The sequence below is a fragment of the Hypanus sabinus genome, chromosome 8 (genome assembly GCF_030144855.1).
Source record: "Hypanus sabinus isolate sHypSab1 chromosome 8, sHypSab1.hap1, whole genome shotgun sequence".
Lineage (NCBI taxonomy): Eukaryota > Metazoa > Chordata > Chondrichthyes > Myliobatiformes > Dasyatidae > Hypanus > Hypanus sabinus.
The window spans coordinates 47541985-47791635 of NC_082713.1; the positions used below are offsets into that span (position 1 = coordinate 47541985).

The 249651-nt window shown below is 39.9% G+C and overlaps 3 protein-coding genes and 1 long non-coding RNA gene across 8 annotated transcripts; 2 read left to right on the forward strand and 2 right to left on the reverse strand.

Moving 5' to 3' along the window:
• Positions 1-20747: 20747 nt before the first annotated feature.
• LOC132398112 (cytochrome c oxidase assembly protein COX11, mitochondrial) lies at positions 20748-65733 on the reverse strand. 5 transcript variants are annotated; one of them, XM_059977100.1, is made up of 7 exons: positions 42322-42545; positions 40408-40498; positions 33290-33664; positions 32657-32812; positions 29525-29650; positions 25685-25783; positions 20748-23195 (listed from the first exon to the last, which is right to left on the reverse strand). In XM_059977100.1, exons 3-7 carry the CDS (start codon positions 33593-33595, stop codon positions 23184-23186), a joined length of 699 nt encoding a protein of 232 aa, XP_059833083.1. In that variant the 5' UTR covers positions 33596-33664; positions 40408-40498; positions 42322-42545; the 3' UTR covers positions 20748-23183. The 5 variants fall into 5 exon arrangements, with proteins under 5 accessions (XP_059833083.1, XP_059833082.1, XP_059833080.1 ...); XM_059977099.1 differs by lacking the exon at positions 42322-42545 and adding an exon at positions 65714-65733 and having other exon boundaries at positions 20748-25783; XM_059977097.1 differs by lacking the exon at positions 42322-42545 and adding an exon at positions 42579-42693 and having other exon boundaries at positions 20748-25783.
• rbm41 (RNA binding motif protein 41) lies at positions 42598-64394 on the forward strand. Its single transcript, XM_059977094.1, has 7 exons — positions 42598-42728; positions 46378-46497; positions 51368-51560; positions 52133-52337; positions 54392-54810; positions 60860-61007; positions 61749-64394. The coding sequence occupies exons 1-7, from the start codon at positions 42721-42723 to the stop codon at positions 61847-61849; spliced, it is 1194 nt and encodes a 397-aa protein (XP_059833077.1). The 5' UTR covers positions 42598-42720; the 3' UTR covers positions 61850-64394.
• LOC132398114 (MORC family CW-type zinc finger protein 3-like) lies at positions 64809-205334 on the forward strand. Its single transcript, XM_059977112.1, has 17 exons — positions 64809-65780; positions 65880-65952; positions 97498-97630; positions 112315-112532; positions 119138-119285; positions 122379-122535; positions 134810-134938; positions 139251-139370; positions 140875-140978; positions 167782-167889; positions 168378-168506; positions 175891-175968; positions 176444-176498; positions 191765-191967; positions 192925-193774; positions 194879-195162; positions 196755-205334. The coding sequence occupies exons 1-17, from the start codon at positions 65742-65744 to the stop codon at positions 196900-196902; spliced, it is 2976 nt and encodes a 991-aa protein (XP_059833095.1). The 5' UTR covers positions 64809-65741; the 3' UTR covers positions 196903-205334.
• On the reverse strand, positions 153383-231241 carry LOC132398115 (uncharacterized). Its single transcript, XR_009513549.1, has 3 exons — positions 231122-231241; positions 218181-218289; positions 153383-156096 (listed from the first exon to the last, which is right to left on the reverse strand). It is a non-coding gene; the product is annotated as an uncharacterized LOC132398115 (long non-coding RNA).
• Between the last annotated feature and the right edge of the window lie 18410 nt (positions 231242-249651).

Below are 249651 nucleotides of genomic sequence, written 5' to 3' on the forward strand. Positions count from 1 at the left end.
CACTAACTAATTTTCATGCTTACCAATGCCCCCCCAACAAGCACTTTCATACTTGCCAATGCCTCTCTTAGGCTCAATATACTTTCCACCATCCCCATAGTGTAAAAACATGTCTACCATATACTAACATGAGAAAAATGATACTGCTTTAAGATTTTATTTGTATTTAACCTAGCTTCATATTCTTCTTCCTCACCAGGTGTCGGCTTGATCTCAGAGGACACTCCCAGCCTACAATAATGGATATACTTCTACAGTTATCAACCTGTGATGTAATAGACAGAATGACCTCAGAATTTAAATCAACTGCTGAAGAACTCAGTAGAGGTTTCACATCAGGCAACTTCTTCTCCTCACTTTGTAGAAACAAGTGCACTCGACTTTAAAGTCTTTGCCCTCAGCTATGGAAGACTCACCTTTCCAGCCAATTGATCAAAATGCCATTCATCGAAGGTAACTTTCCCTAATACTTTAACGGTACTTAAAACCCTAATCAACAATTCATTTGGGCTACGGATATCCACCTCACTGAGAAAACAAGCATTAGTTGTGGATAATATCTTCAAATCACCCCAAAATGTAAACTCTGCGGTGTCCATAATCAAGTATCTTAATCACTTTCCCAGATGCTAATTTAAACACAGGCTTAAACATACAAGCCAATTAATCAATTCTTACAGCAAAAGCAGAGTATTAAGGGAATCAAATCCTGGTTGATAGCCCCCACAATGAAACCCTTTATTACCTGGCATCTCTAGAGATGTGGTTTGTTAGCTCCTGGCTAACAGCCATTGGACTCAGTGGTGAGAACACCGCTTTCTCAAACCCTATGTCTAGGGTCGGTATGACTTGAGTCTCATCAAAACCAGGAAGTTGCGATGTCTCGACCACCCAAATCCCAGTCATTGTGAATATACTGTACCCATGCAATTAGCTGTCGGCAAGAAATAACAGATTGTACTCTGCATACAATTACAAAGAAAGTGTATATACAGCTTTCAGCTTTATCAGTTAGTAGGAAAAAGAAAGAAAAAAAAATAAAAAGGGGTCATTACAGTTAACCCAGTCCAAATGGGCACATACGTTGGTGCTCATCTTAAAGTTGTCTTTACAAGGGGTGGTTGATAAGTTCATGGCCTAGGGTAGAAGGAGTCAATTTTAGAAAATAAAGCTCATTTACTTTTCAAAGAAGTCCCCTCCTACATATATACACTTAGTCCAGCGGTCGTGGAACATACAGATCTTGGACATCCAGAAAGTGACCACAGATGTGAGATGAGTTATACAGCTCTCGTTAAATGCACGTGCAAGTCAACTCTTTGAGGAATTATGCAGAAAGTTTGAAGTTAATAACTCATCTCCTTCTACCTTAGGCCACGAACTTATCAATTACCCCATTGAGTTATTAACTTCAAACTTTCTGCATAATCACTCAAATAGTTGATTCACACGTGCATGTAACAAGAGCTGTGTATCCTTCTACCTCAGGCCACAAACTTATCAATCACCCCTGCTGTGGACACTTTCTGGAGGTCCAAGATCTGTATGTTCCATGTCGACTGGATTAAGTGTGTAAATGTAGGAGGGGACTATGCTGAAAAATAAATGTACTAGGTTTTCTAAAATTGACTCCTTCTACCTTAGACTATGAACTTATCAATCACCCCTCGTAACTCATGCGCTGGACTCACGATCTGCGTGAACGCACACACCACCTTCCAAATGTTGCTTGAAATCCATATCAGAGAAACAGGCTCCCCCACAGGAGTATTGGTCCTTCCTCCTTGAAGCCATTCGTTTGCACAAAGCACCTTATGCAACAGGGATGGCATCTTCACCCATCTTCCCTCCTGTGTTCTCCCAGCTCCCACCAAAAAGACTTTGACCCACACCAATGTTCATCACAGAAGCCTCTCCACCAAGTGTTCTCTAGAACCTTCTCCCAATTCCTCCATCCTGACTAGCTGACACAACATTTGTAAGTTGAACAACATAGCCCCTTATCTTTAGTTCAAACCCATATATGCTAAAAACAGAACAAACTGCTCTTATAGAACTGTTAAAATGAAATACCTACAGCATAGCAGTAAAAATCTTAACCAGGGAATTACATATTCAGCACCTGTGCGCTATACAGCAGCTCCAATATCAATGTGATTCTTGAGCTTGATGACTTTTAGCAGGACTTGAAATATCTGGTTCAAGTTGTGAAGGCAAAGTCTTAAGTCCCCATGCATAACAATGTCCAAGCATTTACTGTTTTTTATGCGTATGTGGTTCACTGCACTTTCAACAAGGTAGGAGGTTGGAAATGCAATAAAGGGCAGTTTGGCTCTTCAAAGACCAAGAAATTTTGTATGAGAGTGTAGCCACATACCAAAAAAGCCAGCATTTTTGAAAAGCATTTTTACTTCTTCATCATTCTGAATTTTGATCATTTCTACTTACAAGCTCTCCTTCTGTTCTTCCACCCTACAAAGAAATTGGTTAATTACCCAGTCCGGAATTTACAGATCCTTCAAATCCTTGAATTGATTCTGAAAACCCATGTTCTGTGACTGAAGGTGTAAGCAGTACTCTTGCAAATCACTGTCTAGGAAAGAGAATGATATACTTTCCATGCAAAGAGACTGTGAGAGCATTTATCTCTCAATGTTTGGCTTACATATTTCCAATTTTCTGATAAAAGTTGACACTGCACTTTTGCCTGGATTAAATTGAAATTCCCACCTTGCAGTTACATATTTGGAATGTTCAGTTTGTAATACAGATCGACTAGGTATGTCACATCTCCATGTACAGCCTGGTTTCCCAAGATCTTGTCAACTTTGAGCAAAAAATTCATCTACAGTGTCAAAAAAAAATCAAAGAAACGTTTTAAGCTGCAGCCTTTTGAGAACCAATGCACTTCAGTGTGAAGAAGCAAGCATTCAAATTCTTCATCACTATCTTGACATAACTGGCAAAATATTCTGTTATTTAACCAATGAGATTTAATTTTGTTGATAGCTGACCTTACAAGAGTCATGCTTGAAATAACTCACTGGCTGAGGCTTTTGGCTGCGAGATGTTGGATGACGAATTACACAATGGATTGCAGACGGATATGGAATTTATTTTTTCATAAATGCCACTAAACAAGCATGGCAACCAGTATGGTGCCCCATCTTTTGCACAAGAAATCATGTTCATTGTAAATTGATTCTCCATTGATATTTGTTTTTAATTTTTTACAAAAGAAAATCTCTTGATAAACTTTTCTATTTTTGATAAACTGTACATTTGCCATTAACAATGCCTTGTTGTCTCACACGGTTGTATCCCAAATTCTGTTTTTTGATACGCAATGGTTTCAGTCATTTTGTCAACACGATGACCTACAGAGTTATTATTCAGAGGAATTGATTTTAAAATACCGGTATCCATTTTGAGAACAGTGGTGAGCACTTCTGATACAGCAAGCATTATTAATCTTTCACCAATTGTATGAGATTTTCCACACCGTGTTATCATTTTCAAAATGCTATAAGAAGCAATGAGGCCAATATCAAGGTCATTTTTAGCTTTCTTGGCAAAAGATTCAAGTCTGCAATGCTTTTCAAATGCTTCTTTCATCCTCTGGAACTGAGTAATACCTTAAATAGCTTTCTCAGTGTGTCATTTACCGCAACCTTGATAGTTTCATGGCTTCATTAGACAGTACAGTATTACAAATATGACACACGGGCCTTTGCTGATCTGATGGTAACAAAATTAAACCATTGTATTGACACACCTTCTGTAGTTTCTGTTTCTCAACTGGATTAGAATTCAAGGCTCCACCGCCTTCAGGCTCATAGAGATCTCATCGTATGTATTTATCCATCATTAATGGGGCTAAATTAAAATAATAAATTAACACCAACTGGGAATGCCTATTGGATATTGACAATGGCAGTGATTGATAGGGATGGACCGGTGGTAGCAAAGGAATGCTGAGACGAGGATGAAGACAATCACAACAGCAAAAATTACGTTGACAAGGATTCAGATTGGAATCTGAATGTTAGTCAGGGTAGAGATAGTGTCTGGCAAGATACCTTTACACTATTCCAAGTAGCGCAATTGACCAATCACATAAGGTCTCATGATCCCCAAAGATGGCTCTTGAGCACACTTATGAAGCCAAGGTCAGTTTGAACACCTCAAGAAGAATCCTCAGGGTTGGCAGGCTCACTGACAGGCTCTATTTCACCGTTAGGTTCCAGTTAGCACTGTGTCATTGTGCAACCTGTTTTTCATAGATATGTAGAGTAAGTAAAGAGGGTGTACTTGACTTACTAGCTGCTAAATTACATGAACTTGTTCCATGCCAAGCCAAGGGGAACTGTTGGGCAACCTGGTTGCCAATTTATGCATCCCCTACAATGTCTATTTGGTCAATAAGGTTGGATGAGATTGCTTAGTTTCAGTCACATTGTGAAGACTGGTGCTGCATCCTTTGTGTTGGAAGTGTCTGCTCTACTAACAGTCGGTCAGGTCTAATGCCTCAAGTTTGGGTGCCACTTACCACCCCCTGATGGCTTCTATTTCCCCTGATGTCCACTTGGGACACATAACCCCTGTTGGGTATCTGATTGAAAATTAATAAGAGGAATATGCAGTCTACACTGGATGAGTTCCTACATTTGTAACTATTTGGAACTAGTACACTGTTTTATAGTATTGTAGTAATATGTAGTGTTCTAATTTGTCCTGCATTTCATTAAAATACATAGTTTGTTACTCAGGTAAATGGTAATTTGTCTTTTTAAAACTATTTCAATGCAACATTTACTAATTGGGCCAAAATACCTTGGTCCTGATGTGTCCCAATTAACCAGAATTTGCTGTATTTGAAATTATCTTGTGATCTGCTGCAGTTTTTATATTAATTGAAAGATCTGTTAATGACTGGGTGATTTCTCCACAGGAAGGAAATGAAATAAATGACAAATTACACACTCATGCTTTTGTAGTTCTATGTGGCTGGGCAAGTGTAACGTTATCAGAGGGGTTAGTTATTTACCTTCTCTTCCTTTGGCATATGAAGTCCTGAGTCCAGCAAAGGAGTCAAGATGGAAAAGATATTCATTAATGGAGTTTCATTTGTTATTTGTTATGAAACTAAAATGCTCTTTGTTTGTTTTTGACAGCCCTTAGAGTTCAGAAGACAAATTGACTCAATCACCCAAATGTATTTCCATCCACCTGGAGCTGAGCATAATTTGTGGCAGCTGGCTGGGGTGATGTGCCATGTTTATTTTAATGAGGCGCATAGAACAGCCTACTTTATCATCAAATGGAGCCCTGGGTCAGCATGGACAATTAAATTTCCATCTGTCCATTTCTATAAGTTATTTCATTTCACTCCTCAAAGAATAGTAATTGTTTTCGAATGGACATGCCATTCGATGCAATGCAATGCAACCATACCTCTAACTCTAAGTAAAATGTGAATAATCCCCAACTAGGCCAGAAATAGCTCTCTGCTTCATTAAGACATCATAGATATTTCTACCAAGCCCCTCACGGCAGACCTTAGCCCTTTCATTTTCAGATTTGGTAACATCCCAAAATACAAAGTTGTTCTAATTTTCTCTGTTATAGATTGCTTTTTTATATCCCTCCTTGCTGCCTATTATGTTCTCATTCCAAGAACAAATGGAAGTGGTTCAGTCACTAAAATTAAGTTCTGCCTAAGGGTTTCAGCCCTAAACATCGACTGTACTTGTTTCATGGATGCTGCCTGGCCTGCTGAGTTTCTCCAGCATTTTGTGTGTTTATTGCCTGGGTTTCCAGTATCTGCAGATTTTCTCTTGTTTATACTAAATTTGAGAACCTTTGTTCAGTTTCCACTGCCATTTCCCTAACCTTTCACCCTGAGACCTAAATTTGCACCTATTTCTTCAGTTTCTCTCACTTCCTTCATGACTGAATTGTGCACTTCTTGTCCATGAAATCTCTTTATTGTTTCTCAGTCATGTTCTTATCCAGCTACTGATCAACCCGCACATTCCAGCTCTCATATTAGTCAAAATTATTAATTGTTCCCTCATCTCAGGTATTGTCTACCTCCTTTCAAATCCTTTGTCAATATGCTTCTCCTCAAAACCCATATCCTTGAAAACTACAATCCTACCTGCAGCCTCCCTTTCCTTTCCCACTACCTTTAAAATGGTTGCCCAATCTTCCTGCACCTTCTTGATGAATCCATTCAATCAACTGTCTACCTACCCACAAAACTGAATTTATATTTATTAAAATCTCCAATGTAAATGAGACCTAAAATCATCTCTCTCCATTCCCTGCCACCCCCAGCATGGCTGCTGCCTTTGATATATTTGGCATAGCAGCTTACTCCAATATTGGTACCTGGCTGATTATAACCAACTTCACCTAGCTCAAATTTCCTTTTATAAAATGTTAGAAGTTTTGTACATTGGCTCACTTTTTTACAATCCTATTATTTCCAAATTTATTTCCAAATTATTTCCAAATTCCTGAGCAATTCATCTGAAGTACATATCATCATAGTCCAAATGTACACTGCCAAAAACAAGCTCCATGGTGCTGCCATCTTCCTTGAGAGGTCTATTTTCTTTCATTGGTTATACTGCTCGCCTGGTAAAATTAAATATGTTTGAGAAAGTCCAAGGCATTGTCCGTGTCTTAGACAGAAATGTCATTATTTAACAACTAGCACTCTTTCTTTCTTCTTTTAAATGTCTGAAGAATAACCAGAGAGTTCATAACCTCAATGCCAAATATGGCTCTATAATCAGTAAAGGATAGTTCTCATGTCAGCCATTGAGAAAGAGGGATCTTAATTCATTCTGCTTAGTTGGATTCCAATGAGGACAATCATAGACTTGACTTTAGGGAAGGCTGATGATGATCCGCATAGAAATGGTTAGGCATTATTCACCTTTAGAAGAGGATTGATGTTTGAAATCCAGGTTGTCAGACTTAGGCTGCTGAGGCTGCCAAGTGGCAGTTACCTTTGTCATTCCTGATATTACAGCACAAGGCTCCTCTGTGTGATCGGAAATAAAGCTCATGCTTCAAGTATCACAGTCAATGAAGGTATCAGAGTATTATTCTGCTTGCTGCTGAATGAGGTAGCGCATTCTTCCATGCCTTTGGAGTTCCATGCTCTTGCAAACCTGATACAGTCTTTAGATAGGAGAATGTCATTGAAATTGGATTTTAGATCCTCACAGTGACAAATGTTTTATCTGACATGCTCTTGAACTGCAGTCATTATGTATCTGATCCAAATAGTTTTGTTTGGTGATTGCCAAGCCCTGTGAGTGGGGAAAAAGCTATGGCAATATCATCAGGTTGATAATTCTACTTGATGCAGATAATCATAATGGTACAATGTGATTGGACTGTAATTCACAATGTGTAAGAACACACTGCCTTTCTGTGCATGCCTATGGGGGACTATAAAGCCTTGAAAAATATTAGGAGGGATTCTTTTCATTGCTCCTCACTATGAATATTTTCATACTCCTTCTCTTCTTGTTACTCAGACTGTAGCAGACACCTATCATTTCTCACCTGTCAGATGTGTGATATGTATGAGAGCACAACAAAGTGGGAAACCATCTCTGGAGTCATTGGTTATGACCTTGTGCCTCTTTTCTGGAAGTTTACCTGTGCTTTTCATTCAGAACAAAAGCATTGATGGAAAGCTGAGCCAAGCAAAAAATATTCCCACAGTGCTGTGTATCTATTGTTTATCAGTGGAATATGACAAGCCCAGCAGATGTTCTCAAAATTTATAGTCACACAAGATTCCCGCCTGTGGCATTGACCTTTTACGATCCTTTTAGTGGTTGCTACACCAAAACTGAATGTTGACTGAATGATAACTTCACTACATAATGAAGAGTTCACTTTCGCACATGGAACCCACTGAGGCACATGTCTGTTAAACCCATCACTTCCTGAATCCTTAGGAAAACTGAGCAAGTTGTCCCATGTTGCTTGGTGCTTTCTAATCAAAAACAAAATAAACTTCCTGCTCCTACATTGAAACAGTGTTTGAAACAGAATAAATTCAAAATAACAGCGACCTTCATTTCTATAGGTTGTGCAGACAGGCAGAAGGAAACGGTCGGAGCTCTGCTTGTAAAACTTGAACTTTATGTCTGCACTCCAAATCATAACTCAATATATTATGCCTTTAGAGAGGAGCAAGAATTCTCACAGTTAGCCTAAAATACAGTCGAAAAGTTGCTTGAATATTTGATTATGAAAATGGTAGCAGAGCACCATCAGAGTCATTCTTCTACAGTCTAAAGAGCATGGGCACAAATTGCTTAATCTCTCTTCATGACACAAATCTTCAAACCTAAAATCAAACTGTTGAACCATCATTGTACTCTCTCTATCACAAGCGTATATTTCTTTAAGTAGAGAAACAAGGCCAGTACACAGTATTCCAGGAATAACCACAATAAGGTCACAATAATTTCATTGAAATATCTTTACTCAAGTCTTATTGCAAGTAAACCTAACCACCTTCCTAATTTATTGCTGCACCCACATATAAGTATACAGGAACCAAAACCTTCCAAGTATCTCGTATGAAAAATATTCTGCTTTTCTCTATTGCCTGTTCAACACCTTCATATGCTTCCAGGATTGTGTGTTTTTTCAATGGTGCCAAGCTCAAGGATACAGTATTTCTAAAGAGGCACAAAGCATTCTGATGAGTGTGAACAGCCAGAGTTCAACGTACAAAGTTATTTATTATCAAAGTACATACATGTCACCATATACAACCCTGAGATTCTTTTTCTTCTGGCTATACATAATAGAATAATAATCATAATAGAATCAATGAAAGATGGCACCAACTTGAGTGTTGAACCAGTGTGCAAAAGACAACAAACTAGAAACACAACAATTAATAATAATAATAATAATAATAATAATAATAATAATAATAATAATAATAAAAATAAGAAATTAATATTGAGAATATAAGATGGAGAGTCCTTGAAAGTGAATCCATAGGTTCTGGGAACATTTCAATGATGAGGCAAGTGAATGAGTGAAGTTATCCTCGTTTCCTCCTCCTGAAGTCAATAATCAGCTCCTTGGTCTTGCTGACATTGAGCAAGAGTTTGTTGTTGTAGCAGCAATCATCCAGATTGTCAGTCTCTCTCCTATATTCTAATTTGCTACCATCTTGATTCTGTCAATGGCAGTGGAGTTGTCAGCAAACCTGAACAGAGCATTAGAGCTGTGCTTAGCCACACAACCTTAAGTGTAAAGCGAGCAGAGCTGGGGACTAAGCACACAACCTTGTGGTGCACCTGTGCTGATGGAGGTTGTGGAGGAGATGTTGTTGCTAATCTGAATTGACTGGGGTCTGCAAGTGAGGAAATTGAGGATACAATTGCACAAGCAGGTATCAAAGCCAAAGTCTTGAAGCTTAATGATTAGTTTTGAAGGGATGAATATATTGAATGTCAAGCTGTAGTTAATAACGAGCATCCTGATACACCTATACAATGACATGGCACATGCTTTATGCCTATTGTTCCAGTAGACAAATTGGAGCAGATCCAAGTCACACCTCGGGCAGGAGTTGATATGCTCTATCACCAACCTCTCTAAACATTTCATCACTGTGGTACTGGCTGATCATCATTGAAGCAGGTAGTTCCTTCTGAATGCTGAAGTGAGAGGTTAGAGATCTCAGTGAACCATGTTGGCAGTTGATCAGCACAGGTCTTTAGTGCTTGCTACCCAGGCTGGGCTGGATGCTTTTTGTGGGTTCATACTTCTGAAGACTGCTCATGCGTCAGCTTCAGAGATTGAAATAACAGGATCATGGGGGCCGGTGGGAGTTCGTGAATGCTTTGATGGTCAAAGAGAGTATAGAAATCATTAAGCTCATTTGGAAACGAAACCCTGTTCATGCCTATGTTGCTTGATTTTACCTTTTAAGAGGTGATAGCATTCAAGCCCAGCCCCAACTATCGAGCAGAGGTCATAGTTTACTTTTGTACCAATGACATAGGCTGGAAGGGAGATGAGGCCCTGCTAGACAGTAAGCTTGAAAAGCAGGACATTTCTATGTTCTATGTTCTATCAAGGATAGTAATTGAAACAGGAAATGGAAATATGATGCATTTCAATAGTTGTCTAAGGAGCTACACACACTAAATACTGGAGGAACTCAGCATATCAGACAACACCTATGGAGAAGAACTATCATTCAATTTTTGGCCAAGACTCTTATTTACTGAGTTCCTCCAGTATTTTGTGTGTGTTACTCTGGATTTGCAGCATCTGCAGAATCTTGAGTGTTTATAGCTAAGGAGCTAGTGTAGGAGAGAGAATTTCAGATATATGGATCATTGGGCTCTCTTACAAGGCAGATGGGAGCTGTACAGGAGATTGGTTTCACTTATCCTTGAGGTATACCAACAGAGTTCAAAATCAAAATTCTAAGTGTGGAGGGAGGAGTGGTTTGGAACCAGAGTAGTAGGTCAGAAGGTGAAGAGATTGATTGAAATGTAATGTTTGAACAGTTAAGTCTGAAAGAAAGGACAGACAGGGACAGGTTAAGGAAGATGAAGTGACTAATGTACTGTATAAACACACTTCAGCACAGATTCCTATTAATAGGCCTTCTAACAATCAGAGGGACATAGGGGACCAGATATATAGACGTTATATGAAAAGATCTGAAAGCAACAAGGCTGTTGTAATGGATAATTTTTAACTTCCATAATATTGACTGGGGCATCTTTCATCCAAGTGGTTTTTTTTGTAGTTCATATTTTTATTATTATGTATTCTTATTTTACAAAGCAGCACAGCATATCATAGAGCAGATATAGTACAGCATATTTACACAGCCATCCCATGACAGGAAAACATATAAAACTAAGAAACAGAAAAAAACTTCTAATTTAAGTTTAAATTAAAATACAACCAAAATTGATCCCATGCGTCTTGCATTTTCCCCTCATTGTTAATTCTTCCCAACATGTGTTCATATGATGAAATGTTAACCATTTCCTCAGTCCATTCCCTCACAGTGGGACATCTGGTTTTTTTGCGGTTTTGCAGTATAATTCTTGCAGCTGCGATGAGACCCACCTTTTAAATAGTAAATTTGTCATTGTTTACATTAGGTATCATTGTCCTATCACCCAGGAGACAAAGCCATGGGCACAAGGGCAGTGTGGGACCCGACCAATTCCCCAACAAATCAAGAACTGTACACCAAAATGGACGAACCATGGAACACTCCCAAATCATGACTGGGCAGAATTTGTTAGATGCATCCCAGCTGGTTTCTTAAATCAATATGTCAATAGTCCAGCTAGTGGAGCAGCTATATTCAACTTTGTGTTGCAAAACAAGACTGAGCAGGTGACTGGTTTCTTTAGTGGGAGAGCATATTGGAAACAGTGATCACAACTGAAGTTTTAAGATAATGATGTATAAGAGTAGGTCTGGACCAAGGGAGAAAAATATGATATTAAGACAGGGCAAGTTACAACATTATTATCAGGAGCTTGAGAGAATTACTTGGATACAGTATACTTATTATTGATATATACACATTTGGCATGTGGGAGTTGTTTAAAGACCAGCTGATCAGAATTCATGATACAAAAGAGGTCATGAAATATCCTTTCAAATATGATTAAAGAGAACTCCAAAGGCATTTTTCTTATGGATGTTGAAAACACATGGATAACTGGGGAGAGAGGAAGTCCACTCAAGGATAAAGGAAGGAATTTGTGCTCTGAGTCATTGAATGTTTGCAAAGAAATAAATTGGTATTCACTATGAAGACATAAAGGATACTGAGCTTAGTGTCGGGCATTCTTATAAGCTAAAACATTTTGAGATCGAGAAGGAGATGTTGTTGGGTCTCCTGAAGAGCACTAAGGTTGATAAATCCCCAAAGCCTGATGGGATCTATCTAAGTTTATTGATTGAAGAAAGAGAAGAATTTGCTGGGGCTTTGACAAAGATCTTGGTATTCTCTTTACCCTGAGGTGAAGTGTTGGAGGGCAAGAGAGTAACCGATGTTGTTCCTTTGTTTAGGAAGGGAAACAGGGATAATCTAGGAAAGTATAGGCTGGTAAAGCTCCCATCAGTGACACAGAAGCTAATGGAGGGAACTTGTAAGGATAGAATTTGGAAGAACGTGAGCTAATTCAGGAAAGTCGGCATGGCTTTTTGCAGGGACATCGCATTTCACTAACTTGGTTGATTTTTTTTTTATGATAACCAGAGTGACTGATGAAATGGATGTTATCTACATGCACTTTAGTAAGATGTTAGACAAGATCTTTTGATAAAGATGCATAGAATCTATGATGAATTGGTAACTTAAATTCAAAATTGGCTTTCCCATAGAAGATACAGGGTAGTTTTGGAAGAATAGTCTTCTGGCTGGAGATCTGAAACCACTGGTGTTCTGCAGGGAGAGTTGCTGAGAGCTCACTTGTTTATGATATTTATAAATGACTTGGACAAAAATCTAGATGCGACAGTGATGCACCATCAATAACTCTCTGAGACGTGAGGCGAGATATCTGCTTTTATTGACTGGAAGAAAGAACTAGCAGCAATTGACCACCATGCTACATCCTGGAGACTGAGAGGCAGGGCTCAGGCCCCAATTGCTTTTATACAGGGGTCTGTGGGAGGAGCCACAGGAGCAGTCAGCGGGGGGGGGGGTGGGGTGGGGGGAGCATGTCCAGACAGGTATATGTAGTTCACCACAGACAGTTAATAAGTATGCAGATGAAACAGAAATTGATGGAGTTGCACACAGTGAAGAAGGTCAACAAAAGATACAGCAGGATATTATCAATTAGAGTGGAGTTTAATGGAGGCAAAAGTGAGGTTTTGTACTTTCAGATATTGCAAGGGGAATGTAAAAAGTTAATAACAGGATCCTTAGTGTCATTGATGTATGAAGGAATGTTGAAGTCTGGGTCCTTTCCATCGTGAAAGTGACAAGAGCAGTAGAAAGAGTGGTAGCATGTTTGCCTTCATTGTTAAGGCCATTGAGCATTAGAGTCAGGAAGTTTGGTTAGGCCTCAGTCTTCTCACTCCATTGCAGGAAATATGTAAACACATTGAAGGGTTCAGAGGAAGTCTACCAGAATGTTGCCTGGACTAGAGCAGTGTTAGCTCTAAAGGGGTGTTGGGCAAACCTGGCATTGTTTACAGCGGCTGGGAGATATACCTAACAGAAGTTTATAGAATTATGAACAGACAACTAGAATCTTTCTCCCCAGGTAGAAATGCCAAATGCTGGAGGGCACAGCTTTAAAGAGGGAGGGGGAGTGTTTGAGGGGGATGTACAGGGCAAGTTTATTTAAACATCGAGTGGCAGTCATCTAAAGGGTGGCAATGAAAGCAGATGTGAGAATGGTATTGGATATACTCTATGGTATATGGATTATTTTTAGGAAGAAAGGATTAGTTTAATTTTGCATCATGTTTGACAGATAAGGGATTGTTCCTGTAATGTACTGTTCAATATTTATTTCATTTTGCATATCCACACTTAGTCACTAAGCCTGCTATCTCCTTGATACCTCCCTGCATCCTGCTTTCCATCATTGGCAAACTTTAGACATGATCTCCTAATCTAGATCAAAGCTGTGAATTTTCTTTAGCGTAGCCAATCTATGTCAGTTTGTATGGATTTCCATAATTAATTAATAGCACAATGGGAGTACTTTCACTATGCAATCTGCAACAGTTCAGATGTCGAATTAGGCATTAAAAGGCAAGCTTGATAGGGATGTCAGAATTCCATACATAAACAAATCCTACTTTGATAGAAATAAAAATATCTTTGTAGCCTACCTGCATTACACAGATATGTATCAATAGCATCCTCTAGTGATCAGAACTGGAAACTTGTACCTTTCAGAAACAAACATCATTAAGATACGAAATATTGCAGATCACCTTGTAGTGCAGTTCGAGATTAATGTTTGGGCACCACTGACTCATGGCTGCAAGGTGATCATTATTGGGAACTTAATGTCAAAAGATATGCGTTGTATTGAAAGTACAGGCAGGTAGGCACCACGCCACCATTGTTGTCCAAGGGAAGGGCATTAGGACCCATACAGATTGGCACTGGTGTCGCCACAGGGCAATGTGTGGTTAAGTACCTTGCTCAAGGACACACACGGAAGCCTCAGCCAAGGCTCAAACTAGCGACCTTCAGATAACTAGGCGAACGCCTTAACCACTTGGCCACATGCCAACATGTTCTTGATTAGCCAGGGCATCAAAGGGTATGGGGTGAAAGCAGGGGAGTGGGAATTACTGGAAGAATTAGATCAACCCATGATTGAATGGCAGAGCAGACTCGATTGGCCGAATTGGCTACTTCTCCTTTTATATCTTATGGTCTGTTCTGAGACTGTGACCTCCAGTTTTAGATTTCTCTACTGTAGGAAACCTCTTCTCCACATTCACTCTATCTGGGCATTCCAGCATTCAATAATCTCAATGAGATCCCCTTTCATTCTTCTAAATTCCAGAGAGTACATTGGAGTACAAATGCTCCTCATACATTAAATCTTTCATTCACAGGATCATTCTTGAGAACTTCTCTGGCCCCTCTCTGAGAGTATAAGGACAGCATATCTTAGATAAGTGGTTCAAAACTCCTCAAAATGCTCTATGGTCTGACCAACACCTTATAAAGCCTCAGCATTACATCATTGCCATTATAGTCCAGTGAATTCTTTCGAAATGAAAGCTAACATTGCATTTGCCTTCCCTACTACCAACTCAACATGCAAGTTTACTTTTATGGAATCCTGCAAAAGGACCCAAGTCCCTTTGCACCTCTGATTTTTGAATTTTCTTCCTGTGTGGGAAATAATCGATGCCTTTATTCATTCTATCTATGTGCAGGAGCATACACTTACCATATATTCCATCTTCCATTTCTTTGCACATTTCCCCAATCTATATGTGTTTCTGCAGATTCCCTGCTTCCTTAACACTACCTGTCCCTCCATCTATTTTTGTATCTGCAAACTAAGCCACAAAGCTATCAATTTTGTCATACAATTCATTGACATAAAAGGTGAAAAGAAGCAATCCCAATACCAACCTGTGGAATACCAGTAGACATAGACAGCCAACCAGAAAAATCCCAACTTCATTCCCCCTCTTTGCCTCCTGCCAGTCAGCCAATCTATCCATGCTAGTATCTTTCCTGTAATACAATGGGTGTTAAGCAGCCTCAGGTGCAGCACCTTGTCAAAGCCCTTCGGAAAATCCAAGTAAACATCCACTGACCCTCCTTTCTCTATCCTTCCAGTTACTTCCTCATAGAATTCCAACAGATCTGTCAAGCAATATTTCCCACAGGGAAATCATACTGAATTTTGGTCTATTTTATCATATAGAACCATAGAAAACCCACAACACAATTCAGGCCCTTCAGCCCACAAAGATATGCCAAACATGTCCTTACCTGAGAAATTGCCTAGAGTTACCTGTAGCCCTCTATTTTTCTGAGCTCTATATATCTGTCCAGAAATCTCTAATGCCCCTCATTGTCCTGAACTCCAGGCAGTACAACCCAAGAGCTGCCAGTTGTTCCTCATACGGTAGCACTTTCATTATTGGAATCATTCTCGTGAATCTTCTCTGAACCCTCTCCAATGTCAGTATATCCTTTTGAAAATAAGGAGCCCAAAAGTCGTCACTTTTATTGTCATTTCAACCATAACTGCTGGTACAGTGCATAGTAAAAATGAGACAATGTTTTTTAGGACCATGGTGTTACATGACGCAGTACAAAAAACTAGACTGAACTATGTAATGAAAAAACACCATAGAGGAAGCTACACTGGACTACAGACCTACACAGGACTGCATAAAGTGCACAAAAACAGTGCAGGCATTTACAATAAATAATAAACAGGACAGTAGGGCAAGCTGTCAGTCCAGGCTTCAGGTATTGAGGAGTCTGATAGCTTGGGGAAAGAAACTAGTCTGGTTGTGAGAGCCCGAATGCTTCAGAGCCTTTTCCCAGACGGCAGGAGGGAGAAGAGATTGTATGAGGGATGCGTGGGGTCCCTCATAATGCTGTTTACTTTGCTGATGCAGTGTGTAGTGTAAATGTCTGTGATGGCAGGAAGAGAGACCCCGATGATCTTCTCAGCTGACCTCACTATCCACTGCAGGGTCTTGCGATCCGAGATGTTGCAATTTCTGAACCAGGCAGTAATGCAGCTGCTTAGGATGCTCCCAGTACAACCCCTGTAGAATGTGATCAGGATGGGGGGGGTGGGAGATGGACTTTCCTCAGCCTTCGCAAAAAGTAGAGACACTACTGGGCTTTCTTTGCTATGGAGCTGGTGTTGAGGGACCAGGTGAGATTCTCCATCAGGTGAACACCAAGAAATTTGGTGCTCTTTACAATCTCTACTAAGGAGCTGTCAATGTTCAGCAGGGAGTGGTTGCTCTGTGCCCTCCTGAAGTCAACAACCATCTCTTTTGTTTTGTTCACATTCAGAGACAGGATGTTGGCTCTGCACCAGTTCATTAGCCACTGCACCTCCTCTCTGTAAGCTGACTCGTCGTTCTTGCTGATGAGACCCACCACAGTCGTGTCATCAGCGAACTTGATGATATGGTTTGAGCTGTGTGTTGCAGCACAGTCGTGGGTCAGCAGAGTGAACGGTAGTGGACTGAGCACGCAATCCTGGGGGGCCCCCGTGCTCAGTGTGATGGTGTTGGAGATGCTGCTCCTGATCCGGACTGACTGAGGTCACCCAGTCAGGAAGTCTAGGATCCAGTTGCAGAGGGAGGTGTTCAGGCCCAGTAGGCTCAGCTTTCAAATCAGTTTTTGAGGGATGATTGTGTTGAATGCTGAACTGAAGTCTATGAAAAACATCCAAATGTATGTGTCTTTTTTGTCCAGGTGGGTTAGAGGCAGGTGGAGGGTGGTGGCAATGGCGTCATCTGTTGAGTGGTTGGTACGGTACGCAAACTTCAGGTGGTCCAGTAAGGAGCGCAGCAGGGTCTTGATATGCCTCATGACGAGCCTCTCGAAACACTTCATGATGATGGATGTAAGTGCAACGGGACAGTAGTCATTTAGGCAGGACACTGAAGACTTCTTCGGTATGGGGACGATGGTGGCAGCCTTGAAGCACATTGGAATGGTGGTGCTGCTCAGGGAGATGTTGAAGATGTCAGTGAGAACATCTGCTAGCTGGTCTGCACATCCTCTGAGCACTCTACCAGGGACATTGTCTGGTCCAGCAGCCTTCCATGGGTTGACCTTGCACAGGGTTCTTCTCACATCGGCCACAGTGAGACACAGCACCTGGTCATTTGTAGGAGGGGTGGACTTCCTCGCCGCCACGTCATTTTCCACCTCAAACTGGACGTAGAAGTTATTCAGCGCATCTGGGAGGGAGGCATCACCTGCACAGTCAGGTGATACTGTTGATGTCCTGGATGCCCTTCCACATGTGCCTCGTGTCGCCGCTGTCCTGGAAGTGGCTGTGGATTAGCTGGGCGTGTGCACGCTTTGCCCTTCTGATAACTCGGAACAGTTTGGCCCTTGCTGTTGTTAGAGCTGTCTTGTCGCCTGCTCTGAAGGCGGAGTCTGCACATAATACTCCAAGTGTAGTCTCACGAATGCCTTATAGAGCCTGCTCTTATATTCTATACCTCTAGAAATGAATGCCAACATTGCAATCACCTTCTTCACAACCAACTCAACCTGGAAGTTGACCTTCAGGGTATCTTGCACAAGGACTCTCAAGTCACTTTGCATCTTTGCATTTTGAATTCTCTCCCCATCTAAATAATAGTCTGCCCATTTATTTCTTCCATCAAAGTGCATGACCATACACTTTCCAACATTGTATTTCATTTGCCACATTGCCCATTCCCCTAAACTATCTAAGTCTCTCTGTTTCCTCAACACTACCCGCTCCTCTACCTACCCTTGTATCATTGGCAAACTTAGCCTCAAATCCATAGTCCAAATCATTGACATACATCATAAATGCAGTGGTCCCAACACCGGCCCCTGTGGAACTCCACTGGTAACTGGAAGCCAGCCAGAATAGGATCCCGTTATCCCCACTCTCTGTTTTCTGCTGACCAGCCAATGCTCAACCCATGCTAGTAACTCCCCCGTAATTCCATGGGCTCTTATCTTGCTAAGCAGCCTCATGTGCAGCACCTTGTCAAAGGCCTGAAAATCCAAGCACACCACACCTACTGCATCTCTTTTGTCTATCCTGCTTGTAATTTCCTCAAAGAAGTGCAGTAGTTTTGTCAGGCAGGGTTTTCCTTTCAGGAAACCATGCTGGCTTTGGCCTATCTTGTCATGTGCCTCCAGGTACTTCGTAATCTTATCCCTAACAATCAATTCCAGCAACATCTCTACCACTGATGTCAGGCTAACAGGTCTGTAGTTTCCTTTTTGCTGTCTCCCACCTTTCTTAAATAGCAGAGTAACATTGCAATTTCCAATTCATCCAGTACAATGCCAAAATCTATTGATTCTTGAAAGATCATTGTTAATGCCTCCGCAATCCCTCCAACTACTTCCTTCAGAACCAGAGGGTGCATTCCATCAGGTCCAGGAGATTTATCCACCCTCAGACCATTAACCTTCCTGAGCACCTTCTCAGTCATAATTTTCACTGCACAAACTTCACTTTCCTGAATAGAGGGACATCCATTTAGAACACAGTTGAGGAGGAATTTCTTTAGCCAGAACGTAATGATTCTGTGGAATTTATTGCCAGTGATGGCTGTGGAGGCCAAGTCATTGGGTATATTCAAGACTGAGATTGATATGTTCTTGATTAGTCATTTGGTAACAGGTTACTGGGAGAAAACAAACAAATGCTATTGAGAGGGATGAGGGACATTACTGTTGAACATCAACAGAAGAATTTTCTTAGAGCAAGCACGAGGAAATCTGCAGATGCTGGAAATTCAAACAACACACACAAAATACTGGTGGAACACAGCAGGCCAGGCAGCTTCTATAAGGAGAAGCACTGTTGAAGAGTCTCGGCCCGAAACGTGGACAGTGCTTCTCCTTACAGATGCTGCCTGGCCTGCTGTGTTCCACCAGCATTTTGTGTGTGTTACAATAATTTTCTTACAATTTCTGAACTCAGTGTTTCTGTAACATTTTAAGTTTCAGGATGAATAAATGAATTGTCATACTATCCACATGTTGCATCAAATCAGAATGATTGACCCTGTTCTCTGGAAGAATTTCAATTTTCTGGGTACAGTTTCTACAACATCTCGAAGTATTTAAAGGTGTAAAACCATTTACAAAGCAAACACTAGGAAATCTGCAGATGCTGGAAATTCAAGCAACACACACAAAATGCTGGTGGAACACAGCTGGCCAGGCAGCATCTATAGGGAGAAGCACTATCCACGTTTCGGGCTGAGACCCTTCGTCAGGACGAACTGAAAGGTAAGATAGTAAGAGATTTGAAAGTAGGAGGGGGAGGGGGAAATGCAAAATGATAAGAGAAGACCGGAAGGGGTGGGGTGAAGCTGACAGCTGGAAAGATGATTGGCAAAAGGGATACAGAGCTGGAGAAGGGAAAGGATCATGGGACGGAAGGCCTAGGGAGAAAGAAAGTGGGAAGGGAGCACCAGAGGGAGATAGAGTGATTGTGAGACGGGCAGAGAAAGAAAAGGGGGAGGAAATAAATAAATAAATAAGGATTAGGGTGAGAAGGGGAGGAGGGGCATTAATGGAAGTTAGAGAAGTCAATGTTCATGCCATCAGGTTGGAGGTTACCCAGCTGGTATATAAGGTGTTGTTCCTCCAACCTGAGTGTGGCTTCATCTTGACAGTAGAGGAGGCCATGGATAAACATATCAGAATGGGAATGGGACGTGGAATTAAAATGTGTGACCACAGGGAGATCCTGCTTTCTCTGGCGGACAGAGCGTAGGTGTTTAAGCGAAATGGTCTCCTAGTCTGTGTCGGGTCTCACAAATATATAAAAGGCCAGACTGGGAGCTCCGGACGCAGTATACCACACCAGCTGACTCACAGGCGAAGTGTCACCTCACCTGGAAGGACTGTCTGGGGCCCTGAATGATGGTGAGGGAAGAAGTGTAAGGGCAGGTGTAGCACTTGTTCTGCTTAAAAGGATAAGTGCCAAGAGGGAGATCAGTGGGAAGGGATGGAGGGGATGAATGGACAAGGGAGTCACGTAGGGAGTGATCCCTGCAGAAAGCAGAAAGGGGGGTGGAGGAAAAGATGTGCTTGGTAATGGGATCCCGATGGAAGTGGCAGAAGTTACAGTGAATTATACATTGGACCCAGAGGCTGGTGGGGTGGTAGGTGAGGACAAGGGGAACCCTATCCCGAGTGGGGTGGCGGGTGAGGGCAGATGTGCGGGAAATGGGAGAGATGCATTTGAGAGCAGAGTTGATGGTGGAAGAAGGGAAGCTCCTTTGTTTAAAAAAGGAAGGCATCTCCTTCGTCCTGGAATGAAAAGCCTCATCCTGAGAGCAGATGCAGCGGAGATGGAGGAATTGTGAGAAGGGGATGGCATTTTTACAAGAGACAGGGTGGATAGAGGAATAGTCCAGGTAGCTGTGACAGTCTGCAGGCTTATAGTAGATATCAGTAAATATTTTCTTGGGTCAGACTACACCAGGACAAACCACTCACAAATCAATTTCGCTTAACATATTTTATTACTTCTTACAGTTCATTTTCTAACCCAGAAAAACATACAAAATACCCAGTCACTAGATTTAAAAATCCACACCGTAATTTCTCACTTAGTCTCGTATGTTAACAAATTGTGCCAGCAATATTGCACTGGCTCACTAATGTCCAGCATATCAATTTCAACATCTTTATTTCATAACATCACATCGTCATAACCCATGTTATCTGGCTGTCCAATCTTCACAGTCTCTGGAGTTAATATACCAACATGCTCTTTCAAAAGCATTTTATTTTACTACTTTTTAATATTTAATTACAAATTTAGTCATTTGACTACATTTCTATTTTTTTAATCTATCCCAAGCATTCCTCTCCATTTCACTTCACTTATGTGAAGCACTGTAATATTACTTTGTAAAGGGCACAGTAGAACTACTAGATGTTGCTATAACATTTAAAAAATAAACAAGAATAGTTGTATTAATTGCTAATTTAGGACTAGGATTATTGGTCACAAGGACAGTATGTTTAGCACAATTGATTCCCTCCACTCTCTGTAGGAAGTTTGTACCATCTGTCTGTGACTGTGTGCGTTTCTACCAGGTGCTCCAGCTTCTAGACTTGCAAGTTAGGGTTACCAATTTGTAGCATGCTACGTTAGCACCGGAAACAAGTCAATATTTGTATGGTTCAATGTCGATATGATAAATAAAGTCTTTAAAGGACAGAATACAAGATGATCAAATATTTCAATAGGATTCTGTGGTTTTCCATTGCAATTAATGGAAATTATCTATAAGATTACATTGCAAAGTAAAAAGGTTTTACAATAGTGCACATTTGAAAATGAATTTGATTACCTTTGCAAATCTATGTAAAAATATGCAAACATTAACACTAAATGGGGAACTAGAATGTTTTATATAGGAAGTGGGCTTGATAACATAATTATTGTTTGTCATTCCTTGTACTTGAGAGTATGGAGTGAAATAAAAACAAATATTCAGTAACTATTTAAAACTTATTTAATATACATGATGTGTCAGGCAGCCCTGGTTGAATCACAAATAGAATAATTGAGTTGCAAAAACTACAGTGTATCGACAGTAAATCTGCATATTTGTACCATATGAAGCCTGAAACACTAGAACCAGAAGATTACTTTCCTAAAATACATTTGACATACTGATAATCTTTAAACAAAAATAATGAATTCATACTTCAGTTGTAATTTACATAGCACTGTAAACTGGCACCTCTTATTTTCAAGGATGTCCACAAATTTACGTCTGATAAGGTCCTCAAAAAACTAGGGTGATAAAACCGCTTAACTATTACGTTTGATGATAAAACCTTCGTGGTTTTAAAATGAATAGTTAAGTGCAATTTAACAGTACACACTAAAATTATGCACAGTGTGACACAAGACTCTTTTCCATAGTACCCAATACAGGATCAATCAACACTATTCATTCACTGAAATGACCATAAGTAAATAGTCTATTGCAAGATCCAGTTTACTCATATCTGCATGAATATACACATGTATACAAAATGAGGTCTTCAAACAGTTATAGCCAGAAAATAAACTCCAACTATGCCGTTAGGCTTGGTGATAAAGCTTTCCTTTGTGCTTTTAGGTTGAATTAATAGACACACAATAATTCTCTCATGAGAGCTACAGACCATTTGCAATCAATATACTTTATGTTAGCCATGTGCATTTGATACCAACATATGGTTCTGCCACTATCAGTTGCATTTGAAAACATGAAGAGCTTATTTACCACATTCCAGCAGCAGTTAAAACTATTTTACAATTGATTTTGTGGGCTGCTATTACATTTGCAAAGTCTATCTCTATTTCTGCAATTATTCAGAAACAGCAGGTTGATATTGTTCTATGTTCTTGGAAGTGAGAATAGCAGGAAACTGGATAATTAAAGACAGCAAGTAGAAAGCAAAAATACAAAAAAGTGGAAAGAAATATAAAATGTAATAGATTAAAACTGAAATGGAGAAGTACAACTGAAAAATTAGAAAGAAACATTTTGGAGAAAATAATAAAATGAATAAAAAGAATTAAGACAAATAGGCCAATTTTAAACCACATTTGTCAGCTTTATGGATAAACCTAATTTAAATGTTATGACATAGAGTGATGGGATTTTTCAATTTTGTCTTCAATATTAGTCAGATTATATGACATGATTCCATATATTTTACAGAAAACCTATTAATCACCTATATTGGTTATTTAAAAGAAAAATCTCCAGCTTATCTACCAGGATATCATTATACATTCCAATAAATATAGTTATGTTCTGCAAACATGTTACCATAGTGCAATCCCCAATGAAGTTGCAAACTGTTAAGCAACTACAGATACCCATAATGCTACTGCAATTTGGGCAATAGAAATTCGCTCTTCCAGAATTCGCTACCAAGAAATCTGGAATACAAAATAAAATTTCAGACATGAAATTTATGCGGAGAAAGTAAACATTTTTTCCAACTTGCATTTCTTGATGCACATGCAGTTGGCACAGTTCAACATTACGAAAAATTTTCTGACGGATTGTTTTCTAGGAATGCAACCTGCCATAATGCAATGTTCGTCAGTAGTTATTACGAATGTTATTTCAGAATAGAAATGAGATTTCAGTTATGTAAAACATGTAAATTGCAATATAGCAGATTAAACCAAACAAAGAAACAAATATTGACACAGTAGTATAATGACATAGCAAAACAAAAACTCCTGCTCTGAAGTTATGGAAAAACTGCTACAGGAAACAAGGAATCAAATTTTGTATATGCAACACACATAAAATGCTGGAGGAACTTAGCAGGCCAGACAGCAACTATGGAAAAGGGTATAGTCGATGTTTCAGGCCAAGAGCCTTCAGCAGGACCTGTTGAGGGTCTAAGCCTGAAACTTCGACTGTACTCTTTTCCATAAATGCTGGCTGGCCTGCTGAGTTCCTCCAACATTTTGTGTGTGTTGCTTTGATTTTCAGCATCTGCAGATTTTCTCTTGTTTAAAATTTGTATATGCTCTTATGTTTAGATAAATTAAAAAGGGTAAAAAATACCGAGTTATACCAGCTTCACTTAATATCCAATTTATAAAAATCTATTTGAAGACAACATTACAATTCACAGTAAATAATAACAAGCTGTTTCACCATTACTGGAATAGTAGAACCAGAGTACATAACCTGTGCATGAAAATGGGCAAATTCAAAATGAAGCTGCAAATATATCAGCATCACTATTTCTTGTGGCTTCAACACCTCCTCCAAGTTGAAAGACAAGCCAAAAGAGCTCAATTTATTCTGATAAAATTGAACAACTTAGAGATTATTTTGAAATACAGCATATGGCCTGTGGTAGCTAGCTGTGCCTCAAGTGGTAGCATTCCCATCTGACTCAACAACTTGTGGTTTAATTCTAGAATTTTAAGGACCAATATTACTCTGTACAATACTAAGACTGTACACTACTGGTGGTAGTCTTTCAATGATAAGACCTATTTGCCCTTTTAGAAAGAGAAGCAGAGGTGTTGTGAGAGATGGTGAGGAGGAATGATTCAATATACAAACGGAACATGACTGTATTTGCTGCTGAGTGGCAGGATGCAACAATATTCAAGAAAAGATCAAAGACAGATATCTGGGAAGAAGCAGTAAGAAGGTGAGGAGATTCTTTGTATGTGAGACAAAGGTAGTATCCTTAGCTGGACAATGGAGGAGGGGGATGTGGTTAATGGTATTCGGTAGTAAAGTCTTCTCTTATTATAATGAAAATCTGGACACAATAAAAACTAAATCATTAAATGAAAGTAATTATTACATTTTATTGCAGAAGTAGATCAGAGGCTCCTACCATGATGTGAGCATGATGGACCACTTTACCCTTGAAAAGCAATTTATTTTTCTAGTACAGAGGATTGCAGATAATTGGGCCATTGGTCAATCGAGTCAGCCTCATATTTAGGACAAATCTTGAAGAACAACAGCTAATCAAGACAATAACTGGGATCTTTTTTATTTATTTGGGATACTATGCAACTTAATTGGGATAGACTGCTGCTGAACAGTTTCTAACAAGGGTCAGTTGCTTGCACTGTGTTGCCATTAGCCACTACACCGTGCTTGGCTTATGTTAACCATTTGGGCAGACAAACACCGATTTAAAAAACAATGAATTTTGACCATTCTTTTACAATTTGACTTTATAACATTTCAGACCCTTGCTAATATGCCATGAAAAGATACAGCACTAGCTGAGAAATTACCCTACTGGATCAAATTAAAAGACATTCTCCTAACACCAGTTATTTATTGTTGGATTATGACATTACTTCATGCAGAAGGGCAATAAACGCAGTCCATTATCTGCACTAGGTGTCTGTGCTGATTTTGTTCATTTACAGTGAATCAAACAAACAGATAGCAAGCAGTGGATGAATTCCCTTCATCGATAACTTTTAGGAACTAATGCACAGTTTTATAACACATTAGTAGTATTGTAATTTATTCTATATTTCATTTAAATATTTGATTTATTTATATAAATGGTAGTTTTTTTGTACCTTTTTAACTATTTCCATAAAACTTTGGCTAATTAGGACAGCCACTTAATTGGGCCAAAATGTACTGGCCCCGATGCACTCTAATTATCCGAAATTCACTATACTTCATTTTTAGTTTCCCCCACACTCATCTTGCTTACAATACAATAATTTGTTCTTACACTATTTTGTCGATCATCTCAATTTGACAAGCTCAATGAAAACACATTGTTATTCAAAGAATCATTTACTTGCTGAATAAATTTAATATTTATGATGCTTTATTTATATCCTGGTAAAGGTAGCTTTTGACCATCTTTTGCTTCAAAGAATGTGTAAGAGAGAGTAATTGTCTCTACACGTGCCATTGATGGATCCTCTGCAAACTCAGGATCAATGTAAAAGAAAACTGGCATGTCCACTTCTTCATGGGGATTTAACCGTTGCTCCTCAAAACAGAAACACTGAAAGACATGAAGAGACAGCATTACTGAGTTAGTGTTATATCAGTATGCATATAATTGACTAGTACACACGAAACAAATAGATCTATGAAATCAGATCAACAAGTTAAGTTTACTTTCTCTTTTGAACCAAATCTAACTCTTACTTTGGGCAGGATTTTTCAAAAGGAACCAAGCAATTTCATAAATTGTGAAAGAATAATACTTTATTATGAATGTTGCTTATTGAATGATATGAAAGGTCATGAACAATGCCCTGGTCAGGCAAAACTTAACTATTGATCCCAGTTCAGACCAGTGACAAACTGATTTTCAAGCTCAACATACAATGCAGTAATGAAATATGACACTGACGGTTGGTTTCAATGAGCTGAAGATATTTCATCTTCTCAGTCCCAAGGGAATAGACCTTAGCATAAGAATAGGAAAGGTAAATCTATAGCGCTTTTAAACTATAGTGAAATTAAACTTCTTCTAGATAAACAGCAGTAGCTTTAAATTGACAAATATAATTCTGAACCGACCAAGTATGATTAATATAGCAAATGGACTTCTAGGTAAGGTGGTCAAAGGAGCAAGGTAGAAATAATTTGGCAAGAAATATTTATTCACAAAAAACTTCTAAATTAAAAGACAGCAAATCATTCAAGTTAGAATCAGAGTAAGGAGCAAGAGTAGGCTATCTGATCTTCAAGTCTGTTCCTTCATGAGTCAAGATCATGTATGATCTTCTACCTCAGTTCCATTTACCTGCATTATTCCCATATGCTCAATTTATTTGGAACCCTAAAATATACTAATCTCTATTATAAGTGAATTTAATGACTGAATTTCCACAGTCAATTTGAATAGAAAATAGAAGATTCACCAACCTCTAAGGGAAGAAATACGCAAAGGAGCTGGTGGAGCTCAACAGGTCAGACCGCACCTATCTTAATGAGTCTTAACCTGAAACATTAATTGTTCATTTCCCACTGTTAACTCTGCCCTATCGGCCGAGTTTCTCCATCTCCTTTGTGTGTTGCTCCAGATTTCCAGCATCTGCACTCTTGTGTCTCTAAGGCAGGGGATCTCAACCTTTTTATTGCCATGTACCAATATCATTAAGCAAGGGGTTCTTGGAACCCCTGCTCTAAGGGAAGAAATATATTTTCACCTTAGGCATAAATGGACCATCTCTCATTTCGATAGTCTGTCCCTGCTCTTCAAACATTCTCCCTGCACGCAACTCACTCAGCCCTCTAATCATTTTTTAAGTTTCAATGAGACTGTCTCTCATTCACCTAAAGTCTAGAAAATACAGGCTCAATTTGGTCACTCTCCTCTCATATCACACACCTATTCATTAAATGTTCATTGAACTCTTTCTTCAGTGGTCTTATACCCAAATCCTCTTATAACAAGTATACCATTAAAAAATAAAATACTGCAGATGTTGGAATATAGAGCAACAAACAATCTGCCAGAGAACTCAGCATTTGAGCAGCATCTGCGTGAGGGAAAGAGCTGCCACCATTTTGGGCTAAAACTCTGCATCAAGACTGAGTTCCTCCAGACGTTGGTTTGTTGCCTACATTGTCTGTCTAATTGCTCATTACACTTGCTTGTTATCCCTCAGGGTGCTGGAATTGATATATCTAATTGCAATCAGAACTTACTTGCTTATTTGATAAAAAATTAGATGTGATTAAATCTAAAGTTTAGATTCACAAATTATAAACTGATAAACAGATTACTCAGAATTAACATTCAGTGAATTCTTTATTGCTTTTTCTTGTTGAAACTATTTATGGGTGGTGGGGTGGAGAACTCCCTACCAAAGGAACTGTAAGGCGCTCCTTCCCCCTGCTAGCCATTGGGAAGGTGTAACACCTGCTTAGCACCCTGTTCAGGGTCAATGAAGCTATGGGAGCAGGTGGTAGATGGCTGTATGAGAAACTGGTGCATATCACAAGCCTTGATTATGCAACCACTAACGCCAGGCAGGCAATCTCTGAAGAGTATTGAGAATGGCCGGAGTAACCTGTCTTGCAAAGACACTGCTCAGAAGTAGGCAATGGCAAACCACTTCTGTAGAAAAAATTGCCAAGAACAATCACGGTCATGAAAAGACCACACTGGCCAACATCTCTTGCACAGCACGTACTGAACAAACTATTTATCAAAAAAATGATGGCTAAAATACTACAATGCTTAAAGAAAATGGAGACCTTCTTATACTGCGCTGTTGTTACCAGTGACTAGGAAGATTTCTTTATGACAAAAATTACTCAGTTAACTGTGATAAACGCTGTAAATTTAGACTAACAGTTTATCTGGAATTTGTCAAGTGATTAGTCAGTAGCATTAAGTGCTGGGCTAATTATCTGCATGGTGACTTTCAGGCCAAACCAAAGCTACAGCTGTCATTGCAATCACTGGGAGGCAAGGATATTTAAAAACTGTTTTCACAGACGATCTTTTCCATTTAACTGCCACAATTTCTAGAATCTAATCTACCTGGCACATCGTTCCCTCCCTCTCCCAACCACTACTGCTTTCTGCAGGGATTGCTCCCTACGTGACTCCCTTGTCCATTCATCCCTCCTCAGTGAACCCCCTCCTGGCATTTATCCTTGCAAATGGAACAAATGCTACATCTGCCCCGCACCTCCTCACTACCATTCAGGGCCCCAAATTGTCCTTCCAGGAGAGGCAACACCTCACCTGTGAGTCTGTTGGGGTCATATACTGTGTCTAATGCTCTTGGTGTGGCCTCCTGTATATCGGTGAGACCCAACGTAGATTGGAAGACTGTTTCGCCAAGCACCCATCACTCCATCCGCCAGAAGAAGCAGGATCTCCCAACGGCCACCCATTTTAATTCCACATTCCATCACCATTCCAATATGTCATTTCATGGCCTCTTCTACTGTCACGATGAAGCCACATTCAGGTTAGAGGAACGACACCTTATATTCCGACAAAATGCTGGTGGTGCGTTCCACCAGCATTTTGTGTGTGTTGCTTGAATTTCCAGCATCTGCAGATTTCCTCGTGTTTGCGACCTTATATTCTGTCCGGGTAGCCTCCAACTGGATGGCATGAACATTGATTTCTTGAACTTTGGGTAATGCCCCCCCACCCCCCACCATTCTCCATCCCATTTTCCCCCTCTCACCTTATCTCCTTGCCTGCCCACTGCCTCCCTCTGGTGCTCCTCCCTCCTTTCTTTCTTGCCTGGCCTTCTGTTCTCTCCTATTGGACACCTCCTTCTCCAGCCCTGTATCTCTTTCACCAATTAACTTCCCAGCTCTTTACTTCATCTCTCTCCCTTCAGGTTTCACCTGTGTTTCTCTGTCCACTCCCCCACCTTTAAAATCTACTCCTCAGCTTTTTTTCTCAAGTCCTGCCAAAGGGCCTCGGCCCAAAATGTCACTTGTACTTTTTTCCCCACAGATGCTGCCTGGCCTGCTGAGTTCCTCTTGTCTGTGTTACCAGTTCAGGAGTCTGGTGCAGGAAAATTTAAATATGCAGGACATGTGCCTTCAATAAAAACAGCAACCTTTGCTTATGCCTATGGCTTTAAAATTGAAAAGATCATAAACAAAAGGACTTTGGAGGTATGACAATATCTGGAGAGTCCTTATCCACATAGCTTAAAAGCACTGCCTAAAGGAAGTCAAATCATCCGTTCAATGTACATTAATAAAAGTGTTTTAAAAGTATCTTTTTTCAACCTCTGCATCATTGTGTCCATACCTGTATTTTGTTGAAGTACTGCCCTGCATCAAATGGTACTACACTGTAGGTAGAGATCCCAATAATTGGTGTATCAGTGGGGTTCTTCGCTTTGTAAAATGCCAGAGCAGTTTCTCCAGGAACAACCTGGAACAAAACCAAAACAAAGGTCATATGGATGCCATCTTTTCCTTAACGTGACTGGTCATAATCAATGTAAAAATGTTTTATAGTAAGCAGAGCAAAAGCAATCAATTTGCCACTCAGTATAGTAACGTGATAAATAATAAAACAGTGCTATGTTCATACAATAACAGGGCTTTGAAAAATTTACTACATTTGGCAGACAATGCTAGTTGTTGTTATTAACGCACATTTCACGTCTACCAAATATCTGGTCAAATGTATGTTAGGTTTTCATGGAATTGTTTAAAGAACAGTGAAGCAGATGAGGCAACTTGAAAGGAAATTTCAGATGTTACTGCCTTTGATAACTACTATTTAAATTACGGGAGCTAGTCCAGAAGATAAAGTCACCTGGCATTCAGAATGAATTAGCTAATTCGATCCAACGTTGGCTTAGCAGGGCAATTCAGAGAATGGTAATAGTTGGTTGTAAGACTGGAATCCTGAGACTAGTGGTGTGTTACAAGAATGGTACTGCGCCCATTGTTGTTCATCATCTATATTTACGAGTTTTATGATAATATGCTAAACTGGATCAGCAAAATTGCCCATCTGGGAAAATAGGCAGAAAAATGACATATGGAATTTAATGTAGACAAGTGTGAGGTGTTGCACTTTGAAAGGACAAAATAGGATAACACATACACAGTAAATACACAGACTCTAAGGCTTGCAGATGAAAAAGGAAATGTGGGAATACAGATTTATATTTCCTTGACAGTGGCATCACAGGACACATACAAAGTAAATGGTAGGGCTCTGAGTAGTGTGGTAGAACAAAAGGATCTGGGAATACAGAATCATAATTCCTTGATAGTGGCATCACAGGTAGACAGGGTTGTAAAGAGAGCTTTTAGCATATTGGCTTTCATAAATCTGGGCACTGAATACATAAGTTGTGATGTTATGTTGAAGTTGTAGAAGATATTGGTGAAACCATATTTAGGGTATTACATGCAGTTCTGGTCACCTACCTGTAAGAAATATTGAGATTTATAAGGATACTGGTGGGACTTCATAACCCAAGTTATAAGCAAAGATTGAATAGGCTGGAACTTTATTCCCTGGAGTGCAGGAGAATGAGGGGAGATTTGCAGAGGTATATAAAATTATAAGGGATATAGAGTGAATGCATGCAGGCTTTTTACCCTCGGGTTCGGTAAAATGAAAACTAGAGATCATAGGTTTAGGATAAAAGGTGAAATATTTAAGGGGAATCTGAAAGGAAACATCTTTACTGAAGAAAGTAGTACAAACATGGAATGAGGTGCCTGAGGAAGAGGTAGATGTGGGGTCTATAGTAATATTTAAGAGAGTTTGGATAGCTACAACGTTACTGGTTTGGAGGGGCATGATCTGGGTGCAGGATGATGGGACTAGACAAGTCAGGTGAGGCCTGTTTCTATGTTCTAATACTCTATGACTCTAAGAGTTGGAGAGGTGAACAAGGGCGTATGGAAATATAGTGATCATTACATGCCATGGAAACATTTGTTTAACCCAGAACAAAAATGGAACAGCAAACATTAGAGGCATAGTTAAATTTTTGGACAACATCTCAGAGGATCTGTCCCAGACCCAATACACTGATGCTATTATGAGCAGGCAAGCCGGGTTTCTACTTTGTTAGCAGCCTGAAAGGATTCAGTATGTCACCTAAGACTCTAACAAATTTCTATAGATGTACTATGCAAAACATTCCGACTGGTTTATTCACAGCCTGGTATGAAGGCTTTAAAGCACATGGTTGCAGTAAAACTGCAAAGGGTTGTAGACTGAGCCAGTTCCATCACAGGCATAACTCTCCCACCATTTTTTGAAAAATGATGTGTCTAGCTGTCATTCATCACTAAGGACCCTCACTATCCAGAGCATACCCTCTTTACCTCAGTTTATCAGATTTCTGAATGGTCCTTGAACATCACCTCATTATTCTTTTGTTTGCACTATTTGTTTTTGTAATTTATAGTAACTTTATGTCACTGTACTGCTGCCACAAAAAAACAAATTTCACATCATATAAGTTATTGTTAAAAAATCTGATTCTAAATTTGAAATACCATTGGTTTAATTTAGAACATGGGAATAGGACTTCACAGAAAGTTGCACAAGGAAGGCCATCCAGAAATGCACAGGAAAAGTCAAGTCTGCAGGAACAAAGGCTTAGCTGAGTTTTTCAGTAGTAGATAAACTGAGGTTGGGATGGTGGCGGGTGCGGAGGGAGAGGGGCTAGTACTGGGGAGACAGAATCTAGAGTTGGAAAGAGGTGGGCTTAATTATGGTGGAAGCAGATAAACCAAAGGTTTATATGGCATTAAAAGCAACAAAGTTGTGAACTATGTCGTTCCATTTCAGAAAGATGTGAACAAATGCAACACTTTGTCGTCAGGAAACAGAGCTTCCTGTGAGAGGACAGGCTTTGGTCTATTCAATAATTTTACAGAGCAAACTTTTCATGCTGTACAAGATGGCAAAGAATCTGAGATTTAAAGATAGCGGAGAGGTCAAAAGTGGCTGTAAGAGCTGAGTGCAGGTAGCAAACATGTATAAACTAATGTAGTGTAACAGGAAGTTATAAGAAAATGGAATTCATTCTCTCAAATACTTTTTAAACTTTCCTATAGGAATTACATATTTATGGTAAAAGGGGATGGGTGCATGAATGCAATGGGAAGTGGGATTTGATTTGGTGTGTGTAGTAGAGAAGACAGAAGGCAAAAAGCCTGGTTTGGTGCTTTAACATTGATTGTGTCCCAAGTCCAGAAGATGAAATAGACTAACTTCCAAGGCAGTCAGTTACTTCTTGTTCCATTTACTAATTTACTAATTCATGTATTGTGCAATTGAAAGTCCTGGATTAGAATAATGCCTCAAGACCAAAACTTGTGTTGTTTATGACTTCCTAGTTTAAGTTGCATAGTTGAGAGATCAGTTTCTCCACATCAAATACATAAATAAATTACTCACATAGATTTCAGTTTGCTGGGGTCTAAAGTTCCACTGAAGGCTGGAATGAACATCAGCATTGAAAATAATTTTAATAACTCGATCCTTCACTGGTTCCATAGTTGCTACTTGTTCCACACTGTGACCAGCTACTGCAGTTCCACCCAGTCCTGTCGTCTGAAAGCAATTTGTTAAAACTAAAGACAACTTTCTGAAACTAGGAAAGCTTGGAATTTTTATATCACACAACTAAGTCAACATCTTGGTTCCACTAAGAATAATGCACTCTTCTATTTAATTTCTCCATTTTATGATGAGACACGGAATTAATGATATTGACTGAAGGAGAAATATTGGCCAGCTTTCCAGAAGAAATATTGCCTTAGAATTTGAATAAGCAAAATAACTTGGTTGTTGCTTCTCCCTATTGTGCAGAAATAAATTCAAAATCCCACATTTTTCCACCTCAAAGCTTTACTTAGAAAGTATACTGATTATTTTAAATTTCATTGCTTATCTCCAAGAACACATTTACGATGATCACTTAAACAAGCAAGTATTTTTAAACACTTGTAAATGTCTTCATATTATGTTTATTTTGATACAAGCCAGTAAATTAGTTGTACGCTGGGACAAGCATAAAATTTCACCGACCTGGCAATAGAGTCTGTAGAGAGGCACGGCAGCATACGACATGCCAATCATCCCAATTGCTGTTGCTGCTATGTATGTAAGTACAGTTTTATTCCTCTTTCTCCATTCCTCTTCCTGATTTCTAGTAAACGGATTGTGACCCTTGACACTTCTCACTGGTTGTAGGGACGTCACATTGTTCAGTTTCTGAACAGTAAACCGATTAAATGTGGAATATAATCTCGGTAAATTAAACTGTTGTAGGCTTCTTGCACAGGCTTTACAAGAGGGCATCACATAAAGTTTTGCCCAACAGGACCAAAGCATGTTGACGGTTACCCAAACCGATCTTTTCTTTTTTCAACGCCGATAGCAAACTGCAGCCTACTTCAAAGTCTGAAAAAAAATTGAAATTCAGTGGAATATATTAAAAAGAATATGTTTCTTCTTGGTGCATTACCAGTATTCCTTGAAGTTTAAATATTGAGATAGAGTCCTGTATTAAGACCATAAGATATAGGAGCAGAAGTAGGCCATTCAGCCCACTGAGTCTGCTCCATCATTCAATCATTGGCTGATCCAATTCTTCCAGTCATCCCCACTTCCCTGCTTTCACCCCATACCCTTTGATGCCCTGGCTAATCAAGAACCTATCTATCTCTGCCTTAAATACTCCCAATGACTTGGCCTCCACAGCTGCTCATGGCAACAAATTCCACAGGTTTTGTTGTGGAAACCCTCTGACTAAAGTAATTTCTCTGCATCCCTGTTCTAAAAGGACATCCTTCAATCCTAAAGTCGTGCCCTCTTGTCCTAGAATCCCCACCATAGGAAATAACTTTGCCATATCTAATCTGTTCAGGCCTTTTTCCATTCGGAATGTTTCTATGAGATCCCGCTGATTTTCTGGAACTCCAGAGAATACAGCCCAAGAGCTGCCAGACGTTCCTCATATGGTAACCCTTTCATTCCTGGAATCATTCTCGTGAATCTTCTCTGAACCCTCTCCAATGCCAGCATATCCTTTCCAAAATGAGTAGCCCAAAACTGCACACAATACTCCAGGTGTGGTCTCACGAGTGCCTTATAGAGCCTCAACATCACATCCCAGCTCTTATGTTCTATACCTCTAGAAACAAATGCCAACATTGCATTTGCCTTCTTCACTACCAACTCAACCTGGAAGTTAACCTTTAGGGTATCTTGCACAAGGACTCCCAAGTCCCTTTGCATCTCTGCATTTTGAATTCTCTCCCCATCTAAATAATAGTCTGCCCATTTATTTCTTCCACCAAAGTGCATGACCATACACTTTCCAACATTGTATTTCATTTGCCACTTGACCATTCCCTTAAACTATCAAAGTCTCTCTGCAGGCTCTCTATTTCCTCCACACTACCCGCTCCTCCACCTATCTTTGTATCATCGGCAAATTTCGCCTCAAATCCATTAATACCGTAGTCCAAATCATTGACATATATTGTAAAAAGTAGCAGTCCTAACACTGACCCCTGTGGAACTCTACTGGTGACTGGCAGCCAGCCAGAATAGGATCCCTTTATTGACACTCTCTGTTTTCTGCCAACCAACCACTGTTCCACCCATGCTAGAAACTTCCTTGTAATTCCATGGGCTCTTATCTTGCTAAACAGCCTCACATGTGGCACCTTGTCAAAGACCTTCTGAAAATCCAAGTACACCACGTCTACTGCATCTCCTTTGTCTACCCTGCTTGTAATTTCCTCAAAGAATTGCAGTAGGTTTGTCAGGCAGGATTTTCCTTTCAGGAAACCATGCTGGCTTTGGCCTATCTTGTCATGTGCCTTCAGGTACTCCATAATCTCATCCCTAACAATCAATTCCAGCAACTTCCCAACCTGGGAGAGCCAGGTATATTTTCCATCACAATTAAAAAGTTACTAATATTACAACCACAGAACTTATCTTGATTGAAATCATCTAATTTCTTAATAAATGTTGCATTTTTTTCTGTTCTTTAGGTCTAACACACCCTCTAGTGGCTCACAAAAACTAGTACATTACCACCAGTCACTGGTGCAAATATGACCTCAATACCAGAGTACCATTGATTAGTTATCAACAGTATGGCAAGGGCAAATGACATCTTACGAACTTGCCAAATTTTTTTCAATTATAACTTTAGTGTTTAGTTCATTTTGTTAAATGTTAACAGTTATATAAAGTACCTAAGTAATATTTACTCAATAAACCATTGAACAACCCCAGCAGCAAATTCTCAGGATTGTCAGGAATATGTAGCTACATCAAATTAGTCTGCAAGACTTTGAATCTGCTGTGAGTCCTGAATCTAGTTTGAAAAGGAAATGGAAGATGAAAGGGAAGAATGTCAGCCCTTGGATTAAGCTAACCAGAAAATGAAGGTGGAAAAAAATCGACCAAAAGCAAATAATAATACAGGTTAAAAAAATAATAAATCAACTTGGATATCATGGTTGGAAACAGCTGCCTACTACTCTTTGAGGCCATTGTAGTTCCAACTCCAATACAGTTAAAACCTAATACAGTATAGACTAAAGTGTGAATTACCTTCCTAATGTAAGATTATAAATCATAGGATTAGAATTAGGCTACTTGGCCCATCAAGTCTACCTTGCCGTTCCATAATGGCTGATTTATTATCCCTCTCAACCACATTCTCCTGCCTTCTTCATGTAACCTCTGACTCCCTGACTAATCAAGAATTTATCAACCTCCAGTTTAAATATACTCAATGACTTGGCCACCACAGCCGTCTGTGGGAATGAATTCCACAGATTCACCACCCTGTCGAAAGAAACTCCTCCTCATCTCGGTTCTAAATGAGCATCAGCCTTTGTTAGCCACAGTTGCCTGTTCCCTAATGGGCTCAACCAGAAGCTACTCTAAAAAGCTATCTTGTGGGCATTCCATCTCTTTCGGGATCTGGCTTTATTACATACCTTTTCTATCTCCTGATTTTATTTATATCCCACCTCCTGGCTACTATTCTGGGGTCTATACATAACTCCCATCAGTGTCTTTTTACTCTTGCAGTTTCTTAAGTCTACACACAAGGATTCTACATTAAACTTCTCCAACAGCTCTAGGAAACCTGGCCATAAGGATATTAGTGCCCCTCTGGTTCAAATGTAATCTGTCCTTTTTGTACAGGTCATTACTTCCCCAAAAGAGATTCCAATAATCCAGAAATCTATTTTGTTGATTTTTTTTTCTAATGACAACCTTTCTTTTCCATTTATGGAATGCTGGGATCACTGTTGAGACTTACATTTATTGTCTACCATAATTGATTTAGATAGTGGTGGTGAGTTGCCTTGACCCTCTTTAATCTTTATGGTAAAGACGTTGTTAAATCAGGTAAATTTGTAAAATGAATTTGAATTCCATAATGATAGATGGGAACCTTTTGGATCCAATGCCAAAACACAGTAAAAGACTCCCTTCCTCACTGCCAACAACTCCACTGGTCTTTGTATCATCTGTAAACTTGCTGATTACACTTCCTACAAAGCCATCTGTCATTTTTGTCTAATACAAATGGCAAGGGTCCCAGCAGCGATCCTTGTGAAACATGACAGATCATAGCATCCTGCTGCTAAAACAACCCTCTGCTATCACCTTCTTCCTTTTGTTGTCAAGCAATGCTTAGATCTTTGCTGACTTGAGTCCTTGGCTCCTAGCCTTTTGGACCAGTCTCCCATGTGTGACCTTACTGATGTCCGTGTAAACAACTCTACTGCACTGTCCTCATCAAAACATTACTGGAATGTGTGGCAAAACTTGTAGACTGCTCCAATAGTACAGCACAGTCACAGAACCCTTCAGCCCATGCAGTTGTGCCAAATTAATTAAGCTAGTGTCTCCTAACTAAGCTAATGCCTTCTGCCAGTTCAGTCAGTACTCCTCCATTTTCTGTGTAACTATATGCCCATCTCTCAAAAATATCTCTATTGCATCTGCTTCCACCACCACTCCAAGCACCCACCATTCTGTTTCAAAAAAATCTACATATCTCCTTCTGAACTTGCCACTTCTGACCAAATCAAACAACTTGTTACCAGGAGGTCCCCATTATCTTTATCATTGGTTTGTTGAATTAATGCTATTAAGACGATAGTATTACCCAAATTTCTATATTTATTCCAAGCATTACCAATTTTTATTCCTAAATCTTTTTTTGATATTATTGACTCCAAAATATCCTTGTATGTGTGGCAGAATAAAAATCCTAGATTAAGTAAAAAATATTTACAGAAGCCTAAGAAGGAGGGTGGTTTGGCTTTGCCAAACCTGAGGTTTTACTATTGGGCAGTTAATATTCGATATTTAATATTCTGGACACAAGAATCGATTATAGCAGCTTGCCCACAATGGGTAAGTTTGGAATGTAAATCTGTACATGACTTTTCATTGTTTTCTATTTTAGGATCTTCGCTTCATTTTGCTTTATCTAAATCGAACAAACAAATAATTAATCCTATTGTTAAACATACATTACGAATATGGTTTCAATTTTGTAAATTCTTTGGCTTTAATAAGTTTATCTTATCAAGCCCTATTATATCAAATTTTTTTTTCAGCCCTCTTTTATGGATCAAGCCTTTGTATTATGGAAAACAAAAGGTATAACATGTTTTCGTGATCTATTTTTAGACAACAGTTTTATGTCCTTTGAACAGCTATCTAATAAATATGATTTGCCTAAAACTAATTTTTTTAGATACTTGCAAGTTAGAAATTTCTTGAATAATATGTTAGTTTTTTCCAAAATTATGTCCAATGGACATCACGGAAAAAAATTTAGCTCTGAATCCTTGCCAGAAGGGTTTAGTAGCCATCATTTATAATATGATCATGAAAATACAACCAGAAGTATCAGAAAAAATTAGAAGGAATGGGAAAAAGAACTTCATTGTCTTATACCCACTGAGCAGTGGGAGAAAATTTTACAATAGTCAATTCTTCTTCTATTTGTGCTAAACATGCCTTAACACAATTTAAGGTTGTACATAGGGCTCACATGTCCAAGGATAAACTTGCTCGATTTTATTCTTATGTTAATCCAACCTGTGACAGATGTCATTCTGAAGTTGCTTCATTGACCCACATGTTTTGGTCTTGCCCTTACTTGCAAAATTATTGTAAAGATATTTTCAGTATTATTTCAACAGTTCTGAATATCAAATTGCAACCGCATCCTATTACAACAATTTTCGGTTTACCAATGGTGGATAATAGTTGTTTATCCCCCTCAGCTCGGCGGATGAGTGCATGTGTTACATTAATGGCTAGAAGATCTATCCTATTGAACTGGAAAGAAATTAATCCTCAAACTATATTTTAGTGGTTTTCTCAAACTATTTCTTGTTTGAGTTTAGAAAAAACTAGGAAGTGTTGTCTTTGACCCTTCAGTTAAATTTGAAGAAAATTGGAGACTATTTATTCAACATTTTCATATGAGCTAAACTGACTTTTCCAAAATCTTACTTTTATTATCCTTAATTATTTGGATGGAGGTATGGAGTTACTGAGGCTACTGTATATATTTGACATAATGCAATGGCCAATGTTGGTTAGTTTTTTTTTCTTTTCTTGGTTTTTTTTTTCTTACTTACTCCATTTTTTGTAATTACTATGAGTTTGGGAGGTTATTATATACGGATAATCATCTATTTGTATTTATACTTTAACCTATTAATTATGTACTCTCAAACTCTCTGTATTCATGTTTCATTTAGGTTTGTTTAAAATTAATAAAAAGATTTAAAAGTAAATGTAATGCACTCTAATAATTAAAAAAATTAACCCTTTAATAATTTTTTTTACCCCCTTGGTCCCTGCTGAAGTGTTTGCAATAATGTGATGTAACTAATGCTTTAATTGTTACTCACTTTCATTTGACATTTTTCCTGAAATTAACTTTGCTTTGGAATGTTCTTCTGGTAATATTCACTCAGCTGTTAAGATTTGTATTTATGTAATGGTAATGGTAAGACTCTTGGCAGTGTGGAGGATCAGAGGGACTTTGGGGTCCGAGTTCTTAGGACACTCAAAGCTGCTGCACAAGTTGACTCTGTGACTAAGAAGGCATATGGTGCATTGGCCTTCATCAACCGTGGGATTGAGTTTAAGAGCCGAGAGGCTCTGTTACAACTATATAGGAACCTGGTCAGGCTTCACTTGGAGTACTGTGCTCATTTCTGGTAGCCTCACTACAGGAAGGACATGGAAACCATAGAAAGGGTGCAGAGGAGATTTACAGGGATGTTGTCAGGATTAGGGAGCATGCCTTATGAGAATAGATTCAGCAGCGGAAGATGAGAGGTGACCTGATAGAGGTGTATAAGATGATGAGAGGCATTGATTGTGTGGGAAGTCAGAGGCTTTTCCCAGGGCTGAAATGGCTAACACAAGAGGGCACAGTTATAAGGTGCTTAGAAGCAGGTACACAGAGGATGGCACGAGGTAAGTTTTTTTACGCAGAGAGTGGGGAGTGCATGAAATCGGCAGCCAGCGATAGTGGTGGAGGTGGATATGATAGGGTCTTTTAAGAAAATCCTGGATAGATACATGGAGCTAGTAAAATAGAGGGCAATGGGTAACTCTTGGTAATTTCTAAAGAAAGTACATGCTCGGCACAGCATTGTGGGCCAAAGGGCCCGTATTGTGCTGTAGGTTTTCTATGTTTCTAAGACAAGACAAAGCAGTATTATGAACCTAGAACACTAGAGGCCATGTTGTCTTTCAAAATGAAATCACCGTTCTGATGAAGGGGAACATCGACTCTTTTCCATAGATGCCACATGGCCTGCTGAGTTCCTCCAGCATTTTGGGTGTTTGTAAGAAGTCATTGTAAAATGTCACCAGTTAGACTAAATGCTTGGAAGTTTGAAAATTCTCACATATATTATAGACAATGAAACTGAAGAGTTCTTTAACAAGCACCAATCATCATTTAAGGTGAAATATTCAGCCTTTCTTTCACAATAAGGTTTTCTCCATGAATTTATTTAGAAAGAGCATATCTTAGTATAGTTTCTGAATTTTTCTTTAGTTACAAATGGAATTCTTTTCTCCAAGGTTTATGAAGGGCTGGTATTTTGCAGTAAGTGACTCACCGATCTCAACAGAGCATTTCCAAGGTACACCGTGAAAGGGGTGATGTATTTTCCATAGTATATTAAGGGTAGATCCAATACATCCAGGAAGCTTTAAAGTAAAATAAGAAACCAACTAGATTAGCACACAATTCACCAGATACTCACTCTGGACTCCATTACTACCCACTCTGTGTCATGGTTACAGTGTGTGTACCAGCTATACAATGTAGTTGTAACTGTTGTTCTCAACTCATGGGCTGGGCGTGATTGTACAGCACTCTGCTCCAGGTGACATGCGTGATAAACCTTTCTTTAACGGATACACAGTAAGTAAATTGTGAATCTAATCCACATTGAAAAGGTGGCTCACTGGCACTGGGTTGAAAATCAAAGCAATGCAGTATCCACCAAAATTTCTTCAACATACCCTGCTAAATCTGTAAACTGTGGAACTTGGAAAGACAAGGACACATACAGGAACATTATCATCTAGACAAGCCATACACCACTACAGGCTGAAAACTATCACTAGACTTTGGTAGGCACTGCATGAAAATCCTTAGAGCCTCTTAATGAACAGTTGGAGCACATCACAATAAATTGCTATGTATATAATTCATTAGCACATTCTTCAGAGCAAATGTAACAAATACTGGCTTTATCAGTGACACTTCCTCCTCTGAATGTATAAAAATTAAAAAAAAAGATTAAACTGAAATACACAATGGAACACCACTTGTTCTTTCCTCATGCAAAAATGTGCTTGAAAGGCACAATTTGCAGTGTTGCTTGCTATTGGTTGGAATGACCACTTTCTAACATTCTCAGTCAAGTTAATGACTGTTCCTCTCTTCAAAGAACTTTTCATGGCTGACAAGTACTTCAGAGGGAAGAATGAGAGGAAATTTCTGAAAAGATGGTAATCATGGCTGCTTTTAAAAAGTCACCCATCTGCAGAGTGATCTCCCTTAGGTTTGCTGCAGGGAAAATCACTGCAGGGATTCTTGTGGCCTGCCTCCTCTCAACAGCCATTCAAAATCGTTAAAGATTTTATCTATCCATTGACGTCCAACACACAGAACCTTAATTAGGTGGGAAGTTCAGTAATTTTTTTTAAAATTATATGCTTATTTAATTAGCAGAAATTCAATCATCTGTGCCTAGTAGCAGTGTCTAATCATTATTTTTAATTTAAAGTACCATTATCAACATATGATTTTCCAGTCAGCCATTGACCACACTTGGCTGTATTGGAGATTACTGCTTTAACCATAGTGATACAGCAATCATCTAATCACAGATTTTGGTTGGTAAGTGCCTGGAATGAGTTGATAGGGGTAACGCACAGAGGAACTCACCAAGTCCGGTAAGATCTAATAAACAGTCGACGTTTTCAGTACAAACCCTTTATGAGAACTCGACTGCTTATCCCTCTTTATAGATGCTGCCTGACCATTTGACGTGTGCTGCTCAAGATTTCCACCATCCACAGAATCTCCAGTCTGTGACAGGGATAATGGTGAAAGCACATACGATTTAAGTGCTGAAGAGGCAGGAATGAAGAGTTTTGGGTCATGTGCAGGCAGAAGAGATTTATTTTAATTTGGCGCGTTTGGTAGAGACATTGTGGCCTGAAGAGCCGTTTCCTGCTCTGCACCAGACTTGGTTCTTTGGAGCCGAGACTGCTTATCCTTGCCGGGAAGATCAGAGCTTCCCAAGCGAGAAACAATGTAGTGTGAAGCCCCGTAAACGCCTCGTCTAGTGGAGGTTAAGAAACGAGAAGACTAACTCGTTCTCTCTCCAGAGGCTACCCTGGCGGGTAAAATATTCCCGGCAATTTGTGTGGCATTGAGGCAGCCCTACTGCCCCGGCGTCCCTTCAAATCACAAGGTCAACGTCTCAACCCCTGCCCAGGTTCTCTCCGCCCCTTACCACTGACGGCGGCCACACTTCCCCCAACGAACCAGCTACTCCTGCCTTTCGTGCCGCCGCTATCGCTGATCACCTTCAGCCTTCGCACCGCGGCAAGTCTCTGCCCGCCGGCCTGATTACCCCTGCATGACTAGGCCCTGTGACCAAAATGCAATCCGCTTCCAATTTCACTTAATACACATATTTCAGTTTTTTAATGTGACTGTTCGAAATGGACACAACTAAATAATAACAGATATTCATTTTTCACAAAATACCTGCACTATATTTCGCAACGTGCTTTGCGGCCGACATATACGCGTACGGCGGCGTTATACTCGAAAGACTACAGTTCCCAGGATGCCCGAGGCTGTTTGACCCATGCGCAGAACCTGCTTCTAGTTCGTTCTTATAGAGAAGATGCGCAGGTAAGTGAAAGCGGCGGAACATGAAGCGTATTGATTCAGATATATAAGTCACAGAGGAATCTGTAATAGGGCAGGGTGTTGGAACGACCAAAGCAAATTATTAATTCTGATTCGGCTCGAGAAGGCTTGTTGTATTCAGTCAAAGACAGGATAGGAGGTAGAGGAGCGAGATGGCCGCCCGAGAATGATACGTGGGTAGCCAAAGAGGGGCAATAAAACACTGGTTTCTGTAATAATATGTTCCCGTTAATAATGATAATTCGCGTTATCCCAGAAACTGAAATGCGACCGACAATTTACTGTAGGACTATATACGATTTTAACACGAAAAATGCTGTGGACGTTGCTTAATCTCCCATGCTTTTGTTTGCTGACTCGTTTGTTAGCAAATGAAATTGAAGGTTGTGTCGGTACGTCCCTGTCCAGAGACCTGAGCACAAACACCTGCCCTGATGCACCATTGCTTCCCCCCCCACCCCCCGAGAATCTATGTTAAGGATGTTTGGCGAGTACAAGGTTGAACATATCTGTTAAATACTCGGTACTGTGCACATTCTCCGCTTGAGAGAAATAGACGAAGGATAGTTGGACAGCAATTTAGAATGTACACCTCTGTTATTCAGAACTATTAAAATAAAACAAGGAATTGGATGCCGTTTTCTAAAGCCACTTAAAAAGACTTTGGTTAAAAACATTATAGCAAACTCAAGTCTAAGTCGCTTTTTATTGTCAGTTCAACCATAACTCTGATACAGTACACATTAAAAACGAAACAACGTTCCTCCAGGACCATGGTGCTACATGAAACAGCCAAAACTGCATTAGACTTCAGACCTACATGGGACTACATAAAGTGCACAAAGCAGTGCAAGACAGTACAATCATTAATAAACAAGATAATAGGCACAGTAAAGGGCAAATCACAATATAAAAAATGATGTAATGTAAACAATGTTTTAGCAGGAATTGGGAAAGAAATGAGCAAAACTTGCAAAGGGAATGGAGTGGTGTTCAGTTGAGTGTGTGTGTGGGTTGGTGTCAGACTAGACTCTGGGAATTGAGGAGTTTAATGGCTTGGGGTTAGAAACTGTCATGGTCTGGTCATGGGAGCCCGAATACTTTGGTACCTTTTGCCGGATGGCAGGAGAGAGAAGAGTTTGTATGAGGGGTGCGTGGGGTCCTTCACAATGCTGTTAGCTTTGCGGATGCAGCGTGTGGTGTAAATGTAATGGTGGGAAGAGAGACCCCGATGATCCCTTCAGCTGACTTCACTATCCGCTGCGGGGTCTTATGATCCGAGACGGTGCAATTTCCAAACCAGGCAGTAATGCAGCTGCTCAAGATACTCTTTATACAACCTTTGCAGAATGTGGTGAGGATGGTGGTGGGGGGGGGGGGGGTGGGAGATATCTATGGTTATTATTGGGTTTCTGGATCTGCAGTTGAGGTAGATTTCATGAGCAGATTCTCTAACATAAGTGACAGGAATCTAGCATCATGCCATATGATTGGATTCCAGTGATGGAAATACTAGTTAGAATGCATCAGCAAGTCTAGGACAAATGCATTTGGATACAGACATGTCAAGCTTCCCAATATTTACAGGAGTATATGCCAGCTGTTTGCCACATGCAACCGTTAGCATTTACTAGAAAAATTTAAAACACAAACGAGAGTATCTGCAGATGCTGAAAATCCAAGCAACACACACAAAATACTGGAGGAACTTGGCATCTATGTGAGAAAAGCAAAGTTGACATTTCAGGCCGAGACCCATAGGCAGGACTGGAGGGAAAAAAAGGAGTAGATTCAAAAAGGTGGGGGAGGGGAGAGAGAAACACAAGGTGATCGGTGAAACCAGGAGAGGGGAAGGGGTGAAGTAAAAAGCTGGGAAGTTGGTTGGTGAAAACGATACAGGGCTGGAGAAGGGGGAGTTTGATAGGTGATGATAGAAGGCCATGGAAGAAAGAAAAGGGAGCAAGAGCACCAGAGAGAAGTGATGGGCAGACAAGGAGATAATGTGAAAGAGGGAAAAGAGGATTGGAAATGATGTACGGAGGAGGGGGATCATTACCAGAAGTTTGAGAAATCGATGTTCATGTCATCAGATTGGAGGCTACCCAGATGTGACTCTACTTTTTTTTCATAGATACTGCCTGGCCCATTGAGTTCCTCCAGTATTTTGTGTGTGTAACCAGAAAATTTTAGGCCACCAGTGTAACAAAGTGTTCACTAAATATAAGAAAAACAATGAACTCTGAAAATAATGTTAATTTCTATTTAATTGGGCCCAAGCAAATCTAGCCCTTTAAGAACACTTTTTCCACTCAATATTACTTCCACTCACCATCTCTGGAAACAGACACAGTGGTGATATTTATGCTACGTGCTATCAGACCATCAATATTTTGGTCTATATTCAAAGTTCCATGAAATTTATTCTGATTGCAGGATAATCATAAGATTTTTATTAGCATTGCTAATCGAGGAAAATAATAGAGAAATGTCAGTCCCCAGTAGAAGTAGATTGCACTTTACTAGCTCAGATTTTAAACAAAATGTAGAATCATAGAGGTATGTAGCACGAAAACAGACCTTTTGGCCCAACTGATGCATGCCAATCAGAGCATCCTCCTGGCTAGTTCCAGTTGCCCGCGCTTGGCCCATGACACTCAAAGCTGCACCCCTCCATGCAACTATCCAAATGCCTTCAGTTGTATCTGCCATGACCACTTCCTTAGGCAGTTCATTCCTGGTCCTCACCATCCTCTATGTGAAGAAGTTACCTTTCAGGTCTCTTTTAAATGCCTCTGCTCTTGTACCTGTGCTCTCTAATTTTGGACTTCCCAAACCTGGGGAAAAAACTGATCATCCACCATATCCATACCCTTCATTTTATAAACTTCTATGAGATCACTCCCCATTCGTCTGTGCTTCAGAGAATAAAGATCTAACAGGGCTGACCTCTCCCTATAACTCAGGCCCTTTAGTACAGGACAACTTTGTTAATCTCTTCTGCACCCTCTGCAACTCAACAATGTCTACCCTATAACAGGGTGACTAAAACTCTGCACAATGCTAAAGTTAATGTTTATAATACTAATACATGAAGTCCTCCCCTGGTTTGATTGTCCTATATGTGTTACTTTACATTTTAAGTTCATTTGCCTATTCCTATGCCTCGCTAACTGATCAAGGTCTCTTTGCAATCCATTGCAACCTGCTTCACAGCCAATAAGACCTTCCTAATTTAGTATAATCAACAAATTTGTTAATCTGCCATGTACATTCACATTCATATCCAAAATGATTTACATAAATAATGAATGACAGAGGTCCCAATTCTCCCGTTGGACACCAAACTAGCCAAAGGCTTCCAGTACGAGAATCAGCCTTTGACTATCACCTTCTGCTTCCTACCTTCAAACAGTTTCTGACAGTCCCTAGGATGCTGTGGCCATAACTGATTTCCTTGCATCTCAGAAGTAATATAATGAAGAAAATCAGTTAAATCTTCTATTGAATTTTAATCAGCTGATGTTTATACATGGGTTTTAATTATAATCCACTTTAGAACTTAAATGAAAAATTATTCATTTGGGCTTTGTTTACTCGGAGTAACATGGCCATTTTGTTTAATGCCATTTAGGGTTAGCAGTCGTATGTGTTATGATGAGGATGTTGAGCCAGAGGATCTGGAAACAGAAGGAGAAAGGCAATTACAAAACCTACTGAAGCACCAGCTAGACACAACAGTATCACTTGAAGAGTAAGTATATTAACATTAACAAAACAGCTTCAATTTCTGCGTGAATAATGAAGTGACATATATAGTTTTAAGCATTTATATAGTTTAAACATTTTAAAAACTTAGGTTTTCAAAAACAGCTAAAGCTTGTATTGGCATATTCGGAGTCTTTCAGCATCAGAGGAAAATATAGACTAATGATTCTATTGTAAGTTACTTATTGGAGGTTGATGGATAATTCCTGTTTTGTTTCTATGTCGATTTCCTTTTTTCATCTCTGCAACCTCTTTGTCTTGCCTTAATTACAAATATTTTTCTCCAGTATTTGATATATGGTTTATTTCTACAACTTTAATACAGATAAAGTCCTAGTGTACTCTGTGTAGCTGTAATTCACATTTCTGAATCAGATTTAATATCACTGACATAAGACATGAAATGTATCAATTTGTGGCAGCAGTACATTGCAAAAACATAAAAATCTCTTTCAAAAATAAATAGTGCAAAAAGCAAAGGAATAACTAGGTGGTGTTCATGCATTTATGTATTGTTCAGAAATGTGATGACAGAGGGGAAGAAGCTGTTCCTAATCGATAAATGACCTATGTCTTGTGGTTGTCTAGGTTCTCCAAATCAGAGTGGAGAGCTAGTGAGACTGCATCCACTACAGACTTGTGGCAGCAGTATGCATTAGGCAATCACATAATTTCAACATTTTTAGTACGTTAATGTGCAGAGATTCCCATTGATTGTCTCTGTGGTCCTAATTCATACTAAATGCTTTAGGAATCTGGAGCATGGCTCAATCTTCAATGGTATGAGAACTTGGACAATCAACTAAGCCAAAATTATCCATTAGTGAAAGTAGCCTATTTCAATGTGCCTGATACTGCCAATCAAATCAAAAATGCTTTTTTTAAGGAGCTTAACTCCATTTATTTTGTATGGTAAAACTCCAATAATTCGCTGTCTGTTCAGATATCTTGATGATTTGACATTTGATTCATGTGGTGATGTTTGCTGTGCTCCTCATCCACTCATTGGGGCCCCAGTTTCTTCAGTCCTTGTTGAATTATTGATAGCCTAGTCCCTGTGCTCCTCACCCATTCGTCATGCAATTTCTGCTGGTGTTTGAGAGGAAATTGGAGCAGCAAGAGGAGTTCATGTGGCCATTGAAAGAAAGTACAGACTGCATTGACTGCACTTGACATCAGGGTCAAACTCAGTGTTTTTACATGAGTCAGCAGCACTAACTGCTGAGGCACCCTGCAGCTTACAGACCAACAGAGCAGCCTTGCAGCTGAAATGGCAAAAGCAGAAGAATGGCATGCCCTGTTTCACAGGTCTTGGAATAAAAAATTAACAGCTCAGTAAGTAGAACAATTTTAATGTGTTAATTTTCTCCAAGTGAGAGTCCAGAATATTCTTAACATTTAAACTGTTAAGAATTTAATGCTAAATTGATGTGAAATAAGTTGATGAAAAAAATTTAAGAATTGTTGCCTTCACATAATTGAAAAATATCATATTTTTCAAGATAAACATTTGTCTAAATAGTGTTAGTTCTTATCAAGTGTAATTTATCAAGATAAATTATACTTTATAATGAACGAACAATATTTAGACAAATGTTAGAGGAAGAGCAGTATAATTTTATCCTTAATTTAAAAGCAGGTTTAGTTCCTCTCACTACTCAAAGAAAGGTTACAGCATGGAAGGATGTGATTTGACCTTTTGGGTCTGCATGATGATCTGCTTGTCACACTCCCCATTGCCCTGACAAATATTTCCTTTAAGATAGTTATTCAGCTTCCTTTAAGGTACAGTAGAATGTCCTTCAGCATTACCCCTAGCTGTGTGATTCAACTTTTAATCACTTCTTGTGTAAAAATGTTTTTGTTCAAATTAATTTTGATTTTTTTTTTCAAATACCTTAATAAGATTTTTAATCCTTACACAATCGGCAATTCTCTGTGGACAGTTTAATGATTTTTGATTTTGAAATTCCTCAATCAGATCCCCTAGCAATGTACTTTGCTCCATAGAAAACAAAAACAACAAAATCTGCTGTCTCGCCATATAACCAAAATTCCTGTGGTAAATTGCTTCTGTACTTGTTCTAAAGCCTTACATTGGGCAAGATGGCACCAGCGACTATTGTGATGAATGGCAATGTTCTGCAGACAGTTCACGAAACTACTACTACTACTCCTCCTTTTAAATATACTTCTACTGCTAATCTGTACGCAATTAGAGCCTGTAATTTATATTTTGATAATCTGTTTTTGGGCCGAATGAGCGATCTGACACTTCTGCTGTCTGCGAGGGAATTCGGCATGATTGATATTGGAGTGTGTGGCCTAATGGCGGAGCACGAATCCATGATCAGCTCCAATTCTTGACCAACTTGCCAATTAATGCATCGAGCAAGATTGAAATCCACAAGGATGACATCGGAAGTCGAGCAGGTGTTCAACGCCATCTGCCTGTATTTGACTGGTCTTTCTCTCCCTCTTGCTCGCTGGAGGAAGGTGCAGGGGTCTTAGGCAAAATTTAATTGGTGCAGATTGTGGATTGGAATCATTTTTAGTGACTCTGCAGTTCATATGTGTTTCTGGTTATTCCATTTTTTAAATTGTGATTTTGCACAATTTTGATTGGAGTGGACTGGCTTGGGCCTGCAGTTATCAAAAGACACATCGCTAAAATGAACTAAACTCAATATTCATAGACTGTTCCATAGACTCTGTGGTTGATGTGTAATATTCTGTGTTATTCGCTCATTTTTTTGCCATTCACACAATTTGTTCTTTTTGTTTGTGCGTTGGACGTTTGATGTTTTCTTTAAACAGGTTCCATGGTGTTTTTTTTTGTGGCTATATGTGGGAAGGCCAGTCTCAGAGTTGTATACTACATACTTAGAAATAAATGTACTTTGAATCTTTAATATCCTTCTTAAGACATAGGAAGAGCCAGCCGCTGGTGTAGTGGCATTAGCACTGGACTTCAAGGCGGATAGTTCTGAGTTTGAATTTGGCCAGGTCCCAACCTGAATGGAAGAAAGACCTGGCAATCTACTTCCGTAGCTTACCTCAAAAACCTTATGGACAACTACTCTATCCATAGGGTCACCATGAGTCGACAATCACTTGATGGCACACAAGACATAGCACCCAGAACTGAATACATTATTCCATTTGTTTTATAAAGGTACATAATTAGTTTATTGCTTTTGTATTCTAGATCGCCATTTATAAAATCTAGGACCTTGTATAGTTTTTTAAGTTGCTTTCTCTGTCTGTAAACCAGGTTCAATGAATTATGAAAATTTGATGCCAGACCTCTCTGCTGTTGTCCTCCTGGAATTGCACCTTCTAGTTTTATTGACTCATCCTATTCTTCCTATCAAAATATACCACTTTGCATTTTTCTGTATTTTATCATTCATCATCCGTCTAAACCACTGCCTGGGTATATTTTCTTGAACATTTTTCCTCTCCTGGTGTGATCATTATGCCTTCAAATTTTGTTTTGCACACTTGATGATTCTGTCCTGCACGCTCACATCTAAATCTTCTCCATATACAAGAACCATTCCAATACTTTAACAAACAAAACTCCACTGTATAATTACTCATGTCCAAAAACATTTCAAGCTTGGCTTTCTAAATGAGTAAATTGATATGTACTTGGGGGGGGGGGGGGATACTGACAGCAAATACGAAAGGGAATCCAAAAATATTCTATTTTATGGGTGCATAAGAAAAGATATGGCTCAATCAGGTCAGAATGGAAATCAACACATACAGGCAGGCATAAGGCTGAGATACATCAGTTTTTACCATGTAAGAAGATACTGATGGAATATTGGCAAAGGGACACTGTTGAATATGATGAGATGGACTCTTGACCTCATGGTCTACTTCATTGTGACATTGTACCTTACTGTATACCTGCATCACACAAAATGCTGGAGGAACTCAGCAGACAAGGCAGCATCAACAGAAAAGAGTACAGTTGATGTTTTGGGCCGAGACCCTTTAGCAGGACTGAAGGGTAGGCATCCCTGGAACAGATTTTGCAGTGCACTAATCCAATCACGAAGAGAAAATCTGCAGATGCTGTTAATCCAAGCAACACATGCAAAATACTGGAGGAACTCAGCAGGCCAGGCACCATCTATGGGAAAGAGTACTGTCGACGTTTTGAGCTGAGATCCTTTGGCACTTGGCCCGAAATGTCGATAGTAATCTTTTTCATAGATGCTGCCTGGCCTGCTGTGTTCCTCCAGCATTTTGTGTTTGTTGCTTGGCTTTCCAGTGTTTACCTGCACTGTACTTTATTTGCAATGTAACACTATTCTGTACTCTTATTGTTTTATCTTGTACTTCCTCAACACAACGTTGTAATGAATTGATCTTCCTGGACAGTCCACAAGACAAGTTTTTCACTCTACCTTGGTAGATGTGATAAAAATAATTTACTGAATTTAATATACTGTAATATTTTGTTTTATGTAGGGTATGATTTATACTAAGAAATAACATTTATGACTCTCAAAAAGGCAAATGAGGCAAGACATTTTGGTGTATGAGTTTTTACATAGCCATTTGTAATAAAGCAGTTGACTACATTTGATGATCAGAGCATCTGCCATTTTCAGTTTTATAGTAATAGATTGTTTTAGGTGAAACAAAAGGAAAATTTTGGAGTCAGGTAAACATGTATCAAATTCACATAATTTGGTGAGCCACAGCATTTCCTCCAGACAAATTAGTGAACTTCGGATGAGAAAGGATTATTTTCTTGAAATCCTTTATCTTTTATTTCTAACTCCTACCTTGTTGCTGATTGCTGCTGCTTATACTTAATTCAGTTTTCTTTGTCATAGATGCATGGCAAAGAAGAAATGCTTTACTCCAAGTGCTGTATACAAGCCTTTTGGAGAGCAAGCAGCAGGTGTGTTGAGTCTGTCGCAGTTCCAGACTTTGCAGGATGGAGATGGGGAGATTGCTGCACTGAGGGATCTTGGACTTACTGACAGGGAAATCCAACTCTGGCAAGAAAGAGAGTCTCTAGTTAAGGTGAGGTATGCTTGAAGGGTTTTACAAAACGTGGGCAGGGTGAAATCATAATTTGCGATGTTTGCCCACAAGCAAGTTCATTGACCAAGCAAAGTTAAAGGATTTAATGTTTTTTATTGATGTAATATTTTGTGACAGTATGTTCACCTGATGCTTAAGTACAGTTTTATATTGAAAATTTATGTGGATCATGTGCTTGCAAATTGCGGAAGATCTGTGGATGTGTACTTTTACTCTCAAGTACAGTTTTAACCAAGAAATAAAGCATCAATGCAACCTACAAGTGAAGTAAATGTTGTGACCACTCTGTTTTGAAATTACTTAACAATGATCCTCCCATTTTTCTTCATGATATGTTTGTTTGGATTATGTGTGCATGTAGCGCTTTGTTATTCTCAGTCTTTCATTTTTCATAAATGTTCTTGGAATGTGCCCAAGTGTGTTTTTCTCCCACTAATTTTACTTTGAGCAATATAAAACCCTCATCTGCAGCAAAGTGAAATTTGGCAGTAAGTGATTGATGGATTAGTGATTGAAACCCAGTCTCTTAAAGCCATTTTGTTTGCTTTAAGTTCTCAGGATTTGGAGCAGATCCAGCAGCAGTGCAGCAGAGACTCCGTGCCATTGAAGAAAAGATTGAGGAGCGCCAACGACTTTTGTCATTGCCCCAGAGATTCGCAGGAAGTAAACAATTGAATAGGAGAGAGATGGAGATTGAAAAAGCCATGTTTCAAGGAAGTGACCGACACACTTTTTTGAAAGCATTATATTACCAAGGTATATATTTTGGTCATTAAGTAGGTTTACATCTCCCTCTTTTTACACAATCATTTTCTATGCAAGAGAAATGAACCAACCTGTTCCCAACTTTCTGTTGTACAGGAAGATAAATAAGAATAGGCTGGTGTAAAATGCTTTTGATTATTTTTTTCTTGAAAAGAAAAGGAAGTAATTGGCTTGTGTGCTAATGTGGGGTTTACTATTCTGTAGAGCAGGGCAAAGGAGCAGTTGAGCCTTAAAGACCTGGTGTATTCATCTTTAATTGCAGAAAGAACTCAAGTCCCCTGCTTCAGTTCAGAGGTCAGAAAGCTGTGTGTTATTTAATATTCTTTGACTGTAGCCAGTTTTGTGGTCAAAACTTTTTTTGTTCTATTTAAATACTTACAGACTTGTTCTGTGAACTTGTATGTTTCTATGTTGTAATACTTATTGTTCTGTACCCTTCCAGAATATTTGTGACAAATAAATGGCAAATTCCCAGAGTAGTGGACACAGAAAATGGTACTGTATGACAATATGCCAGTCATCGTCTGGGTGCTGACGGTTAATTATGTTTTTTTTTGTAAGTCTCTTTCTCTCCCAATTTTAGTTCCTGAAATCTCCTCAACGTCACGCACCTTCCCCAACTGCAAGCATGGATTGGAGAACTACCCCCAGAGCTCTGCCAAAGTCACTACATAACTGATCAATGGATGTGCGCTGGACGAGCGCATGATGACATGACTTTTGATTTTTCCTTTTCCAGTTTCTAGTTCTAAGCAGCAGCATTGAGATTTGAAGTCTAACTTGGGGGAGTTGGGACTTAAATATACATCCTGCAGGAGAACCGCACAGCCCCAAAGCTTTTGGTTACTTGTGTTTAATGTCCATGTACAACAAGCTGGCTATCTCAGTTCGGCCATCTAGTAGATGTGAGCAGAAGTGAGGTGGTACTTCTGTGAAAGGGAAAGCAAATTGGATTGAGTCAGTAACAAGTAAGACTCACAGCTGCTGATTCTAGAATGGCTTGGGTAGAGACTTTGGAACAGGCTGTCTGTCCTGCCCGTTCTCCTGATTAGGGAATGATGCGTGGCGTAGAGGACCTAATTAAATTAACAAAAATAATTTGCAACGTGGTATTCAAGACACTGCCAAGTTGACTGGTTGGAAATATGGGGCAGATGATGCTATTTAGTATCAGTTTCCTCAGCCATAATCATTTTTTTTTCTCTCGCCACCAAATTGTTTTGCCAGTAATGGAATGCTGCTCACTCTAGTTTTCCTATCCATCTATGTGTGATCAATATTGATACAAAAGCTTCATTGGTTCAATATGTGGGTATAGAGCCAAACACCTATAGGAAAAAATACTTTTGTTCATGGCTTGCCAAAACGTGTATCCAATGTGATTAAGTCACAAAGAGTCCTTCAGAGTTCTTCTTTATGGTAGATTGCTCCAAACATTTATAACCTCTTTGAGCAGCTTTTGTTTTCAAATTAAATTTTAAATTCATTTAATTCTCAAATTTGTTCATTCATGTTGAAAGTGGGAGAAATGAATTATGAATATTGGCCAATATATGATCTTATTTTTAATAAATTTAACACATTAATGTGCAGTTACAAGTTATAATTTTATAATATCCTTATTCATATTGTTTATTCCAACTGTTAATTTCACTTGGATACAGTCTGGCAATTATAAACCTATTAGGCGATTTAACTTATGTGTTGTGGAACAAAATTTCGAAAATTCAATTCTTTCTTGGTTTAAATAGAAATTCGGTTTCAGTTGAAAGTCTGAGCCAAATGTGGCACCAAGTAGTTTCTAGTTTAATTTAGCATTCAGCTAGTGCTGTAATTTTATATTATAAATTGGGGTTCTCAAACATTGGAATGGACAAATTCTGCGTCCATTACCTCAGTCATAGGATATACTTGGGTCAAGGAGAAAAAAGATAGGGTAGCAGGGTTAAGGCACTGATCCATGTGTGCACTTTGACATGCTTATTTTATTATGCTTTTCCCCTTGTCATGCTGTGTCTAATATGCTTGTATTTATTCCACTTCAGATGAGCAATTTATAAAAGACCAGAGTGACCCAATCAACCAATTGGAAATGATGTTATTAAAATTCAAAAATGATTCTGCTGGAATGGAAGAAAATCCAAAAAACAGACCAGGATCTTCCACAGAAATACCTTCTACAGCAACTAGTGAAGGAGTTGGTTTTGGAGAAATGACTAGTCTGCTTCTACCACCACAAAGTGAGCTCAATGTCCCCGACCAGTATGAAAATCAGAACACCAAGAGACTTTCAGTCAGCGTGCCTATCAGAACCCTACCCAGCACTGGCACCCAGTGTCCTCAAAAAATTATCCAGCAAGTGGAAGCTGTTTCTGTAGAAGAGATCCGGAGGAACAAACTTTCTGAGGAGGAAATCAGAATGATTCCCAGATTTTCAAACTATAATCCTGGGCAACCAAGCAGGGTATGATATTTGTAATAAGTTGGAACAGCATTCTTGTTGATTTTACTCAAGGGAAAATGTCCATGTTCAAAAGTCTTTGATGTGAATTCCCTCCAGGAAGGGCACTATTGAAGTGCTTTACTAAGAGAATTCACTGAGAAGATGTGTGTGTTCTCTGTCCACTGGGTTTGTTATATCTTCAAAGAACTCTAAGTTTGTCAAACATGATTTTCCCTTCCTGAATCCATCCTCTACCTGATGGAACCATTTCTATCCAGATGTCTTGCTATTTCTTCCTTAACGATAGCTTTAAGTATTTTCTTGACTACATATGTTAAGCTAACTGGCCTATAGTTACCTGCCTTTTGCCTAAAGCGATGGCCTGACACTTACTGCTTAGAGTCTAGAGAATTTCAGTAAATTATCACAAACACCTCTATGATAACTTTTGCCATATTTTACAGTACCCTGTAGTATCATTGACAGCTAACAAGAGCCAGCTTCACTATTCAGTGCATGGAAGCATTCCAAACCCCATTATCTCTAGTCATAACCCAAATATTGGTGCTACAGAGAAACCATTACCTTATCAGTGAAACCTTACAGCATGTTACGTAGCAGTGAAACCCTACAGCATGTTACAGAAGAAACAGAAATGTTATTTAATTGATTGTTTTCTTGTTGGAATTAATGTCATTTGCAAACAGAGCTCCTTACACCAAGTATTCAAAATATATAGCACTTCGATGTCATCTGTGATTTGGTTAGATGAGAAGTTAATAAGGAAATTGTAGCTTGAATAACTGATCGTTAAATACGTTGGAAGTACTGTCTCCTGAGAGTGAAGTCCACTGAATGTGACCTTTGAATTCCTTGTAAATTTTGATAGCTTTTGAACTTGTGTTTAACTGGCATAAAAAAACCTTTTTTATGACCACAACATTGACATTTGCTGCAAATCTGTTTCTTTCGGCATTTTCTTGTGTAATATCACACATTACAGTTGCAACAAGCTGTGTTTGACCACTTGGAGACCTGCTGAGTGATGATGTCTGGGCCATTGGAAACTGCATTGATATGGCTCTATTTGACCAGGTTGGAATCGTGTTTCAGGTTGATTAAACACTGATACTCTTGAGTGGCAGCGTGTAAAATCATATCAGGGTTTTGCACGTTTGCAAATGTCTGCATCGTCAGGTGCCTAAAGTCCACAGATAAAAAACAGGCACTTGAACTGTGACTCAGTCACATTACTCAGTTATGTTACTCAGTTTGAACTTTTCACATTTGTGATTAATCACACCAGCAGACGTGACAAAGTCATCAGCATAGTGAACACTGAAGAGATATGACTGCTCTCCGAAAAGCATGTTAGCTGTCGAAGACAGTTTTGTCAAATGATAGGTCACACGGGTTCTTAGGCAGAATGAAGCTGAAATAATGCTCATATTCAGCAGCACCCAGTTTTTGGAGCAAAGTGTGTGTCTTCCATGAGTCATCTTTACTGGTAAACCCCACTCAGAGTATATCTTTTTAATGTTTAAGTCATGATTCAAATGTAACTCCTGAAATGGCATCAAACTAGAAGTTGGTAATGGACAGAACAGCTGACTCATGTGAGTTCTGTTCAGTGTTTGACACCGATATCATCGGATTCAATGATAACCTGCAGGTCGAGGTTTTGATTAACTTCAGCTGAACCACCTCAAATTGAGCTTGCTGCTGTTGCAGGATTGTGTGCAAGTCTGCTCAAATTGTCATGTTGATATAATACAGCACCTCGTCACCAATTTTTTTTTTGCCTGCACTTTCCTATAGTTACTGATGAGACGCAAAGCTGGAACTTGAAGTACTCCTTTATTCAGTAAATCCATGCAACTACAGATCTCAAAACTCAACTATAATCCCAAAGCACAATTAGTTAAATGGTTTACCCAAAGAACATTCAAGATGTTGATTGGAACAACTACTAATTAGTGAAAGTTAGCCTGGGATTTGTTGTCAGCTGTTCAATAGGTGTTGGTTGTTTCAGCTTGCCGTAACACTCATCTCCTATCACATCTATAACATTTCTCTTTGTCATGTTAGATGTGTCCTCCACCATGAAAACTGACAAAATGGTAATTCAAAGCCTTGGCCATATCTGCAATACCCAGTATTCATGTTCATTTTAACTATCCTTTTCTACTTTATAAAATTGTAATATCTTTTACTGTCTTTTTAAATTTTATGCTAGTTTACTTTCATTATATATAATCCATTTCCTTATTGCTTGCTTGGTGGTTCTTTGTTACTTTTTCAAATTTTTCCCATTCTTTCAATTTCTCAGCACTTTGTGACTTTGGATGATCTTTTAGTTTATTATCTATCTTTATTTCCTTAGTTATCCAAGGTTGATTCTCCCCACTATTGCTGCTTTGTTTTTAATTGGAATATATTTTAGTTGAGTACTGTGAAAATGCTTGTATTCCCAGTCTACATTAGCCATCTACTCCCTCATCCTGTTGTAGTCCCCTTGTTTAGGTGTAATAGACTGGTTATTGCCCTCCCATTGAAAAAAAATAAACATACTGTGATTCTTCTTTCCAAGAGGATCACTAACTACAAGATCATTAATTTTATCCGTCTCTTTGCATAGGGCCAGATCTAAGATAGCATTTTCCCTTGTAGGGTTACTAACTTGTTGTTTGAGAAAGCCATCAAGACTACCTCACCAACATTTTTTACCCAATGTATGTGCAAGTTAAAGTCCCCCATGACAATCGCATTAGCATTATTATACGTATCAGATATTTCTTGGTTTATTGCCAGTGCTCTTGTACTGCTATTTGTTTTTTTTTTCTTTTACAGTTCCTAATCTCTACCCAGACAGATTCCACATTATGTTCCTTAGGTCTTGTATCATCTTTCCCTATTGTCCTGACCTCATCCGTAATTAAGAGCACTTCCTGCCTGTCCTTCTGTATTACCTGATACCCTTGGAGATTTAATTCCAAATCATCTCCATACTGCAGCCATGTTTCTAATGACCACTAAATCATACCCTTTCATACTGATTTGTGCCACAAACTCAAAGACCGTGTTTTGAATACTATGGACATTCAGTTGAAGTGTCCTTTCAGAATCTAGCAATTTTTAATTTTTTTTTTGAGATTTCTGTACTCCACTCTTACCTCTTTTCTAACTTGCACTTTGGTCTCTGCATTGTTTCCCTCTGGCTTTCTGCATGGATTCTCATTCCCATATTAGTTTAAACCCTTCTCAAAAGCATGAGCAAAGAATCTCCCAGGTTATTGATCCTGTTCCTGCACAGGTGTCGAGAGAGATTCCACTTTTGCCAGAACCAATTCAAATGGCCTAGAAATCTGAAACCCTCCCTGCTACACTACTACTCATTCATTCTGACTATTTTGCTAATCCTACTCTGATTAGCATGTGGCACAGGTAGTAATCCTGAGATTGACCTTTGAAGTCCTACTTTTTAAACTTAGTCTTGGCTCCCTAAATTTGGCTTGTAGGATCTCATCCCACATTTTTACTATATTGTTGATACCTACAGTTGCAAGAAAGGGTTTTAACCATTTGCAATTACCTGGCATCAGGAATGGTCTAAATTCCTCCACACCATTGTGCAAGTCTGATCAGCTGCTACAAGAAACATTTGTTGGAGGTATTGCGTTTAAAGCAGGTTCTACTAGTTATTAAATACAAGGGTTCACATACTTTTTCCAGACTGGATTGTGAATGATTAAGCAATGTATTCAATAAAGAGATGAAATGTACAATTGTTTGTGTGTTATTAGTTAAGGCAGATTGTGTTTGTCTATTAGATGATGATCAGACCACATTTTATGAGTAATTAACGCAAAAAAACAGGTAATTTACAAGGGGTTCACAAATTTTTTCTTGCAACTGTATATGCACCATGATAACTGCCTTTTAGAATGGCCCTGTAGCCACTCCAAGACATCCCTCACCCTTGCACTCAGGACGTGACACACCAACCAGGAGTTCCATTTATGATTGCAGACTTGGGCTGTGTGTTTTTTGTGACTATGTTCATTGCTATTATAATTATATGTGCTATGTATACCTTGTGCTTTTACTGTTGGTACTGTGTTTTGCATCTTGGCTCCGGAGGACCGCTGTCTCATTTGGCTGTGTTCATAGGTATTCACGTATGGTTGAATGATAATTGAGCTTAAAGCTCCCATCTATTCCCTTTAACAGGGTATCCCCTACCACTATAGCTCTGCCACTCTTTTTCTTACCCTCCTGTACAACAAAGCCATTCATGGTGCCATGATTTTGGCTACTGCTGCCTTCTCTCGATGAGCCATCACCCCCAATAGTACACAAAGCATTATATTTTAGAGGGAGATTACTGAAAGGTTGACCAACAGATAGAACAGTGGCAGGAAGGACTCCTTCCTGCCACTGTTCTGCCTGTTGGTCACCCTTTCACTATCTTTTCTTAGGCCCTAAACTGTCATGTGACCAACTCACTAAACATATTGTCCACAACATTCTCAGTACCATGGATGCTTCAAAATGAATCAGTGTGCAGTTCCAGTGTGGAGCTGCAGCTTAAGCATAAGTATTTCTTGCACAAATAGTCATCAGACCTTCTGGCATTCTCCTTAAATTCCCACATGCAGAATTGAACTTGCCTGCCATGACTAAAAAGCTTTGAAGGGAAAAATATAAGAACCTAATCTCACCTTACTTTGGTGTTGGCTTACTCTCCTTGCTGAAGCTCTGTATTCTCCAAAGCTCACACAAAAAAAAAGCAGGACTTTGACAAGATAGCACCTCCTCTCAAAGTTGTTGTCCAGCATTAGCAAACATGCCTAGTGATATTTTTGTCATCCTTCTCACTTAAACAGTATTGCAAGCCTCTCAATTTAGTCATTATTGTCATGTAGGTTTGGGAAAAAAGTTAGAATTTTGATTGAGGAGGGGGAATAGTTGAAATGTTGGATGCAATTTTTTCAAAAATCTACATTGAAAACAAAGTATATTTTTCTGCTAAACTTCAAAAATTCAGGTTTGTCATTGTGAATTATTTAGAAGATCATCAATATAATATCTGATTAGATTTAAACTGTGAAAACACCACAACCGAAAAAAAATCTATAATCTCTGCTTTGACTATCGTTAACAACAGCCTTCATGAGCTTCTTGGGTGGGGATTTCCAACTGCTTACCATCCTCACGCTGAAGAAATTTCTTATTTGTGAATGATCCTTTATTTTGAGATTGTATCCTCATATACTAGACACCTAGCCAGGGGAAGCATCAACTCTGCAACAACCCTTTCAGCTCTTATAAGGGTGCAAAGTAAATATGAAAAGGGTTATTTGAAATTTTATTGCTTATCCTTTAGGGAAAGCAGTTCCAACTTTGTATAAACTTCCTCAAATTTAAAACTACCCTCAAGCTTCCTCTAAATCCCAGGATTAATCTCTTCCATCTTATTTTCTTGTGCCTGTACTGCCTCTCAGTCTTCATATTTCTCAAGAAACACCTGTTTTCCAGACCTTTCATATGAGCCTTTGTTTCATCTCCATGGCATGCTTGTTTACTTGTGTTTTGGTCACCAGGATTAAATATAATATTTAAGCTGCAACTTGACTGGAAAACTTTTATGGCTTTAGTACATAAAATGGCCTCAGACTTAAATTTCATCTGTTTAGGAAACCAGAGCAAGTTCTTAAACTCATAGGCATTGCATAAGACTGAGCGGAGTAAGAAATAAAAATTTGTAATTTGGGGTTGATAAAGGGTAAACATTTCAGGTTATGAGGGCAAAAAAGTTGAGCTCAATTATCCAGAAATGTAATTTTGGCAGGATCTTTAAATGTTTTGTTGCTCCTACCATTCTGGACTGTTACTTGATTTGATATAAATGATCAGTTTGATTAAGACAAAATATGTTTTCATAGCTAGTAATGTGAATTCAGTAAAATTGTTTATAGTTGTAACCCATCAGCTATGATGCTGTGCTGAAGTGCAATTTAAACTTGCAATTCACCATTTACTTCACTATATCAATTATTTTCCTCTTCAGGTTCTGTACTTGAAAAATTTGAATCCAAAAGCCACATTGGAAGATTTGTTTTCCTTATTTGTTTCCTTCCAACAAAAGGATGGCCCTCAGCTCCTTTTCCGGTTACTGACAGGTCGAATGAAGGGACAAGCTTTCATTACCTTCCCAAGTATGTATATCTCTATACTAAAGAAACACTTTTTGAGGAATTATCACAACAATGCTCTGTTCAAACTTCAGAGTAAAATTTATTTTATTGGATTTAACAAACAACATTTATTTTAAAATGAGCTGTTAGTGGTAACTAACTTGAGGGAATGAAAGCTCATTGATAGTTCTATTTTTCATCAGGACTATAAAGCAGGTAACTGGTAAATCATAAACCTAATGGAAAAAGTGAATCTGTTATTGGGGAAAAATACTAGGTGGTTTATGTGTGCAAGTATTGCTAATGGTAATGTCACTTCCACTTACAAATGTAATTTTCGTTAGAACTGCTGAAATACTGTTGCTATTAAGACATTTTATTCTTTTTTATATTAAGTTTCCAGCACTAGATGCATTTTCTAAGTTGCAGATGCAGTAGGAGTTACCAGTTTTCTGTGCAAAGTCCCATCATGACTGAGTATACGAGAGCTATCATGGAATGGTCAAATGAGCAGGTTCGGCTTATTCTGTGCCTGTCTCTTGCATCTCTTGGGTTCTGAATAGCATCTTTTGCACTGTTTACTTATTGACTCTGGCTGGAAATTTCATATATGTTAATGTAAAGATTTGGTCCAGTTGCCTGCTGGCATTTAACTGGCTTTTGCATTAATGAAGTTTTTATTTCAGCTGTCAGTTGAATATATCATGGTCAAAAATTCTGATGAGTTACTTAATAATTTTTTGTTGTGTCATTGCATTTTAGGTGTAGAGTTGGCAATGGAAGCCCTGAACCTGGTGAATGGTTACAATCTGATGGGCAAACCAATTATTATTGAGTATGGGCAGAATCGATCCCACCAGTGAACTGGACTTTCAGAGCTATGGTCAATGGAAGGAGCTTAAGCACAAATGTTATTCAGTGCAAATACATTACAAATTGTAAAGTGCCCCTGTGTGCCCCCTTCCCCCAAAGGAAACATCTATATAATTGGTTCGAATGCATGGACTTTCATTTGCACAAAGTATTTTCTTTAGAGGCATTGAAAAATATCTTCTGTTATCTGGATAGTAAAAATAATACATGCAAGGGTATGGTTTAACAAAATCATCTTTGGCCTTGCACTGGTACCTGATGTGGTACTGGACCATTTGGAACATGGAGGTTCCAGGTTTAATGCTTCATGGTTAAGGTTTCTCAGTTTGTTACATTTAGAGTATTACAGTTGAATGAACTTTTTCTTTAAGAGTTGAGTACACACCACGAGCTTATGCTGTTGCAGTTAAATGGTTCCAGTTAAGACTGCTCATAGTTGAAAGACCAAGCAATGTACATTTTCTTAAAGGAAAAATGTACTTTTGTGCAAGGGACCAGTGACAGCTATAAAGAGGAACTCTGGGTAAAGTTAGCTGCTTCAGGAAAAGAAAGAAAACTGGGGCAGTATATATACACCTTTTGTTCAGGAAAACAAAAAACCTGTTCATTCTCACAGTCTTTAAATGGCATTTTCACACCTTTTTAATGAGTACTAACATTTTGTTTTTAAAAATTGTGAATTTTTTAAAAAAAGTAATATTTTCTAAACAATAAATCTTGGGAAAAAATTGTTGTTGAAAGTAAGTCCCAATAAAATGGAAAAGCTTTGTTTACAAATGGTTAGCTGTAAAGATCCTACAGAAAGCAGCCCCAGGAATATTAGTGCTTTTTGCAAACAGGTTACTTGTAGTTTTCAACTTTCTCAAACATTTTTCACCCAACCTGTATGTTGTGAGTTTATCCTGGAATCCAACTTCAGCTATTACTGTATCTCCGCCCTCCTAAGAAATCTTAACTGTAAACACAAAGTAGAACAAGTTCTGACTTATGCCCAACTTGTATACAACGATAATATCTTTTACATTACATGTGTGATTTTTGTAGACAGAAATCCAAGCCAAACAAGGCAAAACCAGCTCACTTTTAGATATAATTTTAACTTATAATGTAATTGAGCCATGTCTGACATTGAGATAGTTATTTGATATTCTGCCTTGGGATCAAAATTAAATCAACAGATCTTGTTTTTCAGGTTACTATGTGCCTTTCGGTCAGTCAAAAACTGATTCTCTTTCTTCAACTTTAGTTACAGTTAAGGAATTGTGATACAAAGTATTTACATAAAAATACTTAAGTAATCTTTTCCTGAGATTTGTATTTATTGCCCGTAAATCTCTGGAGTCATATCTTTGATTCTTAAGGACTCTGTATTAATGGTATTGTTATTCAGGACTTCTGCAGAAAAGATTTTGCTGTAGTCATTTAAAATGATGTCATCGGTTGGACAATCTTTGTGGTTGTTGGGTCAAAATGAATGATTAACCTCCCAACCTCGCCTTCACCCCCAATTGGAGTTTGTATGTGAGTTATTTATGCAGGATACAAAACATAAATTGGAATTCTTAGAAGATAATGAACTAACACTTTGAAAGTCGCTGGAAACATTGTCTTCAGTTATTGGTCAGTTCTATTATTCAGATCTAATCACAAGACCATAAAATACATTATTCAGATGTAGTAATGGATATGAATCCCAGGTTTTGGCATGTCTTAATCTCAGTAATGCTCTTGATGGAAAAGGTAATTTCCTCCCACCTGACATCCTTTCGTAAGGATAATTACAACAGTACAACTGTTTTAAAATACAGTAATTTACACTAAGTCTAGCAACTCCAAAATACTTGTTACTTTGCATTGAAGTTCTTGAGCTTTTCATTATTAGTAATGAGGCAGCACAGGATTTTTGTCCTATTCAGATATACCACTGATACACATTCAAACTGTCTTGTAAATTGTGGCAGGAGGTACGGCAAAAAAAAAATAGGAGGGAAAAAGTAACGTTCAATGTAAAAATTCCATAATGTAAGAATTGTATATATTGCATGGTAAATAAATTCATGGCTGTTATTTGACTTTGGAAATCAACTACAATTTCTAAAATCATTGTGCCATTTGATTGTAGATTCACCCTATGTCCTTTAGTTAATAGATACTTATTCACAAGTGTGAAATAATTAAAAAATTGTCTAAAATTAACCCTTTTCCACTATGCCATCTGTTCTTCCTCCTGAGATAAATAACTAGTTATTCTTTGAATCCTGTAAACAGTATTCCATTCAAAACCAGTTGTATTTCTATGAGTGACATTCACGTGTATGGAAATCTTAAGACTTACCGAATAACAGATGATGATGTTGTATTTCTAGATCATATATATAGTCTACTGACTGAGCTCAGTCTTGCCAGGGTTTTCAGTATTACACTGTGGAAATTATTACTCAGTTTTATACTATTTGTTAACACTGTTGGATTGATGTTGATATTTGAAATGTTACAGATATTCATGCTATTAAATGTATTACAGCTTTGCCATTAGATGAAACTTCATTCCCTTCTTTGCTTTCTGTCTATTATCGACTCTGGGAGTGGAGATCACTGCTGTATTAAGCTACTTGGATCCAGGGCACAGAGAGCTAACAAGATTGGGCGCTTCACATTCCACCCACATACAGTAAGTGCAGGCATGGTGCATCTCTAATCAGTGGGTCAACTCATTGATTTGGATAAAAAACAATAAAATTAGTTCTGAACATTCTACAAATGCTAGTCTTTTAAGTGTAAGGGCAAGACTTTAGAATGGTGAGTTGTAATTTTAATAACAATCCATGAGATTTAAAGTGGATGAAAATCAAAACTGCAAACACTGGAAATGTGAAATAACAAAAACTGAAGTGTTAAAACCCTCAGTAGTAAGCAACATTTGTGAAAAGAAAAGCCTGAAACATTAACTTTGCTGTTTCCAGCATTTTGTCTCTTTTATTATTCTGTAGTAATGATTAGATTGATCTATTCAACGAATATAAGTAACAGCCAAGTGTTTCAAATTTTGAGAAAAGTTGAGAAATAGAGCTCCAACAGTTAATTTTTCATTAAACATCAACCAGTGCATTTTAACTTCTACACTCAAGTTACCAAGTTTCAAATGACACTTCTGCCACACAATTGTATGAACACAAACATGAATTAGAAGCAGGCAAAGGTCATTCGTTTCTGTGTGTCTGCTCTAGATTAAATGACAGTAACTAATTTTACGTCTTACCATATTTTTCTTGCACGAACCCTATTTCCTCTGATTTGGTGTACATTTAAACGTCTATTCATACCTTGAATATACTGAATAACAAACTTCAAAGCCTTCTGGTACAGAATGACAAAGATTTATAAATATTGGGGTGAAGAAATGTTTTTGTCCGCACGGGGCTTTTATCATAAGCCTTCCTCGACAACGTCGACAACACTGCCCTCATCAATACATTTGTTTCTTTAAAGAGTTGAAATTGATCAGGTAGCATTTTTTCCCCAATGAAGTCACGCTATTTTTGAGTAATCCTACCCTCGGAATGCAGATTCCCCAATCCCACTTCCTAACTGACGTTACCAGCTCACAATGACATGCCTTTCCTGAATAAAGCCCTCACGTTTGCCGTCCACCGAGGCATCTAGCTGTGGCGGTGGAAGGTCTCCCCGAAGCCCAACCCCGCACGTCGCCGTCGAGGACGAGGCCCTGCGGGCTGAGGGCGAGTGCACGAATGGCCATGTTGTGCGGCGCCGCAGCCAATCAGCGGCGAGCCGCCCGCCCTCCCGCCCTCCGCGATGTACGGCGGTCGCCGCCGTTGACAACACTGCGCCCTCACCTGGGAAACGAAGGATCCTTGATCAAACATGGCGAGGTTAAGTGAGCATGGGATTCGCCTCAGTGCGGTAAGCTTTAAAATTCCGAAAACAAGCCGGGGAAATGCACTCCAGCCCTGCTGCAAAGCCGCCGAAATGATGCTGACAGTGTTTTATTTTGCTCTTCAGATGAGCCCTACCTACTTACACACAAACTCGACCAGCCACACCTGGCCTTTCAGCGCAATCGCCGAGCTCATAGGTAAGTGGCACAGACGCACGTCAGTCTTATTTCTTAATATGTCGTCGCGGGTCCCCGATACCGCAGGGCAACGTGGCCGGAGTTTATCATGCTTACATTTTACATTTAATTATTTAATTTGGTTCAAACGCTCAACTGCATTGACAACCAAACTTGCAAAGGGGCGCGTGATCAGCTCGTCGACTGACGGCTGCTCGGGCCAATCGGGTGGCGGAACTGCATGTTTAGGGGTGGATTGGTGAAGGAAATTTCTGAAGGATGTGAAGTTCAGCCGATTAACGAGCTGGCGGAGGGATGGGCGGGCAGTAGGCACTGAAAATGTTTGATTAACATTGGTGGCAGCCAATGAAATTTAAACTAACCGCCAATGGCGCACGCGAGTGGATCTGATGCTGTGGAGCTCGAGCGGGACCAAGTGACAGTCTCCAATTGGTGAGGGAGGAAGGCGGGGAGAAGGGTCAGCAGGTTCGGTTGAGCTCTGAGCGGATGATCTGCGACGTTTAGCAGCAATTTGCGGGAGGGGAAAAAGGCCGCTGCCGGCGGCGGATGGATAATGGGAGTAATTGGCGTCTGTTGGGTCCTTTCCTGTCCCTTGCCTGCCGTCTTGCCCCGTTATTAAATGTGTTTGTTGTTCTCACCCAATCACAGTGTGCAACGGAATCACAACAAACCCCGCGTGACAATGGGAGTGAGCCTGGGGCTTCCGGGTTCGGGAGTTGCGTGTGAACATGCGGGCCAACATGATTGGGCAAATGCGGGCACGGTGTGATGCAAGGGTGGGCGGAACCAAGCGGGCGGGATTCCAAAGGAAAAATGTGCAAATTAGCGAAACTTTGAATTTAGGGTATATGTTAACTCTGTCCCTTTGCTATCTTTTAATCTGCCTAGCAGTCTCGTTAGCTGCTCTATTGGAACTTTGTGAAGAGATCAGTGGAGCGTCGTGTTAAGTGCGGGTAGATTAGAGTACGACATTTGCATTTATTGGCTGAGACATGGAGTTGTAAGGTTATATTGTAAATATACAGCACGCGAATTAAGCCACGGCTAGGGTTATCACGCACATAACATGTCTGAAGCATAACAGGGAAGTAAGTGTTATGGCGAATGACAGCCGGAAGTATCAGTCGAATTTAAAATAGGCGGGGCTTATAGGACAGTACAAGTTAAGGATAAGGAATCGACTTTTGGAGCATTCTTTCTCGTTCGATAAGTTCATGGCTGTTCTGACTGTAACCACAGCTCTCAGATTCCTGCTCATGTCAGTTAACTTCCGTGCTTATCAGTTGCCTTTAAATATTCAAAAATGCTGCATTCACCGCCCTTTCAGAAAAGATTCCAAAGCAAATGACGCTCGGAGGGGGAGGAACACTTGCCTTAACCTTTGAACTGTGATCCCCAGTTCTCGAAATCTATGCAATCTCGAAAACTATACCCTACTGAGATTCCTCAGGATCTTGGGTGTTCAAATCAAGTTGTCTTGTCACTCCAGTGGAAGTCTTTGCTGAATAATCGTAATCAGTGTCCTGTGATTATGATGTTAATATGAGTTTTCCAAAACCCTTTAATTTTGAATACGTTTATTGAATCCCTGTTTAACAATTTGATGTAGGATCTAATCCTGTACAACATTCACAACTTCTCCAGTCTCTCTGTAATTGAAATGCCTGCATAACAAAATGCCCTTCAAAAATTTTTTATGTGAATGGCTAAATCTGTCTTCTTTAAGATTGTACTTTATTGATTAATGCAACTTTCATGTCATTTTAAGTTAACAACAATAAATCTGATTCTGATATTTACTCTTTTCAAGCTTGCACCCTGACTTAAGTTTCACATTTATGTGTATCCAGTTTTATTTGTCTATTTCATTTGCCTTGTTAGTCCTTTTTTTCCTCATTGTTTTCTACATTTCCAAGTCTTTAGTTTTGGACCTGCAAACTTGAAAATGTTGTATTTTGCATCAAACTGAGGTCACCTAGTCCAAAAAAGAGAAGTGCTGTGCCTGGGATATATCACCATTTGCATTCCTTCCAACTGATAATCAAACATTCTTCTCTTTCAGCAATGCAGCAGCTGCTGCTTTAATCCCAGGGACTTCAATTTTCTAAACATCCTTTTATAAAAAGCCCATTGAAAGTTCATTTATTTAAGTGCTCCATTTTCATCAATTGTTATATACTTAGAATTTTTTTAAAGAAACAAGATTATCTAGGTTCATGCTCAATATCATTTATTAACATGTGGCAGTTTTACTTTGGATAATGATCTCTTGAAGTTCGTGCACTAATTACTAGCCTCCAGTAAGAAAGTTTGTCACTTATTCACCACTTTTATTCCGAACTGGCCGTTAACATATGATCAAAGCATTTTTCATCCACTGTTGTGGATAATTGAAGTGCTGACTCTAACAAAACCAAGTAATGATAGCAACTCCATGACTGTATTTAGCTGAATGATCCACTATGACCACTGAAGTGGCATGTGGTCCTTATTAAAGTGCAATTTACAGAAGAAAAACAATGAAACAACCACTTAGCATAGCAGGGCCAGTTGGAGGAAATCACATGAAAGTAATACCAGGTTCATTTCAGGATGATGAATTGAAACAATGGATCTGTCTCTTCTCCAGGTAGTAATATAGAGACAACTGAGAAAATCTATAATACTTAGTGAATGATCATGATTGCTATTTTGTTGTGAGCTGAACTATACTGGATCACAATCCATACTGATACAGATAAAAATTCACATGAATTTCAACACTTAGAGTCTGATTTTACCACTGTATTAAAAAAAAACCGAGGCTTAGGGACTTGTGTGTAAATAAAAAGTATGCATTGATGAATAGGTGACTGTGGTAAACTATGTATACCTGTCGACATGTCCTTCTGCTGACTGCTCCTGTGGCTCCTCCCACAGACCCCTGTATAAAGGCGACTGGGGCACTACTCCTCACTCAGTCTTCGAGATGTCGTGCTCCCTTTTTGCTGTTAGTAAAAGCCTATCGTTCGCTTCCAGTCTCCTGGAGTTATTGATGGTGCATCAGTGACCCATGCTGTTGATGTTATAATTCATGAGAAATTACATTCTAATGCACTTAGCAAATAGTGCCAAGACTAAGGAGATGTCTTCATAGTTGTGGTGGGATCAGAATAATATTTATTGTCATTGTTTTTTCTGGCAGCAGTATTGTACAAAAACAAAATAAATACTCTTTATTTTGTTATAAAATAAACAGTGCAAAAAATAACAAAGTAGTGTCCAAAGGTTCATGGACACTTCAGAAATCTGAAGGATGGAGGGCAAGAAGCTGTTCCTAAATCAGTGAGTGTGGTTTTTCAGGTTCCTGTATCTCCTCCCTGATTGTAGTAATGAGAAGAGGACCTGTCGTGATGGTGAGGGTCCTTACGTGATAGATTCCACCTTCCTGAGGCACTGTCTCTTGAAGACATCCTCAATGGCGGGGTGGGTTATGTTCCTGAAGTAGAAGGGAATAGATGCAGTTGTCATAGTGCATGCTGAAATAAGTGATATTGAAAGGATTACAATAAAGATTACTGCTAAAGGAGTGTGAGGAGCTCGGATTCAAATTTATAAATAAGAACTACATAAGAGAGTTGAATATGTGGTTCAGATATTGATGTATAGAAATGGTTTTCAATTCATGGAGCACTTGCATCAATATTCTGTTGGGAGAAGCTTCACTTGAACTAAACTAGGCTAATATCTTAAATCATGGATTAGAGATAAGATACTGTGGAAAGCGTGAGAAAAATTTTGTATTGTGTAAAAACAATTTTAAGCAACATGAGAATTCTTTTCTTTTCAGCAATTGGACTATTTTTTGCTGTCTCCGTCTTTTTCTAACATATTAAATCATTTAATTTCTTAAATAACTGACTTTTAGTTAAGGCAAATAGTGCAGGTTACTGCACATTAACAGCTCCTTACATTTTGCTGCATTTGCGAGATTAACTTTGATTCTCATAATACAATGAAGAATGTGAAAAACTGATGTGTTTCTTCTGAAAGCCAATTTATCAGCTGGAGGAATACTAAATATAATAGAAAGTACACACTGAAAATGCTGGAACTATTGATGAGGTCAGGTAATTCCTGACATACCAGAAGTGGGGGGAAAACAGCTAAAATTTACCATGTTTTCTGTGTAATAATGAAGAGCTTTCTAGATTGTTGTATGCAGCATTGTAGCCCTTTATCTTTCTGAAGTAGTGCCCAAGGACACATCATCAGTGATCCTTATGGGAACCTCTTTGTCCATAGTCTCAACATAAGTAAAATTGACATTTCTGAGAAAAAGTACATCAAATAACTCTTAGAATAATTATTTTAGTGTTTAGTGAAGTCCCCTGAACTTCTCTTAAAAATCAATCACAAAAGTTGTTATTTTGATTTTTAATATAATAAAATATCTTAAGTTAGTTCATATCAGAATAATCAAATAAAGCTTGACACCAAGTCTCAACATGATACAAAGCTGGGTAACAAGAATTTTGATCAAAGATGTAGGTTTTGAGCAAAGTTTTGAATGAGGAAGCAGTTTAGTTGTAGAATTTTAGAGTGTATGTACTTGAGGTTGCCAATGGTGAAAAATTAAAGGATTAAAATTTAAAGATTAAACTTTAAGTATCATTTAAAGATTAATTTAAGTATTAACTTTTAAGGATTAAATTCAAGGCAAGTATTATTGGAGGAAAGATTTTGGGGATTTGGAGACAAATGAGGACAGGTGAAGCTATGGAGAGAGATATAAAGGAGGGTGAGGATTTTAACAGAAAGCTATTATTTAACAGGATCTTATGCTAGTCAGCAAACACGTAGAACCATAGAATGTACAGCACAGTACAGGCCCTTCAGCCCTCCTTGTTGTGCCAACCCATATAATCCTTAAAAAAAGTGCTAAACCCACACTACCCCATAACCCTCCATTTTTCTTTCATCCATGTGCCTGTCGAAGAGGCTCTTAAATACCCCTAATGTTTTAGCCTTCACCACCATCCTTGGCAGGTCATTCCAGGCACTCACAACCCTCTATGTAAAAAAAAAATCTTACCCCTGGTGTCTCCCCTAAACTTCCCTTCCTTAATTTTGTACATATGCCCTCTGGTATTTGCTATTGGTACCCTGGGAAACAGGTACTGACTATCCACCCTATCTATCCCTCTCACAATCTTGTAGACCTCTGTCAAGTCCCCTCTCATTCTTCTGCACTCCAAAGAGAAAAGTCCCAGCTCTGCTAACCTTGCTTCATATGACTTGTTCTCCAATCCAGGCAACATCCTGGTAGATCACCTTTGCACCCTCTCCAAAGCTTCCACATCTTTCCTATAATGAGGTGACCAGAATTGAACACAATACTCTGTGTGGTCTCACCAGAGATTTGTAGAATTGCAACATGACCATACAAATTTCCTAATTTGTATCGTGTAATGATATAAATTAGGAAAATGACAGCAGAGTTTCCCATAAATACAGGTTCACAGAAGTAGGGTAGGGTGCAGAAAGGAGTGAGTTGGATAGGGATTCCATATGTAGAACTACAGCATAACCAAAGAATCAGAATTGGGTTTAATATCACTGACATATATCATGAAATTTGTTGTTCTGCGGCAGTAAATTGCAGTACATAATAAGTAAACTAAATTATAGTAAGTATATGTGTATCTATATATTTTAATTATAATATGTTAACTTAAATAAATAGTGCAGAAAGAGAAAGAAAAGTAGTGAGGTAGTGTTCATGAGTTCAGTGTCCATTCAGAATTCTAATGGTTGGCAGGAAGAAGCTATTCCTGAATCATTGATTTTGTGTATTCGGGCTCCATCACTCCTAATCCATTTCATTAGGAGTTTGAAGAAATTTGGTTTGCCACCTAAAATACTTGAAAACTTACATAGATGTACCATAGAGAGCATTCTGACAGGTTGCATCACTTGTCTGGTATGGAGGCGGCTTCTGCACAAGACCAAAAGAGGCTACAGAAAGCCTCCATAGTATCCAAGGCATCTTCAAGGAGCGGTGCCTCAGAAAGGCGGTGTCCATTATTAAGGACCCCCATCTTCCAGGGTATGCCGTCTTCTCATTGTTACCGTGAGGAAGGAGATACAGAAACCTAAAGGCACACACTCAGCAATTCAGGAACAGTTTCTTCTCCTCTACCATACGATTCCTAAATGGGCATTGAACCCGTGAACACTACCTCACCTTTTAAAATATATATTTCTGTTTTTGGACTATTTTGAATCTGTTTAATATATGTATATACTTACTATAATGGATTTATTTATTTATTTTCTTTCTATTTTATTATGGGTTGCATTGAACTGCTGCCGCTAAGCTAACAAATTTCACAGTGCATGCCAGCGATAATAACCCTGATTGATTCCTGTAACTCTCTCTTGATGTATCTATCTGAAGAAGGATATCCTGGGTGATGGGAGTCCTAAATGATGGATGCCAGCTTTTTGAGGCATTGCTTCTTGAAGATGTCGAGGATGCTGAGGATGCTATTCCTCCTTATGGAGCTGACTGAGTTTTCAACTCTGCAGTTTATTTTGAATCTGTGTAGAGCTCCCCCCCTCCCCCCCAAACTAGATGGTGACACAACCAGCTAGAATGTATTAGTAGTAGTATTGTCCAATATTAAACTTCGGTTAGGCTGCATCTCTGGCTGCCCAAGACAAGAAGGTTGTGGAGACTTTGGGGAGAATTCAGAAGTGGTTTACCAGGATGCTGTCTGGATTAGTGGGTATTAGCTATAAGGCAAAGTTGGACAACTTGATTGTTTCCTCTAGAGCATCAGAAGCTGATGGGAGAATTAATAGGAGTTTGTAAAATTATAAGATGTATTTTGAGAGTAGACAATTATAATCTTTTTCCCAGGGTAGATATGTCAAATACTGGTGTCCATAGCTTTAAGGTAAGGGTGGGAGGGGATGTGAAGATTTTAAAGGAGATGTGGATGGCAATTTTTTTTACACAGAAAATGACAAGTGCCTGGACGACATTGCCTAAGCTGATAGTGGAAAAAGCTACAATCATGGCGATCATGAGGCACATCAGTGTGCAGGGAATCAAGGGCTGTGGCTCATGGACTTGTGCAAACAGAAGGTATATGTTTAATTAAAAGTTGGTGGAGACATGCTACATTTCTTTAGCCTCCTGAGGAAGTGAAGATGTTGGCGAGCTTTCTAGGCCATGGCATCTATGTGGTTGGCCCAAGACAGGCTATTGGTAACATTCACTCTCAACCTCAATACAATTGATATAGGCAGGAGCATGTACATTGACCCCCTTCACGAATCAATGGTCAGTTATTTAGTATTGCTGACACTGAGGGAAAGTTTGTTGTCATGACACCATGTTACTAAGTTCTCTATTTCCTCCTTGTACTTCCTGTACTTAGACTCATCGTTATTTTAAATATCGTCCACTACAGTGGTATCTGCAGACTTGTAGCAGAGTAAGAGCAGAACCTGTTCATATAGTCATGAGTGCACAGAGAGTAGAGCAGGTGGTTAAGTATGCAACCTTGTGAAGCACCAGTGTTTAAAATAATCATGGCAAAGGTAGTTATCAACTCCCAGGGTTTCAAGGTTGATGATGAGTTTGCTGGAATTATAGTGTTGAATGCAGAGCTGTAGTCAATAAACAATAGTTTGACTAAGTAGTCTTACTGCCCAGATGCTCCAGAGATCACTGTAGGGTCAGGGAGATGGCATCTGCTGTAGACCTAAGTGGATGGTATGTGAATTGCAGTGGGTTGAGATTGTATGGAAGGCTGGAGTTACTGAATGTTGTGACCAGTCTCGCAATGCACTTCATGATGGTGGCTGTCAGAGCTAGTGTGTGTGGGGGGTGGGGGGTGTAGTTGTTACAACTAGAAACATCCCATCTGGCCTCTGGGGTATATTTCTATTCACTTATTTCTTAATTACTTTGAATTTTATTTGTGACCATATTAGGAACTCTGGGTACCACCATAATGCCAGAAATCTGATTTAGAGGTTTTTGGGAATGATTTGGAAGGCAGGATTATGTTCCTGAATTTAAGGGAGCAAGGGGAAATTGAACTTGTGATAGTATTTACAAAGTTCATGAGTTTTGTTCTTGTTGTGAACATCAATGAAGATTGGAAAGGGCACGGTATCTGAGCTCAGAAACTCAATAATATCAACTAATTGGGGTGCTGGGTTGGCAAAATTTGTGTTTAGCAAATTTAAGGAATCAAGCATTGTGTCTATTTGGCAAAACAATCTACTGATCATGAGGGAAATTTTGTTGAATGCAGGACCAAAGACTAGATGGTTGAGATTTTGAATGTGCAGTTCCAATGAATTGGGAGAGAGCTTCTGCCTGAAGCAGATATGGGGAAAAAATGGTATCAGACAAGATGAAAGTGAGATGTTGCCAAGCAAAGTGAGACGTGATTGGGGATGTTTTTATTCTCTTTTAAAATGCATATAATTGAATTAACATTCATATACATGGAGAGTAAAAAATTTTTGTTATGTCTCCATCTGAATGTGCAATTTATAGTAATGTATTATAAGTGGTATATATAACAGAACAGAAACAGAAATACAGTTGTGTCAGCATGAATTAATCAGTTTGATGGCCTGATGGAAGAAGCTGTCTCAGAGCCTGTTGGCCCTTGCGTTTTTGCTGGGTTACCATTTCCCAGATGGTAGCAGCTGGAACAGTATGTGGTCCCCAATGATCCTTCGGGCCCCATTTACACACCTGTCTTTGTAAATGTTCTGAATAGTGGGAAGCTCACATACACAAATGTGCTGGGCTGTCTGCACCACTCTGTAGAGCCAGTCACAGACATCCCACCCTGCAAAAACTCATTTCAGGGAGGTAGCGCCATCAGTTTGTGGGAGACTCCTGAGAGAGGTGGGATGTCTGCAATAGAGTGGCTCCTTACCAGCTAGCCAGCTACTTTAGATAATGTTAGCTATGCTAATGAACGAATAATGCCTGTTAAACTCACCTCTCCCACTCCCCCGCTTTCGCTCTCCCAAAAATCGATTTCCAGGATATTGTATATCATTTGTGGGTGTCAGGGAGCCACTATCAATTTGCAGGAGACTCCCGGAACTACTGGGAGAGGTGGGATGTCTGCAGTCAGGATACTCTCAATTGTGCCCCTATAATTGGAGTATAGTGGCGAATTTTCTGATAACCAAGTAATTGCAAATGCTGGAGTTCTCAAATAAAACCAGAAAATCCACGAAACACTGGCCCTCAACTTTTCAGGTCATTAAAATTCAGGTTGCTGTTCATTTAGTGGCATGATTAAAAGTTAAAGACACAATTAACAATGTGTAACTGCTATTTCTTGGGCTCATACAAAACATGATAACCTCAGTGTTCTTTCAGCCAATTTCTTACTCTGCTTACACTTTACACAGTTATCTCTGATTCTTTTTCTAGATCTTTCTGTTTGCATCTCAAGAAGTAGGTTAGCAATAAACATCCGTTACAAGCCCACTGTTCCTACAGCTTTCTCAACTTCCTCCTCCCCCCATTCCTCTTGTACAGATAAATTTTCATTCTCCCAGTTTCTGCATCTGGATTGTACTTGCTCTGATGATGAAACTTTCCAGATGGGTGTTTCTGAAATGTTTTTCTTTCTGAACTGAGATTTCCACTTTATCATAGTTGACAGTCCTTAGCCGCAACTCATCTGTTTCTCCCACCTCTGCTTTCATCGTTCTCCACCTGGACAGATTAAGAATAGACGGTGCCGAAGTGTGGTAACTATTTACAAGCTGCTCTCAGTTAATCTTTTAATTATGTCTATTATAATTGTTCTACTCTTAAATTGATATATCGATCTACTGTAAGTTTGGAATTATCAGTCTCAATGGCTTGCAATATAATTTTATGGTTCTTGTTTCCTTGCCATTAGCCTTGATTCTTCTTCTTCTTATTTTTTTCTCTCTCTCTGCTAGATTATGTATTGTATCGAACTGCGGCTGCTAAGTTAACAAATTTCGCGTCACATGCTGGTGATAATAAACCTGATTCTGATATTTAATGAGTCGTCTTTTGCAGGTTTTAACAAGATTTTACTATAAGACATATTTTAATTTCCTTTCCCCTTTCTACTTTTCAAAGGGACAGTTCAGACCAGTAATCTCTTGTTCATTCTTTCTTTTCATACCGTTTTTAACAAAGGTTCTTCAACATGAACATTTAACTCTGATTATCTTTCCTGAGATGCTGCATGACCTGTTAAATATTTCCAGCATTTCTTTTTATTACATTTAACACTGTTTTCCCTTTGATTCAATGGTGAAAATTTAGACTTGATGGGCTGAAGGTTGAAGGTAAGCAACTGAGGAAAAGAAAGAAATTTGTGAAAGGGAATTAAAGCCTACATTCCCATTCATAATTAGTTCTCATTAAAAAAAATCCATTGGTTAAACATAGGACTCAGAATGTCGATTCAGCCTCTTGAACCTACCTTTAACTTAGATCATTAACTTAGAACTTAGTTGTGCCACATTACTTTTTTTCTTTTACTTAATATCTGTAGTTTAAAGAAATCGGTTGATTTTGGTCCTAAAATCTCCAATTGGCTCAGCATTCACACCCTTTTGTTTGGATCCTGGACTTTACTACCTTTATGTGAAAGTACTGCACCTCTTCCATTTGCTCCCATGTAACCAAGCCTATCTCCCCTTATTCTTGATTCAACCATGACTTTGTAGAAGTCATAGAAAAATACAGTGCGGAAACAGGCCTTTTGGCCCATCTAATCCATGTTGAACCATTTAAACTGCCTATACCTTCATATCCTTGCCATCTATGTCTCTATCCCTTAAATATTGAAATCGAGCTTGCATGCCACACTTGTGCTGGCAACTCGTTCCACACTTGCACAAAGTTCTGAGTGAAGGAGTTTCCCTTCATGTACCCCTTAAACTTTACACCTTTCATCCTTAACCCTTGACCTCTAGTTATAGTCCCACCCAACTGCAGTTGTCTGCTTGCATTTACCTATCTATTTAATAGATAAATATTATTTATAATATATAATTTTGTATACTCCAATAAAATCTCCTCTCAATCTTCTACATTCCAAGAAATAAAGTTCTAACCTATTCAGACTTTCCTTATAATTCAAGTCCTCCAGACCCGATAACATCCTTGCAAATTTCTCTGGACCCTTGCAACCTTATTTACATCTTTACTGCAGGTATGACCAGAACTGCACATAATACTCTAAATTAGGTCCCACTAATGTCTAATACAACTTCAAAATAACAGCCCATCCCCTGTACTCTGGTTATGAAGGCCAATGTGCCAAATGCTTTCTTTTTGACTATATCAACCTGTGACGGCACTTTCAATGAATTATAGACCTATATTTCCAGTTCCCTTTGTTCTACTGCACTCCTCAGTGCCCTACTATTCACTCTGTAAGACCTACCCTGGTTGGTCCTAACAAAGTGCGACACTTTGCATCTGTCTGTTTTAAATTCCATCTGCCATTTTTTGGCCATTTTTTCAGCTAGTTCAGATCCTGCTGCAAGCTCTAATAGTCCTCCTCATTGTCCACTATTCTCCCAATCTTGATGTTATCCACATATTTGCTGATCCAGTGAACCACATTATCATCCAGTTGACAAATACCAATGGACCATTGGTCACAGGCCTCCATTCTAAGAAGCAGCCATCTACTCCACTCTCTGGCTTCTCTGACAAAGCCAATATCTAATCCAATTTACTATCTCAACTTGAGTGCCAAGTGAGTGAATCTTCTTGACCAACTTCCCATGCAGTCTTATCAAATGCCGTGCTAAAATCCATGTAAACAACATCGACTGCCTTGCCTTCATCAGCTTACCTGTTCTTTGACAAACTCTTAAGATTGGTTAGACACAACCTACTATGCTGACTATCACTAATCAGTCCATGTCTGTCCAAATTCCCATTTTTCCAATCCTTAGAATACCTTGCAATAACATTCTCACTACTGATGTCAGGCTCACCTGGTTTATTTTTTAGAGCTTGTGGCGACCCAGGTCACAAATAGCCAGCACGCAGGGGGAGACTTTGGTAATGCACCCCTGACATCATTTCCGCCTGGAGAGGGCGGGTGCTGGGGATTAAATGCCAGCACCGTGAAGTTTGAATAAACTAGTCTCAAAACGACTTACCGACTGTGTGTCGTTATTTCAGCACTGTGTGTAGCACATCGCTACATTGGTGACCCCGACGTTCCAAACAGGATTTGGACCAAAGATGACTGACTCTTCACCTGTTCATGCAGTTTTGCTAAAACTGCCGACTTTCTGGACGCTGCGACCACGCGTGTGGTTTAGCCTAGAAGCCCAGTTCCAGATTCGGCAGATAACTTCTGATTCCACGTGTTACTATCACGTGGTGAACGCCCTTGACCAGGAGACAGCCGCCCAGGTTGCGGATTTCATACAGTCGCCCCCAGAAGAAGGCAAATATGAAGCATTCAAAGCGCTGCTCATTGGGACCTTTGGCCTCTCACGGCATGAGCGGGGTGCCCGCCTGCTTCACCTGGTCAGTTTGGGAGACAGACTGCTGTCAGCATCGATGAACGAGATGCTGGCCCTGGCTGATGGACACAAGCCCTGCCTCATGTTTGAGCAAGCATTCCCAGAGCAACTGCCTGGGGACATACATCTGCTGCTGGCCGACGCAGATTTCAGTGACCCCCGGAAGGTGGCGGCCCAGGCAGACGTGCTGTGGAAAGCCAAGAGGGAGAGTGTGGCGTCCGTTGGTCAGATTACCAGGCCACGCGCCCAACAGTGGACCAGACCAGGCCCGGCAGGGGGGCGCACACAACACAGAGGCAGGAGTGAGGAGGCCAGTGAACAGTGGTATTTCTACCACCAGCGGTGGGGCACAAAAGCCCGCCATTGTTGCCCGCCCTGCAAGGGCCAGGGCCAGCTGCCGCTAATGACTGGCGGCTGGCCACCAGGACAGCCTCTTGTATGTCTGGCACGAACAGTCAGGATGCCGCTTCTTGGTCGACACCAGAGCGGAAATCAGCATCTTGCCCCCGACGGGGTACGACACCTGCAACAGGAAGCCAGGACCCACCCTGAGGGCCGCAAACGGCAGCATAATACGGACCTACGGCACCCGCACAGTGCAACTGCAGTTCGGCGCCAACCAGTTCATGTGGGACTTCACACTGGCCGCAGTGGCCCAACCACTCCTGGGGGCAGACTTCTTGCGAGCTCACAGCCTGCTGGTTGACTTGCAAGGGAAAAGACTGGTACATGCCGAGACTTTCCAGACGTTCTCCCTGGGTGAAGCCAAGTTGCCGGCCCCACACCTGGACTCCATCACGCTGTCGGACAACAAATTCACCAGAGTCCTGGCGGACATTCCATTGATTCTGGCACCGCAGTTCACGGCAGCCGTGCCCAGACATGGGGTTCAGCACCACATCCCGACAAGGGTCCATCCCTCCACGCCCGCGCACGAAGGCTCCCCCCAGAAAAGCTCTGCCTGGCGAAGGAGGAGTTCAAGAGGAAGGAGGAATTGGGGATCGTACGGAGGTCCAACAGCCCATGGGCCGCCGCCCTGCACATGGTGCCCAAAGCAGCCGGGGGTTGGAGACCATGCGGCAACAACTGCAGACTGAATGAGGCTACAATTCCAGACCGCTACCCCGTGCCGCACGTACTTTGCAGCAAACCTGCACGGGGCAAGAATATTTTCCAAAGTAGACCTCGTCCGGGGATACCATCAAATCCTGGTGCACCCTGATGACATCCCCAAAACAGCACTTATCACCCCGTTCGGCCTGTTCGAGCTCCTCCAAATGCCGTTTGGCCTAAAGAATGCCGCACAGACGTTCCAGCGGCTAATGGATGCGGTGGGACACGACCTGGACTTTGCGTTCATCTATTTGGACAACATCCTTATAGCCAGCAGTAGTCGTCAGGAGCATCTGTCTCACCTCCGCCAGCTCTACTCCCACCTAAGTGATTTCGGCCTCACGATCAACCCGGCCAAATGCCAGTTTGGTCTCGATACTATCGACTTCCTGGGCCACAGGATTACCAAAGACAGGGCAACACCTCTGCCCGCCAAGGTAGACGTGATCCGCCATTTTGCCCGGCCCAACACAGTCAAAGGCCTACAGGAGTTCATTGGTATGGTGAACTTCTACCACCGTTTCCTCCCCTCAGCAGCCCGTATCATGCTCCCTTTGTACACCCTGATGTCGGGTAAAGGCAAGGACATTACTTGGGATGAGGAGGCCGCGGCCACTTTCGTCAAAGCCAAGGAATCCTTGGAAGATGCCGCGATGCTGGTGCACCCCAGAACGGACGTTCCGACCGTCCTCACAGTGGACGCATCCGATACAGCAGTCGGTGGGGTGCTGGAGCAGCTCATCGAGGGGTGCTGGCAACTCTTGGCGTTCTTCAGCAAGCACCTACGACCACCCAAACTCAAGTACAGTGTTTTCGACCGGGTGCTGTTGGCACTGTATCTGGCAATCTGGCATTTCAGGTACTTCTTAGAAGGCAGGCCATTCAGCGTGTTCACAGACCACAAACCATTGACCTTCGCGTTCACGAAGGTGTCCGATCCCTGGTCGGCTCACCAGCAGTGACATCTGTCCTACATCTCCAAGTACACGACGGACATCCAGCATGTCTCGGGAAAGGACAACGTCGTGGCAGACGCACTCTCCAGACCAGCTGTCCAGGCCCTGTCCCTGGGGGTGGATTATGCAGCACTGGTGGAGGTGCAGCAGGGAGACGACGAGACGCCCAGCTACAGGTCCGCAGTCTCGGGTTTGCAGTTGCAGGACTTTCTCGTAAGCCCAGGTGATAGGACCCTCCTGTGCGACGTGGCTACTGGCCAACCTCGCCCCATCATCCCGGCAGCCTGGAAGCGGTGAGTTTTCGACTCCATACACGGTTTGTTGCACCCATCTGTCAGGACAACCATCCGGCTGGTCTCCAGCAAGTTCGTGTGGTACGGACTTCGCAAGCAGGTCAGTGAATGGGCCAGAACGTGAGCGCAGTGCCAACCAGCCAAGATGCAGCGGCACACTAAAGCCCCGCCGCAGCAGTTCGAACCCATCCACCGGAGGTTCGACCACATTCATGCGGATATCGTGGGCCCCCTACCAGTGTCCCGAGGAGCGCGGTACCTCCTAGCTATGGTAGACTGGTTCACGAGGTGGCCAGAGGCTGTCCCGCTCACCAACACATCTGCCGGTTCCTGCGCCCGAGCACTGATTGCAACCTGGGTAGCACGCTTCGGGGTACTGGCCCACATTACCTCCGACAGAGGCGCCCAGTTCACCTCCAGCCTGTGGTCGGCTGTGGCCAGCTTGTTGGGAATGCAGCTACACCACACTACTGCCTACCACCCACAGTCGACGGACTAGTGGGATGCTTCCACCGTCACTTGAAGTCGGCTCTCATGGCCCGTCTGAGAGGACCTAACTGGGTGGACGAGCTTCCCTGGGTCCTGCTTGGAATTCACACAGCGCCCAAAGAGGATCTGCATGCCTCATCGGCCGAGTTGGTGTACAGCGCACCCTTGGCCGTCCCAGGAGAGTTCATACCAGCCCCAAGGGGACAAGAGGAGGAACCCACAGCAGTCCTGGACAGACTACGTGAAAAGCTCAGCAACCTGGCCCCTGTACCGACTTCACAGCATGGACGGACCCCGACCCATGTACCCAAAGACCTGCAGAACTGTAAGTTTGTGTTTGTACGAAGAGGCAGACACTGGGCACCGCTACAGTAGCCGTATGAGGGGCCGTTCAAGGTGATCAACAACAACAGGTCCACGTATGTTTTGGACATTGGGGGGAAAGAGGAGTTTTTCACGGTGGACTGACTCAAACCAGCCCATGTGGACTTGGTGCAGCCGGTCGAGGTTCAGGCACCACGGCGCAGAGGCAGACCTCCCAAACAGAGGCTAATCCAGACTGTGGACATTGGGGGGTGTATCGCCGGTTCTGGGGGGGGGGAGGTTATGTGGCGACTCACTTTCTGCGTAGGCGAACCGGCTCACAAATAGCCAGCGCGCAGGGGGAGACTTTGGTAATGCACCCCTGATGTCATTTCCGCTCGGAGAGGGCGGGCGCTAAGGATTAAATGCCAGTGCCGCAAAGTTTGAATAAATTAGTCTCGAAATGACTTACTGACTGCATGTTGTTATTTGAGTGCTGTGTGTAGCACATCGCTACAAGCTTTTCTTAAACTGCAGGACAACGTTAGCTATCCTCCAAACCTCTAGTACCTGTTGCTAAGGATGTTTTAAGTATCTCCGCTAGGGCCCCTCGCAGCTTCTGTACTTAACCTTCCACAAGGTCCAAGGAAACACCTTGACAAGCCTTAGGAATTTATCCACCCTGATGTGCCTCAATACAGGAAACACCTGTTATCTGGTCCATGACCTTGATGGTGCTTTGCCTCATTTCTATAAACTCTGTGTGCATGTGTTGAGTAAATACATAAGCAAAAAAAAACTCCATTACAGATCTTCACCCAACTCTTTGGCTCCACACATAGATTACCATTCTATTCTTTCAGAGGACCTTTTTTTTTGTTCTTTACCTCCTACTTACATGATTTTGAGTGAGCCTAGAGATGTGGGAAATGCACTGCACTGCCAACGTATATTCGGAGGTGTGAGTGGGCAGAGCGGGGTTGCACCTCTGCCTCTGCTGATGCCCTAAATGTAATGACTGAGGCGGTACCAAGTATACCTTTGCCAAAAAAACAGCATATTTACTTTGAAACTAATGGCATTATGATCAATAGATTCAAAGTGTTTTCCTGTAGAAACTTCTGTCACCTACCCTGTCTCTTTCCCTAATAGTAGGTCAAGTATCGCACAATCCCTCGTTGGGACTTCTATGTACTGATTAAGGAAACTTTACTGAACACATTTGACAAACTCTATCCTATCTGGTATAGGAGTCTCAGCCAATATGTGAGAAGTTAAAATCACATACTGTGATTTCTCTACAAATTTTTTCCTCTAAATCCTGCAATTTTTTGGGTAGTCTATAATAAAGCCTCATTAACAAGGTCTTACCTTCCTTATTCCTCAATTTCAGCCATAAAGCCTCATTAACGAGGTCTTACCTTCCTTATTCCTCAATTTCAGCCATAAAGCCTCACTAGATGAGTTCTCTTATCTGTCCTGACTGTGACATTTTCCTTGACTAATAGCGCCACTCCTCCCCTTCTTATCCCTCCCACTTTGTCCAGAATATTGAGCTGCCAGTCTTGCCCCCTTCTACAACCAAGTTTCACTAATGACTTCAATATCATAATTCCATGCCCTGAGTTCATCTGCCTTTCCTATAATTCTTGCATTGAATTATACGCAGCTCAAGACATCAGTCACACCACACTCAACCTTTTGAATCCTGAATTTGAGGTCTTGTAACATCTTTCTCCACAACCTCTTCACTATCTGTTCTGGCACTCTGGTTCCCATCTGCCTGCAACTGTAGTTTAAACCCCACTGTGCAGTATTAAACCATCCTACTAGGATATTAGTTCACCTACAGTTCGGGTACAAGCTGTCCCTTCTGTACAGATCCCACCTTCTGTGGAAGAGAACCCAATGATCCAAAAATCTTATGCACTCCCTCCTACACCAACTCCTTAGCCATGTGTTAAACAGTATCATCTTCCAATTTCAGGTCTCACTACCAATCCTGAGATGATAACCCTGGAAGTAATGTCCTTTAATATTGCACCAAACTCCCTGTACTCACTTTGTAGAACTTCATCACTCTTCTTACCTATGTCATTGGTACCTACATAGATGATGACATCTAGTTGTTCACTCTCCCACTTAAGAATATTGAGGACTTGAGCTGAAATATCCCAGACCCTGGCACCCGGGAGGCAACTACAATCCTGGAATCTTGTTCTTGCCAACATAACCTCCCTGACAGATGAATCCCCTGTCACCACAGCTTGCCTTTTCTAACCCCCTCCCTTTCCTTTCTGAGTCATAGAGCCAAAGATTTGACCACTGTGATTTTCCTCTGCTGAGTCATTCCCCCCCCAACCCCCGCCCAAAAGTATCCAAAGTTGTTGAGGTTGTGTACTCTGCAGAGGTTGTGTAACCATTTTCCTGTCCTGACTGTCACCCAGTTTCCTGTGTCTGGCACCTTGGATGTAACTACCTCTCTATATGTCCTAGCTATCACCCCCTCAGTGTCTCAAATGATCTGGAGTTCATCTAGTTCCGCCTCCAAATCCTTACTGTGGAGTGTTAGAAGCTGCGCTTCTTGCAGGTGAAAGGAACGTTGCAGGTCTCCGTGCCTTCCCATATCCTGCATCACCGTGAAGGTTAACTTGCAGGTTGAGTTGGTGGTGAGGAAGGCAAATGCAAAGTAGCATTCATTTCAAGAGGTCTAGAATACCAGAACAGGGATGCGATGCTGAGGCTTTATGAGGCACTAGTGAGGCCTCACTTTGAGAATTGTGAATAGTTTTGGGCCGCTCATCTTAAAAAAGATGTGCTGGTATTGGAGAGGGTCCAGAGGAGGTTCACAAGGATGATTCCAGGTTATCATACAAGGAACATTTGATGGCTCTGGGTCTGTACTCACTGGAATTCAGAAGGATGAGGGGGAATCTCATTGAAACCTTTCGAATGTTGAAAGGCCTAGACAGAGTAGATGTGGAAAGGATGTTTCCCATCCTGGGAGAGTCTAGGACAAGAGGGCACAGCCTCAGGATAGAGGGGTTCCTTTTTCAAAGCGGAGACGTGGAGAAATTTCTTTAGCCGAAGGATGGTGAATTTGTAGAATTTGTTGCCACATGCAGCTGTGGAGGCCAGGTTGTTGGATGCATTTAAGACCAAGATTGATAGGTTCTTGATTGGACATGCCATCAAAGGTCACGGGGACAAGGCCGGGAACTGGAGTTGAGGAGGAGAAAATAAAAGGATCATCCATGATTGAATGGCGATGCAGACTCGATGAGCCAGATGGCCTAGTTCCGCTCCTATGTCTTATGGTTTAAGAGGAGTATTCAGCTATCCTGCCTGGCATTTCTACTGTTTGAACTGTTCAAATATAAAGAAGGAAAATAATAAATAAACTGAGGGAAAAATCCACTGACAGCTTTTTCATCTTCTCTTACTGAAACCTCTCTGTGCTGAAGCCATGAATGGTTTTTCCATCAATGAAGGGTGTTGAACCAAAATGTCGACTCTTCACTCTTCGATAGGTGCTAAGGTTGATTTTTACTCTTTTCCATAGATGCTGCCTGACCTGCTGAGTTCCTCCAGCATTTTGTGTATGTTACTTTGGATTTCCAGCATCTGCAGATTTTCTCATGTCTATGATACTACAATGATTCCTTAGTATAATGGTAGCAAAAATAGTCACTGGGCTTACACTCACAGACTTATGAATCTTGGTGGGGTTTCTGGATGAGATTACTCAATTTAGTACTTGAGGATCTAACATGAGGTATTTTCCTCTGTTGACTAAGTAATATATCCTAAAATCCCACTATCCATAATGCTATTGCTGAAACTCCATATGAGAGTAATTTATATTTCTCAAGCACCATTAAATGTTGAACATTACTGCAGTTTTTACATTGCTCACTCATACCTTTTGCTTGTAGTGTAGTGTTCCTTCTTTACTTAGTTCTTTACTTGCATCTGAAGTGGTAGGGAATGCTAACTCTTGAGTTTATTGTTTTCAGTGGAAGCTGATGCTCTTTCAAGAGAACTCATAATCGTAATTTCAAGGCTTCTTCAGTCTATTAAGAAAGAATGTTAGGAAGTTCACTGAATAATTTTGATTCCAATTTTAATCATTGATGCAGTTAATAGCCCTTTCCAAAAACAGGGCAGTGAATTGTTGCACTTTAAAAAGCCAAGTGTCCATATATTCAGGCCAACCTTTGTTTCCACTTCTGTACAGTGACACCCCCCAGATTTCACATCATGGAAAACTACATTTTTCTTATTACTATATGGGCACAGTTTCAAATAAGGTAACAGATCCTCTGAATATTTATATAAAATTGGAAAGCTGTCAAATTGTGAGACCACTTCGTCAAGCACCTCTGCATCATCTGCCACAAGTGAGACTTCCCGGTGGTCAAACATTTTAATTCCCTTTCCCATTCTGACATGTTGATTCATGGCCTTCTGTTGTGCGAAGATGAGGCCACCCTCAGGGTGGAAGAGAACACTTTATATTCTGACGGGGTACCCTCCAACCTGATTTCTCCCTCTGGTGAACAAAATTGTGCACCTCCACTTCCTATATTCTCCACTCTAACCTTTTACTTCTTCCTACCTGCCTATTTCTTCCCCCTGGGTCCCCTCCTCCTTCCTTTTCTCGTATTGACCACTCTCCTCTCCTATCAAATTCTCTCACATTGACTTTACTCTGCCATAGATGCTGCCTGACCTGTTGAGTTCCTTCAGTATTTACAGCATTTGTGGACTTTTTCATGTTTCTGAGAAAATGGTTTCACGCCTGATGCTGGTCAACTTCATATTTTGATCACAGAGCTGAAAAACAGCAAATTTTGCAAGTATTTTATTTATTCTGCATAGCATCTTGTCCTCGTGTATTTGATCTTGGTAGATTCATTAATGTCGCTATAAAAATGAACACTTCCCAAAAATCTTATTGTTTACTGCACATCAAAAAAATGCTGTATCTTCCTGTTGGTAAAATACCCTCACATAACCCTTGGCATCTGTGCCTGGCCATCGTTTCTGACCGCAACATTTTTAAAAAATATTCTGGAAACACATTAATGAAATGTCTTCAGTTTGTCTACAGCTTTACAATTTAACCCATAGCCTCTGGACTTGATTGAAAATGTTAGTTTCACACTATTATGGTGTGGTTAGAGTTTAATGAAGCAGAGTTGTATATATAAAATGTTATTTTAGTTGAACTGTTTTTTAAAATTATTGATAATTTAAATATGTCCTTGATCTCTGATTACAACACATCAGTAGTTACATTCCAAACATTCTGTTCCCAAATGCAGACGCTTTTTAAATGATATTTTGAATTATGAATTGCTGGAATAAAGTTAGCCTCATCTTTGATTAATGCTGTGTCTAATCTGAAAATATTAATTAAAGTTGAATCTTAAAGCAACATATTGGCATAACATTGAAATTATGTTGAAAGTTGATTATTTTCCCTCTACAGCATTGATATCAATTTGTTAAACAAGTAAAAATGATTTTTTTATTCTGCAGACTCAGATTCCTGTTTTTATTTCATGGCATTGAATAAGATTCTCATTATGTAAATACCAACAATGCACTAATTAGAATGATTGAATTGTGTGTTTTCAGTTTTGGATAGCTAGTCAAATGAACTATTTTATGATATTTACAGTTCATACTGGATGTTGCAGGCATACTGGTATGAATTAGGAAATCATAATTTTCCTTCCTCTTACACAATATTGGTTTGCTGCGTTGTTGCCAGTTTAAAAAGTTGTCACATTTTTGTCCTATCATTATGAATTAATGATTGCAAAACATCAGAATCGCAAAGACTGTAGCAGTTATTATTCTCCTAAAATATATTTGTATTTTACTGGCTCAGTATCAAATATAGAATAAGAAATTTCTGAACTTTAGGTGTACTTTATTAATATACTAATACTACTTTTCTTTTACTTTATTGCTATGGAATACAGTAAAAAATCCTGTAATTCACTTTTCAATTTACAAATTACTTTTTAACAAAGATAATTACTTCATCGAATTTTACTTTTAATTGGGTTCCCTGTGTGGAGTGAGGCATGGAGGCAGTGTGCTGTGAAGATTAATTTTGGGTAGGCTGTGGCAAGTGTCTCTGTGCTGAGATGGTTGGCAAAATGAATGTGGTCCATTGCATCTGTTCCATTAATGTACGTACTGTCCAGTTTCTAAGGTCTTCTTCATCTCTGATTGAATGTTGTTGTATCCTCCTCCGTTTATTCCTGTACCACACCTGGGAGAGCTCTCCAGCCGGAGAGAAGAGGCAAAAGTTTTAAAGAGGAGATATTGAGGGATCACTGGAATTGGGACAATCTGTCAACATTTGGTGCAGTAACTGCTAATCCCTAGCAGCCTCTTTGCCAGTAGGGTGTGTCCCTGAGTGCGATACCTCAGTATTGAGCAATCATACTGCTTATACAGCCTGCTGAACGAGTGATTTCACAGGCACTCATTGCATTCAGCCCATATTGAACCTTATGGTGATATACTAATTGGAAATTGGAAATACTCTCAGCCTGATCCCCAGCCGAGGAAAAACTTATATGAACACATGACCTATTTTAAACTAATTCAAATAGTGCTCTCGTTCCTGGAGATGATCCTGAGCAATTAGGTAGTGCCAATGTGTTACCTCTTGAGATATAGTTATATTCTGGTTGAGGTTTCTGATCTTCACCACAGATTAGGAAAAAAATAGTAAATTCAAAACATTTCTTTGAAACTGTTGGAAAATATTGAAAATTGCAGGCACTTCAATAAAATTAAAATTTGAAGCTGATTTTCTTCTAATCTTCAATAGTTTGAATACTTTAGGCATTTCTGAGTGAAGGTCAGAAGTTAGACTACAGGTAGTCCCCGAGTTATGAATGTCTGATTTACAGACAATTCGTACTTACGAACCAAGGAAGAAGAACGCCGTTCACCATCCTAAGTCAGACTGCAACGCCGTCCGCCATTTAAGTCGTTACCTTTGACACTGCATCGAGTGTGTAACTTTGTATTTGGCTTAAATTTTTCAATTTTTCTTAGCAAGATTCACCTTGACCCCGTTTCCCCCCCCCCCCCCCCCCCTTTTCTGGTCGGCTGGTGGTGCAGTAAGATCAGTGCCAGGCTCCAGTGACTCCTGTACCATCCGTGCCGGGTTGATGTCGAGCTTGCAACTTGACCTTTTTTAAAAAAAAAACACCACCACCTCAAGTTTAAATACCCATGTGGAATATTGTGGAGAAACAAATACCTAAACCCAACACAGCCCCCACTTGTCCCATTTAAATTGTTTTAGTGCGGTGGTCCTTAGGACCCAGCGGAGCTCAGCAGCCGGCGGAGGTCGGGACCCCCTGCCCGCAGTGTTTCTGTTCCGTTGACAGGAAGCGATCGCAATTGAAAGTAATGTGGAAATAATAAAGCATTTGGAAAGAGGTAAAACACCATCGGTCATTGGAAAAGCGTTAGGCTACAGTCGGTCAGAGATCGGAACAATTTTAAAGGATAAAGGACAAAGTGAGAATAATGGAGCATGTGAAAGACCCTGCCCTGCTAAAAGCTACAATTATTACTAAGCAACACAGTTGTGCAATTATTGGAATACATACTTTTTTATGTGTTTTATATGCATAGAAAGGTAAAATATATACTATATACTAAGACAAACGTTTGACTAACTGATGCTAAATGATATCGGATGTACTTGTTCTGACTTACATACAAATCCGACTTAAAGACGGATTCAGGAATGGAACTCATTCGTAACCCGGGGACTGTCTGTATTACAAATCAGAGCCAGGCTATGGCTACATAATGCTGTGTATTTTTTATGAAGATATTATGACAATTTCATGGGTCTTGCAACATATAGAAAAAATGTAGCCAAATTGGGTTTTTAAAAATGTTTAATTTGAGAGCAGTTTATATTTTCATATACAGGTAGTCCCCGAGTTATGAACATCCGACTTACGGACAACTCATACTTAAGAACCAAGGAAGGAGACTGTGTCCACCATTTTAAGTCAGATCGCGATACCGTCTGCCATTTTCAGTCGTTGCCATTGACACTGTGTTGAGTGTTTAACTTTGTATTTGGCTTAAATTTTTCTTAGTAAGATTCACCCTGACCCCCCCCCACCGTTCCAGTCAGCTGGTGGCACAGTGAGGTCAGCGAGTTCGATCCAGTGACAGACTGCTCCCGTGCTGGGTTGATGTCGAGCTCACAACTCGACTTTGTTTAAAAAAAACACTGCCACCTCCAGTTTAAATACCCATGCGGAATATTGTGGAGGATCACATACCCAAACCCAGCACAGCCCCCACTTGTCCCATTTAACCTGTCTCAGTGTGTTGCTCCTTAGGACCCAGTGGGTCTCGGGAGCTGGCGGAGGTCAGGACCCACCGCCTGCAGTGTTTCCTGTTCCAGTGACGGAAGCAATCGTGATTGAAAATAAAGTGGAAATAATAAAGCATTTGGAAAGAGGTGAAATGCCATTGGTCATTAGAAAAGCGTTAGGCTACAGTCGGTCAACGATCAGAACAATTTTAAAGGATAACGGATAAAGTGAGAATAATAGAGCATGTGAAGCGTCCTGCCCCGATGAGAGCTACAATTATTACTGAGCAACGCAGCGGTTTAATTATTGGAATACATACATTTCTTAAGTGTTTTATATGCATAGAAAGGTAAAATATATACTAAGACAAACGTTTGACGAACTGACGCTAAATAATACCAGATGTACTTGTTCTGACTTACGTACAAATCCAACTTAAAGACGAACTCAAGAACGGAACTGGTACATAACCCAGGGACGGCCTGTATACATCATATTTTCGGCACTTTTATTAGCCTACGAATAATTAGTGATACTGGCATAAACTGAGCCTGAGTAATGCTGGTCCTGTGATGTCCAAGCTCCACATAGTGAAGTAGTGTTCGCACAAAGTGGAGTAGGAGAGACTTTTTATACCTCTTATTAAAGGACACTCCTTAATGGTTGTCCTTTGGATTCCTTCAGCATTTCAGCATTTTCCATTTTCATTTCATTGCTCTGAGGTTATTCTGTCATGACTCTTATATTCTGCTTTTCATCCTTTTTTCACCAAACTGCTAATCAGTCAAATTATTTTATGGTCTAGCAGGTATAAATGCCTATATTACTCCAGTTGCTTTCACTCTATCATTGCTAGTTTTCTTCAGTAAAGTTGAAATTCAGTCCTGCAATATCTCTGACTCTTCTTTCTCCCCCTTCTATTTGTTCTCCAAAAGTGAAATTCTTACTACCCTAATTAATTCCAGTGAAATATATTTGAAGGTATTTTGTAACTATAAGCTGTGGTTGTAGATTAAAACTATGAACATCTCTTAATTTATAAAACCATAAGACAAAGGAGCTGAATTATGCCATTTGGCCCATCGAGTGGTTCACATTTCATCATGGTGAATTTATTATCCCTCTCAACCCCATTCTCCTGCCTTCTTTCTGTAACCTTTGATGCCCTGATAATCAAGAATTTGTTAACCTCTGCTTTAAATATACCCAATGACTTACCCTCCACAGTTGTCTTTGGCATTTAATTCCACAGATTTCATATCCTCTTTTAAAAGAAATTCCTTCTCATCTTTGTTGTAAATGGACATCCCTCTATCCTGAAGCTGTGCTCACTGGTCCTAGACTTCCCCACATTAGGAAACATCCTCTCCACATCCACTCTCCACAACCTTTCCATTCCCAGAATCATTCTTGGAACCTCCTCTGGATCTTATCCGATGCCGACACATCTTTTCTTTGGTAAGGGATCAAAACTGTTCTTATTACTCAAATTGCATCTGACCAATGCCTTATAAAGCCCCAGCATCACATACTTTTATTTTCTATTCCTTATTTATTTATTTTGAGATACAGCACAGAACAGGCCCTTCCAGCCTTTCGAACCATGCCCACCAACCCTCCAATTTAACCCTAGCCTAATCATGGGACAATTTACAATGGCCAATTAACCTAACCAGCAAGTCTTTGGACTGTGGGAGGTAACTAGAGCACCTGGAGTAAACACACACGGGAAGGAATGTAGAAACTTAAATACAGAGGACATCGGAACTGAACTCCGAACTCTAACATCCTGAGCTTTAATAGTGTTGTGCTAACCACTATGCTACTGTGACACCCCAGAAATTTGAAACCCTGCCCCCTGCACCAATTCCTCGGCCATGCATTCATCTGCCAAATCAATCTATTCTTACCCTCACTTGCCCATGGCACAGGCAGCAATCCAGAGATTTCTACCCTGGAAGTTCTGTTTTTCAGCTTTCTTCCTCACTCATTATATTCCCTCTTTGTGACCTACTCCCTTTTCCAATATTTGTTGATGGTACTGATATATACCATGACTTCAGGCTGCTCACCCTCTCCCTTTAGAAAGCTGTGGACCCAGTCTAAGACATTCCTGACCCTGGCACCTGTGAAGCAACATACCATCTATGTGTTTCTTTCACGTAAACAGAATCTCCTGTCTTCTCTAATTATGGAGTCTCCTTTCACAACTGCACCTCTCTTCTCCCCCTGTATTCCCTCTGAGCCATAGAGCCAGACTCAGTGTCAGATATCCAGGTGCTATGGGTTTCCTGTGATAGATTGTCTCTCCCAAGAGTATCCAAAGTGACATACTTATTATTGAGGGGAATGGCCACAGGGATACTCTGCACTGGCTGCCTTTTTTCCTTTCCCTCTCCTGACAGTCACCCAGGTACTTGCCTGCTGCAACTTAGGGGTGTCTACCTCACCGTAGCTCCTATCTATCACCTCATTCTCCCATATGAACTGAAGGTCATCCAGCTGCAGATCCAGATTCTTAACATGGTCTCTAAGGAGCACTCGATGCGTTTCATGTAGATGTGGTTATCAGGGATACTGGAGGTCTCCCTAGAAACTGTGGGAATTATGAAAGTTTTTCATATCCTTCAGAATATATTCATATTTATACCATGGTAACTGACAATTTTTTTAGGTAGAAATTTTTTTTTCCCAGGATATAACTATTTGAAAAACACAGTGTCATGTGCTATTAGAGAATGCCCTAGAAATTTGTTTCAAAGTTCTGTTACTGGAGACATGTCATAGTGACCCGAGGGATATTAGTTAACCATTTAGTTTCTTCTACCAGCTCAGCATTTTGCATGGGTCACTAAATACCTGACACATTGAATTCATTTTCATAATCTGGCCATAATGAATTTTGAACTTCTGCCTTGTTACTATAGCAACAGAACGCACCACTTTGAGCAGTAACAACACAGCATTCACACATATTTGCTCAGAAACTGTCACTCAGTTTTTTTTACAGTAACTAGACACTATGCTTTACTGTAGTGCCAAAATGGGGCACCAAAATAATTGTGAAATTGGTACATTCTTGCTTTAAGAGATCATTATTGTGGTTTGCTCACTTTAAGAAGTGTTAAAACTCGCCTTGTGCTCAGACCACAGCTGCATTAAGAAGTTGTTTCATTTATGCACTTTTTATTAGGAAGTAGTTCAGTGTTGTTAAAGGCTGCTGCCGTACAGATGAGGGAAACGGTTGGGGAGGAGAGAAATGGTGGGAAATAAAATGGGGAAGAGGGAAAGCAGGGTGGGACAGCGAGGGGTTTAAAAACATAATGATAGTTGATCCGCGTATGGAGTAGTCCAACCAGACTCATTACTGCATTTGGGCTTCATTACAGTATCAGGCACGAATAGCATGCTCCATATGTTAATTGGGATTACAGTGCTATCCATGTGCTCAAAGTGAAGAGGTAGAAAAGAATTTGATAATGCTGCATTGGTCCCCAACGTAAGGCATACCAAAGATTACCACTAACACACCAATGAGAAGCAAGTTATTTAACAAGTGGCAACAGACTTTCTTTTCCCAAAAGTTACACTATGTCTTTTTAGAAGAAATGACCAAGAGAATTGTCAAGAACTGGGCATTAGAGATGTTCTGCAATGGATTTTAATAAAGTTCTGCATGGTGGGCTGATCCGATGGAAAGAAGCAGAGGGTGGCTGTGGAGTGTTGTTTTTCAGATTGGAGGCCTGTGACCAGTTGTGTGCTGCAGGGATTGGTGCGGTATTCACTGTTTCTTGTCATCTTCGTAAGTTATTTGGATGACAATGCTGTTAACATAGTCAGTAAGTTTGCAGAGAAAACCAATATAGGTGGTGTAGTGCACAGTGAAGAGTGTTATCTATGTTTACAAGGGGATCAGATGAACTTTGGAAGTGAGCCAAATAATGGCAAATGGAATGTATCTTCGACAAGTACAAGATGTTGCTGCAGAGTAAATGGTAGGGTCCTGGAAAGTGTTGTAGAACAGAGTTCCCTGAAGCTGCAGAGTGGTGAAGAAAGTGTTTGGCATGCTTGCTTTCAACAATCAGGGCACTGAGTACAAGAGTTAGAACAGTATGTTACAGTTGTACAGTTGATAAGTTTGAGTTTCGAATAATGTGTGCAGTTTTGGTTGCCTGGTGCAGCTGGAAAGGGTGCAGGTGCCCCCCCCCCCCCTTTACAAAGGTAGAGCATTCCTGTGAAACCTTTCTTAAACTGAAATGGCGTAAGGCGAAGAACCATTAATTTATATGGGAAAAATTTTCGTAAAAGCGAAAATCCTCTTTGTAATGTGAAAACAGTTTACCAATGTAGGTCTTTTCTAAAAGTGAAGTGATGTAAAGCAAACATTCGTAAAGCGGGGGACACCTGTATAAGAAAAAATTCTTGAGGATGTGATTGGGACTGGAAGGTTTGAGCTATGAGGAAAGTCTAGTTAAGTTAGACAAGGTCTTCTTTACCCTGTAGTGAAGGAGGCTGAGGGGTGACCTTATAGAAGTTTATAAAATCATAAGGTGCACAGGTAAGGTGAATGGTCACAGTCTTTTTACCAGCATAGTAGAGTCGAAAACTAGAGGGTATAGATTTAAGGTGTGTGAGGAAAGATTTAAAAGGGGTCCAAGGGTCAACTTTTTCACACAGATGGCAGTGAGTATATGGAGTGAGAGGAGGTGGTCAAGGCAGATACAATTACTTTGTTTAAAATAGACAGGGAAAAGATAGGAAAGGTTCAGAGGCTTATAGACCAAATACGGGAAAAGGGACTAACTCAAGTAAACAATTTAGCATTGACAGTTGGCAAAAGGGCATGTTTTCTTGCTGCATATAACTCAGTAGCTCCATGTCTTTTAGTGCAATAGAGATCTCTTTACAAACTCAGCTCAGTGGCTTTTATGGTGTTTAATTATTAGGTAACCAATGGGAAATAAAGATTTGTCAAAAAACAATTAGATTGCCTTTGGAAGAGGCATTAATTAGGTTGTGGCAAGTGGTCTGTTGTTTGTGTGCTTCAGTTCCTTTGTGATGATATTTCAATTTACTGATATCTTCATTAAATTGGAACAGTAGCTTCAGTTTTCACAGTGGCAAGGAGGAATTGTAAAGAAATTAAGATGTTGACTGTATTGTTATATTTCTAATACTAATGTTGAAACCTGGTCACTTCACATTTGGATGTCTAACATCAACATATCTGAGTATTGTAATTCAGGGAGCTCATGTTGATTTAGTACAAGTTGAACATAAGACTGATTGTTGTGTGTCAATTAAAGAATTATGGAGATAGATTTTATTGTAGCTGGTCACTGAGACATGATTATTATTTTGTGTGAATCATAGGATGGACACCACAGAAGTATTATCAGTATATATAAACTATGTCAAATTAAGCAACAACTACAGGCATATTAGTTCTGCTTCAATGCTGTATAAAGTAATGGAATTCATTACCAAGTGTAAATTTAGATTAAATAACTTTGAAACAGCTGCCAGTATTGATTACAAATGAGAGCATTCTATTGAACTAACTAAACTCAGTGGTTTTGGTGAAGTGATACCATAGGTGTGCTTTGTTAAGAATCACACTTTGTATCTAGGATGGATTTTGCAAAGTTCTTCACAGAAGTTTATTGTTGTGCAGCATGTATAGTTGGGTAAGGAAACATTACTGTTTCTAATTGAGTTCCAAGTTGACTTGAAAAATTAAACATATATGTATCTATTCAAGACAAGGCCAGCATTTATTCCCAATCTGTAATTACTCTTGAAAAGGTAATCAAATCCAACAATATTCAGCATTATTAGCACTGCGTCCATTTCAAGTCACCGATATAGAATGGATGCATTTAAGGGTTAAAAATAAAGAGAACTAGGGTCATATGTCCCACCTACTAAAAGTAACCAGGTACATTTATATCATGAAAATTTTATTCATATCTAGAGTGATCTCATTTGATGGTCTTTCAGCGGATGTGGTGGAGGATATATTATGGGGGAAAACACTTCAGCATTGGGATAGATTTCAGAACCAGTATGACAGGATGGACGAAAGTGCCTTCTTAACTAGTCATTGTCCATAAAATAAAGATATATCAAGGTACATAAGATCCTTAATGAAATAGGAAAAATAAACCCAAATCCCAATAAAAAGATGTAAGTCAGCAGACAAGGCAAATTTAAGACAGGCTGTAAAGTCCATTCTTGGTGGAGATGTTTAAAAGAAAAGTAATTTCACAGTGCAGTCACTTCTAGATCTAGAGAAGGAAGGGGAACATTTCTATACTGTTCAAATTATACCGAGCAGAACTATTGCGTAGTGACCTAGCAAGCTGAGAGGTTAGTGAGATAGAATGTGTCCTTCCGCTAACCTAGAAGTCTTTTGTCATGGCAGGGAGACTGGAGACACAGGAAATGGTACAGAGTTGGTTTAGAGGTCTCAACTAGGAAAGGGGTGTACATTTTTGAACAGTATTTCATTAAAGGAAAAAAATATCCTCAGTACAAAGAGCTTACCAGCAGATCTCACAAAAACAGGAAACTGAGGAAAGGAATCGAGTCTTTGTAAGAGACGAGGGGAACAGAAAGAATATCTATTTTCAAATTATTTTTGGCTTGTTTCTGGGTGCTAGCGGAACTATATGCATTACTATAATTTCATTTTGTTTGGCTTGTGTAGGATCACTTACATTTAGCTAGCCTCTGAGATTACTGGGGAGATCTCTTATAAAAAGACATTCATTGAGGCAGAATGAAGAAGTTAATTAAGTTTTATAAGATTAAAACATTTTATTAGCTTTTTCATCTACCATGGAACTGCTGGGATAAAAATTGAAATAGGCCCTACGTTCAAGCCTTGACTGAATTTCTTTATTTCAACATTTTTAATCACTACATTAAATCTTGACATTTGTGGTGGAAGGTGATAATTTAAGTCTGACAAACACAGAAAAAAGTTTTTACATACCACAGCCACAGGATTAAACTCTACTAGGAGTCCAACTGTGACCAACTAGCCTGCTGATGTTTACCAAGTGAGAGAAGGCATCCACAGATCACTTGCATCCATGGGATTAATCTCAGCATTAGCTAGGAGCTTCAGGATAGTAAGGGAAGAATATAAAAGAATATAAAATAAAGGACTACTTTGTAATTTTATTGAATGTACGAGAGCTTCCAACTTATGCAATATGAATGAATGTCTTCAAGCAATTACAAGCATTTGTAATAAATATTTAAAGGTACAGGGTTTTGATACAATAATAGATGGATACTATTTAAGGAACAATTGAGGCACAGTGGTAGATGGGTAACAAATGTTTATGAGAATTTATATATTTTCAGTTTATTGCCCGACCACTTTCTGCTGCTAAAAGCCAGTAACTGCTTTAATGATGAGTCCCTTTTCTATTCCAGATAATGCATGTGATCCAGGAGTGTGTGCCAAACAAATGTGGATTGACGTGACTGAAATTAAAAATGAGCTGTGCCTGATCTTCACTGATAATGGGAATGGAATGACTCCAATTAAACTACACAAAATGTTGAGGTAGAGTGCTTAAGGATGAACAAAATGAATCCCATTTTATGTAGATACATTCACAAAGAAAATAAGGGGTGAAGTTTATGAAGTAATATCATTCAAAGTTGAATTCAAAATTGTAAGCTTAAGTAGGCGAATGGCAGATCACATGTGGTTCAGAATGGGACCTCAGGTAAAATATAGTGGAGGACAAAAACATCATTGATTATTTATAACACAATTTTCATTCTGTTACAAAGCTCTTTCTTACACTACTGCTACCCTAACTAAGCAACTTTGTGTGAATACATTGTTCATTTGGACTGTAGCAGTTTCGAACCGATCATGTTCTCAAGGGCAGTGTAGCCTTTATCCAGCAGCATCCATGTCCTGAGAAAGAAACATTCTCTAGGACGAGACAACCAGCCAAAATAAAACTTCCCAATTAAATGTGGTCCAAATCTGTAGGATTCAAATTGAATTATCCACTGATAGTGCACAGTGCTTTATGTTTGATTTGGTACTAAATATTCTTAATCTGTCAATTTACAAAGAAGTGTGTAAAGGTATTAATGTATCCTTATTGAATTGACTTTATTTCTTACGTTCTTCACATACACGAGGAGTAAAAATCTTTGTTGCTGTCTAAATATGTAATGTGCAATCATAGTAATTTATAATAAATAGAACAGTCAATGTACCATAGAGTACACTCAAATCAGCGTAAGTTAATCAGTCTGATGGCCTGGTGGAAGAAGCTGTCCCAGAGCATATTGGTCCTGGCTTTTATGCTGCGGTACTGATTCCTGGATGGTAGCAGCTAAAATAGAATGCAGCCACTGAGTTTTATACAATTCGCTGGATTATCTCAGAAGAGAATCTTTACATTTTATTCAGTTCATGCTTGGGTGATTTTTTTCTAAAAACCCACATGCTTTGGTTATTAATTCAAACGCATTCTGGTAATTGGTGGTTTAATTTTCTCCATCTTACAGTTTTAATTTTGAATGCATTTTACTTTTTGGTATTGCCATTTGATTGGGTGAAGACCAGGAATTTTAATATTTTTACTGCTGATGTAACTGGGTAGACATTCTTCAGCAGATCCCTTAATATATTGCATATTATCATGTGAGATTTTTTCCTATATTAACTACATCCCTAACTACGTCCACTCAAAAATTGACTATATGATGTATCTAATAAATTTTCTGCTCATTATTTACTACTTAGAAATTATATTTATACTACTCTATGAATTCTGTTCTTCTTATTAACAAATATTATGAAGATGTGCAAGGAGAATTCAAGAACCATTCCCAATGATGCAGTGTACAGCAAACCTAACATAATGTAGAATAGTGTATACAATTAAAGGCATAGCAATTATTAATTTCCCTTTGAAGCCTGCTTGCTTGTAACTTAAAGGGACCCTGCCTGAGCAGATTTCAATGTTCCATAACCCTTTCCAACCCAAATGGCTGAACCAAAATTTGGAGCAATTTTGTGTCTGCTCTCTCCCTATACCCTCAACATACACATACGCACCAGACCCTAGCTGTGCATGTTAGTGTAAATTTTAGTTGCTCATAAAAGATAAGGGACACCCATTTGAAAACCACAGAAGAGAAGATTTCATTAATGCAAAACTATTTAGTACAATGATTCCCCAGAATTTCTTCCACCTTGGAGAGCCTATGGTGCTTGGTCCACACTTGGGAAGTTTGGCAGAAAATCACTGTACAGAGGATCACAAGTTCTGACATACATTTTAAGCTATCATTCCCTGAAAAAGACACCAGTTGTATTTTTGGTAAAGTTAATGATCAACTCTGCTGTGGACCAACATAAAGCTCATGATACAGACTAAATGTAGTGAAGTAGAATGCAATGCATTGCAGCACAGCAGAAGATAGGATGGTAAATAAAATGTTACATAATATAGCACATTGGAACATAACATTGTAAATCATATGTAATGATTAACTTACACAATAAATAATATAATTCCATTAAATATGCTAAAAATCCAAGTGGCATACTGTATATTAAGGCAGGGCAGTTATAAACTTAAAATGTTTCAGTAGTAAAGTTACAATCTTATTGTTTTGTTGTGCTTGCAAATATATTCAAATATTAAACTGAAGAATCAGTGGTGCTTTTGAGGGCATCACACATACTTGAGACATATCTTACTATTGCAAACAAACAATGTGGAACAGACTTTTAATATCCAACTTTTCTTTACTAATTAGGTTATGCAATTCACCACAGAGCCCTGAGAGAGGGTTGGTAAGAGCAAATTAGCACGTAATCAAATTGTTACAGATTGCTAGGTCTGAAATAACTGATATTATTTGCTCTTTTGGGGGAATTTATTATCCACTTCATTTGACTACGTAGGTTATGGCAAGCAAATGTTTTCAGTGTTTTATAGAGTTGCCTTGATTTTTTTCCCTGTGACTAGTGTATTTGATTCTAATTTGTTTCTTCTTGAGGTCAATAAATAGATCACTTATTGCCTTTAAGAGAGCAGTACATGGCATTTGCCTCAGTTGCCACCACCTGTTTTGATTTGGAAGCTTTGGTCATGAGTTTATGACCTAGACAAAACTGCAGGAGTGTCATGTTGCCCATGCAACGCTGGCAGAGAAGCAGACGTGATATCCCACCTGTTCAGCACAAGTGTTGTGCTTATTATTTTCAGTGAAACCCATTGTATCCTTTTTAAAAATAAGGACCCATTGCAATTACCTTCTTTCATGGCTATAAAATAAAAGGGAGACATTTACAAGAAGGGCCTGTTAGCATAACTGCTACGAGCTTGGAATTCCCAGTGCCTCTTCCTGGTTGCTCATAAATGCAGCCTGTGTCTTGCTTTAGTGGCAGTTGATGAACAGCCATATAGTATGGTAGTGGGATGCAAAGCAAGTGATATCTGAGTAAAAGATCTATCATATGTTTGTTTAATCTTTGCAAATCCTGATAAGTCAACAATAAGAAGAAACTTAATTCAAATAATAAACTTTTTTTTACAAAGTAAGGTGCAATATACAGGTTTGAAGAAAATTATTAAGCAGAATTTGGTGAATTCTGTGCCTGTGTGATGAAGCGTGATATGAGTATGCAAAACTCATCTTCAAGAAAGTTCACCTAAATCCTTTTTAGGACTTTGAAGCCTTTAGTATCTGAGTGGAAAAGTACTCCTAAGTTCCAAGATCAGAACTAGTTTTGCTCAGTGCCTCTACACACCTTCTTCCCACCCTGCTTCCAGTGGCTAAGAATCCGGGGCAGAGTTCAGCAGCTTATCTTTTGGTATAACAAATTGCTGAACATAGAAGATCACTCCTACGATGAGGATAAACAGTCTTTGGATTGTCAGCCATTTAATTATATCTAGGATACCGCTTCTGATGTTCTGTGCCAGGGAACCTTGTTATTTAAAGGATTAAAATGTTTTAATTTTCTGGCTTCAGCTGTCTTTTCCTAAGATTGTTTTTCAGCACTGGAGGCACAATACCTGAGTGTGGCATGTAAATCTTGTGTTTGTTTCATGTTACCCTGAAAAATATCTTGCCATATAACAAATGCAAAATAATAGTGAAAAGGAGAACAAGCCATTCTTTTATCTAGATCCTGCCTCATCAAAACAGTTTTAATTGGTCATCAATTAATATCTTAAGGGCTGCATTTTCTTGATTTGCCCTTTTTTAGAAGTAGCCTAAAAGCTTCAGGCCAGGTTGGTGGCTGAATACCTTCACTTTCCAGTGATAACCAACAACAGATAGGTCCAGCAGAATGAAATTTGAACAACATAGAACATGGACTATTTACGTCTGAAGGAGCCATCTTTTGGTTAGCTCAACTAAAATAACTGGAAGTAATGTTTGCACCCATCTTCTTTTGTCTACTTTTTAAGAACATGCTAACTTAAAAATAAGAAAGTCTGCAGATGCTGGAAATCCAAGCAACACACACCAAATGCTGGAGAAACTCAACAGGCCAGGCAGCGTCCATGGGAAAAACTACAGTTGATGTTTTGGATCTCGGTCTGAAACATCAACTGTACATTTTTTCATAGATGCTGACTGGTCTGCTGAATTCCTCTAGCATTTTGTGTGTGTAACTTAAAATCAGAATCATTTGATGCATATTATTACTGAAGTGTTATATTTGAATGTGCACAGTATACAGAATAAGGTAGATGAACTTGCAGCACAGGTACCGATTGCCATGTATGATGTTGTAGGCATCACTGAATCATGGTTGATTATTTTGGGGAGACTAATGTCCAGGGATACACACTGTATCAGAAGAACTTGCAGAAAAGCAGAGAGGGTGGCACTGTTCTATTGGTAAAATTGAAGTCAAATCATTAGAAAGCGGTGACATAAGATCAGGAGGTGTTCAGTCATTTTGGACAGAGCTAGGGAATGGCAAGAGTAAAAAGAACCCTGATGGGAGTTGTATACAGACCCTCAAGCGATAGTAAGGATCTGATCTACAAATTACAATGGAAAATGGAAAATATATGCTAAAAGGGCAATGTTACAATAGTTATGGGGGATTTCAGTGTGCAGGTAGACGAGAAAAATAGGTTGGTGCAGGATTCCAAGAGGGGGAAATCCTAAAAGACCCATGAGATGGCTTTTTAGACCAGTTCATGGCTGAGCCTATGAGGGGATCAGCTATTCTGGATTGGGTGTTGTGCAATGAAGCAGAATTGATTAGAGAGTTTAAGGTAAAAGAATCCTTATGGGAAAATATGATCAAATTCACCCAGAAATTTGGGAAGGAGAAGCTAAAGTCAGATGTGTCAGTATTGTAGTGGATTACAGAGGCATGAGAGAGAAGTTGGCCAGAATAGATTGGAAAATAACTCTGACGTGGATGACTTCAGAGCAACAATAGCTGAAATTTCTGGAAGTAGTTCAGAAGGCGAAGGACATATACTAGAGTAAGAAGTATTCTGAAAGCTAGATGATACAACCATGGCTAACGAGAAGTTAAAGCCAAAGAGAGGGCATATAATAGAGCAAAAACTAGTCTGAAGTTAGAGGATTGGGAAAACCAACAGAAGGCAACTAAAAAATTCATTAAGAAAATAAAAATGGAAAATGAAAGTAAGCCAGCCAGTAATATTAAAGAGGATACCAAGGATATCTTCAGGTACATAAAGTGTAAAGGAGAAGTGAGAGTGGACATCAGACTGCTGGAAAATGATGCTGGAGAAGTAGTAATGGGGGAACAAGGAAATGGCGGACAAACTGAATAAATGTTTTGCATTAATCCTCACTGTGGAAGACACTAGCAGTATGGTGGAAGTTCCATTGTCAAGGTTCATGAAGTATGTGAAGATACCATTATTAGGGAGAAGATTTTTGGGAAACTGAAAGGTCTGTAGGTAAATAAGTCACCTGGACCAGATAGTGTACACCCCAGAGTTCTGAAAGTGGTGGCTGAATAGATTGTGGTTGCAGTAGTAATGATCTTTCAAGAATCACTAGATTCGAGAATGGTTCGGGAAGATTGCAATATTGCAAATGTCACTTCACTCTATAAGAAGGGAGAGAGGCAGAAGAAAGGAAATTATAGCCCAGTTAGTTTGCCCACAATGGTTGGTAAAATGTTGGAGTCAATTATTAAGGATGAGGTAACTTGGAGGAATATGATAAAATAAGCCATCGTCAGAATTCCTCAAGGGAAAATCTTGTCTGACAAATCTGTTAGAATTCTTTGAAGAAATAACAAGCAGGATAGACAAAGAAGAGTCGTTTGATGTTGTGTAATTGGATTTTCAGAAGACAAGGTGACACACATGAGGCTGCTCAACAAGTATTACTGGAAAGATTTTAGCATGGTTAAAGCAGTGTGATTTGCAGGAGGCAAAGAGTGGGAATAAAAGGAGCCTTTTCTGATTGGCTGCTGGTGACTAGTAGTGTTCCACAGGAGTCTCTGTTGGCACCGATTCTTTTTACATTATATGTCAGTAATTTTGATGATGGAATTGATAGCTTTGTTGTAAAGTCTGTTGATGATATTAAGATAGTTGGAGGGTCAGGTAGTTTTGAGGAAGTAGGGAGGTTACTGAAGGACTTAAACAGATTGGGAGAAGGGACAAAGAAGTGGTAGATGAAATATAGATTTGGGAAGTGTATGATCATGTACCTTGGTAGGACAAATGAAAGTGTTGACTATTTTCTCAGTGAAGAGAAAATACAAAAAACTGAGGTACAAAGGGACCTGGCATCCTTGTCAGGATTCCCTGAAAGTTGATTTGCAGGTGAGTCTGTGGTGAGAAAGGCAAATGCAATGTTAGCATCACTTTAAGAGGGCTACAATATATGTAAAAGCAAGGATGTAATGTTGAAACTTTATAAAGCACTGGTGAGGCCTCGCTTGGAGTATTGTGAGCAGTTTTGGGCCCCTTAGAAAGGATGTGCTGAAACTGGAGAGTGTTCAAAGGAGGTTCATGAAAATGATTCCAGGATTAAAAGGCTTGTCATATGAAAAGCATTTGAAGGCTCTGGGCCTGTATTCACTGGAATTCAGAAGAATAAGGGATGACCTAATTGAAACCTATCAAAGGGTGAAAGAACTTGGTAGAGTGGATGTGGAGAGGATGTTTCCAATGGTGGAAGAGTCCAAGACCAGAGGAAATAGGCTCAGAATAGAGGCTGTCTTTTTAGAATGGAGATGGAGGAGGAATTTCTTTAGTCAGAGAGTGGTGAACCTATGGAATTTGTTGCCACAGCCAGCTTTGGGGGCCAGGTCTATATGTTCATTTAAGGCAGGGTTGATAGATTCTTGATTGGTGGAGGCATGAAGGGATTTGGGGTGAAGAAAGGTGTTTGGGGCTGAGAGGAAAAGTGGATCAGCCATGATGGAATGGCAGAGCAGACTTGATGGTCCAAATTCTGCTCCTATACAATTTGGTCTTATGGTCTGTATTGACCTTGTTATGAACGTTATGGTTTCATGGGACAAAAACATTCTTTGTTCAGAAATGCTTCTGATGCTGAATAGCACCAGAGATGTTTCTGATGCTCAACACAGCTGTAGACAAGTGTGATCCCACAGAATCATTCAGAGAATTCCTCAACTGGAAGCCATGGATTAACCATGAGATCCATAATCTGCTGATGGTCAGGTCAGTGACATTCAGCTCTAGTGACCAAATAATATAAAAGAGGTCCAGATATAATCACCAGAAAGCCATCTTATGGGCAAAGTGGCAACTCTAGACTAAACTTGAATCACTGAAGGATGCTGGACAGCTGTGGCAGCGCTTGAACGATATTAACTCTTACAAATGAAACCAAGCAATATAGGTGACAACAAGGCTTTGCTTCCAGATGAACTTAATGCCTTCTCTGCTTGCTTTGACTGTCAAAACATGGTGAACCTTCGTGAACTTCCACTACTCCCGCTGTCCCCATGATTTTAGTCCATGCGGCCATTGTGATTGCATCCTTCAGGAGAGTGAATTCACAGAAAGCATCTGGCCCAGTAGGGGTATCTGGCCAAATACTAAAGTCCTGTGCTGATCAATTGTCTGGAGTGTTCACCCATATCTTTATCCTCTCAGTAGAGCAGTCTGAAGTACCCACTTGCTTCAAGCAGGATTCAGTTATACTGGTGCCTAATAAGAACGTGGTAACCTGCCTCTGACTATCATCTAGTAGCACTTACATTCACAGAGATGAAATGCTTTGAGAGGTTGGTGATGAAACTTACCAACTCCTGCCTAAGAAGTGACTTGGATCTACTTCACTGTCATCAAAACCAAGGAGCTGATTATTGATTTCAGGAGGAGGAAACTGGAAGTTCATGAGCCAGTCTTCATCGTGGGATCCGTGGTGGAGAGAATCAGCAATTTAAAATTCTTTGTTGTTACTATTTCAGAGGATCTGTCATGGGCCCAGCATGTAGGTACAATTACGAAGAAAGCATGGCAACACTTCTTCTTCCTTAGAAGTTTGTGAAGATTTGGCATGATATCTAAAACCTTGCAGAACATCTATAGTGTAGTGGAGAGTATATTGACTGGTTGCATCGCAGCCTGGTATGGAAACACCAATGCCCTTGAATGGAAAATCCTACAAAAAAATTGTGGATACAGCCCACTTCATCAAGGGTAAAGCCCTCTCTCCCATTCAGAACATTTATATCTGTTGCAGCTGTTGCAAGAAAGCAGCATCCATTATGACGCGCCCCCACCACCCAGGACATGCTTCCTTCTCACTGCTGCCATCAGGAAGAAAGTACCTCTGAACCCACAATGCCAAGTTCAAGAACAGTTATTACCCCTCAACCATCAGATTCTTGAACTACTGGCGATAACTTCACTCAACTTCACTTGCTCTATCACTGAACTGATCCCAAAACCTATAGACTCGCTTTCAAGAACTCTTCATCTCATGTTCTTGATACTTAGTACTTACTTACTTTATTATTATTATTGTAGGGACTCCTTAATTTCATTAAGCAGATTTCACCCAGACTGTTAAGGGTTAATTTCTCCATGTATGTTATGTGTTACATTGTACATTATTACATTTGGGGGTGGGGTGGGGAGGCTGACATTTTCTGTGCCAATAGCCTTCTTGTTGATATCCACAATAGTGCCAGGCACTTCGAGCTGGAGAAGCTAGCCATTGCCAGAGCTGAGTTTCATGGCATGGAGCGCCTGGGCATTGTCAAGCTATCCATCAGTCCATGGGCTTCCCTTCTCCACATTGTGGGAAAACTGGAGGGGGGGGGTGTGGCGGGTGGCATCATGTGGTGATTACCGCTACTTCAATGCCACCTTGACCCCGACTGATACTTGATCACAGACATCCAGGATTACTCTGCACGCCTGGCAGGGAAAATTATTTTCTCGAAGGTGGACCTCTTTTACAGTTATCACCAAGTCCCCATCCATCCAAGTGACATTCCTAAACCCGCTGTTATTGCACTGTTTGACTTGTTTGAGTTCCTTTGATTGCCATTTGGATTGTAGAATGCGGCCCAGACCTTTCAGTGCCTCGTGGACATTGGGATTTACCGTTCCTATTTATTTACCTAGATGGCATTTTAGTCTTCTAGGGATGAACATCTCTTACACTTGAGAACCTTTTTTGAGCGCATTAGTCAGCACGGCCTTATTGTCAACCTAGCAAAGTGCCAGTTTGGACTAGTAACACACACACAAAATGCTGGTGGAACGCAGCATGCCAGGCAGTATCTATAGGAAGAAGTACAGTGACATTTTGGGCCGCGATGTCAGTGTAATTCTTCCTGTAGATGCTGCCTGGCCTGCTGTGTTCCACCAACATTTTGTGTGTGTTGCTTGAATTTCCAGCATCTGCAGATTCCCTTGTGTTTGAGTTTGGACTAGTGTTCAATTTCCTCAAACACTGCCTCAATGCAGCAGGGGCAGTTCCCCAGCCAGCGGAGTTTTTGGGCATGGTGAACTTCTTGCACAGTTTTGTCCCCAAAGTAGCTCAGCTCATATGCCTCCTCTACACGTCCCTTAAAGGCAAATCAGTCAACCACGTCATGGACTGGCCGGAGGAAAGGTTCAAGGCATTCTCGGACGCTAAGCAGGCATGGTCTAATGTAATGCTGCTGGCACGCCCCTCCCACCCTCTCACCAGGGACGCGTCAGATTGCGTGGTCAATGGCACTTGGCAGCCTTTTGCCCCTTTTTGCTAACAACTTCGCCTCTGCGAGTGTATGTACAGGATGTTCGATTGTGAGCTTTCCAGCCTGTACTTGGTAGTGCGGCATTTTCGTTTTCTTTTAGAGGGCAGTCCATTTACTGCTTTTGTGGATCATAAGCCCCTAGCATTCGCCATGGCTAAGGTCTCTGAACCTTGGTCTGCTGGACAGCAGCGAAACCTTTCTTTTATTTCGGAGCTTACCACAGACATCCAGCATGTTGTGGGGAAGCGCAACCTCGTAGCTGACTACCTTTCCCAGTCCTTCACTGGTGTTGTTCATTTGGGCATGACTATGCTCAGATGGCGGAAGACCAGATTTCAGACCCAAATGAGCAGGTGCTGCATTCGGCAGACAGAGGGTTGAAATTGTTGGACGTTGTTGGACGAAGCTGGCAGCAGCATGTTTTCAACGTGTTCCACTGGCTTTCCCACTCGGGCCGGAGGGAACAGAAACTGTTGACAGAAACGTTTGTTTGGCCCGAGCTTAAGAAGGATGTCAGGGACTAGGCTAGTGCTTGTTTAGTCGTGTCAATGCATTGACATGCCAAGGCTCCTTTGCTTCCTTTCGTGGTCCCTGAGCAGTGTTATGACCACATGAATGTGGATTTGATAAAAACACAAAATGCTGGCAGAACTCAGCAGGTCAGACAGCATCTATGGGAGGAGGTAGTGACGATGTTTCGGGCCGAAACCCTTCATCAGGAGTGAAGTAACATGGGATGGTCGAGGGGGGATAAAAAGTGGGGGGAGGGATGAAGTAGAGAGCTGGGAAGTGATAGGCTGAAGGGAAATGGGCTAGGGAGAACGTGGAGAATTATAGGAAATACGAGTAGGGCTGGGGGAGATTATAGTGAGGGGGGAAAAGAGAGAGAAAGAGAACCAGAATAAAATTATATAGATAAGGATGGGGGGGGCGGGCAGGGGTATCAGCAGAGATCTGTGAGTTGGATGTTCATGCCGGCAGGTAGGAGGCTACCTAGGCGGGAGATAAGGTGTTGCTCCATTGACCTGGGTGTGGCCTCTTCTTGACGGTAGAGGAGGCCATGGACAGACATGTCGGAGTGGGAGTAATCTGTGGAATTGAAGTGTGTGGCCACAGGGAGGTCCCACCACTGCTGGAGGACTGAGCTCCAGTGTTCGGTGAAACAGTCCCCCAGTCTGCGGCAGGTCTTCCCAATGTATAAATGGCCACATTGGGAGCACCGAATATAGTGTATCACCCCAGTTGACTCGCAGGTGAAGTGGTGCCTCACCTGAAAGGACTGTCTGGGGCCCAGGATGGTGGTGAGTGAAGAAGTGTGAGGGCAGGTGTAGCACTTCTTCCATTTGCAGGGATAAGTGCCCGGAGGGAGGTCGGTGGGGAGGGATGGGGGGGGGGGGGAATGAATGGACAAGGGAGTCGCATAGGGAGCGATCCCTGTGGAAAGCCGAGAGTGGGGGGGAGGGGATGATGTGTCTGGTGCTGGGATCCCGTAGGAGGTGGCGGAAGTTACGGAGGATTATACGTTGGATCTGTAGGGTGATAGGTGAGGATCCCTGGTGGGCTGGCGGGGGGATGGGGTGAGGGCAGAGGTGCATGAAATACAGGAGATGCAATGGAGGGCAGAGTTGATAGTAGACGAAGGGAAGCCCCTTTCTTTAAAAAAGGAAGACATCTCCTTTGTCCTAGAATGAAAGGCCTCATCCTGAGAGCAGATGCGGCAGAGGCGGAGGAATTGAGAGAAAGGGATCCCAGCCCTACCTTTCTTTCTCTCTTATTTCCCATAATTCTCCACCTTCCCCTTAGCCCATTTCCCTTCAGCCTATCACTTCCCAGCTCTCTACTTCATCCCTCCCCCCCACTTCTTATCCCTCCTCGACCATCCCATGTTACTTCACTCCTGATGAAGGATTTCGGCCCGAAACGTCGTCACTACCTCCTCCCATAGGTGCTGTCTGGCCTGCTGAGTTCTGCCAGCATTTTGTGTTTTTATTTATTTCCAGCATCTGGAGATTCACTCATGTTGCCTTTGACTGTGGATCCGGTTGGCTGTTGACCTGTCCCGTGGGTTTACTCACCTCCTGACCATTGTCGATAGGACCACATGCTGGCCAGAGACAGTGCCACTGTTATCCATTTCAGCCGCGGAAGTGGTGCGAGTGTTCGCTGGCTTGTGGATCACTTGGTTTGGCGTCCCATCAGATATATCTTCAGACTGAGGGATGCAATTTACATCTGAGCTTTGGTGTGTGGTTCCCTGTGATCTGGGAGGTGAAACCACTGGACCATAGCTTATCACCCTCAGGCTAACTGTCTGTGCGGCTGACTCCACTGTTCAGTGAAAGCCTCAGTGACGGTGGTTGGGTGGACAGACTACCGTGGGCCATGGTGGGCCTGAGGATGGTCCCTAAAGTGGGCCTTCAATTCTCTTCTGTGGAGGTCATGTTCTGGAAACCCCTGTGAGTGCCAGCAGAGTTTCTCCCAACATCCATGGTCCCATGGTCTGCTTCGCAGCAATGATCAGCTTTTATGGACAACACAAAAACTTTTGCTCCAGTGCTAATGATACAGCATGGCTTACTGCAGTCACACCTGTTGCTGGGTCTGCAGGAGGCGAAATATGTATCTGTGTGTCATGATGGACAATGGGGTCCCCTGTGGCCACCTTATGATCACCCGTTTCACTTGGTGGAAGCGGGAGACAAGTTTTTTATGCTGTACTCCAGTGGAAGTGGCACAGCCTCCATGGAAGGGCTGGCCTCTCACTTCTAGACCTTCTGACATTGACTGTTCTTCCCCGGCACCTGCCTGTGAAGGCAGGAGTAGGTTCGGCCGAGTTTTGCTAGCCCCTGCTTGTTTGACTTTGTCTGCTAGGGTGTATTCTAGGGGCAGCGTGCGTAGAGACTTCTTAATTTAATTATCCAGAATTCACCCAGACTGTTAAGGGTTCGCCGTGTATGTTACGTGTTATGTTCTACATTACTGTGTTTTGTGGGGTGGGGTTTTTTCTTATGTATGACATCGCCATTTGTTAGTGTGGGAATAAAGTATATATTAGAAGTAATTACACTCATGTTGTTTTTGTCAACACTCCTACATTATCATTATTTTCTTTTGTGTTTGCACAATTTATAGTCTTTTGCACATTGATTGTTCATCCTGTTGGGTGTGGTCTTTCATTGATTCTATTATGTTTCTAGGATTTACTGAGTATGCCCGTGTAACATGGAAGCAGGTTCACTTCATGGGTTTGGTGAGTGAGACAGAAGACAGTGATTACGAATAAGCATAGTAATCATTTACTTACAAACAGTAAAACATTCGATCAAACATCTAAGTCCCTGAGTACAGAACAAAATATTTAACAGATACTCAGCTAAGAGGGCACGTGGACTCCCCAAAGTTCAGAGCACCGGTCGCGACCTCAATGTGAAATCCTGGAATCTAAAGGAAAGAGACCGAGCCTCCCACATGTGCTATTCTTATACTCCTGAGGTGCTTGAAACCAGACACTGGTGCAGTGGCACACAAGGTAACCAATGAGGAAGAGGTGCTGCTGCATACTTCCAGTGGGCCTATCAATGACTGGCAGGTGGAAGCTGCTTTGCAACAAGTAAACTAATACCCACAGAACAGCCCACAAGCAAACTAGACTCCAGGTTGTACATAGTGACATATATGTACTTTAATAATAAATTTACTTTGCAGTTTGTACCTGTCAAGTGTGAAGTTCAGTGAACATATACAGACAGTATTGTCCTTGTTGTCCCTGAAGTAAGGGGAGGGAAAAGCAGAAGGTGTACAGGTGGATGTAGAAGATAGATTTGTTCTCACTAGTAATGTTCTTTCTGCCAAATAATCACTATCCTGCATTATCTGATTTTTTCCCAGGAAGGACCTCAGTTGGAATCCCCATTTTTGTTAAATTTCCTTTTATGAGATTGTTCATTTAAGAGAAAGGAGAGCAAAACTGGGAAAAGCAAACAAAAGCACGAGCAGTAGATTTTAATCTGACTGAATTTTTGTTAGAGTCATGCAGCACTGAACTAGGCTCTTCAGATGGCCGAGCCTGACACCCCTTTAACACTAATCCTACACTGAAATGATATTTATTTCCTCCACATTCCAGTCAACTCCTGCCTAGATTCTACCATTCACCACATTCTATGGATAGTTTACCACGGCAAATTAAACTAATAACCAGGGTATCTTTGAAATCTACAGTAAAACCGAAACACCCAGAGGAAACACATGCACTGTCAGAGAGAATAGGTAAGCACCATTCAGATGGCACTAGAAGCCAAAATTAAACCTAAGATTACTGAAGCCATGAGGAAGCCACTCTATCTGCTCTACTGCATGTTATTGACTCGTGAAACTGGCCTGATCACTTTTGCTTACTGAGGGAGGGATTGTTTTACAAAGTGAACACTTTCTCCCCTCCCCCATTTATTTATATATTTATTTCTTTGTTTGTTAATTATATATACAACTCAGGCAAGGAGCATGAAATGGGGATCAATGGCTGAATTTTTGACTGCTGGCAGATTTGTGCACATATACTGTTTTTAAATGGAAAGTAACTTTTTGACATTAGAGCTCTATCTCTTTTGTATCTCTTCTCTCTTCTACTCTCCATTGCAAAACGACCTGATCTTAACTTTGTATAAATGTAAGAAACAAGTTACATTTGCAGTGCTTTTCATTGAGGAGGCAGATTGAAATCCAGATATACAGGCAATCCCTATGACAAAGGGAGGGGTGGGGTGGTTTGCAGAAAACAGTCCGTATTGCGGTTTGTCAACTTTGACAACTTGCATGTGTCAAGAATTATGAGTTGAAACATTTATTTAGTTTCTGCATGTAAATTTTGAATGTGCAAATTTTTATTCCATATTTCAGAATTTTTTGGATGGATTTGTGATTTCCATAAAAGCTCATTTTCATTCCACAGACTGGCATAATGAAGAAGATACTTATAAAATACTAATGTTCTTATTTCATCTTTTAATTTTATTTTGCAGCTTTGGCTTTACCAATAAAACTGGGAATAAAAACCATTTGCCAATAGGAGTGTATGGAAATGGGTTTAAATCTGGCTCCATGAGGCTAGGGAAGGATGCTATGGTCTTCACCAAGAATGGAGGAGCTTTAAGTGTGGGCCTCTTATCGCAGACATACCTGGAGCAGATTAATGCACAAGCTATAATCATCCCCATTGTGCCTTTCAACCAACACAATAATATCCTTTTACATAATGGAATTTGTGTTAACACTATTTTAATTTGATAGAGTTCTTTGAAAAGCAAATTCCATAGAATTTTGTCTATATAAGGCGTATTTTTACATTGCTTTTTAACTACATCCTCCATTTAAAATGTATGTGCCTTTACATTTTGTTTGTGTTAAGTCTTTAGTAAGTAGAATCAGTTTCTGAAATACTCTGTGTATTTATTAAAAAGCAAATAGATCGTTTACTGTAAAATGCGAATCACAGTTTTGAAAATTTTCAGTCATTTCTTGAAATTTGGGTGATTTTACTGGTTTTATTATTGTGAAGAGTGGAATGGTCCTCCCATCATAATGGATAATAATTGAGGTATTAGGGCAACAGATAAAGATTGATGGATAAGCAGGAGAAACAGAGGGACAGGTGTAGGGAGCTGGTTGGTGCAATCAGGATATTGAAAGAAGGTGAAGTATTGAATAGCACTTGGCTGCAATGTATTTCTATTTTTTTTAGAAAAAGTGATGTGTAAGGTTTGTAATTAACTTCTTTTTACCTATTGTTGTTACTTTGTTGTTACTGTGCCATGTTTAGCTGCTGTAATACTCTCTTATGGTCTTGTATTAGAGGACCCTGCCATTAGCATGCATCCTGCTCATGCCTAAATCGATATCTAGGGTAAAGTTAATGAGATTAGCTTGAAAAAAACCAATAAGTAGAACAGTTTAAATTTTAGAAATAACTGGTCTTTTCTGACTTTAACAAAAACAGGCAAACATTAAGTTTTCAAGTCTGTTCTACTACCCTATGATTGAACAAAGTCCTGATTTCACACTAGTCAAGTGTAGCTGTGCCCACAGCCTCTAATTGTAGGCCTCCTCATGCATGAATGTAAAGTAATTAAAAGGAAATGGTCAAATAGAATATTGAAACACTTTAAGCCTTTGTAAAAGAATTAACAGATTAGAGATTGAGTTTCCTGAAATCAGAATGATTTGATTGGAATTTTCAAGAAATTGAGAAAAGCTGGTAAGGTGAAATAAAGAGCAACTCTGCTTAGAAGCTTATCTAGGCCATTTTCTGCATGTGAATTAGTGTTTGCAAACTCAAAAATTGCTTCTAAAAGCTCTTGTAAAAAATAATGCGATGTGTTCATCAGTTCTAAAACAGTTGTTACCAAGTTCCTGAGTTTAATACCATTCTGCCTCAGGAACACTGGAGATTCGAGGTCAAATTTCCCTTATTTGTCATATGGTAATTACAAGGACATACTATAATCCAGCTTTTGGTGAAAATTGGCAAAAATGTATAGTTGCCACAATGATGGAAGAAGGAAAGGTGAAGTCCTCCGATGGGGATAGAGGGACTTCCGTGAGATCTTAAAGAGCAAAGTACACCGGGAATAGCTTCCTTGTGCAAAGGGCTGAAATGGCAGGAATTAACTAGGATAGTGTTGGTACGACACAAAGTCCTCTATGAATACCTATATAGTTCATGGGCCCGACAACTGAATGCCACTTCCAGTACATGAATACAAAAGACTCATTAGCCAAATAGAAGATTCTTCACTTTGTTGTTGAGCTACTCTTGCATTCTACAATGCAGCAGTAACCATCAGTGCGATAATATGGCTTATCTCAGTAGACGGAGTCTGCAAAACTCCTAAGCAAGGTTTCTATGAGTGAGGGTGACTCTGACTTTAATATTGGGTGTCATAGATGTGCATATGTTTGGTTGCAGTACAGGTATTGTATTTGGAAGATTAGCAGCACTTTTAATTAGGAGTGTTTTTTTTTAAGGTTTGAAGCAGGAATTGTGTGAAAATGTATTCTTCATGTTATTTTTCTGATGTATGTTATTCTCCTAGAACAATGATTTTGGAATTTTTTTTGATTGAACCAAATCTTATATGCCCAGGCCAGCTGTGTAGTGTCTTTGTCCATGGTCTCTTTGTGGGTATTCTTACTGGAACCCTATATGGAGGGCATGTCTTGCTGACCTGAAGTAATTGCACCTCCAGCTGCCTGACTATAGTAACAACACACTGAGGAAGTTCAACTTTAAATTCTCCTTGGAAGCTTTGACAGCAAATTCCACATTTGGATGGTTGTAAAAGTTCTTTAATCCATTTTAATAAGTTTTAATTGTCTCTGAAATTCTGCTTCCCCCTACAATCCAGACAAATAACCTCTTCCAAAATATCAGCAAGACAGAGGAGATGGCTAACGACTTCAGGAGAACTCTTACCACTTGCACTGCTCTTTATATCAGTGGCACAGCAGTGGAAACTAAGCACTGCATACAATGGCATGCAAACATTTGGGCACCCCTGGTCAAAATTGTTACTGTGAATAGTTGTGAATAGCTTTTACTGTGAACCAGTAAAAGATGACCTGATTTCCAAAAGTCATAAAGTTAAAGATGACACATTACTTTAATATTTCAAGCAAGATTACTTTTTTATTTTCATCTTTTACAGTTTCAAAATACCAAAGAAGGAAAAGTGTCTGAAGCAAAAGTCTGGGCACCCTGCATGGTCAGTACGTAGTACTCTAACACCCCCTTTGGCAAGCATCACAGCTTGTAAACGCTTTCTGTAGCCAACTAAAAGTCTTTCAATTCTTGTTTCGGGGATTTTCACCCATTCTTCCTTGCAAAAGGCTTCTAGTTCTGTGAGATTCTTGGGCTGTTTTGCATGCACTGCTCTTTTGAGGTCTATCCACAGATTTTCGATGATGTTTAGGTTGTGGGACTGTGAGGGCCATGGGAAAACCTTCAGCTTATGCTTCTTGAGGTAGTCCATTGTGGATTTTGTGGTGTGTTTAGGATCATTATCCTGTTGTAGAAGCCATCCTCTTTTCATCTTCAGCTTTTTTTATGGACAGTGTGATGTCTGCTTCCAGAATTTGCTGGTATTTAATGGAATTAATTCTTCCCTCTACCAGTGAAATGTTCCCCATGCCACTGGCTGTAACACAAGCCCAAAGCATGATTGGTCCATCCCCGTGCTTAACAGTTGGAGAGGTGTCTTCTCATAATATTCTGCACCCTTTTTTCTCCAAACATACCTTTACTCATTGCGGCCAAAAGTTCTATTTTAACTTCATCAGTGCACAGGACTTGTTTCCAAAATGCATCAAGATTGTTTAGATGTTCCTTTGCAATCTTCTGACGCTGAATTTTGTGGTGAGGATGCAGGAAAGGCTTTCTTCTGATGACTCTTCCATGAAGGTCATTTTTGTGCAGGTGTTGCTGCACAGTAGAACAGTACACCACCACTCCAGAGTCTGCTAAATCTTCCTGAAGGTCTTTTGCAGTCAAACAGGAGTTTTGATTTGCCTTTCTAGCAATCCTACAAGTGGTTTTCTCAGAAAGTTTTCTTGGTCTTAACTTGACCTCCACCGTTCCTGTTAACTGCCATTTCTTAATTACATTACGAACTGAGGAAACGGCTACCTGAAGACACTTTGGTATCTTCTTATAGCCTTCTCCTGTGTGGGCATCATTTATTTTAATTTTCAGTGTGCTAGGCAGCTGCTTAGAGGAGCCCATGGCTGCTGATTGTTGGGACAAAGTCTGAAGAGTCAGGGTATTTATAAATCTTTGAAATTTGCATCACATTGCCTTTCCTAATGATGACCATGAACAAGCCGTAGGCCTAATAAGCTAATTAAGGTCTGAGACCTTGGTAAAAGTTATCTGAGAGCTCAAATCTCTTGGGGTGCCCAAACTTTTGCATGGTGCTCCTTTCCTTTTTTTCACACTAAAATTGTACAAAACAAAAACAATACACTGATCTTGCTTAAAATGTTGAAAAGAATATTTCATCTTTAACTTTATGACTTTTGGAGATCAGTTCATCTTCTATTCACTTAACTATTCACAGTAACAGAAATTTTGACCAGGGATGCCCAAACTTCTGCATGCCACTGTATCCTCTCATGTCTCAGAACACATACTACACAATTAAGAAAGCTCACTAACACATCTGCTTTTTCAGAAGACTGAAGAGAGCTGGACTATGCACATCAATACTCCCAAGCTTGTACAAGTGCGCAGTGGAGATTAACCTAACATACAGCATCATTGCATGCTACAGAAATTACACTGCAGAAGACAGAAATACTTTACAGAAGGTAGTCAAAACTGCCCAGTGCATCACTGGCACCTGCATACCCACCATCAAGGACATATACAGAAAAGTGCCAGAAAAAGGCCAGTAATATCATGAAGGATCCCACGCATCCTGCTCATGGACTGTTTGTCCCACTCCCATTAGGGAAGAGGCTACGTAGTAGCCACGCCAGTGCCACATGATTCAAAAACAGTTACTTTCCCGAAGCAGGAAGGCTGATCCCACTAATCCACCTACCTTGTCTCTTATCACCACAACTTTATCAATTCCTGTCAGTTAGCTTATGTACAGACATTCCTGTACCTAGCTTTACTTTATGTACGTATAATCAATCGATGTATTTCAGTTATCCTATGTTTATTGTGTTTTTTATTATTGCATTCTTTTATTTTGCTTTTTTGTGGTGCATCAGGTCTGGAAGTAATAATTCTTTCACTCTCCTTTGCATTTGTGTACTGGAAATATCATTAAACAATCTTGAATCTTGAATTGTATCTCCGGCCAAATCTGTAGGCAAGCAATAATGCATCAGATCAAACCTGATGCAAGATCCAAGAATGGGCTCTGCTCACCTTCCTTCACCCTCTCCACCACTGTTAATGCTGAGGAAAGCCAGCAAGAGAAGCCATGCATTTGGACTCCACAGAAAGTCAAATATGTCATTAAGTTCAGACTGTCTCATGTTTGCCAGCATATCTGTAGAAGTCCCAAGTTCAAAGTAAATTTATTATCGAAGTATATATATTTCGTCTGAGATTCATTTTCTTGCAGGCATTCAGAGCAATTACAGGAAACACAATAGAATCGATGAAAGACTACGCTCAACGGGACAGCTAAACAACCAGTGTGCAAAAGACCACAAACTCTGCAAATGCAAAAAGAAGCTTAAATAAAAATAAATGAGCAATAAATACCAAGACATGAGATAAAGAGTCCATAGTTTGTGGCGACATTTCAGTGATGGGGCAAGTGAAGTTATCCCCTGTGATTCAAGAGCCTGATGTTTTGAGGGGTAATAACTGTGTCTGAACCTGGTGATGTGGGTTCTGAGGCTCTTGTACCTTCTTTCTGATGGCAGCAGTGAGAAAGAAGCATAGCTTGGATGGTTTGGGGTCTGTGACGATGGATGGTAATTTACTGCGACAGTGCTCTATCTAGATATTCTCAATGGTGGAGAGGGCTTTGCCTGTGATGGCCTGGGTGGTATCCACTATTTTTTGTAGGTTTTTCTGTTCAAGGGCATTAGTAGTTCCATACCAGGCTGTGAGGCAACCAATCAATATATTCTCCACCATACATCTATAGAAGTTTGTCAAGGTTTTAAATGACATTCTGAATATTCAAAAATTTCTAAGAATGTAGAGGCATTGCTGTGTTTTCTTCATAATGGCACTTGCGTGCTGGACCCAGGTGTTATAATTTCTTTGGTGTTATTATTTCCTCTGAAAGTTAAAGTTGCTGACCCACTCTACCTCTGATCTCATGATGAGGGGGACTGGCTCATGGACCTTGGGTTCTTCCTCCTGAAGTCAATAATTAGCTCCTTGGTCTTGCTCACATTGAATGAGATGATGATGTCATGGAGCCAGATTTTCAGTCTCCCTATATGATCTGATTCATCACCACCTTTGATTCAGCCCAACAGCGGTGTCGTCAACAAACTTAAATGTGGCATTGGAGCTGTGCTTAGCATCACCATCACAAGTATAAAATAAGTAAGAGCAGCGGGCTAAGCACACAGCCCTGTGGTGCACCTGTGCTGATGGTGATTGTGGAGATGTGTTGCAAATCTGAACTGACTAGGATTTGCAAGTGAGGAAATCAAGGATCTACTTACACAAGGAAGTATTGAGGCCTAAATATTTGAAGCTTATTGATTAGTTTTGAGGGGATAGTAATATTGAATACTGAGTTGTGGTCATTGAAGAGCATCCTAATGCCTAATGTATGCACCTTCGGTGCCCTGATGTTCCAGGGTTGAGTAAAGAGCCAATGAAATGGCATCTGCTGTTGGCCTTTTGTGATGGTAGCAACTTGCTTTAATTGAGTAACTGCTAATTGTCTATTTCAGAAGATTTGGGGCACAGTGTTTCAGAAGTTAAGTCGTCGATTCCTGTTGTGCAGGATTTAAATGTAAAAGTTAAGTAGTAATGTATATTGAGTTAGTCAATTACAGACTGTGGAGGCTGGAAACCCGAAGGCCTCTCCTGGGGTTTGGAGGACTGTTTGTATGTGTAGGAGGGAGGAAAGGGGTTTGTTTTGCTGTTGTTTTTGAATTGCTTGTGTGTTTTTTGGGTTCTGCTGAGCATTGTCAGCATGCTATGTTGGTGCTGGAATATGTGGTGACATTGCCTCCAGCACATCCTTAGGTTGTGTTGATTGTTAATGCAAATGACACATTTCTCTTTATCCTTCTGAGGTACATGTGATAAATAATTGAATCTGAATCTGAGAATCTTTTGAACACTTCTTAACTCTGAAGTACAGAACCTCATAGTTACTGAAGATTCGGTGCCAAGTCTGGAGGCTATTTTAAAATATTCAGTTTTCAAATCCCAGGAGGAACTACTGGCAGAATTTGATACAATTGCTGGCAAGAAAGGAACCCGGATTGTTATTTGGAATATCAGAAGGTAAGTATCTTACTCATCTGAGAAGTAAAGTTTTACATGGTTTACTACAATACTGTGAGTCCATATTGTGAGTTAATTTGAGGTTCCCCAATATCCCAGTTCCTAAATGACCCTTCTTCCCTATAGTCATCCACTCTTTGACCATCCCCACCCATACCCCCTTCCTATCCTTTGGCCCTGTTCATTTTGCCATCCCATTTCTGAACTGTTTGTGCTTTGCTTTATCACTTACTGAATCCTCTTCTCCCTCTTCCCAGCTAAATTCCCAGGTAGCCAATTTTAAAAGGACACTGGTTAATTGTCCTTGCTCCAGTAATTCATTTTTCCCTTTGTGAAATACACCTGCAACTCAGCTCTGCACCTCTTCCTGCTCTGTATTTGTTTTCTTTTCCTTGTGCTTAGTGATGTTACATTGCTGAACAACTGTATCATTTGCAGACAGTGTTGTAATCCCAAGCAATTTCAAGGTAAAGTTGTCCTGACTTAGTTCTAGAGTGCTTTTATGAAGGGTAGTAATCTGTGCTGTCTGGAAATTGTCCGTACCTTTGAGATGAAGTAAACTGCTAGCATTCAAGTTTCAGGATAAATTGTAAACATTATGTTTTTTTTTTGAAGAGATGACAAAGGTTTTGACAAGGGTAGGACAATGGATGCATCGACTTTAGTAAAGCATTGGAGCGGCTTTATAGTAGGCTGCTTCAGATAATTAAGTCACCTAGGATCTATAGTGAGTTGGAAAGTTAGATATAAAATGAGCTTGGTACTAGAAGACAGGATAGTGATGGAAGTTTGTTTTCCTAGTTGAGGTCTTAGACCAGTGTTGTTCTGTAAGCATCTGTTCTGTGACCGTTGTTGCTTGTATTTATTAATGATGTGCATGAAAATATGAATGGTAAGTTTACAGATAATTTGTAAATTGACAGAATTGTTAATAATGAGGATTATTGTCAAAGAATGGACCAGGATCTACTGTAGATTAGTTGGAAATTTGGGCATAAAAGTGGCAGATGGAGTTTAATCTGGCCAAATGTAAGGAATTACATTTGGGAGATCAGATTGAAGAGAAAAGGATGTGGTAAATGTTGGGATGCTTAGTAGTATTGTTGCAGAGAGGGATCTGAAAGAATTATGAGGGGTATTGATTGGGTAGACAATTAAGAGTCATTTACCCAAGATGTAAATTTTAAATACTAGGGAGCATAGTTTTAAGATGCAAGGCAGTATGATAGATGCCTGGAACATGCTGTTAGGGGAGGTTGTAGAAGCAGATATGAATATGATGTTTAGGAGATATTGAAATAGACACATAACAGGCAGGAACAGAGAAATATGGATGTACAGGCAGATTAAGTTCATTACATTGGCATTACAGATAGAGCAGATATGGTCTATTCTATGTTTGATAGCATTTTGTGAGATATTGGACGATGCCTTATCCAAAATGTTAGACTGTATTTCTATGAAAAATCACCATTTTGCATCAGAAAGAGGAGTAGGAAAGAATAAGCAGAAGTGAATATTTCAATTTTTTTTACTAGATTCCACATGCACAGTTTAATACTAGTGATTTACTGGAAGTAGAGAATCTGTGTAACCCTGATCTCAACAAGAGAAGATTAGACATTAGATTGTGTCTGAAAGTTTTCATCTCAGTGATGTCAGTCTTGGAACAACTGGGTTTGTAAATAATACACAACAGAAAATCCAGGTATAAGATGGAGTCTTCAGTTATTCTGTGGGAGTAAGCACTTTGCATGTTCATGTATTTTTGCATCCTGTTCCCAAGTACTGTAGCACAAGGTCTTCTCATATTGATAACTCCAGAATGGATTGCTGCTAATGTTGTTACCATTGAGATACTCATTGATACTCATTCAATAGGTAAAAACTGGGAAAAAACAGTCATTGCTAGTGCAAGCAAATTAGCTGTTTATGCAGGCGACAGTGTGTCTCACCCACCAAAACCGCTTAACAGTACAGCAACAAACTTACATGGTGTACTCCTAGTTACAGTGTGACAGTTCTAAGACCACACATCAGATATAAAGTTCTGGGTTATGCCAACAAAGCTTAAAATGGAAATGCACAAATTGAATACATATCGGATTACAGAACAACAACAGAACATATGCTAAACACAAGTCTACAGATAAGAAATCTAAAGCAATACACACAAAGTGCTCGAGGAACTGAGCAGGTCAGGCAACAACTATGGGAATGAATAAACAGTCTAAGTTTTGCTCTGAGAACCTTCATTTCCAGACCACAACTATTTCACTTGGAAATGTAATAGGTTAAATTGATCTTGTACAAAATTTGGATAGAACGAACAAGTGCAAACAGATGCAATTTCTGAGCCTTGATGTTGTAAGTATGTTTGTGCTTATTTTATATCTCTAAGAGTCCTATACAGATTTTTTTTTAAGTGGCAAGGGGAAATATTTCTTAAGCACATTGCATTTTCTTGGTATTCTTATATTTCTCAGTCTGTATTAGTTTGTGAATAATTTAATACTTTTGCTTTACATTGAGGGGATGTATGTTTTTTTTGTTACTATGCCTCATAAGTTAAGGTTTTGGGGGTGTCAAGAGCCAATGATTCTCTGGAAAAGCATCTTGTGCAACAATTTGCTTCCACAACAGTTACCAACTCTATCTCTTACAGGGTTGATTTTGAAAAGTAATTAAGCTCTCAAATGTCTACCTGCTCCATACAGAAAATAGTTCATTTGCAGCATGATATTCAAACATTTCACATTTATCATTATTTGACTCCATACTTGTCTGACAACCCTTAAGTAATTATCTGAATATCTTTTCATGCGGAAAAGCAGATTCAACATGTTTTTCTAAGCAGAATTGCTAATTTCAACAAACATATTGCTCTATATAAAAATGTTATAAAAATCTGCAATACGTGAACATCTGAAATAGAGAAAATGCTGGAATCATTCAGCAGGACAAATAGCATCAGTGCAAATGCAAATAGAGTTAACATTTTAAGTTGAAGACCCTTCAGCAAAACAGTTCTGGATCAGTTCTTAATTTTTCTATAATCCTTTCTTGTTTATTAAAGGCTTTTATATTTTTCAGAAACAAGGATGGAAAACCTGAGCTGGATTTCGAAACAGATCAGTATGATATAAGGATCCCAGATATCAATTGTGAGGAGAGTGCAGGAAAGAAGAAAAGCTACAAACGGCCAGAGAGGCTGGATCAGCATATTCCTGAAAGTGACTACTCATTAAGAGTCAGTACTTGAGTGTGGAATTTTTTTTATTATTTCTGCTTTATTTCAAAAAGAACAGGTCCAAGTATTGGATAGTCCTTCACATTAGGATTGGTAATACTTATTTACCATATTCATGGAAATTTAATCATGCAGTATATAACTCCAGATGTTTTATAGCATGCCATAAGGCCATAACACATAGAAACAGAATTAGGTCATTTGTTCCATTGAGTCTGCTCCAGCAGTACTTAATGGCTGATTTATTATCTCTCCTGCCATCTCCATGTAACCTTTGACACCCTGAATAATCAAGAACCCGTTGACCTCCACTTTCAATATACAATGACGTCCTCTACAGCGATCTGTTGCAATGAATTCCACAGATTCACCACCTCTGGCTAAAGAAATGACTTCTCATCTCTGTTCTAAATGGACATCCCTCTATTCTGAGACTGTGCCTTCTGGTCCTAGACTTGCCCACAATAGGAAACATGCTCTCCACATCCAATCTATCTAGGACGTTCAATATTTAATAAATTTCAATGAGATCTGCCCTCAAATTTGTCTAAACCCCAGTGAGTATAGGCCCAGAGCTATCAAACCCTTTCATTCCTGGAACCAATTTTGTGCACCTCCTCTGGACTCTCTCCAATGCCAGCACATATTTTCTTAGATAAGGGGCCAAAAACTGCTTGCAATACTCCCAGGTACAGTCTGAACAATGTCTTAGAAAGCTTCAGCTTCACATCCTTGCTCTTATATTCTAGTCCTTTTGAAATGGAGACCACAGACCATAAGACATGGTAGCAGAGTTAGCGCATTTGGCCCATTGAGTTAGCTCCACTATTTCGTCATGGCTGATCCATTTCACTCTCAGCTCTGTTCTCCTACCTTCCCCTGTATCTGTTCATACCCTGACTAATCAAGAATCTATTGACTTTTGCCTTAAATATACCCAATGACCTGGCTTCCACAGCCACCTGTGGCAATGAATTCCATAGATTCAACACCCACTGGCTAAAGTAATTCCTCCTCATCTCCATTCTAACTGGACATCCCTCTATTCTGAGGCTGTGCCTTCTGGTCCCAGATTCCCCCACTATAGGAAACATCCTCTTCACATCCATTCTATCTAGGCCTTACAAAATTTGATGGATTTCAATAAGATACCAGCCCCCATTCTTCTAAATTGCAGTGAGTACAGGCCCAGAGCCAGCAAATGCTCCTCGTATGATAACCCATTCATTCGCAGAATCGGTCCTGAGAACCTCCTCTGAACCCTTTCCAATGTCAACAATGACCCTTTTTTACATAGGGGCTCAAAACTGCTCATAATACTTCAAATGAGGCCACACCAGTGCCTTGTAAAGTCATAGCATTTTGCCCTTGTTTTTATATTCTAGTTCTCTAGTCATTGAAATGAGTGCTACTGACACAATCTGCAAGTTAAGCTTTAGGGAATCTTGCATGAGGACCTCAAAGTTCCTTTGTGCCTCAGATTTTTGACTTTTCTCCCCTTTTAGAAAATACTCAGTGCTTTTTATCTACCAAAGTGTATGACCATACACTTCCCGACACAGTATTCTACCTGCCACTTCTTTACCCGGTTCTGCAGCCTCCCTGATTCCTCAACACTACCTGCCCCTCACCTATCTTTGTATCGTCCAGAAACTTGGCCAGACAGCCATTAATTCCACCATCCAAATCTTTGACATGTAACCAAAAATAGAACCGGTCCCAGCACTAACTCCTGCAGATCGCCACTAGTCACTGACACCCAGTTAGAAAAGGTTTTCTTTTTTCCCATGTTTTGCCTGCTGCCAATTAGCCAATATTCTATCCATACTAGTACCTTTCCTGTAATACCATGGGTTCTTATCTTGCTAAGCAGATGCATCTGCAACACTTTGTCAGAGGCTTTTTGAAAATCCAAGTACACAGCATTCACTGATTCTCCTTTGTCTGTCCTGCTTGTTATTTCTCCAAATAATTCTAATAAATTTGTCAGGCAAGATTTTCCCTTAAGGAAACTATGCTGACTTTGGCCTATTTTATCATATGCCTTCAAGGACCCCAAAGCCACATCCTTAACAATTGACTCCAACATTTTCCCAACAACCACTGAGATCAGACTAACTGGCCTATAATATCCTTTGTTCTGCCTCCTTCCCTTCTTGAAAAAGGTGGACTGACATTTGCAATTTTTGTGCTCTTCAGGATCTATGCCAGAATCTTTTGATTCTAGAATGATCATTATTAATGCCTCCACAATCTCTTCAGCTATCTCTTTCAGAACCCTGGGATGCAGTCCATCTAGTCCAGGTGACTTATCTAACTTTAGACCTTCCTGCTGTCAAGTAGCTTCTCCCTAGTAATAACAACTGCATTCACTTCTGCCTGCAGACACTTTCCAACTTCTGGAATATTGCTCATGTTTTCACAGTGAAGGCTGATGCAAAATACTTATTCATTCCATCCACCATTTCCTTATCCCCCATTTCCTTATCCCCTATTACTATGTTTCAAGCATCACTTTCTAGTGGTTTGATATCTACCCTCACCTTTCTTTTGACTTTGGCTTCCTTTGTCAGCCACTGTTGTGTCATCCTATGTTTAGAATATTACTTCTTCACTGGGATGTATCTACCCTGTGGCTTCCAAATTACTCCCAGAAACTCCAGTCATTGCTGCTCTGCCATCAACCTTGCTAGTGACACCTTCCAATCAATTTTAGCCAGCTCTTCTCTCATGCCTCAGTAATTCCTTTTACTCCACTGTAACATGGATACGTATGATTTTAACTTATATATATGATTTGGACTTACCAACAAGCTACTCTAAAAAACCATCTCGTAGGCATTCTATAAATTCTCTATCTTAGGATACAACACCAACCTGATTTTTCTAATCTACTTGCATATTGAAATCCCCCATGACTAATGTAGCGTCCTTTTGACATGCAATTTCTGTCTCCCGCTGAATCTATAGCCCATACCCTGGCCACTGTTTGGAGGTCAGTATATAACTCCCATTAGGGTTTTCTTTTCATTCTTGCAGTTTCTTAACTCTACCCACAAGGATTTTATGTCTTCCGATCCTATGTCACCTCTTTCTAAGGATTTGATTTGATTTCTATCTGCTCTGCCTACCTGTCTGTCCTTTCAGAACATTGTGTATCCCTAGATGTTATGCTCCTGACTATAATCTTCATTGAGCCACAGCTCAGTGATGTGTCTATGCCCTAGCTGCCAATTTCTAACTGCACTACAAGATCATCTACCTTGTTCCTATACTGTGTGCATTCAAGTATAACACCTTCAGTTCTGTATTCATAACGCTTTTCAATTTTTGTCCCCTGCTGTACTGCAGCTCATCTCACTGACTGCAATTTTGCCCTATCATTTGCTTGTCCTTCCTGACAGCCTCACTACACATTGCCTCTGCTTGTGTGACGACTGCCCCATCTTCGGCCCTATCACTTAGGTCCCCATACCCCCCCTTACCAAATTAATTTAAGCCCTCTCCAACTGTTCTTGCAAATCTGCATACAAGGCCCTCATCTGGTTCAATGAATGTTAACATTTCATTTGCCTTTCTTCCCACCAACTCAACATACAAGTTAACTTTTAGGGAATCTTGTACAAGGACTCCCAAGTCCCATTGTACCTTTAATTTTTGAATTTTCTTCCCATTTAGAAAATAATCTATGCCTTTATTCCTTGTACTAAAGTGCATGACCAGACATTTCCCTGCAATATATTCCATTTGCCACTTCTTTGCCCATTCTTCTAATCTGTCCAACTTTCTGCAAACTCTTTAATTTCTCCATACTACCTGTCGCTCCACCTATCTTTGTATCGTCAGCAAACTTGACCACAAATACATCAATTCCATATTTGATGTTATTTGACTATATGATTTCATGTCACATGGAATTTAATTAAGTGACATTCACTTTGGAAATACCTTAATTCAATATTACTAATTCCAATACAAAATACTTCTTTATTTTATCGGGTAATAGGAAAGCACAGCACAAAAACAGGCCCTTCAGCCCATCTAGTCCTTGCCAAAACCATTTAAACTGCCTGCTCCCATTAACCTTGACTATAGCCCTCCATATCCCTTCTATCCATGTACCTATCCAAGCTTCTCTAAAACGTTGAAATGGAGCTCGCACAACATATGCCGGCAGCTCATTCCACTCTTTTCGCAATGCTCTGAGTGAAGGAGCTTCCTTTCATGTTACCCTTAAACTTCTCACCTTTCACCCTTAAACCATGACCTCTGGTTGTAGTCCCACCCCATCTTAGTAGTAAAACTAATGGAGGAGATTGCTGAGCCTCTGACGATGATCTTTGCATCATCAGTGACGACGGGAGAGATTTCGGAGGATTGGAGGGTTGTGGATATTGTTCCCTTATTCAAGAAGGGGAGTAGAGATAGCCCAGGAAATTATAGGCCAGTGAGTCTTACATCAGTGGTTGGTAAGTTGATGGAGACCTGAGAGGCAGGATTTATGAATATTTGGAGAGGCATAGTATGATTAGGAACAGTCAGCATAGCTTTGTCAAAGGTAGGTTGCCTTACGAGCCTGATTAAATTTTTTGAGGATGTGCCTAAACACATTGATTGAAGTTAGAGCCGTAGATGTAGTGTATATGGATTTCAACAAGGCATTTGATAAGGTACCCCATGCAAGGCTTATTGAGAAAGTAAGGAGGCATGGCAACATTGCTTTGTGGATCCAGAACTGGCTTGCACACAGAAAGCAAAGAGTAGTTGTAGATGGGTCATATTCTGCATGAAGGTCAGTGACCAGTGGTGTGCCTCAGGGATCTGTTCTGGGACCCCTACTCTTCGTGATTTTTATAAATAAACTGCATGAAGGAGTGGAGGGATGGGCTAGTAAATTTGTTGTTGACACAAATGTTGAGTGTTTTGTGGATAGTGTGGAGGTCTGTCAGAGATTACAGTGGGACATTGATAGGATGCAAAACTGGGCTGAGAAGTGGCAGATGGAGTTCAACCCAAGAAAGTGTGAGGTGCTTCATTTTGGTAGGTCAAATATGATGGCAGAATATAGCATTAATGGTAAGACTCTTAGTACTGTGGAGGATCAGAGGGATCTTGGGTTCCAAGTCTATAGGACCTTCAAAGCTGCTATGCATGTTGACTCTGGTTAAGAAGGCATACGGTGCATTATCCTTCATCAACTGTGGGATTGAGTTTAAGAGCCGAGAGGTAATGTTGCAGCTACATAGGACCCTTGTCAGACCCCACTTGGAATACTGTGCTCATTTCTGCTTGCCTCACTACAGGAAGGATGTGGAAAGGGTGCAGAGGAGATTTACAAGGATATTGCCTGGATTCTGGAGTATGCCTTATGAGAATAAGTTGAGTGAACTCGGCCTTTTCTCCTTGGAGTGACGGAGGATGAGGGGTGACCTGATAGAGATGCACAAGATAATGAGAGGCATTGATCGTGTGGATAGTCAGAGGCTTTTCCCCAGGGCTGATCTAGAGAGCATGAGAGGGCAAGAGTGCTTAGAAGTAGGTACAGAGGAGATGTTGGGGTAAGTTTTTTAGGTAGAGAGTGGTGAGTGCGTGGAATAGGCTGCAGGAGGCGGTGGTGAAGGCAGAAACAATAGAATTTTTTAAGAGCCTTCTGGATAGGTAAATGGAACTTAGAAAACCTCCGTATTTCTAAAGTAAGGATATGTTCGGCACAGCTTTGTGGGCCGAAGGTCCTGTATTGTGCTGTAGGTTTTCTATGTTTCTGACCTGCTTGTACTTACCCTAATAATTTTGTATTCCTCTTTCAAATGTCCTCTCAATCTTCTATGTTATAAATATAGTCCTAACCTGTTGGATCTTTCCTTATAACTCCTACAGACCCGGCAACATCCTTGTAAATTTTCTCTGAACTCTTTCAACCTTGTTTACATCTTTTCTATGTAGGTGACCAGAACTGCACACATTACTCCAAATTAGGCCTAATCAATGTCTTACACAACTTCAACATAACACTCCATCTTCTTTACTCTGTGAATTGATTTATGGCCAATGTGCCAAAGCTTTCTTTATGACCATATCTACCTGTATGCCCAGATGCCTTTTTCTACCACAATCCTCAGTGTCCTACAGTTCACTGTGTAAGACCTCCCCTGTTTGCAAAACTTTGCAATTGTCTGCATTAAATTCCATCTGTCATTTTCCAGCCCATTTTTCCAACTGATGCAGATTCCTCTGCATGCCATGATAACCTTCCTCAAAGTCCACTACTCCCCCAAACTTGGTGTCATCTGCAAATTTTCTGATTAAGTTAATATTATCCAGATCATTGATATAGGTGACAAACAATCAGGGACCCAGCAGTGATTCCTGTGGTACTGCACTAGTTACAGGTCTCCGGTCAGAGAGGCAACCCTCTACTACCACTGTCTAGCTTCTCCCACAAAGCCAATATCTAATCCAATTTACTACCTTATCTTAACTGTCAAGCGACTGAACCTTCTTGACCAGCCTCCCTTAACAGGACCTTGTGAAATGCTTTACTAAAGTCCATGTAGACAACATCCACTGTCTTGTCTTCATCTAAATTTCTTGGTGACTTATTTGAAAACTCTATAAGATTGGTTAGATGTGACCTGCAAAGCCATGCTGACAATCTGTAATCAGTCCATGTCCAGCTAAATACTTGTATGTATACAGTCCCTTAGATTATCTTCCAATAACTTTCCCACAGTTGTTACCAGACTCACTGGCCTATAATTTTCTGGTTTCTCTTCAGATCCTTTTTTAAAACAGCGAAACAAACTTCAGTCCTGATACTTATCCTGTCACTAAGGATGTTTTAAATATCTCTGCCAGGGCCCCTGCAGGTTCTGCACTTGGCTTCCGAAGGAACACCTTGTGAAGCCCTGGGGATTTATCCACCCTGATTTGCCTAAGTGTAGCAAATACCTCCTCCTCAGTAATCTGTACAGGGTCCTTAAAGTTGATGCTGTTTTGCCTCACTTCTAAATGCTCTCTTTCCGGCTCCTGAGTAAATATAGATGAAAAGAATACATTTAAGATGTCCTTCATCTTTTTGGCTCTACACATGGATTACCATTCTGATCTGCCAAAGGACTAATGTTGTTCCTTGCAATCCCTTTGCAATTAACATATCTGTAGAATCCCTTAGGATTCTCCTTTGCCTTGTTTGCTAGACCATCTTCATGCCTTCTTTTAGCCTTCTTTCTTAAGTTTCTTCTTGCATTTCTTGTACTCCAGAAGCACCTGCCTACACCTGCGATGATCTCCTTTTTTCTCTTAAATGGGGCCTCAATATCTTTAGAAGACCAAGGTTCCCTACACTTGTTATCATTGTCTTTTATTCTGGCAGGCATGTATAAGCTTTGTACTCTCAAACTTTCATTTTTTGAAGGACTCCCAACTTACAAGTACACCTTTGTCAGAAATCAGCCTGTACTAGTCCACATTTGCCAGATCATTTCTGATACCAATTCCTTTCTCTAATTTAGAATCTTAACCTGTAGACCAGACCTATTTTTTTGTCTGTTTACTTTGAAACTAATAGTATTGTGGTCACTGGATGTAAGGTGTTCCCGTACACAAACTTCGGTCATCTACCCTGCCTCAGTCCCCAGTAGCAGACCCAGTATCACATGATCTGTCATTGGGACTTCTATGTACTGATGAAGGAAACTTTCCTGAAACTATTTCACAAACTCTATCCCTGGAGAGCCTGCCCTTTAACTTAGCATCTAACTCTCTGTACTCCCTATGCAAACCTCATCCTACCCATGTCGTTGGTACCTTCTTGGACCACAACTTCTGGCTATTCACCCTCCCACTTAAGAATCCTGAGGACTTGACCTGAGATGTCCCACACCCTGGCACCTGGGAGGCGACGTATCATCTGGGAATCTCGTTCTAGCCCATAGAACCTCTTGTTCATTCCCTTAACTAACAGATCCTCTATCACCATAGTGTGCCTCTTCTCCCCCTTTCCCTTCTCTCACAGAGCCAGACTCCGTACCAGTGACCCGGCCACAGTGACTTTTCTCTGCTAGTTCATTCCTCACCCCCTCCAAATAGTATCCAAAGTGATATACTCGTTGTTAAGGGGAATGGCCACATCTGCACTGGCCCCTTAACCCCCTTTCCCTTACTGACTATCACCCTGTTTCCTGTGTCCTGCATATTGATAACTGCCTCTATATATGTCCTGTCTATCACCTCTTCAGCCTCCCAGTGTTCCAGAGTTCACCCAATTCCAGCTCCAACTCCATAATGCGGGTTATTAGAAGCTGCAGCTGGATGCTCTTCTTGCAGTTGTAGTTGTCAGGGACACAAAGTCTCCTGCCTTCCCACATCCCACAAGAGGAGAATTCAACTGTCCTGCCTGGCACCTCTACTGTCCTAACTGAACAGACTGAAGCCACAAAGAATTAAAGTATCAAGATCAATACTCTGTACACTTTCCCACCCTATACAGAGCAATTAAAATGATAAATTAAGGAAAGAACGTGTAAGTGTAAAAAGATCTAATGATAAATGTTGTTTCAATAAAAGCTGTTTCAGTATAAAACCTGCATCATCATAAACTATTAACTTAATTATCTTCCATGGTTTTTGCAGCATTTAGCTTGAGAGAAAACTTTCCTTAACTGCTGAATGTGCTGTTGAATCACGCCCCTAAGTTATATAGAACATAAAATAAAGAACAGCACAGTACAGGGATTGACCCTATAGCCACAAACTTGTGTCAAACTAATTAAATAGGTAATTGAAAGCCTAACTAAACTAATCCCTTCTGCCTACACAATATCCTTCCATTTGTTACACATTCATATATCGGTCCGGGCACCCATCACTTTGTGTAAAATAATTTGCACCACAGATCTCCTTTGAGCTTATCCCCTCTCACTTAAAATGCATGCCCTCTGATATTAAACATTTCAACCCTGGAATAAAGATTCTGGCTATCTTCTCTATCTATTCCTTTTAGGATCTTACAAATCTCTATCAGATCTCCTGTTAGTCTTCACCATTACAGAGAAAGCAACAAAAGTTTTTCCAACCTCTCCTAATCATGCATGCCCTCTAATCCAGACAGCATCCTGATAAAACTCTTCTGCGCCCTCTCCAAAATCTCATCATCCTTCCTATAACAGCCAAATAGAACTGAATGCAGTATTCAGCCCACTTCAAGCCCACTTCTTCGATAGGGTCTCTTCCACCCCCACCGATGACCCGTTCTCCCGTCTCCAACCCTCCTCCTCCTCATGGACTCCCCGCCCAGGACTTCTACCCGCCCTGGATCTGTTTATCTCTAATTGCTGTCGGGACATTAACCGTCTCGACTTCTCCACCCCTTGCTCCAATTCCAACCATACCCCCTTTGAACACTCTGCTCTCCATTCCCTCCACAACAATCCCAACCTTACCATCAAACCCGCTGATGAGGGGGGTGCTGTTGTCGTCTGGCGCACCGACCTGTACATAGCGGAGGCATGATAATAACTCACTGACACCTCCTCTTATCTACCCCTGGACCATGACCCCACTAGGGAGCACCAGTCCATTGTCTCACAAACCATTTCCAATCCCCCACCCACCGCCTTATTTTCACCATGGACATCCAGTCCCTGTATACCTTTATTCCCCCACCAGGAAGGTCTCCAAGCTCTCCGTTTCTTCCTGGATTCCAGACCCAGCCAGTCACCCTCTACCACCACTCTTCTCCGCCTTGGGGAATTAGTCCTCTCCCTTAACAATTTCTCCTTTGGCTCCTCCCACTTCCTCCAAACTAAAGGTGTAGACATGGGCACCCGCATGGGTCCTAACTAAGCCTGTCTTTTTGTCGGCCAAGTGGAGCAATCTACGTTCCAAGCCTACACCGGTATCTGTCCTCCTCTTTTCTTAAGTTATATTGACGACTGCATCAGCACTGCTTCCTGCACACACGCTGAGCTCGTCGACTTCATTAACTTCGCCTCCAACTTTCACCCCGCCCTCAAATTCACCTGGTCTATTTCCGACCTCCTTCCCCTTTCTAGATCTTTCTGTTTCTATCTCTGGAGACAGCCTATCTACCGATGTCTACTACAAACCTACAGACTCTCACAGCTACCTAGACTATTCCTCCTCCCACCCTGTCTCCTGCAAAAATGCTATACCTTTCTCTCAATTCCTCCACCTCCGCCGCATCTGCTCTCAGGATGAGGCCTTTCATTCTAGGACAAAGACGTCTTCCTTTTTTAAAGAAAGTGGCTTCCCTTCGTCCACTATCAACTCTGCCCTCCATCACGTCTCCCGTATTTCACGCACCTCTGCCCTCACCCCATCCCCCTGCCAGCCCACCAGGGATAGAGTCCCCCTGGTCCTCACCTATCACCCTATCAGCCTACAGATCCAACGTATAATCCTCCTTAACTTCCGCCACCTCCTACGGGATCCCACCACCAGACTCATCTTCCCCTCCCCCCCACTGTCAGCTTTCCACAGGGATCACTCCCTACGCGACTCCCTTGTCCATTCATCCCCTCCATCCCACCCCACCGACCTCCCTCCAGACACTTATCCCTGCAAACGAAAGAAGTGCTACACCTGCCCCCACATTTCTTCCCTCACCACCACCCCAGGCCCCAGACAGTCCTTTCAGGTGAGGCACCACTTCACCTGCGAGTCAACTGGGGTGATATACTGTATCAGGTGCTCCCAATGTGGCCATTTATACATTGGGGAGACCCGCTGCAGACTGGGAGACCGTTTCGCCGAACACCGGCGCTCAGTCTTCCAGCAGTGGCAGGATCTCCCTGTGGCCACACACTTCAATTCCACAGACCACTCCCACTCCGATATGTCTGTCCATGGCCTCCTCTACCGTCAAGATGAGGCCACACACATGTTGATGGTACAATACCTTATCTCCAGCCTAGGTAGCCTCCTACCTGCCGGCATGAACATTCAACTCACAAACTTCCATTGATACCCCTGCTGCCCCCCCTTACCCCATCCTTATCTATAATTTTAGTCTGGTTCTCTTTCTGTCTTATTTCCCATAATTCTCCACCTTCTCCTAGCCCATTTCCCTTCAGCCTATCACTTTCCAGCTCTCTACTTCATCCCTCCCTCCACTTCTTATCCCCCCTCAACCATCCCATGTTACTTCATTCCTGATGAAGGGTTTCGGGCCGAAATGTCATCACTACCTCCTCCCATAGATACTGTCTGGCCTGCTAAGTTCTGCCAGCATTTTGTGTTTTTATTCCAGATACATGTTGTATTATGCTGCAACATAATATCTCAACATCTTCAACTCAATTCTTTGACTAATAAAGGCAACAAACCCATATTCCTCCTTTATCACACTATCAGTCTGTGTAGCCAATTTCTGGGAGCTATGGACTTGGACCGTAAAATCTCTCTTTTTATCTTGCTATTTACAGTTCACCTCATAGAATCTCAACAAAGTTGTTCTAATCACGATGCTTGTAACTTGAACTGTTGACAAGAATTGACAAAATTTGTTGTTTGTTTCATATTTGTATATTTAGTTACTTTTTCTCATAAATTCAGGAGAGTTTATTTCTGACACCAACTGCTGTAATGCGGGGTACATTTGTTTGTGAAGCGTGCTTTCATTTCTGTTGAAAGTGTGTCATATACAGGTGAACATTGTGTTTTTGATATTGTTGGACAGTGCAGAAACAGTCCCTTTGGCCCATCAAATCCATAATGATTTTTGTGCCAATTCACACTCATCCCATTTGCCCCATTAGGATTCAATCTTACAATGTCATATCTATTTAAGTGTATATCTACATGCCCCTGAGCATCATAATTATACCTGATTCTACTCATTCCTGGCAACATGATCCCAATATCAACTGCTTGCCTCAGATCCTCTTTCTCTCACCTAAAATCTGTGTCCATTTGTTTTTGATACCACTAACATGGGAAAAAAGATGCTTCTCATAAGCGTGAAAACTTCTATTAGGTCACTTGGCCGCCTTCTGGTGTGTGATAATTTCCATCAGACTTCAGGTGAGGAGGAAGGATGGGTGCAGTGGGAAAAGTGAAATTCTTTTCCAGTGTTTAGTGGAGGCCGGAATGTAGATGTTTACCTATTAGCACTGAACTCTATTTTAGAATCTAGTTTGATAATACAATTATACCATTGTATGGACTAGTTATTTCCAGAAATCATGAAGGTTTTTTAAAAGGTGAGGACTGCAACATGACAAACTATTGACTGTATTTTTTAATCTTCATTTAGGCATATTGTAGCATTTTATATCTGAAGCCTCGAATGCAGATCATATTGCGTAAGAAGAAAATCAAAGCACAGCTTATCACAAAGAGCTTGGCCCACGTTGAATATGATGTTTATAGACCTAATTTTATTGTATCCTTTTTGTGTGTTTGTGAGTTTGCATTAATAAGTATCAATTGTTTTGTCTTTGATTACAGTCGACTGTTGCTACTTTTTATTAAAATTGTTCAGTTTACAGATTATTGCAGTAAATGAAAGAAATGTTTAACATTCTTTCCTCTCAACAAAACCAACATTGTAATCATTAACACACAAAAAATGCTAAAGGAACTTGCAGGCTGGGCAGCATTTAGGTAAAGAATACAGTCGACATATTGGGCCAAAACCCTTTGTCAGGACTGGAGAAAAAAAGCTGAGGAGTATATTTAAAAGGTGGGAGTGGGAAGAGAGCCAGGTGATAGATGAACCCTGGAGGGGCAGGGATGAAGTAAAGAGCTGCAAAAGTTGATTGGTGAAAGAGGTTGAAGGCCATGGAAGAAAGAAAAGGGGGGAAGAGTACCAGAGGGAGGCGATAGGCGGGCAAGGAGTTGAGGTTAGAGAGGGAAAGGGGGATGGGAAATGGTGAAGGGGGGGAGTGGGGGGGTCTTTACCGGAAGTTTGAGAAATCCATGTTCGTGCCATCGGATTGGAGGCTACCCAAATGGAATATAAGGCATTGTTCCTTCAACCTAAGTGTGGCTTATCACGACAGTGGAGAAGGCCATGGATGAACATATCGGAATGGGAAGTGGAATGAAAATGAGTGGCCACTGGGAGATCCTGCTTGTTCTGGTGGACAGAGTGCTCACCGAAGTGGTCTCCCGATCTACGCTGGGTCTCACCAATATACAGGAGGCCACATCAAGAGCACTGAACAGACCCCAACAGATCCACAGGTGAACTGTTGCCTCACCTGGAGGGACTGATCTGGGCCCTGAATGCTAGTGAGGGAGGAGGTGTAGGGGCAGGTGTAGCGCGTGTTCCGCTTGCAAGGACAAGTGCAAATGATTTCAGGTTCTTTGGCTCCCATGATATTTCTACTATGGATGTCCAGTCCCTGTGCACCTCCATCCCCCACTAGGAAGGCCTCAAAGCTCTCCATTTTATTTTCTGGGCATCAGACCAAATAAATTTTCCTTTGGCTCCTCCCACTTCCTTCAAATAAAAAGGGATAGCAATGGGCACTGGCATGGCTCCGAGCTATGCCTGCTTGTTTGTCAGCTACGTACAACAGACTATGTTCTAAGCCTATACTGGTGACTGTCCTACACTTTTCCTATGCCACATTGACAATTGCATTGGTCCTGTTTCCTACACCAAAGGAGAAATTATTTAGAGAGAGGACAAGTTCCACTGGGCGGAGGAGAGTTTTGGTAGAGGGTAATTGCTTAGGTCTGGTATCGGGACTGTCGTGATGAGGCCATACTTAGGTTGAAGGAACGGTACCTTGTGTTCCATTAAGGTAGCCTCCAACCTGATAGCATGAACATCGATTTCTCAAACTTCCATTAATGCCCCCCGCCCCCTTTTCCCTCTCTCACCTCATCTCCTTGCCCACCCATTGCCTTCTTCTGGTATGCCTCCCCATTTTCTTTCTTTCATGGCCTTTTGTCTTTTTCCCCAGCTCTTTATTTCATCCCTCACCCTCCAGCTTTCACCTATCGCCTCATGTTTCTCTCTCCCCCCACCAAATGTCAAATCCCAGCTTTTTTCTCCAGTCCTGCCGAAAAGTTTCTGCCCAAAATGCTGACTGTACTCTTTTCCCAGGTGCTGCCTGATCTGCTAAATTCCTCCAGCATTTCGTGTGCGTTGCTCAGATTTCCAGCATCTGCAGATTTTCTCTTGTTTGTAATCATTAAGTGATCATCACTCTTTTAGCTCGAAGAATTGGTTGTTGCTTGAAAGAATACTGAATTTTTGTTCTTTGATGTTGCAAAAGCTCAATGAATTTTGATATATTTTAAGAACTAACATGATCTTTTGATGTAATTTTTAAATTTTGTAAGAGAATAATGATTTACCATCACTGACATGTTGTAAAATATGTTCTTTTGCGGCAGCAGTACAGTGCAATACATAAGAAAATTACTATGTTACAATAAGAAATGAATATGTATATACAGTACAAAAGGGAGCAAATTATTGAAATAGTATTAGATTAATGGATGCTACCCAAATGGTTCATTATAATGGACAGGCAGATGTTTACAGATCAATATTGTATTTAATTAGCTAGCTGCTGGATTTCAATTTTAGGTTTAGTATGTAAGATCTTGTATGAATCTTTCCTATCACAAATACAATAAAATTGAGAAGTACTGCAGGAGAACTGGCTCTTTGCCCCACATGCTTTGTGCTGAAGATAATACCAAATTAAATTAAATCTCTTCTGCATGCACATTATCCATATCACTCCATTCACTGTATATTTATGTGCTTTCTTAAAGCATCTTAAACACCACTATTGTATCTGCTTCCACTACCCGCCCCCAACAGCCCATTACAGAGATCTGCCACTCTGTGTAAAAAAAAAAGTAATTTGCCCAGCACATCTCCTTTATACTTTCCCCTTCTCACCTTTAAATGCATTTGTTCCAGTATTTGACATTTGTTTCCTGCGGTAAAAAGACTCTGATTGCCTGCCCTATATGTAGCTTCCCATAATTTTATTAACTATCAGGTTTTTCCTCACCCACAACTTTCCAAAGAAAATAGTACGTTTGGTCATGCAGGCAACATCCATTGTTCCAGCCTCAATCCAGTATAATCCTGCAAGTCTCTCAAGTCCCCTAAATGCATTGATCCTTTCTCCCCATCCCAGACCATCATCAATCCTTACTGTAAGAAGTTGCAGTTATTTCTACAAGGTATCATAACTCCTGTGCAGTTTACTGTTATAAAATGGGGCAGGGTGTTTAGAATTAGAGTTGAAACTTGATGTTGCAATTAGTCCTGTGATATTTGCATTTAGGAATTAGATTTAGGAAGATAGTTTCATTATGACTGCTATTGTTGACAATGTTATTACTAGTTAATTAATATGCTCCAGAAAGCTTTTCACTTACTCTGTGGCAATGGAGATAACTTTTCTAATTATCTGGTTCCTTTATATGGTTTCCTGTCTATTGAGAAAACCAAATACAGATTTGTGGAATATAATCTGTACAGTTTACAAATGTGACCTTGACTGGCCTGTCTGACATCTTTCACTGTTCCAATGAACCTCAACATTCAGTTGTACAAATAAATCTTGCTATTGAACACAGATCTATGAGTTCAACAATTATAGATTTTGCATTTTACATTTCATTAGCTTGAGAAAAGCTGCAGATGCTGAAAATCCAAGCAACTCACACAAAATGCTGGAGGAATTCAGCAGGCCGGGCAGTGTCTCGACATTTTGGGCTTAGACTTCAAGTTCTGATGAAGGACCTCAGCCTGAAGCTACGATTGTTTACTCTTTTCCTTAGATGCTGTCTCGTCTGATGAGTTCCTCCAGCATTTTGCATGCGTTGTTTTATTGTGCTTTTTACTGTTAATATTAGATAATTAGTCATTTTCTTCTACTTAACACCTTCTCCAGGTACTCATCATTTTACCACCCTCTTTCTCCCTGCATTATCATCCCTTTATGATTTCTTCTCTTTTGCCATTCACCCATCAGAGATCCTTTTGTATCTCCTCTCCTCGTCTCTGCATCTTAAAACTTATCTCTTGCTTTTCTTGGTTGTGATAGCAAATTATTGACTTATTTCTTACTCTGTAGATACTGCCTGATGTTGATAGTGTCAGCATTTTTCTTCCAAAACATTTGAAATTTTGAATCAGAAAATGTATTTTCAAATACCCTTGAGATAAAGGTCAATGCTTCTTAAGCTTTTTTGCAGCCATCTCTAATTTTTAGCTCTTTTTATTCTTTGATTCCTCAGTAAAGTTGTTCATACTTTTTGTAATTTGGAAAATACTTCATATTTATTCTATTTATTCTTGGTGTAAAATGGATGTATTTGCATATTAATTCTTTCTGCCATATTTATTTCATTCAATCATTCTGTGATCCTTTACAAATTTTTTGATCCCACCTTTGCTTTCTACTCTAAATTTTGTCAGGTGGCTGTCTATGTCATACAATAAAAAGCAACAAGCTTGATTTACTGTATATGACCCAAGGCAAAACCACAATTCACAATCTGCTCATTAAAGTGTGTCTGTTAATCCTTTTCTGTCTGTTACCTTCTATCTATTGGTAAGTAATGGAGGAAAGGGATTGTTCTGTGGGGAGTTGGTCTGCATGATCTCCTGTATCATAATGAATGTGTTAAATTGAATGCTATAAGAATATGGCACCTACAGTTAATGTCTCAAGTTCACTTTATCCATTATTTACCTTAATGATTTTTATTAGAATAAACGTGTAAAAATAACCTTTGGTTTTAACTGCAAGAACAAGGAACATTATGGAATAATGATGTACAACAAAAATCGCCTTATCAAATCCTATGAGAAAGTTGGATGCCAGATAAAGGTAAGGATGTAATATTTGTACATTTTGGGATAATCTTTTTTCTTGATTACTGAAATTACATTTTTAAATTTGTTGAAATACTTATCTCAGTGGCATGAAAACAGAGAATACTGAAAATACATGGCAGGTCAGGCAGTATTTGTACAGAAAGATGCATTGTTTACATTTCAGTTGGCTGACCTCTCATCAGAACTAGGAAGAGTTAGAAAACTAAGAGCTTTTAAGTTGCAGGAAAGAGAGAAGAGCAAGTAAGCAAGAAGATACCTTTGATGGGACTGAGAGAGATCAGAAGAAATGGAATGACACAAATAAAAACACAGAATGCTGGCAGAACTCAGCAGGCCAGACAGCATCTATGGGAGGAGGTAGTGACGACGTTTCAATCGTTTCACTCCTTTCATCAGGAGTGAAGTAACATGGGATGGTTGAGAGGGGATAAGAAGTGGGGGGAGGGATGAAGTAGAGAGCTGGAAAGTGATAGGCTGGAGGGAAATAGGCTTGGGGGAAGGTGGAGAATTATGGGAAATAAATGAGAAAGAAAGGGTTGAAGGATTTCAGCCCGAAACGTTGTCACTACCTCCTCCCATAGATGCTGTCTGGCCTGCTGAGTTCTGCCAGCATTTTGTGTTTTTATTTATTTCCAGCATCTGCAGATTCACTCTTGTTGCCTTGGAATGACTACAAATGTTGTGTTGGGTAGGAAAGGATGCTGAAGAGTTGTTAGTGATAACTGATGTGTTTTGGAAGCAATGTAAACAGAAGAACAAGTAAGAAAAAAGGCGCAAGGACTGAGAGATACAAAATGTGATAGTTGCTAAAATTTTAAAGAAATGAAAATGCTGGAAAAACAAACCAGTCAGGCAGTTTCTGCAGTGAGAGAAAAAATTTGTATGATTCCCCTTTTATCGGAATTGACTGATTCTGATATAAACTGGAAAAACTGGCTATCTGAAATTGAATGCATAATGTGTTATATAAGTTGGGTTAATGTTCCAGTGTTCTGCCACAATTGGTTTTCACAATAAGTAATATTCGATTTTGAAGCCTAATCTTATGCTTACTGCATACAATGCTTCCGATTTTTTTTCTTCTTAAACTTGAAGTATTTTGATTGTTTGCAACATTGTAGCCACTGCTGTGATGAAGACGGTCAACACTAGACAAGAATTGAATCTCTATTTTGCTACATACTATTTCAAATATCAGACTGGTTTCAATTAAACAGTCTGCATGCTTTCAAATCTATTTCTTAAAGAATAGAGGAGAAAATAATTAAAAAGGATGTGTATAATGGGGTACCTAAGTTAAGGGATATCTAACTTTTTAAAACTTGACTTTGAATTTTAATTTTCTCAAGCATTAAATTTTGTTACAATTGCGGTGTATTCCTTTTTAATAGGCTATTTTAATATAAAAGGTAGTTTAACTTTTTTTTGAATGAGTAGTCCATATGAAATACTGTATATGTGCTCTAATGTAACAATCTTGTCATTGTTAATTCCAGTCAACTACCAGAGGATGTGGAATTGGCGTAATTGGAATTATTGAGTGTAATTTTCTCAAACCAGCACATAATAAACAAGATTTTGAATACACCAAAGAATACAGGTAAGTCCAGAAAAACACAAATGCATGAATACCTGAAATAAGTGAATAAAGAGGCTATTTGCTTTGACAATATGAACTAAAGAACAGGCTCTTAACTCAGGAGATTAAAGTCTTGCTTGGAGCACACTTTTGGAAAGGATCAATAATCTGGTGCACAGGTTTAAAATCTGAAACCTTATCTCTTAGCACATCAGCATTTAATTAATACTTTGTTTTTCTGTTTTTCCTATCCAACTTTGGTAATACTATATCTGCTGTATTTTAACCTGCTTGCTCAACTTGCTAAAGTACTCTTGAAGCTTCTTTGCAGCTCACAACCCCATCTAGTTCAATGCCAAAACATTGATTTATGTTAACAATATCTGGGGCCTGTGCACTGCTTTTTGATTCCAGGTGCCCTGTCACCACCTGTCACCCATTAAAAATAAAATCCATTTATTCATACTGTCTGAATACAACCTTGTTCACCAATTTGCAGTCTACATAAGCATGTCTCTCTTAATCCCATGTGCTTTGATTTTGCATACTAATTATGTGGATTTTCTGGTGTAGTCTGTTTTGTCGTGTGCTTTTGTGATATCATTCTGGAGGAACGTTGTTACATTTTTTAACTGCATTGCAGTTGTGGTTTCTAAATGACAATAAACTGAAATTTAATTCAATTCAATTCAATGTTGAATTTGCCTGCATCATAATTTCAATCCTTTATATTTTCCCTATCACTGATGTGGTGTGAGGGTAGCATGTTTCTACTTTCTGATTTTTCTTCTTTAAATAATAGTAGTGCATTTGCCAGTCTTCAATCAGCTTGAATCATTGCCTAATCTAAAGAATTCTACTATAACCATTATTTCCATGACTATCTCCTTTGGTACTAAAGGGATTATAAGACCTTGTGAGTTTATTAGCTTCCAGTCCCATTAAATTCTGTAGAATCATTTTTAGAGGGGAACTTGTTTTCTTTAATTACCTCTTTTTGTTAGATGCTTTATTCTTTGCCTTTTCTGGGATGTTATTTGTATTACTTTCTATGAAGAGAGAACCAAAGTACTTTTTCAATTGCTCTGCCAATTCTTTGTTTTCCATCAGAAATTCTCCAATTTCTGATTCGTCTTCCTTTCACATTCTTGAAGAAAATTATGTTTTCCTTGACAAGTTTTCTGTGATATTTTATTTTTACTGAATTATAAACTACTTCCAATTCTCGGCCTTGCTACTTTAGTTCTGGCAAATGAACATGAGTCTTCTCTGTAAATCCTTAATTTCGTTTGATGGTTGTTTTTCTTTTTGTGCTTTTGCACCAGAAAGATGAATAACTGATGCATTTCTATATTTGTTCCTTTAATGTTAGCCATTGCCTGTCCATCGCTATGCCTTTCAGTGAGGCTCCCTATCTACCAGAACCAACTCACTCCTCATGCTTTGAGATTCCTTTATTTAAGTTTAGTTTTGGGTCAAAATACATAATTTTACTTTTTAATGAGCAATCTTTCATATTATAGTCACTCTTTCCTAAAGGATCCTGCCAATAATATTAGTTACAAACCCCTTTATTATACTGTATTAATCCAAGATAGCTTGGTGTCTCACACACAAAATACTGGAGGAACTCAGCAGGTCAGGGTCTTGGCCCTAAACCTCAACTATTTCCCTCCATAAAAGCTGACTGATGTGCTGATTTTCACCAGCATTTTGTGTGTGTTGCTCAAGATTTGTAGCATCTGCAAAATGTCTTGAGTCTCTGGCTTGGTATGTAGTTGGCCCCTCAACATATTAGTCTTAAAAAAACATCTCATACATTCCGAGAATTCATCCTCCAAAATACTGTGGTGGTCTTTGCATGTAAATTTCCCCACACTTATTGTAGTATCCTTGTTACATGAACTTCTAATGCACGCTTAATAATTAACTGATTTTATTTGTCTAAGTTACTGAAAAAATAAAAGTAGGAATTCTGCTGACCTGACATCTAACAGACCTACTGTATTTAGGAGGTTAAGAGGCAGAAAGGAATGTTGAACAGATATTTTACTTGACAGAAGAGCAGAATGGTCCACCAGAAGTTGTTTTTAGATCTGTTCTTGTTTTCTTTTATCCCAAAGTAATTTGGACCAGTGGCATAGGTAGGATAATTTAAATGTTTAAAAACAGTGCAAGTCATGCGAGTATGGTGAATTATAATTGTAAATAGAATTGGTTTATAATTGTCACACTACCAAGGTATAAGGAAAAGCTTGCATACTGTTTGTATAGATCAATTCATTACACAGTGCATTGAGGTAATACAAGGTAAATCGATAACAGAATGTAGAATTAAGTAGAACAGCTGCAGAGAAGGTGCAGTTCAGTTAGACAGTAAGGTGCAAGATCCTAACATATTTTCTCATTACTACCATTGGGAAGGTGGTATAGGAACATTAAGACCTATGCTTGGAGTTTTAGGGTCAGCTTCTTCCCTCTGCCATCAGATTTCAGAATGACCATGAACCCATGACGATACCTCATTATTCCTCTTTTGTACTATCTATTTTTTGTTACTAATGTTAATTTTTATGTCTTACGCCGTTCAGCTACTGCAAAACAACAAATTCCAGGGCATATTTCAGTGTTAATAAACCCAATTCTGATTCTGGAAAACGTACACAACCCTGGAAGAACTCAGCAGGTCAGGTAGCATCCGTGAGAAAAGAGTAGCCAACATTTTGGGCTGAGACCCTTCATCAGGAATGGTGGGGAAGAGAGGGCCGAAGCCCAGTAATAGAGATAGGGGAAGGGTTAGGGCCTAGAGGTGCCAGGTGGAAAACCAATCAGAGGAAAGATAAAGGGGGGAGGGGATAAGCATGAAAGAACTCAGGTTGGAGGAGCAACACCTCATCTACCGTCTGGGTAGCCTGCAGCCTGGTGGTATGAACATTGAATTCTCCAATTTACGGTAATTCCCTCCCCCTCCCTCTTCCCCTATCCCAGGTTCCTCTCTGCCTCTCTCCCTTCTCAACTTTCTGCTTCTTTTTCTGTACAATTTTTTCATTCTTATCCCCTCCCCCTTACCCCTTTATCTTTCCTCTGATTGGTTTTCCACCTGGCGCCTCTAGGCCCTACCCCCTCCCCATCTCTATTATTGGGCTTTGGCCTTCTCTTCCCCCCCCCCCCCCCATTCCTGATGAAGGGTCTTGGCCCAAAACGTTGGCTACTCTTTTCTCACATATGCTGCCTGACCTGCTGAGTTCTTCCAGTGTTGTGTATGTATTCTTTGATCCACAGCATTTGCAGTTGTATTTTTGTGTTCCAATTCTGATTCTGATCCTCAGCTCCAGAACACAAGATTCAGTAGTGAGGTCAGGGCAGAATCAGATCAGAAGGGCATCTTTGGTATATTTTGTACTTCTGCCTGGCAGTGTACAAGCGCAGTAGTCTGGAAGATGCTGTCAAATGCATCTTACCTAATTGCCTTTTTTTCCCCTCTCTAGAACTACTAGCCTGCAATCAAAACTTTTTTGGTTTCTGTTTTCTACATGTGTAGTTTTTTTTTGCTTTTTGATTGTGGCTTTTATTTTACTTCAGTGAAGTGTAAATTGTGATTAAGGCTTTTAAGATAATGAAAGCATTAGAATATTTCCTTTTTCCAATTTCCCTCCTTTCTTTCTCCTGAGGCCTCCCGTCCCATGATCCTTTCCCTTCTGCTCTGTATCACTTTCGCCAATCACCTTTCCAGCTCTTAGCTTCATCCCACCCCCTCTGGTCTACTCCTATCATTTCGCATTTCTCCCTTCCCCCTCTACTTTCAAATCTCTTACTATCTTTCCTTTCGGTTAGTCCTGAAGAAGGGTCTTGGCCCGAAACGTCAACATCGCTTCTCCCTATAGATGCTGCCTAGCCTGCTGTGTTCTACCAGCATTTTGTGTGTGTTGTTGTTTGAATTTCCAGCATCTGCAGATTTCCTCGTGTTTGCTCTTTAAATTCACTACTGCGAAGCCTCTGCCAGTGATGCCTACACTGAAGAAGTTTAAATCTTCTCTTCGAGGGGAGTTCAGTGAAATCCTCTCTCGCTGCTCCCCATCTATAATTCCTTCAGCCCTTCAACTTTTTGATCATATTTTGACCCAGACCCGCTACTACAGCCATAAATCCTTCCTTTGAACGTGTCTCCGACGCCAACTGACTCCAGTTGGCTTCAGGATCCGTTTTCAAGCTTCTCAATTTGGACCTTCTGAGGATCCCAGGTACTCACATTTAATTGACTCTGCCTCCCGTTGTTTCTCCCGTTGAGCTCTGAGGGTGACACTCTCCGCCATGAGAAGGTACCTGGCGTCCCTATCACAATCACTTCCACGCCTCCGGGACACCTTTTTCTCCGTTTGCAATGGACCTGTCCGTTATTTCATCCTCCGTCGGATCCATGCATGCAATCGCCGTTTCTTTGACTTTATCACGTCCTGCAAGGATCGCAAGATCTTCCATCTGCAGACCCCAGAGCATGGTCTTCGTATCTCATCCCCGGCCCCAGCCGTCGATCTCAGCTGCCTCAGCGACCCAGGGCACATTGAAAACCCAGACTCCAACGCCAACACCGCGTGTTCCAACGGCCATGGATTGGCCTCGGCCGTCAATCTCGGCTGCTCCAGTGACCCAGGGGATTTTGAAACTCTGGACTCCAGCACCATCAACGTGGGTTCCAACGGACATGGATTCGCCCCGGCTGTCGATCTTAGCTGCCCCAGCGACCCAGGGGTTTTTGAAACTCCGGACTCCAGCACCATCAACACGGGTTCCAATGGACATGGACAGCTTCAAAGCGATTGCGCAACCACCGACTGCGACTCCAGCCTTGAACTCCAGGCCGGGTCTTCACATGCTGCGATTGTGACTCCTGTCTCCCCTTTCCCCGCCAGCACTCTGCAATCCCCTCTCCCTCAGATCCCATCGTCAGCTCCTGGACCCTCAGAGGCTCCTTCTTCCTCTCACCCCAACCCTTCCCTCTCCACCGACACCACCAGCTTCCCTCCCCCCTCTGATTCCATCTCTCATCCGTGCTGAGTCTTTACCATCCCCTCCAACCTTCAACTCTCTGAGGCAGAGCGCTCTGTCCTCATTAAGGGCCTCACCTTTGTCCCCCTTCGCCCACACCTCAGTGAGTTCTGCGTAGGCCATGACGCTGAACTCTTTTTCCGCCAGCTCCATCTCCGAGCTTACTTCTTTGACAAGGACTCTCCTACACCCACCGATGACCCCTTCTCCCATCTTCAACCCTCCTCCTCTTCATGGACACCCCGCTCTGGTCTTCTATCTGCTCTGGATCACTTTATTGCTAATTGCCGACGGGACATCAACCGTCTTGACTTCACCACACCCTGTTCCAATTCCAACCTCACTCCTTCCGAACGCTCTGCTCTCCGCTCCCTCCGCACCAATCCCAACCTCACTATAAAACCTGCTGATAAGGGGGGAGCTGTTGTTGTCTGGCGTACTGACCTCTACCTGGCCAAGGCACAGCGACAACCCTCTGATAACACCTCTTATTTACCCCTTGATCATGATCCCACTAAGGAACTCCAAGCCATTGTCTCCAATACCATCACCGACCTTATTAGCTCTGGGGATCTTCCATTCACTGCCACAAACCTCATAGTTCCCACACCCCACACTTCCCATTTCTACCTCCTACCCAAGATCCACAAACCTGCCTGTCCAGGTAGACCTATTGTCTCAGCTTGCACTTGCCCCACTGAACTCATTTCTGCATACCTTGACACTGTCTTATTCCCCCCTTGTTCAATCTCTTCCCACCTATGTTCATGACACTTCTCATGCTTTGAATTTTTTCAATGATTTTAAGTTCCCTGGCCCCCTCTGTCTTATTTTCACCATGGACGTCCAGTCCCTATATACCTCCATCCCCCACCGAGATGGTCTTGAAGCTCTTCAGTATTTTCTAGATTCCAGACCTAACCAAATCCCCTCTACCACCACTCTCCTCCGTCTAGCGGAATTAGTTCTTACTCTCAATAATTTCTCCTTTGGCTCCTCCCACTTCCTCCAAACCAAGGGTGCAGCCATGGTCACCCGTATGGGTCCCAGTTATGCCTGCCTTTTTGTTGGCTTTGTGGAACAGTCCATGTTCCAAGGTTATACCGGTATCCATTCCCCTCTTTTCCTTCGCTACATCGACGACTGCATTGGCGCTGCCTCTTGCACGCGTGCTGAGCTCGTCGACTTCATTAACTTTGCCTCCAACTTTCACCCTGCCCTCAAATTTACCTGGTCCATTTCCGACACCTCCCTCCCCTTTCTTGATCTGTCTGTCTCCATCTCTGGAGATGGCCTATTTCCTGATATCTACTATAAACCTACAGACTCTCACAGCTACTTGGACTATTCCTCTTCCCACTCTGTCTCTTGCAAAAAGGCTATCCCCTTCTCACAATTCCTCTGTCTCCGCCGCATCTGCTCTCAGGATGAGGCTTTTCTTTCCAGGATGAAGGAGATGTCTTCCTTTTTTAAGCAAAGGGGCTTCCCTTCGTCCACCATCAATTCTGCTCTCAAACACATCTCTCCCATCTCCCGCGCATTTGCCCTCACCCCGTCCACCCGCCACCCCACTCGGGATAGGGTTCCCCTTGTCCTTACCTACCACCCCACCAGCCTCCAGGTCCAAAGTATAATTCTCCGTAACTTCCGCCACCTCTAACGGGATCCCACTACCAAGCACATCTTTCCCTACCCATCCCCTTTTCTGCTTTCTGCAGGGATCACTCCCTAGGCGACTCCCTTGTCCACTCGTCCCCCCCCCCCCCCCATCCCTTCCCACCGATCTCCCTCCTGGCACTTAACCTTGTAAGTGGAACAAGTGCTACACCTGCCCTTACACTTCCTCCCTCACCACCATTCAGGGCCCCAGACAGTCCTTCCAGGTGAGGCGACACTTCACCTGTGTCGGCTGGTGTGGTATACTGCGTCTGGTGCTCCCGGTGTGGCCTTTTATATATTGGCGAGACCCGACTCAGACTGGGAGACCATTTCGTGGAACACCTACGCTCGGTCTGCCAGAAAAAGCAGGATCTCCCAGTGGCCACACATTTTAATTCCACGTCCCATTCCCATTCTGATATGTCTAACCATGGCCTCCTCTATTGTCAAAATGAATCCAAACTCAGGTTGGAGGAACAACACCTTATGTACTGGCTGGGTAGCCTCCAACCTGATGGCATGAATATTGACTTCTCTAACTTCTGTTAATGCCCCTCCTCCCCTTCTTACCCCATCCCTGACATATTTAGTTGTTTGCCTGTTCTCCGCCCCCCCCCCCTTCTTTCTCCTGAGGCCTCCCGTCCCATGATCCTTTCCCTTCTCCAGCTCTGTATCACTTTCGCCAATCACCTTTCCAGCTCTTAGCTTCATCCCACCCCCTCTGGTCTACTCCTATCATTTCGCATTTCCCCTTCCCCCCTCTACTTTCAAATCTCTTTACTATCTTTCCTTTCGGTTAGTCCTGATGAAGGGTTTTGGCCTGAAACATTGACATCGCTTCTCCCTATAGATGCTGCCTAGCCTGCTGTGTTCTACCAGCATTTTATGTGTGTTGTTATTAGAATATTTAAGTTGGATTGCTCTATGTGAGTCAGATAGAATATAAAAGCCACCAAGCTAATAACTAGCTTAAGCTGTTACAACTATTTCCTTTTAACATATAATCATCAACATTTAAGACATTACCCTCTAATGCAGATATTCAAAGGAAACTGGAAAAGATCCTGAATGTGGTTGACATTATGACATCCTAAAGTAAGGCTAAATACACATGGATATCTACCCATTGTGGTTTTGTAAAGTTTGATCACTTTCTACAGATCAATTATTTAATCCTTCCCTGTAGATTTTATTTTCTCACAGGGAATTAAGCACACATATAGATATTGTGATCTTGAGTCTGGAAGCTCAGTCTGCAAATAGTTTTAAATGAAGAACAAGTGCTTGACTGCCACAGACGTACATGGAAGTGATTAATTCTTTCTGAAGAGTAAAGGAGAATATTGGAGAAAATGTATCATTTAACCTAATAACAATGAAATTAGAAACTTGCTCTAATATAAGTGATCATTATGCAGGTCAAACCATATGATGAGTTTTGCCCCCATTTTGGGTCAAACAAAATAAATAGTTGATTCTAGTTTTTTAAATAAAGATTTGAATATATTGATGTATTTTGTAGTATCATGTGGAGGTATTTTAGAATATTTACTTAGAAAAAACTGGAGGAAGCACATGGTGGTAAATAATGAAGTATAGCTTAAGAAACTGACCACAGCATTCATTGGTACACTGTTTTGCGCTGTGATAAGACTTTGCACATTGGTATTTAAAACAATAAACCTCCACATCTGACACTTTAAAAAAATTGTAATTAATGTTCTCTCTGGTTTCAAAAGTAATCATTGCAATGGTTACAGTCGGAACTTAAAAGATAAAAGATTTGTCAAGCACCAATTATATTTTAAAATACATTTTAAAATTTAATATTGGTTAAAAATGTTTAAACTATCTGAAAATACATTTTGTTTAGCAATGTCCATAGTGTAATTAAGAATTGCAGTATATGTTTGCAATGTAGTATGTGGCTGTTTCATTGTACCCAAATCTATTTTCAATTCTTGGAATTTTGAAGTACCGCAGTGGAAAGTGCGCAATGTGTTTGGAACTGTGAAAATTTTCTTAAGCTCAACTGGGCTCATTTGCTGCAGTTTTTAAATTATTATAGGATAAAATTCCACCATTCATCTTCCCTGGTACAGTGTGAAACTAAATGGATGTTTTAACTGATTTTTTTTTAACTCAAAGATTTGAAGTGTTTCATATGAAAGGAATTAATTGTTCCATGTAAATAATATGAAGACATATTCTTTGATAAGTAGCAGTGAAGGTTATCATAATTCAAATTGATGAGATTAATGGCACAACAGCTTAATGCTTTTCAGTATCCTCTACATTTTTTTTACTGTAATTGTTAAACATTTCCTTTATTATTCATTTATGTGACTGATGGCATCTCAGAGGTGCATTAAGCAAAGGATTGGAAGAACAAAGCTATACTAGCGTCCTGGCACAATTCTGCTATTTTAATTTTATGACATTATTCTTTTCCAAACTCAGAATTAATATAATTGAATTCCACAACATCTCAACTTGATGATAAAATTAACTGCTGCTTGTGTTAGATGAAAGTAAATTGTGTAAGTTATCTGCCATCACCAATTTTGCCAAGGAGTCTATCACTTTCCAGTATCTTGTAGTTGTGTAGTTAGACCTTGATAGGTTCATTATTCACTCTTATCAAATTTCATGCCTAAGCTTAATATAAGAACTAAAACTTTTGAACAAGTGTAGTCCTTAAGAAAAAATCAATGCACTGCCAATTGGGGTCTTTCTAATTTTTCATGTGGCCATCATTTGTTCCATTCCTAAACTAGACTCCTTCTATATTAAATTATTAAATTAAATGTTTATTCATTTGTCTTCTATTTCGAACTGCAATAGGAAAACAATTCTTTTGGTCCCACAATTGACACAACAATGATTCTCCAGACTAATGACATTAATTTGACAATACTTTCTTGTTATCTAAAATGCATACACTGTAATTGACTCCTTCCTTATATTTTGTACCATCCTTTCTCTGGATTTCAATTAAGTCCCTTACTGAAACCCAAAGATATCATATAAGTTATTTTTTCATTCAGAAGAATCTCAGGAGGTCATGTTTAACAATCTCAAAAATTAAAGGTGTTTTATAATCTAATTTCTATCCAACTCCTCAGTGAGTTTACCTCTGTGATATTTTCTATTACTGTGGCTGTAATGGTGTATAAATTATAGAGCAGTGTTTTTTTTAGGTAATGTTTGTTACTTTTTAATGTGCAGGAAATATATGACTTGAAAATGTTGCTTTGGTTTTACCCAGTTTTCCCAGTTTCTCTTCCGTGACCTTAAAATGGTAATTTTGGCATCAAAAGTGTAGCAGCACACCTGCCGATTTACACCATGACACATAACAAAAAGTATGCTGAAAGTGTGGTTAATGTTATTTTTTAATTTCCCTATACATCTGACCTTGGTGCTCCTACTTGGGATTCCAGTAGAGTCCCAATGGCTATTTTAATCAATATTCGGAGTTATGGTAGTGGGGAAATCTTAAATGACTAATCTATTAGAATTATTTGAGGGTGTATTTAGTGGATTAGATGAGGAAGGTTCAATGGATGTAATGCAGTTGGACCTTCAAAAAGCTTCAAACAACGTCCTATGCAGGAGGCAGAATACAGGATTATGGCACATGAAATAGTGAATAATATACCAGTGAGCTAAGTATCAGTTAACAGCTGGAAAACAAAGAGTACAAATAAAAGGGTCCTTCTCTGTTTGGCAGACTCTTGACTGCAAGGATGGGTGTTTGGGCACCAGCTACTCACAATCCATATCCTTGATTTAGTTGATTACATTGATTGTAGTATTTGCACATTTTGGCTGATGGCGCAAAACTAAGTGGAGAACGTACATAAAGATGCAAGGAGGTTTCAAGGGTATAAGGTCAATTTGAGTTAGGATCAACATAGAATGCAATGTAGAAAAATGCTACTTTTTTAAATGAGAAAGATTGGGAAGGTTGTTTGGAAAGAGATGTGGACAACCTTGTATGCAAGTCACTGAAAGCTGATATTCAGGTACTGCAGGCAATCAAGAAGGCAAAAATATTGATAAGATAAGGATTTAAGTACAGAAGTGAAAGCTCTTACCATAGTTGCATGGGTCTAGTGAGATTGTGTATGGGGTATTGTGCACATTTCTGGTCTTACCAAGAATACACGTACCTACTGTAAATAGAGTGCAGTAATGAATCATCAGACTGGCTTCTGGGATGGCAGGTATGGAGGGTAAGAGGTAAGAGTGGAGATAGGTGTGGTGAGGAGAGGTGGAATGTGGTAGGGTTTTGTTTTCTGAAAACAGTGTGAAGTTACCTTACCGAAGTATAGAACTTCAAAATCTGTGACAGCATAGGTATTGGGGTGGGGGGGAGGATGGCTATTGATTCTGGTGTCTGAGGAGTTGAGAACTAGGAGAAGTAGGATGAGGCCATAAAAACTAAAAAGAGGAAAAAATTCTTCCTTTAGCCCAAGGCTTCCCAACCTTTTTTATGCCATAGACCCTTACTATTAACCAAGGGGTATGTGAACCCCGGGTTGGGAACTCCTGCTTTAGACAATGGTAAATCATCTACCTGCGAGCTATGGAGACTCAGTAATTAGTTTCATACAAAACAGAGATCCAACAGATTTCTGGATAGTGATCACAAGAAATGCAGAAAGGACAGGAAATTGTGGTTGCCGTAGAAGATTGGCCAGGATCTTATAGCTTTTGATACTTATTGTGTTATTATGAGTGTCCCATGATGATTACTCTCATGAGGGCTCATTCCAAGCCCATGCAGAACTCCAAAGGGATTTTTCTATGTCTTTCATTCCATATGCCACTCGTGTGGAAGTTGCATGAGAAGCTTTAGAGAGTATAGTCAAATTTCTCGGTGTGACTTGAAACAGCCGGAAAATCATTATTATTGTGTTCAGTGCAAGGAAATCTATTTTCTGTTAAGTAACACAGTCAAAATGAGCAATATGCAATTGGATTTTTTTTTATATTTGTGTTGTTGAGCTTTTCGGTTGGTGTTTTGTCCTGGATGCTCTGAAAGAAGTGGTTTGTTTTAAAAATTTAAACCCCCTGTGGGTATATGTGTGGTTGTTGCACAGGAACTTCAGCAACAAAGGATATCCTATACTGGCTATCCACGAACATTGCCTAGAGCAGATAAAGAAGTTTACCATGTACTGTTAAAGCTTATCTGTCAAGATAAATTTTAGCAATTCATGTGTTAACTCAAGTGTGGATGACGTGCAAAATTTATCTGTAGACATTCATGTTTAAAGTAGCAGAGCTCTAGTGGATTACCACCTTGTTGGTTACAAATAACCTGTCCTGATGTATTGAATCTCATTTATTAATTAATATTCAAAAAATCTTACTATTGCCATATAAAGTAAGAATCCAAGTGTAAATGTTCAAATATTGATTATGAATGCCTTCAAATTGTTGATTTGAGTTGTTCAACTCACCCCTCTGACATGATGAAATATCCATCTGTTTCATAAATAAATTCATGCATGAGCCCTTCATTGCTTATCCCCAAATTAATCTATGCATATGTGAAAAGTCTTGATGTATGTTCTGAAGTAATCTATCCTTGCCTCTTTTAGTTTAATCTCAAATAATTTTATATTTTAAAATGTATTAAACCTATAATTCTTGTATCTCTTTAAGGTCTTCTTTGTGAACGAACTTGTATGTAAGGGAAGTCCACGAAGGGAAATTGCAAAAGAATTGTTTGTCAATTCCTCTCAATTTTACATATTCATTTCTATTTGTACAATAAGCAGGTGGCACTTTTGCTTCCTTTTAACACCAGAGAAACAAAATGCAGTGTTCTCCTCCCAACTTTCTGCAGTCTCACTAAATTTTCTTTACACTGTGACTCTTGTTCACACTATCTCCATTGTTTTGGAGTGTCTCATATTTTCTGGTAAACAGGACTAGTAATAATGATCTTGTGTAGTCTGACAAGACTACTGTTTAAAAAAATATTTTTGTCTTTCTGGACATGCATTTTTTGCACATATTTGCTGCTTTGGCTGGTTGTACATCTTTGGTATGGAATCAGTTAAGAATTGTGGTCTCTTTTAACTTTACCCCTAACAGTTTCAACATCATTTGTGAATTCATGCAATTCTTGCTTTTTCATACATGTGTACAGTATTTGCTCATCTGCTTTCAAGGTTTCTGCTCAGTTAAATATTTTGGAATCTGTGAGCTTTCTCCTTCAATTTCACATTCTTTGATGGTGTAATTTTAGCTATTGAATGTTTAGATTGATCGGGGTTAGTGTATGGTCCTGAGCATAAATCAATATTTAAATTAAAGAGAGTAACTAAAGTATGAGCTTAGTTCAAGGATATTTCTTGGCAGGAGAACTTGCCCCATGAGAAAGTTCCCATGTCCTTGGTGACCACAAGTGGAATAGTATCCAACGGTAGTTCCTGACTGATTGGAGTCGTGGATGGATTTGCTGTGGAGTGACCTTGTTGCTGAGGCCATGGAGGCTAATGCAAGGTCTTCCACTGAAACATGGACTATGTTTCTTCCTCCATAGATACCAAGTTAATTGAGGCATTGAGTTCAAGAGCAGGAAACTTGGGTTGTTTTCTCTAGAGTGTTGGAGGCTGAGGAGAGATCTGATTGAGAAGAGAATGAAAGTCCTAAATGGAGTTATTGAATCGCCAGAGAAGATGGATCCATGTACCATTGGGAAATAAACAAGCTAGTCACCTCGTGCAATCAGAATCAGGTTTATTATCACTGGCATTTGACATGAAATTTGTTAACTTAGCACTGCTGCAATACATAATCTAGCAGAGAAAGAGAAAAAAGTAATAAATAGAATGAAACATAATAATAAATAATCAAGTAAATCAATTATGCATATTGAATAGATTATTAAAAATGTGCAAAAACAGAAATACTGTATATTTTTAAAAAGTGAGATAGTGCCCAAAGCTTCAAAGTCCATTTAGGAATCAGACATCAGAGGGGAAAGAGACATTCCTGAATCACTGAGTGTGTTCCTTAAGGTTTCTGTATCTCCTGCCTGATGGTAACAGTGAGAAAAGTGCATGCCCTGGAGGTCTTTAGTAATGGACACTGCCTTTCTGAGACACCACTCCCTAAGGATGTCCTGGGTACTTTGTAGGCTAGTGCCCAAGATGAAGCTGATTAGATTTACAACCGTCTGCAGCTTCTTCCTGTTCTGTGCAGTAGCCCCCCTCCTCCCTCCCCCATACCAGACAGCGATGCAGCCTGTCAGAATGCTCTCCACGGTACAACTATAGAAATTTTTGAGTGTTTTTGTTGACGTGCCAAATCGTTTCAAACTCTTAATGAAGTATAGCTGTTGTCTTGCCTTCTTTATGACTACATCAATATCATAACAAGAAGCTGAATGCAGTTGGTAAAACTCCAACTTCCCCCAAGCATACTAGTACAACTCAGCACTGTCATCATAGAAAGCATACTTACATCAGCTATTATTGTCTGGTTTGGTGCAACATTCTCTCACCATATATAAAAACTACTGTGAACTGTCAGGTCAACAGGAAAAGCGATTGGCCACAGTCCACCATCACTGCAGGTCTTGGATGTATCCAGGACAAAGAATGGTCAAGAAAAATCATTGTGGACACAACCCACCCAGCAAACTGCTGTTTCCAAAAACTCCCTCTGGAAAATGTTATAGAACTATTAAAGTTTCAAAGTTTAAAAGGTTTCAAAGGTACATTTAATGTCAGAGAAATGTATACAATAAAAATCCTGAAATGCTTTTTCTTCGCAACCATCCACAAAAGCCGAGGAGTGCCCTAAAGAATGAATGACAGTTAAATGTTAGAAACTCAAAGCACCTCCCCAGCTTCCCCCCCCCCCACACATAAGCGGCAACAAGCAATGATCCCTCCTCCCCCACCAGCACATAAAACATTAGTGCCCCCCACCAAGCACTCAAGCATGTAGCAAAGCATCAATAAAGATACAGACTTGCAGTACCCCAAAGACTACTCATTCACTTCGTAATTCGACATACCACAGGCTCTCTCTCTCCATAATAAGGGAAAAAGAGGTTTCTCCGTTTCAAAGACATAACAAACAACTCACTGATTTACAATATTAAAAGTCCATTGCGTCTCTCTTTCCAAGCCCTGTGCCCAAAGAACTCAGGTCTCTGGGCACACAGCCAGCAGCCAGCTCCATCTCCCATGACACACCTATTCCCTGCAGAGGCACCAACCTCGAATCCACCCACCTCCAGAGCCACAGAATTGTGGAATTCCGAAGGCGAACTAATCTTCTAGGCCGCGTCGTTGGTATCTCGAATAATGACCATTGGCCATTCATGAGATCCCGAGAGCGGGTCCCATTCCCGCAAAGAACCAAAGTCAGCGTATAATGCCAGGTCAGGGTCTTCAAGAGAACCCTAAGAGGGAAAACTGGAGATATTAAAGATAGAAACAGCTGTTTCCAAAGTTGCAGCAAAAGAGCTGCCATTAGGCGCTATTAGCTCCTTAGCTTTACCCCTCTTTCAACAAAAACATCATGTTTCTTCCCCAGGCAGTTAATCTTATCAACCCTTTCACCCCCCCATCTATTACCTCAGTCACTGCACTGTAAACACTTCAAACCACTTTTTACATTGTAAATATATGGCAACAATTGGTATTTATGCACATTCCATGTTTGTGCTTGAATAAAATTTATTTTATATTATAATTGTTGAATGCTGTTTTTGCTGTACATCATGCCAACACACCAGAGCAAATTCCTAATATACGTATATGATGAACGTGCAGGGAATGGTTGAGGTATATGGATGTTGTGTGCTTAGGTATTTAATTACAAGTTTAATCTGTTCACTTCCAAGAGGACCACAACCTTGTCATAGTGTTTGGAGGCTTGCGTCCCTCAATGACCCAGACTACTATGTTGTTTGGAGTCAGGGACTTATGCTTTGGCTCTTGGTAGGGTCACCTATGCCAAATAGGTCAAAAGGTAGAGGCCAGACTAAGAATGCTCCACCGGTCCTTCAGGTTTGGGTGTTGAGCTCAGGGCTCGCAACCCTGACTGGTCAAAAAAAATTGTTATGGAAACAGCAATGAAGATGGAGAACCTTCATTGCTGTCCTAAATGCTAGTGGTGTAACAGGCAATTGATTAATTAATTTATTTATTCGGCACAATATCATGGGCTGAAGGGCTGTTCCTGTTGTAGATGCTACCTGACATGCTGAGTTCCTCGAGTAGCTTGTGTGTTGAGACATTTTAAGTAAGCTGCAAGCAATGCCTGCTCAGATAGGAAAGCAATGGTTACTACAGGGTTAAGTAGTACGCATCCCCAGGTAATGCAGGAATCCTCTCTGGCTATTCCCTTCTCAGATAAATGTACCATACTGGGTACTGTTGGGAGGGATAGCCTTCTAAGAAAAAATTGTAACAGCCAAGGTCCTGGCATTGTGGATCATTCTGTTGCAAGGGGAAGAAGACAGATGTTTCTGTGACGACAGGCAAGAGTCCAGGATGGCATGTCAACTTCTAGTTCTAGCATGTTGTGTGTATTGCTCTAGATTTCCAGCATTTGTAGTACCCCTTGTGTACATGCTTGAGACCTTGAGGAAGTAACGTGCAAAATAGAAGATGATTTGTTGATGTGTATTTGTATTTTCAGAAAGCTGTTAATAAGATATCACCTGGTAGATAAGCATGCAAGCTTAAAGCACCTGGGGCAAAGTGGCCATGCAACAGGAAACAAAAAGTAGGAATAAATGGGTGTTTTTCTGGAGACTGATGGTTGATAGATGCAGTACTATAAACTCGGAGATTCACAGTATGTTGTTAATGATTTGGATGAAGGAATTAAACATAATATCTCGTGAGTTTTCAGATGATAAAATCTAGGTAGAAGATAAACTATGGAAGCATTGAAGCTCTAGGCTGATTTGGACAGTTTAAGGGTATGGACAGAAACACGGCTGATTCACCTGTTATGGTATTAGTGTTTTAATAACCAAATTTAAACGTGTATCACTAAAAATAAATGTGCTATGTTTAAACTACTTTATTAACTGAAGATATCTCCTCCTTGATGGGGAGAGCGGGGCCTACTGCTCAAATAGTGGGTAATGGCAGCTAATGTCACCATAGAGGATCAAGTATATTATCAAAGTATGTATGCAGTGTACAACTCTGAATTTTGTATTTCCTCCAGCAGTCATGAAACAAAGAAAAACCATGAAACCCCTCCCATCCTGCCATGTGCAATTAAAAAAACAAGTCATGCAAATGGCAACAAAAAAATCGATAAAAAACAGAATAAAAAAACAGAAAATGGAAGGAGGCCAGGCATAAGTTTAACTCAGTGTTCGTTATCTGTAGTCTGCCCCAATTCAAAATCCACACAAAACAGCAACAAGAAAGGATCAACCAGAAACTAGAAATACATCATAATGTGAAATACAGAGGCAAATCCACAAACCCTGTGGATTATCCCTTGCCCAAAACCCAGAACTCCATCCTCCACCATCATCAGGGAAGAGAGAGATCATTTGAACACAGGAACCTTCCTCCGGGGGCAGTGAGAGAGAGAGAGTGAGAAAGAGACAGTCACATGCAGACGCCTTCTGGCAGTAGTGAATGAGAAGTTGATAGGTGGCACCGAACACCCACTCGCCTTCACACAGACGGCCTGCAAGTTTCTGGGAACAGTGATCTAGGACACCCATAAATAATACTTTAAGGGCTGACTCTCTGACATAAATCTTCTAACTATTGATCAATCAACTATTTGATGTGCTAAGTCAGAGGTCGGCAACCCGCGGCTCCGGAGCCGCATGCGACTCTTTCATCTCTGTGATGCAGCTCCCCGTTGTTTGTTAGTTTTTGAAATGTAATTCGAAATTTGAAGATTATGGTGATCTTGTACAATCTAAAAACTTTGTGGAGACCCCATTTCCTGGCACATCCGACCCGGCTCACAATTAGCCACCGTTCCGGCTAAGGGAGATAGCCTACGGGGGTTTGTGAGTACGTGTCTTTTGGAGCATCCGCGCCCACGGGGACGGGTTGAGGGAGGCTTTAAAGCAAGGCTGTTTCGTTCGAATAAAGCTACCTTTGACTGCAGTGTCTTTATTTTAGCGCTGCGTGTAGCACACCGCTACAACGTGTTTTTTATCGCTATTAATATACATCACCACTGCCAATGCCTGACACCCACCAGTGCACGCTTTCATTTAATTCTTCGATCCAAGGTAGGCTAACTATGGAGTAACCTTCAACCCAACGTCTTTTTTTCGGAGTTCAAAATGTTTTTGTTGCATGCAGAAATGTAATTTCGTTTTCTCTGCAGGAGTTTATCAATTTCATAAATGCAACACATTATAGTTTGTTTATACATAGCATAAAGGCAAAAAAAAAAACCGTTGTATGCAGTGTTATTTCATTTTAAATGTCAAACGGGTTTTGCGGCTCCCAGTGTTTTCTTTTCTGTGGGAAATGGGTCCATATTGGCTCTTTCAGTGGTAAATGTTGCCGACCCCTGTGCTAAGTGATAGTGTTAATCTGGCCTGCAATCTTCATTAAACTAAACTTAGCCACTGTTCTCTGGTTTGATACAAGCCCAATCAATATAACCCCACTGTTTTACACTGCATCTCTCGAGCAGCCAACCAGGTGTTTTCTATCGATAATGCTGTTTGTTTGCAAACCTGTACTTTTAGCTTCAAGCAACACACACAAAATGCTGGTGGAACACAGCAGGCCAGGCAGCATCTATAAGGAGAAGTACTGTCGACATTTCATCCGAGACCCTTCATCAGGACTATAAGGAGAAGCACTGCTGTGTTCCACCAGCATTTTGTGTGTGTTGCTTGAATTTCCAGCATCTGCAGATTTCCTCGTGTTTGCTTTTAGCTTCAAACTGAGTTCATTAACAACTGAAGTCTGGTTCTAGTTTACAACAAGAAACTGAGCAAAGAATACTAATTGGGAATTTAACTTAATAATAACTACTTGAACCCTGGAAGTGTTAGCTGCTGTGTTGGAAAGTTGAGCTTGATATAAAGGTCCTGGAGAGCGAATATCGATCACATAGCATAATTAAATTGAGATTGACTTCTTTGGTTGAAGTAACACAATGACAGATTATTATTTGAATTCCTATTGATTGGAAAAAGGTAAAGTGAAATCAGATCAGTATGACCTAGTGCACGAGTGCTAAAGGCCAGTATGCAGCTGCTATGAGTAGTTATGTAGGAAAATTATATGCTGGCCTTACAAAAAATTTGAATACAGGTGTAGGGAGACTTTGCTATCGTTGTACAGGGCCTTAATGAGACCAGTATTGTTGGCAGTTTTGGTCTGCTTATCTGAGAAAGGTTCTTTCAAAGGCCAAAGTTCAGTAAATACTCACCAGATCGATTTGTGGGTTGGCTGGACTGACATATGAAGAAAGATTGGGTCAGTTAGGTTTATATACACAAGAATTTAAAAAAATAAGAGGTGATCTCTAAGATCTTTAGAAATTTAACAGGCTGGAAGGATTCTATCCAGGAAGGGTGTCCCAGCAGGTGGGAGGAGAAGGAAAGGTCAGTGGTCAGGACCCATCACAAAAGGTTAATTTCCTCTCCAGGGCTGGTTAACCTGTGGAATTATCTACTACTGAAATCAGTTGAAGTCAAATCATCAAGTATATTTAAGAAGTTAGATATTGTTCTTAGTGCTAGATGGAATCAAGCCATCTGGGGAGAATGCTGGAACAGGGTCCTAAATTTTAACTATCAGGCATGATTACATTGGATGGCAGAGTAGGCTCAAATGTTTGACTCCTGATCATAATTTTTATGTTAACATTATCTGCGTATTGTACTACTTAGAACTGAATTCCAAAATTCAGGTCATCTCGATCATTCACAGATAATAGTGGTCTTTACCAACCGAGCATTTAGTTTCCCATTCAGTCCTTCACCTACTTTGAATTTTCTTCTTTCATGAGGACTATTGCTATTCTAAACCAGTTTATCAGTTCATAATGTTTATTATCAATGCTCACCATGTGGTGCTTAGTTAAAGTTTTATGTGAAGAGTTATTAATTAAGAAATAGCATCTTATAGAACTCACAACAAGATTTTAACAGAGTAACAATATTTGCAGTAGAAGCTGAAACTATGACTTTCATCTTCTCTAACACTGAGGTGAGGCAAATAAACTTCTTGCAAGATTGATGCACATTAGCAGTCATAAAACTGAGAGAAATCTTGATAAGAGAAAGCTGAGTATTAGAAATGAGTAAGAGTCTTCCTAAATTGCATGATGATCTTCAAAGCATTGCAAATAATTTGCAGACATGTGGAGGAAATTCTGAAATGGTTTTTCAGTGATTTGTAAAAGCCAACAGGCTTACTTTTATCTTGCAGTAAGGGGAAAGGGGGTAGATAGCTTAAACTGCACAAGATTTTACTGCACTTTATAAATATTGTATTATACTAATAATGTATTTGTTTCATTGATCTGCCATCATTTGTTAATGAATAGAATGATACCCAGCACTAATGGGCACTTGGTGTAATTCACACCCAGAAGCAGATCCCATGAACCTTCAGCTGCCCCTCCCGAGAAGAATGGCTGAATGCTCAACACCTCGAAATAGTCTTTCATACCCGATATATATATGTCCTACTCTTTACAATCACAGACCTGGGTGTCCACAAACTACTCATTGTGCATGTTGCCACGCTCTTGGTCATTTCTCCACCTCTCTGTTTCTGCTTGGGCAAAGAAAGTTTGTTAAGACAATCAGCATTGATAGCTTTGGCCAAAAGTTAGCAGTAGAAAACGAATACCGTGGAACCTTCAGTGTCTGCAAATTTATAGTTTAAGTAAAACCTTGCATATGAGGCTGAGTCCATAGATCATGTTACCATTGACAATATAGATAAGGAACAGGAAGGCAAGGTAAGGTTCTAAATAAAACAAGCTTAGTGCATGATAATACTGCAGTAGCTACAATGAAAACTCAGCCAGTCAGACATAATCTGATGCATATCATTTAACCCAGGTTTGCTAGTATTTTCAAGCTCTTGAGTTCATTCCCATCAATAAATTCCAGGGGTGACATTGCTTACTCATTAACATTCTTCTTTACTAATTTTACCCCTGATAATGTCCTGCCCTCTTCACTTAATCATTCTTTGTTGCTTAATTTCAAAATGTTTTTAATACTTAAAGCTAGCCATAACTTGGCAGAATAAAGTTTAAAAGGTATGTAGTTAAAATAACAACTTTGTGAAGCAGCATTAGATAATTATCTCAAGTACCATTGAATTTGCACTTTGTGAATTACATTTTTTAATCTAGTAAGTTTTAAATCTTTCCCATGGTCATTCCATTCAAAATATTATCACTAAGTTAAATGCTGAGAAACAGAAGTTATTGAAGGGAAGAAAGAAAATGTTAGAAAACATTAGACTGGACCTATGGGAGCTGCGTCTCAAAGGCAGTGTCTATTGTTAAGGACCTCCAACACCCAGGGCATGCTTTCTTCTCACTGTTACCATCAGGCAAGAGGTACAGAAGCCTGAAGGCGCACACTCAGTGATTCAGGAACAGCTTCTTCCATCTGCCATCCGATTCATAAATGGGCATTGACTGGACACCATCTCACTTTTTTTTAATAAACAGTATTTCTGTTTTTTTTGCACATTTTTAATCTATTCAATATATGTATACTGTAATTGGTTTACTTATTATTTCCTTTATTGTGTTTATTTTTTTCTTCTATATAATGTATTGCATTGTACAGCTCCTGCTAAGTTAACAAATTTCACATCATATGCCAGTGATAATGCAAACTAAGATTAATATATATGATCACTGATCTTTAGCTAAATTAAACATCTTATGAAAAGTAAAAGACATTTCTGAGGTAATACTAACTATTGGATGCAGTAGAATACCAAAGTTGGGATAAAGGAAATTTGATATACAAGAAAAAGTTCCAGTGGGCAGGAGTGTGGTTGAGGATATTATGACTATTAAGATATTATTTCAACAATCAGACATATGGCGATCGAGGGATCCATCAGCATAAGCACTTGCCTATTTGCTACCTTTAAAAAGCCATTAATCTTACATTACCTTGCTGCTGCACAGACTATGGTAGCGGTGGCTTATGAAAGTTAACGCTAAGCATGCAAAGTCTCAGCTACCTACAAGAAAGGAGATATGCTTCCAAAGGTTGCTATCTGACCTTCTGGGTAGAGCCAGGATTTTCCATCTGTGTGTGTCATTTCAAGTATTAGTATTTTTATTGCAGCTGATTTTTGCAATTAGGATTCAGTGGTGTTGGTTTCTACATATATGAAGTGATATCTGTGAGAGATTTATCTATCATATAGAAACACAATGAAAGAGATACCAAGTGAGCCAAGCCACTAATTATATGGTATTTCTAGACAGTTCTATCTCAATACCATAATATAATTGAAAATTAAAAACTGCAAAAACTACTATTCTGAAAAGTTGTTTATAAATTAATTTTAGGCCTTGGGCTTAACAGAGCAAATATTACAAATATACACAGAGCAAAGGTTCTGTTGTCTTGTGTTGCTGGACTTAAGAGGCTGGCCATCAACTAGTCACTGGAGTCCAGCATTTTAGAGCTGGGAGTGAGAGGAGGGAAAATGGGATCCTCTGAAGGTTGAGGGAATTCCATCATTCGATTACCCGAGCATTACTTAGGAATATGTGTTGATCAGACGTTGGCAGGACAGAAAGGGCTTTTTTGGGGGGGAAGGAGTAACGGGACTTGTATCAGAATCAGAAACAGGTTTATTACCACTGGCAGTGAGGTAGAATTTGTTAACTTAGCAGCAGCAATTATGCAATACATAACCAGCAGAGAGAAAAAAAAGTAAATCAATTATGTATATTGAATAGATTTTTTAAAAACGTGCAAAAACAGAAATACTGTATATTTTTTTAAAAAGTGAGATAGTGCCCAAAAATCCAATGTCCATTTAGGAATTGGATGGCAGAGGGGAAGAAGCTGTTCCTGAATCACTGAGTGTGTGCCTTCAGGCTTCTGTATCTCCTACCTAAAGATAACAGTGAGAGAAGGGCATGCCCTGGGTGCTGGAGGTCCTTAATAATGGATGCTGCCTTTCTGAGACACCATTTCCTAAAGATGTCCTGTGTACTTTGTAGGCTAGTACCCGAGATGGAGCTGACTAGGCTTACAAACTTCTGCAGCTTTTTTCGGTCCTGTGCAGTAGCCCTTCCATAACAGGCAGTGATACAGCTTGTCAAAATGCTCTCCACGGTACAACTATAGAAGTTTTTGAGTGTACTTGTTGACCTGCCAAATCTCTTCAAACTCCTAATAAAGTATAGCTGCTGTCTTCCCTTCTTTATAACTATATTAATATGTTGGGACCAGGTTAGATCCTCAGAGATCTTGACACCCAGGAACTTGAAGCTGCTCACTCTCTCCACTTCTGATCTCTGTATGAGGATTGATATGTGTTCCTTCGTCTTACCCTTCCTGAAGTCCACAGTCAGCTCTTTGGTCTTACTGATTTTGAGTGCTAGGTTGTTGCTATGGCACCATTCCACTAGTTGGCATATCTCACTCCTGTATGCCCATTCATTACCACCTGAGATACAACAACGGTTGTATCGTCAGTAAATTTATAGATGGTATTTGAGCTATGCCTAGCCGCACTGTAATGTGTATATAGAGAATAGAGCAGTGAGCTAAGCACACACCCCTGAGGTGTGCCAGTGTTGATAGTCAGCGAGGAGGATATGTTATCACCAATCCGCACAGATTGTGGTCTTCCGGTTAGGAAGTCGAGGATCCAATTGCAGAGGGAGGTACAGAGGCCCAGGTTGTGCAACTTCTCAATCAGGGAATGATAGTATTAAATGCTGAGCTATAGTCAATGAACAGCATCCTGATGTAGGTGTTTGTGTTGTCCAGGTGGTCTAAAGCCGTGTGGAGAGCCATTGACTCTGCTGTTGACTTATTATGGCAGTAGGCAAATTGCAATGGGTCCAGGTCCTTGCTGAGGCAAGAGTTCATTCTAGTCATGACCAACCTCTCAAAGCATTTTATCACTGTGGATGTGAGTGCTATCGCGTGATAGCCATTAAGGCAGGCAACATAATTCACCTTAGGCACTGATATAATTGTTGCCTTTTTGAAGCAAGTGGGAACTTACGCCCGTAGCAGTGAGAGTTTGAAAATATCCTTGAATACTCTTGCTAGTCGGTTGGCATAGGTTTTCAAGCCTTACCAGGTACTCCACTGGGACCTTCTGCCTTGCGAGGGTTCAATCTCTTTAAAGACAGTCTAACATCAGCCTCTGAGATGGAGATCACAGGGTCATCAGGTACAGCAGGGACCTTCACAGCTGTAGTTGTGTTCTCCCTTTCAAAGCGTGCATAGTAGGCCTTAAGTTCATCTGGTAGTGAAGCATCTCTGCCATTCATGCTATTGGGTTTCGCTTTGTAGGAAGTAATGTCTTGCAGACCCTCCCAGAGTTGCCATGCATCCGATGTCGTATCCAACCTCATTAGAAATTGTCTCTTCACCCTTGAAATAGTCCTCTGTAAATTATGCTTGGTTTTCTGGTATAGGCCTGCGTTGACAGACTTGAATGCCACAGATCTAGCCTTCAGCAGACGATGTATCTCCTGCTTCATCCATGGCTTTTGGTTTGGGAATGTACAGTAAGTCTTTGTGAGCACACATTCATCCACACAAGTTTTAATGAAGTCGGTAACAACTGAAGCATACGCATCCACATTCAAAGGTGAATCCCTGAATGTAGCCCAGTCCACCCATTCAAAGCAGTCCTGTAGTCACTCTTGTGCTTCCCTCATCCATACCTTCTTGATCAGACTTCCTGAAATGAGGGCATGGAATAGCACAGTAGGCATTCTTGATGGCAGTGTAGCAATGGACCAGTGTGTTGTTTCCTCTGGTATTGCAAGTGATCTGTTGTTGGTAGTTACTTAGTAATATTTTTAAGACTGCCCTGGTTAACATCTCCCAAGATGATAGTGAAAGGGTTAGGGTGCACGATTTTGTGCATGTTGATCCCATTACTCAGATTATCTAAAGCCTGCTTGACATTGACCTGAGTTGGACTGTAAATGCTACCAAAATGACCCCAGAGAATTCCCATGATAGGTAAAAAGGACAGCACTTTACTACTAGCTGTTTCAGGTCTAGTGAGTAGAATTGAGACAGCGCTGATATATTCGTGCACCAAGAAGAGGTGATCATAAGGCATTTTCCTCCACCTCTGCTTTTGAGAGACTCTATAGATCTATCCTGATGGTTTATATTAAACCCGTTGATCTGGATCGCTGCATCCGGTACGGAAGAGGTTATCCATGATTCATTGAAACTAAGGACACATGTGGTCCTAATGTCCCTCCAATTCAGCATCCTGGCTCTGAGATCATCAATTTTATTCACCAGAGACTGCACATTCGCCAGCAAGATAGTCAATATAAGGAGTTTAAAACCCCATTTCCTTGAACATACTTGTATTCCTAATCCACACCCGTGCTTCAGTGAGGTGTCCTCTGTGGGCAGTCAGTGTTGTTTCCGTCGATCTTAAGCATTAAGGCATCTTTGTTGACTGTACTCCCCTTGGAAGCAGTTGTGCTAATTAGGTGTATCAGGCTGAAACGGGAATATTTAATCATATCCATTGAGAGTACTGCTGCTATGCGAATAACAAGTATTTAAGGGATATTGATAAATCTTGACCAACCTTCTATAATTACTACAGTTGGCTCTCCTTATCCGCAAGGGATTGGTTCCGGGACCCCTCAGAAATACCAGAAAACACGGATGCAAAGTCCCTTATTCAACCTGTCTCAATGCGGTGGATCTTAGGACTCAGCGGAACCCCAGACATTCAGTGCGGTGGACATTAGGACCTGACGGTAGAGCTCTGGATCTGCAGTGTTTCTGTTCACAAAAATAATCATGATCACGATTGAAAATAAAGTGGAAATAATAAAGCAATTGGAAAGAGGTGAAGCGCCATCGGTCATTGGAAAAGCATTAGGCTACAGTTGGTCAACGATCAGAACAATTTTAAAGGATAAAGTGAGAAAGGCTCTGCCCCAATGAAAGCTCCAGTTATTACTAAGCAATGTAGTGGTTTAATTATTGGGTTTTTGATTCTCCACATCAACCAGGCACGGATGGAGAGCCTGCTCAGGAGCGATCTGACTGGATCGAACTTGGGAACTTCTGTTCCCGAGCCCGGCGCTGACATGTTGCTAAGTGTTTTATATGCATAGAAAGGTAAAATATATACTATATACTAAGACAAACATTCGACTAACTGACGCTAAATAATACTGGATGTACCTGTTCCGACTTACTTAGTAAGAGAACTTCCGATTTTTTTTTGATCCCGATCCACGATAACTTACACGCATCCTCCCGTATACTTTAAATAATCTCTGAGTTACTTATAATATCTAATACAATGTAAATGCTATGTAAAATAGTTGTTATACTGCATTGTTTAGGGGATAATAAAAAGTCTGTACATGCTTGAACAACAAGTGCTGGAAGAGCACTTGCGGGTTTTCTCAATTTGCGGTTGGTTGAATTTGCGCATGCGGAACTTGTGGGTAAGGAGGGCCGACTGTATTGTGCGTTCTTCACATACTTCCTGAACAAGGTGTGGCAAGATGAGCAGTACCTTAAATGGCAATTCTTAAGCATCTTAGACACTAAAGAAAAATATTCCAGAGAGAAACTATTTCCATTGAGCTGCTATAACAAAAGCAGCAGAAGCTCCTGGCAAATGTCTTTGTTTTTAACCTGTTAGTCTGGAGTTTAATGGATCAGTCTTACAACTCCTACAGAAATACAAACCCTGCAACTGATTTAATTGTAAAGGATGTTCAATAAGGAGTCTACTATCATTTTGATCGTCAGCTGCTCTTGCTAATCCCACCAAGATTCACATTGTCATGAAATTGCAAGTTACTTATGAAAGTGCTAAAGCATCTATGGATTGCTGATGTTTTGTTTTTAAACAATACTGCATCTTAAAAACTACTGGTTATTACTTTTCAGGTTGACTCTTCAGGCACTGGGGCAGAAGCTGAATGATTACTGGAAGGAAAAGAAAATCAAAAAAAAACAGGAGGAAGCAGATAACACTGAGTTGATAGAAGAGTTACAGTAAGAGATCTTTTGGCTCCCATTCAGTTTTCAATTTCAATGTGCCCTAACAGTCAATCCTTCATGACCCTATCAACTTTATGCCACATTTTTTTGGATTGGTGAGATATGAAGCATTTCAGTTAACTGTGAAAACTGGGTGGGAAACCTTGTGGAAAACAGATGATACCTCTCAACATTTACTGATTATCCTGAGGCAGAAATGCTGAATGGAGGGTATAAAAGATAGTGCAAGTAAATCCATTAACACATTTCTTTCAATCTGTGTGTATAGTCACTTTAACATAAAGTTTCCATCCTAATATGTGGAATTCACCAAAACACCCCCTATCTTTATTAATTTTTATTGCTGCCAATGAGGCTTATAATACTTGTACCAGTGCCTTTTGATCCCAATTATATTCTATGTTTGATTTGATTATAAGCTTTTTACAAGGATATTTGAAAAAATACATTTGTTTATTTTATTCTGTTGGTTATCCTTTCAGAACTGCTCCTGACCAGGCTTGGGTTCAGTGTGAGACATGCATGAAATGGCGCAAATTACCACCAGAAGTCGACCCAGAATCATTACCAGAAAACTGGTACTGTAATATGAATCCTGACCCCAAATTCAGGTAAGGAAGATTTGGTACTGTATGCAGACCTGGATCTTTTAAATCTAATTGTTAAGCATGCTACATTTTAAATAAATAAGATTACATTGAGAAAACTATTTATTATTTGAATTATTTAAAAAAAGATCTTCATATTGCTTTAGAGGGTCTGATGTAAATAGTGGGTGAATATCTGCACTAGTTTGATAACACGTCTGATGTCCTAAGTTCAAGTGATAAGTAGGTGAGCTGGGGACATGTGAAGTACATATCATCTCATTTGCATTTTAAGACGGATGATTGAAGCATGCAATTTGTACTATCCAAGCACTTTTCCTTGGGCTTGTTGCCAGCTGGACGACTGCTGGTTACACAATATTGATTCTGCCTGAAGCTGGAAAGTTACATCAGGGCACCCTATATTGCTGCTTCATTAATAGGATGTCGACCTTTTTGACAAAGCCATCGTATATTACTTAACTCAGAGTTAATGATAAGCAAGCTTCTTAAATCACTCCAACCCGCATTATGCTGTTATGCTATCAGGAATTTTTAGGATTTTGATCCAGTTATGTTAAAAGATTGGCTGAGATTTTCAAAGTCAGGATGGTGTGTGACCTAAAGTGTAACTTGGGCAGCCCCTCTTTTGCCTACCTAATTTGTAGATAGTTGTGCTACCCTTGTCCCTCAAGGTGACAGGTGCCTTAGGAAACTAAAGAAGCAATGGTAATTTGAAAATGACCATGATTTATGTTGTAATGGTATACCCTGCAGAACTTTGGCAGAGGAGATGAATGTTTGGCGTGAAGGAATATCAGCTAGTCAGACTAAAAAGTCAAGTTTATTGTGCTTGTGCAAAGAAAATCACAGGCACACAGCATCATATAAGTAGCATTCACAGGGAAAATGTAAATTGAACATAAATTGTACACAGTTTTTCCAAGAAAACACAATCAGAACACACAAACAAAACCCACTTTAGCACAAAGTGGTCATGGTGCTGCTAAATTATGTTGATCAGGATTTCACTAATTGGTCATTGAAATGGGTTCTCCCTGCTAGATGGCAGAAAGGCTTTGTGGAGTATGAAGATGATCCAGATATAAATACTGTTGGCTCTTTAAGATAACTGTTTTCTAAATTGGTTCAGCTTTCCACGGTCAGGTAAAATGCCATAATTTTGACATGTTTTTGGCATTATGGTAGGAAAGAATCTGAAGAGTTAGAATACCATTCTGCTGAGGTGGGTTGAACATTTTAACACACTGCTTAATCAGGATTCTGACGCAGATGCCACCATCCTGGATGAACTGCCTGAATTTCCTCCTATCCACGACCTCAGTCTACCACCCACCTTCCAGGAAGTTCTATCAGCTGTCCATTCCCTTAAGAACAATAAGTCCTCTGGCATTGACAATATCCCTGCTGAGTTACTGAAGAATGGAAGGTACATGTATATGGGCACCCTCTACCAGTTGTTATGTCCACAGCCCCCTCCTTTGTGAGAATTGCAAGAGCACTAGTTGGGGGGGGCGGTCAGTAGACCCAGGAAATGGGAGAGAGACGTGTCGAATGCCTCGTTCCCCCCAGCGATGCAAAAAAACGTGACATTGACCATTGTCTCCTGGAGACCACGGTTGTCGATTGGGGACTATGCTACGTGCAAGCCCTCGGGCAAAGTGGGCTGGTTGAGAGAGAGATTGCATCATTCCAACCTGATTGACATCTGAGACCCCGTGAGGAAGTATAAAAGAGGGTCTGGGGGAACAACCCCTTCAGACGCACCAGAAGAAACGCTAACGATCCCGTAGTAGCGGGAAACCATTTGAAGGAAGCCACGTGCATTGGATTCGATGGCTGGAATCACGGAAACCAGCTTTTAGCTAACAACGGGGAAGCCCGCTCCCCTGATTCAACGGATTTGCTTCATAAAAGACCCGGGCAAGTTTCTTTTCTCACCAATCTCTCTCTCTCTCTCTAACAAGTGAAAACCCAGCGGTCCCCAAAGGCTGAAGCCTGCAGGAACTGAGTGACTTTTATATTTCCATCGGACAATATATTATCCCCTAGACAAACGATGGAGCTGTTTCTTATTGATGGTTATTATTAGACCCGCGCTTTTAGATTGGGTAGTGACGACGTATATTATCTGAATGTTTGTATTAATCTTATTTTTGTGCCTCTTTCTAAATAAAGACTTTTAAAAATAGTACCATCAGACTTCAACGGACCTCTCTATCTTTGCTGGTAAGTGATCCAGTTACAGGATTTCGTAACACGGTACATCACCAAGGCCTGGACTGATGAGAACATCCCACAGCAATGGAGAAATGCAAACATCATTGTCGTTTATAAGAACAAGGGTGACAAGGCCATCTGCGGCATTAGTAGGGGCATATCACTCCTTTCTGTTGCTGGAGACGTCCTGGCTAAGGTGATGCTTCAGAGGCTCATCAGCAACATCACCGAGTCAATGCTGCCTGAATCGCAGTGTGGATTTAGGAAGAACAGGAGCACGATCAACATGATCTTCACAACCTGGCAGCTTCAGGAAAAGTGCAGGGAGCAATATCAAGACCTGTTTATGGCCTTTGTCAACCTCTCCAAAAAATTTGACACTGTGCAAAGAGAACTCTTATGCGAAGTCCTCCTCAGGTTTGGGTGTCCGAATAAATTTTTTAACATCCTCCGCCAGTTCCACGATGGGATGACTGCTCGGGTGACAATAGGAGGACAAGAGTCCAAGCCCTTCCTTGTACACACAGGGGTGAGGCAGGGGTGTGTGCTAGCACCAGTGCTCTTTAACATCTTCCTTTTGTGTGTTACCAAGCTTCTCCACAACGAGGTTGAGGGCAGCAGCAGTGTGGCAGAGGATGTCAGATTAGATAACAAACTCTAACATCAGGAGGCTCCATGCAACCACCAAACTCCATAGAGAATGGGTCCTGGTGCTGCAGCATGCAGATGACTGTGCTCTTGTGGCCTATACTCCATAGGATCTTCAGACTGTCTTTGCTGTGGCGATGAGAGCGTACAGCAGGATGGGGCTGACTGTCAATACCACCAAGACAAAAGTAGTTTGCCAGTGGAGTACCAGTGTCCCACCCACCCTACCTGCCTTCACTTGGTGATGAAAAGCTGTCAGTAGTGCTATCTTTCAAATATCTGGGGAGTGTTCTCTCTGAGGATAGCAGCATTGACAACGACATCCAGAGCCGCATTAAACAGGCATCAGCTGCCTTTGGGAGACTTTGGCGTAGAGTCTTTCAGAACAGGAGCCTTCGTCCCTCCACAAAGGTCGCCATATACCAAGTGGTCTATGTTACCACCCTCCTTTATAGCTGTGAAGCTTGGGTAACCTACAGCTGTCACATCAAGTCCTTGGAGCATTTCCACATAAGCTGCCTTCAGCACATCCTGGGAATTACTTGGCATGAGCGAGTGCCTCAATCTGAAATACTTGTAAAGACCAACTGCAGCAGTATTGAGGCTATGATCACCCAGCGTCGGCTGCAGTGGCTAGGGCACATGATAAGGATGCCCCCGTATCGGCTACCCCCAGAGTGTTAAATGGCCAGCTACATCATGGTCGACGCTCGGCTGGAGGGCCAAAGAAGCGCTATAAGGATCAGATGAAGAATGTTTTAAGGAAGTGCAAGATCAAACCTGAGGACCTGGAGGATGTTGCTGCTGACTAACACTTGGCGACAGCTGTGTAGGGACAAGGTTTGTATTCTGGAGTTGGAAAGAACAACTAGAAGCCAGCAGAAGAGAGCCAGGAGAAATGAAGCCATGGTTGCCATCACTACCACCACTACCACATATACATGTCCCACCTGCATTAGAACTTGTGGGTCCAGGATAGGACTGTATATTCATCAAAGATCTTACTGTTAAAAGAGTGGACGCTGACATCGGATTCTGATGGACAACCGAAGAAGAAGAAGAAGAAGGTAGGAAAGTTGTCAGCCCCCTAGGCTCTGCTGATTCAAATGCTTTCAGCTGTTTCCTGATTACACAGAAATTGAATTGCCTGATGATTCAGATTTGTGAAGGTGTGTATCCCAAAAGAAAGCTAAGCTGGTTCATCACTTGGCAATCCTGGCTGGAGCTGCTTCAGTTTTGTTTTATTGTGCTTACATTAAGGATAAGGATCTTGACTAAGTTATTTCATTAGCCACCACTATTCTGAGCAGGATATTCAAAGATGACTGAGCTTTGATTACATCTCTTATTGTAAGAACATTATAAGCAGGAGCAAGAGTAGCCTTCTGGCCTGGCGAGCCTGCTCCACAATTCAATAAGATCGTGGCTGATCTGGCTGTGACTTGCCTTTTCCCCATAACCTTTAACTCCCTTATAGATAAAAACTTAACCTAACTGTGAGTTAAGTATATTTGATGATGCGGCTTCTACTATTTTCCATGGGCAGAGAATCCCACAGCTTCACCAGTCTCTGGGAAAAACAGTTCCTTCTCATCTACATCCTCAATCTACCCTGCCGAATTTGAGACTGTCCACTAGTTCTAGTCTCACCTACCAGTGCAAACAACTTTCCTGCCTTTCTCTCATTATTACCTTTAATAATTTTATGTATTTCTATAAGATTTCCTTATTCTTCTGAAAACTTAACTTTTATCTTGTATGGTAGGATAGATTCCTGACTCACAATCTACCCTTGTTGTCTGCCTTCACTACACTTCCTCTGTAACTGTAACACTATGTTCTGCATTCTGTTATTGCTTTTCCTTTGGCATTCAAAATGAAGATTTTCACAATATCTTGGTATATGCGGCAATAGTAAACCAATTAACAGTTATTTGCATTGTCCTTTCTGGTAGTTACATTAGATTAATGAGGTTCTGGTTAAGTCTGGTGCTGTGCAATGTGCACAGTTACAGAGGTGCTAGAAAATTTGTGAACCCTTCAGAATTTTCTCTGTTTCTGCATAAATATGACCTAAAAAATGATCAGATCTTCACTTAAGTCCTGAAACTAGATAAGGAGAACTCAATTAAATAAATAAAACAATAAAATGTTATACTTAATTATTTATTGAGAAAAATAATCCAATATTCCATGTATTTGTTGGAAAAAGTGTGTGAATCTTTGCTTTCAGTAACTGGTGTGTCCCCCTTGTACAGCGGTAACTTCAACCAGACATTTCTGGGAAGAGTTGATCAGTCCTACACGTCAGCTTGGAAGAATTTTAGACCATTCCTCCCTACAAAACTGCATCAACTCTGGTATGCTGGTGACCCTTCTTGCAGCGCTGCTTGTTTCAGGTTCTTGCACAATATTTCTATAGGATTGTCAATGAGTCTGACTCAGCCATTCCAGAACGTGAAAATTTCTTTGGTTGACTGACTTGTGTGTTTAGGTTCATTATTTTGCTGCATGACTCACTTTCTTGTGAGCTTCAGTTCACAGACAGATACCCTGACAATTTTCTGTAGAGCTTGTTGGCACAATTCAGAATTCATAGTTCCATCAATGATGGCAAGCTGTCTGGTCCCGAGGCAACAAAGCAGGCCCAAACCATGACACTGTCAGCATCATGTATCGCAGATGGGATGAGGATTGGATGTTTGCTTTTTGCCAAACATAATGCTTCTCATTTAAGCCAAGAAGTTCTATTTTGGACTCATCCGTCTACAGAACATTCTTTCAATAGCCTTCTGGCTTGTCCATGTGGTCTTCAGCAAATTTTAGATGGGCTGCAATGTTCTTTGTGGAGAGTAATGCTTTTCTCCTTGCAATCCTGCCATGGATACAACTGTTGTTCAGTGTTTGCTTGATGGTAGACTCATAAACATTGACATTAGCTAATGCAAGAGCTGCCTGTAGCTCCCTAGATGTTATCCTAGGGTTCATTGTGACTTTTGGAAATTACACACCTTACTCTTGGAGTGATTTTTGTTGGCCAACCACCCCTGGGGAGAGTAACAACGGTGTTGAATTTCCTCTATTTGTACACCATCAGCCTGACTGGGTTGGCGGAGCCCAAACTCTTTAGAAATAGTTTTGTATCCTTTTCTAGCCTGGTGAGCATCAACAACATTTTTTCTGAGGTCTTCAAAGATCTCCTTTGATCGAGAAATGGAACACAGGCAAAAACCTGTATGATGATGATCAAACTTTAATACTGAAGACCGAGGTTCATGTCCTTTATAAATAGGACAGGGCCTCTCACACTCATACCTGGTTGTTATCCGATTGATTGAAATATCTATCTCTAATTTCCCCTTTAAATGAACTGATAAATCCTAGTGTTTCGCATACTTTTTTCAACAAATACGTGTAATATTGGATCATTTTTCTCAATAAACAAATGAATAAGTATAATGTTTTGTGTTATTTATTTAATTGGGTTCCCTTTATCTAATTTCAGGACTTGCATGAAGATCTGATCACATTTTAGGTTATATTTATGCAGAAATAGAGAAAATTCTAAAGGATTCACAAACTCTCTAGCACCACTGTACACATACAGTTGCAAGAATAAAGTTTGTGAACCATTGGATTTATCTGGTTTTCTGTATTACTTAGTCATAAAATATGGTCTGATCTTCATCTAAGTCACAATAATAGACAAACATAATCTGCCTAAACTAATAACACACTTACAGTTGTACTTTTCATGTCTTTATTGAACACATTGTTTAATCATTCACAGTCCAGGCTGAAAAAGCTATGTGAATCCTTGCATTTAATAACTGGTACAACCTCCTGTAGCAATAACCTCCACCAAATGACTCCAGTAGCCGCTGATCCAACTTGCACAATGGCAAGGAAAGATTTTAGGCTATTCCTCCATAGAAAACTTTCAGTTCATCAATTTTTCTGGAATATGTTGCACGGCCATCCTTCTTGAGGTCATGCCACAGCATCTCAGTAGGATTAAGGTCTGGACTCTAACTCTGCCATTGCAAAACACGAATCTTTTTTTTAACTATTCTGTTGTTGATTTACTGTTGTTTTTTGGAACATTGCCATGTTGCATCATCCAACTTCTGTTAAGGTTCAAGTGATGGACTGCTACCCTGACATTCACCTATAAAATGTGTTGATGCAATCTTGAATTCATTGTTCCCTCAACAATTGCAAGTTGTCCAGGCCCTGAGGTTGCAAAGCATCCACAAACCATGATGTTCCTTCCACCATGCTTCACTATTGGGATGAGGTTTTGGGGAGGTGCCAACATTGTTGTAAATTCCAATAGACTAGATGTGGCACAATCTAATATAGATCAAATGATATAATTCTTTGAACCTGGTAACATAGATGACTTCACATTATAGTTCCTAGGTATATTTGTTAAATGAATAAAGTGTTCATTTCAGTTCTACTGGGAGAAAGGTATGATGACAAAGTACTAACATATGAACTTTTTGTTTCTTTTTAGAGATTGTTCTATACCAGAGGAGCCGGAAGAAAATGATGATGAGATTACACCCAGTTATGAAAAAACATCTAAAAAATAGTTAAGTATCGTTATGAGGAAAATAAACTGTTTGACCCAATCAATCCATATTGGCATCTTATCTAAGATGTTCCCATTATTCTTATTATAATCCAGCCACTCATTTAAAGTGATGGCAGTGCATTTGCTTCAGGAATTATTAAATATACAAAATACTCAAATTCTCCATCCTACTTTTCATTTAAATCTAAATAAAAATATAGGTTGTTAGAAGCACTCTTCAGGTTGGGTAGCATCTGATTGTGTGGGAGAAAATGTCATTTCATCAAAGCTAGTGACCTATCCCCTATTTCTATAAGCCCTCATTCTAAAGCCCTCAAATACTAAACAGTGTTTATGTAAACAGTTTTAATTTGTCTTACATCTTAGTTACTTCAAACTATAGCTGATGCAGAACAAAAAGATAAAAACTGCAGGTGTGTCTTGGATAGTTACTTAAAATATTTTCAATGTGATGTGCAATGTTTTCTATTAGTGATCAAAGTCTGGAAAGAAGGAGATCAAAGTCATTGGAACAAGAGAGTGCCATGGTAAGAAATTGTGTAAATTAAGAAGTAATCTTTAATATAGCCTATGGTAGATTCAGCTCCTTTATTTTGTATGTGAAACTGCAAACTTGAATCCTTTATCAGGAGAAGAGTTATATCCTAATTGAACCATTATGGAAAAAGCATGGTCTGAATGAGCATCTTTACCTTATATTGGCTCCTTTCAAGACCTATGCAAGAATCAGAATTAGGTTTATTATCACTGACTTTTATAATGTGAAATTTGTTTTGCTGCAGTGGTGCAGTGAAGCTCTGCACAAATCACACATTTAATGCTGCATAGTGCAACCACAATAAGCTCACATTAATGTGGTTTCCAAATTAGTTTCAAATTAGGTTTGAAAACTTTTTTTTTAATAAATTATCCATGATAAACAATGGTTATATTAAAACTATGCAAATAAATCACATTTTATTCAAGCAAGAGCTTGATTAAGCTATGACATTTGTCCTGGATGAGCGTTCAAGTTGGGTTTAAATAATTCAACAGTGTACTGAAATTACTTTGATTTAATCCTCCAAATTAGTAAATAGCATAAGATTGTAACTTATGCCGATACATTTTACATAACATAGCTACTATAAATGATAGAATAGGGCTTTTTTTTCCATTTTAAATAAATGTGATGATTTAAGCAACTTTAAATAATTTGTTGTATTTTCAATTGTATATGAATAATATTTCTTTTCTGATTATCACTATCACTAGTTTATAATACGTTTATACAAATCGTAGCAGGGAATCAATTGTTCCACTCATGTTTTCTTTAACAACTGAATCAAGAGAATTTCATAAGCAAGTTTGTCTATCTGAGCTTCTGAAGTACAAATGAAAAAATGATTTTTACTGTAGGTGTTTAAGAATTTGCTACTATACTATGGTTCCACAGTTATTAGTGGTTGCAAACAATTGCATTAGTTCATTTGTAATTCAACTGCAAAGAGAATTGTGAGTCTCATAGCTGGGCAAAATTGTCTAATCTATATGCTGATATTTTTCAATAGAGGCTATTGTTTTGTAATAAAATACCTGGTGGTTCAGATGTTAAGTGAGGAATACAGATTTGAAAAGCCTCTTGTACAATCTGCAACCTGTTTTTGGACATATGCACAATTTGAACATTAGAACTGCAGTTAGTGCAGTGTGTCTCAATTGCAGCAACCCAGCTTCCTATCAGTCTCTTGTGCTTTGAGCGTGGGACTTACACTTTTTTGCGATAGCATGGTTTCCGACTACGTAGCAAAGATGTGCAGTTTGTTAGTGTTATTGGTGGTTGTAAGTTAGCACTAGTGTTGGAGAATTGGCAAGAAGTTGGAGAGGGAGTAGATTGTAAGGAAGTAAGTATGAGAATGGGAATGGGAATGATGTGACTCAATGGGCTAACTGCTCTCCTGTGTCCTACCCCAGACTTCCCCTTTGCCACACAGTGTTCAGATTTTGTTTGAAAAATGTCATTTACTTGCATGTCTGTAAACTGTATTGCTGCTATTGACTATAGCACAGCATTTAACACCCATCAATCCTACAGTCCTGATCGGAAACCTACAGAACCTTGGCCTCTGTACCACACTCTGTAACTGGATCCTCGACTTCCTAACCAGAAGACCACAATCTGTGTGGATCGCAAGTAATATGTCTATATAGCTGACAATCAACACAGTGGTTCACCACAGGGGTGTGTGCTTAGACCTCTGCACTACTCTCTCTACACCCATGACTGTGTGGCTAGGCATAGCTCAAATGCCATCTATAAATTTGCAGATGATACAAGCATTGTTAGCAGAATTTCAGATGGTGATGAAAGGACCTACAGGAGTGAGATGTTCCAGTTAGTTGAGTGGTGTTGCAGCAACAGTCTTACACTCAACATCAGCAAGACCAAAGAGCTGATTGTGGACTTCAGGAAGGGTAAGACGGGGGAGCACAAAGCAATCTTCGTAGAGGGATCAGAAGTGGGGCAAGTGAGCAGTTTCAAGTTCCTGTGTGTCAATATCTCTGAAGACCTAACCTGGATAAAACATATTGATGCAGCTATAAAGAATGCCAGACTGTGGTTATATTTAATTTGGAGTTTGAGGAGATTTGGTTTGTCAACAAAATACTCAAAAACTTCTACAAGTGTACTATGGAGAACATTCTGACTGGGTGCATCACCATCTGGTATGGGGGGGGGTGTGGGGAGAGCTACTACACAAGATTGAAGTAAGTTGCAGAAACTTATAAAATTAGTCAGCTCCATCATGGACTCTAGCCTTCATAGTATCTAAGACATCTTCAAGGAATGGTGCCTTAGGAGTGGCATTCATCATTTAGGACCTTCACTACCCAGGACATGCCCTTGGGAAGGAGGTACAGAATCCTGAAGTCACACACTCAGCGATTCAGGAACAGCTTCTTCCCCTCTGCCATCCGATTTCTAAATGGACATTGAACCCATGAACACTACTTCACTACATTTTTATTTCTGGTTTTTTTTTTGCTGTACCTATTTTAACTTAATGTTTTAATAGATATGTACTTACTGTAATTCAGTTTTTTCTCTATATTTATCATGTATTTCATTGTACTGCTACCATCAAATTAACAAATTTCAAGATATATGCTGATGACATTAAACCTGATTATGATTCTGGTTTTACACCAAGTGTAAAGATTTTAACAACACATTCTTTTCGACAGTTAATTTCAATGTAATTTTGAACCTTCAGACTTGGTTGATTTCTTTAAAGGTGCATTGCAGCATCAAAAGTCATGATTTGTGCAGATATTTCTCATATGTTTCTTGACGTGGTGTAACTTATGTCCAAGAACAGTGCCTTCTTTTCTGTGTTGACTGTCACAACCCAGCAATGTTTGAGATCCAAGCAATTAGTCTTAGTTACAGATACCCTAATGCTTGTTTTGGAAACCATTTGGCCTAATCTTCAGTAAAATGATACTCAACTGAATACGTATATGCTCTCAGCTGCAACTTCTGTATTGTTAAATGGGTTAATATTCACCATTTATAGTTCTACAATAAGAATGTTCACTTGAGTGATGTACTGAAGGATGTCCCAGAGTAACCATGTTCAGGACAGCAATGACAAATAACTAATTGTGAGATGAAAAGGTCCTTGTTCCTATGTAATAGGTGTTGATGTGAAGAACAGTTGCTTTCAGCTCATAATAATTTTGAAATTCGTGCGATTATTTGAGAAGCTGAATACTTGTACTAATGCACATAACTAATGCACTGAGAATGAGTCTGGAGGTAGTGGTATGTTCTTTGTGTTCGATAGGTCCAGCACCAACCTGATTTTCCCAATCTACCTGCATATTGAACCCCCCCCTCCACAATTATCGCAACATTAATGTTTTTACATACCTTTTCCTTCTCCCATTATAATTTATAGCCCGCATCCTGGCTACTATTTGGAAGTCCGTATGTAACTCTCATCAAGGTTTTTTACCCTTGCAGTTTCTTAACTCTACCCACAAGGATCCCACATCTTCCAATCTGATACCGTCTCTTTCTGAGGATTTGTTTTCATTTTTTTTTACCAACAAATCCACCTCAGCCCCTCGGCCTGCCTGCCCTTTTGATACAATGTGTATGGTTCAATGTTAAGCTCTCAACTATGATTTTACAAATAATGAGGAATCTCACCACAGCAGCTGTGGAAATTAAATTTAATTAGTTACCTCAAATTTAGTTAAACAACAGTTCATCTAAACAGTGATAATAACTAAATCTCCTGGATTGTTAGAAATTATCACCTGGCTGACTAACTTTAAAAAGTTACTACTTTAGCCTGGTCTAGCTTATGTAGTTGACTTTGAAGTGGTCTAGAAAGCCACTTAGTTGTACTATGAATGTTACAACCAAGCAGAGAAAAAAATAGCCTAGTCAGAGAATCTGATGTTGTTCTAGACACCAAATTCAGACATAGCAAAGTCTCCTAACCTAGCTGGCCTTTGTAAGGTCCTCTATTATAAACATCAAATACAAAATTAAGAGGGCTACCTTTAGATTAGTCAAGAATATCCTGACGTAGTCAAACAGCCATATCTTCTGGACATTTCCTTTGTATGCTCTGTACTCTGGCTGTGCAAACCAGCAATGATGATTGTACTGTTCCTTACAGGCGGGAGGGAGTAGCTTGTGACATTCTCAATGGGGAGTATAGGCCCCATGAAAGCTCATGCAATCAGGTAAAAATTGGATAAGATACTCTCCCAAGTTATACCCCACAATCCTTTCTTAATATATGGGTCAACGGTTCCTTTATTGTTGCTGGCATCTCCAACCATGCTAACTTGAAAGCAGCACTGCCTAAATTCTATCAACATGTTGTCTTTGCTTCCAGAAGTGAGTGCACATTAGACCTGGTTTATAGAAATATCCGTGGTGTTTAGAAAGCAGCTCTTAACCCCCTCCCCCCTCCCGCACTTTGGATACTCTGACCACTTAGCTGTTTAGCTAATTCCTCCATACAGACCACTGATCAAACCAGTCAGACAAATTTGGTCAGAAGGTGCAACTTCAGCATTGTGGGACTGTTTTGAAAACACAGAGTGGAAAATGTTCAGCGAGATGACTACCTACAACCATCACATTAACGTTGATGAATATGTGTGATCTGTGATGAGCAACTTAGAAATGTGCATTGACGATGTTACTATTATTAAGCATATCCTGTGAGGGCAAATCAGAAGCTATAGTCCAAGCACTGCTGATTCATCAGGATTTTGCCTTCTGACTGGGGAATAAGATGGCTTTTAGATCAGCAAGAGCAGAGCTGCACTTTCTTATGCCATCAGGAAAGTAAAATGGGATAACCTGTAAAGAATGTACAACCATTTCCATGACACCAGAGACAAGAGGCATGTCTGGCAGGGCATTCAGACCATTATGGATTACAAGTTCACCCTGCACATCAACAATAGTGATGCTCTCATCCTGATAGGCTGAATGTCTTTCACACACAATTTGATGCACGGGATAATTTGCTGGTGAGGAAGGTCATTTCCCCTATTCCACCACCCAAATTGCAGGTATTCTGTCTGGTCACAGATGATGTGAGGAAGACTTTAGCTAGTGTCAACCCACATATTGCTGGGGGCCCTGATAACATACCTGGTCAGTTGCCAGTAATGTGCAGCCCTGTTAACAGAGGTTCTAACAGACATCTTCAACAACTCTCTGTCCCTGCAGGTTTCAAGGTAGCCACCATTATCCCGGTGCCCAAGAGGGTGACAGGATCTGCCTTAATGAGTTCTGTTTAATGGCACTGGCCTCAACAATAATGAAGGGCTTTGAACGGCTGGTTGTGGGCCACATTAAATCTTATCTTCCTGCTATTAGTCCCTTTCCAGTTTGCTTATTGTTCAAATTATTTACTGATGATGCCCTCCACTCTGCCCTTTCCTTCCCGGAAGATGGTGCCTCATGTGCCAGGATGCTGTTTATCGACTTCAGCTTGGCATTTAATATGATCATCTCTCAGAAGTTTTTGGATAAGCTGTCCTCAGTGGGCCTCAGCACCTCTCTGTAATTGGATCTTAGACTTCTTGACAGAAAAGCTACAGTCAATCTGTAAACAACAGCTCTAGCGCTATCACACTGAGCACTAGTGTCTCCCCCCCCCCCCCCCCCATCCTCTGTCCGTTTAACCAACTTTTACAGGGCATAAGTGCCTGCATTACTGTCTGGCATGGGAATTGCAGAACATCTGACCTCAAGATCTTCCAAAGGATTGTGAGGACTGCGGAGAGGATCATCAGAGTCTCTTTCCACCCATCTGAGATACTTAAATACATAGTGCTCCTAGCATTGGCAGTGATCCCTCCCATCCATCTAACAACCTCTGACCTCCACCATCAGACTGGAGGTACAGTATCCAGCATTAGGACAAGGATTGTTAGGATGGAAAACAGCTTCCCCCAGCCGAGAGTCTACTGAATTCACTGCCACCACTCAGGTCTCACGACGTATGAAGTACCGATATTGTACTGTTTACTTCTTAACGTGTGACATTAATTTATGTATGTTATTTTGATTTCCAGCATCTGCAAACTTGCTCATGTTCATATGTTACTTTTTGTGTTGTGTGTGAGTTGTACATACAGTGTACATACACCTTGGTCCAGAGGAACATTGTTTAGCGGTACACATGCATATTGTTGAAATGACATTAAACTTGAATGTGAATTTGGTCCTCCATATTGAACAGCATATGGAAGAAGCAAGGGAGCGGAATGTATTGTGTTTGAGATTCTTCAATATTCATCAGCAAAAGTGGGAAACACCAGCATTGATATAGACAGTTGTGTTTGCAACAGCTCGTGAGATAACCAATGTAAAATATAAATCCACTTAACTTTTCCTTACCAATCTGCTTCTGGCAGCTGTATTCAGAGAAATGACCATCAAACATTCTGTGAAGTCAAAATCCGTCTTCACACTGCACACATCCTCCATCACCATGCTTGAAACTACAGACATGTTGAGTATTTAGCAGATCAGAATTGGACACATAACCTTTAGCAGGAGTGAACTCCAGCACAGTCTGTAACCTCATATCCTCAGTTCTGTCCAATCATGGAATCAAGCTTGGTTCAATGAAGAATGTAAAAGAAGCAGCACCAGGTATGCTAAACATTATGTGATGTCAGCTGAATGAATCTACAGTACAGAACTGTGTGTATGCTGACCAGCAAAAATAGAATGCAATCGAAAGAATTAAACAATTACAAAATCAATAGGTCAGGTCAGGTCAAAGATCTGCCGTTGCATCTCATCTGGTCTGGAATGTTGACGGACAGTGTAACACATAACAGAAGAAAGATGCTTCAAGTGCGCAACAGGGGATGGGCCCAGCATGTGAGTACAAGATATGAGGCTGAAACATGATCAGCTAGAAGTGCAAAATAGCTGATCCCTGGCTTCCTCCTGAGATACTCACTACGGTAGAAATTTTGATTCTCTCCATATGACATGGAAGAAATAGTTGAGAACATCGTACGCAATATCCTAACTAGTATACAAGAACTGACCTCTAGAATTAACTGTATCACATCTCTGTACATTCTTCCGTGTTAACATCTGGTAGTTGTCCAATAGTATGGATAATTGCCATTTGTGTGCTCTTCACAAAAAACAAATATGGCAAAAGCAACTAATCTAACTACTGTCTTCATTCTCCTCTCAACCATATGTAAAGGGAAGCTATCATCTAACAATGCTACCAGTTGGCACTAGTTCACTAATAACCTCCCAGCAATGCGACGTTTGGGTGCAGTCGGGAGTGCTGAGCTCAGGCCTCATCCAAACATAGACTGTGGAATTGAATTCCAGAGGTGAGATGAGAATGACTGAAAGTGGCATTGAGGATCCCTGTAGAATAGAAATTAATGGACTTTATAGGGAAGGAACTCCATTATTTGGAGATCAGTCATTCTAACCCTACAAATCATTTTGGAAGTTTCTCAAGAGTGTGGCTTTAGATCAATAATCATCTTTTCATCATAAGGTGGGGATTGGACAGTTCAATTCTATTTGCAACTAAAGAAGCAGTCCTTACTAACATATAGCAAACCAAGATTATTTACAGACAAGGATCAGTCCTTATCTGTACACAGCAAATCGAGACTACCTTCAGACAAGAATCAATCCGTACCTACATACAGCAAACCGAGACTACTTTCAGACATGAGCTGATACGTAGGAATTAACATGCAAGCTAAAAAAACTGCTGAACATTAACCATCTGCAGCAAATGAGAGTGTAACTTTGTACTCTAGAAGTTCAGTTAGCATACCCTTCACCTATATTCCACTATCAACATCTTTTTGGACAGAAACTCAGTCGGACTACTGATAGAATTTCAGCATCTGCAAGTTTTTGACTTATATTTTCAGTGACATAAATACTGCAGCTACAAGAGCAGGTTAGAGTCTGATTTGCCTCCTGATATACGAAAACCTTTCCAACATCTACGAAGTCATAGTTCCAGAACATAATGCCATTCTCTGCATTTGTGTGATTGAGTACAACATCAGTGAAACTCAAGAAGTTCAGCACCCTCCAGTACAAATCTTGAAGGTATCCATTAGCTACCCAAAGTGTTTATTCCCTATACCACTGGCATCCAGTTCTTACACTGTGCACCACCAACAAAAGGCGTGGCAGTTACTAGGCTGTTGGCGATTCTGGCAGATTGTTTCATATCTGCAACCTCTACCACTAAGAATAACAAGGACAGCAAACACAGTGGAACATATCCACCTGCATGGTCGCCATCAAATCGCACATCATCTTGACTTGGTTATGTAATTAGATCTTTAATGTCACAGATACTAATTTCTGAAATTCTGGCTGTAGCATTATGGCAGCACATTCACAAGGTGGTGTACCACAGTTCAAAGAGGCTTACTACCACCTTCCAAAGTTCACTTTGGGAGAGGAAATGCATGCTGGTCTTGACAGTGAATAAAGCTATAATATAGATTTTTCCTATAGCATCTATTTGAATTGTATCCTTAAACATCCTCCTTTTCCCTTATCCACTACAATTCTTGCCTAGATATTGGAATTAAGAACTATGAAACCTGAACTGCATGCTTCACAGATGCCAACTGCTTTCTTAGTGGTATTGTGGCATTCACTTGCTAATCTGCTGGAAATGGGTTATTGATTTTAAATTGTTTGCTTTCAAGCAACTGAGAGATGAGACAGAACAAATAATGGTGTGGGTTGGGGGGGTTGGTTTGTGAAGAGGTGGAAAATGGAGATAGCAGCAGATAATAGTATATGGCTCTGACCCCCTTTCCAGATTATATGGGACAGATTCCCTCTCTGGTCATAGTTGGCTCCAAATGCTCATGATAAGACCTTTGATTTGGCTCCTACAAATTGCAGTTATAGTTCACTGTTGAATTGATCTTTACAGAAGACAGCTTAAATTTTGATGGATTAATTTTTACATATAAAGATAATTTTCCAGCACAGAACACCAAATTATGCATAGTTGTACTCATTTTTATTTCAAATTATTTCTGATAGTGATAGGATGTACCTGTTTGATCCATTTACAGACCTTAAGTAAGTAACCTGAGCTGCACTTATTAAAGATGCCCTCATGTGCTGGAAGTAATACAGGGAAGTCAGACATGCATTAGGGTGAATCAGAAAATGAAGTTTTCAGTCCAATTTCTAATTAGTCAAGACTCCAGTAAGAAATGAGGATAAGTATTTCAGAACAGATGCAAAGTGATTATTATGTTTAATTTAACATGCACAAATAGGTCTAATTTCTAGGCACAAACATGCACAAATAGGTCTAATTTCTAGGCAACCACATCCAATTTCTTTTTTGGCTTGTCAGATTATATTTGAGTGTGCTGCTTCTACTTTAGGATATTTTGTACATTAGTGAAATTAAAATTACTCTAAATGTTAAATTTCAAATAAATATAGATCTAAAATATTTACTTAATAAATGAGGTCATCACAAAAACTTAACACCTTCAGAATTCTCAAATAATTTTCTTATTGCTTTGTTCCTGAGGTGTAGAGCTTCATGCCCCATAAAAGCACATGGCTGTTAATGAGAATGGAGTAATTTATGTTTTTCAGAAATGGTTATAATAATTGTTAGTAATTATGCTCAGACTTTGAGATTTTCACAGTAATCTTTGGATTAAAGATACTATAAAACAGAAGTATGGAAGGAAATTTAACTGAAAATCAGCAAATACTGAGCATTTTGCAATTAATCAGTTGAATTTTAAATAATGCTGTAATAATCCTCAAATGCTATGATATTTCTCTTGCTGTATTTTCTTCCTTTAATTTCTGCTTATGTCCTTACATTTATGCTTGTGATTTTAATGCCGTACCTTGTATTTCTGTCTTTCTCCTTGAATTAGTGTGAATTTTGCTGTCAGTTTGTTTTCTCGTATTTTGTTTCCTTTTTCATATCTGTAGCATTGTTTTCTAAATTCTTTATGGATTCTTCTGTTACTTGTTAAACCCTAGCATTTTGAATTTACAGGCGAGATTAGAGAGGTGTCCTGTCTCCTGCCCCTTTCCTCCCGTTTGGAGTTCTCAGTCCAGTTTTCGCTCAGGATGCTTTGCCACTTAAAAGGTCTGCTTTCAGTTCTGAACTTTGAGTCCTCACTCCACACTGAATAGCTGTGTGGGGACGATGGTGATGTTAACCTCTTCCGAATGATCTTATCATTCCTCCTTTAGTCTACTCCCTCTAACCATTGACCACCCCTGTCTATGCTACTGCTGCCTTGCATGTTTAGAGAGAACCTCTCCTTCTCTGTTGGAGATTCCTAACCACTGTGGCATGCTTTAAAATTAAAATTGCATTAAGAATGTTAACTCATTTCTACTAGAAAGCTTCCTTACTGACTCCCATGTTGCCAAGATATGAATGAACAATGAAAACAATTGTTAAACACGTTATGTTCATTCTGTGACTGAGGAGCTTCTGGTGTTTGCTGCTTGCTTATAGATCTATAAAAAATCTTTTACAAAGGCAATGTACAAGTGGATTGCAACTTGATTTTGGTTATTTAGGTCCTAAATGAAACCTCTGAGATTGCGCATGCTGAATCTGTTTTGGATAATGATTTGGAATAGATCCAAGTAACATAGTCTCTGATAAAATTACAATATTAATTAAAGCAGATTGAAAAATTGTAATTGGTTTATTATTGTAACATATACCAAGCTACAATGGAAAAACTTAGCTTTGCTGACCATCCATACATATAATTTCAAAACATAAGTAAATTGGGGTAGTGCAAGGAAAAATTACCAGAATGTAGATTATAGTGCTGCAGTTACATTTCCAGAGGAAGTCCAGTGCAGGTAGACATTGAGGTAGACTGTAGGGTCAGAAATTCATCTTTAATCTACAAGAGTTTGACAACAGCTGGATAGAAGCTGTCCTTGACCCTGATGGTGTGTGTATCTTCTGCCTGATGCAAGGGGAGACAAGAGACTGACCAGAGTGAAATGAGTCTTTGATTTCGCTGGCTGCTTTTCCAAGGCTGTGAAAAGTATGGACTGCATTTTGTTACCCCTAAATTCTCCGGCTAGTACTTGTGTTACAGCATTGATTGGTACTCTGTAGAGAGTTACGTGATCTATGCCTAGGAAAGGTTGAGGGTATCTGTGAAAGGAGCAATATCCTTGCCATCACCATTTTGTGATATCCCATAGAAAAGTGTACTGGATTGGGCTGGACTATTGAAGATCTTATTACATTCTTCATTCATATGTGAAAATGTTTGAGGACCTGACTACTCTGACAAAGAGATAAGACCTTATAAGAACATAAGAAATAGGAGCAGAAATTGGCATTCTGATGCATCAAGACCACTCTGCTAATTTGTTAAGGTAATTGCTGATCTGTCTATGGGTACAGCTTTACCTACCTACCTTTTACCCCAGAACTCTTAATTCCCATGCTATGCAAAAATCTGTCTGTGTCTTAAATATATTTAATGAGGTAGCCTCTACTGCTTTCCTGGGCAAAGAATTCCATAGGTTCACTATTCTCTGAGAAAAGCAGAGAATCCCATCTCCATCCTAAATCTTTTTTCTTGATTTGTTATCTCACTTACCAATGGAAATAACTACAGTATTTTCCCTTTCATAAGATCCCCTTCCATCCTTTTGAATTACAGTGAATACAGTCCTAGACCACTCATTCTCTCCACATAGGCTACCCTGCCCCCCCCCCCCCCCCCACCATCTCTGAAATTAACCTGGTGTCCCTCCTCTGAACTGCTTCCAAAGCTGCTACATCTTCTGTTTTTCCCTTCCAGATTGGATGATCTTGCATTTACCTGTGTTATACTCAGTCTGGCAGACCCCATACTCACTCCACCTACTTATATCTAATTTAATTACATATAATTGAAATTATACTTCCCTCTATGTGCATCATCAATATCATTTAAAACCCCAATTTAGGTCAATCCAAATAAGAGTGCTGGACTAAATTACAATGCAATGATTTAACATGCTTGATGAAAAATCCTTTCCAGCTTCACAGTAACTAGATTTTCAGAATAGGAGTTTGATTCTGTAAAGGTTGGTGGTGAGCCATTTTGTTTTCGAGACATCTTTAAGTGCTGCCCATAAAGAAGTGCAGAGGAGTTCTAATGTATTTTAAGGAGTAGTGAAGGAATTACAAACTAGAATATGAAAACTGTGTTAGGAAGCACCTCCCTCTCCTTGTACCCACTCCTGCCCATACCTCCTTTCTTCTTTCTAATCATAATGATCTTTATTCAAAACAGACTAGTTAAATTTTCAGACTAATCTGTAAGAATGAAGTACGGTGATTTTGCCTAACCCACACTTTTTGTGACTATTGAAGAATCAGATAGAACAGAATGTAAAACCAAACTTTGTTTTTGTCAGACTTCCAGTTATATTATTGCATCACCATTGACATCTTTGCTTTTGAACATGTTAGCTCAAATTAGTAAGATTTCTAGTGAACTAAAATTAACCAAGCATTGCGGGTTGGGTAAACTGAAGCCACATTGCTTATTGAAGTTACCTCTGAGTTGAAATCTCATAGTCATTGCCTTTGATCAACATTTGTAGTATTAGTGTGTGAGGGTAATTCTGTGATTGAATGAATGCTTGTTCTCTTCTCCAACAACATCTTAATGCCTCAGTTAAGTGCTGTGGTTCATCACAGGTAGGTGTAATGCATGAACTCTGTATTTCTTCATATATTATTTTCAAATATGCTGTAGATTTAGAAATGTATGAAGGGAATGAATTGATTGCTATTTTATATTGCAAAATGTTATGTTGCAAAGTTTAAAAACCGAAATACAGCAAACTTCTATTACAAGGGGTAATTATTGTAACAAAACTTCCTTTTAATGTTACATTACTGTAAAATTAAGAGAATATTACTTTGAGTTAGCAATAATTTGTATTGATAATACTAAATCAATAAATGTTTAATTTCTTTAATGCTATAATGTATTTCTTCTATTGCACCTTTTAACTATTGTTAACTTATTTAGGAATTAACAACTGTGTAAATTTACCACGCATAGGAACATTACATGTAATGCATTCATCATCATCATCATTACCCTTACATGCCATGTTGTATGACCTGGGCATTCATTGTCTTCCAACTGTCTTTAATATGAGAAGTTCTAATAAACTCTTTGAAACCTTTGCCTGTCTAGCCCTTAATGTAACTTATGAATCTTACTGACTTTTGACTGGGACTTTTTCTTCCATTGGTCTTTCCCGTCACTGCGAGATGTTCGAGCTTCTCTTTCCTCAGTACATGTCCCAGAAATTCCAGCCGTTTCCTGATTGATGATATCTGCTGTCGTTTTATTTTGGCTTTTTACAACATCACCTCATTTGTTACTCTGTCCTTCCATGATATTTTCATCATTCTTCTCAAAAACTACTTTTCTGCAGCTTTGAGTCTTCTTTCATCTTGCTTTGATGTGGTCCAACATTCACTTCTTGCACTGCAACACTGAGTTTCATGCCCATAGAGATTATGTTATTCATTAGACTAACATACAATTAAACTAGACTAATGTACAACTAAACATTTCAAATGATCCTCTGTAGCGTTGGTAAAATATCTGCACGATGTGCATGAAGTAACAGATTTTAGAATGATTTTATATCTTTTTAATTTGGATAACAGGAACATTAATTTAGTTTGCTTCCTTGTATGTTGTACTCCAGCATTCCCTAGAAAATTAAATTTAATGAAAATGTTTTTTAAATGTTTTAACCGCCACTTTAACCACTTTGGTTCTTAAAAGGTTACAATTTCAAGTTCCAGTCTTACTTTATATAGCTCAGGTGGGTAAATGAAATAGAGCAGTCCCATAGAAAACTGGAAGATCCTAGGTTCAATTAGTACCTTGTGCATGTGGAGATTGGTATTTTTGGTTTCAAAGGGTAAAAAGTGATTTTCCGCCTTAGAGATCAAGGTATATTTGGATACTAGAGGAATCAAGGGATGCAGAGTTAGGACAAGGAAACTGAAAGATTAACTATTGCCTGAATAGCAGAACAATAACAAGGAGCCAAATGGTCAAATTTGTTTCTGTTTTTTGTGGTCTTTTCATATTTTGCCAGAACGTGCATGCTTGATCACGTGGGCATAAAAGTACAGTCAACAGTGATTGTTCTGTGTTTAGTTAACCTTAAGTTAATTACTGGCTATGTGTACACATCAAGAATGGCTGTTGGTGAAGCAAGTTGAGGTAATGAGTAGCCTATGCTATCCGGATGCTGCCTGGCCTGTTGAGTTCCTCCAGCTTGTTACACCTGCTCTTGATTTTTACTGTATTTTGGTGAGTTGGGATGTACACTTGGGATGACTTGCGCAAGAGTCAGTGCCAGAAAAACTCCTCTTTATCAGCAGGAAAGTGTACCTTCCCAATTCCCATTATGTTGCATGTTTGCATTTATTTTAAGATTTGGAACCTAGACTTGTCACATCTGGAAAAAATGGGCAATCTCTTTGCTTTAAAGTTGGAGAGTCAAACACTCATAACAATTAAATGTTAGTCTTAGAGAGGCTACTTTGCCAAGTTTTTAGACTTCTGATGGCAGTGAAATTGGAACCCACTAAATTAAGTATCAAAATATTGCAGAAGCTGGTAGTCTAAAATAAAACAAAAGAAGCTGAGGGCACCCAGTGGGTGGGTTGGGTGTCTCTGCACAGGTGGGAAAAAGTTAGTTTTTTTGTCTAATGATTTTAGTTCTGATGCAAGGTCTATTTTTATTAATGTTGAATGGTTCTTCTTTCAGCAGTTGCTAACTGATCTACTGCATATTCCCAGAACTTTCTGCTTTGTCTCCTAAACCAAAAATTCTATAAGGCCTGTGGACATGGTTGAGTTCAGTAGCTTTTATCTTACATGAGTATTATGTAGGAAAGAAGAGGTATGATTATAAGATTTGTAGTTCATATGTTTAGAGGAAAATTGTAAATGTAGTTTGGGCTTGCAACAATTCTAGAAATAAATTTGATTTTTAATGTAATAGGAATATCAATTCAATCAACTAATTTCCCTGAAAGACACATTATGTTTGGATCTGGCTGCTTTAGTATCGCAGGTATCACTGTTGAATACTGCACCATTTATGTAGTTTTATAAGCTTAGTTTTTTCTACTGAGATTCTGAAATAATATTTTGCCTTGCTTTCTAATTTTTTATGTTATCTGAGCAGCAATCTGAGCTGTTTTTAACAAGCCAAATAAAGGACTCCTTGGAAACAGAAGAAAGTGAGGGGGAGGAGGAAGAGAAAGATGAACAGGATGAAGAGGGAGGCTGCAGAGCACAATCTTGTTCCACCAATCTCAACACAGCTTCAGGATATTCAGATGGCACAAATGAAGAACATATTGTGTCCTGCAGCCTAGTACTGAGCAGGTTATTTTTTTTTTCATTTTTAGAATCTTTTTATTGGTACGTAATCTTCAACAACTATAAAATGATACATAACTACAACAGATTAATATGTATACAAATAATAAAGATGAAGAAAAAAACTGATCGTTAAATATAAAAATGGAAAAAAAATATATATATATAAATATATATAGGAAAAAGAAGGGAAAAAAAAGAACCCAATCTAACTAGTTAACTACAAAAAAAAAGAAAAAAAAAATCCATTATGAATCAATCCCCCCCCCCGGAGCAAAACGTTTGACCATCATCTAAATATTTTAAAAAGTCATCAACCGCCATTTTATATTTATAAAAAAAATTGGAAGGAAACTGTATAACTTAATTCAAATTAAATGATAATATTTGGCAAAAGAACCCCATCTTCTCTCAAAATCAAATCGAGGATCAAAAGTTCTACTTCTAATTTTTTCCAAACTAAGACATAACATTACTTGAGAAAACCATTCAATTAATGTAGGGGAATAAATATCTTTCCATTTTAATAAAATAGCCCTTCTTGCCAGTAGTGTAACAAATGCAATTACATGTTGATATGAAGATGAGATACCCTGAATAGGGTGCGAACTATTCCAAATAGAACAGTCAATCTATTAAGTAGTAAATTAATTTTCAAAGCTTTAGAAATTGTAGAAAATAAAGATTTCCAAAACGATTTTAATGAAGAACATGACCAGAACATATGTGACAAAGTAGCTACTTCAGTTTTACATCTATCACAATAGTTGTCTATACTAGGAAATATTTTAGGTAATGTCTCCTTTGTTAATTAATAACGGTGAGCAGGATCTTAGTTCAGTTTTGTGCTTAGTATATTGTAAATTCCATGACAAGATATAGTAGTATAAAAACAAAACTTTCAGTCAGTGGTACTTGAATTGCTGTGGAATGACTTGTGAATATTTTCCCTCCTCTCCATAGTAATAAACGAAAGCAGAGTCCAAATGGTAAAAACCGAAATAAAAAACGCTTCAAAGAAAAAGTAGAAGAACTAGTCACTCCTGATGCAGCCCAACCACTGGAATCTGGAACAGTGAATGCTACCAGAGAAAGGCAGAGCAACAACAGTGATGATGATCTCATCATCATAAAAAATGAGAGTATCCGGGAATCTGCGGACATTTCTCAAAGCACCAAGCAGGATGAAATAGAGCCCATGGAGTATTCTGCAGTCCCTGAAGATAATAATGATAAAAAAAAAATTAAGGAAAATGGTTCAAATAGTGATGGGTCAGTTATTCATGACCCTTCAGAAAACATATTTATTTCGGAAGGAACACAGACCAATAAACTTCCTGTTATAAAGAAAATTGAAACAAATTCTAGCAGCACAAATGAGCCCACGTACTCCCATTTTAATCTCAGATGCCAAGAAAGTATTTTAACAGACAGAGTTCATGAGAGCGCTCTCGATTCAGCAAAGTATACCCCAGCTGCAGTACAATTTCTGGAGAACCAGTTGGACCATGCAAGAAATTTATTAGACGAAATAACTGCAGAAAGAGATTGCTTTAGGAAGCAAAATGAAGAACATACCATTGCACTAAAGCAGATAACAAAACAATTGTTGGACTACCAAGAAAATGAGAGACAACAGCAACAATGTAAAATGAATAAAGAAGCTAATGGGCCTGAAATCTGGAGTCTAGAAGACATGAGAGCCCATTACGAGAAAGCAATTGATGATCGTGTTTCTTTGACCCAGCAGTTAGAAGATACAACAAAGAGGATGGAAAATTGCTCCTTAGAAAGGGATCTTCTGAAAGAAAAGGTAATGTTTGTTTATGGACAAAAATAAGTAGGTGATGGTGAATAGTGCTCTTTCATATTTGAAGGGTTGTAGCTAGTGGTGTTTCTCAATGTCATTACTGGAACTGCTTCTTTTGATTATATGTTAAAGATTCACATGCAGAGTAAGATTTCTATATTGCTGAACATTGTGCTAAGTGGCGAGGCAGAGTGTTACAAACGACAATTAAAGGTAGGCTCAGAAGTTGCAGATGAAATTTAATTCAGAGAACCAAAAAATACTATACCGAGGCAGAAAGATTAAGGAGAGGCAACAACAGCTAAGTAGATGGATATATGTGTGCATAAATCATTGAAAGTGGGAGGGCTGCCATTGCATCTATATTGCCCAGGATTCATGTTGTGGAAAACTGAAGCAACAAGCCTCTTTGGAGACATAAATACTATTATTGGGGCAGAACCTGGCATATTGTCATTGCAGATTGTCAGCATGTAGAGGTCAAACACCAGCTGTCTGTTGTCATTGTCATGACTCCACTAATCAACACTTGTTGCAAAGAAGAGCTGCATATATTCATGAAATGTTAGTATGAATGTTAATACTTGCTAGAGGGTACTTGTGTCTGGGCAGTCACTGAATTCTGTTATGAGTTGTCTACTGCAACTAATGCTTTCTGATCTCAAATGTAAGTGCAGCATTTTAATTCATAAGTAATGGGCAGTTATATATTGTTACTCTTAAAATGCTCTACTTTGACAGCACTTCCCGAAATTATAGTGTCGCCAAGATAGACGAGCAGTAAGTTAGGACTACCACCTGCAGGATCCCCTCTAAGGCATGCACCTCCTGATTGTTGCTGGTCTAAATCCTGGAACTCCTTGCCCACCATTCACTATACGAGTACCTTCAACTGATCCTTTTAGTATTTCTGGAAGGTAGCTCGCCATTATCTGTTTAAGGGAAATTCCGGATTACTAATAACTGCTGTCCCTAAAAGATAGCTTATTGGAAAAGTAAGAGCATTATACTCAGATTTCAATCCTGTGTTTCCTGATTATATTCAATGGGTAATAGACATAAATCACATCTAAAGGCATGGGAAATAAAATGCATGTTTGTTTTCAGCTTGAGAAAATGGAGCAAGAAAGAGATCAAATCAGATCAGAGTGTGAAAAAATAAAGCAGGATTTGAAATCCAGCAGGAACAGAAGGGATGAAATTTATTGGACGAAAAAATCAGCTGCTGCGTACAGATACTCGGAACTAGAGCTGATGCGGACAGAAGTTGAGAGATTAAAAGGACAAAAGGAAGAGTTGGAGAAGAAATTAGAAGAAGCCCTGAGGTGCAATGCAGTACATAAAGAGGCATTGGTTCCTTCCACCAGCCAAGGAATTGCACAGGCCAACAGGTAATGAAAGCATTGGTATTTAAGAATAAAGAAGTTTTGTTTGATAAAAACCCATTAACAAAGATTTACCATTGAAAATTCTTGGAAAACTATTGCTCAAAAGAAATCACTTAAAATTTGTTAGGAGTTGTTTAATATTAGCTGGTTCAAATCAGGTGTAAGAAATGTAATAAAAACACTAGGTAAGGTCAGGGATATTTACAGAAGCTACTAGCAAAGTTCATGAATTCTACTGCACAGTACACAGGTCTTGGGATTGTTGAGCAGAAGACTGGATTTTTCATTGTGCTTAGTGCTCAAGCTTCCTCCAAGTTAAAAAATCAAAAGTCAGCAGATCTGCTTAGGTCAGTGATGCACCATCAATAACTCTCTCGGAGACGTAAAGGCGAGATATCGGCTTTTATTGACTGGAAGAAGGAACAAGCAGTGGTTGACCACCATACTACATCCTGGAGACTGAGAGGCCGGGCTCAGGCCTCAATCGCATTTATACCGGGGTCTGTGGGAGGAGCCACAGGAGCAGTCAGCAGGGGGCGTGTCCAGACAGGTATATGTAGTTCACCACAGTCAGTCAGCTTGTAAGTGAAAGTTCCAATTCACTGTACTGCTGCGGACCTTAGGCACCAGAACCTTTGTTGAAATACTTCATGCTAATAACCACAAGGATCAGCGCGTTTGTGAAGGAGACAAAAATAGTTCGGACTAAAGTGGGGTACAACCCCACAAATCCCCTTCTAAAGCAGCAAGGAAGTTATAGGCACATTCATAGGAATTTGATAAGCCTTAAGAAGCTTGAGTATCACCGTAACAATTGCATTTGTAACTTATTGGTGGTGTTACTATCAAAGCCCAGGGAACAATATGTGATACATCTTCTAGCTCTATCTGAGAGCTGAAAAGCTTTCCGAGCCAGTCTTCCATTTTGTAACACCTAGTTACTTGAACTTATTCAAATTCCATTAATGTGTAGGTGAATTCAAACCAAGTTCTGTTAATGTCCTATATCCTCTTGAAACCCATTTGAAGTGAGAAGCAATCAGAGTGAAACCCAGAGAACATGAGAGATCAGAGGATATATTGCTGTTACATGCAGAGGAAGATAGTGAAAAATATAAGCAGATCGGGTCAAGTGTCAGATTACTTGGCATGCAGCCCCTTTGCCTGGTCTCTGTTCAAGAAACGAAAATTATTGTAATTCCATAATAGTGATACTTCCTAAAATAGCAAAAGGCAGTGTGCAGCAAATGTCTTCTATGCAGATTTTATTAATGAAAAAAAAGCAACAATAAGGTTTCAACAGAACTGAGCATGTCCCTTTGGACTAAGCTTTCACTTTCAAATGTACTACTTCCTACCAATATCTCTCACTTATAAAACAAGCATGAAATAAATAAAAATAATTCTTGGCTTCTGCCCCTTTCGTTTCCACTTCTGATGAAGGGTCTCAACACAAAACGTCAGCTGTTTATTCCCCTCTATAGATGCTGCCTGACTTGCTGAGTTCCTCCAACATTTCTGTGTGTGTTGCTCAAGATTTCCAGCATCTGCGTCATCTCATGTGTTTAAAAATAATTTCTGTTGTGTTTCAGCAGTGTACTGACAAAGCTGAAGTCATTGCGAATAAAGGTTGGGCACCTCTTGGGTTCTGTACTGCCGCACTTGGACTTAAAGGAGATCAGTTATGAAACAGATACAATTGATGACATTCTAGAAAAAGTCATAGAAGCAAATAAACTCTGAAACAAAACTCTCATATTGTGTCATCATGAGATAAACAACAGCTGACAAATATGTCTGACCAAAGTATATGTGGATTTGTAATGCTGTATCTGAGAAAAACAGAAATACGCGATAGCAGTGTACCTGAAGTATTTGCACACTTTTTACACTGACTACCAACCAAAAATACAAAATTGAATGTTTTGATAACTGTACCGGATTGGATGTATCCACTTGTAATTAAATTGTCAGAGCTGCTGGTAAATACAGAAATTACTGTTAATTTTCCTTGTTTTATTTACTCTTTTTATTACTCAAGTCTAAGGTACAAAATGTGCCCACCCAGCAGTAAAATGATTGAACATTTTTCTGAAGACATGAGGATATTGTGTTGCAAAGAGTGAAATCGAGTGTACAGGACTGGCTTAAACTAAAACTAATAATAAGCTATAAATACTGTAGAGGCTAAAGCAGATAGCTGTTGCCTCTTGTAGCCTTTGTGATATCAAGCTTGTGGATTTCTGAAATGTCTTGTATTGTACTGAGACATCTATGCTATTCTCAGTTGCTTTTAAGATTCCTGAAAAAAAGATTTTTTTTAACATTGTTATCAAAATTAATCTGTGATCAGAAAGTAAAGTACTAATGAGGGTCAATTTTTCTTTTTGCATCCTGTGGATATATGTTCTCTGGTGTTATTACAAGAGAAGTACATTCTCAAGATTCAGCTTTCATAACATCTATCCCTTACTAAATTGTTTTTCCTTTCTAACCAAAGCTATTAACAAGGTATTTTTTGCACTTATGAATAAACAGATCACTATGATTCCTTTGGCAGGGATGTGAACTAAAATATGAATTTGAGTGATCTTGAAGTATTTGGTTATATTTAAGGCCTATTGAATCCTACAAAATTTTGTTCTTATAGTTATTTGGATTGAAAGTACTCAGGCTTCCGAGGTGATAGCTGAAAACAAGACAAAATGTACTGGAAATACTCAAAAATAAGGCCACATTTGTAAGTGGAGAAAGAGTTAACATTTCAGACTGAATACTTTTTGTCTGATTATAGATCCCTCCCCACAAGATTATTGAGTTAGCTGTTAAGTATAGGAGGTGAATTTGCTTGGAATATTCCATAATCATCTGCTTTAATTTTGGAAGAAGGAGGAGTGGTGAAAATTCCCAAAGATATTCATTCCCAAAACTCCATCTGAATTTTAATAATCTAGTTTGATTGAGTAAGACTTGCTCATATTTGTTCATTATTGTTAAATTAGAGTGGAAATAAATGCATAAAAGGTGAAGGGGAACCCAGTGAACTGATTGGAATACCCTTTGCTTTTAATAAAATATTATTGTATGAAACATTGAACACAAAGGGAGAAGTTTCCTTTGGTTACTGGTGTTGAATATGTATGAGAACATTGATTGTCAGTTATGCATGCCCCCACCATTTTGGAACTGATGCTTCTTGATATGAGTGCAGCTGGCATCTGATATTCCTGCATAAATTTTGTTTTAGCAACCAAAGACAATTTTCACCCTGTAACTCCAGAAGGTCCATTTTCTCCAATGGGAGTGTAGCAGAGTATTAAGTTCTGACATCCTCAAAAACTTTTAAAAACTGTAGGCCTGAAGTTTTTAATATTCTGAGGATTGGCTACTACCCCCTATTATTTCACATCACTGCCAGTCACCCTGGCAGGCCTAAACGTTTAAAGCTAGGTTCCTTAAAACAGTTTTTTTTTAATAGCTAAGTAAGGTTGGCCATAGGAATGTCGCTTATTTCCATTTGATTTCTTTGATCTAAATTTGTTAACACATTTAGCAAAATATCCAGCCATGCAAAAAATGAATAATAAACCAACTTTTCAAACAAAAAGTACACTACAATTGCTTTTCCACCAATTTGCTCTTTTTGATAAGAGGGATCCAAATTTATAATTTGTTTACTAAATATACAATGGTCTGTTACATTTAGGATCTGTATTTTAATATTAATAATGAAAGGTTCCCTCTGAGTTCCAACTCATAACAAGACCTGTTTATAATTTGGTATCAAAGTAGCAATCCTAACTAAAGAGGAGTGAAAAATGACATTGACATGGAGTATTTTTATAGATATCCTGTTGCTTGTTGTACACCTTGATTCAATAAGCGATGTAATACATGGTAGAAGGATAGGTCAATGTTCTTCGCATTGGTGGTGATGAATTTAATTTAATACAATCTTGATAGTGATTCTGCAGAAGGCAAATGAGATAACCAGCAATATATTGAAGGAAGGACATGTAATAGTCAGGCCATAAGAAGTAATTTCTCTTCCTGTACAGATGGTTTTAAGTTTTTCTTTGTGTTCTTTGAGCTTCAGAACAGTGTTCTTTAAATAATGTGGCACCTCAAAGAGAGTATCATCGGCAAAGCAACTCGTTTTCAGTTAAAGTATTAGTCTGGAATAAATGATAAAATCCTGGATTGATCTTTGAATATACAGCTTTGCATCTTAGGGAACAGTTTTGTGAGGGAAATAGTAATTTGATAGTTGTAGCTCTGTGTGAACACATCAGAGTGAGAGTTAAATTCCACCTTATTAAATTAAAAAATTGTGATTAATAAATAGAACAACCATGAAAGCTGCTGTTTTGTCATTAAATCTTTGATTTGTCACTGGTTATCCTCACAGAGAAGAGCATGCCAGCCTGTTCAGTCAAATCTAATGTGCAGTATCATGTTAATTGTTATTTTTAATGGTTTCCAAAGTGGACTCAGTAGACATTCAGAAGAATGGTTAAGAAGAGGAACACTTCTCAGCAAGTAATTTTGTCACTTTAGTCCACATCCCTGCAAATCTTTATAGGATGAAATTTTGAAGTTGAGTCTGAAGACTGTTAAAATGATATTGCTTTGCTCTACACCTAGCCATGCTGTCTTTGACTCGCTATTGCTTGCTACGAAAGCTAGTTTATCGAAGCATAGTCCACATATATTTAGAAGAAAAATGTTAAAAATTGAATTTGATTACACTCAGTACAAATTGATTACAATCTCACTAGATTGCAATTTTGCTACAAATATTTAACTAAAAGATCAGCACAGCTTTCTTCTACAGCTCCAGAATTTGTTTTTTAGTTTTTAAATTTATATTCCATAATAATATTTGGAATGTTATTTCATTGTAATTCATCTGAATATTAAGCAACATTAAAACGTATATATGCTTTTGTATAGTCACATAGTCATGCCCCTTATGAATATGGAATATAAGTAATGTTTTAGTGATTGCAATTACGGAATTACAGATTGTCCACAGATAAAATAATTCCACCATCCACCTTTTCCCAAATGGAATTTCTTCTTTAGTATGGAATGTAATCATACATGTTTATCATTTTAAAAAGTATGTAAACATAGATTTAGTTTAAATGGTTTTGCCTGTGGAAAGTTATGCTACTTGTGTTGTGAAAGCTAAGATACATTTTGAACTAATGTTCATAAGTTTACAGAATTTTTGTTTAATATGCTCTGTGTCAGAATTAGCCTCATCACTGTTGCACACTACCTCCATCTTCATAAAATAAAACCCCCTCTGTGTTGCATACACTGTAATGTTCAACTCACAACAATATTGGGAGAACTGTTAACTAGAGTTTAACGCATCCGCACAAATAGGAGGAATGAAAATGCTATAGAGAAGTATTAAAGCGCTGGGCAAAATGCAGTTGGACTGCCATCAAATGATCTTTGCTGCTGAAAATCAAAAATATTTCCAATTCCCAGCCTTTCAATGTCATCCTCTTTATTGGCAGCTAAAATGTATAAACATTAAAAATTCAAGTTGATTTAGCGGAAAGGATGTAGCGAATTTTCTTAACTACTATATCACAAAAGATAATTTCCAAGGAAACAATTACAAGCCACTCAGACTTGAGGATTAATTTTTCCTCTATCAGTAAATGAAGTAGGCAGTCATGTTATTTCATTAATCACTTACTTGCAGACCCTGCTTATTGGTAAAACTATTACATGGAATCAAATTATTAAAAGAGGAGTGTTTTAATTTTTTTGTCTAATTATGTGGACTTGAGTTTATTTCCATGATCTCACTGGTTGGGGGAAAAGGGACAGAATCATTATCTAGGGACTATTTTTGTTTTCTCCAAACTCACCTTCACGTGATCTACCAATGACAGTCAGAACAACACCTGGAGGTTGTCAAGGAACTTAACTGGATCATTATAGCTTTTGAGGAAAACTGCCATTCTTAACCATTCCTGTCTTGATAAGAGTGCAAATCCATTCCAAAATGTTTAACAAAACAGTTTCCATTGTAAACTTTTCTAGTAGTTTACTCAATTTTAATAACCAATTTGCAGTTTTTGATAAAGGATTTTAAACATCTAATACTGCCATTGAATTTTCAGAATGCTTTAGGAGGACCGGTGAATTAATTTTGTTCAAGGTAGGAGAAATAATATCTGAGATTCTAAGCAGCTTTCCAGTAGTTAACAAGCTATCAGAGGCAAGAAAAGGATGAGAATTCTACGTGGGAAAGTGTAGGCCTAAAGAACATAAGAAACGGGAACAAAATCAGGTGACTAGTCCCTGGAACCTGTCATTCAGAAGCATCATGCTGATCCAATCTTGGCCTCAGCTCCACTTTTTCAGCACTTGCTCCATTTTCCTTGACTCACTTGTGGTCAGTCCATTTCTACGTGGAATATAATGATGCCTCCTTCTCAGCTCTTTATGGTAAAGAATCCCAAAGATTTTTAACTCAAAGAAGAAACTCCTTCTCTAAATATTCTGAAATTTGTGCTCCTCTACTTCATCAAAAGAGGAAGCACTCTCTTAGCACCACCTGTCAATCTCAGACTCTCACATTCTTCAACCAGATCACCTCTCAATTTTCTAACCTGCGCAAACTCTCTTTATTAGTCAACTCCTTTATCTTAGGAATCAACTTAGTATACCTATGCATTGTCTCCGGTGGATTTTTAAAGATGGGAACTCAAACTCTATATGGTACTCTAGGTCCAGTCTCACCAGTTCCCTGAAAGTTGCATCAGAACTTTCCTACTTTTATACAGCATACCCTTTGCAGTTATAGCCATTGTCTCTACAGTTGATGTCAGAAGTTTATGTACACCTTAGCCAAATACATTTAAACTCAATTTTTCACAATTCCTGACGTTTAATCCTAGAAAACATACCCTGTTTTATGTCAGTTAGGATCACTACTTTTTTTTTAAGAGTGTGAAATGTTAAAATAATAGTAGAGAGAATGATTTATTTCAGCTTTTATTTCTTACATCACATTCCCAGTGGGTTAGAAGTTTACATACACTTTATTGGTATTTGGTAGCATTGCCTTTAAATTGTTTAACTTGGGCCAAACGTTTTGGGTTGCCTTCCACAAGCTTCTCACAATAAGTTGCTGGAATTTTGTTCCATTCCTCCAGACAGAACTGGTGTAACTAAATCAGGTTTGTAGGCCTCCTTGCTTGCACAAGCTTTCTCACTTCTGCCCACAAATTTTCTATCAGATCGACGTCAGGGCTTTGTGATGGCCACAACAATACCTTGACTTTGTTGTCTTTAAGCAACTTTGCCTCAACTTTGGAAGTATGCTTGCGGTCATTGTCCATTTGGAAGACCCATTTGTGACCGAGCTTTAACTTCCTGGTTGATGTCTTGAGATGTTGCTTCAATATATCCACATAACTTCCCTTGCTCATGATGCCATCTATTTTGTGAAGTGCACCAGTCCCTCCTGCAACAAAGCACCCCCACAACATGATGCTGCCACCCCCATGCTTCATGGTTGGAATGGTGTTCCTCGGCTTGCAAGCCTCGCCCTTTTTCCTCCAAACATAACAATGGTCATTATGGCCAAACAGTTCAATGTTTGTTTCATCAGACCAGAGGACATTTCTCCAGAAAGTAAGATTTTTGTCCCCATGTGCATTTATAAACTGTAGTCTGGCTTTTTTATGGCGGTTTTGCAGCAGTGGCTTCTAACTTGCTGAGCAGCCTTTCAGGTTATTTCGATATAGGACTCGTTTTACTGTAGATATAGATACTTGTCTACCTGTTCCCTCCAGCATCTTCACAAGATTCTTTGCTGTTGTTCTGGGATTGATATGCAATTTTTTTGCCAAAGTGCATTCATCTGTAGGAGACAGAATGCATCTCTTTCCTGAGGTGTATGATGGCTGCGTGGTCCCATGGTGTTGATACTTGTGTACTATTGTTTGTACAGATGAACGTGGAAATTGCTCGCAAGGATGAACCTGACTTATGGAGGTCCACAATCTTTTTTCTGAGGTCTTGGCTGATTTCTTTTGATTTTGATTTTAAACTTCTGACCCACTGGAATTGTGATGTAGTCAATTAAAAGTGAAATAATCTGTCTGTAAACAGTTGTTGGAAAAATTACTCGTGTCATGCACAAAGATGTTCTCAACATCTTGCTAAAACTATAGTTTGCTAATTTGAAATCTGTGGAGTGGTTAAGCAATGAGTTTTAATGACTTCAACCTAAGTATATGTAAACTTCTGACTTCAACTGTACATGCCCACCGTTCATATTTCATAGATGTCTTTGAGCCACACATTTTACAACCTCTGTATTTAATTATTTTTGATTCTTCTGTCCAAACTGGAAAACTTCATGTTTTTCCAAAGTTATCTTCTATTTTGCTCACTCAACCTGACTATATCTCTTTGAAACCCTTTTTTGGATACCCCTAATCCACCCATTGCTTGTTCATCAACAAAATTGGCAACTGCATAATGAGTCAGTTCGTCTAAGCTATCAACACATTTTAAATAGTTGACATAGCACTGACTGCTTACTGATAGCCAATTGCAACATGACTATAATCAATCTCTGTTTTAGACCATTCTGCTGGAACCACTCCTTTTATCAGTTTATTACTTGCAACTCTAACGACACTTCGAGAAACCCATCTACTGATTACTTTAAAGATCGATAGTGAACTCTTCGCAATGGAAGAATTCCTAAGCAATAGATTGGAAGTATTAAGATTGCATAATCTAATGCTAACAGCTGTATGCATTCCAGGGAGATGTTGATTTTCTAACTTCTAACTTCAGTGGCTTTATTCCATAATCAGTTGTGGGTTTCAAGTATTTCAATTAAGTAGCTATTTGCATTCCTTTCAAGGTTCATGTCATCAGTAGAATGATAATATTTAGTACTGAAAGGTGAGATACTACTTGTAACCATGTTTTGTAACAATTAGCCACTGTCATACCCTTGGCGCTGATGAAGATTAAGTATTTCATTATATTTTTATAATCAATAAATATTAATAACCAAGTTACTAATGAGAAAATTGCGGGGGGGGGAGGGGGAAGTCCCAATTCCAGTTGCAAACTGAAGTGAGTTTCTTTTGAAATTCTGCTGACCATTGAAATAGAGGCGGGGGTAAAAGTAATATCTATGATGCTATTGTTTCTCTTTGTGCAAGTGCTGAGGTTAAATTTAGATTAGTAGGTGTGGTATAAACATGAGACAGAAATGATCCAAATTTAGATATTTAATTTGTGATCTTTTAAATTCTGAAATGTAGAATTATAGGATCCCAATATGTGGAGAAAATTTAACTGGAAAACCCTGTACTAACAATTACAATCTTATTTTAAAAAAATACACAGGGATTTTCTCTATACATTTGCATTGCAAAATCTGGCAAGAATGGAGAAGGATTTAAAACATGATTTATAATATGTTTGCTTTGTTGCTGATATTACTTAAATGAAAATCTAAAGAAAATTAAATTTTAACAATTTCGAAGCTAAATTGTATGACCCAAACCCAAGTGACAGACCCAAACTTAATTTCATCGCTTTGGAAATGCAATCTGTACACTCATTTCATTTTTAATGTTAATTTTTTCATTACTTTGAATAAAGTAAAATGTTTGTTATGTTACTATTAAATTAATATTTATTGTTTGATATTTACAGAGGGCTTTATTGTGTTTGTAAGTGGCATTTTAATTGTAGAAGCTTTCATTACGCGGTTGTGTGCAGTGACAAGGTAATTAATATTTTATGTCCATGATTGTGGCTCATTGAACTGAAAGAGTCTTTTTGAAGAGTATTGTATTTGTTTAAGATATGTTTAGTATACCTGTTGGTCATAAATATACAAAGCCATATATTGAATTAACAGGTGAATTTTCTTGGCCCTCTTGATAAAATTTATGTTCTTTTGTACCATGCAGCCCTCCTAAATGTTCTAAACCTGTGATTCAATGTCTTTTTCCAATAGGAACACTAGAAACTACTATGAGATTTCCCTTTTATTTTAGGAATATGCATTAATGTGATTTAATTACACACCTTGTAGTCCAAATATGATGCTGCCATACAAACTTTTTAAAAAATGTTTTAAATACCATGTAAATAAAGAGGGATAAAAATTACAAGCATTTGGTGTATTGTTTTCATTTGCTTACATAAGTGAAAAGATCTTTGCAGGCAACACCAGAGAGTATGAGAGCAATAATAAATCAGCCATGATGGAATGGCAGAGCAGACTTGATGAGCCAAATGGCCTAATTCTGTTCCTTTGTCTTATGGATACTAATTCTCAAAGGAGGCCTATGAGAGAGTTTAACAGTTTTAGGGATTAACATTAATAACCCATTTTTGTGTATACAACCTTAGGTGCAAAATAAAAATAGTTGGAATAATTGAAGTGCATATGGTTTGGAATGAAGTGGATTTTTGTTGTAAAAAAACATGCTATGTTAGTTCCAAGCTGTACCTTTATGATGTAAACTAAGGCACTGGTTTACATTTAGACTTGCAGTGCACCCACCAACTATTTGCTGGTGACTCATAAATTAGTTCCTATTGATGAGGTTATTTGCCCAGGAGAAAATAGGAGCCACTACAAACACGCCTGGAGCAAGATCAGAGTAGACATGCATCACAAGCCTTAGAAGATCAGTTTTGGGTGTTAATAACTCTGCTTATTGATTGTTAGTTTCTTATTATAATTTGCCAGGAATGGCTTCACAATCATGTTTGGGACAAAGAAGTGGGTAGCCATGCAGAAAGCCTTCGTATTCATGATTATGTCATCTGATGCCAGTTGATTAACACAGACGTGCAACATTACTAATATGCCAACAAAAATAGAAATTCTGAAAACATCTGTGGGAAGAGAAACCAGCTAAATGTTTCCTGTCAGGGACCTGTCCTCAGAGCTGGGATGTAAATATGATTCCCCAGTTCTGAGGAAGCAAGTTGGCCTAAAACACTGTTTTCTCTGTCCACAAAAGATACTGGATTAACTTAAGTTCTTCCAACATTGCTGTTTTTGTTTCAGATTCCAGCATTTGCAGAATTATAGTAGTGCACAGGACTCTCAAATAAGCCTTCCGAAACTGACTGTAACCTTACAAAACCCCTTTTGCAGGTGACTTCAGAATCAGGTTTACCTATATGTTTTCATACTCGTTGCTTCCTTGTGACTATTTCCAATGTAATGATATTATAATCACTGTTCCCATAACACTATCCTACTGAAACAAACTGCAAGGTCCCACTTCATTTCACAAAACTACATCGAATGTAACTTCCTCTTTGTCAAGCTGGAGAAACAGTGGCTCAGGAAGTTCATTTGCACACATTTCAGTAAATCCCCTTTTTTGCCATTTGCAATGTTATCCATCCAGTGTACATTTGTATAATTGAAGTGCTTCAGTACTAGTTCTTGCTTCTTTATTAACATCCTCTGATATATAAATTATAAACTTTCTTTGTTCTTTAATGTTAACAATATAGTCTGATTTGTTAGCTAATTATCATTTACCATTTCTGTAATAATTTTATTTTTTCATTCCTACATTTGTTCTTCCCTATATTTCCTGGATAACTAATATTCACAGTTGCCCCTTTTTCTGAATCACCTCCTCCCACCCCACTTTCGTTGTGGTAAAACATTGTGATTTGTATCAGCAGCCTTGCACATTATTTATAGAATTGTATACAATTAGTACATATATTCCAAACACATTTTGGATTGTTCTTTATTTACAATTAGTCTATCCCATATTTGTTCTGAGCTACTTGATCATCTTTTCCACTCCTCCAAGAACCTTGATTTCCTCCTATGCTTTTATCCAGGGGCCCCGTAACAGATTGCCTTACTAGAGGTAAATTACATGGCACAAATGCCTTAAGATATACAGTAAGTTAATCAACTTTATTCACCATATACTTTTACATACATTAGGGATTTGCTGTTTTGCATTGGCATGACATGCAATAAAAACATCAATTATTAAGAATAAATAATTATAAATTAGTGTTAGAAATATGGATATAGAATAAATATGTAAAAATGCATAAAAACCAGCATGTATATACAATGTAAATAATATTATAAAAAGTAGAATGGCGATTTGATTCTACCTTACTACAAGATCCGGATTTCAATAAATTTATGAAGGAACAGATTGATCTCTTCTTTTCAACTAATTCCACGGATGAAATTTCTTGCAGAACACTTTGGGACACTCTTAAAGCATATATATGTGGACAGATTATCTCCTATTTTGTTGGTTTGAGAAAACGTATTAAGAAGGAAACTCTTTTATTGGTTGATAAGATTAAAGAAATTGACAAGAAATATTGCTCCTAGTAATAGGAGCTTTACAAACAAAGGGTTGAGCTTCAAATGGAACACAGTTTATTACTTACATCTTCGATTGAAAATCAATTAATGAAAACTAGAAGTAATTTTTATATACATAGTGATAAATCGGGTAAACTATTAGCTAACCAATTGAAGAATGCTTTGGTTAAACATCAAATTATTAAGATTCGCCAACAGAATGGTGAACTGACAGTTAATCATGATGAGATAAATCTTTTCAAGATTTTTATACCCCCTGTATCATTCTGAATTTCCTTATGATCATAATACCATGCATGATTTTTTAGGGAAATTGAATTTTCCAAAATTATCATCAGAAGAACTTTTAATATTAGAAACTCCTATTACGGATGTAGAAATTAAAGGTGTTATTTCCTCTATGAATTCCAGGAATGCATCAGGTCCAGATGGGTATACAGTGGAATTTTTAAAGTTTTTTTCCTCAACTCTTTCTCCTTGGTTATGCAGGGTTTTTGAAGAAGCAATTAGACTAGGTAAACTACCACAATCTTTTTATAGAGCTTCCATTTCTTTAATATTGAAAAAAGATAAAAGACCCTACTGATTGCGCATCCTATAGACCAATATCTCTATTGAATGTAGATTCCAAGATCTTTTCCAAGTTATTGGTGACCAGGCTGGAGAAGGTATTACCTCAAATTGTCTCGGAGGATCAAACTGGTTTTATTAAAAATCATTATTCTTTTTTCAATATTAGGAGATTATTGAATATTGTTTATACTCCTTCACGCAGCACCTCAGAATGTGTCATTTCATTAGATGTGGAGAAAGCATTTGATAGGGTTGAATGTCCATATTTATTTACTGTGCTTGAGAAGTTTAATTTTAGTCCGACATTTATATCCTGGATTAAATTGATATATCATACTCCAGTAGCCTCGGTTTTTACTAGCAATCAAAGATCTCCCTTTTTTCATTTATTTCAGGGTGCCAGGCAAGGCTGTCCTCTTAGTCCTTTATTATTTGATATTGCTCTGGAACCTTTGGCAATTGCTATTAGAGAATCACCTAACATTTTTGGCATTACTCGCGGGATGGATATACATAAGTTATCATTATACGCAGATGATTTGTTGTTATACATTTCTGATCCTGAGAAATCCATTCCTGCAGTTATATCATTATTGGCTCAGTTTAATAATTTTTCTGGGTATAAATTGAATCTTAATAAGAGTGAATTGTTCCCCTTAAATAGACAGGTTCCAAATTATGGAAATTTACCTTTTAAATTAGTTAATGACTTTTTTATAGACTTGGGGATTAAAATTACAAAAAATCTTAAGGAGTTATTCAAGTTAATTTTTTACCCTTTATTGATCAGATTAAATGTTTGTTTACTAAATGGTCACCATTGTCTTTACCTCTGATAGGTCGGATTAATGCTATTAAAATGATTATTTTACCCAAGTTCTTATATATATTTCAAGCGGTACCAATTTTTATTCCAAAATCCTTTTTTGACAATGTTGATTCAAAAATTTCCTCATATATATGGCAGAATAAAAATCCTAGATTAGGTAAAAGATATTTACAGAAGTCAAAGAAGGAAGGTGGATTGGCATTGCCTAATTTTAGATTTTATTATTGGGCAATTAATATTCGATATTTGAATTGTTGGTTAAGGGATTTGGATTTATTTCCTACCCCTCATTGGGTAAATCTGGAAACTAAATCTGTACAGGGATTTTCATTGGGCTCTATTTTAGGGACTTCTCTTCCCTTTGCTCTTTCTAAATTGCATAAACGAATTGACAATCCGATAGATAAACACATTTTACGTATATGGTTTCAATTTCAGAAATTTCTTGGGTTGAATCAATTTGTTCTTGTAAATTCCTATTGTATCCAATTTCTTTTTTCATCCCTCTATTATGAACTGAGCTTATTCAGCTTGGAAGACGAAAGGTATACTACAATTTTCTGATTTATTTTTGGATAATTGTTTTATGTCTTTTGAACAATTATCTAATAAATATAATTTGCCTAGTTCTCATTTTTTTAGATATTTACATATTAGGAATTTTTTAAACACTGTACTTCCTACCTTTCCAAATCTTGTTTCTTCAGGTATTTTGGAGAAATTGTTAGAACTAAATCCTTTTCAGAAAAGTGTAATATCAAATGTTTACAATATAATTATGAAAATACGTTCAGAGGCCTTTTATAAGATTAAAAATGATTGGGAAAGAGAACTTAACCTTACTATCCCTATTGTGAATTGGGATAAAATTCTTCAGTTAGTTAATTTATCCTCTATATGTGCTAAACATTCATTGATACAGTTTAAAGTTGTGCACAGGGCTCATATGTCCAAGGATAAATTGGCTTGTTTTTATTCCCATATAAATCCTGTATGTGACAGATGTCATTCTGAGATAGCTTCTTTAACTCATATATTTTGGTCATGTCCACTTTTGAGAAAATATTGGAAAGACATTTTCTATATTATTTCCAGGGTATTGAACATTGATTTATAACCTCATCCTATTACTGCAATCTTTGGATTACCAATGATAGAGTCAATTCATTTATCTTCTTCTGCTTGTCGGATGATTGCATTCCTTACATTAATGGCTAGAAGATCTATTTTGTTGAATTGGAAAGAAATTAAACCCCCTACCATATTGGTTTTCTCAAACTATTTTATGTCTAAATTTGGAAAAAATTAAAAGTGTCATATATGACCCTTCTATTAAATTTGAAAAGACTTGGAGGCCATTTTTTCAATATTTTCACATGATGTAATTTGACCCTGTTCCAATCCTATTTGTTTTTCCGGTTTTGATTTTATATATATATATGTTGAGAGGATCGGAAACAGCCCATTTTTTTCTTCCTTTTTTCCTTTTTTTTCTTTATTAGTTAGTGGTTAGTTTGTTAGATTAGTTTTTCTTAGGGTAATAATTTTTTTTTCTTTTTTTCTCTTTTCTGTTTTTTTCAACATGATACACCTTTTTTTTGTTTTGTTTATATGATAGTTGTATCATTCATGATTTGAGAAGTCTTAACTATATTGTACTTATTGCTTGTGTATCCTTTTATGTTCATTTTAATTTTGTAATCCCAGTAACTATGTATTAATCTTATCATGTTGATATTAATAAAAAGATTGAAAAAGAAAAGAAAGAAAAAGTAGAATGGTTGATCAGATTAACTGCTCGGGGAAAAAACTTCTAAAACGGCATGCAGTGTTTTGTTTTAATAGCACCTATAGCACTTTCCTGAAGGGAGTTTTTGGAAAATCCAGTTTGCTTGGTGGGCAGTGTCTGCAGTGATTTTCCTGCCAGCTTCTTGTCCTGGGCACGTACCAGTCTTATAGTGATGGTAGACTGCAGCCAATGACTTTTACTGTTGTCTTGTCAGTACGCTGAGTTTTTGTATATTGTGAGAGGATGTTGCACCAAATCAGACAGTAATGACTGATCTGAGGATGCTCTCTATGATGACAGAGTAGAATTAGATTAGTATGTTCAAGGAAAGATGGAATTTTTACCAATTTCTGCAAGAGATATCCTTTGCCAAGCCCTTTTTTGATGAAGGAGCTACACTTCTCCCACATGAGGCCCTGCATGTAAAATAATGATGGCTTGATTGTCGAAGTGGTACCGGCTGTACAATTGTTGATAATGAGTGGGTGGAGAGGAAACGAATTTCTGCTCAAGTCAATAAGCATCTCCAAGGTTTTGAGGCCATTCAGTTCCAAGTTATTGTGATTGCTAGCCTGTTTACTCCTTGGTGGTATATGAACACGTGATCTCTGGTGATTTATCCTATAACAGTGGTGTCATCCACAAACTTTTCCAATTTAACTGATCAATCACTGGATACACTGTCATTGGTGTATAGAGGAAATAGCAGGGGGGGTGGGAGAAAACACCTCCCCTGTGGCACACCTGTGCTGGCTGTGTGGCATGTGGAGATATTCATTGAGGTAAGTCATGAATGATGACCATTCTGAGTGTAGACCTGCCACTTGAAGATTTATCAGTGTCACGGTGTCAGGCCTATCCATTTAGTATAAACCCGTGGGAACAAAAGCAATTATCCACATTCATGGCTGCATTAGGGATGTTGTGGTAAAGAAAATCAGTATGAGTTAGTGGGTTAAAAATGAGTAAAGTGAGGCTGTGGGCAAGGCAAAGTTGAAACGGTAGTGACTGGTGTTGGAGGCTAATGGTTGGTGACTGGAGAACACTGATGGACACTTTCAAGGTAGCTTGCTTGATCACAGTCTTTGGGAGCTGCTCTGGAGGCACTTTGTAAATAGTGTGATACAGAGCAAGCAGTGCAATTAAACCTGTCTGGGTTGGGAATAGCTGATTGTCATATTTCAGAGTCACACTGCCACAGCAAGCCCGTATTGAAATATTAAACAATTATATGCATACCTAATGTGGAAACACAGCATAACCATGGCACACAACAGAAAGTGCCTGTTTGAATTTTACAGAGTGGGTCAGTTTATCCCAGAGAACATTGTTATTGCATACTGCTCTGGGAGAAGTTAAAAAATTCCATGTTTATAGCATCAGAAAAGCAATGCGAGTCAAGAAAATAACAAGGCCAATGTACTTCTCAAAATTTAAGGAAGAGTGTAATACAGGTTTTGAAGTTTCAGGATATTGTATGAGAAAATAATTTACATCAGAGTGTGAATTGTTATAACTTCCTATAATGACATAAGCTAATGCCGTTTGCAGTTTTGTATGGTTAGATAATTTAGGTGTAATATAGCCACCTCTATAAATATCAGCTGCATCTGCAAATGGTATCGTCCACTGCATTGTATGATGCCACAGTCCAACAGGTGGCGTTGTTACCCTGCACACAAAACCTAACTAGCAAATTTCCTTCCATGTCATCATTGTATAGTATCTTAGTAACAGCAAGAGGACAGAAACTGCCTTCCTGTGTTTCTCTCTTCCCCATTTTTCTCTTGTTATATAGTATCTTCTCAGCGCATCGTCATCAGTCTGGAGGCTGGCAAAACCATCATTTATAATCTATCTGCATTTGGCTGAGGAGCTGTCTTCTTGTATAGTTGTCTCTCTGGGGAACGTATTCCCATAGTGCTGTTGAGAAGGGACTTAGTCCCAGTAATAATGAAGGAAGAAAAACAATAGCAAGTGGGAATGGTCTATCAATCTGAGAGGAAGTTGCAGGTCATGATGCTTCCATACATCATCTACCCTTCTCCTTGATGGTAGAGATAATGGGTTTGCTCTGGTGCTTTCAAGTGGCCTAGATGGTGGATAGTCTTTAGAGTGTTAAATGCTGCAGGATATCATGCCTCTGAGCTGTTCCTGTAACTGCAGTATTATTTTAATATATCTCTGGTCAATAGTGAGCTGCAGAAATTTGATGATGATGCCATTGAACAGTGGTTACAGTTTCAGAGATTGTCTTTGCCTGGCATTTAAACAATATAATGGGTGTAAAGTAGTTTTTCCAATGAGAACATTCGTCGTAAATCATTTGCTGGAAACTTCCTTGGAGGTACTTTCATTCCACTATTACAGCTTCACTGGAAGTACACAAGAATTCCAGGTTTCCCGCAGGAGAGCTACTAAGTTTCCCTTGACCATCTGGGCCTTCAGTTGCTGTACTGGGAACAATCAGCTCTTTAGTTAATTGAAATGTTCAATTTCGAGATGTGAAGAGGCTAGTAGATGTATATGACGAAGCTTCACATAAATACGTTTGTAAATTAGTTACAAGTAATTATCAATTTGTATGGCAATGGAAGCACATTCAAATGAAACAGAATAAAAATTCCATCAGAGGAACGAATTGCAGGGCGGTGGGGATGGAGCAGGGGGCAGAGAACTACAATCATCAAGTCATAGAAGCTCAGGATGGACAGGGAAAGCCCCCGCACAGAACAGGCTCTTCTGGCTTACTGAGCCACGCCTCTCAGCAGCCCACCAATTTAACACTTAGCCTAATCGCAGGACAATTTACAAGGACCAATTAGCCTACTAACTGGTATGCCTTTGGACTGTGAAAGGAAAGCAGAACACCCGAAGGAAACCCGCACACATGGCAAGAATGTACCAACTTGAGTGCCAGAATTGAACTCTGACCTCTGGTGGCCAAAACTGTAACAGCATTGTGCAGACATCTACCCTTATTGGGTGAAGTAACTTTTTCTCAACTCAATTGCGATGTATTCTTTGGAGAGAAAAAAATTTAAATTATCTGGAAGGTCTAGGACAGTATCCCACCCGTTAGTTTGCTCCATGGATTCCAAGATAAATTTGATCCAAAGTTGGTATGGTAACAGGAGGCAGAGGGTGATAATGGAGTTTTGCTTTGTGATTGGAAGCCAGTGAAGATTAATGTTCCACAGGAATTTGTGTTGGGACTCTTAATGTTTATCATGTCAATGTGGATGTGGGAGATATAGAACATAGAAAACATACAGCACAATACAGGCCCTTTGGCCCACAAAGCTGTGCCGAACATATCCCTACATTGGAACTAACTAGGCTTTACCCATAGCCCTCTATTCTTCTAAGCTCCATGTAGCCATCCAGGAGTCTCTTAAGAGACCCTAACGTTTCCACCTCCATCCGTCGCTGGCAGCCCATTCCAAGCACTCACCACTCTCTGTAAAAAATAACTTAGCCCTGACATCTCCTCTGTACCAAGACGTACAAAAAAGCTGGATGAACTCAGCAGGTAGGGCAGCATCCGTTGAAAGAAGCAGTCAACGTTTCAGGTCTCTACCCGAGACGTTGACTGCTTCTTTCAACAGATGCTGTCCAACCTGCTGAGTTCATCCAGCTTTTTTGTACGTCTTGATTTGACCACAGCATCTGCAGTGTACTTTGTGTTTATCTCCTCTGTACCTACTTCCAACCATCTTAAAACTATGCCCCCTGGTGCTAACCACTTCAGCCCTAGGGAAAAGCCTCTGACTATCCACATGATCAATGCCTCTCATTATCTTGTACACCTCTATCAAATCAACTCTCATCCTCTGTCGCTCCAAGGAGACAAGGCCGAGTTCACTCAACCTATTCTAATAAGGCATGCTCCCCAGTCCAGGCAATATTCTTGTAAATCTCCTATGCACCCTTTCTATGGTTTCCACATCTTTCCTATAGTGAGGCGACTAGAATTGAGCGCAGTACTCCAAGTGGGGTCTGACCGGGGTCCTATATAGCTGCAACATTACCTCTCAGCTCCTAAACTCAATCCCATGATTGATGAAGGCCAATGCACCGTATGCCTTCTTAACCACAGGGTCAACCTGCATAGCAGCTTTGAGTGTCCTATGGACTCAGACCACAAGATCCCTCTGATCCTCCACAGTGCCAAGAGTCTTACCATTAATACTATATTCTGCCATCATATTTGACCTACCAAAATGAACCACCTCACACTTATCTGGGGGGATCTCCATCTGCCACTTCTCAGCGCAGTTTTGCATCCTATCGATGTCCCATTGTAACCTCTGACAGCCCTCCACACTACCCACAACACACCCAAACTTTGTGTCATCAGCAAATTTACTAACCCATCCCTCCACTTCCTCATCCAGGTCATTTATAAAAATCACATAGAGTAAGGGGTCCCAGAACAGATCCACATGGCATACCACTGGTCACTGGACTCCACACAGAATATGACCCATCTTCAACCACTCTTTGCCTTCTGTGGGCAAGCCAGTTCTGGATCCACAAAGTAAGGTCCCCTTGGATCTTATGCCTCCTTACTTTCTCAGAAAGCCTTGCATGGAGTACCTTATCAAATGCCTTGCTAAAATCCATATACACTACTTCTGTATATATGCCATATACACTATATCTGTATATATATCTGTATATCTGTACATATGCTCTACCTTCATCAATGTGCTTCGTTACATCCTCAAAAAATTCAATCAAGCTCGTAAGACACAACCTGCCTTTGACAAAGCCATGCTGACTATTCCTAATCATACTATGCCTCTCCAAATGTTCATAATTCCTGCTTCTCAGGATCTTCTCCATCAACTTACCAACCACTGAAGTAAGACACACTGGTCTATAATTTCCTGGGCTATCCCTACTCCCTTTCTTGAATAAGAGAACAACATCCACAACCCTCTAATCCTCTGGAACCTCTCCCGTCCACATTGATGGTGCAAAGATCATTGCCAGAGGCTCAGCAATTTCCTCCCTCACTTCTCACAGTAGCCTGAGGTACATCCCGTCCGGTCCCGGTGACTTATCCAACTTGATGCTTTCCACAAGCTCCAGCACATCCTCTTTCTTAATACAGTATCTACATTCTCAAGCCTTTCAGTTCACTGCAAGCCATCCCTACGATCGCCAAGATCCTTTTCTGTAGTGAATACTGAAGCAAAGTACTCATTAAGTACCTCCGCTATTTCCTCTGCTTCCATACACAGTTTTCCATTGTCACTCTTGATTAGTCCTATTCTCTTGCATCTTATCCTCTTGTTCTCCACTTACTTGTAGAATGCCTTGGGGTTTGCCTTAATCCTGTCCACCAAGGCTTTCTCATGACCCCTTCTGGCTCTCCTAATTTCATTCTTAAGCTCCTTCCTGGTAGCCTTATAATCTTCTAGATTCATATCATTACCTAGTTTTTTGAACCTTTCATACGCTTTTCTTTTCTTGACTAAATTTACAACAGCCTTTGTGCACCACAGATATTGTATCCTACTGTCCTTTCAATGTCTCATTGGAGCGTACCTATGCAGAACCCCACGCAAATATTCCCTGATATTTAATCATGTTATTAACTTTGCAGAGAATACAAAAATTGGTGGAGTGCAAGGATGATAGAATGAGGTTACAGGACTATATTGATCAGCTAAATTGGGTGAAACAATGTAGACAGAATCTAATATTGCGTTGGGTTGATATCCCTCCATTTCTTTCATGTCCATCTATCTTTGAACTGCCTCTACCACCTTCTCTGGCATCTTGTTTCACTTACCCACCACCTTCAATATGGAAAATCATACCCTCTGATCTCTTTTAAATTATACATCTTAAAAAATATTTTTAAATTAATTTTAGATTCCCCTGCCCTTGGGAAAGGACTGTGACTATCTGTCCTATTTATGCCCATCGTAAGTTTAGAAACCTCTATAAGGTCATTGCTCAGCCTCTTGGTTGCCTCCTGCATTCCAGTGAGAAAATCCTAACTACCCAATCTCTTATTAAAAGTAAAGCCATCTGTTCAGGCAACGTCCTGTGGAATTTCTTATGCACTGCTTTTAGCACATTCCCATCCTTTCTATAGGACTTACGAGATGATGACTGAAGGGTGATGTATTCATGAGCCAAGGTATAGAATATAAGAGCAGGGAGGTCATGGAGCAACTTTAGAAATATTGGTTAGACCTCAAACAGAGTTTTGTGTCAGTTCTGATTACCACATTATCAGGACATGTTTGCACTGGAGAGGGTTCACAGGAATTTCCTCAGAAAGTTGCCTGGAATGGAATGTTCCGTTTGTAAGGTGGGACTGGATAGGCTGATTTGTTTTCTCAGAATGGAGGAATCTGAGGGAGGACCTAACAGAAGTGTATAACATTATGAAGGGCATAGATAGGTGCACAATGAGAAACTTTTTCCCATAACAGTGATTTCTAAAATGAGAGAATTTGGATTTCAACTGAATAGAAAAAGAATTGGAGGGCACCTGAGGATTATATTTTTCACTCAGAGGTTGTTTGCAAGCTGGAACACATGGTCTGAAAAGGTAGTGGAGGCAAGTACTCTCTTAACAATTTTCTCCATGAGTGAAGGAAAGTCAATGGTTGATGAAGTGTCTGATGATGGTTCTGCCATTAGATATTCCTGCAGTAAAGCCCTAGGACTGAGGTGGTTGTATTTACCAATTATGGCATCATCTTTGTGTGAGTTATGACTTCAACCAATGAAGTATTTTCTCCCTGATTCCCACTGAATTCACTTTTACCAGAACTCTTTAATGCTGTAATAGATCACTTAATGCCATTAAGGCAAGTCTTTCACATTTCACTTCTCGATTTCAACACTATAATTCTTCTTTGTAAATAAAGTCTGGAGTTTGTTCTGGATGAATATTGAAGTTTAGAAAAGAAATGGTTTATTTTATTAAAAGCTGTGAAGCTTGCCTTTTTTGACCTTGAGTGAGGACTATGCTGTAAGCTCAGCAAGCTATTTGTCACTGCGTTTCATACCTAAGGTAACACAGGGCTTGATGGCAGTCGCCTGCTGTCTGTGTCATAAAATGCTCGGAGAACCAGGCAAGCTGTTACCAGCTAGTTTGTGAAGTAAAGAGCAAATATTTTAAGAGATGGGAACCATAGAGATGCAAAAATGTAACCAATGATTTTCTGGAGTCATGCCCTCCTCTCACTGTTAACATCAGCAAGGAGATACAGAAGCCTGAAGGCACACTCAGCAATTCCAGAACTGCTTCTCCCCCTCTACCATCCCATTTCTAAATGAACTTTGAACCATGAACACTACCTCACTACTTTTTAAAAAAAATTCTGATTTTGCACTACTCAATTTAACCAGTTAATATACATGTATATACTTACCGTGATTCCAGTTTTTTCTATACTTACTGTGTATTGCATCGTACAGTTACTGCAAGATTAAGGAACTTCACAACATATGCCAGTGATGTTAAGCCTGATTCTGATGTTGAGTTGAGCACTCTTGACAAATTCTATCCTGAGTTTCAATAAACAGATTATTTCTTTAGTGTATGGTCTGTTGTTGATGAACAATGGACTGCTAGAATGGTAATTGCCAGACTACCTTTTTTTTTGCTTTTGCAAACAGGTGGCTGGACCCAGCATCTATCCACAATGTTGTTCTGAAACCATTGTTGTACTTGTACTCACAAAGCATTACTGGAGGCACTTCCAGTTTAATTGCTGGATCCTCACCTGTTCTGGTCCCAAAGAATTTGCTTTCTCCAGTGCATTCAGTGTTTCTTGGTTAGACCACGTGTGTGGTAATCTCACCAGATTGGGGCCTCATTTTTCGGTACACCTGGTGTTGCTTGCACCAAGCCCTTCTGCATATATCGTTAAAACAAAAATGATCCAGTGACTTGGAGCACTAGTAGAATGAAGGATTTGCCCAGCTATGAGCTTATAGGTCATGGTGGAATGCAGCACATCCAGAAGACATGGCTTTGAGATGCCGGATTTGTTCTCAAATCTTCTCCGATTAGCACCATCAAGTGATTATGAGTATTCTAATTATTATTTATTAATATTCAACAGTTGGTATATATGACCAGAAATGTCATTATTACTGTTTTTGTCAAGAGTTTCACTTAATATTTTGATTGGTGATGCATTTTAGGTTATCTCACAGAATGAAGGACTATAATAAATGTTTAATTCATAGGTGTCAAACTCAAGGCCCGCGGGCCATATCCGGCCCGGCGTACAATTATATCCGGCCCGCGAGATCATTTTAGATAGATCTATTATTTTAATTATTAATGGCCCGGTGATATGAAGCCTATGATTGTAAGTTAATACCAATCATAAAAATAATGCTTGCTTTGCTGTCTTCTTCATAAGAAACGGAATTTGTGAAGTGAAACACTTTGTAGTTATAGCAGAGACTGAGACACATGAGAACAGGCTGAAAAAACGGAGGCAATGAAAGCTGCGTTCGCACGTGCCCGACTGATCCGGCCCGCATGAAGCTGCATTTTGCCCAATCCGGCCCGTGACCTAAAATGAGTTTGACACCTCTGGTTTAATTTGTCATTTTCCACAAAATAAACTCTTAATTTCAGTTAATTTACAGTGAGTTTGAGATTAAATAAAACTGGAATTTGAATAGTTACTTTCTACTGAATTCTTTCAGTGGGAATTGGGATAACATTGCTGCCCGTAACATTCCTTAGCTGCCTCGGCCAAGAAAGCAAGTGAAAAAAAGAGCCAAGTTGAATGCTGGCTCAGTTTATGGAACACAATACATTCATACTGTATGTCACTGCTCACAATACAAGACAGATTACATTAATTCTGTATAGAACACTCTTGGGTGCCTCATTCCACTTGAAAGATTAGCCAAATCAGCATGACATAAATTTTCCTTCATGTATGTATGCTGCAGACAGCATAATGGGGTTTTCATGGGGTCCAGCCACCCGAGTGTAGTTGTTGGAGGTCTTAACACTATTAGTACAGGTGCCAGGCTGCAACAGCAGGTGACTGGTACATTTTGAGCAGAGCAGAAGGGCTTTTTTCAGCAAATTGATGGTGTTTGAGCTGGAGTCGATATTGTCCCAGTGAACAGCTGCTTGGGCGAACCTCAAAGAACCACTGACTCTGTTTGCCAGCTCTCTTGACGAGGACAGACACCAGGAGGATATGGAAGATGTTCTCACCTGCCTATAGCTGATTCAAGGGCTGATTATGCATGAAGGATCTGATTGGGAGGGACTTTATCACAAAAAGCAAACAAGCCTAACAGCATTTACTATTTTAATTGGGAAACAGCAATTTCCTACCGATTGTTTGGAACAACACTTCTAATACCTGTGAACAGCATTCAACTGCAATTGCAAGTTCCCTTTACAAAATCCATTTTGGAGAATAGGTTGATCATGTATGTGCACCATATGCTGGTAAAGGCTAACAAAGGATGTTTGAAGTTCAAAGGCGATCATGTCCCAAGTAGTGAAGGATTCAGAGGTCTTCTGATGGGTACAGCAAAGGTGGGTGAATCGTCAGAGCAAGCTAGACTCAATTGTGAGTAAAATGAAACACCAATCTTTCATGCCTCTACATTCCTATATAATGCCTTTTCTCATAGATGTGGGATGCTGCGTACATTGAGATATACACTTTCAACACGTGGGCCAATACAGTCCCATGGTGGCATGGGATCCCATGGGATCATCTTCTGTAGTGGGTTTTGAACTTCTATATCAATATTATTAATCTTCAGCTCTCAGTCATGACTTTGATCATTATAACAAGAGCAAAACCACTCAACTAAATTTGACTCTGCTGATAAGCCATTGCTTCTTGGATTTTAATTTATGGTGAGTAACAGATAGCACTTGTCATCAAGTAATACAGTACATAAACAGACTCGAGTCCAACTGGTCCATGCCAAGCACAGTATCCACCCTACTAGTTCTAACCGCCTGCATTCATCCCATAATGCTCCAAATCCTTCAGCTAAATGTACCTTTCAAAGCGCCTCTTAAATGCTGCAGTTGTACCCATCTCAACCACTTCTTCTGGCAGTTTATTCTAGATAGTCACTACCCTCTCTGAAAAGAAGTTACCTCTTAGTCTCTTAGAATCTTGACCCTCTTGTACCTGTGCCCTCTAGTCTTGGACTCCCCAAACTCGGAAAAGGGTATGACCACTTTATCAATACCACTTATGACATTATAAACTTCTAACTCAGAGTCATGAAAAATTGCAGTCCATCTAGTCCTTGCCAAAAACCATTTAAACTGCCTACTTCCATCGACCTGCACCGTGACCATAGCCTTCCATGCCCCTACTATCCATACACCTATCCAAACTTTGATTAAATGTTGAATTCAAGCATTCTACACGCTCACGATCCTCTGAGTGAAGTTTCCCCTTATGTTCACCTTAAGATTTTCACCTTTCACATTTAACCTATGACCTCTGGTTATAGTCCCATCTAACCTCAGTGGAAAAAGCCTGCTTGAATTTACCCTAACAATACCCCTTATAATTTTGTATATACCCCTATCTTCTACATTCTAATCTCCCCTCAATCTTCTATATTCTTAAGAATAAATTCCTAAGTTATTCATTTTTTCCCTTTAACTCAGGTCTTCCAGTCCCAGCAACATCCTCGTAAATTTTCTCTGCACTTTTTCAAACTTGTTTACTTTTTTCCTGTAGGTAGCTGCTCAAAACTGCACACAATACTCCAAATTAGGCCTCACCAATGTCTCATACAGCTTCAACATAACATCTATCTCCTGTACTCAATACTTTCATTTATGAAGGCCAGCCTCCAAAAGCTTCCTTTACAACCCTGTCTACCTGTGATGCCACTTTCAATGAATTATGGACATTTATTCACAGCTCTCATTGTTCTACCACACTCCTCAGTGCCCTACTGATCACTGTGTAAGGCCTACCCTGGCTGGTCCTACCAAAGTGCAACACCTCACACTTGTCGGCATTAAATTTCATCTGCCATTTTCAGCCCATTTTTCCAGCTGATCCCAATCCCTCTACAAGCCATGATAGCCTTCCTCGCTGTCCACTACACCCTCAATCTTGGTGTTATCCACAGATTTATAACCAGCACACCAATTGTGAGTTGGAGAGCAGGGAAGGTTCAGGCATAAAAGGGAGACAGGGCCTAGCAGAGCAGTCATCGATGGACTGTTTTGAGGCAGAGTGGTAGGGCTTTGGCGAGTTAAGTGGACCTCATTTTTTTCTTACTATTTTTTTGGAGGAATAGACAACATGTCCGTAGGGTTAGTACTTTGCTCTGGGTGTCAGATGTGGAAATCCTGGGAATCTTCCAGTCTCCTAGATGGTCACATCTGCGCCAGGTGCCCCGAGATGCAGCTTCTGAGAGTCCATGTTAGGGATCTGGAGCTGCGACTTGATGACCTACAGCTTATTAGGGAGAGTGAGCAGGAGATAGATAGGAGTTAGTCACCCCGAGGCTGCAGGAGTTAGATTAGTGGGTGACTGTCAGGGAAGGGAAGGGAAGATCTCCGATAGTAGAGGGCACCTCTGTGGCCATCTGCCTTAGTAATCATTATCTCGTTTTAGATGCTGTTGAGGGAGTGACCTGTGATCGAGTCTCTGGCACTGAGCCTGGTTCCGTGGTGCAGAAGGGAGAGAAGAAGATGAGGAATGCGGTAGTCATAGGGAATTCCTTAGTGAAGGGAACAGACAGGAGGTTCTGTCAGCCTGATAGAGATACCCGCATGGTGTGTTGTCTCCCAGGTGCCAGGGTACAGGATGTCTCAGATCGGATGCAGAGTATTCTGAAGGGAGAGGGTGAAGAGCCAGAAATCTTGGTACATGATAGTACCAATGACATATGTAGAAAAAAGGATGAGGTCCAGAAGAGAGAATTCAGGAGGTTGGGTAGGAAGCTGAAAAGAAGGACCTCCAGGACAGTAATCTCAGGATTGCTGCCTGTGCCACATGCTAGCAAGGAAAAGAATAGCATGATCAGGCATATTAACGCATGGCTGAGAGTCTGGTGTAGGGGACAGGGCTTCGGGTACCTGGATTACTGAGGCCTCTTCTCGGGGAAGTTCAACCTGTACAAAAAGGATGGGTTACACCTGAACCCAAAGGGGTCCAATATCCTAGCATGTGGGCTTAATAGAGCTGTTAGGGAGGGTTTAAAATAATTTGGCAGGGGGATGGGAACTGGAGTGATAGGGCTGAGGAAGGGGTAAATAGAAATAAATCAAAGATAGTGTGCAACAGAGATGATAAATAGGACAGGTAGGAGATGAGGTCTAATAACAGTGACTGGGATGAGTTACAAGGCAATAGAGGCATAGTGCAGTTAAAACAGAAAGCAACAAATACTAGACTGAAAGTGTCATATTTGAATGCATGCAGCATAAGAAATAAAATGGACGATCTTGAAATTCAGCTACAGATTGGCAAGTATGAAGTTGCGACCATCTCTGAAACTTGGCTAAAGGATAGCTGACATTGGGAGCTGAACGTCCAAGGATCTATGGTGTATTAGAAAGATAGGTTAGTAGGCAGAGGGGGTGGTGTGGCCCTGTGTATAAGAAATAATATTAAATCATTAGAAAAGGATGACATAGGATCAGAAGGTGTAGAGTCTCTATGGGTTGAGTTAAATGGCAAAGGTAAAAGGCCTCCAAACCGCAGCCGGGATGTGGATTACAAATTACAGCAGGAGATAGAAAAGGCAATGTCATGATAATCATTGGGGATTTTAACATGAAAATGGATTGGGAAAACCAGGCTAGACTGGACCTAAAGAGAGGATTTGTAGAATGTCTAAGGGATGGCATTTTAGAGCAGCTTGTTGTTTAACCCACTAGGGGATTGACTGTGCTGGATTGAGTGTTGTGCGATGATCCAGAACTTAAGGTTAAGAAACCCCTAGGGTACAGTGATCACAATATTGATCAAGTTCATTTTGAAATTTGAGAAAGAGAAACTAAATTCCAATGTATCGGTATTTCAGTGGAATAAAGGAAATTGTAATGGCGCGAGAGGGGAAATGGCCAAGGTTGACTGGAAAGAGACACTAGCAGGAAGGACAGTAGAATAGCAATGGCTGCAGTTTCTGCAAAAAATGAGTTAAGTGCAAGACAGATATATTCCAAATAAGAAGAAATTTTTGAATGGAAGATGGACACTACCGTGACTGACAAGTGAAGTCAGAGCCAACGTAAAAGCAAAAGAGAGGGCATACAAGGAAGCCAAAACGAGTGGGAAGATAGAGGATTGGGAAGCTTTTAAAAACTTTCAGAAGGAAACTAAGATGGTCATTAGGAAGGAAAAGATAAATTATGAAAGGAACCTGACGACTAATATCAAAGAAGATACTAAAAGCTTTTTTATGTATATAAAGGGCAAAAGAGTTGAGGGTAGATATAGGACCAATAGAAAATTATGCTGGAGGTATTGTAATGAGAGATGCGGAGATGGCAGAGGAACTGAATGCATATATTGCATCAGTCTTCACAATGGAAGATGCCTGCAGTATACCAGACATTCAAGAGTGTCAGGGAAGTGAAATATATGCAGTGAAAATTACGACTGAGAAGTTGCGTAGGAAGCTTAATGGTCTGAGGGTGGATAAATCTCCTGGACCTGATGGAATGCACCGTCAGGTTCTGAAGGAAGTAGTTGGAGAGATTGCAGAGGCATTAATGATGATCTTTCAAAAATTGATAGATTCGGGCATTGTACCAGATGACTGGAAAATTGCAAGTGTTACTCCACTATTTAAGAAGGATAGGAGACAACAGAAAGGAAACTATAGACCTTTTAACCTGACATCAGTGGTTGGGAAGTTGTTGGAATCGATGGTTAGTAATGAGATTATGGAGTACCTGGAGGCACATGACAAGAGAGGCCAAAGCTGGCATGGTTTCCTGAAAGGAAAATTCTGCCTAACAAACCTACTGCAATTTTTTGAGGAAATTGCAAGCAGGGTAGACAAAAAAGATGTAGTAGGTGTGGTGTACTTGGATTTTCAGAAGGCCTTTGACAAGGTGCCGCACATGAGGTTGCTTAGTAAGATAAGAGCCCATGGAGTTACAGGGGAGTCACTAGCTGGGTGGAGCATTGGCCGGCCGGCTGAAAACAGAGAGTGAGAATAAAGGGATCCTATTCTGGCTGGCTGCCGGTTACCAGTGGAGTTCTACAGGTGTCGGTGTTGGGACCACCAGCTTTTACAATGTATATCAATGATTTGGACTATGGGATTACTGGATTTGTGGCTAAATTTGCAAATGATACAAAGATAGGTGGAGGAGCAAGTAGTGTTGAGGAAACAGAAAGCCTGAAGAGAGATTGGGCAAAGAAGTGTCAAATGAAATACAATGTTGGAAAATGCACTTGGGTGGAAGAGATAAATGGACAGACTATTATTTAGATGGGGAGAGAATTCAAAATGCAGAGATACAAAGAGACTTGGGAGTCCTTGTGCAGGACACCCTAAAGGTTAACCTTCAGGTTGCGTTGGTGGTGAAGAAGGCGAATGCAATGTTGGCATTCATTTCTAGAGGTATAGAATATAAGAGCAGGGATGTGATGTTGAGGCTCTATAAGGCACTCGTGAGACCACACTTGGAGTATTGTGTGCAGTTTTGGATTTCTTATTTCAGAAGGGATATACTGACCTTGGAGAGGGTTCAGAGAAGATTCACGAGAATGATTCCAGGAATGAAAGGGTTGCCTTATGAGGAACATCTGGCAGCTCTTAGGCTGTACTTCCTGGAGTTCAGGAGAATGAGGGGTGATCTCATAGAAGCATTCCAAATGTTAAAAGTCCTGAACAGATTAGATATGGCAAAGTTATTTCCCATGGTAGGTCTAGGACAAGAGGGCATAACTTCAGAATTGAAGGGCATCCATTTAAAACAGAGATGAGGAGAAATTACTTTAGTTAGAGGGTGGTAAATCTGTGGAATTTGTTGTCACAAGCAACTGTGGAGGCCAATACAGTGGGTGCATTTAAGGCAGAGATAGATAGGTTCTTGATTAGCCAGGGCATCAAAGGATATGGGGAGATGGCAGGGGAGTGGGGATGACTGAAAGAATTGGATCAGCCCATGATTGAATGGAGGAGCAGACTTGATGAGACGAATGGCTTACTTCTGCACCTATATCTTGTGTTATGGTCTAATTTGCTGATTCGGTTAACCAAATTATCATCCAGATTGTTGATATCGATGACAATGAACGCAGCACTGATCCCTACAATGCACCACTAGTCACAGGTCTCCAGTCAGAGAGCCAAACATTTACTACCACTCTTTGGCTTCTCCCAGAAAGCCAATGTCTAATCTAATTTACTGCACCATCTTGAATGCCAAGTGACTGAATCTTATGACCAAACTCCCATACAGGACCTTGTAAAATGCCTGACTAAAGTCCACGTAGACAACATCCACTGCCTTGCCTTCACCAACTTTCCTGGTAACTTCCCTGAAAATCTCTGAGATTAGTTAGACATGACCTACTATGCACGCAGACATGTTGACTATCCTTAATCAGTCCATGTCTATCCAAATACTTATATATCCGGTTCTTTAGAACATCTTCCAATTACTTTCCCACAACTGAGGTCCAACTCACCAGCCTATAATTTCCTGTTTTATGTTTGGAGCCTTTCTTAAACAGTGGAACATTGTTCTGGTACCTCTCCTGTTACTAAGGATGATAGTAGCTAGGGCTCGGCACTTGCCTCCAGTGGGGTCCGAGTGAAGACCTTGTCAGGCCCCTGGGAATTTATCCACCCTGATTTGACTCAGGACAGCAAACACCTCCTCCACTGTAATCTGTACAGGGTCTATGAAGTTGGTGCTGCTTTGCCTCACTTCTATAGACTCTGTGTCCACCTCCTGAGTAAATACAAATGAAAAAAAATTATTTAAGATCTCCCCCATCTGTCTTGGCTGCAAAAATGGGTTGCTGTTCTGATCTTCCAGAAGGCCAATTGTTGTTCTTCGCAAATCTGTTGCTCTTAGCATATCTATCAAATCCCTTGGGATTCTCCTTGTCTGCTGGGGCAAATTCATGCCTTCTTTTGACCCTCTTGATTTCTTTCTTAAGCACCTCCATAAACACCTCAATTCTTCGTACCTGGCTATAATTGCTATGCACCTCCTTTTTTCTCTTTATGATGGCTTCAATATCTCTTGAAAGCCAAGGTTCCCTACACTTGTTATCTTTATCTTTTATTCTGCAGGCACATACAAGCTTTGTATGCTCAAAATTTCATTTCTGAAAGCCTCCTACTCACTAAGTACATTTTTGCCAGAGAACAGCCTGTCCCAATCCACACATGCCGGATCATTTCTGATACCATCAAAACTGGCCTTGAAAAATAATCTAGTGCTTTCCCTGCATATATTATTACAAATAAACTGTTCATGGGCTTCCGGCCGGGTACAGCTATCAATTATAACTGACGTTTTGATGACAAACTCTGCCATCTTCATCAGGTTTGATGCCTGAGCATGTCTAGTCCTGTGGTATTTATACCCCCGTTGTCTGTCCCTCCTGATTGGTTAGTCCTCATCCAACCTGTTTTCCACTCTCCCACTTTGCTCCCCCAGGGGCCCAACGTCAGTGTAATAGATTCTCCAATTTACTACATTGCTAAGCATTTAATGACTATGCTGTCTCCCCTTTTTGTGGGTTGTGAGCATCATATCTTAAATTTGATCAACTTCATTAAAAGGATAACCAGCATTCAGCTGAACCCAGAGGACTTTATGGTCAGTTTTGACATGGTGTCCCTGTTCATGTGCATTCTCATTAAAGACTGCTTGGTCCTCCTCCAGTCAGGGTTTGATAAGGGTCCCATTGAACTTTTTGAACATAACCTTACATCAATGTTCTTCCTCTATGAGGGGAACTGCACTTTCCTCTAGTTTTATTTCAATGGCTTCCTTTCACAGGTGGTCCCAAAAGCCAATCGTTTTGTGCCATCAAAGTCAATTCTATGGCCATTGCGAAAGCAGTGTTCTGCTACTGCCGATTTCTCCGAGTAACCCAAATGATACACCTTCTGTGCTCCTTGATGCGGGTTTCCAATGTGTGCCCCGTCTTGCTGATATATGCTGATCCACATCCACAGGATGTCCTGAGTCCAAGCAAACGGGTTAGGTGGCCATGGGATCGCCCTTGTCACCGGCTATTGCTACTTTATACATGGAGGACTTAGACAAGAGGGCTTCCTCCCCAAATACTTCCTTCAGATACGTTGATGACTCCGTCATAGTGTGGCCTCATGGACGCCAGCTCTCCAACAGTTCCACAACCATCTGACCAGAGTACATCCAAACATTCAATTTATGATGGAGATGGAGAAGAATGGTTGACTAGACATTCTAATACACAGAAACTGGATGGTATCCTAGGACATGGCATCTATCGTAAGCCCAATCATACGGACTTATATCTCAATAATATCAGCCACCCTCACGGCTTCCAATGTAGAGGTTCTTTCTACTGTGATTAACCATGCAAAAACTATTTTGGACCCAGTGAGACTCACTGAGGAAATAAGATAAATACACACAACATTCCTGTAGAGTGGCTACAAGTGAAGGAAATCAATTGGGCCCTTAAAAGGGCCAACTAAAAAACCATAAAACTTGACAATGTGGAGGAACCTGTCACTACCGCCTGTCTTCCCTATATTTCCATGGTTTCTGGAATCCTGAAATACTGGATTACTACTATCCATAAACCCATAAGGAAGCTCAGTTCACAGCTTATGTGGGTCAAAGTTGACCCGGGACTCAGGACGTCTGGTGTTTAGAGGATTCCTGTGGATGCGGATCAGCATATATCAGCCAGACGGGGCACACATTGGAAACCCGCATCAAGGAGCACAGAAGGTGTATCATTTGGGTTACTTGGAGAAATTGGCAGTAGCAGAACACTGCTTTCGCAATGGCCATAGAATTGTCTTTGATGGCACAAAACTATTGTCTTTTGGGACCACCTGTGAAAGGAAGCCATTGAAATAAAACTAGAGGAAAATAATTTTAACCAAGACAAAGGTCTCACTCTGAGTATGGATTGGAATTCGAATGTAAGCAAAGTGGGAGAGCGGAAATCTGATTGGAAGAGGACTAGCCAGTCAGGAGGGATGGACTATGTTTGTACAAATAGCACCCGACTAGGTATGCCCTGATGGAGCCGGCAGAGTTGGTCATTGAAACCTAAGTTATAATCGATACCTGGACCTAGTTGGACACCTGAGAAGAGTTATTTTCTGGTCAAAATTGGCCTTTTTCCAATTTAGAATCTCAATCCTAGGACCAGACCTATCTTTTTGCAAACTTACTTCAAAATTTCATAGCATTCTCCTGTGCTCCAATGAATAAAAATCCGAAACATCATTACTTATTACCCTAATTTCTTCTGCATCCATGATGCTTTACTTTGTGAACACTGAGGAGAAATCGTCATTAAACATTTCGGCCATCTTCCGGCCTCCACATTTAGGTGGCCCTGATAGCTGTTAAAAGGACCTCATCTCTCCCTCATGACACTTTTACTGTTAATATAACTGAATAATTTCTTGGAATAGTTTTTATCTCTGCCTGTCAAATACATCTCATGTCCTCATTTTCTCCTGCTGATTTCCCTCTTAAACCTTCTCCTTTATATTCATCGAGGGATTCATTTGTACCAAAAATCTATGTATGCTTCATCCTTTTTTCTGATCAGAGCCTTGATATCTCTGATCAGCCAAAGTTCACTAAACTTTGTATGTGTACTCATCACCGTAACAGGAACATTCTGCCCTTGGACTTTTAATATGTCCCTTTTAACAGCCTGCTACTTGTCAACTATTTCTTTGCCTTTGAATGGATTCACCCAGTCGACCGCAGCTAGATCCTGTCTCATGCCTTCAAAGTTGATCCTATTCCAGCTCAGGATTTTAACCTTTGGACCTGTTCTCTCTTTTTGCATAACTATTTTAAAACTAATAGTGCTCCCCAATTGTCGCTTCAGTTAGTTGGCTTACTTCATTCCTTAAGATGAAGTCCAGTATTGCTCCTTCCAGAGTGGACTTCTCTTTATTTTGCATGAAGAAACTGTCTTAGAAGCACTGTACAAATCTTTCAGGCCCTTTGCACTCTGGGTGGTCCAATCAATATCAGAAAATTTGATTGCTGAAAGTACCTCAGTCATCTCCCTGACTTAGCTCTCTCAAGTCCCAACCCCTGCCAATCTAGTTTAAATCCTCCCTAATGGCAAAAGCAAGTTTCCCTGCTAGGATATCGGTCCTCTGTGATTCGAGTGCAACATGTCCCTCTTGTACAGATTGCCTCTTCCCCAAAAAAGATCTCAGTGATCCATCTCTGTACCAATGTTTAAAACAACCTCTGGCTGTTTGCTCTCCCCCTTGAGAAATTACTGCAGCTGCCCAGGAACATCTTACTTTGAAAAAGAAAGAATGCATCTCACCCTGCTCCAAAGAAGAGAATTCAAATTGGAAGATAACTTTGCAGGTCCCAGAGCAAAACAGCAGGACTTGCTGGCTTTTTTACTTTGGAGCCTCAACATCAACCTCAACAGAAGCAAAGAATGCATTTTTTTCTGGAGTTGATCTGTTTCCCCTTGGCTCCCTCTCAATTTATGAATATTTTTATAAAACCTCGTCACGTTCCCCTTGATCACTTCCCACCAATTCAGGAAATCAAAGCGTTGTTTCACAATCTCTTTGAGGAACATGAAAATGTTTATGATTCATCAGTCTTGTATCCATTTCTATGCCCTCCCTTTCGGCTTCTGGTCTTCCTATAGCTGCAGTTGGCCAGCAGGGGGCAGTGATCTGTATAAGCTCAGTGAAACTGTTTGGACACAAACAACATATTTATCCTGAATTAAAGTGATCTGACTGATACTCTATCTACCATGAGTACCCAAGCTGTTATAGAGCTTAGTGCCTGTTACATAACATTCATTTTACTATCAAATCTGCTGATCCATCCAGATCACTGCCCAGAATGGCTGAGCTGTGCCAGGCATCAATAAGGCGGAGGAAGGTTTTCATCCATTTGCATCTATGATGAGAAAACAGCTGGAAGCTATCCCTTTGACTTCACTGATGGTGAGGTTTCCTTGCTGCAGGAACATACTTAGGCCAGAGGAACAGATGATGACCCCTGACCACCAGCACAAAAGGTCAGCATTACCTACGGTGAGTATGACAAGGTCAAAACATATTGCATGATACTTTTAACAATGTGTCATTAAAAGAGAGTAATTAAGCATTTTGTTGGAAATGCAAAGCCCAAAGTCACATTGAGAAAGCCACTTACTCCATTTCAGGAAGCCTGTCGCATCTGTAAGATCTTCATTTGTTTGGGGCTGAGATAGAAGTCTTCATCTCCGCCAGTGACTGATTTCCACTGTGGTGAAGTAAGTACTATTATTTTCTGAAAAAACCCTGCCCTTCAATCAGAGTTGCCTCCTCCAAATAACGTTTACTCTCATGATTGTTACTCTTAGTTTCCCGATGCTTAGAGCATTAGGTGCTGTGCTGCTTCTCTCGTCCTGGGCTTGGGGTGAACTTTGCTTTACACGTTGCTGCTATCGATGTGGATTCCTATTTTGGCTCTTCTTTGCCTTAGAGGCATTGGCGGAGTCACATTTTTTGGCAAACATTGCCAACTTTTTGAAGAGGTCATCTTCAATGTTACCTCTAATTTGTAATGACCAGTGTGCGCAAAAATCTTGTGCTGTGCAATTTTTTTGCCCAGTGACAACAACATGTGCACACTAAATAATTTCTTCAATAAAAACAGAATAAATAAGCCAGTTCTGAAATTTGCAGACAAGTCATCATAAACTCCATGTTGTCAACATCGTCAGCATCAGAAACTGAAAAAGGAAACATGATTATGTATGATTGTGAAATATACTTAACATACCAACAGGTTGAAGTGTGACAACCTGATAAGCACAGTTTAAATTTCTTTGTGCGCTAGTAGCAAAAGATATGTGCCATTCGTACATACACACCTTAGAGGGAGCATTGGTCATCATCATCCTAAGGGGAGTCTAGCTACCTCTGACAGCCCTGACTCATTTAACACTGGCATCTCTGAACATACAAACTTATGCTTTTGTCACTCATCCCTCTGCAACCTCTGGGTATTGTTCCATCTTCACCAGGGCCTCTGAATTGAGTTTAGCTGTGGCTATCAAGGGTTCCTTGTCTTTCTCCTCGGCCCATCCTCTTTTATGCTGCAACTACTCCTGATCATAATGGGGTGCTGTTGAACACAAAATAGGTGGTTGCTTCTGGAGAATCCACAGTGTGCATGCACAGCTATGCCCAATTTATGAAATGAGTGCAGATACAGTGCAGAGTCGGTGCTCCTGCAGTGAGAACCCAGTTCATTTTCCATGATGAACAAAGGCTCAGGAAGGTGCGGGGCAAGTGTTCTGCTAAAGGTCATGGCTGTAGAACAGTTAGCAACCATTGGACTCAAGCAAAATAAGTTTACTTGATGTAGACTTATTTCATGAACTACCCTGGAAGTCTGTCATCCCAAGCCAAAGTCCACATTGGACACCATGGGCACATTCTGTAAACCAGAATGGGCTGCTGTAATTGTTACCAGCTTATAGCGTTCTAACATTGACAACCACTTACAATCACAATATTGCTGTGAAATATTCACAGTTTATTACACAATGCCAGAAGTGGACATTGTCCTGTCCTTAGGCAGCCAATTAGATACAAACACCGCGCTCCAAATAAATAGATCAGATTTGGAGATTAAGCTTCACTAGGTGAAGTATTTCACAAATCTAATAAATGAAATAATTTGAATAAGTAAATCTGTCCACGAAGCCACTTGGCTGGAAAATTTGAATAATTCCTGTTGACAATAACACTTTGAGCTGGATCTCATGCTGTTTGTGTTTCTAACTTTAGGCCAGCTTTTGACAAAAAAGTTGTTTAAATTACGTTTATCCTGGCAGTGCTCAAACCAGAGATGAAAAGGTTGCACATATTTATTTCAAATGCTAAGTCTAGAAATTAGGTCTGAAACAAGTTCCTCACAAATAATGCAGATCAACAGACTCAAAATAATACACTGAACATTAACCAGAGCAAGTTAATTTGTGATCCTGTTGATATTTAACTTTGTTCCACACAGAGAAATGACTATAAGCAGGAAATGGAGCTGAGAGTACAGAATGTTTCATAAAGATAATCCCAGTAAGCAAGATAAAGCAGTGATATTAATAACAATTACAGTATATAACAATCAGGAAAAGGGTAAACTAAGAGCAGAAGGAAGGAAGTAAAAATGATATGGAACGACATTAATTTAAGAAAGGAAATAAAGCAATTGTCTACCATCAATTTAGATTTAAGAAGTTAATAGCTGATTAGTTGAGTAAGAAAATTAGAATGTAGAGTTTGGTACAAAAGGCTAAAAAGGAGAGCATCAATATATTGAAGGGTTGAGTGAAGTTTAAGGAGGTGATCAGTGATTGCATTTCAGAGTAAAGCATAGAAGAAAATGGCTGTTAAACTGATTGTAGGATACCGCAACCTAACAGAAATGATTAGTGACCTGAAAATGGTTAGCAGCATGATCCTGAGGATCATAAAATTGTCAGATATGTGTATTGCAATTAGATCCAGCAAAGCTGTGCACTATAAATGTATAAGCATTCAGAAGGGCATATTTTATGGATCTGGTAAAATCTCTGGGGAGGAGGGTGTGGAGAACTAACTATAAAACAGTTCTAACCAGTAAAAGAAAAAAATAAATGGAGTATTTCTAAGGGTTTGGAAAGGAGATATATACTTGAATGAAGACAGGAAAACAGCAAGTGACACACCAAAGCAGCTGAGTAAAGATATCAGAAGCCTCTGGCCAAAGCAGAAATATTTTGAAAGACACATGAAAGAAAATAGCGATGAAAACTGAGAAACTCAGTCAACGAAGTTCAGAAATCTTGGAAGGGATAAAATAGCTTGGGGAGAGAAATTGTAGGTAGAAGAAGGGGAGTCCAACAATTTTAAACAGATGCAAAATGTTAAGTAGATCTGGGAGAACGGGAGAAATTGCTATTTTTAAGATAAAGCAAACAAGTACAGATATATTACAAAAACACAAATAACAATAAAGTTCTATTTTAGATGAAGCTGAATGATTGGGAATAAACTAGCAGTATAGACCCAATGAACAAGTTAAATATGTTTCACTCTATGCTTTCTTCAGTGTGTCAATTTTTGGGAAGTTTTATTATGTGATATTTAATCCCAGACCAGAGAAGAATGACTCAAAGGAATTCTATCGATAAAATTACAGGGTTCGCAATTTCAGCTGAAAGCAGTAAAGATGGAAAAAAGGGAGAAATCATAATAAAAATTTCTTGTTGGATCTAGTAATAACAAAATACATTCCATGAGTTGAAAGGTGTACATGCCCAGGAATTGGGTCATGTAACATCAGGTATTTGCACAAAGTTGTTCCTCAGTTTGTGAAAGGATTTCATTTTGGGCAAGCATTTTTCTCAGAAAACACAAAGTGCACTGCAGATGTTGTGGTCAAATCAAAACGCACAAGAAAGCTGGATGAACTCAGCAGGTCGGGTAGCATCCGTTGAAAGGAGCAGTCAACGTTTCGGGTCGAGACCCTTCATCAAGACTAAAGAAGGAGGAGGCAGGGGCCCTATAAATAAGGTGGGGGGAGGGTGGAAAACCAATCAGAGGAAAGATCAAGGGGTGGGGGAGGGGAAGCAGGGAGAGGATAGGCAGGAGAGGGGAAGAAGGAATCTAAGGGGAAAGCACTATGGGTAGTAGTAGAAGGCAGTCATGAGAGGTGATAGGCAGATAGAAGAGGACACAGAGTGAAATTGGGATGGGGGAAGGGAGAGGGAGGGAATTACCGGAAGTTGGAGAATTCGATGTTCATACCAAGGGGCTGGAGACTACCCAGACGGTAGATGAGATGTTGTTCCTCCAACTGAAGTTTGGTCTCATCATGGCAGTAGAGGAGGCCACGTATGGACATATCCGAATGGGAATGTGAAGGAGAGTTGAAGTGAGTGGCAACCGGGAGATCTTGTCTGTTGTGGCGGACGGAGCGGAGGTGCTCGATGAAGCAGTCCCCCAATCTGTGTTGGGTCTCGCTGATGTATAGGAGGCCGCACCGGGAGCACCGGATGCAATAGACGACCCCAACAGACTCACAAGTGAAGTGTTGCCTCACCTGGAAGGACTGTTTGGGGCCCTGAAAGGTGGTAAGAGATGAGGTGTAGGGACAGGTGTAGCACTTAAGCTTGCAGGGATAAATGCCAGTTAGGAGATCTATGGGGAGGGACATATGGACCAGGCAGTCACGGAGGGAACGATCCCTGTGAAAAGCAGAGGGGGTAGAGAGGTAAGGATGGCCTTAGTGGTGGGGTACTGTTGAAGGTGGCGGAAGTTGCGGAGGATAATATGCTGGATCCGGAGGCTGGTGGAGTGACAGGTGAGGACAAAGGGGACACAGTCCCTGTTGTGGTGACGGGAGCATTGAGTGAGGGCTGAAGTGCGGGAAATGGAGAAGATGCAGGTGAGGGCATCATTGATGATGGCAGAAGGGAAACCATGATTCTTAAAGAAAGAGGATATTTGGGATGTCCTGGAATGGAAAGCCTACCTCGACTCCATTTTGTCACCCATTGTTCAGTCCCTCCCTACCTACATCTGGGATACATCCCATGCCCTCCATCTCTTCAATAACTTCCAGTTCCCCGGTCCTGACCGCTTCATTTTCACCGTGGATGTCCAATCCTTATACGCTTCAATTCCCCATCCAGAAGGCCTCAAAGCCCTCTGCTACTTTCTGGACAATAGACCTCACCAGTTCCCCACCACCACCACAATCCTCAGGTTGGCGGAACTGGTACTCACACTTAATAACTTCTCTTTCAGCTCTTCCCACTTTCTCCAGACCAAGGGTGTAGCTATGGGCACTCGCATGGGCCCTAGGTATGCCTGCCTCTTCGTGGGTTATGTGGAACAGTCTATGCTCCAAATCTATACTGGTACTGCTCCCCAACTTTTCCTTCAATACATTGACGACTACATTGGTGCTGCTTCCTGCACCCATGCTGAGGTCAATTTCATCAACTTTGCCTCTAACTTCCACCCAGCCCTTAAATTCACTTGGTCCATCTCGGACTCTTCTCTCCCCTTTCTTGATCTCTCGGTCTTCATCTCTGGAGATAGACTGTCCACTGACATCTTCTATAAACCCACTGACTACCATAACTACCTTGATTACACCTCTTCCCACCCTGCCAAATGCAAAAATTCTATTCCCTATTCCCAGTTCCTCCGTCTCCACTGAATCTGCTCCAAGGATGAGGCTTTCCATTCCAGAACATCCCAAATGTCCTCTTTCTTTAAGAATCGTGGTTTCCCTTCTGCCGTCATCAATGATGCCCTCACCTGCATCTCCTCCATTTCCTGCACTTTAGCCCTCACCCCATCCTCCCATCACCACACCAGAGACCGTGTTCCCCTTGTCTTCACCTATCACCCCACCAGCCTCCGGATCCAGCATATTATCCTCTGCAACTTCTGCCACCTTCAACAGGACCCCACCACTAAAGACATCTTTCCCTCTCTACCCCCTCTGCTTTTTGCAGGGATCGTTCCCTCCGCAACTGCCTGGTCCATATGTCCCTCCCCATAGATCTCCCACCTGGCACTTATCCCTGCAAGCCTAAGTGCTACACCTGTCCCTACACCTCATCTCTTACCACCTTTCAGGGCCCCAAACAGTCCTTCCAGGTGAGGCAACCGGTGCTCCCGGTGTGGCCTCCTGTACATCAGCGAGACCCAACACAGATTGGGGGACTGCTTCGTCGAGCACCTCCGCTCCGTCCGCCACAACAGACAGGATCTCCCGGTTGCCACTCACTTCAACTCTCCTTCACATTCCCATTCGGAAATGTCCATACATGGCCTCCTCTATTGCCATGATGAGGCCAAACTTCAGTTGGAGGAACAACATCTCATCTACCGTCTGGGTAGCCTCCAGCCCCTTGGTATGAACATCGAATTCTCCAACTTCCGGTAATTCCCTCCCTCTCCCTTCCCTCATCCCACCTTCACTCTGTCTCCTCTTCTAGCTGCCTATCACCTCTCATGACTCTGCCTTCTACTACTACCCATAGTGCTTTCCCCTTAGATTCCTTCTTCCCCTCTCCTGCCTATCCCCTCCCTGCTTCCCCTCCCCCACCCCTTGATCTTTCCTCTGATTGGTTTTCCACCCTCCCCCCACCTTCTTTATAGGGCCCCAGCCCCCTCCTTCTTTAGCCTTGATGAAAGGTCTCGACCCAAAACGTTGACTGCTCCTTTCAACAGATGCTACCCAACCTGCTGAGTTCATCCAGCTTTTTTGTACGTCTTTCTCAGAAAAAAATTGCTAAATTGAACAGGCATTCGCATTAGTTTCAGTGCAAAAGCTCTAACTGAATTCCAGAACTCAAAAATCTTGGTCAAGGAACACCAATGCTTACACATAGGTTTATGTAAGTATCTGATATAATAAAATGCCATGTTATTAACAATCAAATCTTAAAGTGAGATTATACAGATGTACTTGATGTACAGTATACTTACAGAGAACCTGCAAAGTGAAACTAACAAGGTCTTGAGTGACCTTGACGGAGTGGATGCACAGAGAATGTTTGCTGTCATGGGACAATGTGGTTCTAGGGGTAACACACCAGGCATAGGAGCTCGTCCAGTTTGAAACAGAAGTAAGGCAAAATACTTTCTCTCAGTGGGCCAAGATCTTTATGAGCTGTCTATCTAAAAGGCCACTGGGAGCAGATAATTTTTGATGCACATTCCTGATAAATAATTGAATAAAATGTTACCACAAAGGAATGGGTTGTTTACTCCTGTATCTATTTTGTATATTAGTATGTAAGTGAGCATGGTAATTTACATATTGAGATGGTGGAGAGGAGATAAGAGGCAGAATTGTCTGTTGTGGTTTGACTACGGATGTCTGGGAAATCCAGTCTTGGTGAGTTAGTGACATCAATTACGACAGATCTTGGTTGACTGATGAATGAGGCTTAACAAAAATATCAATGGACATCTGGTCAACTATCAATCTCATGCAAAGAATGCTAAGCTTGATCAGGTGCCATTTTTAATTCTGCACTCTATATTGGGAGCGATGATTGTCACTGTCTCAATGTAAAGGATGCATCAATGAGCTGTTTTCGTGATGTTGCTATGTCATCTGCTTCTAGCTATCCCCATGGACTGTGTTACTCAAGTTGTAACAAATTCTCATCTGTGAGGTCTTCAGTGTGGGATCCCAACCAATCCTTTGTATCATCCTGACACATGTCATTAAACCCAGTCTCATTTGCACATTTGCCAATGTTTTCCTGGAGATTGTTCCTCTTCCTAAGCCTTTGGGAACTGTACACACATTCTGCCCATAATTTCCACCAGTCACCACTCACTTTCACCATGGATACATCATATCAAACAGCAATGACATTGTCTATGGCTCTCTTGGTAATGCTCTTCCGAGCATCCTGAATGGTGGCTTTGTCATTGCAATTCACTTTTGAAATGACAGAATGCAAATTGTAAACGTTGAAATGATCTCACCTCCTCTTCAATAGGCAAGCCCTTACTGTAAAAATGTCGTGTTAAGGGGTAAAGGCCCGATTCAGTTTTTGTCAGCCATGTTCTTGATACTAACTGGAAGTCCAGTGGCATTGTTGTCAATAAGAGAGTCTCAGTTATCCAAGAGAAAAAATTTGTTGTAATTGTGGAAGAGCATCAGTGCCATTAGATAATTCTATCATATTGCAGCATCATCAGAAAGTTTTCCTTTGTATTTCCCTTCAGGCCACTTCGGCTTGATAGATTAATAAAGATTGAAGTTAACTGTCTTTAAAGGCATTGCCTCATTTTGAAGCTTGAAACTGCTTCCTTCAAAATAAATGTATGCGAATACATTCTCCTTCAAAAGAAACACACTTAACCACAGTAGGGAGAATTGCTATCTTCCCCAATGATTGGCCTCAGCTACTTAAGAAACATCCTGCTACTGTGCTATCTGCACTTGATGCCTTCTGTGCAATCAAATATAATGCAGGTTCACAGGTTTCTTGAGAAGATTAAATAGCCATAGCTGGTATTGAAATTATTGGTACTTTTAGCATATCAAACAACACCCTTATGTTCTTTCAATCCCTGCCATTACAATCTTTCTCTTTCCTAGATCGTTATCAGATTCCAGTGCACGCATCTTTGATCCAGATCCTCTAATCACATGCTTAAGCCTTTTTCTGTTCTTTTCATTAGAACATCTTTACTCTTGCACACCTAGAGGTAGAATTTGAAGCGCTACGTTTAATTTGTCCATGTTGTTAAGAACTGTTTGCAAAGAATGTAAATTTAATGGTTAGCTGATGTCCACTTCCTTCATGTCTATTTCTTACAGCCAGCTTTGCGTTAGTAGTTAAAACCAACTTTAATTTCTCAGAGACAACAAAATCTTAATAACTATTGATGTGTTTTGAAGTCATCTTGAAGGAATCATACAATAAATCCTGAAGCATCCCAATTACAGCAGAACTCAGTAATTTCAAACAGTAAATGGTGTGCCATGAAGCACAAAGCATTGATGAAGACTGATATCTTTTTCATCATAGTTTTTATAAAGTTTCATAATCCAGGGACAGGTACCTAAACAGTATAATAGTAAAAATTTAGAAGTCAACCATTTGTAAATTGAAGAGTGTCTGTATATAATTCAATTTTTTATAAATACTTGGGATTCTTCACATGAGTCACAGAGTCCATGATTTTCATTTGACATTCTCAATACATCTCATACATAAGAAACATAGGATCTCAGACAAACCAACAAACGTTTGATGAAGGGTCCTGAACCTAAAACATTAACTGTTTCCTTTTCCACAGATGCTAGTTGAACTACTTTATTTTATTTCAGATTCCCAGAATTTACAATAATTTTTTGATTTTCAACGCACATCTGGATGCTATTTTTCTCATGTCTGTTGATGCACGGCACCCTCTAACTGGCTTTCGCAGTACAGTACCTGTGAATCAGCATAATGCAATAAGGGCTTTCCTCGGTAGATCTAACAGGCCACAGGGAACCCAGTTCAGGTAGATTCCTTTTAATTAATTAACTTATCTCCACCAACCAATTGATCAACTTGATCCATCTCTATATTACTCAGCAGCCCACAGCATCTAGGTAGCGACTGCTGATCAACGGTAAACATACCGGAAATGACTGCCTTCAAGCAGAGTTTGTATTGATGGCAGATTCACAGACAGAATGATAGAAATTACATCAACAGAGCATGTTGACAGGTAGTAAAATGTGAGAGTCTCATTCAATTCTTACCACTCATAGAAGGCACATGGTGACCCTGAGACTCTGGACTTATTAGTTGGCTAGTGTGGTATTAATATTGGTTTATTATGTCACATGTATCAAGATTCAGTGAAAAGCTTGCCCTGCATACTCTTAGTACAGTTCAAATCATTACACAGAGCAGTAAGATAGAGTCGTAGAGCCTTAGAAAAGAATGGCAAAGAAACAGGCCCTTCGGCCCATCTAGTCCATGCAAAACCATTTAAACTGCCTACTCCCATCACCTTGCACAGGGGCCATAGCTGTCCATATCCCTTCTATCCATGTACCTATCCAAACCTCTCTTCAATATTGAAATTCGGCTTGCATGCACCACGTGTGCGGCCAGCTCATTTCACACTGTCACAACTATGACTGAAGAGGTTTCCCTTCATGTTTTCCCTTAAATTTCTCACCTTTCACCCTTAACCCATGACCTCTGGTTGTAATCCCATCCAACCTCAGTGGAAAAAGCCTGCTTTGCACTTACCCTACCTATACCCCTTGTAATACTGTATACCTCTATCAAATCTCCTCTCAATCTTCTACGTTCTAAAGAATACAGTCATAACCTGTTCAATCTTTCCTTATAACTCAGCTCCTCGAGACCTGGTAACATCCTCGTAAATTTTCTCTGTACTGTTTCAACTTTGTTTACATCTTTCCTGTAGGTAGGTGACCAAAACTGCAGAACAAGATAAGACAATAACAATGGAGAATGAAATGTAAATCTACTGAAAGAGCACAGTGCAGGTAAATGATAAAGTGCAAAATCACAGAGTTAGGTTTTGAAGTTAAGAGGCCAACTTGTCATACAAGAGGTCTGCTCAAGAGTATCATAATAGTAGGATGAAAGCTGTCCTTGACCTTGCGGTTTATACTTTCAGGCTTTTTATCTTCTGTCAGATGGGAGAGGAGAGAAAAGTGAATGTCTGGCATGGATGGGATCATTGATTATGCTGGCTGCTTTACTGAGGCAGAGAGAAGTACAGATGGAATCCCTAGAGAGGAGGCTGGTTTCCATAATGTATTGAGATATATCCAGAACTCTCTGCAGTTTCTTGTGGTCACATGCAGAGCAGTTGCATTGCCAAGCCAAGAAGCATCCAGATGGAATATTTTCCCTGGTGCATCGATAACATTTGTAAGGGTCAATGGGGACGTGCCACGTTTCTTTAGCCTTCGTTAGTCTGGTTTTAAGTAGACAAACACAATTGGAGCAAAGCATATCCACAAGGTTCACTGGAGTGCAAACAGGTTCTCAATGAGCCAAACCAACTGCGATTTCCAGACAATCTTACTCAAACAAAATCAAACTAGCAGATTTAAAATGTTACAATAAATGAATAAAAACATAATCTGACAAGGCTGCAGCTCCCTCCTCTGTGAAGCTCTGATATACTGCACCTACACTGATATTTAAGCAATTTTAAACATTATTCTGTTGGGGCCCCCAGTGATTATTTAAGCTATCTCATAAGTTGATAGCAAGACTGTTTCTTAACTCGTCCTTGGTAGCAGAAACAGATTGATCATCATGGAAAGAATCCATTAATTATGAAATTGTGATCAATAAGACTAACTTATAGTCCTATTAACAATAGGTTGCATTTTAGTACTAACTAGAGCTGGATATTTTATTTCCATAACTAACAAATCATTACTAAATTTACAATGTGTTTAATTCTTAGGCCACATTATTTTTAATAGGTCACTGATTTAAAGCAGCTGACAAATGGTTTAAGGATACAAGACAGGGAACTGAACTTGTTTTGAAGCAGTTACTCATAGGAAATATAGATAACTTGCATGTGAATGCACATGCATTTATTTAACTGGAAGTCTATTTGTAGAACCAAGCATGAGTATGAAATTTAAAAAGAGCTGCAGTAGTATTTGACTAAGTGGCAGCTGGATAATTCACAGATAAGTATAGACGTAAATGACTTATTACCACAGAGAACACAATAGTTACTTCGCCTCATGGGCTTTGAAATGTCATTTGTGGATACAAGTGCTTGGAATTGTGAAATATTGTTTATAATATAGCTTAACTTAATTACTTTAGGCCGGTAAGAATTTTATCTTTTTTTAATGAATTGCTTGTGGTTAGTTAAATTCCTTGTGAAATTATTTGCTTTGGATATGGTACACAGCAACACAAAGAGGAAGTGAAATAATTTTTTATTCTTAATGACATTATTTTCTATTTCTATGCCTCCTAGATAACACTGCAACAATGGTTCTAAATACTTTAGGCTATGATTTGTTGATGCTGTTTCCCCATTAGCTGGGTAGAACTTTTGCCCCTTACCAGAGCCAGTAAGAATAAACAGAACAGGCAGCAAAACAGTATAAGCTGGAGTTGGTAAGTGTTTGGTAAGGAGAACAAGTTTCCAGCAAGCACCTTACTCTGTTAATTGGTATGAATTCCTCTTGCTCACTCACTCACTCACTCTAAGACCTCTGCCCCAATTAGTTCAACATCAGCTATTTATGGCAAGTTGGTGGTTCTGTTGTCAGCTTATGTTCATTCAGGATAGTCACACACGGCCATCGGCCTTCTGCTTGGCAGGATAAATATAGAGAACAGTGGGGCATTGGAAGATTACAAAGAGCAGCCCACATTGACACTTATCATGGATCAGAACGCAAATATAACACCTTGCCATATTTCAGGACTCTTTCCTTCACAATAGCTATTTTGGGGATGAAGTCTCCACTGGTGGTGAATTTTAAAGAGTTAGGTTGCTGTAAGTAGTGATGATGAAGATCAACAACTGACAGAAGCAGGAGAATGGAGAAGTGAAACAAAAATGAAAGACTTTGCAAACATAGCAGGGCAGATGGAAAGGAGAACTGAACTGGCTAAGAGTGGAAAACTATTATTAAAATTGCAGAGAAGGTGGGGAGGGGGAGAGAAATAGGACAAAGGGGATATCTGTGATAGGGAGAGATCAAGTCAGATGGATTAATAGAAACAATTAGAGGATAATTTGGCTTCTTTGCCTGTGTTATATATTCTGGGATATGTACAGCAGGTCAGGCTGTACTCATGGTGAGACCTGACACGATTTCAAAGATGAATTGATTTATGGCAGTAATGGCCAGCTCTGACACAGAGATAGCAAATTACCTGAAGGTGGAGAATTTGATTTTCTGCCTGGAATGCTGCAACAAGCCTGGATGGAAGATGAGGTAAACACAAGAGGTTTTGCAGATGCTGGAAATCTGGAACAACACACACAAAAAGCCAGAGGAACTCAGCAGGTCAGGCAGCATCTACGGAAATGGATAAACAGTCAACATTTCAGACCAAGATCCTTCACCTAGGCTGGAAGGGAAAGGGGAAGACATCAGAAAAAAGGTGGTGGGAGGGAATGAAAGACAAGTTAGAAAGTGATAAGTAAAGCCAAGTGGGTGGGAAAGGTAAAGGGCTGAAAAAGAAGGAATCTGATAGGAGAGGAAAGTGGACCATGTGAGAAAGGGAAGTTGGAGCGACATCAAGAGGAGGTGATAGACAAGTGAGGAGAAAAGATAAGAAGCCAGAGTGGAAAATAGAAGAAGGAAGGGGAGGGGAAATGAAAATTGGAAGAAAATCTTACTGGTAGAAGAAATCAATGTTCAGGCCATCAGGTTGGAGGCTTTCTAGATGGAATATGAGGTGTTGCTCTTCCATTCTAAGAGTGGCCTCATTATGGCTGAAGCAGAGGCCGTGGACTGACATTTTCAGATGAGATTGGGATAGGAATTCAAATGGATGGCCACTGGGAAATTCTGTTCTTGGCAGATGGAGCGGAGGTGCTCAACAGAGTGGTTCCTCAATTTATATCAGCTCTCACTAATGTAGAAGAGGCCATATTGGGAGCAACAGATAGAATAATTGACCCCAACAGATTGGTGGGTGAATTCTTGCCTCACCTGGAAGGACCCTGGAGGTGAGAAAGGAGGTGAATGGGCAGGTGTAGTGTTTCTGTCGCTTGCAGGCATATGTGCCAGGAGGGAGATTATTGGGGATGGGAATGGACAAGGAAATCATGGAGAGAGTGATCCCTATGGAAAGTGGAGAGTGGGTGGGGGAAATGTAAAGATGTGTTTTGTGACAGGATCCTGTTAAAGGTGGCAGAAGGTGTGGAGAATGTGTTGGCTGCAGAGGCTCATGGGGTTGTAGGGGAGAGGAAAGAGAAACTTTATCCCGGTTAAGGTGGCAGGAAGATGAGGTAAGCACGGAAGATGAGGGTGAAGGACACGTCAATAGTAGATGAAAGGAAACCCTGCCCTTTAAAGAAGGAGGTCATCTCTGCTGCCCTGGAAAGTAAAGCCTCATCCTGGAACAGATGTGGCTGAGACGGAGAAAAGATGAGATGTTGTTCTTCAACCTTGCATGGACTTCACTCTAAGAGTGGAGGAGGCCACACGCCCATTGGGGTAAATGCACTGAAGTGCAGACCTAAAGGCATGGTTAAAATTGCCTGAAATGAGTGGACTAACACACAGGGAACAGAACAGATTGATGCTGGCTGTGGTGAACTACATATACCTGTCTGGACATGCCCCCTGCTGACAGCTCCTGTGGCTCCTCCCACAGACCCCTGTATAAAGGCGATCAAGGCCTGAGCCCAGCCTCTCAGTCTCCAGGATGTAGTATTGTGGTCACTCACTGCTTGTTCCTTCTTCCAGTCAATAAAAGCCGATATCTCGCCTTATGTCTCAGAGTGAGTTATTGATGGTGCATCAATGGCTGAAAACAGAAAGTACTGGAAATACTCAGCCATGCAGGACAGTGGTGTGTGTTGCTTTCTGTTTCCTCACTCCCCCTCACTATCACAATAGAGTTGCATTTGTCCACACCCAAAACTAGAGTCATCTGCCATCAATGATTCATCCTCTGTATCTCCAGCTGCTCTGGCATACTGTCATTGCCAAACATAACTTCTTTTCCCTCCCTCTCCACCCACCCCACCCTAACATTCTAAGGAGGACTTTGTTTCAATAACACCTGCACCCCCACCAACACCACTTCCATAGCCACATTCCCAAGCAACCACAGGCGGTGCTGCAATGCCTTCTCATCTTCCATAGTCCAGGACCGTGAAAATCTAACCTGCTAAATATTTAGCAATTCTTCAATAATTAAAGCATTTTATTGGGAAAAGAGTTTTGTGAACCTGCAACAGACTCCTTTCTGCCTCTTATTTTCGATGGATTGTTTTTTCATATATGGGACATCAGCATTTTCCATCCATAATGCATGAAGTAATTGGGTTGCCAGGTCATTTCAGGGACACCTAAATGTCAAACTCATTGATAGAGGTCAAGCTGAACAAGCACTGTAAATTTCCCTCTTCAAAGGATACTGGTTAACTAGCTAGGTTTCGATGGGTGTCCAGTAGTTTCATGATAGCTGATTCTTTAAAAAAAATCTGAAGTTTATTTTAGTAACTAAATTCAAACATCAGTGCCGCTGTGGTGGAATTTGAACTATATTTCTGGATCACTGATTTGAGCTGCTAGCTTTTTGCATTGCTTTATGAGTGGAAATAGAAAGGTAATTAGCTCTTGAGCCCTTAAAGTTTGCACTTATTGGGACTTAAATATTTCTGCAGCTTATATGATGCTATGTTCCAGAGATGCTGCAAATAAGTTTTTCATTGCATCTGTGCATACATACTTGTGCATCTGACAATAAACCCAACTTTAACATTATAACAAAGTCAAGTCAAGTCAAGTCACTTTTATTGTCATTTTGACCATAACTGCTGGTACAATACATAGTAAAAATAAGACAACGTTTCTTCAGGACCATGGTGTTACATGATACAGTACAAAAACTACACTGAACTACGTAAAAAAGCAACACAAAAAAACTACACTAGACTACAGACCTACACAAGCCCGCATAAAGTGCACAAAATAGTGCAGGCATTACAATAAATAATAAACAAGACAATAGGGCAGTAAGGTGTCAGTCCAGGCTCTGGGTATTGAGGAGTCTAATAGTTTGGGGGAAGAAACTGTTACATAGTCTGGTTGTGAGAGCCCAAATGCTTCGGTGCCTTTTCCCACACAGCAGGAGGGAGAAGAGATCGTATGAGGGGTGCGTGGGATCCTTCATAACGCTTTTTGCTTTGCGGATACAGTGTGTAGTGTAAATGTCTGTAATGACAGGAAGAGAGACCCTGATGATCTTCTCAGCTGACCTCACTATCTGCTGTAGGGTCTTGCAATCCAAGATTGTGCAATTTCCGAACCAGGCAGTGATGCAGCTGCTCAAGATACACTCAATACAACCCCTGTAGAATGTGATGAGGATGAGGGGTGGGAAATGGACTTTCCTCAGTCTTCGCAGAAAGTAGAGACACTGCTGGGCTTCCTTTGCTATGGAGCTGGTGTTGAGAGACCAGGTGAGATTTTCCGCCAGGTGAACACCAGGAAGCTTGGTGCTCTTAATGATCTCTACCAAGGAGCCGTCAATGTTCAGCGGGGAGTGGTCACTCTGTGCCCTCCTGAAGTCAACAACCATCTCTGGAGCAGGTACATCAGCTGTTTTGTACCTGCTAGAAGACCTGTAGTCTTCCTAAGGTCTTTGGCTTGGGCAGTATAATCTAATGTAAATAATGTAATTTATTGATCAGAGCTTAGGAACAGAAATATTTATAAGGCAAAATTGCCAGAATATTGTATATATCAAACCTCTCTCAGTTACTGCAAGGTGAGAGTTTCTCAAGCACGTCAGACTGTGGGTATTCAAGACATCCCAATGATTATCATAGAAGAAAGAATACAATTGTAGACATGTTAGTACCACGTCTTCATGAAGGGAGGGGGAGAGAGTGCAGTTATGAAGAAAGTAGCTCCTCTACTTCCTTAGAAGTTTGCAAAGTTTCAGCATGACACCTAAAACTTTGACAAACTTCTATAGATGTGTGGTGGAGAGTATACTGACTGGCTGTATCCCAGCCTGGTATGGAAAAACCAATGCCCTTGAATGGATAATCCTACAAAAATTGGTGGATATGGCCTAGTCCATCACAGTAAAATCCTCTCCATGATTGAGAATAACTACATGGAATGTTTTTGTAGAAAAGCAGCATGCATCATCAGGAGCTCCCACTATCCAAGACATGCTTTATTCTTGCCGCTGACATCAGGAAGAAGGTGTAGGAGCCTCAGGACCCAGATCACTATGTTCAGGAATAGTTATTATCCCTCAACCATCTGGCTGTTGAACCAGAAGGGATAACTTCACCCAACTTCACTTTCCCCATCATTGAAATGTTCCCACAACCTTTGAATTCACTGTCAAGGACTCTTCACCTAACATTCTCAATATTTATTGCTTATTTATTTATTATTATTATTTCTTTCTTTTTTGTATTTGCGCAGTGTGTTGTCTTTTGCATTGGTTAAATGCCCAATTAGTGCAGTCTTTCATTGATTCTACCACGGTTATTATTCTATTATAGATTTATTGAGTATGCCTGCAAGAAACTGAATCTGAGGGATGTATTTGGTGACATATAAGTACTTCGATAATAAATTAACTTTAAACTTTGGGAATCCATATTTTAGCTGAGTGAGAGGAAAACCAAAGAGGAAAGAAAATAGTTGACATGGTTGGGAAGATGATGAGACTTGGAGAATGATTGTGAGGCAGGTGATAATTATTGGCATTTAAGGAAGTGAAAGTTCAAAGTACATTTATGATCGAAGTATGGATACTATACACAACCTTGAGATTCATCTCAGGATGAATTCACAGACAGCTAAGAAAACAAAATAACCAAATAGAACCATTATCAAAAGAAGACGGTCAAGCACCCACAGTGCAGAAAAAAGTAACGTAAACGGTAAAAGTAAGGAAATAACATTCAGAACTGAAGTTCATGAAAGTGAGGCCACCGCCACGAAGCCGGTCATAGCCAACCCCGGAGTGCGTAAGTTGCAGGCCACAGCCTCAGTTCATCAAAGAGACAGGCAAGCTCCACGGAACAGCAAGTTTCACAATGGTCTGTCTCTCTCCTCCAGCCAATACACTGACCTTTTAAATCTGGCCGGTCACTTAAATCAGCCAAACGGCAGTACATTCCTCAATCTCAGATCCTGCCCTGCACTTCGATATGCTCTTGGGCCCGGAACCCAGCCCCTCAATTCGGCCCGTACACAACCTTTCCAATGTGGCCCAGAGCTTAAATCGGTCAGACATCAGCTTGTTTCTTGCTGTTGGGCCCAGGCCCTGCCAGCTCACCTTGGACCCGCTGCTTTGAATTGGGTCTAAGTCTGCTAAAGCAATGGCCGGACATTAGCTCGTTCCCTGCTCTTGGGCCCAGCCCTAGGCCCCTCCACCTCAATTCGGCCCGTACATGCCATGCCGTAACTATCCTGCTCCTTCCTGACTTCAGTTCACACCGCTAAAATACCAGGTTATGCAAGCAGTTCAAAAGCTCACCTCCAAATGGGAAGCTACAAGCTATTGATTGCAGTGATCAATTTTGAGAAAAAGTGTGATTAATGAAGTAAATAGTAGTCTTTGCTGACAGCACGTCATTGCTGTGCTTCATCAGCGCAATCTTAAGCCAGAGCCAGATCCGTAATTAAACTGTTACAGCACATGGGTGGTTGGTAAATTTGGTAGTGGGTGTATAAAAAGAAAATATTAGGAACCTCTGAGCTAGGAGAAGCACAAAAACTGGTGAATGCAAGACACGGTGCAGCATGCTGCTAGAAACGTATATGTACTCACTTAGGACTTCATTGAATTGGAATGTGCACTTTGTTATTCCTTTTTATTTGCACCCTTTCCAGTGCCTCTGTGTCCTAATAATCTGCTGACTAGAAGATTAAAAGTACTGTGGGTATGATTTAACCAAGGTTCAATGCAAGTTTAGCATAACTCATTTTCAATTCAATTCTCCTAGAAATTAAACATTGTTAAGTTTGCTTTTCTTTATTGCCTTATTGAATTACATCAGTACTTGCAATGATTTGTGTATTTGTATTTTCAATTCCCTCTGTACATCTGTCTCATTTAAATTATACTTTTTGAGCTTATAGCCACATTATTTTTCTTTCCAAAATGTAACACTACTCAATTATTTATGTTGAGACTCATTTGACAAATGTATGGTTATCTTGCCAACAGTTTATTAATAAACTTGGGATCTTGATGCTCATCTCCTTAGTATTGATGACTTCTTTGAATTTCATGTGATCTGCAGTTAGAAATTCTATTTTTGACTCGGTATATAAATTGGGCTTGCATCATCTGGACAATAGCAGTACTTACATTCGGCATCATCACACCACAAATACCAATCAGCAAGCTCCAAAACCTGGGCCTCTGTACCTCCCTCTGCAACTGGATCCCTGACTTCTTCATCAGGAGAGCTCAGTCGGTGCAGACC

Coding starts and splice junctions, on each gene's coding strand:
- LOC132398112 (XM_059977099.1), bottom strand. CDS start 33,595: ATGCTTTGGTCCTGTTGGGCAAAACTTTATGTGATGCCCTCTTGTAAA. Junction 29,651..32,656: donor CCCAGCAAACTGAAATCTAT/GTGAGTAATTTA, acceptor GTTTTGTTCCAG/GTTGTTCCTGGAGAAACTGC. Junction 25,784..29,524: donor AGTACTTCAACAAAATACAG/GTATGGACACAA, acceptor CATGTCTTTCAG/TGTTTCTGTTTTGAGGAGCA.
- rbm41 (XM_059977094.1), top strand. Junction 46,498..51,367: donor ACAACAGTATCACTTGAAGA/GTAAGTATATTA, acceptor TCTTTGTCATAG/ATGCATGGCAAAGAAGAAAT. Junction 54,811..60,859: donor ATCCTGGGCAACCAAGCAGG/GTATGATATTTG, acceptor TTTCCTCTTCAG/GTTCTGTACTTGAAAAATTT.
- LOC132398114 (XM_059977112.1), top strand. CDS start 65,742: ATGGCGAGGTTAAGTGAGCATGGGATTCGCCTCAGTGCG. Junction 112,533..119,137: donor GCCTTTCAACCAACACAATA/ATATCCTTTTAC, acceptor ACTCTGAAGTAC/AGAACCTCATAGTTACTGAA. Junction 175,969..176,443: donor GAAAAAACATCTAAAAAATA/GTTAAGTATCGT, acceptor GTTTTCTATTAG/TGATCAAAGTCTGGAAAGAA.